The sequence below is a fragment of the Microtus oregoni genome, unplaced genomic scaffold (genome assembly GCF_018167655.1).
Source record: "Microtus oregoni isolate MIOR12 unplaced genomic scaffold, Mior012 000027F_ref0000203, whole genome shotgun sequence".
Taxonomy (NCBI): domain Eukaryota; kingdom Metazoa; phylum Chordata; class Mammalia; order Rodentia; family Cricetidae; genus Microtus; species Microtus oregoni.
In genome coordinates, this window is record NW_024543086.1 from 9,999,942 (window position 1) to 10,288,299 (window position 288,358).

Here is a 288,358-nt window from a genome sequence, read left to right on the forward strand (position 1 = left end):
TACAGTTAATAGTGTTTCTCTGTAGCCATCTACCTTCTCAGCGTGTAGTGCTTTCCTGCCTTCTCTTGTCTATGATCCCTGAACCTCAGGGAAGGTGTGTGATATAGATGTCTTATTTAGGATTGAGCCCTCCACTACATAAGGTCATCTGAGTTTATACTTGTTGGACTTACATCAGAATCTTCTAAGCTAGGTAATCATATTTCTGTGTATGCAATTATACTTATGTTTCCATGGCATACATACAAATACACATCATCTTCTATTTACAGACATGTGGATTACTTCCGCACTTTATTTTGGATAATGTCATTTTATATAATAAGGAACACAAATAAATATCTCATGGAGTCCCTGTTGATTTCAAATATCTTGTGTTGATTTCTGAAAGTAGACTTGTTGTTACACAGTAATTCCATTTCATACTTTTGAAAAACGTATTAACTTTCCAGTATAGACTGTATTGGTTTCTATTCCTACATAAAGAGTGCAAGGTCAAGGGTAATAATTCACCACATGCTCACCACACTTGATACACATGCACACATACAAATCATAAGGGTATGAGTGTGTGTGCATATGTATGTGTGTGTGTGTGTGTGTGTGTATTTAAATTTTGTATTGTAGCTATCCTACTGGATTGGAGGAAGTATCTCATTGCTTTGCTTTATTGGTACTTAACTAAGGATTAGTGAGATTATAGAACCTTTCATATTTTCCTGTGCTTTTGACCATCTCTGTATGTTTCTTGGAAAATATCTTTATCAGGATATTGTCCATTCTATTGTTTTGTTCTGACTTCATTTTTTATTGTTGAGTCTAAGAAGATTTTTATGTGTCCTGCATATTATTTCCTGATTAGAGAAATGATTTACAAAAACGTATCTACTCCATGAGTTATTTTTTCTTTATGAATAACAATATTTAACATTAAAAGTTATATTTTTGTAGTATAATTCATCTGGTTTTAAATTTTGTTGCCTGTTCATTAATTTCATATCCTAGTAACCATTTTAAATTCAGTTGCTTAAAATTTTGTACCTTATCTTCTGCTGGGAGCAAATTTTAAGGCTTATCTTTAAGTAATAGATCTGTTACAAACTAATCTTTAATAGAGTATTATTTCCATCTCTAAATTCAATTTTTGACATAAATCTCCTCTTTCCCCAGAAATATTTGCTGAAAAGATTCATTCTTTATAAAGACTGTGCTTAGGAGGATGTATCTCTGGAACATATTTTGTCACTACACTGTATACTGTTGTTTGCTGGTATCATACATATTGTTTCAAGTACTGTAGCTCTGGAATAAGTGTAGAAATGAGAATGAATATTTATTTGAATATTTATCTGGTTTTGCTATCTCAGTGTATTGCCCAGTCTTTATTTACTTATTTCCTTTGATTGTATTTGCTTTGTTTTAGCCATTATTTGGAGGGAGGCAGTTTTGAGACAGGGTTTTCTGTAGCTTTGGAGTCTGTCCTGGAACAAGCTCTTGTAGACCAGGCTGGCATCAAACTCACAGGGATCTTCCTGTCTCTGCCTCCTGAGTACTGGTATTAAAGGTGTGTGCCTCCATTGCTTGTCTGTTTTATCCTTTTTTTTAATTTAAGTCCTTTAGGTGAATTCATGCATTGGTGAACTGCATTTGTGGTTATTAGATTGACTTTTACAAGTATATTGCTTTCTTCACAATGTTTGTTTAGTTTTATTTTCATCTAATGTTTGTTAGACCATTTTCCATTTTCCATAGGTCTCTCTCCTAATAGTTAATATCTTATTTATTTTTACAATTTAGGAAATGTTCAGATTTCTATCATGCCTGATATTTCATTTTATCTTTGCACTTGGAGAAGATACTTCATATAATATCATAATTTCAAGGAATTGAACTTAATTTGTGACTGAAAATTTAATCTTATTTGGAGAAGATCCTGTATATCATTGGAATTTTCTTTGGATCACCAAACAGCTCCCATAAGTAAAGACAAGAAGACTTATTATCATTTATGAATGCTCAGCCTTAATTTAGGCTTGTCTCACTAGCTCTTTTAACTTGATTTAACCTCTTTCTATTTATGTATGTTTTGACTCAGGGCTTTTTACCTATCCTCCATTCTGTATGTCCTACTTTCCTGCTTCCTCTGTGTCTGTCTGACTGACCTTTGGCATCACTCTGTTGCCTCCCATTTTTTCTTTTTTCTTGTGCCTAAATTCCTCTTCCCAGTTAATTTTCTTCCTGGAAATTCTGTCTATGCCTCTTCCCTCACTATTGGACCTTGAGCTTATGCCGTCAATCAGGTGCCTTAGGCAGGCAAGACAAAACAGCAACCCATCCTTACACAGTTAAACAAATGCAACATATCTTTACATGTTAAAGAAATATTCTATATTTATGTAAACTAAATAAGGTAGTAGATGCTGAGATTTAGAGTGCCAAATTTATGTTTGTCATATCTGGTCTATTTGCAATTATTAAACCCCCATTTTCTTACTCATTCTATCCCTTACTATTTTATCTATTATTGAGAATGTAGACAGGTCGCTTATTATTGCAAAATAGTCTATTTTCACCCATGAATCTTTAAAATATCATTTGTTATATTCTGACAATGCTAAAGCTTTTATAACTGTTGTATCTCTTTGTATCGGATACATTAATTCACATAAATTTTTCTATTTCTCTCATGACTGCCTTTATTTCTAGAACACATGTAACATGATTTTAATAGAGTCACACTTATTCTCTATTCTCATGGATATTATCATGATATACCCTTTCTCATTCTATTAGGTCAAAATTGGTCATATATTAAACCCCAAAGCAGTCTTTTCTAGAGAATATATGATTAACTCATGCTTTGGTATCCATTTTGAAAGTCTCCTTATCTAAGTTGATAAATTTAGTCCATTTATACTTAATGTGTGTACTAATAAAAGGAAGGGGTTTTTTTTCATTCTTTATACTTGTATGTGTTCAACTTCATCTCTTTCTTTACTACACTCATTTTTGATAGTATTTTCGTCAAAATGTATAGATTTTATTTCTTTTTGCTTTCCTTAGTGTGTGATCTGTTACCATTTTCTTTGTGGTTGCCCCGAGAACTACATTTAACTTCTTAAAATTATCATGCTAAACTTTGGGCTTATACAAAGTATCTATATTCTAAGCAGTTCTGATTCCATTCCTTTAACATCAGATCTTTATGTGTTATACACCCAAACCATAAACTAAGAATTTATTTAATTCTTCACTATGTTAAACTATTTAATGAGACTGAAGTTACAGAAACTGAAACGCTTACATTTATAATTCATTTTAAGTGCATCTCATAATCACATATGAAAAATATGGGATTACATGCCATTATTGCAAAAATTAAATTGTCACAGGCTTACCTATACATAAATGTCTATTTCTTCATAAAGCTTCATATTACTATGTAAAGTGATATTAGTTTAGCCTTCAGACCAACTGAGCTTTCCTTACTTTGTCCCTGTAAGCATATGTATCTCATTAACAAGATGCCTCTAATTGTCTAAGAATGCCTTTATGTCTCATTTACTTTTGAATGGAATTTTTATCTTCTGTAAGTTTTGTTACTAAGAGATTCTTTCTTCTTACTTCTTAATATGTTAACCATTGCCTTTGGGTTTTCAAAGCTCTGATGACAAATCTGTTGATATCCTTGTGCATATCATTGTATGAAATGAAATGCATTTCCCTTGCTGACTCAAACTTCTGTCTTAAATTTGAATGGTTTTCACTTAACATGTGCTGGTTTGCATATCTTTAGGTTTTTTAAATTTCCAGGTCAGTTTGTTTGGTTACTTATTTTTATAGTTAAGCCTCATCTTAATGAAAACTTTTCAATTATTAATTTGTCTCTTTTCCTCATCTCTGCTTTGGGGGACAGTCACAGTTTCTATATTAGTCAGTTAGATGATTGTATTAATCAGAATTCTCTAGAACAGTGGTTCTCAACCTTCCTAATGTTGCAACTTTCTAATACACTCTCTTACATTACAGTAATCTCCAATTATAAAATTACTACATTGTTACGTCAGGACTATAATTTTGCTACTATTATGAATTAAAAGGCAAAGATCTGATATGTACAACAGCTGATAAATGATCTGTGGGGATTTATTTTTTATATTAAACCCCACACACTAACAGTGGGAGACTTCAACACTCCCCTCTCACCACTGGACAGGTCAATTCGACAAAAAAATGAACAGAGAAATAAGAGAACTAACAGATGTTATGACTCAAATGAACTTAACAGACATCTATAGAATATTCCATCCAAACAGAAAAGAACATACCTTCTTCTCAGCACCTCATGTAACCTTCTCAAAAATTGACCACATACTCATAACAAAACACGCCTCAGCAAATACAAAAAAAAATTGGAATAACCCAATGTACCTTTTCAGATCACCATGCTTTAAAACTAGAAGTCAACAGCAATACCAATTCCAGAAAATCCCAAAACACATGGAAATCAAACAATGTTCAACTGAATCATCAATGGGTCAAGGAAGAAATAAAGGGAGAAATTAAAGACTTCCTAAAATTCAAAGAAAATGACCACACAACATATTCAAATTTATGGGACACAATGAAAGCAGTGTTAAGAGGCAAGTTCATAGCACTAAATGCCTACATAAAGAAGCTGGAAAAATCTCACACTAGTGAATTATCAGAGCATTTGAAAACTTTAGAACAAAAAGAAGCAAACTCACCTAAGAGTACTAGGTGGCAGGAAATAATCACATTGAGAGCTGAAATCAACAAAATAGAAACAAAGAAAACAATACAAAGAATCAATGAGACAAAGAGTTGGTTCTTAGAGAAAATCAACAGAATAGGAAAACCTTTATCCAAGCTAACCAAAAGGCAGAGAGAGAATATCCAAAAGAACAAAATCAGAAATGAAAAGGGGGGGGGGGCATAACAGCAGACATGGAGGAAATACAGAAGATCATCAGATCATATTTTAAAAACCTGTACTCCACAAAATTGGAAAACTTAAAAGAAATGGACAACTTTCTGGATAAATATCACTTACCAAAATTAAGACTAGAATGACTTGTAGACTGAAATTCAGCTAATCCTACAATGGCTGGCTATGAATTGGAAGTTCAAGGATCCAGTAATTTCTCAGTCCAGAAGGCTGACTATCTCAGCTGATCTTCAGTATATGTTGGGATCTCTGAAGAACTAGGCTCTAATGCCAGTGAAGAAATGGACTTCCTAGAAATTTGAGAGAAAGCAAGCAAAGAGCAAAAGGTTTCTTCTTAGACTTGCAGCAGAAGTAGTGGCCCAAATTAGATCTGATTAAAGATCTGGATTAAAGGAATGTCTTCATTCTTAAAGATCCAAATTTGAAGTAGATCTTCCTACTTCAAAATAAGCAGAAATTCCCCATAGGTATATCCCCTCTATTCACAGGCTTTAGTTAATTCCAGATGTAGTCAAGTTGAAAACCAACTAAGCCATCAGAATGATGCTCCATAAGTCTCCTTGGATCTTTCTGCTTTTAATTCACCTTCATTAATCTCTTTACAAGACTCCAATGTCTTTCTTCAAGCTTTCTCATTCTATTTTCTACCTGGTAAAATTTGCCTTTGTTTCCTCACAATAAAGTTTCCATTTAAATCTTTGTAATTTTTCATCTCTGAATTTCCCATTTTTGCCTCAATTAAAAAGTTTTATTTTTCTATCAGATAGTTCTGTCTTCTTCATTTTTTTTTGGAGAGCAGCCTTGTGACTTTTTAATTTTCCACTGAAAATCTATTATTTATAGAGTTATCTAATCCTGAGATCATATGAGTGGCAGATCTCAGTGGATCTGCCTGGGCAGCACAGTGGAGTTGACCCTGTTGGTGAAGGCATGGGTAAGCTGACTCAGACGATGTGAGAGTGTGAGACATCTGGCCACATCTCCCTCATCTGCCATATGGTTGTGTGGGCAAGAGAGAGATGCTTCCCTCTTTCCCTTGCCACCTGTGATGGGGGAGGGAGCTGACCTTCCCTCTTACCAGTCATAGCACTCAGAAAAACTGCCCATGCACCTTCTCTTGGCATTACAATAGAACTAACTCTATTGACCAGGGGTATGGGTGAACCAGCCCCTGGTTCACATGAACATGAGCATAGCAGGTACAGTCCTACCCCTATCCTCTCATATGGTGATGTAGGCAGGAGACAGAAGCCATCCTACCCCCTGACCCTGGGACAGGTGAGAGCAAGAAAGTTGTTCCTGCCAATTGCTACACAGCTGGTGAGAGGCAGCGTGTTATCTAAATTCAAGCAGTGTGGTAATAGGAAATTAGGTTCTCTGTTGTGGTAAGGTGCTCACTCAGTTTTGAAGGTTTTTTTGTGGGCTATGCCTATGTCACCCTGTAGTCCACAGCATAAAACCAAGGGTGCCTTCCATCTTTCCAGGCTACGTATTCTCAACTGTGTCTTTGTAGAAGCTTTTTTATCTCCTGCATAAATTGGGTTGCTTTCCAAAGTTTTAGTTTTTAATACCTGACCTTTAAAATAAGGGGGGGGGAGAGAGAGAGAGAGAGAGAGAGAGAGAGAGAGAGAGAGCGCAAACCATGTGAAGAGAATGTAGGATTGCCTTTATATTTCTTGTTACATCATCTGGAGGGTAGGGACTGCAGCAAAGCAATGGAGATAACAGTAATGGTAATGGTTTCCTCGCCTATCATTTTGTGGTGAAAAGAAGCAGTCCATTATGAAAGAAGCGCTCCTATATTTGGGTATTTTCCTCTACCATGATACCTGATGATGCTTCAGGTTAGACTTGTACAGTTCTAGGGTTAGAACAATGAATGGGTGACATGAACCTGGTAGTGTTGGAGGAACTGTGGTTGATTATAAACTACCTACAAGGTATTGTTTACTGCTTCCCAGGGAAGTCCTAGGCTTCCTCCAGCTATATAACTGTTCTTCAGAGTCCCCAGCAGACAGACCATCCAACAGTGTGATTCCTGTGTACACTGGCCAATAGTTTTCTGGTAGCTCACACTTCTCACTGCCAAGGATCCAATGCTCTCCTCATGTTTTATTTTTGCTTTAGATACTTTATTTAATTCTAGAACAAACTTGTCTGTTTCTCTGAAAGCTTCAGGAATCCTGCCTCAAATTTGTGAAATCCAGGACATAATTTTGGGAGAAGGGACTTTTTTTTAAAAATTGAATATTGGATATAGAGGTATTAATTAATTTTTCTAAAAATTAGTTAACTTTATTTCATTTTTTATTGTCACAGGTAACAAAATTAATATGTCATAAAATGACTTATCAAAGTATTTCTAACTAAAAATAATGTATACCCAAACTACATTATAACAATTCCTCTGGATTTCTTAGGGATTTTTTTTAATGTTTGGGTTTTTCATGCTCTAGGAGATGAGTGGACAGCTTGATCTCCATGCTCATATGGGCAGTACTCACTGGAATTAATGTGTTATATGAGAAAATGGCATGGAGGAGGGAGAAAAATGTATAGTGTTGAAAATGGAGGGAGTTGCTAAATAGAAATGGAAATGGTGCTAGACAGTATCAGATTTCATTGGGTAGATGTATGAAATTTGCAAATTAAAAGAAATGGTAAAAAGAGGTGACTTTTATTTTTTTATTTTTTCTTGGAAAAAAAAAATTCTGCCTCCTCCCATTCTCCTATTTCCCTTCCCTTCCTCTCACTCCACTCCCCCTCCCCCCACTCCTTTCCCCCTCCCTCTCCAGACCAAAGAGCAGTCAGGTTGAAAGTCCAAGGTCCTCCCCCCTCCATCTAGGTCTAGGAGGGTGAGCATCCAAACCGGCTAGGCTCCCACAAAGCCAGAACATGAAGTAGGATCAAACCCCAGTGCCATTGTCTTTGGCTTCTCATCAGTCCTCATTGTTCAGAGTCCGTTTTTTATCCCATGCTTTTTCAGTTACAGTCCAGCTGGCCTTGGTGAGCACCCAATAGATCAGTCCCTCTGTCTCAGTGGATGGGTGCACCCCTCGCGGTCCTGACTTCCTTGCTCATGTTCTCCCTCCGTCTGCTCCTCATTGGGACCTTGGGAGCTTATTCTGGTGCTCCAATATGGGTCTCTGTCTCTATCTCCATCCATCGCCCGATGAAGTTTCTATGGTGATATGCAAGATATTCATCAGTGTGGTTATAGGATAGGGCCATTTCAGGTTCCTTATTTGATCTTGTCTTTTAATTCATAAATAAGGTATATATCTCCACTAGTCTTTTAAAATATTTCTGTGTTGTATGAGCTGAGGTAGAAACATGCCAAGTTAAAGAAATTCCTAGGTTATAGAGTTAGTTCAAGGCCAGTATCAGCTGTTTACTGAGACCCTGATTCAAAAACTGAGTGAAAGGAGTTGTAGACGAGGCTGTAGCTCGGCAGCACAGGGCTTGCTTGGCATTCATGAGGTTCTGGTTTCCAACCTCCAGTACAGACAAAAATGCAATGAAGTTTCTCACCCTGTTGAATTTGCAATAGGATTTGTGCGTATTTCTTTTATTTTTTCCTAAGCATTTTGTTTTGAGTGTTGCCATAAGTGAAATGCATTTCGAGCTTTGTTTTCTGGTCTTATACTATTCAAATGTAAAAATCTTTATTTTTTACATTAAATTTATTTACGGTGAGTTTGCTAAAATCATTTAATCAGTCTGAAAAGTTGTTGTATACCCCTTACTTTCTTTATAAACATAGTATATGGATGCTATAAAAATTTTCTTCTGTTGGATACTGTTATTTAACCTATTATAATGGCTAGTACTGTCAGTAAAATGTTAAACTAGCTGAAAAAATGGAATTCAAGTTTGCTTTCCGGTCTTAAGGACACATACTATTAAAAAGTACGCACCATTGAAAAGTAGGAATAATTTGTTCACCATATTGAAAAATGGAAGCTCGCTGACTTATTTTTGTCCTTATATTCAATAAATTCTATATTTAATTAAATATTTTAATGTCTTTTTCCCCTGTTCTCAGTCTTTCTCAATTATTGTGTCAACATACTTAATCATGCTGATTAGTTTTTAAATGCATATTTCACCATATAGACCACTAAATGACTCCCAATTGGAGTTGAAGCGATATAAATATACATGCACACACACACACACACACACACATATATATATATGAACTATATATATGTATTCATAGCACAATTCACTAAGGAAACATGTAGATTTATTGCACTTTAACATTATAAACCATCAGGTCTTGGATCTTTCTGTACAAGTGAGTTTTCAGTACAAGTGCAAGCTTGCAGAATAGATGAAGGACTTTCAACTTCTCTTATTCAGGGTGTTTGTTTCCACATGTTGTCATTTTTGAGTGTTGCTCTTTTTATGGCATCTGTCAAATTTGATGGCATATTGTAGGTGACGGTCATGTTTTCTTCTGCAGCATGTTAGGGGAACCTTTCTAAGAATGACATTGAGGTTCACAATCTCTTCTTGCTTATGACTGCTAAGTGCTTATCCACCTTTTAAATCAACCAATTTAGACTAACAAAATTGCCTGATGATCACTCTAGTTAATTTAATTGATTTCCACTATGAATTTTTACTGTGTACTAACTGCTTTGGACTGAAATTATTTTAATATAAATTCACTATTCTCAAAGTTAATCTCAAGTTATTGACTTTAGACCTTACATTAGTTGCCAAGACTCGAATTTAAAACTGAAAAATTACTTTTAAATTCTGTTTTAACTGTTTCCGATGTGTATCGACAGGTTTAAATTATCAATTACTGTGAATTACTTTCTGATTGGTAATGCAATTTAATATTTGACTTTTAAAAATATCTTTAATTTTAAACTATTCAGGAGTTAAATAATGTATTTTTGTTTCTGTCAGATTTAACTTAATTTGAGTTACATAGATACTGGGTGCTATATGACTTAGGTGCTACATATGGCAGCAAATGTGCTCACATTGATTGTTTCCTCCGCACATGAAAACTAATCCTCTGAATTATAAATTATATTGTTGTGATGTTCTTCCAAAGACCTTCATTCAAGCAATTTGATAATATTGCTTAATTCAATATCACTCCTGATTTTTATCTAAGTGATCTGTTAATGTTTTAGAGATAACTATTAAAGTCTATAATTATGGAATTAGTTATTGATTTAGTTTTGGCTATTTTTTCCTTATGTATTTTAAAATTCCATTATAAATACAATTTTAAATTGCTACACTTACTTCAGTAAAGAAATATTTGTCATTACAAATTTCTATAAAGCTCTACCTATAGTGTTTACTTGAAATATTGACTATGACTATACCATACTGTACGTAATTGGCAATACCTTCAGATAGTTCTTACTAATTCCCTCCCTTTCTCATGTGCCTTTACTGACAAGGTTAGCCTGAATATTTTTATATAATTAACACCACTTTTTGTAAAAATTTTGAGTGATTATTCACAATTTTCCCAAAAATGTTATCTGTATTCATCATTAAAGTTATGTAAAAGATTATAATTTATCTGTAATAAACTTTTCAAGTCTTCTTTACCAAAGGTCTGAATTCACTAAAATATATTTGAACCTTATTTTAACAAATTGTTCTTTACAATCAACTTTTAAAACTTTGAAACATGACAAAACACTTTTTAATACTTTAAGAGTTATGACAATAGTATTTTAATGAAACAAGATACTTTCAAAGTTTGCAGGGAGAATTACTCCACATTTTAATGTTTGTACTATAATTTTACACATAAAACATCCATAGATATTATATGCTACTAACATACTATTAAAATTGATACTTTAAATAGTCATATTTGTTTTTTAAAATATATATCTATTTCTCTGTCATCCATATTCCATATTATTTCCTGAAACTTTAATGTTTTGTTCATTGCATATAATTCCTCTTTATCAGTAAAACCTTTCCAATGCTATGTTGCAGTCTGCTGTGGAAAATTTGATTGGTTTCAATTTACCAGATTATGTATTTGCAATAGTTTTATTTTTGTAGAATATAATTGTTAAATGTAAAGTTCTTTGCTGAGAATTCTTTTCTTTCAATGCGTTATAAGTGGTATTTCATTGTTCCCCATATGCCACAGACTGAGGAAATGTCACCTGCCTTTGATTCATTGTTCTCTTTCATATCATGATTGATTTTTCAATGGTTGTTTTCAAAAATTTTCTTTCCATTTTTATTCTTAGCATTTCTTGATATTTGGTGTACTTACTATTATTGGCAAAATTATTGCATTCATTCCATTTGAGGTCATATTATTCTTTTAAATTTTACTTATATTTCTGTCAATAATAGAGAGATTGTTTATACAAATACACATATATATTTAACAGTAATTAATTGGGAAAGGTCATAAATTTGAAGGAGAGCAAGAAGAGATATATTGGAGGGCCTGGATGGAGGAAAGGAAAGAAGAAAATGATTTGATTTTATTATATATCCAAAACAAAGGAAAAATAAATACAATGATGATCATAATAGAGAATTTAAATTGTGTGTAACTAGTAACGCCCCTACAATTATTTGAATGGCTATTGGAATGTAATTTTTTATTCACTAAATTTGATCATTGATAGTTTCGTATATGTATGTAATGTGTACTGATGTGTATTGATTGCTCTTATTTCACCTTTTTTTTTTTGTTTCCCTTGCACCCCTGCTACCCTGCCTTCCATCCATGACTTTCGTAGATATGGAACTATTTAGTCGAGCCTGGTGTGCCTTCACTTGTAGGTACACATCTGAAAATGCCAGCTCTCTCTCCATTAGAAACGAGTAGTAGCCAATAGTTTAGCAGTGAGAGGCAGTGCCCCATTCTTTCCTCTCCCATTTCTGATTCAATATGGGTGTGTGCAGTCTTGTGTGGGTCCAGAAAGAGTGACTACTCTGAGACCATCATTGAATTAATGGTCATACCTACAAGGAAGTCATTCTCTATTCCTCCAGCTCTTACGTTCATTCTGCTCCCATTCTGTCACATTCCTTGGAGGGTTTGGTATGTGTCCCCTTTATGGCTATTAACTGGATCTTAAATTTTAAGCTGTCAAGAGTAGACAGAAAGAATTCAGAGGATCAAGCCTTTTGGCCAGTTTGGAAAGAAAAATGTGTATCGAAATTAAGCTAGTAAGGAAGTAGTGAGTTTATAGATATAGAAGACAATCTACATAAATTAGCAATCTATGTATTTGAAAAGACAAGTAGAATATGTGCAGTCTGCAGTGCCTAGAAATACAATACAACCAAATAATGGATCATAGCCAAGGAGTTAATTTTAAGTAGACAGGTACTGCTTTCTTAATTACTATTCTTTTTTTTTTTTTTTAATTTTCTTGAACTGGGTGGAGGTGTGATTTCAGGAATGTTTTATCAATCTTTTTCCAATTCACTTGCTTGTCTATCAGAAACAATTGTTTTATCAACCTTTTTCCAATTCACTTGCTTGTCTATCAGAAACAATTTGTTTTCTTAGGAATAGTATATATAGCTTTTTGGTCAGGAAACAGCACTGCAATAAGCCCTCAGTCATCTAGAGGACTTAAATACAAAGAAGCAAAAATGCCTAAATTGCTCTGACATTTCATAGTCACACATGTATGAACATTAGTTATATATAACTTCTATTAAATATATTATTTCCGTGACTATTGAATACATTATGTAAAATATCTCAGTTATGTAATTACAAGCACCAATGAGAATAAGATTTGTATTTTAGACTTGTATATATTTGGTGACTGCTAAAGGCTCTCCTCGGTGACACTTACTCTATAGTGGTCCAAAGAAAGCTTTGAAGATTTTACATTATGTTCTAATAAGATAGCAATATACATTATTTCTGTAATGAAATTTTCTAGAAGTGCTTTGTGTTCTTTTTGATTAAAAGGAACTAATTTTACACATGTGATCATTGCAGAGCCTTCAAACTGAAGACCATTGAAGGTTTTTAACTGAGAATTTTCTCATCTATTTTAAATTTCTCTATTTAATTTTCATAAGGACTGCCTTTATTTTACATTTGAAACTGACAAGTAACTTAAAATTATAAATCTAGAGATATCATTTCTTATAATACATCTACTTCCACTTTTGTATTTATATTAAATCTTGGGGGTTTTTGGTATGTGATTGAGCTGAAAGTTCAAACAGGTGACTGTCAAAGAATAGGTTACCAGTTTATTAATATTTTAACATTTCCCTTAGGCAAACATTAAAGCTTTGCCATTAAGCGAAGGGTTTAGGAATAAACGAATGCTGAATATGAGCGATATCATTGTGATGATGGACAATAGTATTATTTTTGCAAGGATGTTAGCCAGAATATTTATTACTTCTCTTTTTATATCTTTGAGGCATGAATTATAAATGATTAAGCGATCCTTAAAATAGGTATATTTCATTACAAATTAAAGTATTTTATGTATTCCCATTAAAGTAACAGAACTATATAAATATTCCATGTGATATTTTATGGTTGATGAAAAGTTGCTGTTTTGAAACTATAAATGAAATGCAAAATAGTAAGATTCTTTTCAAATAACACACTGTCATGAAAATTGTTCTTATATTTGATTTGATTGCCTAACATACTCACATAAAAAGCTCAAAATATGCATTCATTGCTGATATTAACTGTATAAGCTGTTCACATATAACCTTTACCTGACATAGAACTAATGAGTTAGTTTTCAATGCATTTATTGTGCAAAGCATATTAGTCATGTCAAAGACAATTTTATGTGTTTCAATAGTATACATAAAGGCAATTTTCTCTTGGGGGAAATGATTTTTGATTCTGTATAACTTCACTGTCTTGGTTATCAATATGGAAAATATGATCAGGGAAATGACTGAAGGCAGTTGGACATCAGTTTAGCATGGCAGCAGTAGGTCCAGGCTCTGCACACCAAAGCAACTTCTACACTCTTTCGTTGTTTACTTTATTGGCATGTTTTGTGTGTGTGAATTTGGCCAAGTAAATAATTCTCTATTTGTTCCTCATTTCCTGAAAGTTATTCAGGAGAATAACAATATTTATAAATTGAGATATTTATGGAGATTTAGTAAAATATTTTTGTGAAAAACTGTAGCTGGAATATTCTTGGTTGAGTTGTCTGTAATTCAATTTCTCTATGTCTGATGATTTTTCATTGCTGGTTTCACAGCACTAGTTGAAATTTTCATACTATAGAACTTTGTTTTTTGATAAAAAATAGTAAAAATAATATATTCATTTGTCCTCAAATTATTTGTGCATGTTGTACCTGATACCTAAATAAATTTTATTCATAAATATGAGTCACATCTCTAAGAGTCTGTGGATGAAAGTATTCCAAAATTTAAAAATTCCAAATCTCAAACACAAAGTATCAAGCATTTCTTTCTATTCAGCAGTCAAAATTAATTTATAATGTTTAGCCTTTCTATCAAATAATATTTAATTAAAATAGATAATTTTCAATCAGAGAAATTCTAATTTCTGTAAAATAAATGTCTATTAGAATTATAAGCAAATGCAAAGTGAACTAATTCATTTACCTGTGTTCCAGATTCAGTAGTTAGACACCAGTGGTGCAAACACAAGACATTAGGAATGAAAGCAGAACGAAGCACTGTCCAGCAGAAGGGTGACCTTTCTAGGACACTTGGTTGATACCAAGTCTAAGACTTTGCAGTTTCAGTTAAGAAATCTAGACATCACTGTTGTCTATCCAGTCACTAGAGAAGGAATTCCTTTAGAAAAAAGAAAATCCAAGCTGCACCTAACCCTGTGGTTATAAATCTCTGCTAGCCTGAGGTGCCACTAGTCATCAAGTCTTAGGGAAGGTTCCTGAAGACAAAGCTACATTCAAGAAGTGAAAATGACCACACAAAAAGCAAAATGAGTTAGGAGAATATGATTTCAGTGAAACACCAGGCATTTCCAATCTGTAAACTTTTCACATATATTTTAGGAAACATATGTAAAACCATTTCCATTAAAACATTTTGCTGAGTTGAGCATATTCTGAACAGATTATTATCCAACTATTATTGATAACTTAAAGATTTTTCAGGCATTGCAAGTGGGTATCGAAGATAAATTTGATGATGGACAGGAGCAGTGAGTGATTGGTAGATGTCAGAACATCCTTGCTATGAAAGTTAAGACCTGTGCTGTAGCCAAATGCAGGGTCAACATGATGAGGAGAATGTAGAGTCTGGAGAACTAAAAAAATGGTCTGTGAGAACACAATAGGCATAGGTAGTAATCAGTAGAAAAGTTGAAGACAAAGAAGAAAAGTCATGAATGGATAACAGTGTTGTGTATGAGCAGAGAACATTCAGAAAGAGGGGAGAAGTATTCTTTTCAGGCTCATTCATACAGTCTCCATTCATACAGTAAAGGTATAAAAAGAACTGTTTGGTCCTTTCATTTACAGTGAGCAGAACAAAGATGCTGTGGCTTGTGATAAACAAGAAAAAAAACAGAAAAGGAAGAGGCAAGATGCATAAGCACAGCATATAAGACATTCAATGGAATCAAGTAACTCAATTTTTTTGGAAAATGCAAAGTGAATTTGTGAGTTCAAGGAGTAAGGAGATAGAGTTTCTAGTTTGACGTGGTTATTTGAAAGACATGGATGGAGGAAAGCTTTGAAGATATCTTTTGGCACAACAGCCGTAACTAAGGTGTTAGCAGAAGAATGAGGAAGCCGCTCTTCTGAGAAGAGAATGAAGCGAGGAAGAATAAATGATGTCAAAGATGCAGTATAAAACAAGATCTCACAGGATCCTGAGGGATACTGATGATATGCTAACTCTTGCTCTGAGTGAAGGAACTGGTTTCAGCTGGAGGAATGAGATAATACCCGGATAAAAGAGAAAGGATATGATGCAAGAAGCAAATTAAATTAGAAACCTATAAAGATAATCACAGTGAAGTATTATGACATCTCAGAAATATTGGTGAAATATAAGAGTCTCTATGTCTTTAATGAAGGGAAATAAATATGTCGTCTTGTTGTCTGGAAGTTGGATATGAAGGGGACTAATGAAGAATGTTTGTGCTGTTATGGTTTTGAGTAACTGGAATGATGGAGTTACCAAAGTTAAGATGATGGATCTGAGTGTAGCAAGTTTAGTTAAAATCAAGAGCATGAAATAAAAAGCATATGAATTAGAAATGAATGAATGAAGCCATTTGTATATAACATGGTGCAGACACACAATTTTGTATAAAAACCTATGTCCCTGAATAAGAGAAAAACAACTGTTAAAGTTAATGAATTCTGGACAGTTTGCAGATGCAGAATCACTATAAAAACATCACTATCACTTGTGTTTATACTAACAACAAATTATTAGAGGAAAAATTAATCCTATTTACTGTAGCATAACAAATAAAACCCTTAGGTATGAATTTAATCAGGGAGGTGAAAGATTACTGTAAAAAAAAACAACTGTGTAAGACATTGATCAAAGCAATTTCAGAAGATGCAAATGAAGGAATCACATATTCATAGATTGTACTAATTAATATTGTAAAAATGTCCCTCCTTTCCAGTGTGATCTAGAAAATCACTGGAATTCACAACCTATTCATGGAGATAGAACAATAATTCCAAAATTCATAAGAATTTACAAAAGACCTTAAATAACTCATATGAGCAAAACTGAGATGAAAGATGCCCTATTGGGCCTCACGTTGCATGATTTCAAAGACAGAAGGGTAACTTGATATTTAGAACAAAGTCTAAATTGAAAATATCAATTTGAAGGTAACTAACATATAAATGCTATTTAAAGATGTAAAGCTAAGTGAAATTGACATAATAATGACTTTAGTCACAAGCAAAAAAAGGGGGGGAATCTAAGTGGTGCTGCAAAAAAATCTGTTGGCTATCACAGAATGCTCTCATTAGTGTTGTCAAAAGAATAAGCAGAACTTCCCTAGGCCTTGATTTTTAAATCTGTAACATGCAAGTAACAAAACAGACTCTAATGCCATTTTTTTATACGAGGCCATTTGCCAAATGTTTTTGGGAGCGCTGCTTGTGAATGCATTTGAAGCAAATCTACTCTGTCTGTTATAATGTAGACATACCAAGCTTGCTACATTACACCAACTGGCCAAGAAAGGTAAGGTATATAGCTGTTGGGAATGGGTGACAGGGAGTTGGTTTCATGTTCCTCTGTAATTCAATCCAGAATGTACTTGATCTTAGTCTGTTTTAAGAAGCCATTTATTAACTGCAGACTAAATGCCAGGGAGGGGATTAAATGGAAAGTGAATACAGGGAGAGAAAATCTGTGAGACTGTGTCATAACTGGCCTAACACACGGCTCATGTTATTAAGTAAAACAGAGGAAATATTAAAAATATTTATTAACAAGCTTTGGTTCCATGTTTATTATTTTTTTTCCCTTCTTTTCACTTTTATGCTAGGATGTTTTGTGTGTGTTTGTGTGTGTGTGTGTGTTTGTGTGTGTGTGTGTGTGAGAGAGAGAGAGAGAGAGAGAGAGAGAAAGAGAGAGAGAAAGAGAGAGACTGACAGACAGACAGAGAGACAGACACACTGTTGTATATGCACATGTGACATATGGTACCTAGGAAGGCCATGAAGACAATAGAATCTTTCTCCATCACTTTCCATTTATTCCTATGAGTTAATGTCTTCCTTAAGCCTATAGTTAGGCTGGGAGTCTGCAAACCTCAGCAATACTATTGTTTTCATGTCCTAGAGTGATGCTGGTAAGGCAAAAACCTTGTATTTCTTTTTAGATGGGCTTTGGGATTCAAACTCGCATCCTCATAATTTTTCACCAAGCACTTATGCAATGGCTACTCTCTCCATTCATTCCCTCCCAAGATTTCTTTTCTACACTTCTAGAAGCATCATCTTTTCTCTTCTAATTTACATGAATCTTGAGATTCCAGTGAAGAAACATACTCAATTTTGCATGTTGCTTGCTCTCAGGAAGTTAATTTACATGCAATTTCTAAGTTCATACTACTAGCACCAAAAGTCTACCAATAATCTATTTACAATCTTTGGGGTTTTATGAAAAGCCTCCCACATATGCTAGAGAGATTTCATTAAGGTGTTTGACAAATGTGAACTAAATCACCTTATCCAAGTGAATTCACATAAACAATGGGGAAAGTTACCGAGGGTTGTTGGTAAAAGATATATGGTGATCACAGTAAGAGTATTAGTCTGTTAAGGATTTTCAGTTGCTGTAACTAGAGAATTCATTCACATGCAGATGAAAATGAATATACATCTATTCTCTCGCAAGAAAGGTTTTCAACATACTAAAGGAAACTGAAATTACTGTAAACGACGCACTCCAGCTATTTGGCTGGATAATACTACTATTTTTTTCTTGATCCCTCAGCTTTCTTGGCACATCCTTCTTGTCATTTTCATGTTGAGTCCTTGTTTCAGGTTCCCACTGCCAGCAGCTGGGATAATCTCTTCCCTAACATCTGTATCTGCCACCAAAGTTTACCCCTGTGCAGCAGCTGAACACAGATGCATGTCTGATGATCTCTAATTACCAGGTTGGCTGTGCATTTGCCTCTCAGTTGGTGACAGATTGGAAGCGATTTTAAATAGAATACCTACATTTATATAATGTTTTTCATCATGCTTATTTTAAATAAAAACTTTCAAAGTATCTATTGTAGAATTGTTGCCTATGCTCCAGCCTCTATCATTGCTAAGCAGTACATGGAGGGGGATGGATGACAGTTTTCTATAAGAACATAAGGTAAGCAATTTAAAAGTCATCAATAGGTTGTAAATTAAATGTGTAATTTAACCTGTAAGCATTAAACAGGAAGGTAATTGCAGAATGGGGGAGCTTTGGCTGTGGCTTCTAAGAGAGTAGAGTGGCAAGAAAGAAGTTAACATCGCTGTTAACAACCTGTGAGTGAGAGTGTTCCAACCAGAAGGGGCATTCTTACCAAGATGTATACATTATCTATGCTTCAATAGAACTAGAAGTCTAAAGGGACATTTGACTTTTTCTACACTTCTTTAAAATATACCTTAAGAAAAAAAAATATACTGAGTTTTGTTCTCAAGCCCAAATATTATAGTTCTGAGTTTTTTGAGAAGAATTACCATTCATAATTAACAAAAAAATAAAGAAAAAAGGTATGAAAAACTTTTATTTTTTATATGCTCATTATAAAATAATACAGTATATTATATAAAAGTTACATTATAAATATCTAGATATATTGTGGAAGACACAAAGAAAAAAATCAGGTTCTGTCTGTGTAAGATCACTGATTTTTTTAAAAAAAAGGTTTTTTAGTTTCTGCAAATTCTCAAAGACTCCATTTGCTCTGCTGTTAGATTGTATTAATTTTAAATGGAATTTTCCCAGATAAACCTAAGTTTAGATTTCTGCCTCCTTGAGTGCATCACTCACATGGAAATAAAATGTTATCCCAAGTGCAATTGGCTTTCCTTAACATCATTTCTGTTTATCCTGGGTCATCTAATAGAGATTCTTAGTTCTCCTGAATTTCTTTCATTGTTCCTTGTAAGGACCTGAAACCATTATTTTCCATGTGCTCCATCTATGGCTTATGTTGCCAACTTCTTTGTCTAACCTTTATTTTTTTCTGTTTTCTAATTGCTGTAGCTTAATGCTTATGCACAGAGATTTTGAAGCCAGGTGGAATTTATATTCATGTTGGCTTTTAGACTTACAGATAAATGTTAATTCTGTAAGGTATTCTTAATTCTGTTAACTCTGTTACGTCTGTTAAGGCAGTTATTGCCCTTTAGCTTCAAAGTTGTATCCTCAAAATAGTATATTAATGTATACTAATATAGGATTGTTGATTTCCATTGCATTAAACAATTAAAATAAAGAGCAGAAGTTAAGATATAGTTCACAAGAATGGCTACAAGGATGAGGATGGTGGTGATAAAAAGCAACGAACTATTGACCCCAACAGCAAAGCAATTCTGTTCACATAAAGCATAAAAGAACTCAGACAAGTAAGAGAAAGAAACAGAAAACTGTGTTGCATATATTAAAATGCCTGACATTAAGTGATAACTATATATCTTGATTAGAGTGAGACTCTAAATATCTATCAAATGTGAATTCAAATTAAAGTTATTTAAGCATTCTTGTAGATGTCATTTCTGAAAAATAATGTTGAAAATGAGAATGTATTGCTAAAATTAGCATCAAATAGAGCTGTGGATACATATTCATTGATCTCTATGACCCCATGTAAATAAGACTATTATTATCCATCTTTAGAATTGTGTCTGTGTCAATCTTTAAATGTCTTTTTTCCCTCTGATGAACAATCGATATTTGTTGATTGACTGTAGGAAGTATCTTCATTAGTCATGTTCATCTTGAGATGAATCATAGTATTTTTCCATTCCTTTCCTAAACCCTTACTTTCTCCAATAACTTCAGCAGTTTTTTTCTAAGCAGAAAATGATGGAAGTGTTTTTTTTTTTAATTGAGAAAAGGAGAAAAAAAAACAAGTTTCCACCTCCTCCCAGCCTCCCATTTCCCTCCCCCTCCTCCCCCCTTACGCCCCCTCCTCCCACCCTTCTCCCCCTCCCCCCACTCCTTTCCCCCTCCCTCTCCAGTCCAAAGAGCAGTCAGGGTTTTTTGCCCTGTGGTAAGACCTAGGACCTCCCACCTCCGTCCATATCTAGGAAGGTGAACATCCAAACTGGCTGGGCTCCCACAAAGCCATCACATTACGTAGGATCAAACCCCCGTGCCATTGTCCTTTGTGTCTCATCAGCCCTCATAGATCGCCATGTTCAGAGAGTCCAGTTTTATCCCATGTTTTTTCAGTCACAGTCTAGCTGGTCTTGGTGAGCTCTCAATAGATCAGCTCCACTGTCTCAGTGGGTGGGTGCATCCCTCGTGGTCCCGACTTCTTTGCTCATGTTCTCCCTCCTTCTGCTCCTCATTGGGACTTTGGGAGCTCAGTCCAGTGCTCCAGTGTGGGTCTCTGTCTCTATCTCCATCTATCACCAGATGAAGGTTCTATGATGATATGCAAGATATTCGTCAGTATTGCTCAAGGATAGGGTCATTTCAGGTTCCCTATTCTCAACTGCCCAAGGAACTAACTGGGGACCTCAGCTTGGGCTCCTGGGAGCCCCTCTAGGGTCAGGTCTCTTGCCAACCCTTCAGCAGTTTTTTTCTAAGCAGAAAATGATGGAAGTGTTTCTTTTTTTTTTTTTTATGCCTTGGATGATGCTGGAGTAGAAACAACCTACTGCAGTAGTTGGTTGTGTCTTTTACCTGAGAAAAATAATTTCATTCACATAAATATAGAGGAATAGCAAAATGTGTGCAGTGCCTACAGTTGATGGAGGAAGGTCATTGGTTAAATAAAAAGAAACTGCTTGGCTCTCATTGGTTAGAGATAGGTGAGGGGAGTAAACAGAACAGAACGCTGGGAGGAAGAGGAAGTGAGCTCAGACTCCACAGCTCTCCTCTCGGGAGCAGACGCCTCAGAGAGACACCATGCTCCACTCTCCCAGACAGACGCAATTCAGCTCCGACCCAGGATGGATGTAGGATAGAATCTTCCTGGTAAGCCAGCTTGTGGGCTACAGCAGATTATTAGAAATGGGTTGATCGGGATATCAGAATTAGCCAGTAAGGGCTAGAGTTAAAGGGCCAAGCAGTGTTTAAATGAATACAGTTTGTGCATTGTTATCTCGGAGCATAAGCTAGCCAGGCTGCTGGGGTGCTGGGGATGCAGCCCCGCCACCCTTATTACTACATACAGTGCAGACACATTGTGCCAATATTAACTCCATCAACCTTTATGTCACTGCCCTAAGACTTCAACACTGAGCCTTGGGGTGGCCTCTGCTAATGTGAGGCTATGGCAAAGAAGGCTTCAGAAGATACTTGGAAGCCTTACAAGGGAGACAGAAGAGTCTTCTTGACATCAGACCTGGTATTTGGGAACAATCTATAACATAAAATTGAAGTCAACTGATTATTCCTTCAAAAAGGAAGGCTGAATTTTAATACGGGAACGTATATAGGATCCCACAAGAGAAAACTGAAGTCTATGAGAATCAACAGGAGTGGCCTATAAACATTTGACCCACCTTAGATTTTCAGTACATGAAACCTCAAGGATGTGGTTCACTTGATTGATAAATTGGCAAGCGTTAGCATGTTGACAGTAACAAATTTGGTTAAGGAAGCTCAATGAGATAGGTGGGAACTATGGACCAGTTGATATCTATAATAAAATGGCAGATTTTTTTTTGATATGAAGAATGATTTCACTATTAAAAAGGAAGGTGAAGAAATACAAGAATACAGGCATAGTGAACATACCTTGAGGCACTGTGCCTTCTTCTACAATTGTTCTGAGCTGTAGTAGTTACTTTTCTGTTTGTGTAGTACAACACTATGACTACAAGCAATTTTCAGAAGGAAGTGGTATTGGGGGTGGTAGTTACAATTCTAGAGGGATGAGTGGATCATGGTCAGTGAGCATGTCAACAAGTGGCAGAGATGGCTACAGATGCAGGAAGTTGAGAGATCACATGTTTTACTGGAAGCATAAATAAGAGAGAGTGAAAGTAGAGTGAAGCCATGTACTCTCAAAGCAATGTTAAGCCATTCAAAATCCCCAAACAGCTCTCTTGGGAGGCAGAGGCAGGAGGATTTCTGTGAGTTCGAGGCCAGCCTGGTCTACAGAGTGATTTCTAGGATAGACTCCAAAGCTACAGCAAAACCCTATCTCGAAAACCAAACAGAAAGAAAGAAAGAAAGAAAGAAGAAAGAAAGAAAGAAAGAGAAAAACAAATAGTGGGGAAATGATATCTATGATTTTTATGATTATACATTTATAATCCCGAAATAGTATATGTTAGATGAACGTGATTGCTGATACATATTGCTAAATATCTCTAACTTTTCACAGCTGCCTGAATATAAGAACATTACATCAGGCATTACATGTGAGGGCATAAATGTCCATTCCTTTTATCTCCTGTGGAGCTGACTGTTGACAATCTCAGATCACATCCATCCTGCTGTTTCTGATGAATCATATCTTGACACTGGTACACAATTTAAGATCCATGGAAACCTTTTCAAATACTCCCAAATTTCTGTCCCATAATCTTTCCCCTGGATGCTATACAGGACAAACCTCTTGATATAGATCAACTTGGAGGAGCTAGTAAAACCCAGCACAGAGACAATGGCCACAGCCATTAGCGTCATCAATATTATTACATCACATTACATTACATCCTATTCATTTGGTAAGTTAAAGGGATTTCTCTCTTTGTAATGAAACCAAGAACATTTGTTTCCTGTTCTCAAAGCCAAGCTGCTCTAAAGGATGAACCAATAATATATTTTGCAAATATATTTCCTATTAACTTCAGGAAATTGTAAAAAAATAAGTTATGTTGTATCAACAAACATATAGTCCTTAATTGTTAATTATTTCAGATGATTATAGTTTGTAAGGAAGGAATGTGGTAATTTGAGGTTCTGTACTCCTTTGTAGGCCAGGGGACACTTCTGACATCTGATGTACATAATCCAGCCTCCTGCTTGATATGCTGAAGATTAAACACCCATTGTTATTATTATACCTTAACAATAACACCAACCACAGAAAGTGGTATGAGTAAGAACGCAGATTTGTCTATGAAAACCAAAAAAGAGAAAAAGAACAATATTACAAGAATGTGTCATACACTTTCTAATTCTAAAAATTTATAGCGATATGGTTCTTGACTCTGACTCAGAGGAGTAAAAGAAAAAAGAGGCAGGGCATTTTAAGGGCAGCAAAAACTATTAGAATTGATAGAAGACCTACTTTGACCCTTTAAAAAGGTAAAGCTTTTAAGTGGAGCGAGCAACGCTCTATTTAAACTTTTTATATCTAGAATAATGTGTAGAAGCAGAGATACTGTGAGTCTGTGGCCACTCTGTCTTTGCATTGATATACTCAAGAAATGATTCTTTACTTAATGAGAATTTCCATAAGGCCAGTGTCATCCCAGGTGATATGGGATTCACAGGCAGATGCAATAACATTGACAGTGCATGTGGACCCAATCAAGAGTGATGTGGAGGTAAGTTACTGACAGAATGTGGCATCAGCATAGAAATATGAGGACTAATTGTACACACACACACACACACACACACACACACACAAATCATTTTTGTTTCATAAATACTAAACAAATATCATGCAAAGGGAACAAAGCAATCTGTTACAAACACATGATCAAAGCCTGACAAATATCAGCCACAGAGGAAACTGCAGGAGACATTTGTGATAACTCAAGGATGAGGTCTTCATTGTTTTTAAACGATAACATTGTTAACAATAATTTGGTTAACGCTTACTTTGCTCATCCATCCCAAGTAGTGAAGATTTCTATTTATTTATTTATTTATTTATTTATTTATATTTTTAAAAAGAAAACAAGTTATCTTTTTTCATTATACATTTCAGTCCAAGTTCCCACTCCTTCCCCTCTTCCCATTCTCTCCACACACCCTCAAACCCCACCCCCATCCAATCCTCAGAAAGGGTAAGGCACATTGCTTTGGGGAAGGTCCAAGACCCTCCCTACTATATATATAGGCTGAGCATGAGAATAGGTTCCCAAAAAGCCAGTACATGCACTAGGGATAAATCCTGGTGCCATTGCCAGTGATCCATCAGTCTTCCCCAGCCATGCAACTTTCAACCATAATCAGAGGGACTAGTTTAGTCTTATGCTTGTTCCTTCCCAGTCCAGTGGGAGTTGGTGAGCTTCCATTAGCTCCAGTAGACTGTTTCAGTGGGTGTATCCATCATGGTCTTGACCTCTTTTCTCATATTCTCACTCCTCCCACTCTACAGATAGACTTTGAGAGCTCAGTCCAATGCTCCAATGTGAGTCTCTCCTTCTGTTTCCATCAATTGCTGGATAAAGGTTCTATAGTGACATTTAAAATATTCATCAGTCTGGAGGGCAAGTCAAGATCAAGCCCTCTCTCCTCTAATGCTTAGGGTCTTCACTGGGTCATCCATGTAGACTCAGTGTTCTGTTTGATACCTTTTATAGAAACTGTAAAGCCAGTTCATAATAGAATGCTCAGTTTCATTTCAGTCCAAATGCTATTTTCTTATTATCAGAAAGAGATGCCAAATCTGTATTCGAGTCCTATGTTTCCTTTTCCCAGAAATTACGAAGAGAGATGAAACCAAAATGTGAGATTTCTAAATTTTGTAACTTGTTTTAGTATCAATTATCAATAACTTGCAATGATAACATTTTCTTTCTTCATATTCTTGAGATTCTCAGGGTTTGTTATGAATTGCAATTTAAAATATTTTAGTATTTATTAATGCATAAAATACTGTCAATATTCAATCTACAAGAAATATGTGTAACGTGTGTCTGTGTGTATGTAAGTTACTGGAGTTCAAATTAGGGCCTTGCATTTAGTATTATAAAAGCTTTAGATGAAATGGTTACTATTTGGAGTTTTATAAAAATCACAGTGTAAACTGCATACAAAAATACCCATTTTATTATTTCAAGCAAAGAAACTATTTCCATGATGAATTTTTCTCCTTGCTAATATATCCTTGCTTTCTTACACATACAAACCTTTTGCATTTTCACTTTTTGTCAGGAACACACATGCTCTATTCCTTTGAATGATTTGTGAATGAAATATAAGAATTATTCTCTGAAAAGATACTATCAGGGGAATAGTTCACCTATCACAGAAAGATTTTTATCTCAATAACATTTTTTAATCCAAAATAAAAAGTCAAATTTATTCTTATTGCTTAGCTTATGTTTCAGATATTTTCCTCCTTCCTAGTGCAGTTTGCTGCTAATGAAAAGAAAATATTTGCCAGCCTTGAATAGAACATGCATAATGGGATATAATAAAGAATGTTTATAGAAATAGCATATTTGTAGTTATATTTAGTGTGATCAGAGAGATGGATGTAAAACTTGCCATTGTGTATCCCGAACCATTATGTTCATGATTTGTTCACATTAATATTGAGAAAGAAGCTTCAGTAATACAGTAATGACTTATATAGAAACCATGAATTTCTATAAATATAATGAATAAGGCAAAGATTTTCAGCTGTTTTTCATTGCATCAATAAAACATATTTTCTCAAATATTTGACTTTAAACTTCAGTGTCTTGACGACTGTTGCAATGGTCACAAATGACTCGAAGTTGTGTGGTTATATGTTTTTGCACACATTTATTGCTCTAAGCATGACTGTGACTTCACCCTGGCTTTAACTGTTCTTGCCATGCCCACATTTCTGATTAGCCACTAAGTTCTCTAAGGCCAGAGACAGTGTATTTTGCTCCCACTTTAGTTATGAATTTAGAACATAGAGTGAAGAATGAAGCAAAAATAAGTAGTTAGTTATTAAAATTGTCATCCCAAACTTTCAGTCTATCATATCCTTTTGACATGTTATGAAGCAGCATCAGATGATTGAGATACACTGCACATTGCGAAATCAGACCTAATGCTATATTTAAGTCCAGTGAACACTTTGGAGAGACCCAGAACAGCATTCTATCATGCAGTGTAGGTGGCTAACCAGACGTCTGTTTACAGGTCTCTGAGATATCTTGAAAATATATTCTGTGCCAGGCGGTCGTGGTGCACACCTTTAATCCCAGCACTTAGAAGGCAGAGACAGATGGATCTCTGTAAGTCTGAGGCTAGCCTGGTCTACAAGAGCTAGTTACAGGACAGGTTCCAAAGCTACAGAGAAACCCTGTCTCAAAAAAACAAAATAAATAAATAAATAAAGTAAAATGCTAAGCACTTTACGCTGCATCATTACCATGGTATATACGGTACTTTCTGCTTGCTCTGCCCAGTCCAGCATGGTGGAGCTGCTTGCGCCTCAGGGCCATACACTGACAACTTTCAGGCACATAGCTAGTCCATATTGCCGCCAAGCAAGCCCAGCATGTTGTTCACAAAACCCACTCAAATGCTCTATCTTCTGAAAGAACCAGAGGTCACACTGGCAGCACAGGCCAGAAAGTTGGCATTTTAAAACAGAGAAGTTTTTTTTTTGTGTGTGTGTGCTACAACTGAGTCAGGAAAACCTCCTCAAAGGAACTGTGGCACTCTGCCAGTAAACAGCAGGAAGCTGTTTTAAATTTTTGTGTCTAGAATTAAGCTGTCTCAGGTTCTTAAGTGAATTTTAGTTTGCCATGTTGGTGAAAATCTGTTGGAGGGAGGCTGCTTGTGAGGGGACTCCCACAAAATACTTACACAAACATGAGGGTCTGAATTCAGATCCTTAGTACACACATTAAAGCTAGATGTTGCAACCAACATCTGCAACCCCACTCTTGGAACACAGCAGGAAACAGGAAAATCCCTGAGCTTTCTGGCCAGCCAGCAAAGTTGAAAATCATCCATTACAGGATTAGGAAGAGATTCTGTCTCCACACTAAGGTAGAGAAAGTGATTTCATTTCTGTGTATGTTTGAAAGAAAGCAAAACAGAGACAGAGGGAAGGGAATAAGGACAAACATGTGCCTTGGCTTCAGGTTAAAGGCCAGAAGACTAGCTTTGGGAGTTAGTGTTCCCTCCATTGTGGGTTGTGGAGATTGAACTCATCTATTCATGCTAGCATCATGAGCTCCTTTATTCCCTGAGCCACCCAACTGGCTTAACTACCTACCCCTCCTTCTCAGTTGGTAAGGCATAGTGTTGAATGATGAGACCCTAAGAGAGGAAGGGGCCAACACGGCTCATTCAAATGTCTGTATGCCATTTATGCATAACCTGAGCATATATATATATATATATATATATATATATATATATATATATATATACATGCTTTGGTCTTCCTTTTCAGTAATTCTTGTTAGTACCCTTTGAGGGCTTCAGTGGATCACCATTTGATGTCATTTTGCCATCTTCTTCCCAAATAATGTGTGGAAAAAGTTGTGCTTTTGTTCTCCTACAGATGAAGTGGTTGTGTCTAGTATGCTTATTGAGAAGCAAAGGCTAGGTTTGCTGAAGACAGAAGTCCCCATTGAGTTCAGGAAAACATGCTCCTGTTTCTCCTCTCCCACAAAACAGACAATCTATCATTGAGCTACTGAAGTGCCCAAAGGGCATATTCATGAAAGCTTCCCCATCCAATCTTATCAGCCAACAGAAGTAAAATGTACATGCTCTCTGTTTCTCTTTACAGAATACCCTCAACATTTACACCTTTAGTAGGACACTACTGTATGCATGTGAGAAAAATAACCCCCTATGATTGTAGAAACACAAGTAACTGGTTTTTGGGGGGTGCGGAGGGTGCTGTAATGGATATCATGTGTGTTTGTATGTGTGTAACTCGATATTGACCAATATATTAATTCTTAAATATCTCATGCTTGAATTCAATGGTGGACTCTTAAATGTAGAAAAATAAGAAATCAATTTGACTTTAGAGTTTACTTATAATTAATTAATTTAAGAGTGAATATGCAAAATGAGTATTTTTTATTTGTGTTGTGAACTTACTATATGAAATGAATTCTCAGCCTGATGATGATTAATTTTGAAAGCAAATTACAGAAATTTATAGCATGAACCTCTTTAAACATATTGTCAGCTTGAAATAAGTTTAGTGATACATCTCAGACTGCTTGTTGTGTTCGAGGTTCAATAATGAAACTTTATTTCTGGATTCATCATACCAACCCAAGTTAAATACATTTACCCCATTCTAGGAACATAATGAGAGTTTCAATGCCAAGCATTGACCACGAACATCACTACTACATGGCATAAACAGGATTTGAATTCAGAAAACCTAGATGCAACTACCAACTGCCAAGTTCTTCCTATTGGGTTCTATAAAGGTGTACTCTTTTTTAACCTCATATATACTTTTATATATAAAAGTGAGCAGGTACTGGCACAAATCTAACTTTCTGCTTCTTTTCTCTACCCAAAGGCCCTTTTCTTTTTGTCTTCCTTCCTTGTTCTTTTTAATCACCCCTCTCTATTTTTTCAATGCTCATTGAGGCTGATGAATTTAAAGCCCTTATTTCTTTTTAGGAGGACTTTTTGAGCCTCATTTCCTCTGTCTTTCCTGATTGATCTCTCCGCCCCTGATTGTGCTCCCATCATCTCTGGTTTGACTCACTAAGCTCGGTGCTTCAATCATAGGACCTGCCTCTAATGATCACCTTCAGGCGTCTTACCTGGCCGTCAAGTTACAGGATTGAGATACATTTCATCTTTGACTTACATCTTTATTTTGAAAACCAATGACCTTTTTGCATGTCCTTGACAATAGATGTCAGGCATGAAAATCTGGCCCCTATTTCAAAGATTAGATTTAAGGTACAGATTTCATTTTGTCTTCTAATTTTGGATGTCCCAAGTTTTCCTTTATGAGAAAAAAACTTAAAATAAAATCAAAATACTATTTTTTTGGTTTAATTATGGCAAAAAACTTACAGGCAAACTAAGGAAGCATTCTACTGTGAAATTGGAAGAGAACCATAAATGGTCACTATTGAAGCACCTTTTTTCATGAAATACACAGTGTCAAGTCATATTAACAAAGTTGCTTCAAAAGCAGTCAGATAATTTATTCTGAGTGAGAAGTAAGATCATTATTGATAGACCCTGCTTAATAAAGTGAAAGAGTTAGAGGCTCCTACTACATCCTGGTCAAGGAAATTCTAGTAGCTAAGTTGCAACATACAAATAAGCCAAAAATGTTAATAATAGTTAAATCAAAAGTCTCCCTTATCTAAAGCATAAATCTGATGCTACCTGATTTGACAACTTTATAATTTTGATTAAAAAGACAATTGTAGTCGGTAGGAATTTAAAATGAGCCCCAGAAAGCATAGGCTTCAAATAGGATCAGGAATACATGTATAATAAATAATTATCAGACCCCTCAAGATTTTTGGATAAGGATGTTTTTAACAGTTACATCATCAGCAAATGTTTCTGCTTGAAGTATTTCTTGGCATTGTTTTATGTTGACACTCTACAAGAATAAAGAGTTAAAAATCATTCTTATACTTTACATGTTAAGAAGCTATCTATAAAAGACAAAAGAAAAGTTAAAGTCAAGTAGGTAATGAGGAAACTTGTGGATGGGATGACTTTTTTTCTTATACAAAGAATGGAACAAGACTAATAGTAAATAATTCTGTAGTAGGTGCACCAAAATATGATTTGGATATGAGTTTTGGGAATATAGTATTTTTACCTCCTATGCTGCAGGGACATTTTAAGGTAGAATGTATCAGCATCCTCTCTTTGGGGCTCTCTGTGGCTATTTTGCTATAAAAGTCTTGTTCTTGAATGTTCATTTTGCTTACTTCTCTACTACCTTCAGATGTTTGCAAAAATGTCAAGTTCTTATGCAATCTGACTCCCCACATGACGTAATTACATATGCTGTTTCTCTATCTTTGGCTTTGTCAAACTTTGGAGATCCAGGATCTCCTGGAATTTTATGACTTTTTTTTTGTTTTATTTTGTTTTTTTGTTTTGTTTTGCCTATTATATCGTTTACCCAAGTGCTATCTGATGAACTAAAACATTTAAATTTAATGATATGAAATTAAACTTACTATAATATGGCCACTTAAGCATATTTGTTTATGCATAAAGAAGAGATAAAATTTTATAAATGAAAAAAATTGATTTCTGAAAAGATATCATAGATTTATAGAAGGATAATTGATAGAATATGTTGTACTGACTTATAGAGAGTCTCAGAGTAACCATGTAAACAATAACTGTGAAGAGAAAGTATTTGATTTAATTTCTGAAAATATGGAGAATGTCAAAGTCTGCATATCCCTCCATCACCATTTTTAATTCACAAAGATCAATGTAGCTGTGGTGTTCTGAGCAGACAGTGCCTGATCGAATCTCCCTACCAAATGTGTTTTATTAGGTAAAGATGGAAATGTGAATCAGTTAATGTCTTCAGCTGAATGGTCTGTTTTCTACTTATCTGCAGAGATTGTCCTTGGCTTCCTCTTTGAAAGAGTTTCTCAATAAAGTCTCCCTGTCTTGGAACTCTGCCTTTAGGGTCACCCAGGGCAGCATTTTCAAGCTGAGGATTATCACAACTTATAGGTTTATGAAGCTCTGTAAAGAAGCACTGTATTTTTTAAGCAGATAAGTGAAGAAGTAGACTGGGTGATTTTAATTATTGGATCTTCTCAAGTCCAGAGTTAAATTCCATAGTTATTGAGTAGAATGATAACACACTGAGAAGTTTTTAAAAATGTGCTTAATAAACAGTCCAGTGAAGACCTTCTCAGAGATGACACATCATCATGTTATTTCTCTAAAAAAAAACGTAGACGCTGAAAAACTGGGGTGTCTATGATGCCCCATTTATCTGTCTTGGATGAGATTTATGAGAGGGAAAGGGGCATTGTGGTAAATACAATATCAAATTTTCTCTTTCACTAAAATGGATGCTCTGATGAGTTTACTTTTGTAACACTGTAGCAGGTGAGTATCATGTATAGATACTTAGATGATTTGTTTTCATGGATGCACAACATATGTAGCTGTGCTGTTTAAATATATTTATGACTTCCCCTTATAATTCTCTGAGGCCAGGCACTGACAGGGAGATGCACTGAATTGAACTGGTGTAGTCAGGGCCATGTTTTTGGGTTGCTCTTGGTGTCCAGTGACCAATTTTAATTCTTGTAAAAACAAGTCTTCTGCATTTGTGGCTTTAGTTCAAGTGATCAGTCTCACAGGCCAAACATAGCAGAGTAAAGTGTGAGAAAGAAAAAGTCTTCCTATACCCTGGGAGGAAAGTAAGCTTTTATAAATAGATGAATGTCACAGAAAGAGTTAGAAGAATACATTTAAAAGAAAGACCAGAGAGATAAGGAAAAGTTTACAGTTGAGAAAAGTTTAAATTAGTCACTTTAAATGCCACTTTATAGACGGTCCTGGAAAATGAGTAAACAAGTTAATTAGTTTGGTTTTATTTTCCCTCCCGAAGAGGAGTAAACAAAATGTGCCTCTCAAGGCAGAAATAAAACAGAAGAAGAAAAAAAGAAAACTATCTGTTTAGTCCTCTTAATCCCAAATTTCCGTATCTGGGGCCTGTCAGTGTTGCAATGTTTCTCTCAATGTGTTCATTGAAAGATGAAACTGATCAGCATCAAAGACTTAACATTGAGATTAACCATTTTTTGGCTTCTCACCTCCTTTTAGTTTGAACTTGGAATCTCCTCCATGGACAGCCCACTAATGAGAAAATCCTTGCTTATGAATTCAGCTCAGAATGGGAGCACTCTCCCCCGCCTCCTTTTGCATAATGTCTGCTTTGAAGTCAGGCAGTCCAAGAAAATGATTGATCTCACCCAAGTTCATAACTTTTTCAAAGTACTGCCGATATCATTAAATTTTAATTAACCCTTTGAGCTCCTTCTATGATGTAAAGATGAGGGAACATCAAAGGGCCGTGTGTTGGAGCAGCAGTGATATCTTTTGCGCCCATAAAGCTTTTTAGAAGGTATCTAAGATGCAAATATTTTAGTGGGGTCTCCAGCTTATTATTTGTATGTTTGTGTGACGTTGCTGTGATGGGACAGTGGCAGAACTAAAATCTATTGTTAGCCTTTCAAATCGAGTTGTTTTAAGTATTACAATGTTAAGGACTTAGAATTGGCAAGTACATCCATCTCTGTTACAAAATAAAAAGCATTGTAATCAACGAATCTGCTTAAAATGTCATCCGGTTTTCAGCTTTTTGTGTTTTTGTCCTTCACTGGCTCTCATTTATAATTAATTTTGCTCCCAACTTACGACTTAAGATGTAACGTTTTGCATGCATTTTTAGATAGAGACAGTTACATTGAAAACCTGCTGGATTAGCAAGTCCAGATAGAAACTGGAATGTGTACTGCTGAGAGTATTGTGGCTTGAGGTTGCTTGCAAAATACAATAAAAGAAAAGATTTTGGGGAAACATTAGCAAGTACATATTGAGTTCCAACTTTACTAGCCATGATTCAAGGTTTATCAAAATTCAGTCAGGATTCATCGTTCCCAACAAAAGCATGTTCTAACAAAGCAGCATTTACAAGTCTAGTCATTCCTTGACTATTCCTTTTAGTATCATCAGCAATCATACATAAATATTATATTATTTGTACTTTGGCACAATTTAAATTTTTTAAGTGTTTCATACAGGTTCTCCTGTAAAGCGAAGTGAACTAATTCAGTATATGATGCTAGAAAGGGGAAGGGAATCAGTAAAAGTGATCTGCACACAGTATCTGATGGCAGTGTCTTGGATAGCTATTTAAAGTTCAACAAAAATACCTAGCTGACCAGTAGCTAAATTTCCCTTACAATTGTCTAATTTACTACCTTCTTGGACAATTTTCAATGAGGCAATGGGCAAATTTTTTGAAATATTTCTCTACAATGATTATTAAGATAAATGATTTTAGCTTATTGAGATGCATGATATTTTGATTTGAAAGGGGTTTTGTCTCTTCTGGTGACTACTCCTCCCATGTATGTTTGATTATGAACAAATATCGAAAACCACAGTTTTCCCTCTGAAAAACTGTGTAAGTGAGAAGAGAAAAAATGATGGAAAACCTAATGGCCTCACTTCTTTGGAAGTGATGATATGCTCATTTCCAAGGCCCAAATGCACATTTGCGCCTCTGGGGTCACTTTAATCAAGGCATTATCACAGATGATGCGTGTCTACCAAAATGAGATTCTGTGAACTTCTGAAATGAACATGATCTGGCCCTTCTATTTGGGATGTCTGTTTAGTGAGCTTCGTGTTTATGAGATTTAAATTAAACTTTCATAGATTATGAGGAAAGAATTTAACAGTTTTACATATAATTTTAAAAAGTTGATAGTTTTCCTTTTAAATAGAATTTTAACTGATTAGATGAAAGATAATTATAGTAGGATGCTATAATGATTCCACAATACGTGAAAACATAAAATATTTACCACAAGAATCATAAAATTATTTTTTAAAAATGAGATATTTACCCATATGACTGGTTAATATAAACTGTGTTTTCTGGTTATATTATGTTGAATTGTTCTATTTTCTTCTATATTTGAAGAGAATCATGAGTAAGTTAATAATATATAGGCTCCAGAAGTTAATGAAAATAAGGAAAATTAAAATAAAAAAATTGTAGGAAAGAGAAAGGGATTACAAATTCAGTACTTGTTGAATATGAGAAGATTTTTTATGGTGATAGTCATCATTTCATATTCTTTATCACTGTCACCCATTCCTTTCAAATTGTTAGTCATATGAAATATTTTAAGTGTTCACTATATAAGGTAAGAATGAGTGTCATGGACAATTTTTCTTGGTTGCTTGAAAAAAATCTCAAGCACTTTTAAAAGAAAGTTATTAAAAGTAAATCCCTAATAAGTATACATTTTTAAACTACCCCTACAAAGGATTTCTCGTAAGCTAAATTCCATTTGCATATAAACATGAAATAGTTTAAATACTTGTATCAAACTGAGTTTTAAAAAGTCTTGGGTAGATCATGAATTCATGGTGATCTGTGACTGTAATAGCAAATTTAGTCATAGTAAGTAAATTATATATTCTTTCTGCTTTTTTTCTGGTATTTCTATCAAATAGTAGCATGTAGAGATTACAGTTACAATTATTCAAAAACAAGAAAAGTCTGAGTTATGACAATAATTCTACACATGTTCTGTGCTCTGCAAATTTTCAGATATTCATGAGCCACCAGAAGACAAGGTTATGTTGTGTGAACTGAGGATAACTTCCTATTTGGATAATGTCATTCCCTAGATTAAGAATAACTGTGCTGGGAGTTAAAAAATAGCTGGAGACAGTCAGGAAAGGTGTGTGAAGAGGAGTAATTTCTTACTCAAATGACTATCAATTATTTATTTAAAATATTATTCTTAACCTAGAGACAAACTGAGTTTCTGAATAGTTAAATACATTGGCCAAAGATAAGCTATAAATAAATAATAAAGTTAAGATTAAAAATTTCCATTTGTGTAAGTGTATGAGTATATATGTATGTGTGCAAGAGTAATATATGTATGTATGGTATATGTGCCCATGTGGGTAGAAGTACAGGTCTGTTCACTCACTCAAGGATGCCAAAAAGGGAAATTGGGTGTGCCATTTTGCATCCCCCCGCTTAGTACTTTGAGGTAGTAGCATCTCCCATTGAATTGGTGTTAGCCTGATGGCCTGATAGCTCTAGACATCCTCCTATTCGTTTAGCAGTAGAGCTAAACAAATACGTGCCCACATCTTTTTTTTTTTTCATAAAATAGGAACTAAGATCTTTATCCATTGCAATGGGCAACAATCCTGCTCTCCACTGAGTCATCTTATGTAAGTGTTTCATTGCCCAATATCAGAGTAATTTTTATTCAGCTGTGTTTCTAATAGTTTCACAAAAATACCATTCTTATTGTTGTTTATATTTTGAGGTGTGATAGAGGCCCTGAATGATATAAAAGTAATTGTCATCATCACATATTTCCTAATAGCTTTCTGAAAAGAGTGACTTCTGATCATGGGCCCCGAATGTACCTCAGTATATCTCCTAGACCAGACAAAAAGCCTTATCATGCTCTCCTCCATTGGACCACTGTAGTAATCATTTCAGAGAAATATATGTAACTCATGCTAAGTCAACCATCAACCATCCCAATGTTATTGGCCTTCTCCTTCTAGTTTGGTGGTTTTTCTTATGCTTATATTTCCCACCCTTTGTAAACTCCCTTCTAACTGTGAATTTACTCAGGAGCATCTATAGCCATAGAAAGGGTGCTAAGTACAACAGCAGATCTCCTAGATCCAGGCATGCCAGAAGCAGACATATTTCTTCCAGTTACAAAGAATAAAAGAAACTGCTACTTCATAACTTTTGTCGCACGAACCTTTATTGTGTCTGAAATTTTATTGGTTCTCAGAAGTACTGTTACTGTTTGATTATGCATTTTATGATGTGTTTGTTTTCGAAAGTCTAGGAAGTGTGCTGGAGATCAAAGCCAGGCCTTTGCACAAACTGAACACACGCTTGCTTTTTCATTCAGCTATATTCCAAGTCCAGGCATTTGATTAAAAAAGATCCTTTTTTTTGAACACAGCTTTGATCTGTGCTTCAATGAACCCCATTTCCTTAACCTAGTCAGTGATACTTTATTTATTTGATTATCACCCTACAATCCCTACAACACTATACATTCTAAGATGGTAACAGCCAGGTCTTGCACTTCTGCATACATGTTCACACACACATACTACTCAGCACACATACACACATATTCACACACGCACACACTACTCAATCTTATCACATTTACTCTAAAATTTTAATCTGATGATATAAAACATGGAGCCACGTACTGTTTTACAGAGTGAGACTGATAAGTCTAACCCTACTTTCAAAGCAGTTAAAGTCATTTTTTTTTTTTGTAGCATGGGAGACAGGCAGATGGTGAAGATCATATGATGCAAACAACTGTCAGACAGGCTGTAAACAAAAGCAGAGCAAACGGGTTTCATTTAATGAGCAATGACTATGTGCAAAGCACACTGAACTCAAAGTTTGACAAGCGTATTATCAGTCCTCAAGATCACCCCACCAGGATTTTTAGACACTTCAGTGTTGAGACAAAAGGGAGGGGAATTATATGGACCAAGTCTGTACTGTGTGTAGAGTGTGTTCTGTAAATGCCACCTTTGGGAGAAAGCCCTAGTTAAACTGACAAAAATGATTACAGCAGTCTCGTCCAGCCTGGTCTGTGGATTTTTGTCTCATGAATGCCTATCTATGTCTGGAACTACTCTCCATCCACACAAATATTTTTATGTGTTTTTAATATGTATATACCTACAATAGAGTTTATGTTAGATAAGTAAGAGATTAATATCAATAGCTATTGAGCAGAAAATTACTAATAATAGTATAGTTTATTGAATATTTATGCAAGCTTTCTTTCTTCTTCTTCTCAAAATGGTACTTGGTATTTCCACATTTTCACTTAAGTACTTACTTAGTGGCTTCTCTTGGACACTTATCAATTAATAGCATCACTTCCCTTGATCGTACGGGCCAGGAATTTAAGCATGAACACCGTGGCACTTGTTACATTCCAGCTGATAATTAAAGCATTTAAGATCCATAGTGTTGGTAAGCTTGGCGAAGACAGTATTCAAGTCCAAGGACATGAAAGAGTGGGATGCCTTTGAGATTTTATTACACTATAAATGGTTGCATGCCATTTCATACCTGCAAATTGTTTTTCCTTAGATTTCCCCCATTTAAATTGTGTTCTGTAGTATAACATGATAAATCCAAGTCAAGGACACCTACAGATCCAGGGCTTTGCAATGCTAAGATTGTTGTCAAGCCTGTAACCAATAAAAGAAATCTCCTGGAAGTCAGAGAGAGAAGAAAGGAAGTGTGTAGAATGAAGTGTCAGTGAGATCAGGTCTCAGAATCAAGATGAGACATAGTAGAAGGATCATGAATTCAGAATCAAATTGAGCAGTGCAAGAGATGACAAGATGCCTCAGAGGTTGTGGTTTCTTGACAGTTGGGAGCGTATGGATTGGCCCCCAGGCATCTAGTTAATCAGGAAATGAGGAGGATTGGTGCTGAGAGCTTCCAAATGATCACATATTTCCCCTTAACCAGATGCTTTGAGAAGAATGAAAGGCAGTTGCCGAAAAGAAACATCCCAAGCTACAGAGCTCAAAGGAAACCGAGATGTTTAGAGAGGTGGAGAGAAAGGACTTGAGATGTGAGTGTCAAAAGATGTTTCAGATTTCAACAAACACGATGCATATAAAAGAGACTATTTGTGATAAAGGGGAAAAGAGGGAATATTGTGAGAGAATTTAGTATGGCTTATTTTAGTGATGGGTGAGAAAAGAATTTGAGAATTAATTTACGGACAACATTACAGATAGGAGAAACGAGGGATGGTACATGAACCTTCTCCATGAAATCCACATATATGATTCTAAGTCGTGAACATTGTTCTGAAAAATTAACACTTTTAAAACAACTTTTTTTTCTGAAATCACAAATCATTAACTAGAGCACAGTAAAAGCATGAACTTAATCTTCATTTTAAATCTTCCTTTGAGAAGGATTCTTTTTTGTAAGTCTCTGGTAATGGCGATAGGAAGGTAGAGAAGCATGAAGTAAAACTTTGGGCTTTGTTGTAAAGTCACGTGACTGAAATACAAACTGAATCTATAGGCATAGAGAAGCTATTGTGAAAATCAATATGAGAAATTTCAACTGTGTAGCAGGATATTGATCACACTAGAAAGAAGTAATATTTTATGTTCTCATTGTTATTATTCTTCTTAAATTATTTATTATTTAGAAAAAAAAGAATTAGTACTTTTAGGTCCAAAACTATAAAGTAAGCTCTGTAAACAATGAGATATGCTCTGAATATTTTAAGAGATTTCCTAACCCAGCAATTAAATAATATTTTTATTGTCAATCTATGTGTATATGTGCTTGAGTGTGTGTACTGTATCTATGCAGTCACCCAAGGGAACCAGAAGTTAGCATCAGATTCCCTGAAATTGGAGTTATAGGTGGTTGTGAGCTCCCCGATGGATGTGTTGTGAACTGAATTATAAGAGAAGTGCTTTTTAATTGCTGAGCCATCTCTCTAGTCCCTACCCTAGACTGAAATAGAGATGGTATCCAAAGCTCTCTGTGAGCAAATTGATAACCCTACTATATCAACAGTTTACATACAATAGTGTATACATCTTTAGATTTCTTGTGACACACCAGTTACCAATTTATCAACCAACCTCCAATATTCATTTTATCATCTGTTTACTACCTGCAAAACTCTTTTTTTTCTTTATATAAAAAATTATTTATATACGATTTGAAGCAATCATTCACTCTTAAGTACTAGTTTCTATATCAGCAAACTTTAAGTTGATAATGAGAAAGCTAATAGCTCCATATTCCTTGCTCATGTTGTATTCTGTAAAACTGATACAGGTCTTCCTTCTGTGTCTTCCTCATTCCAGGATCAATGTTGAGAAAATGAGCCTAGCTAGAATATATTGTTGAGTGGCAGTGGGAAATAACTCTAAATACACAGACATCTTTAAAGTTTCGGCTAAGAAAGGGTGGTGTGATAGCTCAGGTCATAGACTCTTCCTTAAAACCAGCAGTGTGGGTACCGGAGTGACAATGAGCTAGAAAAGTGTGCATTTGTCACCAGGCTAGTATATTACAGTCATAGCATTCATTTTCCTAGCAAGTTGAGTAGTAGAAGATGTGTTGGACAGAGTGCTAAGGAGCCACTTTGATCAATAGCCGTGTGACAGGACAGTATTTAATGATAAGAGACATGGTGGGACACAGTGGACTAGGAGAGAGAAATGCTATCTGAGCAAGCCTTACCTAACTAGCTTCAGGAACCCTTCATGTCGGGATCAAAAGGTCAGAGATTAATGAAATTATAGATGCACAGAGGAAATTTGATGTGACATCCTCATATTCTGTTTTGGGGACAAAAAGAAATATATCACAAAACACAAATGAGTCCCCAGGAGCTGGAAGCAGTCAAAGAAAGACAGAAAGACAGAAATTTCAGTTGTGCAAACATAACACCAGACCTTATTTTTAAAACCACGATAATTAAATTTGTCCAAATGCACATTAAAGCAGATACTTTCCCCACAAATTTTGGAAAGGTTTGCCGATTGACAAATGTTTTCAAATGATACTCTGGATATATAAGGCCCAGGCTTATTCCTCTGGGCCCAGGCTTCTGGTCTGTTAGCATAATAAAGAATTGTACAGTACTCATACTATACATGCTTCCTGTCATGAGAATCAGCTAAAATGAATGTTGTAAAATTGGTTATAACAAAATGTTACACACAGGCAGTAGATTAGACTTAAAAACATATAGTAGCTGAGCTATTTAAACTCACAAAGCAACAGAACATGGAAGTATTTTATTCTTCCACAATCTCACAACAATGTTAGAGAAAACAGTCATCAAATAAGTCATAACAAACACAGATCTCAGCTAGGCAGACAGCGTTTGATTTCAACTGTTTTTGGAAATGATACAGCTATTTGAATAATACACTTAGCCTCAGTAAGCATTCTTTAAACATAAAACATTCATCAGTCAATAAGTATTAATTGTTGAATATTGGAGAATTTGAATATATATATATATATGTGTACATGTTAATTCATATCATATATTGTAAGCTCAAAAAACACTTCCTATAAATTGTCTAAATTATCTAGAGCATATCTCTATGCCCATTCATTTTCTGCTGTATTCTAGACCATGTCAAACTCTCTACTGAGTTTTTGCAAAGTAGAATATAGCAGGCTGCCAATCTGGGCAAATTGGCTCCAGGCTTCATCTGGATAGGAACATTCCCCAATCATCACACCCACTGCTTGCAATTATGGCTTTTCCATTAAAGTTCACTGAGCATACAGATAAGCTCTCTTGATTAAGATCATTAAGGAATTCTTTATCTTTAGTTCAATGGCATCTTGCCTACAAATTTATTAGGCTACATATTTGGTACATTGCCTATTTCAGGGAAAAAATATTCCCCTACTACATATGGGCAGGGTAAGATTAAATACAACTGCCAACTGCACATGAGGAGTAAGATGTGTTCCTATAACCTAAAGAAATCTGATATGCAGGAATAAGAAGAAACCATGATATCCTGTACTGACTTAGGCCTGCTTTACATGTAAAGGTACTGGAAATATAGATTATTTATTGAATATACTATAAATGAGGAACATTCTAGCCCTCAAAGCCTGTGATTTTCATTTTTTCCAACAAGACCCTTAATTCTTTTCAGAAACACTATCTTCGATTCACAAATTTTGATGAATGATAAAGAATTTTTTTAAATATATGTTTATAGCAGAGAATTTAAATTTGAGTCAAATGTCTGGTGAACACCTCTGAATGAAGGAGACAACATAGGAATCCAAGGTAAAATTCAGTCATAATAAGACCAACCATGTGATTCAGCCAAGATATGTTTTAGTGAAAAATCTAAATAATATAATAAGGAAACATTGTATTCTGTATTCCATCAATGCCAAAGCCAACTCATAATTCTATTATAAACAATGAAATTTGAATGAAAACAATATCCAAGAAATATGATTTAAAAAACACCAAAATGCAGGAAGCCTTGGTAAGAGACAAACAAATAAGAGAAAAATACGTGAAACGGAATTGTGAAGAAGTAGCATACCAAGAGAACTGGTTTGGGAGGAAAGAGACAGAAATGTGAGTCAGAAATTAGCTAGATTCATGGCTAGGAAAGGAAATAACTCAGAAATTCTACAACATTCATAACAATGTTGTTTGATGCAGCAGTTTTTGTCTTTTTATTGCCAAAATTATGGTAGAAGTAGAAAGTCTTAATGCAAAGAGCATTTTTAAAGCATTTATGGTCACAATCCTTCTTTTCCTGAGGAAATATTAGAAGATAATGGTGGAGGCCAAATTATGACATGTGGTCACATTGAAATACATTGCTAAAACCCAAATGGAGCATCAAGTACAGTGTGGTATGCCCGGTTAGCAGTGACACATGGAAGGAAGAGAAATGCATGTCGCTATCAGAGAAATCATATTGGACATGGTAGGAATCCACTTTCACAAGCAGAGATTGTTACAAGACCATTCCCCACCAAGTTCAGGTTTATTTTTTTTTTACTTGTGTTTCTTTTAATTTAAAAAATTCTGAGTAAATAAGCACAAATAAGAAGAGGTAAGCAGTTTTTACAGACACAAAACATTAGCAATATGTTTACCTCACTTTGTTTATATTTAATTCTGTTTACAATTTTGCTATCCTAAATAAAATTATGTGTTCTTAAGAAAATACAAATGTACTAGAAGTGTAATGGGCCACTAGACTGGAAGCAGACATAGTATTTGTGAGCATGGAGTAGCTATATTTAAGCTTTACTATTCTGCACACGTTATAGAAATAATGTGTATGTTTAAGTAACAAATTCAGGATAAAATTATCCTGATTTTATTACAGTTATATAAATAAAAAGTCATCAGTGATGTATTATTTACTATATCATCCCTCTCACTCACCTTTTAAGAAATATAAATGCTTGCTAGATAAAGAACAGCCATTACCTAAACATGTGTGTTTGTGCAGAAATATGCTAATGCATATTAAATGCATTTTCTCGAAACATTTGTCCTTCAGTAAGAACAGAGGTTTGGGAAAGCATGGGAAGTAAGAAGACTCATTACTGTATTGTAAATTACACCCAACTTAGGGTGAGCTAGAAATCAAACGTTGACTACACGTTCAGCAGGCCCTGTGCATCTCAATGATGACTGCATTTGCAGTGAATTTAGCCCTGCTCCTGGGAAAGCTGGGTAGCCCCAAATAATCAATTCAAAACCTTGTTAATGATGTTATTAGTCACACTATTATAAGTCTCAGTTTAATTTTTAAGAAATATTAATAGGCTGATTGCAATGGTCATATTATTAAAATGATACAGTGTCATTATGGTAACAGAACACTGATCAGCACCTTATTCTGGAATTTCCTAATTGGAAATTTAGAGGCTTATATGACGCTGTTCCTCTCAATGATTTTTTTTCCATGCATAACCAATTTCCCCTTCATAAAAAAACAAGTGACAAAATTCTATGGTAGAGGCATTAGGAATGGAGTTATATCTTGAAATAGTGTGTTGTGTTTATCAAGGCAATACAAAATTATAAATAATAATAAAAGCTACAATGATATGCTTTTTTGAGAATTACAGTGTATCCATGTGATTTTTTTATTGTTTATAATTTTTTTATTACATTTAATGGGGGATTTGCTATAGAGATTTCCAAAGATTGGTATGGATCTTGGCTTATTGATACAAATTTAAGGTCAGTTTTGTTTATTCTCTTGATTAAGATATTGTACCTGTGTAGCTCATTGAAAAAAATGTAAGATATAATTTAAGAAATATAGGTTTATAGATAATCATCTATAATAGTCAAGATTGTAATCGTCTTTGTTGGATTTTCTAGATGTACAGAGATGTAGTTCAGAAGGATAGGCATTTTTCAAATCTTTCAGAGACCTTCAGAATATGGCATTTACGTTATTTTAAAAACTTAGGACTTTTATGACAATGAAATACATCTGCTCCTGGAAGCACCAATTATTTCAAGAAAAAGATGGGCATCAAAGAGGCTCCTTATGGAATTGGTTAGCCATTTGGACAAGAAACTGCTCTTGCCTGGACTGCTTGATGAACTGGACATGCAGAATCCACAGAGAAATGACTGCTGAACTTGCCTAAAGGTGAGACAATCCTTTGGGCGTTCCTGCTTCATAAAAGAGACTGCCAGAAATTCTGCAGGACACAGAAGAAAGTGAGTGACAAACTGCCAATGTAGATGTAATTCTCTTTGAAATTTCCTGCTTTATGGAAAGTCTGCTGGATACTATGGGCATATAAGCTGAAGATGGATGACCCATTAGTATCGAAAAGCTTTGGGTGATTGCTCAGGCAGTGAGATGTCTCTGTCACTTCTAGATTTTTGGAAGTTGCACAGTGTACTTCCTGTTTATTTAGGTAATATTATATCCTTCTAGAATCTTTAATGTAGTTGAAGAATAGATATTATTTTTTAAAAAAGTACAGTTTAATTTATTTTTTTACGTTTTTTTATTTAATTTATTTATTTATTAAAGATTTCTGCCTCCTCCCCGCCACCGCCTCCCATTGCCCTCCCCCTCCCCCGATCAAGTCCCCCTCCCTCATCAGCTCAAATCAGGAGCAGAAGGAGAGAGAGCACAAGCAAGGAATTCAGGACCGCGAGGGGTGCACCCACACACTGAGACAATGGGGATGTTCTATCGGGAGCCCACTAAGGCCAGCTGGCCTGGGTCTGAAAAAGCATGGGATAAAACCAGACTTGCTGAACATAGCGGACAATGAGGACTACTGAGAACTCAAGAACAATGGCAATGGGATTTTGATCCTACTGCACATACTGGATTTGGGGGAGCCTAGGCAGTTTGGATGCTCACCTTACTAGACCTGGATGGAGGTGGGTGGTCCTTGGACTTCCCACAGGTCAGGGAAGAATAGATATTATTATAGTTTTCCTTAGATATGACATACAATAAAATAGATGTAATTCTTGCTTGATAACTATGTTGTTATATGTAATTTTATTATGTTAAAGTTAAGAACCTTTTTTTCATTTTTATTTATTTTTTATTAAAAATTTCCACCTCCTCCCCTCCTCCCACTTCCCTCCCTCTCCAGTCCAAAGAGCAGTCAGGGTTCCTGTCCTATGGGAAGTCCAAGGTCTTCTCCCCTCCACCCAGATCCAGGAAGGTGAGCATCCAAACAGACTAGGCTCCCACAAAGCCCGTCCATGCAATAGAATCAAAAACTCTACCAAAGAACTCCTACAGCTGATAAACACCTTTAGTAATGTGGCAGGATACAAGATCAACTCCAAAAAATCAGTTGCCCTCCTATACACAAAGAACAAAGAAGCAGAGAGAGAAATCAGAAAAACATCACCTTTCATGATAGTCACAAATAGCATAAAGTGTCTTGGGGTAATTCTAACCAAGGAACTTAAAGATCTATTTGACAAGAACTTTAAGTCTTTGAAGAAAGAAATTGAAAAGGATACCAGAAATGGAAGGATCTCCTATGCTCTTGGATTGGGAGGATCAACATAGCAAAACTGGCGGTTCTACCAAAAACAATCTATAGATTCAATGCAATCCCCATCAAAATCCTAACAAAATTCTTCACAGACCTTGAGAGAAAAATAATCAACTTTATATGGAAAAACAAAAAACCCAGGATAGCCAAAACAATCCTATACAATAAAAGTACTTCCGGAGGCATTACCATGTGATTTTTTTTTTTTAATGAAGAAAGTTTAGGAAAAACAAAGTTGGTTACAACATTTCGCTTGAATGTTGGCTTTGATATAACTCTCAAACTTCTATTGAGAAGTTCGCAATATTTTAGACCCTTTACTACAAGGATAACTCCAGTGTTTCTTAACCTTTTTTATACAGTTTAGTCCCTGCAAAGGCATTGCATTTTAGAAAAAAAAAAAGAACAAACAAATTAACACTCCAAACCACTGTGGTCCCAAGGCCACAGAATAGACTAATTTTACTGAGCTCACTAGGGTCAGAATCCTCTCACTGAAAATTTATTCAGGATTTCCCTGCAATTCTATTGTGTGGTCAAGTTCTTAAATCAATCCTTTGCAGCAGAAAAGCTTAAATAAAGATAAAGATGCTTTTGCCAGCCATCAAATATTATATCCAAGCATAATAATCTTGGATTAAAATAATTAAATACAGAGTACAATGTATATTACCATTATCGGGCAGGATCCATTGTAGGGTAGCATCATTTTTCACCAACTAGAATCTACAAGATTGTCTTTGCACTGATAGGATATCAGGGAAAATACTGGATTCAAATAAATAAAGAACCAGAGTCTAAACACAGGATCCTATGGATGGTTTAGTCTTTACTGATGTTTTCTTCAGCAGGTGGAGGCTCTGTTTGCCTAGAAGAAAATAATGCGACTATCTTCCCACACTCCACAATTCTATTGACATTTTCAGCTGTCTGTTTCATTTAAAGATATATTCATCTATCTATCTATCTATCTATTATATATTTCTTATTTATTTACTTAGATACTTACTTATTGTCTGAGAGTTGGTACTCTTCTTCCACCATGTTATTTCTGGGGAATGGATTCAGGTTGTTAGTCTTAGCAATAAGCACCCCACCCCACCAGATCCACTTTGTTTTAGAGATCAGTTTGATACTTTCTCTGGTTAACAAAATAATATCACTAGGTTTAACTCTGGAACCTGTGAGTTTTGCATCATGAGTTCTTAGCCTGGTTTCCTGTATCAAGCATGTGTTTCTTTCTGAGAAGTGGACCTTAAATCCATCAGAAAGTATCACTCTTGTGGCATCTATGACGCTAGTACACCTATGAGTATATTCTTTGTTGGTTTGATTGTTTATTTATTTTTTAATAACAGTTTTACTGTGAAACTAAACATCACAGACATTCACCTGCATCTGCCTCCCAGGTGCAGGTATTAAAGGCATACGCCACTATGCCCAACTGTATGGCTTTATCTTGCTATACCAGTCTTTGTTGTAGCTCACAGAGTTCACAGCTAGTTGAGACTATTGTCATCTTTCCATCAACAAACTACATACAATCTTCTTGCACTAGGAAAACTTTCCAGTCACAACCCACTTGATGTCTCCTGGGGCTTGATGAAAGTATGTGGTATCCTCAGCAATTGCTCCGTAGCACTGAATTCTTTTGAGTAGTTGAGAGCAAGATACTGCACTGTTGGGAGTCTACAAGAGACACCTAACCAGAAATTCTGGGGAGGTGACACAAACCTAACATAGGGCTTTTTATTTGGTGACCCAGTGATATGGTGACTGGCTGAAAGTCAGTGAAGGATATCTATAATTTATATATATATATATATATATATATATATATATATAAATTATATTACTGAACATGGAGTTATCATTATTAAAATCCCCTTATTACCTATGGGATTTCTTTGCCTTTCATGTTTCTTTCCATGAAACTATTAAGTGTTCTTTAATGGGATATTGCTTTCATCTACTTTTGGCAATGACAATGCCTTCATATATTCTTGACTTCTGCATCCAGAAAGATCTGACCAGATCTACTGGGTTGAGCACAGGAATATTGCAAAATTCTGATTCTGCCTGAGACAATTTCACACAAGGACATACCCATTTCTAAATACTGCTGGGAATGAGAAATCCTTTCTGATGGAGACTTTCAATGTCGGTATCAGATTTTTGACTCTCCTCTTTATTGAGGGTATTCTTGACTATGTAATGGAGTTTTTTTCAGCTCATCGTTTTGTAACCAAGAGCCTCTAGCACAGTAATCCTATGACTTCATGCTGCTTTATTTTTCAGAAATGGCATTTAGCTTTTTAATTTTATTACTGTTAAGAGTGTTCTATGATAATGCCCAGTAAGTTCTGAAATGGATCATAGTTTTAATATTTAAATGATAGGAATGTACTTCACATTTTTAGGGGATGGGAGTATATGAAACTTTCAGACCTTATCCACAGCCACTGTAAGGCGTTAAGAAACAACATGTAGCTATCAAATGGCAACATTGGACCTCTGATGTTAGAAGTCATTTTGAAGTCATTCTGGTGAATTGGGCTGAGGCTGGGAAGAGGATGCTAAACATACAGGGTCAGCAAAATAAACTAGAAAGAAGAGTGCCTGAGTCCAGTTTCGACTTGGGTTCAGGTTCAGAGATGGGAAGTGGAACAGACACAAGGAAAAGTTCTGGCCACCAGATGGATTGTACTCGAGGGACCCCAGATAGCTCAAGCTGTCTTTATTATATGTTAACAGAGTTTTTTTTTCTACCAGGCATACATGAACAGCTTCATTATTGGCTTGTAATTTTGACTTTTACAGAATACATCATATTTTAAGGAATATATCATAATCATTATAAAAGACACCATTGTGCCTGTTTATACTTCCCCAAATATGCTTTCTCATCCTGTACATAATCTTATTCTAGGCACAGAGTTTAGCATCTTTTTAGACTTGGCTAAATATCTAGCCACACACATACGACTCTTGCAGCACTTACGTCAGTTGGCAGCTACCGGCAGTTACAAAGTTCAAAAGTAATAGACTTGGGTTTAACACTTTACGAACAACAATATTAAAACCAAAATCATTCTTTCAAATATGCAACACATGCTTTTATATAGTTCCCTTCTTTGCAAGAGGGTCCCATGTCTCAATCCTCTGCAAAAAGCAGACCTTGATAAGGTACTCTCTCTGCATCCTATCACACCAACATAAGTAGATGGGTTTATTCATCCCACATTTAGCATTGTAATTTTTTCTCTTGGAGTATACCATATTATACCATTGATTCCATCTATATGTTTGGTGTCCAGGTAACTTGCTCACAAAAGTTGGCTCTACATGCATCCCTGAAGCTTTTCCCCTTTTCTGTATATGCATGCCTTACTCTCCTTTCCACTTGGGTGTTGGTTTCTCTTATGTACCAAACTTTCTCTATTGAGGTAGAAAAGTTTCCAGGCTTAACCATTGTTGTTGATAATTCCCGGTAAGGGATTGGAGAAACATTAGGCCCCTGTTGTATCGTAGGGGAAAATACTCGAGTAAACACAGAATTTCCAGAAAAAATTACAGTCATTACGTATGTGACTAACAGAATAAAACCAAAAGCCACCCAAAGAGTCAACAGCATAACGAGAGAGAAGAGAGCCTCAAAACTTCATGAATTTGCAAATTCCTACACTGTCTCATGGACTACTGATCCTTACCAAGTGAGAAACCTTTTGCATATGTGGCTTGCCACGAGGAAACCCATTGGACAGGCCGTCATATGCTGACCCAAGACTAGGCTGCAGACAAAGCTCCAGAAAGAAGAATACGGGGAGAAAAGCACTTGCTTCCTGAATGAAACTATTCTTAAACAGCCAACAATCCCCCATCCTCTGTGGCAAAACACTTAGCAGACGTCTAAGAACAAACTACTAGTACAGTTGAAGATGTAAAGTAGGAAGGTCATTCGACATGACCACTCTAAAGTAATCATAATACTTAAAGCGTACAGTGCTCTGCTGTAAAACACAGCCAGCATTTGACCGCACTGCTAAGTATCCCCCCTGGACTAATTATTTTTAAAAGTTAGACAGAAAGCCGTTAAGAGTTTTCGGCCGGCGCGCGTGTCAACATAGGAGTGAAGAGAAAGCGCGTTTCTGTCAAGCATGTGGTTTCAAGAGTATGGGATTCTGTGCTACTTATTTTTCCTGGATTGAGAATGTTTTCATCATCCAAGCAACAATAAGCTGGGTGTAACAATATTTTTTTTTTGCTTTACTGGAAAAGTATGCAATAGTGGATGGGACTGTAAATACTAAGTTATATACATATATATATATATATATATATATATATATATATATATATATACATAAATACGTGTGTGTGTGTGTGTGTGTGTGTGTGTGTGTGTATGTGTGTGCACCTTCTTGTCAAAATGCACCCGCCTATGAGGGTGAAACCTTCTTGAATGGAAGCCACAAAGCACACTACACTTTTTCAGCAGAAATTGAGTTCTTGTACATTCACTATAGCTAATACAATCTACAAAACTGTGAGTGAGTCTGAATGAAATCCCGACTGGAATGCTGAAAGGCCACTAGATAATCCCACAAATTGTTCAAAATTAAATGAAATTCTTTTTAAGGAACAGCCTCAGAGAAGTCAGAGTAAACAGAACACTTAGTTGCCACAAAAAACGAGGATCCTTAGACATGATTGGAAGAACCTGGTTATTTTTAATTTGAGCTGTTTTTGTTTACTGATAGTGAACTTGGTCTACTTCCTCAACTTTCCTCCCTCTGACTTCCTAATGGTATATACCATTCCTGCAGCTGATCAATGGAAGTTACTGAACAATTTTAGTACTGACTTATTGAATGGAAGGAATTGAAATTGATGGTGCACACATACTACATGGGAGTCTGCTTATGAGCTTTGTCTGAAAAAAATCTTAAAAATATACTTATTGCCCCTAAAATAATTATTTATATTATAAGCAATAACTATACAAAACCAGTTCAAACAACACACTTTAAAAAATTAACACAGACTGGCAGACTTTTGTATTTGTCTATAAGAGAATACCATTCTTCATGAGGCCTTCTTATATATTATTGTTATTATATTATTGTTAAAACAGAATTTTTTTTAATTAGTTTATTTAGTATGTGTACAGCATTCTGCTTCCCACACACCAGAAGAGGGCGCCAGATCTCATAGATGGTTGTGAGCCATCATGTGGTTGCTGGGAATTGAACTCAGGACCTCTGGAAGAGCAGTCAGTGCTCTTAACCTCTGAGCCATCTCTCCAGCCCTAAAACAGAATTTTTCATACACAGATTTTTAGAACCATACACACAGCAACAACTAATCACCCCCGCCGCTCATACAATAAAGAGGAATTCAAGAATAAACAACAGCTATTTATTTTTCTCTCTCAGAGGTAAGTAAGTTTTGAAGTCTTCACAAATTATTGGTGGTCAGGTGGGAGAAGACAGGTTTTTATTAAACACAAACGTTTCTGAAAAGACCAATGTCTCCTCTGGCAGCATCAGCTTCAAACCATCTTTCCACTGAGATCATCTCCATTTGACACATTCCATTTCATAAAAGCTGATTCAAGCTTTTGACTCCTATAGGGTCTTCATAAAGTGATGCTCACTAATAAAAAAATACAAGACTAAAGCCTCGAGATCTAATCTAGAACATTTATTTCTGATGTTTTCTCATTTTAGAAAAAACTCTGCTGATTTTATTTTTCTGTTTTATCCAACATGACATTCTTATTGATTCTTTGGCTTTTCTTTTTCTTAAATATGTCATTTTTGGTTTATCAAAATTTTATGTAGTATTTGATTAAAAAATATGTAAGGATTACATGAGTGTCCATATTTATATTACTATACTATCATAATAAAATAAATTTGAAGAATATTATTCAGAGAACTAAGTATTTTATTTATGTAGATGCTCAATTGGTCTTTAGGACATTCGTCATCTTCAAATATGTTTTAAGACCAATCACCTTGATGGTAGTAATTCCCTGTAAAAGGAAAACTGTACTGTTTCATTAAAAAATTAATAAAGGGAGCAGGAGAGGTGGCTCACCTGGTAAGAGCACCTTCAGGAAAGCAAAAATATCTGGATTTAGATCCCAGAACCCAAATCAAAGCTGCACAGGACTGTGTTTGCACCTATACCCAGTGCACATAGGGCATAGAAAGAGAAGGAGTTTGGGATTGCTGGTCAAAAGCATAGCTCCATAAAAGTCAGACACATTATCTCAGGAGAATAAAGCTGAAAAAGACACTAAACATTGTCCACTGGCCTCTTCCTAATCACACAAACCTGCACATATTCCTCACTCACAAACACACACACACACACAAAACAAAAACAAACAGAAGAATATGCGACTATAATTTGATTATTTAATATATCAATGAAGCCATTAAAGAACATATTTTTAATGTGATCACAATTACCCATAGACTATATTAAGTTAGTTAGTAACTCTGTTAATTCCTGAATTTGAATGGGCTTAGTAAGAAATGTGGGGCTTTTTCGCTTATTTGAAGTGAAGACATAAGGTTTTGGTCTTTCATATAATATACTCATAATAAGTACTTGCTTTCAGAGAAGATAATCCAGTAGTTGAGATTTTCATGTTAACCTCGGGGTGCCTTCTTGATGTATATGTGTGTTTCCTCTGCGCAATCAATATTGCAGAATCAGAATTACATGGTCCATTGAGCAATGATCTCCCCGAATCTCAAAAACTGCGTAATAATTATCTCCTTTTGCATTTATATTTTATGATGTCTCAGGATATTTATGTTTCTTTTTTAATACCACACAACTTTCTAATTTTTATATACAATATAATCTTTCACTGTTATTGACTTACAAATTATTTAGGAGCTCATCTTGCCTTATTTATGCCTTCAACTCTTCAAGTTCCATGTCGGAATGGCTAAGTTGAACTTAGCAATTTGCTTTCATTGTACTGGAAATATTAATCATTTGCAGCTGTAGCAATTGTTTTTGAAAAATCTCAAACATTGCGTCATTGGAAAATGCTGTGCTTATTGCTAGTTTGGATATATATATATATATATATATATATATATATATATATATAATCTCCAATATGTTTACTCATCTACTGTGAAATTGATCCCCAGATGTTTTTTGCTTTTATTTCCCCCTCTACTAACCAACCTGTTTCTTAACTATTACAGTCTCTTAGTGCAGTTCAATTCCTTCCAGGTTTATTGCCCCAACTGTCATTTACTTGCTTTTTTTTTTTTTTTGTACTTTGTATTTTCTTTTTTTTTTTTTTTTTTTTTTACACAGGAATTTAGAATTTCAAGTGTGGCACTGGCTAACTCCACTCTGTATATATAATATGTTTTTACCAAGTCCAAAATTCTACATAACATTATTTTTTAATTAATTAATATTTTGTGTGGTGGGGTGATGTGTTCACATCCCATAGAGCTCTTGTGGAGGTCAGAGTCAACTTTCAGAAGTTCATGTTTCCTTCCACTCAGTTCAGTTCAGGAACTGAGGTGTATGTACCAACCAAGTGCTTACACCCTCTGTCATTTTCTGGTCACCTAAATTTTATTTTTTTAATGTAAAATGAATTCTAAGGTTATTTAAATACCCATGGATACAGGGAAAAACTTTTAGATTAGGCTATATTCTTTAAGTTTAAACACTTGTAGGGAGTGGCGCATGTGCACACACACGCGCGTGCACACACACGCTACTGGTTCCATGGTTCTTAGAATTCTGATAATAGAACATGTTGACAACCCTGGTTGATGAGCAAAGTAAACTTGTTCTCTTTAGGATCTTCAAGAGTCTGATCCTCCCAATAAAGCATTTAGTTACAAACTGATACACTTTTTTCCCATGCTGAGCGTGGAAGAAGAGCCTATACAAACTAAAGCAAATGTAGTGTGGTCAGTGCGTTTTTCCAGGACATTTCTCTTGTTGCCTAGTATCATTTTATTTCCTCTCATCTTTCCTGTCTCCGTATGTCTTGACGTCGGTTCTGTTCTTAGTGTTAAAGGATTAATTGGGGCTATTCTGCTATAGGATCTGTGTCATATTATTATCCAGGAGCTCTTTTATATCAAGCTAAACTAGCATAAAGTTATTGACCGATGATTAGCATCACCAAATGAAATGAAGACTTCTGTCTTTAAACTCAATCTTAAAATTAATAACCCATTTTAAATAAAGTGGTTATTGAATCCACATTCAAGAGAACTGAAATGTTTTGCCCTTTACATGACATCATCGATTTTTCCAAATGCTGTGAACATGAATCACCTTGGTTTTCAGTCACCAAGGTCTGACATTGGTGATCCTTATGCTTCAATGCCTTGTCTCTAATGACATGAATTCTTTATATATGCAAATGTGTAACATATTTATATGTATTTGATGCTGGCCTAAAATAGCTTGAGTCTTCCCTTTTTTCTTGTTGTCTACAGTGAAGTAGAAAGGAGTCATTAAGAATAATTGAGAGAAATAGATTCAGCAATATATTCAGACTTTTAGGCAATGGGGATTTCTCTTTTATCTAAAACAATAAGTTATAAATTTTTTCATGATTCAACTAAAACCTTTTTGCCTCTTATTTTCTTTTAGTATCTACTCACTGGGTGAATGGACCATGACAGGGGATGCTGTAATCACCCTGCCATGGTGTTCTTGAACACAACACCATGCATGCTCTGTCCTCTGAAGCTTTCAGTTAAGGAAAGCATTGAACTGAACCCAATTGGAGAGTAGGAAAAGGTATAAATCATTTCTACACGCAGGCTCTCTACACTGGCACAGTAACATCCAAGCTCCATTTGCTTATAGCATAAACTTGTTACATATAAAGAGTACAAAAAAAATTCCAATTTCTTAGGGAGAGATAGTTAGAGATTTCACATGAAATGTAATTAGTGTGGTTTGGTTTAAGTCTCCATGTACTTAGTGTAATTTCATGTAAGTTCCACAGACTGAGTAGAGAAGAAATTAATAGAAATTTATTTTAGAGTATGACAGTCACTTCGTTTTTAGGCACTTGGTGCATATTAATATGATATTCTAAGCTTTAATTGTGGTATACTAATTTGAATTTTTTCATTGTATATTTAATTCCAAAATATTTCTCCATGTAGAAAATATTTACACTGAATGAGCAATTTTCCTTTCCATTTTTATCACCTAAATTTAAATATTTCTTTCTTCCTCACGCCATAAAATGATTTTACTTTCACCTCAAACTTGTTAGTTATATAACAACATACATTATGTCCTAATATGCATAATTTTATTATACCTGTGAATCACACTATCTTCCCTATTAATTTAATGTCTGGCACATATCTATGTACATAGCAAAACAGATACACAATACTGTTTCTTATGCTCAAATCTACCTGTAAATATATTTCTGGTTTTTTTTCATTTGTTACTATGATAGGTAATTGTAGTACATATTGATAATGCTTAGCTATAAATATATACTAATTGACCATCTATACATACCCATCAAATTTTTATTTTCATACTTTTTAAATAAAAGTAAGAAAGCTGATAATTTTAAAAATTGAAAAATACAATTAACTTTTACGAAAACAATTCTGAGTAGTATCTTTTACATGCTCACTGTTGTGTCTTACTTCCAGGTGACTCTTCAGTAGAAGTTAAGAATTCCTTACATTTTAGAAGCCATTAACATTTTGAAGTTGCAGAATCCTGAGGTCAGCAGTAAGCAGGCTAAATGGTACCCACGAGGAAGTCAGCACATGTCCCCAAAAGTAAATTTCTTATCCCCTTATCACAAGAAGCAGCCTATTAAGTAGTTATGGTAGTAAATTTTAAATTCCCCAGAAGAAAAGGTTGACAAAATTGAATTATGAAGAAGAGGAAAGAAGATTAAATTACCAGAATAAGAGCAAAGTCTTGAGAGGAACTTCATAGCAAGCTTCAGGCCTAGGAAGTTTTATTAAGTAGGGTGTGGGAGGGATACAATAAGATAACATTGCTGAATTTGCAAATGTTTAGGGCTATCTGTGTGTAATGTCTGAAGGGTGTAAACACTGCATGAGAGGATAGAGGGAATTAGTAAAACCTTGACATTTGGAGGTTTAAGCACAGTATATCCCCAGTCCTAGAGTCTTGTGACAATGTAGTCCACCTTCCCTCTCTAAAATGAGAAAACTGAATCAGAGGGAGGTTAGGAAAAGAGAGCAAGGACATTACATCAGATTTCAGAGAATGATTTATAGACCCCCCACAAATATCAACTGTTATATAATTACTACCGTTCAGATTTACTTTTTTGTAATAACATTTTTGAACCATTCCTGAGAGGCATGAGATTGTTGTTTCACGGCCTTTGTCATTTAAAATAGAGCAGTATATATTCGATAAGTTCCTATTATGTTTGCAGTTTATAGTCAAATTAGGTGAAAGGATCAAGTTGCAACTGTTTCCACCTATTTGTCCAACATTTATCATTGCACTTATTGTAAAAACACCAGAAACAGACACCCACTTAGCATTCTCCAATAGCCAAGTCCATCCAACCTTCCTAAGCAGAGTACAGGAGGGCCAGTCCCAGTGCTCCTTCAACCATAGCTATGGAATTCTTTCCTCTTGATCCCAAAGTAAATGAGTCAACTAGAAACAAGAGAAAATTATACCTAGAGCCATGGACTCAGGTATCATTTCTATCTGTAAATATTGACATAATAGAATGTAGAGTGTATGTGAGGATTGCTATCATCAAAGAACCCACAATGTTCATTATTATTGCTATAATGCCTAGATATCATCTTCACATTAAAAATGTGGTATTAGGCATATCGGACTATCATTGCCATAATGAAATTTAAATTATATAAATTTAAAAATTCATTCAACTTTCTTCCAAATGTATTACTGGGAACTGTTGCAGTCAGACAGTGCCCTAAATTATTCCATATTGTGGACTCAATGACAACCAGATTGTACCTTACCCTGAGTGACTTCATATTGAGTGAAATCACATAGGTAAATGACATTGTTTCTCATTGTACACATGCATACTGCTCCCTGTTCAACATCATCTGTGAGACACAGACTGATACATCCCTTATGCATCACAATCAAAGGGTACCACCTATATAAACTTATTAACATATACAAAACATATAGAGAAAATATAAGCATATGAACATATTAAAATCATTTCAGCAAATGATTGAGTGTTTATTGACCACACCAGTATGACAAAGGGTAGAGGCCCATGATTTGGAGTGTATAAAGAGGGATGTCAAATTAACATTGTGATGTCAAAGGCCTGCCATCTGAATACCCATTGCAAGTGTCAATGACTGACAAGATCTAGATTGTAAATTATCACCTTTTTGTTGTTTCATTTCTTTTATTTTTAATTAAAAATATTTTTATCAACTTTAATTGTGCATTGGAGTATAGGTGTGCATGTGGGTACGCACATGTGAGGGCAAATGCCTCCAGAGGCCAACGGCTTTCCATCCTTTGGAGCTGAGCTATAACCAGTTAGGAGCTGTCTGACATGGGTACTGGGAACTGAACTCATGGAAGAGCAACAAGTACTCTCTTTATTGCTGATCCATCTCTCCAGTCGTGTGTTTGCTCTTTGTTTTTTTTTCTCTTCAGAATCATATTTATTTCTTTAGTTACACATACATAATGAAATCATGGCATTTGCAAGAAATTGGATGCAACTGGAGACAATTATGTTACACAAAGTACGCCAAGCTCAGAAATACAAACGTGTTCATTACTTTCATATAGAGGATTTGATTACTATAAGCATTTATCTATATATAGATATTCATTTATTTATTATCTACATCTTTCTATATAGATAAAGACAGAAAGATATATGAGTGAAATTAAAATGGATGTGAAAGATTGATGAGAGGAAGAAGAAGAAATTGAAAGGATAAAGGGATCAACAGAAGAGGTTAACGGGTGTGAATTTGAGCAAAGCATATAATATCCAAATACAAAATGTCATAAGGAAGCCCATGATTTTGCACAATGAATACTAACACGCACAAAAACAAAAAGTCAATTATATTTCATAGATGCCTATCAAATGAACATTCAGATATGCGATTCAGAATTTTAGGGGACGTATTGAGGATGAAATTACAATAGTAAAAGATATTGCCTAAGTCAGCCACAAACACCTAGATGATGAAATGAAGGTGATGGGTGTGTTGGTAGAAGAGAGATGTGGTCTAAGGTCATCAGATTCAGAGTCATGGAGCTTTACAGGGTGTGTAGCAGAAGAATAGAATTAATACAGTGGGAAGAAGGCAGATATGGCAGCACAAACGCCAATGGGAGCAATGGCCTGGAAGGTGGAAGCTGGTAGCCTTGTTACCTTTTAAAACTACCTCATACTTCATTTACATCATCCCAAATCCATCATCTGACTTCCAAATCATTCTCCTGGTGCTTTTTGAAAGAATTCTTGTTTCTACTAGGACTTGCAAATGTTGTAAGTTAAATCACTTGTCAAGTAATTGGTAACCTATCTTTGAAACATAGACTTCAGTGGTAATTTCGTTAATTAAATCAATGAACTTCCCACATGTCTAATGAAATTATCACCGACATCTTTAAACTGCACTGGGGAGGTGTTGCAGACCCGGGGATTCAGGCAAAGTCGAAATCCCGCACAGGAAAGAACAATACACCTTTAAAAGTTTAAAGTAAACTAAGTCTCACCCAGTCTCCCACTCCACGACTGGAAATAATTGATATATTCTTGCTCCTGATGGGCCTTGAGCAAACTGTAAGAATCAAAAATAAATTACCAGTCCTTATTTTCACCCCTCTTAGTCATAATTAGTACAAGGTTACAGAGTGAAAGGGCGCAAGGCAGGGCAGTAGACATCTCTTCACCTGTTCACCCAGTCAATCACACACTTTCTCTTGGTTGGAGCTCACCTGCAACCTTCTCCCTGCCTTGGAGGTAACAGTCCTCATGTCGACATCTAAAGCACTGTTTTCCCACGCCTAGAGCTGACTTGACTTTGCCTCTGCCGCTCTTTCTCTATTCATCATGAATATATCCATTAACATAATTATCACACTCAAAAACACGGAGCTGCTCTTCAGAAAGCAAGAAGTCCCCAGTACCAAGCCATTTAGCTAAGAGGAGTAGAAAACTTGCATCAGGTTTAGTACCATATGGATGTGGCTGGACAGTGATGTTGACTATGACCAACACTGTCCCGAGTGGTGATGAAAACCAGAAGTCAGGACCACAAGGGGTGCACCCATCCACGGAGACAGTGGGGCTGATCTATTGGGAGCTCACCAAGGCTAGCTGGACTGTGACTGAAAAAGCATGGGATAAAACTGGACTCTCTGAATATGGCAGACAATGAGGGCTGCTGAGAAGTCAAGGACAATGGCACTGGGTTTGGATCCTACTTCATGTTCTGGCTTTGTGGGAGCCTAGCCAGTTTGGATGTTCACCTTCCTAGACCAGGATGGAGGGGGGTGGGTACTTTGGACTTTCCACAGGGCAGGGAACCCTGACTGCTCTTCAGACTGGAGAGGGAGAGGGAGAGGAGTGGGGGGAGGGGGACAGGAGTGGGAGGAAGGGGAGAGAAATGGGAGGCTGGGAGGAGGCAGAAATTTTTTTTTCAATAAAAAAAAAGAAAAAAGAAAATAAATAAATAAAAGGCAAAAAAAAAAAAAAAGAAAGAAAACCTGATGAAGTGAGCTCAGCAGAAAGAACTCCCTGGTGTTCTTCAAATAAGGCCCTATCGACAATAGAAAGATTCTGAATAACAGAAATGATGGAGCCTTGTCCCTGTATAGATTGAAGCAGTTTATTTTGTGTTTACATAAATGTAATATACATCCTATTTTAAAGTACTTCGTTTTCAAAATAGTGTGTATATCCATTTATCATTGTTGATATCACCATATTAATGCATGGACATCTGAAGGAATTATGACAGCCAACATAGAGCCTCTGCCCTTGTCCATGGCCATCACACAATGCAGAGTGTGTTTGGTCTGTCTGTAAGAGTTCTCATACTCTTCATTACTTCAGCATTGCTAAGCATCCAAGCAAAGTGTCTCCTCCAAGATTCAAGCAAACAATATGGTCATATCCTCTTCAAATTAAAAAAAAAAAAAGAAAAGAAAAGAAAAAACAAATTCCAGAGTAAACTTTCTCTTTAAAAGAGTGAACATGGAAAACAAGGTTACATTCGTCTAAAGGAAGCCCCATATCCAAAAAGTGAGATGTTAGATTCTATATGTCCATGGCTAGCATCTTGTATTTTGTTCAGAACATGGTCTGCTCGAGGTGTGGAAAGCCCTTTTCGCTAGTTTTGCTGTTTAAAGCTCACATCAGCATGCTCCTGAGCTGGTTTTTCTCAGTGCCTATAACTTCCTTTTGCAAATGATCACTGCTGATTGCCACCTCCTCTGATTTTGTCAAGGTCTCCACTGAGACTCCAGCTTCATTCCCATAGTTCCACACGATCTCTGTAAGGAGCTGCATGAAGGAAATTGAATCTTACAGTACTCTGCATAGACTCTTTTGATTTGCTTCAGAATTTTGGCCTAACCCCATGACATTATAAGACTTGCATTCTGCATGCCCCAAAGCTATATTCAAACAGACAATGCAAGTACTGACTGTCAATGTGATTGCTTCCTGGACCATGAGCCAAAATTAAGGAAGCCTTTGAGAGGCTTGGTGGATGCTGGGTATAGGAAGATTTCCTGGTTGCTTAGGACAAACAGGGTATCTGGGATTGCTTTTTTAAATGAAAATCTGTTGAACAAATATACATTTTTACCAGCTCGAGCCTTTGATAGGTGGGATGGCCTTGGCAAATTTTAAATTTTAGTATTTATATAATGTGCATGACTATTCTGCTCATATGTATGCTTGTGTACTACATGCAAGTCTGATGCCCATGGAGACTAGAAGTCAGAAGAAAGATCACTTTAGACTCTGGTTACAGACAGTAGTGAGTCACCATGAGAACGTCATGAATCAGTTTCAGGTCCTGTGGTAGAACAGTCAGTGATTCTAAACACTGAGCCATCTCTCCAGCCCTGGTTTAGGAGATCTTGATATAAATAACCTTGACTCATGCTTCCTATTATTTGATATCAAAGAACTTGTTTCATTTTAATGGTGCTAATAAAAATAGTCTCTTTTTCTGAGTTGCTCCTTTTCTGGCCAATCTGTCAAATATTTCAAATCTTTCAGTTTTATATTTCCTTTTACCCAATTGTCTTTGCAAGTAACTGTGGCTAGAAAACCATCTGGTAAAAACTGTGTTGCACTCTGAGTCCATTGCTATCTTGAAATATTCTCGGGCCAATAGACAAGTAGCTAACCTTTAAGTCTGGCCTCCCAGGAAGCCTCAGAATGTAGATGGAATGTCATTCTTTGCACAGTATAGCACAAATAAACTTGAGTCTAACTCTTTATAGAAACTTCATCTGCAACCCCATCAGTCCACCTTTAATCATCCATGCTCCTATCATCATTACAGTATGTAATAATGTAATAATTTAACAGGTAATGCCTGTTAAATTTTAATTTTAGGGTTTCTCTAATGCCCTCCTCCATACTTTTCTAAATTCCTCCTGAAAACCAATCTCACAAGCTTCTTACCTTCTCAGACAGAGTTTTAGCACCCCACTCCTGGAATATTTTTACAATACTATTTAGCATTCCATCACAATAATAAGGACTGAGATAGTCATTATGTAGAGATAAGGTTTATATGGGATTCATGGGTTTGGAGGGTTTTTTTTTTTTTACAGGACCAATTAGTTCTTTACTGAGAGCTTGTGGTATGGTGAAGAATAACAATGATGACAAAATTTTGGTGAGGGTGAAACATGAGCCTTATGATGCAGATATAAAAGAAGATAAAATCAGGGTTGTACAATAATTTATACAGATAAGCCCTCAAAGAGAGATAAGCTTCTCATGAGGCCCTTTTCTTCCCTTTAAGACAAGGAACGAAAGTACTTCCCTGGGAAGCAAGCTTTCCTTATAAGGAACTTTGGGGCACACCAGAAATGTACACTACAGCACAGAGGATCATCCTATGGTGACTATATTATCTCATTTATGTGTAATGAGAAAAATGGACAGTCAAACACAAGAGGTATTTAGAATTCAAAATAGCTGCATGCTTCATCTTTACTAATTTGGAGACTGTAAATGAAGCCATGCTGAGGTTTGCCAGGTAAGGCATCAGGGCATCTCAAACCTTCACCTCTTTCATCTCTTACAGTTTAGGAGGAAGGGCACATCCAGGCTTTCCCATGCTGCATTGCAGAGTTTTATTGGTGTGAGAAGCTTCCCAAAAGAGTATTTCAAGTGACAGATGATTTTGTTGTGCCCCTAGTCCACAGCACCAATATCCACTATTCTGTGGAGGATTAACTAGAGTAAGCACCCTGCAGTCACTGGTTATGAATTGTAAATGTGGGGCAATTATGGTTTTTGAAGCACAAAACACATTTTTAATAGTGATTTGTGGAGCCTGTTTTATTGGGAATGAGCTGAAAACTGCCAGATTCATTAGCTGTTAGAGCAATGCTGGTCATATCTTTTGTGTGTTTGTGTGTTGGGCTTTCTTAATCAAAGGAATATGCTCACATAATTTCTTTTAAATTACACATGGTAGGGAAGGAGGTGAGCGGCACAGGAAGGTTTGTGAAGAAAGCTCTGAAATAGGAATGCCAAGAGTGGATCCATTTTAAAAAATATTTAATGAGCAATAAAATGCTTCTGTGGAGAGAGTCCAAAGGAGGCACAGCATAGTCCACGAAAGAGAGAGAGTGGGCCAATAATTCCTCTGAGAATGGTATAGTCTTCAGGCTCCAATTATGTTCTGCTGCTCAGGTTTGCTTGTCTGATTGTCCTTAGGGTTGTTCTTAGGCTTTTATTGTTTTTGTTAGGAAACAAGACTAGTAAACTCTGGTGATATATATATATATATATATATATATATATATATATATATATATATTTGGTTTTTCGAGACAGGGTTTCTCTGTGGTTTTGGTTCCTGTCCTGGAACTAGCTCTTGTAGACCAGGCTGGTCTCGAACTCACAGAGATCCGCCTGCCTCTGCCTCCCGAGTGCTGGGATTAAAGGCGTGAGCCACCACTGCCCGGCTTGGTGATATATTTTTAAACAAAGATTATTTTATGGACTGAGCACTAACATATCTTATGTAAAAGCAAAACTCAAAGCAAAACAAGAGAAATCATTGTATCAAAACTGAAAGACTTTTTCCCATGAAAAGTGTGTTACAGACACACTAGCAGAAGAAAGCAGGAAGGAAAGGCTTAGGTACTAGGACTGTCACTCAAGTTTCATTCATCCATCAAGATAAAGTATTTGAATATGCTAGAGTCACATTATCTTGATAAATGTGTGCATATATTTACTAATATATAGAAAGAGATAGACAGAATCAGTACACATATTAATCAAATAATCTACATATAAGCATTTTCATTGCATATGTTGAAAAATTACTATAGGACATATTAAGGCATTACTTATGTTAATACACATAGAAATCTTTTCAGAATTTTAGCATGTTAATTTACTATTTCTATTTTCTATAATTATTCTTTTGTCATTTAAGATTACAATATGGGAACATCTAATTTTTCCAGACTGCAAGTTTCATGGAAGTCGAAATGTCATGTTTCATAACTTTTTCTCAGGTCCTTTTTCTGACAAACAGTATAATCTTCTTGTGCATTCCCTGGAAGACAGAAAAAGCTAACAAATAAGATACTTTTACTTATCTTTTGACCTTAATGTCTTCCAAATTTACAATTTTTGTTTTTAAACATGATTCTCAAGAGCAAATATACAGCTTTCATTTAATATAACTAATTGTATTTGAGTAATTCTTGTGTGTGCACTGTTATTCAGGAGTGTATTTATTGTTTATTAGCCTTCAGGGAAATGTCTTAAGTGTAAGAAAAGATAAGAGACATACGGGTGCAAGTATTTGCTGAGCTGTTCAGTGAACTACATTATTGAAACACTGTCACACACCAGGCTTTGTTCAGAATTCTTAATTGGCCTGCATATTCCATTCCCATCAACAATTCTACTAGCAGTGTACAACTTGCTATCTTTTAGATCTCTCACAGAATAGCCAATGAAGTAAAGTTTCTCTTCCTATAAGGTATCCTTCTCCTGAGCTAAGAAAATACTGATGAAATAGGCATCTCATATGATAGGACTTACATATCCAGTTATATGTTCTTTTAGAAACTATTATGCCCCCATTGTGCTGGGTACCTTGATAAACTCCACAAAAGAAAAGATGAATAAAAATTCTTTCTCTTTCCAAGTCACGCAGATTGGGGAAAACATTATACAATGAGTAACAATCTTTTAAATACAACTTTGATTGACAGCTTGCTGAGTTTGTGACTGTGCACATATCCATTTAACTAGTATGTAAAATATTCCAGAAGAATCTTTTCTATATTTCCCAGTCAATCCTTCTTTCCCATTAGAGAACTGATACTCCCATGTACAATATCTTGGGTTATGTTTTTATAATATGTTCTTATTCTCAGAAATATTTAAGTAGATTCTTTGAGACTGTGTTTGAAGTTGTCTACACAGGAATCACTGCCAAAGAGGGCATGTAAGACTAAGAGACAAAAGAAGGAGGCATCAACAGTAAAAACATATTTACAGACATGATAGCTCAGATACACATACTAGCTCACAGCCGCTAAAACTGCATGCACAAGATGTGCACAAAATTAAGCAGTTCAAATCTCACCATGGTTAGAGATGGAGCTCATGAAATTCAACTCCAAATGAGGAGCTACTGACAACTATGGATGTGGGCAAGGAGCAGTACATTTTTGTGAGGGATGAGACCTCCTATAGACTGACCCATAGAGGTTTTCACACTCATACGCATAAGGGCAACACTAAGTGGGTCCATTGGATTTTAAACTGGGTTCCATGAAGTTTGAAATGAAATGGGGTGGAGAAAATAGAGCAGGAATTAATCAGGGAATGGATAATGGGTAGATTCCATTAAAGCACATTTTAAATTGTGTATGTGTGTCTGTGTGTAAACCATAAAACAGTTATTCAATAAAGTTAGGTGAGAGATGTTAGAAAATGGAAACAGTATAAAGATTGTAAATTTCTCTGAAGGATGTGAGCTCAATTGGATCTGGAATGATATGTACCACTTAGTGCATGAAATATATGAAGTAGAACTTACACGGCAGGCAGGCAGGAAGTGGCATAAAGAAAGAACAAAAGATTTTGTGTAGACATCAGTGTGGGAGGTCCTTCTGTCTATGTGTGTTTTTATTGGTTAATGAATAAAGAACTGCTTTGAGCCTATGGCAGGGAAGAAGAGAACTAGGCAGGGAAAGCTAGGCTGTATGCTGGGAGAAAGAAGGGCAGAGTCGGAAAGAAGCAATGGAGCTGACAGAGTCAGACATGCCAAAACACTAGCCGGTAAGCCACAGCCATGTGGCGATACACAGATTAATAGAAATGTCATAAATTAAGATTGAAGATTTAGTCAATAAGAACTTAGAGCTAATGGGCCAAGCAGTGATTTAATTAATACAATTTCTGTGTGATTATTTTGGGTCTAAGATAGCCAGGCAGCCGAAACCAACAAGCAGCCTTCCACTACATTTGGTGTGCAAAGGTAGTGGACTAAATCCATGTAAAACATAAAAAAAAAATACCCTTGAAAAGGAACTCTAGATACAGAAAAACAAAGTTTAGTCTCATTTTTTTTTCAGCTGGCATGTTGCTCTTTCCTTAAGGGAGGTTTCCCTGATTTAGCCATAGGAGAACAAAAATTTTTGTGTAGATATCAGGTAGATTATTTTACTACTCAGTGTTAGTGGTAGATGAGACATACGATACAAGCAAGAGAGTTAAGAATGCATCAGACTTTCCCTAAAAGACTAGGAGTGTCTAAAATGCCATGGATTCTGGAGAATTTGGAGCTTCCCTCTTGCAAGTGGGGATTTTAGAACAATGACAAAGAGAGAAGCAACATTCCTATGACAGGAAAGAGTTGGTTGACTAGAACTGCAAGATAACAAATTGGTCTCTTTCCAACTACTGTTTTTCAAGCTTTTTGCCAACATTCACTGCTAACTAATTTGGGTTTTCAACTGGTAATAGAGAAAAGAGAGAACTGACCGTAATGAGGCTCTGATCTACACACACACACACACACACACACACACACACACACGCACTAAAATATTATTTTTAAAAAAGGGCCTACAAGATTAAAAAGGTACACCTCTGAGAATGTCTGTTGGGCCAATTCCAGAAATAACATGATCCTAGTGACTCGGAACTAATCAATTGATTGATGTCTTGATAAGATTAATATAAAGATGCCACTATTATAAGGTGGTGCAAGGCAGGAAACAGGACAGCTGGAGAAAGTGGATAACTGAGAACATACTATTAGTGCTACACTTTGCTTTAACTTCTTTATACCACTCTCAAATCTCTCTACATGTGATGTGATTCTTTACTGGAGCCAGAGACAAGGGCTCAAGGGACCGTTCAGTGAAACCAGAGTCCAATAATGAATTCCCCCGTTCCATTGTTTCTCTCAGACACCTGCTCTTAAGGATAATGTAAAATATTGACACTCTACCTGTCCACTGACACTGATGGCTTTGCAGGAGAGACAGTTCACATGCTATGTTAATCTTTCCTATCATGTTGACTATGTGTCTGACATAACTTAATGAGGAAAGATTTATTTGGCTCATGATTTTAGAGGTTTTGGCCCATTGTCACCTGACTGTTTCTGTTTTGTGAGAACATTATGGTAGCAGGAGCCTGTGAAGAGGGGAAGCTCTTCACCTCAAAGCAGACAGGAGACAGAGAAAAGCTGCGAGTAGAGATTAGGCAGAATCTAATTTCTCCATGAACCCTAACCCTAGATTTTAGAACCTCCTAAAACAGTGTCACCAGAGGGGAACCAAGCATTTAACATATGAGACTGGGGTGTGAAATGTTTTCTATTCAAACCCTAACAGCCAACCCATGTCCTGTAAAGGCTTATGGTCATCTCATATGCAAAAACATGATTAGCTCATCTCGAAGAGCCCTAGTGCTTTCAAAGTTCTAGTCCTGCATTATTCAAAAGTACCAAGTTCAAAGTCTTCTCCGAGCCTCAGGGTCAATCCTAGCTCTGAGTTCCTATAGATCAGAAGAACATTTCATACATCTAAGGAACAATGGTACAAAACAAACATTCCTGTCTCCAAAGGGAGAATCACACAAGATCAAAGAAAGATCAGAGCAAAGCAAGACAAAATCCCATCAGAGAAAACAGTAAATCTTGTACTCTTTGCTCAGCATCCAGGGCAAGTGGTTCTATGAGGTCAGTTCCAGTGGGCCCAGTCAATCCTTCTCTTACAGCATTGCCTTCTGCTGCTCACAAGACCTCTCTCTCCCTCTCCCAAGTTGTCACTAGGGGACGAACCATGTTCCTCAAACCTCTGACTTTCTGAGGTCTTTATTGAAGTTCAGGTTTGACACTCATGGCTGTCTGAAGGGAGCCTAACATTGTATGGACTGTCAAGACTTATTTTAAAATCTTGGTGAAAGCATTCATGACCTTATAGTTCTTTCTACTGAAACTGCAAAGTCAGCGTCATGTGGGTGACATAGTCTGTTGGACATACATAGTTACATGACTTGCAAAAGAAGGGGTGAAAATGGATAGCTTATTTACTGAATAACAACAGAATTTTTACATGGATATTTGTACTCTATGAATAATAAAGTTATTCTTTTTGTATCTTTTTATTTTTATGGAGCTCCTCATTTATTCTCTGCTCCCTCCCTGCCTCCCCACTCCCTTTCAACCCTCTCCCAAGGTCCCCATGCTCCCAATTTACCCAGGAGATCTTGTCTTTTTCTACTTCCCATGTTGATTAGATCTATGCTTGTCTCTCTTAGGGTCCTCATTGTTGCCTAGGTTCTCTGGGATTATGATTTGTTGGCTGGTTTTCTTTGCTTTATGTTTAAAAACAACATATCAGTGAGTACATGTGATCCTTGTCTTTCTGTATCCCGGTTACCTCATTCAAAATGATGTTTTCTAGCTCCATCCATTTGCCTGCACAATTCAAGATGTCATTATTATTTTTTTCTGCTGTGTAGTATTCCATTGTGTAAATATATCACATTTAATGTATTTTTTATAGTTCACTAAAAGTTGTTTCATTTGATTTTATTTCCAAACATTTAAAATATCGATAATAATCTATGACCCATAGTCTGGGTAACTATTGCCATAAAGTGTCCACATAAAAATGGCCACTTGGAGAGCCTTTAATCACAGCACTCAGGAAGCAGAGACAGGCAGATCTCTTTGAGTTCAAAGCCAGCCTGTTCTACAGAGAGAGTTCCAGGTAGCCAAAGCTATACAAAGAAACCATGTCTTGAGAAACAAATAAACAAAACAAAAATAATGGGCTCTTGGGCTGGAGAGATGATTCAGTAGTTAAGAGCACTGTCTGTTCTTCCAGAGGACCCAGTTCAATTCCCAGGAAAGCACATGGCAGCTCACAAACATCTAAAATGAAATCTGATATCCCTCTCTGGCATGCAGATGTATATGCAGACAGAATACCCATACACATAAAATATACAAATAAACAAATCTAAAAAAAAATGATCTTTTAGAAATTCAACTCTAGTGTCTTTCCACACTGAGTAGTTAAGCTGTGTCTATAGTGTTCTAATATAAATGATAAATATCAAGGAAATGGTAAAGCATAGTTACTGATGTACCTTTAACCAAATCAGTTAGCCAAGAGGATGGAGTCTGGTCCCTGGACTCCCAGGAACATTCAAAGATAGTAACAGAGTGTCTTTGGAGAAAGGACTTGAAAACCCCTGGTCCAATAAAACACACGGGAACATGTGAATAATTTTTTTTCTTCAAATTTGAGATGTTATTCTTAAAAATAAGATGTGAGGGCCAGACAGGGCTCTGTGAAAAAGAATCCCTCTTGTAGTGCAAGAACATCTCAAGATGCTAACTCAGAAACACACTTGAGTGATAGCTGAGTGGCAGTAAGATCACCAGCAACAAACATGTTCTGTGCAGTGAGGGCTAAACAAAGAATTGTTTTGATGGTGTGGATGCTCAGCACTGACATTTAGCTGAAAAAATAGGGTGATCCATACATTCATCTGACTTGACTCATTGACTAGAAGCCACAGTGAACTCTCCGCTTAGAAATGAGGAAGTATACATTAGTAAAGCATTATTAATGAAGGGCTTAGAATAGAGCTCCCATATTGTATGTGGTTCGGCTTCATTTTTTCTTTTCTTTTTTTAATTGAGCATTTTTTTTCTGGTATCAGATGCTGCCCTGATACACACAGTAAATAACCATCAAGTGTTGGAGAATGTATAGCTTGTGATAACTTATACATTTATAATACTACAAAATGGATTTTTATCTTATAATTCCTGGAATAAACAATATGAAAATGCTCAGAAGTGTATCAGGAAGAGTAAGCATATACTCATTACACATTGTGGATAACAATGACACAGTAAATATTAAGTATTTCTTCACTTCCCTTAAGCAACAGTTTAGAAATGAATTTGAAAAGTACTTTCAATATTCATGTTAATTTATTTGGTATGTTTTTATTTCTGGATGAAAAACTTACAAAATCAGTTTACTTTCAACCATAAAATTCAAAAATTGCACTACCATATCATTTTTAAGAATACTATCTTTAGAGAAAATAAAAACCTTTCTGTCCTAAAAGTTTAATGTGTATTTCACAGAAAATAAGTTATCTTAAATTTACAAGGATGCAGCTAAATATGTCATTATTTAATTAAATCCAATTTTAAAACATATAATCACTTGGGATTCGTGGGTCTATTGGCCAGCAATTCAATGGATATACAAGATTATTGTACCACGATTTATAAGCAATGTATCTCAAAGAACAAAGAGCATATTTATGCCTTTTCCTTAATTGTTTAATTATTAAGTCTCCTTCATCACACCTTATATGAGAAGTAGGCATTGGATTTCTCTTGGTACAGACAAAACACACACACACACACACACACACACACACAGACATACACACACATCCCCGGAAAATGCCAGATTCTATCCAGTGCCACCGACTGGCCAGAATTCCTACTCTGCCATATGTAGAGATTGTTGCAAATAAAAATCTTTATATATTTAAATCTTGATTCTTCAAGGCTAGAAGGGAATCCGTATGCCATCTGGTTCTATCAGGGAGACAGAAGAAAGCAAAGGTTCAGTTCCTCAGTAATTTTCCTTATTCCACTTTTACCTTCTGTTTGTTGTTTTTGTTTGTGCTTGTTTTTCTCCTTTAGGAAGCTTCCCACCTCCAGAATTTGAAACTTTATATAGTGCTTTTCTCAGTCACAATTACTTTGGTATTACAGTCTTAGCCTATCTAGATGATAACAAATGATGCTAGCGCATTAAGGCTAAGAGAATGAGGTCAGTTTGAAACTGCAGCTGTCTCTCACCGCCCGGTCATAGCCTGAACGGTGTGGTTGAGTCGGTCTGTGGTGTACTAAGTTAAATAATGTATTGATAATCTAGCCTTTGACTTCACCACTGGAACTTACAGAGGTTCTCTGTGCAATGTGCTCATATTGAGATAATTACGAGCAAATATTATTTGTGACAGCTGCTCTCAGAGAAGAAATAAATGTGAGTGAATGACATGATTAAGATTCTCTGTTAGATTAGATTTTATACTGTTTAGTATGACTGATAACATAAGACAGAGGATTAATTTGGTTGAAATCACTGTTGTTTGCTTGGGATATGTAAATAAGTCAATACAGTTCAAAGTGGAAGGCAAGTTCTCTATTAAAATCATTTCCATGTTTATTGCACTGAACAGTTTTATGTGCTATAAATCCATGAAAAATCAATACCCACAAAACATGCAATTTTCATATTGCATGTGTATACACAGACAGTTGGAACCTCATGCACATGAAAATTATGTGTGTTGTTTTTAATTCCTATCTGGATACAGTAGCATGGCTCAAAAGTGCCTTTTCTGTTAAAACTACTGAAGCCTGTTTTCCAACACCTTGCTATCTTATCTGCTTCCCTTCAATCTCTCAGTTAATAGGATTTCTATAAACCAGCACAGCACTGGGTTCATAGCTCAGCAGATTAGACTGTGCGCTTTCATCCTTGGAACCTGGTTCAAATTCAGTCACCACCAAGATGTCCATAATCCTCCATGGACAGATTGCTCTCACAAGGGCATGAAGTCAAGTTTATATTTGAACCTGACTTTTCTTCTTTGCTTTCACTATATCTCTGCTTTATTTCATTCATGTACCTGAAAAATTATACAGTATATATAAGCATTTCAGGTTAAATGATAGACCTGCTTTCCTTCTCAAAAATCTCAGGGGGCAGGAGATTTTTCTTTTATTTCCCCTAACCACCTATGTGTTAGAAACATTCAAAACCAGGGTCAAACTATTTTGTAAATCTTTACTTTTGTTGTTTGTAAGGCTTGAAGATATTTTTATCTGAATTTGAAAGAAAAACCCTAGTCAAAAAAACCTAAAATCTTCTGCAGCTGCCCAGAGGAGGTAGACAGAGCAGAGATCGAGAAAGTCATGCTTCCTGTGTTAAGCAGACATGGAGGTAGGGTGCATGGTGAACTAACAGCCGTATGTTGAGAGTAGTGTTATACAAAAAGAGTATAGAAGCCCATAATACAAAAAAAAAATTTTTTAAGTATACATAGTTTCTGGCTATCATCCAAAGAAAAACAGATGAAAGAACAAGGTTTCATCTTTCTGAGTCAGGACGTGGAAAGGCCAGTAGACCCTTGCGAACCTCCTGGTTTCTCTAGAGTCACACCTACTTCACATGGATTTCTGGCTACTTCCTCATAAGGACAATCAATTCCTCAATATATCAAAGCAATACACACACACACACACACACACACACACACACAAGTCACACAGATTCTAATTATAGGCTTAACACAGAGAATTCAGGGCTTTTTTGTTTTTAGGCAAAAACAGGTATCCTTTAAAAACAAAAATGTTAGTAATATTTTTGAACAGAGGAAATGGAGCATTCCTCAAACCAATTCATTAAAATATTTTCTGAGAACTGAATCCCCACTCGTAAGAGTGTATTTCCAGGGCAAAACTGTATTGAGCAAAGTTTCTGCAGACTAAACCTTAAGAGCTGTTGGAATATTGTGAATGTCTTTGTTCTGCACAGTCGTAACACTCTGAACTTTCAAACCTTTTAAAGTGGGAAGGATTAAGACTGACATATAATTTTGAAAGAAACTATTGTCTAGTATGACTAATTATAATCAGAGTTCGTCAGAATGAATAACATCTGGAGAATGGTTTTGCCCTTTTGTCCCCCGAATGGTGGAGGGGCTGGGATGGCTACACATCTCTACTCAAAATCAACCAAGGCTGCAAACGTATTCTCTGGAAGACTAGAGGGGAGATGGTAGGATCAAACTTAATCCCTGAATAAATCTCCTCCTTTTCAACACTTTCATGCATTTTCGGTACATTAAATAATATTAAGTTGGAATGTATGTTATATCTCTTTTACCGTCCAAAAATTTTGATAATGAAATTCACCTTTCTCATTTCTCTTTATTTAATTCATTTGGATAATGCTTACATCTTTATTGGTACTAAGTATAACGTGAACTGCTGATGATCTACTGTAATGTAGCAGATAGAAAATATTAAGTGTTTTAACAGACCAGCTAGAGAGAGTTTGCAAAGATCTTAACATCAGTAATATGAAGCTATATTTTTTCTTACTAGAACACCTTTATGTTTGTTGATATTAAAGGTACATTTGTTATTTAATCAGATTAAGTGAAGAACTATACAATGTGATAGTCACTTCAGATATCAAAATTGGCTTAAATCTCTGCTAATTTATTCATAAATGGCAAAGTAACTCTTACATATATAGGAATATATGTATATAAGTACATATATAAATATATACTTCAAAATACAAGAATCCAAAATCACTCTTCCACATAAATTTTCTGGAAATATTTGACAGAAATCATAAATGGGTTTAACGGTATATATAAGTTTAATTGTATCACACATGATACCTGTTAAATAAAGGTGCATGTTCAGGTCATGTAAGGCAGAATAGGTACAGTTAGTGTGATAAAAATGACTTTAATAAGGTTAATGCCAATATCTTAAATTAAAAGATAACTGATGGCGATGATGTACCACTTAAAAACATCTTAGTTTTATACATCTTTTAATTGTGGTGCTTCAAAAATCTATATAAAAATGTTAGGGCTAGCACTGCTTTTGTTCTAGAATTCAGGGTCAATTTTATTCTATTCTACATGCAAAGTGCATGTATTCATTCATGAAGATGAAAAGATTATTGTGTTACATAAAATGAATATGCATACAGGGGCCATGAATACCTTGCCCTGGAGTCTAGGGACCTACAGTTAAAATTTAGGTGTTTTTTTTTTTTTTTTTTTTTTTTTTTTTTTTGTAGTTCCTATTTACAGTTATGTCTAGGAGTGTGGTTAACCGAAACACATGAGAGAGACTCAAACCAGGTCATCTGCCAATTGTTGCATTTAGAATAGCCAAATTGCTTCAAATTACAACATACCATCCATCCATAATAATTCAATATTTCTCGTTAGTTCTGTGGGTCTTGCAGAATTGTGAGTAAATTACAGAATATGGGCCTCTTATTTAGTTTTGTAAGTAAAATTTTATTTTCAATTTTAGTTTCCATCCTGTAGGAAAGAGCCTTTATACTGAAACAGAAGAGCTACATCCTTAAAGCTGACCTCAGGGCCTGTGGTTGTTAGCTTTTCTTCACTGTGGCACACTGCTTGTGATCATTATTATATAAAAAGGAAAGAGCTTATTTTGACTCATGGTTTCAGAGTCATCACTCCTTAATGGACTAGCTGGATTTGCTTGTGAGCCAATGGTGTGGTAAAAACAAGGACAAAGAACACATAAGAAAACAAATAGTTGCCTAAAGGCAATGGAAGCAGGAGTTTTGGAAGTGCTAGGAAACCCTTACATGGATTGCCTCCAGCAGGATAAAGTATTTCGTTTAAGTTCATACCAGCACCACATATTGTTGGCCAAGTTCTTATAAAATAGCCTATGAGAGATACTTTCAAACTGGAGCAGAGTAGGAGCTCGAAATATTTAGGCATAGAGTATATACACATTTGAGATAGAATCAAAAATCATAGTAAGAGTATGTCTTAGTTGGGGGTACTATTGCTGTTTTGAAATATCATGACCAAAGCAACTTCAGGATAAAGGGTTTATTTGGTGTACATGTCCTCAGTTATGGTCCATAGTAGGAAGCCAAGTCAGGAACTCAAGCCAGGTAGAACCTGGAGACAGGGGCTGATGCAAAGAGCCTGAAGGAGTGCAGCTTACTGGCTTACTCCCCATGGCTTTTTCAGTTTGCTTTCTTATAGACTACCATCTCAGGGATGAAACTACCCACAATGGTCTGGGCCCTCCCCCATTGATCATGTAGCCAAAGCCACACAGCCATAGTCTAGGAGGGCATTATCTCAGTGCTGAAATTTTTGTCTTCTTGTTCTCCTCAGATGACTTCAACTAGTGTCCAACTGACATAAGACTGGGACAGTGCCATCAAAGGAAATGATACAGTTAAAACACTGGAAAGTTGTAACAAATGTTCTGGTGATGTCAAAACTTAGAAATTTAATACAACAAAAGTTTTCTTTGTGTCCACAAAATTGTGTGCCTTTTATCTATCTCTCTGGAACATCCTCATAACGACGTTTCTAGGATTCATATAGAACTTTTCTGCTTCTACTAATCTCAATAATTTGCTGTCAACTGGCGAGATAGTCTGGGGAGTCAACTGGACTGTTTCCACTTTTCCAGCTTGTAAGTTATCCTTGCAACATTAATTAACATATCATTTTCCAGAATAGGTACCAATGGTCTGCACAGCAGTGAGGAAAGTGGTATTTATGTATTTATTTCCGGCTCCTGAAGGAGCCGAGAACACAAATTGTCAGGCATGAATACGGACTGACATGTCAGAGAAGGCCTTTTTGAGGAGCTTGCATTTGACCAGACACTGAAGATAAAATATCAATTAGGAAAAAAAGTAGGCAATACTATAACTGATACCTGCAGCAAACTGAGAGAAGATGGAGGAAGAGAAAAAAGAAAAGGGCATTGTGTACCAAAAGAACCAAAGGACACCAATGGGAAAGAAAGGGAGGAATAAGATAGAATGAAGAAAATTCAGCAGTACCATCACTAAGGGTTTTGTAAGCCCAACGTAAGTTTGAATATTATTCAGTAGGCCCTCGCAGACTCTTTCAAATACAGGACATCATCTCATTTGTGCTATAAAGAAACCACACTGCCTCCAGAGTAGAATATGGATTGGCAAATTTGTCTATGTCAGCCAAACCCCAATGAAATTCTTCCTCTATTGTGAGTTCCTTTCTCTGAACATTTCTTTTGCTAATATTGAAAAATTTAAATTAAATATTTTGCTAGTGAAGGACATAAAACAGTCGTAAGAATTAACAGCAACAAAAAGCTATTCTATTGCAGTAATTAAGGCATACATTTGCACTGAAAGTTGCTTTTTTGAAAAATGTGACCTAAAGCTTGCCACACAAGTCTCCCTCCACCCATCACTGTTCATATAGATTTTGCACCAGCAGGAGACGGAGATTAATGAAGAGGAACTTATCAAGACCTCTTTTGTTTTCCTTGCTATCAATTGTAGCTTACACAACCACTTCACATGGAATGCGAGCCTGTATTTCTTCTTCATTTCCATTCCCTTCCCCCCCTCCAGGTGCCAAACAGTTTTTATACTTTAAAAGAGATAAGGTTTTTGTGAAACAAGAAAACAACTTCATGTTTTGCTTGACTCTTAGGCATAAATTTGGTAAATACTAGATAATAAATCATAGAGCCTGGAATAATGTATGTGATGTTGTAAATTTAATTTTGATGTTTCCCTGACTAGCAAAGCAACATAATTCATCCACAGTGTAATCACACCTTTTATAACAATCCCTATATGCGTATATCGGGTTAATTATAGTTGGTGTATCTGACAAGAATTTTCTGACAACTGAAAACAGTTTTCATTTCTCTTTATAAATGGGTGACATTTTTTTCCTTCCTTTGAGCTCATTTTATCAGTTGAATTCAGCATGAACTGTGAGGAAAATAATTCTAAAATCCACATTTCAGGTATTTGAGGTTGCCAAGCAGCGAAATGCAATACTGTAGGTCCTTTCCTCAAGTTAAATTAACCACGGGTTTTATAGCATGTGCCGTCCTCTTCTATAGGCTTGCCAGGTAACCACCTGAGAGTCCTAGAGCTGCTGTCTCTTAAATACCTGGCCAAAAGTAAGCAGCAGTTTGTTCCTCAATTTTCCCATGGGCTGTCCCGAGTCTCATGTCTCTGACACTCACTGTAATAACAGAAGTGAAGCTTCTTTGAGGCACCATCGTTTTCAAAATAATTAATGGCTCTAACTTTATAGATACACCAATGTGTCACATGAGGATTATCAAATCAATTCCCAGGAAGTGACTCACTCCTTTCAAATATGATGTGAAGTAAAATAAAATTTAAAAAGAGGAGTGAATACAAAATTGTCTTTGAAAAACACAACTTGTCCTTTTGCTCATCCCTTAAGAGTGGGAGCATTATACAGTCAGTGAAGAAATAAAAGTGTAAAGTACAAATGCCATCGCATGCAGAACACTTCCGTTCTCAGATTTCTGTTTGAGAATTGACCCAAGTATCGGTTTTTGTTTTCTAAGTGTGTGAATTTGCATGCTTTTTAAAACCAATATCCAAAACTTTATAGTGAATGAAAGCAGAGGATAGGGAACACATGGGTGGGATGAAAATGACTGGATGTATGATGATTTCTTTTGGGTGATTGATCTGTCAGCCACTGTGCCGCTCACTTCGTATGCTCTATTTTTCTTAATCTCTACTAAAACTGAGAGGTCTTCTCTTTCTGCAGATAAATGTTATGCTCCTTCCTAGCAGCAAACAGGTAAAAGCTATGGACAGACCTGAACTAGAATCTACACACACACACTTTATTCTCAACTTCTAATCTTGCTTCCACTGCAATGCTCTGTAACCTTCATAAACAATAAAATAAAATAATTGCTACCAGATTCCCCAAAGGTATGAAATCTATGAGGCATTTAGACACAGCAATTAACTAAAGGTGGTTCACTGATCCCATGCTCATTCTCTGTCATGTGCCATCATCTCCCATCTACCCACCATTTTTTCCAGTACTGTAGGTTCATGTGTATGGCTTTACACAAAGCAAAGTGTGCTGTGTATAAAAAATTATGAAAAGTCAACAAGTACTAAGGATGAGTGATGATAACATTTAGAGCAGTAAACAGTGTCTGGCAGATTGTACTTTAATTAAAATTAGTGTTTAATTTGGATCAGGAAAGACTTAAAATGATAACTAGCATTTTGGGAAACCCTTTGCCTAAATTAAGTAATTTAAGCTTCACAACTAATTATTACACTCCTTTTTAACAGACAAGGCTAAAAATTAAATTGAGTAATTTGTCAGGTTTACAGAGGTAATCGGTGAAAAAGAAGCAATTAGAGTGCCTTTAAATTCCAAGGAAGGCTAGTGGCTGCTGAAGGAACAGCGGGAGAGGTTAATTTCAGATTTGATAAGCAGAGTAGCCACACTGGGAAGACAATCTGTGGCAATACCTCTAGAATTTAGAAAGTGAGCCCTATATCAGATAGAAGTCTGATATAAGACTCTGAAGTGGATAATATACAAAACAAGGGAAAGGGTGCAAATGTCTAGCCAGTAGCTCCTTCAAACAAACCAAAAACTTCCTACTTCATCCAGAGTAAAATGTAGCTCTTGCAATAAGGCCTTGCAAAGAACAGCTTATTGTTGGGCTACTGTGTTAAACTTGATTCAAGAAACAAATGAGATGAACATAGGTTAAAGATTTAGAGCACTATCTTGCTACCCCTGGAAGAGTATCCACAGGTCAAACAACAAGCTGGGACTATGGAGGATAGGGAAAATGTTCAGAGCATGTGATTTTTTTTGAAAGGCAGTTGCAACAGATTCTGTGGATGAGCCTGAAAAAGAGGGGACACTTATGACAGTGTTTGGACTTAAATCACTGAAACAATATTTTCAGTGCCTACAGTACAGCTCTCAAGGGAGAAGGCATGCCAAGGAAAAGGAAGTATATGACTGTTGTGTAAACCCTATTAGGTTCATCTCTGTCCAAATTGTTCATCTTAGGCTACTAGAGCACAAAAGAATCTCTAGTCTCATCATTGTTCTCAACTTATAAAAATTTCCTGATCTAACAACCCAACATATACTGTGTCTTTCCTGGCATGGAAACTTTGTAACTGTGGTGTTTTGAAGGAGAATGCCCTCCATAGGCTCATATGTGTGAATACTTGGTCCCCAGTTGGTTGGACTGTCTGGGAGGTATTAGGAGATGTAGCCTTTTGGAAGAGGCATTCAAAAACTCATGAATTCCCAGTGGGCTCTTCTGCCTTGTGGTTGTGAATCAAGACATGCGTGGCATATTCATCTGTTCCATCATGAACTCCAAGTCCCTAAAATCAGAAGCAAAATCACATGTTCTCAGTCATAAGTTGCCCTGGTCATGATATTGACTCACGGCAATAGAAAAGTGATACATAGTTTTAGGGAATCTCAACATTAAGATGAATGTAATTTGGAAATGAAACCAGTCCCTTATACCATTTGACAAAGTTTCAATTTTAGATCTTTGTTTTCTGTCTCTATGAAGAAATGGAATTGGTTTAGATTTAAATGTGTAGCAAAAGGTATATATAAATAGATCCCTAGTATTTAGGCATTTCTTAATAAATTGAAGGTGCTTTCCTGCTATCATTACTCTAACTATTATAAGCTGTGTCATTTAGCTGAGATTCAAGATTCTACTTTGTATTTGTCTTTGAAGCCATTGTAAAGAATATTAAAATGTCACAGTCTGCTAAGTTTATATAATTAACATGTAACTGGTGATGAATTCATCCATTTGTTTGGCTTTGTATAAGTAGAAAGTTAGAGAGAAAGGGTCGTTTCAATGTAATTGTAATTGTTTTATGAGAGAAGCCTAATACAACAGGGAGCAACCACACTCTCAGTGGGGACTGGGATAGCACCCATACGTCATGGAACAAACCCACAACCCTTTCTATCACATGGTTGTATGTGGTGGTACACACCTGTAATCTAAGTCCTTGGGAGGCAGATCTCTGTGAGCTCAATGTCAGGCTGGTCTACATAGTGAATTTTGGCCAGCCAAGGCTACATAGTGTGAAAAAATATACCAAAACAAACACAATTAAAAAGAAAACATTTCAGTGTCTTGAGCAGTTTAGTGAATGCGTCATACCAATAAAGCCTGTGCAAACTGGACCATTATGTGGAAATGTTATGAAAATAATTGCCTACATTAAAACTGTCAATCTTGGTGCACAACTTTAATCCCAACATTGGGGAGGCAAAAGCAAGAAGATCTCTGTGAGCTCAAGGCCAGTCTGGTCTACAAACATAGTTCTAGGACAACCAGAGATGTTACACATAGAAACCACGTCTCAAAATAAAAACAAACAAGCAAACAAAAAAACCAAAACAACAGCAACAATAATAAATGGTTAAAAGGTGTCAATCTATACTCCTCTAATTTTGAAGCCATCACTTCCAACTTGAATGCCAAAGCCATGTCTTGGAGACTTGACTGAGGTTCTATGGTAAGTTGGCAAACAGATTGATATTCATATGTCTGTTTGTCTTAGCCTTTGAACATTTTATGTGAGTCTTTGTCTTCAGGAAGAGGCAATGTAAGGTTATCCTCCTCAGTGCTCATCTATTCAACATATCTTTAATGATTCCTACATGGGGCAAAGTTTAGGTTCTAAAGCAAAACTAGCCTGTGCCTGCAAAGATAGTGCCTTTCAGAGTACGGCTTCTGAAGTCAGAGCTTGTTTGGGAATTTGAAACCTGGTACCCTAAAGCAAGGAAGTGGATTTTTGAATTATTGATATCATTTCTTTCCTATATTTTTTTAAAGAAGTTCTAGAAACTACACAGCATTTGATTTTCCAATAGGGTGTTCTGTAGGAAGCACTGTCTAAGCCTATTATTTGTTCAATTAAGAGCCCAACAGTATTATTTATCCGAAATGTTAGTACAGTGTAGTGCTTACATACATCCAGTAAAGGATAATAGCATTATGAGGAAGACAATACATTAGCCAATGAAAAGGTTGAATATGATAAAATTTACAGAATTACCACATTGGGATTTGAGATCTGCTGGTTACCAAGTCTTTCTTGGGTTTCTATTTGTTATATTCTACTTGGGAAACTGCTCAGAAAGTTAACTGTGTTGGAGTTGGTCTATCTTCCTTCTACCGGCCTTATGATCTACAAAGTGCGAAATGATGGGCATTGTAGCATGACTTGGGCTCGTCCATGTGAGATATGTTTAGAGGTGATAACAACTTTCTGCAATGTGAATTCAGGGACTGTGCCTCTGTTTTCTTTACTTCTCTTGCTGGATAATCTAACAGACCTTTTCATTTGAGCATATATTGGTACATGAGTTATACTCAGTCAATATTCATTTATTGTTTCTCTCACAAGAGGGAGGCGCTGTTATAGATAATAGCAATGAATAAAACGGCGCTATTTCTGTTACCTACTAAGAGTTAGACAATAAGCACATAGGCAAATGGCTTTGTAGGATACTTTCCAAACTCATAATCTAGTATAGAAAAAAAAATGAAATGCCATGAGGAGAAATTAGTAAATCAGAGAGGAAGGCCTCTCTGAGCATGAGAACGCTCCACATGGAAGCTGCATTTTGCAGTTTCAGTGACTACCGCTGGTGCTGTACTCAACAGAAAAGGGAAATCTGCCGAGGGTGACATGGATCAATAGTTAAATCCAATTTGAAAACACTAAAGAGCTGCACATAACTCATACATATTGCATTCAAAATGGTCTCCAAATAGGCTGAGTGGAAAGGGCAATGGACCCCTGTGAAAAAGACACTCCAGTCTACACAGTAACAGGCCAGCTAGGGCTACCTAGTCAATTAACCCATCTAAAAAGAAAAGAAAAAAAACACTCTTTTAATTGTATTTTTAATTGTGTATTTCTTTATTTGTTTATTGTGGTGTGTGTGTTTGTGTGGTTATAGTGTGGTTATTGGTGGCAGTCAGGAGGAAACTTGTGGGTATTGGTACCTCCCCCATATAGGTTCTGGAAACAGAACTCAGGTACTCAGTTTTGGTGGAAAACACCTGCATCCTCTAAGCGTCCTTCCAACCTTTTTTTTTTTCTCCCTTTATTGTCAATGTCTAGACTCATTCTCTGTGCTCAGTTCCAGTGTGCACTACTTCTGCTTTGATGGACTCCAAAAACATAAACTGCATCTTCCCCAAGTAGACACAGAAGATACTTGTCACTAGAGACATCCTAAATTTACCTACTCGGCATCCACAAATACCCACTGGGAGGAAATTAGTGCTTAAATAATTAATCCTGGGTTACACAGGTAGCCATCACAAATTGCAGCCAATTCCTAGTCTCATAATAAATTGCACCCGTCCATGTTCAGCTAGAGAGAGCAGGGAAATGAATGTAGCACAGGTTTGTGCTCTCCCTGTGTCATATCAGAGCACCTGGTAGCTTGCCTCCATGTGTTGCAAATACCCATTGAGCCTTGGGTGAAGAGCATGCTAAAAGAACACGAATCTTTGGTGGAATATGCAACTTCATATGCAGAATTATTCTAAAGATCTTTTCTAACAGCCATCTTACTTACAATTAAGGGTCTAAGAAAGCACCGAGAAGTAATAAGGGGAGAGGAAAAGCTGGAGATGAATGCAAATCCATGCCTTGCTTTCCTCCAGGGATGTAAATCAAATCCTCATTGTATAATTTGATTTAGTTAGTCATTGTTTCTAATTAGAAATAATCACATTTACATGATTTCCCCTCCTTTTTAGTTTCTCACCAAAATTGCTTTGCTCAATTATGCCACTTTATGGTTTCATATAATTTGTATCTCTTGACTCAACAGTTCCCTGTATCGTTTGGAATGTGTCTTATTTTTTTTTTAAGAAGTGCAAGTTTGAGAGCTATCCTCCAACTGATCATAAGACTTAAGTAGTCGCAGCAAGTGCAGAAGCATGCTAAAAGCAAACTGAGGGATGCTTGAAAGTTCAAAACTGGAATGATGCTTAGTACTAACTATATGTGAAATTAATTAAAGATTTAATTATTTGAGGAAAAATAAATTGGCAGTTTCTACTTTTTGAGTCATTAAAAATATGTCTATTGCTCTAGGGGCTTTCAAAAACGTGCAAAAAAAATTGACTACACCAGCTTTGATGTTGCAAGTACTTTCCTAATAAAAATTCAACTTAAATATGTGCAGCGGTCTTTGCTTTTTATCCCAAACATGCCAACCTATTAGCTGAGGGTTTTTTTTTTAAACAATCTTATGCATTCCAGTCTGGCATGAACTCTCTGTGTAGCGAAGAATGACATTAAACTTCTGATCCTTTCTTCTGCCTTTGCCTCCTGAGAGCTGGGATTACTCTCTTTCAAAAAGAGGGTCTGATGTATATGTTCACTGAGATGTTTCAGTAGTATAAGGCAAATTTTTAACTTCTTAAAATAAATTGATGGCACGTCGAGCTATAAAGAATTTTCAGGCTCATTTATAAATAAAAAGACTGAGTGTTAAGTATGTGAGTGTAGTTAGCAGAGAACTGAGCTTGCTCAGAGATACGTGGGTAGCCCTATGTCAGTATTCCTGTCACAAGGTGGAGTACAGTGTGGTAGAAAGGAACAGGAAGGAAAATGTGGTCACGAACATGTCACATCATTTCTTTCTATACATACACTGTGAGTACATATATGTGATAACAACATCTGTATAATTTATGAGAGCACTTTCATTTTTCTTCTGTTCTAATCCACCATTTGAAAATGTCGGTGTAACAAATACCTGTTATATTGTGGTTTTGTAATGCTGTTTAAGCCAAGTGACTCAGGTCAAGTGGTGTGCAAGAAAGGGTGTTTACACAGTAATGGAAGCATTAAAATTCTATCTATCTATCTATCTATCTATCTATCTATCTAATATTTACACATATATGCATACATTTCATTTATAAGCATGCACACACACACACACACACACACACAAACACTGGGTCTGAAAGATAGCTTAACTAGTCAACGTCAACAGTGCCTACTGCCAATCTTGATGACTAGTGCCCAATCTCGGGGTCCTACAAGGTGAAATGAGAATATTATCTTCTGCAAATTATCATCTAACATCTACACATGCTCCAAAGAAATGAATAATTATAAAAATTATATATATATATATATATATTTATATACATATATTTCACTTAAGAGATTTTCTAAATGTAAATTTAAAACAATGAAATGATATATAATAGATTTGGTTTGTAGAGTTTTCTAAACTGCTAGTGGGGTCATGGTAGAATCTCTGAATTCTTGAGTATTTTAAATACTTTGACTAAAGAAGTCAAAAACACTAGTAACCAGCCTTTAATATTAACTAAACTGAACTAAGAGATACCCAGAGATAGAGCACAGATAGCACTGTACTTGGAAATAGAGCATTTTAAAATTGATTAGATCATGAGAGCTGTGACATAATCAATAAATTAATCTTTACCTATGTTCATAATATGCTGTCAGTTTGGGAAGTTATGAAAGATAGCAGGTAGAGCCTGGATAGATGAAGTGAGTGGCTCAGGTCAGGGTGTCATTGAGGAGACTGACTTGCCCTGGCCTCTTTCTGTATTCCATGTCTTTGTTTTCCTTGCTTCCCCAATAGGAAGAGCTATATCCTATAACGCAGCCTCACCATGACAGAATGGTACCACTGACACTGTGACTTAACATAAATCATTCTCTAAGATTCTTTATGCCCAAAGTGTCACAACAAAGTCAACTATCACAGAATCCAGGCATGGGGCTTATTTGGAGCCCAGGGTTCCAAGATGAAAGTGCAGAGGGTACACAGGAAAGGTTCATATATGTGTGTTTACATGTAACTATGATGGATTAAAATTTTCAAGAGCACATGAGCAGGAATCTGAGGTAAAGGCAAAACAAGAAAAGGGAGTGAAAAAAAAAACACAGGATCTTAGAGGCCATGGGTGTTTCTCTGACTCATTTAAAAACCACTGGCCTTAACTTTACTTATATACTTACTTACATATATGTGTATATGTGTAATATGTGTGTAAATATATTTTATAGTCTAAGTAACATAAGCCTTTAATGTGTAAAATATACATATACATAACTATATATGATATAAGGAACATATATATATATATATATATATATAATATAGTGTATATAGTGCATGGTCACTATTCCAAGAAGTATGAGATTCCAAACCAAACAATAGGGTTCTTTAGGGAGAAAAAATGAAGGATAATCAGGTTTAGCAGTGAAAATATGCTAGGAAATTTTTACTTGGTGGCTACTTTGTTTACTTGAATAAAACACAGTTGACGATATTTGTTTCTTTGCAATTCAAGTATTTATTTATTTATTTACTTAATTTATTTATTTTTGAGCTCTACATATTTCTCTGCTCCCCTCCCTTCCTTTCCCCTCCATTTCAATCCTCTCCCCAGGTCCCATGCTCCCAATTTACTCAGGAGATCTTGTCTTTTTCTACTTCTCATGTAGATTAGATCTATGTAAGTCTCTCTTAGGGTCCTCATTGTTGTCTAAGTTCTCTGGGATTGTGATGTGTGGATTAGTTTTCTTTGCTTTATGTTTAAAAACCACTTATATGTGAGTACATGTGATAATTATCTTTCTGGGCCTGGGTTACTTCACTCAAAATGATGTTTTCTAGCTCCATCCATTTGCCTGCAAAATTCAAGGTGTCATTAATTTTTTTCCTGCTTTAGTATTCCATTGTGTAAATGTACCCCATTGTCCTTGTCCATTCTTCAGTCAAGGAGCATTCAGGTTGTTTCCAGGTTCTGTCTATGACAAACAATGCTGCTATGAACATAGTTGAGCACTTGTCCTTGTGGCACGATTGAGCATCATTTGGATATATACCCAAAAGTGGTTTTACTGGGTCTTGAGGAAGGTTGCTTTCTAAGGCAACATACAACAAGCCAACAGTCGACATCAAACTAAAAGGAGAGAAACTCCTAGTAATCCCACTGTAAACAGGAACAAGACAAGGTTGTCAGTTCTCTCCATATCTATTCAGTATAGTTCTTGAAGTCCTAGCTTGAGCAATAAGCCATCATAAAGAGATCAAGGGGATACAAATCGGAAAAGAAGTCAAACTCTCACTATTTGCAGATGATATGATAGTTTACATAAGCGACCCCAAAAATTCTACCAAGGAACTTCTACAACTCATAAACACTTTCAGTAATGTAACAGGATATAAGAATAACTCAAAAAAATCAGTAACCCTTCTGTACACAGATGATAAGTGGGCTGAGAAAGAAATCAGGGAAACAACACCCTTCACAATAGCCACAAATAGTGAGTCAAGTATTTCAATGACATTGAAAGTCGAGCACAAAAAGAAAACACAAAAGAGTAAGATATTGCTGCTTTCTCTCAAAGTACTAATTAGGGTTTTCTGTTTAATATTTTAGCCATCATTTCTCTTGAAAATACAATATTTTCTTGTAAATAAAACCATCTGTAGCCAAGACAACTTCTAACAGACATAATCAGGATATGTAATTATATAAAATGATGATCTATATTTTATTGACTTCAATAATGAAATTGCCTTTCAGAGCAGTTTGAGTCATTACTTTCCTACACTGGTTGAAGCAATTTGCTTTTTTCTAAACCATGGGTAAAATAGAACCAGTGTGGTAAAGGGAAGCTGAATGGTAGTACTGTAAAAATAACTTTTCATCATTCTGGTTATTCAATTATTGTTTATCACATATATATGTACAATACAATAACTAATGAATAATAAATTCTTACATCTGAAGCCAACAAACATTGCTATTTCCATTTTTTGTTTATGTCTGCTTGTTTTTTGAGAAAGGGTTTCACTGTATAGACCTAGCTGTCCTGGAACTTACTCTGTACACCAGGCTAACCTTGAATTCAGAGATCCACCTGCATCTACCTCTCCAGGACTGGGATTAAAGGTGTGTGTTGTCACTGCCTAGCTAACATTGCTATTTTCATGGAACACATTGTAATTCTTCAGCCTTCTCCAAATACTTCTGTCAGTGTGTTGTGCTGTGAAGAGTAAAGGTAGATGCAAATGTTACATTATGCTCTGTATGTGGCAAAATAATAGTGTCATGAATCGAAGGGAGCTTATATTTCAATCTACAGTGTAATAGAGAAAACAAGAACTACTTCCTTCTTCCATTGGAGCACCATTTTAATCATTACAATAAAAGCATACCATTTTGTGTTTGCCATCTCCTTCTGGGTCTGCTCTGGAGTGTGGTTGATATACCCAATAACATACTGATTTGCCCTCTCCCAATGGGTTTCAAATCCAAATAGCTTTTTGGCTAGAGATGGGGTTTGACTGTACTTTTCCTTTGCCATGCTAAGAGTTTATCTAGTTCGGATTTGTGCAGCTCAAAATATACAGCATGAAAACTTTAAATAGAAAGTAAGCCAACCATTGTCTACTTTGCATGCTTGTTCTCAGTTTTAAGAGATTAAAAGATTCCCTATGAAGTGCTCTATAGAGTTGCTGTACATAGTATCACTAGTGCATGCTTGTGCTGCATAAGGTTTAACTATCTCTGCATTCTTCACTTTAGTATTTAAAAGGAAAAGCTTATATGAAGACAAGTATATCTAGTTTTTCTCTGCACTTTTATTTCTTTGCCCAATAGCTTCTCTTATCTGCTGCCCAGGAGTACCCAAGGATCTGTCCTTTGACAATTGTGACATTTAGAGGATTAGTGCGCTGAATGGCAGGTAGAGTTCCCTTCCTGTGTAGCCTGCCTTCATGTTCCTAAGATACAATATATAACAGACAAGATTGATGATAACAAAGGAGAAATGCGTTCTCTTACTGTCAAACTGAACAAACAAACAGAATTTCTGAATCAAGTTTGGACTTCTCCAATGCTTTATGTTTTCAATACACAGAAACATTTTTTCCTTTTGAACTCAAGAGGAAAATTTTGGAGTGTTCTAACAGCAATCTTTGTAAATCATGGATGGATGTATTTCTTCACCAGGAATATCCAAATCTGCATTTACTGATGACTTTTCACATTAGTATTTGACTCTACATTTAGTCTAATATTTTCCCCATTCACTTAGATGTTAAAACATAATCAAATTCTTTTACTGGGAAAAGCGGTATCGATATAAAAATAAAGTACTAATTAATACCTGAAAGGCTAAATAAGACTTCCTATATTTCATCATTCCTTTTTATTGAATTCTTAGATGAGAATCTAACTCATATCATTCTAAGACATCATTCAAAGCTATCTAATGTAAATATTTCCTTGATTTTATTTTTTCTTTCTTTATATTGGGTTTCCAAGGCCCCCTGAGTCTGTTCCTTTCCATGTATCCTATATTAACCCCAAGCCTCTTTATTTTACACAGCTGCCAATACAGATTTTTCACTTTGCCTCCTTTATTGATTCAAGGTACACACTTTTCTTTCCCTTACATATTTATGCATCATGAAAATAGAGATAAAATAAAAGAGTTCATATTTACAGACAATTGCTTGCATTTACTTCAATGAACAGACTTTCATAATGTCACGTAACACACGGCAGTACATTTCTAGATTATGTTTCTGATATTGTAATTGCTATATCAAATGTTATATACTTATAATACTGATAAGTGTTGCTAAATTATTTTATATAGTATTTCATTAATTTTTACTTCTTCCAGTTATTTGTGACAGTATCAGTTTCCATACAGCACTCCCAATAGTATTCATTATTGCATTTTCATTGACTGGTAAAATAATAGGTAAAAAAAATAGCAGTCAGTGCAGTGTTGAAGTATAATTTTATTAGTACTATTAATATTAAACATCTTTCATTTATTAAATCCTATTTTATTTTTCTTTAAAATGTGTATTCAAACATCTGGGTCATTTTTTTCTTGCACATTTTGTAAAGAAAGAATCTCCTATATTCAGGGTGGTTTAATGAGCTGAGGCTGACCTTCATATTTTTTTTTTATATTCCTTTCTCGAGCAACTCACAGGTGAGAGTATTAAAAATACATTCCATCATGCCCAGCTTATATGATACTGGAATTATAGCTTAGGGCTTTCTTCATGCCAGCAAACTCCCTACAAACTATTCCAGCCCTTGTCTAAGGCTACTGATGGTTAGCTGATCAAGGTTTGGGGTATATGTTTGTATATATTAAAGATGTTCTCCCATGGTTTTATAGTTTGAAACATGTGTTACACTTCTACGTTTGTTCTTAACAATTATTTATTGTATTTTACCTCATTGTTCTAAGACTATATCTTTTTAAACCATTGGTTTCCTTACTATTCAAACTACTCCTTTATCCTCACAATGGCTTCTCAGATGTAGTTTTAATTCAGAGTTTCCTCATACTAAGTTTTCTATGAATGATTTAGTAGTACAAAACTCAAGACAGAGGCTTTATAGGGTTCCTACTTTATCTCACATCACCTCTTTTTATATTTTTCTGAGTATCCTATCAATTCAATTACCCATATGTATTTAGCATCATCTTATTTGGTGTAAAAAGTTTTGCTACTTCATCAAGATTCAATTAAGTTGATAAAGCTAAGCATGTTCATGGGTTTCATTTTCTTGTGCAAAATTTCAGTGTGTTCTTTGGTTTGTTCAAATCTTTCAGCATCTTCAGGGGTGTTTTAAAATATTCTCCAAATAAGCTTCACATACGTTTTCCACTTGTTTCTTTGTGCTTATTGTTATTATCATACATTATTTTAACTGTACTTTTTTCAGTGGGTTATATTAATTTAGTTGTATTTCATTTCTTATGAACTATAAATTAACTTCTTTATATTCCGAAAGCATATATAATATTTCCTTATTTTCAGTAGTTTTTCAGTTTCTTTGGGTCTTTAGGTACACTGTGTGCTTAAAGGGTACAATTTATATAAGTGATCAGTTTATCTATTTAATCTCTCAGTTTTACCCGGCTCTTTCTCTCTTCCTTTCTTGTTCAATCTTTCATGATTGCGTACATCTAAGGCATAGGTATAAACTAACAATACCTCTATAAGAAGTTTTCTGTAAAGTAATAGTGATAGTAGTTTTAAATTGTTGTTTTACTTTACTTGGTTACTACTGCACTGAGAGGAATCATGGCTTACAGCGTATATGTTGACAATAGAAGACAACTTGCAGGAGTCAGTTCTTTCCTATTATTAGGTCCTGGGTATCAAACTCAATTCATCGGGATTAGTAGTTTCACAAAGTACTGAGCCACTTTTCAGGCCCCATTGACAGTATCTTAAAACCTTAGCTGTTTTTCAGGGTTTGCTGTTACTGGTAACTCTACCTTTTAGCTGAAATACATGATTCTTTTATATTATGAAAATGGGTATCAATCTGGACTCAGTGAATTCTATTTGTGCATTTGGTGAGAAATAGCTCTCATTATCTTGGCAAGTCTCAGTAACAGTCCTGTGTGACCTCAAACTTGAAATCCTCTTCTCAGTCTCCTGAGTACTGGGATTCCAAGTGTGTAACCACAAGACCACTTAATCTTAGGGGATTTGAAGAATTGCTTTTGGGAGATAATGTGTTTTTACTTATGTGTGGACATATGCAAAGGCTTTTATTCTCTTTCAACATTAAGACGGAGACACATAAATGTATTTCATCACATTGCAATAGAACCGTCTTTGAATTCCTGGAACAAATCTTGTTTATGATGTGTTTCTTTTGTTACAGGATTTCATGCCATAAAATTTTATTTGCCAATTTGCATAGATAAGTATGTATGAGATTTGGTACATATTTTTACTTTGTGTATGTGTTTAATCATTAAAAGTTTTGTATTCTGTAGAAAGAATTTGAAAGTTGCCCTTTGTTGATTCTTAAGGATTGTTTTACACTTTTACAAATGCCTGCGTCAATCAGGACAGAATTGTTAACAGTGGTCTCTGTCTGGGTGTTTCCCGGTTCTTGGAACTTGTTCAAAACATTGGAACAGAAGTATGCATCAAAATCAAAGCAGTTTTATCAAGAGCAATATGAGGGTACAGGTTTTAGAAAATTTGCTGTAAACCTAACAGAGTCCCCAAAAGTTTTGATGGTAGATTGGGACTTCCCTTGATGGGGTCCCAGAGAAGGATGATATGGTTGCTGCAGATGCAGCAAAGTGACTTTCTATTCCTAAGGACATGCTTCGGTTTATGTAAACTTGTCTCTATTATGCATTTCCTTCCCCATGATTCATGCGATTTTAATCACCCTGCTTGCCCAATTACACATAAGCCAAAGATGTTAAATAGGCGATTCTATCTAGATTTCTCTCAGAGGGAACAGTCTGCGTTATTGCACATGCATCCAAAACCTACCCTGGTTTGGTTGGCTCATTTCTCCTGGTTTTAGGATATGTAGTGGGGCATGTTCAAATGGAAACACAACTTTCTACATGTAAAAGGGCTTCCTAAGGGAAGTAGCATTTTCATCATTTATTACAGATGTATACAAAACCTGTTGCAACTGGGAAACCCCAGACTGTCATTAGATTGTTAGAGGCATTGTTAGGAAAGGGTATGCTTATCGGACTAGTCAAGTGAAGTCCCAGATTATTAAATTATTCCAATACTAGCCAGCTTCAGAACTGCCTTGCACAAATCATGAACCTGATGTTTCCTGCATGGAGAGATAGCTGCTTGGTTTATGTTTCTAGTTCATCAGAGAAAGAAATAAGATTTTTTTTATTGTTTATCAAGAAATATTCTTGTAACTTGCATTTAATATAAAATACATTCCTAGATAGAGCACTACAGAAGGCCACTAGCTACCAAGAGGGGGAGAATTAGTTCTAACAAGGACAGTCTGCTACAATTGTCCGATCCCAAGTGGCTACCATTCAACAAATAAGTATATGAGCAATAACAAAGGGATTCAGTGGATTGCGTGTGTGTTTCTTTCATGTGTGTTTGTGTATGTGTGTACACTAAATATTAAAGAAGATGAATCGTGGTGTATGGAAAGAAGTGGAGGGCAGGGTAGGGTAGAAATAATATAGATGTTGTATGCATATGTGAAGTACTTAAAAGACGCATGATACAAACTACACTTTCCCCTAAAGGTTAAAGGAAATGTAGGTTAAATAGAGGAATAGATGAATAGCTAATGGATAATAGTTGTTTGTTGCCAGGCATGAATAACTGACGACAATGTGGGCATGTGGTTTAGAATGACATGCAGCAAACAGGTAGACTGGTGGACCTATCTGCTGTATATTGTGATATATTATTTTCTAATCATGGTGATAATTCAGGTAAATGGATGCATAAATAACACAAGTGAACTTAAGTGTGTTCTGTTCTTAGTTCAAATCCACCATCACGGAAGGTTTTTCTATTATAAAGTTACTCACTAATAAAACAGGGACTGTGAAAAGATGGACTGAGAACCTGACAGGATGTGTCATTGAAACTGGATGCATAATAAAATGTACAATCTAGATTTATCTAAATGTATTCCTTGATGCTCTGAAAGCAATTACATTGCCTGTCAGCATATGATACATTTCTCTGTTGAGAAATACACATCTGTATTTCCATTCGTACACAGGTTTCCACATGCGGTATCATAACGTCGTTAAGAAAGCTCTTTCTCTCCAATGTTTATTGAATTAAGGAAAGGTTTTGTTCACATTGTATGCTTCAGTTGTCTTTTTTAAGTGGTGATATAATTATAAAGGTTTATGGAAGTTTCAAAGCATTCATTCTCCTATCATCTCATCAGTTATGAAGCAAACAAGAATATGGATTACAAGAGACTTTCCAAAGATGCATAAAATGCATCAGTGTGGAGCATTTGTCCAGACTTTGTGTATTCGATGTGCATGTGGTAGGAAAAATGACCACTAAACCTTTCCCATGCTGTAGTCCCCAGAGTCAGGGGATATGTTACATTGTGCAGCAAGAGGGACCCAAGGCTACCTGAGATATCTTTCCTGATTGACGGAATTTATCTAAATTATTGGGGATTGTCCAGGCAAATCCTCGACACAACATTCTTTATAAAACCGAGCAGGGGCTGAATAGAAGACTCAGTGTTAGTGAAACCCAATTAGCCATCTCTGACTTTAAATATTGAGGAAAGAATAATAAAAGAAAAAGGGATGGGCTTTTAAGGCTGAGAAGAAAAACATACAGATATTCCCTTAGAATTCCCTTTGAGAAATTTAAACATGCTGATATTTAGGCTTGAGTCAAGTAGAACCCTTTTTGCCTTCTTTGCCCACATAACTGAAAGATATTGGACTCCTATTGGCTTAAGATACCGGTTTTATGGAATTCTTTCAGTTTTTTTTTCCTTTTTTTTTTTTCAGCAGCAATAGGAAGCAAAGACACACATTAAAGTTTCCATAGCTTCTAACAGCTTCATATTTTGTTTTGTTTGTTTCCAACCTGGGTACAAATGCATAATGAATCAACATGAGGCTAGAAATCTGAAATGCTAGAGATAAATAATTAAGTTTCCTGATCAGATTTGTTGTCGTACTTGGCTTATTTGTCCTGGGCAAATTATATTTCTGTTACAAGTAGCAGTGGGTGTTTTATAGGACTCTTTGGAAATATCAGCTTAAATTCAATGCCAAATAAATCTTCCTAATAATAATCCTGAAAAGTGACACTGATGATTTAAAAGAGAAATTGTCAGATTTTAAAACTAGGTTTAATATCTAATAAAAAATGTGAGACTTGACTTATATACATAATGAATACTGTACACACATCTATAATTTTAAATATGCATTACCAGACATAATAATATGTGTGTTTGTGTTCATGTACCTCCCAATATACAAGGTTACTTTCCTCTAATGTTTTTGAAGGAGTGTTTTCTTTTCCAACAATATGTGTTGCAAGTTTTCCTGGTATAGGATTTATTGTTTATCAAAACGTAACAATGGGTTGTGGACAAAGTTACTAATGAATTTTTTTTTAATGAAAGTATTCAAAGACAACAGAAGAGATATTCTCCCATGGCAAACTTAAAATAACTCTAATTTTGTATACTTGTGAAGAAATGTACCCTTCCATTCAGTACCTTGATCATGGTCAAGAAATCATGTTTGAGCAGATATGTGGCAGCTTGGAGACATAACCTGGGCTGCAACACACAATGAGCTGAACTGTCAAGATGATAGGAAGTGTCTTTCTGAAATTTTTGCTAATTAAACTGTTGCAAAAAGTTGCCATAGTGTGTCTGCCCTGTGGGAAGGTTTATTGCTTTTCTGAAGTAGTTCAAGAAACCAAAACATGAGCACTTTAGGAAGCCACGCAATGTGCAAGACCGAACTTAGATTAGCAGAGCTGTTTTGAAGAGGCATCAAATAATTGATCAGGAAGTAAAACTGTGATTATAGAATAAAATCACAGTTGAATTGTAGCAAATAATTGCAAAAATAATTAAAGTCACAAATCCTCCTAGTAACAATGTGAAACAATTCTCTTTAGTGCCCCACAGGGATGGGACTTGCTGGCTTTGATTGGGATTAAACCTGGAGGTAAGAGAAAAGGAGCAGGGTCTAGAAGAAACCATATTGAGAACCTATCATCTTTGAGAAAAAATAAATAAACTTCCTAAGAAGTGAGTATGGATGTTATATAATTTCCATTTCAAAGGATATAATTTATTATAGTTCCTTTAATGATTTTTAAGGGGACCCAAGACAGGCTTGGGCTTTCACACACTAACAGACTTCTGGTTCTCCATTTACTTCTTTTGTGCGGTGGTGAAATACATTTTACTTGCCTCAAATCTCCAGCTGAAAAAAATATATGAACTCAATTAAGGGAAATCTTTTATTTCTTCCCAGTGAGAATTATAAATATGATTATGGTAAGCAGAAGCTGAATTCAGAAATGTAAAATCATGATTGTCTGAGCTTTTGTGCATAAACCACACATAAAATGCAATGTGCTATTACTAGGTAGAACCCTGGTGTCAAAGAAATGAATCTCAAAATCTGTCTTGCATCCTTTACAAAACTACATGGCAATAAAAATACAATAGATTGCTTATTTTTGCAGTTGGTTTTCATGTTATACACTCAGTAATTCTCTCCATGTTATGATCCAAGTATAAATATTTGCCCAATCTGGAATGTCTCAAATTTCTCAAAAATTTGATATATAAAGTGGCCCCAGCAAACAAGGTGTAATAGGAGAACTTTAAAAGAAAAAAAAATGATTATGTAAACTTTACACTTGAATTTAAAGCACACTGCATCAAGAACTCTCCCTAGTTTCTCTTTGGTGTGTTCATTTCTGTTTCAGGGGTCACACACCCCCTCAAGTTATTCTTTCTCTACATGCTACATGTAGAAATGTCTTTTCTGAAGCATGCTGTGATTTCTTTTTTACCAAAACTTTGAAGTTTGAATCTTGTGTTTGTATAGGCCCAGTTTCTCAGTATTTTTCTCTTTGTTAGTTTGTTTTGTTCTTTTAAACCTGGAGCATTAGTGATTCTGGGCTCCGATATCATTGTTCATAAACTGATAGCACAAACTAGAGCAACATAACGACAGCTCCCCCATGCAAAGCACACACTCAGACCTTGCTACACTCCTCATCCTTCTGAATAACCTGTCTCTGAACATTCTAGCCCTCTGATAAAGGGTCATATCCTATGCCTATTAGCTTTCCTTCTGGTTTATTTTGGTCTTTGTCTTCATCCATCTTGTCTCGTGGATTGCAAGGCTGGTTTCTACACTTGTTTTCACTGGATCCAGGATTTTCTCTTTGTGTATTGTTTTCACCAGTGCTCTTAGAGGTGACCCACAGCCCTTCCCTTTTCATTCATTGCCTTAGTGCCAAGACCTTTATACACTCTGTTATTACCAAAGGAAGTGACATAGCATTACTCCTCTGTTGAAAACCATCAGAGAGTCATTGAAGGATGAGAGCTAAACCGCTGCCATGGAACGATGCGACTCCAACCTTCCTGGTCATTTCACAGCTACACCCATCACTTCCTGTTCTGTAGTCCACTATTCTCCTCCAAGTCCTCAAATACTCCAGATGTCCCAAGCAAGAGCCCTTTCTCTCACAAGAATCATTATTTCTCGCCTCTCCCTAGCTCTCATCTGCTGTTTTCAGTGAGCTATACCTTGAATATGTGGTCTCCTGGAATACACCCACCTGCTGTCACAGCCATTCACATCTCTGACTGATTCGCATTCATGATTACTGTCATTATTACAACTCATTATTCTCAAAATTGCATGCTTTGTAGACGTAGTCTGCCTATTGTTTATTGTCTGTCTTTGCTACATGACTGGTGAACAAGAATCAGAGTCTCTTTATTATTCATTGATCCCCCCCCAGGAATATAAAACAGTGCAGTTCTTAAGAATATTAACTCGATAACTGGATCACAGGTTCTGTTTGGTAAAATCCAAAATTTATGCGATCTCTCATAGCTATATTCAGAAGGACTTTTGTTTGGAAAGAATGATGTATTCATGATATATAATGGCCTTCTAAAGCAAGGTATTGATATTTTTCTTTTGCTGGAACATCTCTTCTAACAGGAACCCCCCAGAATGCTGGTCTAGTATTCATAAGCCATTCTTATTCCTATGTAATTCAGTGAGAGAAAAGACAATGAGACTACGACCTGGCATTGGCTTTGTTTCCTACAAACTAGCAAAGAGTTGGAATTGTCAATCTTCCAATCAGTTGCGTCGTTCTGCGCTAAAACAAAAAGAAGAAAAGCAAAAATGCAATTTAGGCTGTAGTAGCCCACCAAGCATCTTTTTAGCCTGTGTTTCCCAAATGGTTTCCCAACAATCATAGTAATTTAGTGTGTTGTGTTCTTGATTCTCGTGGGCAGAGAGTTATTATGTAAGAAAATATGGTATTTTGTGCCGTTTGATACTGTACTTAGCAAAGGCACACCACCAGCTGACAGTCATCAGGCAAGGAAGTGCAATAGGCAAAAACTGCCCAGAGTGAGCCTGGGCTTAATGAAGGAAGAAAGGTGATAAACACCAGTTGTTTGCTCAGCATACTGGGAGTTCGGAGTACAAAGTCTATGGCCTAAAAAGGAAGATGTAGTAGTGAACCATGCATGGCTAATGATCACCCTGAAATTTAAAAATGGTTGCGTGCTATGTGGACGTGTGGGAGTCCAGTCCAAATGTCAGGGACTCCTGTGGGCTGTGTGGTATACCACGTGATTCCCTGCAACTAGCGGCATGTGGTGAAGAAAGAGGCTGGGTTCTACAAGGTTACTCTTCTCGTCCTAGAAGAAAGATTTCCATCAGTTTATTAAAAAACTAATTGCTTAATATAAAATAAAATGATTGTGGAAGACAGTGCAAGAATCAAGATATTTGCTTAGGTGAGGGAATCAAAAAGATCAAGTTAGCCCAAAATGATTAAAACTATTGAAAGTATAGGTTAAAAATCTCTGTGATAATGGAAAGCATCACTTTTCATAGTTATTTGTTATGTCAACAAAACTGGTTAAGAAATATCTTGCTTGCCTAGGAAGGTGATATAATGGGTGGGAAGATTTTGAAATCATAAACAAATATCATCTGTTTGATTGGATTCTTTTAAGCTTGGGGATCTTAGGCTTGTTATTTAATACCTCCCATGTTTGATTGTTCTATCTGGACAATGGGACAATATACCAAACTCATGGCTGTTGAAATGAGAAATTAATGAGATATGTCTGATACAGCTAAAGCCTGGCATGCTGCATAGACAGTGTTCAGAACTTATTTGCACTCTTCTGATGTTAAATGCCCTGCATCTAAAGGACTTAGCTTTTCAAGTACACGTAATAAAGCTCAAAGTAGAAGAAGTAGGGAGATGAAAAAAAAAAAGTCAGCAGGATTCGAAGATGGCTCAGTTAGCTAAGTTTATCCTCAGCACCCCGTATTGAGTAGCAGCATAGATGTGCAATCCCAGTCTGGAAGACTAAGACACACATAGCCCTGAAATTCATCATCCATTCCATCTAGCTAGAACAGTGAGCAGTCAGCTGAAGGTTCAATGAGAGATTCTGCCTCAATAGTAATGTAAAGACAGATTGAGACAGGCAGCTAGCATTTGTATCTGGCTTCATCATACACACAAAGGTTTGTGCATCCAATTATACATGTGCACAGATCCACAGGACCACATGCATGTATATACATATGCTACACACATAGATACACACACACACAAACAAAAAAAAGCAAAGTTTAAAGTTGATAGCATTGTTGGGAGTAGAAAACAATGGCTCAACTATTTTTCATTCATTTCACCTTCTACTGTTCCATAGGTTAGGCAAAAGCTTTATGATAACAAAATATCAGAAATTTCTCTGTTATACTCTTACATTGTTTCTTTAATAATTTCATTTATTTAATCACATATAAGTATGAATATATATATATAGTTATGAATATGAAACACCCATTTTTGTACATTGAATGCATTGTGGTTAATATTTTCAACTAACTTACGTTTTAAGAACATAAAAACTCTTTTGTCATCAAAAAATGTTGGCAGAATTTTGATTGTTACAGAATGCTAGAACTAAAAAATGTCTTCTTATAACCTCTACTAGACTTTTCAGGGGTTTATTTTATAAAATAATCTTATAGCGATGTACTTTGCACACTATTTATTTGGAAAATTATCAAAAGAATAAACAAGTTTGCTTCAACTAGCATATACTTCTCTAGCATCAATTATAAACAATTCTCCCTGTCTCTTGTCTTCCACTTCTCTTTTTCATGTTCTTTTCTGTACATTTGACATTAAATGACTTCCATAACCACTGGTTTCTACACTACACAAAATATTTTTGTCCTGATGAATCTGAAACTCTTCTATTTATTATTTTTTATTCCCATCTTTTCATACATGCAATAAAGTACATTGGAAATCAAGAAATAATGGCTCTTTTGACACTATATTCTTAATTTTACTATAAATATGCTTCATGTATTATTTATGGATTGCGACGTAGCTAGTTATCTAAAATAACAGAGATATAAAACAATGAATGTACTTTTTCACTAGTTTCTGAGAGAAAAGGATCATAGTATGTCAGCACTTTAGCCTCAAGGTTTCCCATAATGGTAAAGATAGCCAATAGCCAGGGCTGTAACCTTGTCTGAAGGTTTGACGCGAAATAAGAGAAGCTGCTTCTGCACCATAGATGTGGTTGTCAACAAGCTTTATTCCCTTGTCACATGGATGTCTCCAGATGGCTGGATCATCAAATGGTAAGTGGCTTCTTTCAAGACAAAGAATGCAAGAGAAAAGAAGATAGGACATGTAAGACAGACTATATAGTGTATTTCATACAGTGTCATTTTGTCACTTTTGCCACAGTGATATTTTTTGTGTTGGTTTGTTCAGCATATGCTTTTTCTTTCTTTCTTTTTTCATTCCTCTATTTATTTTACATCGTGGTTGCAGCCTTCCACTTCCCCTCCAGCTCCCCATTACCCTTCCCATCCTCCAATCTCCTCCTCCTCCTTCCCCACAGTTCAGCATACATTTACAGAAAGAGAATTACACAAGGCCATGCAGCGTGTAAGGGAGAAAAGATCAGCGGAGTCCGTTCTTGAAGACCATGTCACATTTCAAACATATTTAATGCTTATCCAATTGTTTCAATTCTGGCTATCAATGTGATTTTGCACTTACATACTTGTAGGTTCTAGTCTGAAATCTGTTTAAGCTAGTGATAATTCAGGTAAAATATATGCATCATAATTTAGGTTTGTTTGAATAATTCTTCAAGGACAATGAATTTTATTATCTTTTCTACTTCATGTATGAGTTTGGATAGTCAAAAGTCTGTTGTTTGTTTTCTTTTGCAGTTTTACCTCCTGATTAGTGTCTGTAGCTCTTGCGTGAACAATGTTCCTAGGGAGTAAACTGGTCTTAGAAAGGGAAACTCACTATAAAATCCCTTTATATGCTCATATTAATAGTAGACCTTAATAGCCAGAGGAGTAAAACAATCTTGATTTTTCTGTACACTTGTACAGCTTCTCCAGGGTGCATGAGTGTGGTACCCAGCATCTACAATAGACATATGATCACAACTGGTATCTCCAGCTCCAGGGGATCCTATACACTTTTCTTGCCTTTGTTGGCACTCATGTGCACCTACCACATCCTCAGCACACATATATACAGGATTACAAATAAATCTTTTCTAAAATTCTTGAATTTTCAAGATGGAATTTTAACAATTACTCAAGCCTTCTTATATCTACTTCAGATCTATAAACATCACTTTCCTGAACAGACTGCTAGTTTACAAAAGACCATGAGCCCCATCTTCAAAGTAATGCATGCTTCTTTTGAAGAGTGCTCATTATTTCCACAAATCTCTATATTTTCTCCAAAGTATTCATTCTTCAATGAAAACTTGAACACTTAACATGCTACATTCTCTAGTATCGCTGCTTTTAACTACAAAAGGGACAGGGACAGATGGTTTAACAGATCACACAGCCAGTGCAATCGAGATTCAGAGCACAGAGCAGATTGGTTTTGCATCAGACCATTTTACCTGTAGAGTGGCCTCCCAGAAGACAGCAGACTCAGAAGCTTATTTATGGAAATTAATATGTGGTGATTTAGATTGGCAGCCCATTAGCCTTCAAACAGGTTATCTAATCAGAACAAAAAGAAATAACAAATGCATGTGTTATATGTAAAGAAAATTAATTCGTCCAGATTGTGATACATGAGCAGAGTTTTATATAAATTTATAAAATATTAAAGCTTAAAGATTAAATATCATTTCCATTGTTTTTGCTCTGTTAGCCACCTTAACATGTCATGTATTAAGAACCAAAGTGATTTCAAAACAAAATCCAACATGAATCCTTATATGGTTTGTGTAAGGTTGTCAGGATGAACAATGTAAATATGTTTTGCTAAATTTTATAAGTTTTGGTTTATAATCACTATAAAATAGTATATAGCTAGAAAAAGAGTATCCATGTATCACTGATTATTTTCTGATGAGGACGCATCAAGATTGCTTGTTTTTTTTTTAATTTGTCATTATTTCCAGCTTCAAATAATTTATGCTACTGGAAAATAATTCAGTTCACGTGAACAGATGTCAGAGTATCTTTCCAAAGGTGACTATAGAAAATTTCAAAACAAAACAAAAACCTAGTCTATACAAACTCTTTTCCACTGTAAATAGTGTCCCCCTGAGAATCTAGCAGTGTGTGTGCAGGTATGCGTGGAAATAAAAAGAAGCTTAGCTGAAGTAAAATCAGCAATTATTGAGGCTGGTAGAAAAGGACACATTTCTGCCTACTGAGCAAGTCAGAGAGCTACCAACCTAAAGATCGCTAAATGTAATGGAGTGCAGCGTCATCTCAAGGGGGAGAAGGTACAGTTGTACCAGTCTCTCTACAGGGGCATCCACATAAACTAAGCATAAACATTTTTATGTGTGGCAGATTTTTAAACCTAATTGTTAGTAAACCAGGACTCCATGAAAAATCTCTAAGGGACAATGAACTTCTACGGTATTAAGAGCATTGTAAAATAAAATCCAGCATGTGTATAGAATATATGTGAGGGAAATTGATGTAATATACTGCTATTATCACACAATATTCAACTTGGCATAAGAACATATTAGATGCACAGTATAAGACCCGATCTTAGAATGAAAAAAAAATTCAATCAAACCGTAAGCTGAGGTCAGGTTCATTCTTACAAGGGGAAGTATGTTATACATTTCTTCATTCTGTTAGTTGACAAAAATGAAAATAAATAGATGTATGTCATTATGGATTAATAATAATCAATTAGCTGAACAGGATGAGGATCAATTTTTTGTTGTTTTTTTTCTTTTGTTTTGTTTGTTGAGACAGGTTTTCTCTGTAGCTTTGGAGTTTGGATTCTGTCCTAAAATTAGCTCTTGTAGCCCAGGCTGGCCTCAGACACATAGAGATCTGTCTGCCTCTTCCTCCCAAGTGCTGGGATTAAAGACATACCACCACCGCCCAGCAAGATCAAATTTTTAATACATTGGGAAATAGTTAAGTTCCACAGACAACGTAATTTCCTACCTCATAAATCAGCAAAGATATTCTAGACTTTTGCAGTCTGTGAGTCTTGATGGAAAATCATCACTCTCAAAAAGAGACACATGATGATGCCTCTCATTTCAACAATTTTCATTAAGAATTTGAAAATTAGATGTTGATATCACATAAAGAAAAATGTATTGTATCCACCAACAGAAACAAAGGGGCCTCAGTGATAAATTTTCAAAAAAAATATTATATAGTAAGTGTACATCACTTAACAGAGCAACGATTCACTGGAACGGAAACATTGTTAATTAATCTAAATGTTAAATAAATCTAGAAAGTGTGACTTTCTAGTAACTGGTATTACATGTGCTTTAATATCGAAAGTGCACAAGTAATTTTAGAATTCGTAGTGATCTTTTTTTCTGGATTATAATCCAGATGACTCTATGTGGTTGAGAGCTGAAGTTCATTTTCCTGTTAGTTATACAATATGAGCACCAGGGCACTTTTTGAATGCAGGTTGACCAGTTGACAGCTGTGATAAAATGCATGATGACACTAAGATAGCAGCAAAATTTTGTGACATTGTTTTTGTAGAAAACTCTTGGCTAAAGTGTTCAAAGCTGAAATATAAAACTTAATGGCTCTAAACATCATCAAGTCGTAAGTGTGCCAGAAAAGAGTAAACTAAGTCGAAGTTGAGTGGCAGTGGATTGGTTAGCAAGGGTAAAGACATAAAATTAAGTAAGTTGATCCAATGTCAAAACACATACTATATTGTACGCAAACCAAGGAAGTTAATTAAGACTGATATTTTTCAAAGATCCATACATAATCCCAGGCATCTGATAGAATTTTGCTTCACTTGAGTTAGTTCAAATTTGGGAAATTATAAAGCATTTTATTAATTATTTGTGTGTGTGTGTGTGTGTGTGTGTGTGTGTGTGTGTGTCTGTGTATGTGAGTTTATATGTGAATGCTGGCATGCACATCCCACAGAAGACTGATAAATGTCAGAGGTCAACTTTTGAGAGTTGACTCTGCTTCGATCATAAGACAAAAATTACATTCACGTCATCAGGCTTGCACAGCCAATGAGCCATATCACTGAATGCAAATCTGAGTTTTATTGAAGAATTTGGCTTTTTAACTTCTCCCAAATATTTGGTAGTTTTAAAAATTTTTGTGTTGACATAAAAGCAAATTGGGTGAATGGATCAGCATTAACTAACTACTAAAAAGTGCAAAACTGATCACAAAGGAAGGAAATGTAAGAATAAATTTGAATGGAATGAACATCCCAAACACATGAAACTACTTTGTTTCGTGATAATAGCTGATACATATTTAATTTAACTTCTATGTTTGGAATGTGGTTTGGTTGGCTTTTAGCCAAATAAAAGACTATTAACTGTTTAGTATGTGCCTGACCCTTCATATACATACCTAGATATCTCAGGACAAAGATTATGCTGATCTTGCTTATGTTGTAGCTTCTTTAATTAGGTAATAAGTGAAAAATCATAGAAAACTCTTCAGATTTGCTCATTGCTTTTTGCATTTATACAATTGTACCCAGTCCTTTATTCTGCAGCTACTCATTGAATGTTTGTGATCATAAATGAACTAAGGAATTTGCACCTCCCATCTGAGGCGCTATGATTGTGCACTCCCATGTGATGTAAGCTGTTATTAGTGACAATATTGAAATATCAGAGCAACATAAATATGTGAAGTCATAGAAGCAGTAGCATTTGATACAGTTAATTTGTGTGTTGAAGTTTATGTAGAATTCAGAAATTAGCATAAAGTTCTCAACTTTTGTGTCTAAAATAACCTTAAGACTTATGATTAGTATAAGATTTAAAGGAAATTATGATTATGGCATTTGACCATAGCATATCCATAATTTTCCCTGGTCTTTTACAATATCTAGTTTCAGTTTAAAGCAGTAATCAAAAAATCATTTTGGTTCAGTTTAGTGATGCGCACTTCTAATTCTAGTGCTTTGGAGGTTAGAGGCAGGCAGATTTTAGTGAGTTTAAGACCAGGATGGTTAACATAGCCAATTCTTGTCCAACCAGATCTACACATAGAACCTATGTAAAAAACAAACAAATAAAAAATGAAATCACTTAGAACTAAAGGGATGATTCTATGGTAGAAACTACTTAATGATTTTTTAGAGTATCCTGGTTTAGTTTCCAGCATCCTTATGAGGCACCTCGGGATCATCTACAGCTCAAAGTCTGGGGACCTGATGACTTCTCTGGCCTCTGTGGTACCCACACAACATTCATGTATTAACACACAAATAAAAACTATAATGAATAACTTTCAAAAATGTTACTGAGCTACATAACACTTTAACTAACATTTCATTCCCAAATGGCCACTCTAAATGAACCTCTTCCTTCCTTTCTGTAATGTTTCCTGGAAAGGATGTATATAATGGTTCATATGATGACATGTATAACATCATGATGATTTAAAGATATCTATGTGTCCTAGAATATCATGTGTTATCCTAATCAGAATACCATGTGTTACTAAAAGCAAAAAATTAAAAGAAAACAAAATCCTTACTTTCCACAACATTTTGATTATGATGGAATAAGAATCAGCAGGAGCTGGGCAGTGGTGACACACACCATTAATGTCAGCACTTGGGAGGCAGAAGCAGGCAGATCTCTGTGAGTTCAAGACCAGGCTGGTCTGCAAGAGCTAGTTCTAAGACTGGCTCCAAAGCTACAAAAAAAAAATCTCATAAAACAAACCAAAACAAAAAGAATTACATCAGGTACAGAAGATTATTCAGAGACTATTTTCATATGTTATAAAGATTAGTGTCAACTCCTCAGAGAGAATAAAGTATGAATTTGTATAGCAGAAGAGTAAGAAGAATGAGAGAGATGGCAGAGGAGGAAGAAGAGGAGGAAGGCAGAAGGGGAGAAAGAAGCAAGCGGGGAAGAGTATGGGGATTGGCAGAAAGAGCAGGAGTCAATAAACAGGAGGAGGGGAGAAGGTGGTGAGATGAGGGAGAAGATGGGGATGAAGAAAAAAAGGAGGCAGAGGTACCAGCAAAATGCTGCCTGGGATCTGCATCAGAATTTATTTTTCACAATCTTCTAGTTCTTTATTGTAATAAGTTCCAAAGTTGATTGCAAAACTCTTCCTTGCAGTAATAAAGCAAAGGCTATGTCCTTATCATTTTAAAGATCAAGAACTGGTGAATTGCTGATGCATTTGGAAGAGAAACAAAAGAAAAGAGCAGCATCGGGCATCAAGGAAAAGGGAAGAGCAGGTGCGCAGCCTGAGAGTAACAAGGAGAAAGAGAGTACTCTGTGAGGCCTCCTCACTTGGGATTCTCTTTGGTTTGTTTTTGGAACCTGGACATTTTAAGCCAATGAAATGTTGCGATGAATTTCAATTTATAAATCAGATGAGACTGACCTGTTGTGCTCAGTAGCAGTGAAGAAGTTCCATCTCCTGAGCCTCCATTTCTTATTCCCAAAAATGGTTTTACTATTTGACAAAAGCCGGTAAATGACTTAAAACATCTTCAAAAGAACAAACTCTCCTAACGTGTTGTGAAATAAACTTAAAGGAGCACATGGCCCAGCTTCTAGGACTCATGGCCTCATCAGGGATTCCTGTCTTTGAAACCTACCTGGACAACTAGTAAGCCAAGTCATCTGTGGAATTCACCATCTTGTTAAAGATCCCTTGGTTTTGTATTACTTGAAATGAGTTGAGATAAGATCTACAGTTGGCCCAGACACCAAAGGCACATGGTAGGAACAGCCATGGCTTCTCAATCACAACTACAGAATGGATGAGTAATTGAAACCATTTCGAAGGCCAGAATTGCCTTTAACTATTTTGGCCTAAGATAGTATTAATTTTAAATCACTCCCCATTTTAAGCACCCGTTATTATCCATTTTCTCCACTGCACCTTACATCTAACCTTGAAATGGAAACATAATCCTACGGCTAGAATACATTTTTTAAAATGAGTTTTAGTTCTTAAGTGGTTAAGTTGTACGTCTGGGATCTAACGGAACAGTATCAGTCATCTTATGTCAAGAAAAAAATACTGTCTAATCTTTGACAGGAATGAATTACTTCATATGGGACAGCTACATTTGGCCTGATACTTGTTGTCAGTTTTCAGTGGGAGATGAGGAACTAAGAAATAGATTTCATCAAATTCTGAGATGGGAGGAAATGAAATCTTAGCAAAGAAAACAAGTTATGCCTCTGAAATGAATTGTACAAGCAGGAAGATATATCAGGTGAAAAGTGAATGTTAAAATCATTTGCCAACATATGACATAAAATATTTTGGACAGATATTTAAGGATAGGAAAAAAGGTTCAATATTACCAGTTTATAAAATATTCATTTATCTAAGAAAACTAAATAATATCCAGATTTGGGAATTGCTTTTAAACATTCTCTGGGTTTAATAGTATATTTTCCTTCTGTCTTCTAGTTCTTTCCAGGAGCTGACCATTTTCTACACAATTAACAACAACAACAACACAAAATACAAGCTTATTACAAACCTTAATCCTTTTAGCGTGAATAACTAAAGAAACTTCTTGACAGTTGTTTACTTGAATCACTTCAGATTTAAGTTAAGAGATGAGACCACTTATGCTGCTCACATTGATGAAGAATGAAACATCATATTTGTCAAAAGATGGGTCAGGGATTAGGGATTGAAGATGGACCTTTTCAACTCTAAATCACGTTTTGCTGTCTGTTTGTGGTGGGTTTGTTGTGACAGAAATCATTTCTGTCTGAGAACTGTTCTGTTGTGTCCTAGGTGTCAAAGACATGGCAGTCTTCATATAGTTCCTCTTAGACATATGTCCAAATCACACAAAATCCATACTGATTAGCAGCTAGTGAATTTATCCTCTTAGGGCAAAGTAAAACTTCCTTACCACTGCCAACCTACACCCCTAAGTGTAGGTGCCATAGTGTAAATAAGTATCAAATCTTAGTATCCTTACACAGAGAATGTATGAGTTTGAATGAATGGTGAATATGCATATTTGAGTCCTATTTCATATAAATAGAAAACAAAAGAACAATTTTTAATTGTTTTTATTCTTTCAGAATAATACAATATATTTTGATCATACCCCTCCCCTTTCCCCAAATTCTCACAGATCCTCTCCACCTTCCTACTGTGTCAACTTTATATTGTTTCTCTGTCTTATGAAGCCATAGAGTCTACTCTGCATTGGCTAGCCACTCCTGAGCATTGGGCCTGCCCTCTAATGTAGTTGATAGACCCAGTAATACATTATTGAGGACAACTGATTTTCTTTCTTCTGGAAGCTATCAACTGCAAAAAGATTCCTGGGTAGAAATGGGACTTTGAGCGCATTTCCTTTTCTCTATCCATAGATCCCATTTGTCATGGGCTTGTTCAGGTCTTATATGTGGTGCCCCAGTCTCTGAATCCTTATAATCATCATCCCTATTGTATATCAAAAATGCTGTTTCTACCACCTCTTCTGGCTCTTCCAATTTTTACACCATCTCTTCCACACAGATCCTTGAGACTAGACTTGGAATTTTAATATAGACATTCCATCTACAACTCAGTGCTCCAAAGACACTCACTCTGTAAATATCATTCAGTAGTGGGTCTTTGTGTTAATTGACATCAACCAGAAAAATTTTTTAACTTATGATGCTTGAACAGCATACTGATAGGATGGGAAATAAAGCAATGAAGAATCAGAAATTGTTTTATTGCTATGTTCATTTAACAAAATATTAGTAGAATGTTTTCCGTAAGGGAATGGACAATATTTTCCACTCAGTATAAAGGAAAATGTATCCTTGCTATGAAATAAGACCACATAGGCATCCCAACAGGATTTCTTTTGCCCTGTCTTAGTTCCTCTTCTCTCCCCAAAGTAACATCTTTGCTCCAATATTATTGTTTCCTTTGGATATACGGCTATAATTTAAATTATTGAATCATTATGCATTCTCTAATTTTAGCGCTAAAAACTGATTCACTTTTAACAACAGAAATAAAGATCTGGGTTATGCACATTTGAAAATGAGATTGATAACCTTGAGACTCTGACAACCTCTGGCCAAAGTTTATTAAGGTTTGTGTGTTTATTCTAAATCATCTCAGTTCATATTTGTCTGTAGACAGAGGTACCAAAAGGCATGAAAATTAATTCAAAGCACCAAACCTCAAGGAATATGCTACACAGAGACATAAAAATAAGTTGATGTAGGGACAAAATAGCTCTGCTTCAGTGATAGTATTTTATTGCTATCACTTAATTATATTACAGATTGAGGCTGGTTGTTTAACTCTTTAGACTTTTCAATCCCCTCAAATACAAAATGTGACACTAATAACAGATTTTTATAGCCGCTTTGTAATATGTTCTACATTCCAACAAAGGTAGTCTGAAAATTGCTTTTCTTACATTTCTTCTCATTAGCAACTATGCCACAATACCGAAAGCCAGGCCTCGGAATGCACTTCAGGTGATACCACCTTTGTGCTAAGAAATTCAGGATGTGGTACAGGATCCATCTCCTTTTGTTCCAAGGTCACAGTCAAACTGTCAATTGCATTCCATAATGCCAGATTTATTCATTCTGAGCAAATACCTGTGAGAAGGAGCATGGATTTAATCCCTCACTTTATACAGATAAAAAATGAAATCATGGGGACTCTAGTGATTTATGAAGTAGCAGGTAAAAGTTAGAAGAGGCGGGGAAAGGAGTTTGATCTCTTGTCTTCTCTTTCAAAGCTGTTTCAGAGACTTCCCTCTTGTTCCTGAACACTCTTTGGATAGTGACTGGGACGGATATGGGGGAGTCTAAATTCTCTGAAGGGGAAAGTAAAAAAGACAAAGGAACTCTTTCTTATGAAGCCCTTGACCACTGGTGCTCAGTTCTCATAGTATTAAGTGGATGGGCACACTGCTTAGTGGCAGAAATGTCACCGCCAGAACGTTAAAGAGGTTAATCAATACTGGGCCTCAATCAAAATCTTGCCATTATGTTTCCAAACACTGGAGTCCTTGCGGAGACTTTTACATATTCACTGAAATGCTTCTGGAGCATAGAGGTCGGGCTCTTTAGATTGTTCAAGTGTTGCCAGCCATCAGCAGGTCCCCATAGAGTAGAAACAAGAAACAGATCCCCTGTCCTCCTGTTTGATACTTGTTTTCCCAGTAGAGGGCTGGAGTTGCTGCCTGAAATGTCAGAATAAAACAAGACTTGCCTATTTTTAGCCTTGGCTCTTACAGTTTCCTTTCTCTTTAATCATATATCAAGATTTTAAACTAGCCGCCTCTGTGCGATTCTTAAGGATAATGGAAGTCAATAAATATGGGAGATACTTTAAGCCAACTAATGGCAATATATAGGAACAAAGGTGTTTGATTTTAGAAACAGGCAATTTTGCTGTCATTCTTTAGGGGGTGCATTTGACTAACCTAGCCATTGTGAGCTAGCATATTTTTGGACATAGAAGTGAATATCACCAGTTTCATAAAGAAATAAATCAAAATGACAAAGAAGGTGTAGGCACTATAATGAGGTCCTCATCCCCAGCAACACTCTTGGTTTTTTTTCTATTCCATCAGGGACCATAGAACACATCAAGAAAGGGATCATTATCCATTTCTAGTTAGTTTCAGAAAATTTTGGGATAATAGCTGATAAAAAATTGTATTGTTTTAGCTTTACTTAGATATATAAAGATGAAGACAATCAGGGCAAGTTATCTCATAACTAAATGTAACTAAATCATAGTGATACCTCTTGTGTAGATCGGAGATTATTTGTAGAAATCGTATAATAGGTGAGAGATTGGAAACAGTAGGTACACCTAATCATCTTGATAGCTTGTATCAATGCCTACTATGTGCTCAGATATACTCTACAGAGAAAATGACTATAGAATCTTAAATGGGAAAACATAGAAGAAATAAATAAAGCTGTACGTTAGGTAGAGGTAATTCCAATGTTTGTTATGTAGGTTAAAGATAAATAGGATGATAGATCTGATTTTCACTCAAAGGCAATTTTCATGGAATCCTTGATAGTTAGCATTAAGGAAAGGAACAAACAAAGTCAGAGTGAGTCATGTAGTTAAATCTGGTTAAATCCTGATCCAAACAAAGAAACAGTTATTGAAGTGAGAGCAACATCAATATAGTCCAAAAGGAAGATAGACAGTCAAAAGCTTGTGAATGATGAGGAAGGAAGAAGAAAATAGAAAAACTCTGGGCCAGAGGTAGGCGAGGACCTGAGAATATGACTGTAGGGGTCACTCACAGTGTTTGGGAGTTTATTCTTGTAACAATAAAGGTTTTACATTGTTTAACAGTTCTGAACACCATTCTCGCTGAGATTTACCTTCCTCTAAGATAACTCTGGCTTCTCCATGAGACCAGATAGGCTTCAAGTCGGAAATCAGAAAAAAAAAAAAAAAAAGAAAAGAAAACAAAAAAAGTGCTTGAAGCTGTAAATCGGCCTTAGACAATGGTTGATGGTGTTTCCAACTAGCAAACAGCAATGAAGACAGTTGGATGAGGCTGAATTTTGAATATACTTAAGAGGAAGAGAGTCAAGTTTGTTAATGGCTTGAATTCAAGATGTCAAAAGAAGAAAGAACGTGGTAATGCATTTAGTGCTGGAAGTGATTGCATGAAGATGCCATTTACCAAGTGAGAAGAGGTGATCTGACATGAATTTGGGAACCAAATGAGATGATAGAGTTCAAGTTTACCATGATTTCAACTTGAGATTATTTAAATGACAGTGTCTGATTGAGATCTCAGTGAAAATTCAAAGTAGTAACCAGAGTTAGTAGAGTTTTAAAAACATAGATTTATGATTGCTTACGATCTAAAATATAGCTTTCATAATACAAGAAGGTGTCATGCAAGCTTCCAAACAGGGTAGTAACCAGCATTCCTATGGAAACGTAAATCTTATGAACCACATTAACAATCAGCATGGCACGATAACCCTAAGGATGCAGTAGGAGCACACATACCTTGCCAATAACCAGCTGCTCTCTAATTGGACTTTACACATATTCAACAAGAGGGAAACCATTCCTGGTAATGAAAACCAATTAGGTATCCAAATACCCAGGTGTAGTAAAGTCATGGATCTTGGGGCAAAACCTACAATCAGCACTTTATTAAATTAGCAACATCCAAACAACAATCTAAATATTTATCACTATACCCACAACAATCAGCACTTTATTAAATTAGCAACATCCAAACAACAATCTAAATATTTATCACTATACCCACAGATAACTGTCATCTCGTGTCTCATCAAAGAAACTTGTCTTTGCAACAGATGGAGATCACTACAGAAAACCACAACTAATCAAAATGCAGGGTCATGGAGCCCATACCATCTACAATACTCTTCTGCACCTAAATCTCATGGATCATCTTGAGGAAGTGGGGGGTGGAGTAGAAAAATCAGGGAGTTTGCTCTGGTAAAGTATATCATAGTAAAGTCAGAGGTACACCCATAGTCTCACCAACATGGTTGCCTCAACCTGACCTGAACAAGGACAAAACCATTTGGCTTCAACTTTACAGAAAGAACTACATACAGGCAACTAAGGAATGCTGAGAGTGGAAGAAATAGTCTTTTTCAGAGAAGAGCATGCAGATTGGTTAACTAGGACCAAATGGTTAGTGCTGAAAACATAGATACTAGTAACAAATATATTCCTGAGTATAAACTTCTCAATTAGATGTGAGTAGCATGGAAGACTGAATGAATAAAGTTATTTTATTAATAATAAGTTCCTAAATTAAAGAGATGTGGGATTCCCCTTTGTATGCTGTGAATATGATTGGTTAATTAATAAAGAAAACTGACTTGGACTAATAGGGCAAAAGAATAGAGTTAGGCAGGGAAACTAAACTGAATGTTGGGAGAAATAAAGATGGAGTCAGAGAGAAGCCATGTAGCCCCACTTGATATAAATGTCAGAACTTGAGCAGGTAAGCCACAGCCACATGGTGATACACAGATTACTAAAACATTGTTAAATTAATATGCAATAGTTAGCCAATAAGAAGCTAGAACTAATGGGCCAAACAGTGTTTTAAATAATGCAGTTTCTGTGTGGTTATCTTGGTTCCGGGTGGCCAGAATGAACAAGCGGCTTCCTTACTACATTAAAGATTACAATTTAGATCCCTTTAGGCCCAGTTGTTTCTTGCAATCTAATAAAAATATGTCATTACATCCTATGTTAGATGTACTTATAATACAGTGTAGTCTTTCAGGTTGGAAACTGTTTTCTGTGGTTCATCAAACTTCAAACAATGAGTTATAGCACCATTATCTGGACGTTGCAAAAAAACTGGTTAGAACATTTTTCATTTAGTCTTGTGTACACAAATAGTACAATGTCTTTTGTTCATTGTTCTTAACCCCCCTTCAATTGTGTGATGTTATTCCATCCATTCTCATACGATCTGCTTATGAGATAGTCCACTGTCTTTCCACTGAAATACTGATTAATTTGTGGGACTATTTATTGGCATTGATAAATCAATGGACAGAAAAAAAGTCACTAAAGCTCTGTTTCTCGGAGCAGATTCTACATAACATTTAATCTTAAATTCAAACGTGCAATATACCTGGTTAAACAGATTTCTGTATTTTGGGAATGCAGGGAAGATTTAGGAAATGGATGAGTTTTGTGACTTCAAAAAAAGAGGGTATGGCTGCATGTGTTATTGTTCCCTCTTTCTTAATTGCTATTCTGATCGTTTTAAGCATAGGATTTCATAAACCCTGAATTTAGAATAAGGCTATTTCAAAGCTAAAATGCAAAGGAATTTATCAATTACTTATGAAAATGAACTAATTATTACTTGGGAAAATAAAAGTGATGAGTATGTTCAGGAGCATTTTCAAAAGAAAAACACTAAATACCTCATTATATATTTTCATGTATGATGGATACCAGATTACCATACACTAAAGATTCAGTTACAAAAAGAGGTTAATCCAAAACCAGGGCTTTCAGATAGGAGTTGAGGTATTCATTTAGTCCTAGATCATTTGATATCAAGGTCTGGTCTCCATAAAACAGGATCTGGAAATAGGGTCATTGAAATAAAATTTTCAATTTTCCTTTGGAGTTTACCAGATATCCAGATTTAGTCTCCTGAATCTGAAACTCAAAATGAAGAAACCAGAACTTTTAATTCCAACAAAGCTTCTAGTGATCCTTATAGTATGACAGGGTCCATTCCACTGCCTTTTAGTTTTTTAGTAGAATGAATAATATGTGTAAGAGCTGGAAAACTGACTACGTTAGTAATATGTAATTATGTGTGTGCAAATTGAGACTCTCAGCTTGTAATACACATCAGAAGTATATGTGGAGATGTATTACTAAGATCATTCTCCAGAGAATATTCTCTGAATATTGAAATATGACCAGGTAGAAGAAGCTGCATGAGTTATTAGAAACAAATTAATGTTATTGAGGTCACTCTAGAAATCAGATATTTATTATTTATCAGTTCATCATAAAAATATGTAGATGTTGATTAAAAGGTTGATTCTGGTCCAGTCAATCTGGAACAGGCTAAGATCTTGCCTTTCTTTCGAACCCCTAGTTACTGTGGAAGCAATTGCTCCAAAGACACACAGACTGAACAGGAAAGATTTAATTTGCAGCTACAACTTTGCATTTGCTCCAATACTTTATATTTAATAACTACAAAATTAAAAGCTTGAATTTAGTTAGAAAACTTCCCTAGAGAAATTCAGAGTACTGTAGGCACAATATGTTAATATTTTATTCATTGCCTGGTGCTATTGCATGACGGCTGACCAACTGTCTTGCTTTGCCCTTAACTGGTTTAAAAAGTAGAAACGGGATAGTCCCAGACAAAGCAGGGGGAAACTGACTATGCTTCAAGCATGCTTTCATTTGATATAGAAGAAACTTATTCTAACATTGAATATGCCCTAACCATATTTGCTAGTGTTACACCTACAGGTTGGCAGTAGTGTGACTGGGATGTGTACAAAAGTCAATTGCCCATCTCCCAAATGATCACTCTCACGTTAGAAGCTCACTGACTGTTCAAAACCCAGTTTGAGATCTAGGAATTGGCTCTAGAAGTTGGAATATATGATTTTTCCTGTGCTGCTTAAAGAACTGCCCTCTGACACTGAGCTAGTCTTCAGCATTCAGTTTTGGAGCTGGAGTCTCTTCTTGTAATTCACAATGACCTGACATTACCAGTTTATAACAAATTCTTCATAAATGTGTAATCTGCCTCCCTCATCCACCAGAGCATAGGGATCAAAAGCATGTACCATAAGTTTTTATGACATGAATCTAAAGAACTCCTATAGACCAACATTTTTTCTGATTTACTAAGCCAAGAATATTTTAAAGTGTTGTAAGCATGACCTAGACACAATAATTTTAAACTTTGACTTTGCTAGTTTTACTTTTCCTTGCAATCATATTTTTTAAAATCCCTGCTTTGTATACCTATACATATCTCTTTAAATATGTAAAATATTTGCTTTGTTCATATGACATTTAATGTTTTTGTAATTCATGATTGAAAACCTGTTGACTATAATCTGAAAATCAAATACATATTAGTATTATCATAAGATCTCCCATGTTTTCATGTATATATCTAGCCCTAAAAATAAGAGATTTTTAAGCATTAAACCTCATACTTACACATACTTGTGTACCTTAAACGTTAATATAGTTTACTGCTGAAAGAGTGTATCTGATTAGAATCCATCCTGTTCCTTAGTCTCAAACCCCATGGGATCCTGTTCCATTGACTTTGTCCAAATTCTACAAGTCACCCTAATGGCAAGGTGATAAATGAGTGTGTGCCTGTATCAAGCTTAAAGTATTGGATATAGAATTAGTTCAAGGCAGTTCTACGTTGTTTTAAGACATTTAGAATATTTCTTAATATTCTAAATCTCATCTCCGTAAGTTTTAAAGACTTTGCGAAGAATTTCAGCCATGCAGAATAAATTTCAAATTCCACTCAAAAAAGTAAGTTTTAAGTGACCCCTGTAGAGTCTCTCTCTCTCTCTCTCTCTCTCTCTCTCTCTTTCTCTCTCTCTCTGTCTCTCTCTCTCTCATACACATTGTCATATTAGTCTATAATATTAGTCTGTACTCCACTTGTTTTCTTTTATCCTAATTATATATATTTCATTACAATTAATTTTATATGTTGGAAATATTTTAGAAGTGCAGTTTAAATCACTATTTCTCAAATTATTCATCAGAGGACATTTTCTACTCACCACTTCAGTCATTTTCTAATACATAAAAGTATTATTTGATCCTCTTGAAAAGGAAATTTTGCTCCATTTATGGAAGCTAAAGTATCAAAAATATTCTAAAACAGACTTTCAAATGAATCTTCCATTTTAAATAAAGATAATATAAATTAAATTGCTTGAATTTAAAAAATTTATTTAAGCATCATCACTTAGCAGCAAAATATTTTCATGACAATAATTTTCATTTGTACTAAAGTGCATCTCTAGGAAATGAGTATCGTGTCTCAACAGCAGCAAGACCAGTAACAGTACTTGAATGCAATGGTTAATGTCTGTTTGATTAGATCTAGATGATCTAAGAGACAGGCCTCTGGGCACACCTGTGAGAGATCATCTGCTTAGCTTATCCTCTGGGCATGCCTGTGAGGGATTGTCTCTACTAGATCAATTGAGGTGGGAAGACTGTTCCACTGTAGGTGGCACCTTTCTCTGAAATCATGAGCTGTACAGAAAGGGGAATGACGAGCACAAGTGTTCATTGTTTTCTCCCTTGCTGTAGCTAGAGCGTGGTCATCTTCTTCAAGTCTTACTGACTTGGCATTCCCATCATGGTTGATGGTACCTTGAATTCCAAGCCAAAACAATCCATTCTTCTTTCCTACAGCTGCTTTTCCCAGGGTACTTCATCAGAATAGCAGGACCATTTACTGAGACCTATATGTGTAGGAAACTTATTTGTGGATTTTGGCACACTGTTCATAACAGCACCATCCCAATGTGTCTGATCTCTTTGAGCCCCCTAGTCTTTGATTTTCCTCCTGTCTTAGTTAGGGTTTCTATTGCTGTGATGAAACACCATGACCTAAAAGCAAATTCCCAATGAAAGGGTTTGTTTGTCTTACATTTCCTCCACGCTGTCAATTATCAAAGAAGTCAGACAGAGCTTAAATAAACAGGAACCTGGATGCAGGGCCATGGAGAGATCCTGTTTACTGGCTTGCTCCTCATAGCTTGCCCAGCCTGCTTTCTTATAGAACCTAGGACCAACAGCTCAAGGATGGCACCACTTACTATGGGCTGGGCACTTGTTCATCACTCAGTAATTAAGAAAATGTCCCACAAGCTTGCATACAGCCCAATCTTAGGGAGGCATTTTCTTAAATGAGGTTCTCTCTCCTCTCAGATACTTTAGATTGTGTCTAGTTGACCTAAAACTAATCAACACTCCTCCTCTTCAGAAGCAAGATCTAGTACTCGGTTGGTTCCTATTCTGCATAAACATTCAACTCTAGAAGTACTATGATAATTCTTGTAGCACAATGCAATATGACCCCATAATATGGTATTTTCAAGTCCTGATTTTTGTATAAGTTTTTGAAAATGTATTTCAGAATGTCATAATGAGATCACCTTGGATGCAGGGGAGGTTCTGGTGGCAGCAAAGCACTACTGACAGCTTGGGTTCTGACATCCTGACACATTCTGGAACTGTGACAGGTTAAACGTCTGCTTGGAATGTTTCAGTCAGCAGTCATTTGATTCCATGGTGTACATACAAAGCCTTTTCTTCTAGCCTTTTTTCCCCAGATCCTTCAACTTCAAATGTTAACTCCTTGACAAGGAATCACAACTTCTCCTCATGCACTAAGCGGCTTTTGTGAGGGTCAGATGTCAACCTGCATCGTTACTCTATTTAAGTATTTCTTTGAAACTCATTAAGATTTGTGCCCGAATCTCCTTGATACCGAATCCCCAAAGAGAAGAACGGTCATCTCCTTGGTCTCATTCATGTCATTCTATGTCACTATTGTTTTTTAAAGGTTTCTAAGGAAGCTGGCAGTATCCTTCATTTTCTTCTGTCTTCTTAACTGCTACTCCTCATATCCCATATCTAATCTGTCATCACTTCAATGATTGATAGCTTACAAATATTTTTCAAGTAAATCCATTTCTCTTTATCTCTGTCACTGTGCACATATGTCCTCTTTTTAGGCAGCTCCCCACTTTTACTGTTTTTTTTTCTGGGTTTTGCTGCCTATCTACACTCAAATCTATGAAAATCTATGAATCAACGCAGTAATTCAAAAATATCAATCACTGTGTATCATGCTCCTGATTAGCCTTTTTATCATTTAATTGGAATTGTGCAGTCTTTACATGAGGTCCTGTATGTCAAAAGCCTTGCTGTTTTTTGTGTTATCATTGTAAGCCCCTTTTTGTTAGGATTGCATTTCTATCTACCCACAATATGCATTCATCGCCTCACATTTATTCATAATTTCTGCCCACTCCCCTGCAAGTTTAGGAACATGAACCTTTGAATCAACTGTTTACCACCCCAGTAAATCCCTGGGATCAGGGATTGTGAGAACTGCTCCAGTAGAGTTTAAAACGGGCAACAAAGGCAGAATATATATTCTTGGTACATCTGTTTTCCAGATTTTTATGTTAATTCTTAAAGATTGACGTAAAACTTCTAAAGATAGAGAAGCACGATTAATGAAAACTCGGAGAGAGAAAATGGGGTTCAATCTGAATATCTGAAAAGCAAAACAGTCAGCAACTGGCTCTTACCTCAATCTCAGTCTGAAATAGTTATCCTGCCTCCCAGAATCTCAGAATGAGACTGTCCCTGAGAGCTGTTTTCCCTCATCTTATATACCTCCCTAGGGCTGGTATTAAAGGTGTACACCACTGGGATTAAAGAAATGTACCACCCAATTTTTATAGCAACTAGTGTGGCTACTGGGATTAACGGTATATGTCAATATGACTAGTGGAATTAAAGCTGTGTGTTACCATAATCTAGTTTGTAGGACTGACCAGTGGGACTGTTTTATTCTCAGATTTTCTGGCAGTCTTTATTTATTAAAATACAATTTAAATGCCACTACATTTTCTCCTTTTGTCTAAAACCAGAGAAGGCTATAGCTAATATAAGAAAACTATATACTATAAGTACAATGAATATAGACAATATATACAAACAATAAATACATCAACAATGTCTAGTCCATTTGTATTTGAAAAACTCAGAGTGAATATTTCACATCTTTCCTATCTTGGTGAGTCCAAAATTTTATACCTAATTTACTTTCTATCATAACTTGCTTTCTGTGTCTAGTAAACTATAATGAGTAGTCAGTAGCATTTTTCTAAAGGTCTTATTTGAAGTTCTGGCCAGAATGTTGTAAGAAGGTACACAATTTCAGCTAACCAAATCTGAGTCATTTTAAGCAACTGGTACCCAAACCTAATCTTAAAGTAGCACTATCAGCATCATGGCATCATTTCAATCAGGTATCAGGTAGAGCCAATGTTTTAGGCCATCTTCTTCCTAGAAACTTCAAATATTAGTGCAGGAAAATTTATTTTTCACCGTGGAAAACTTAAATAAAATTCATTTAGACATATATTCAATGACAAGTATGATAGAGACAAAAATAGGAATGGAGAGAAGGAAAATTTTTCATAAATTCTTTCTTCTTTCTGTCTCATACCAAATGGCTCCTTTGGTATGAGACAGAAACTTTGAATTTTTCTTTTAACAATATGCTTGGATTTAGAGAAAGATAGCCATTGTCCAACTTCAAAGACAGCTTTGATTTTTAACTGATTTATACTTTTATTATACTGAAATGTGTGTGTGTGTATATATATATATATATATATATATATATATATATATACACCAAGTAATGAAATTTTACTCTGTAGAGGATATATTACCATAAGTTAGATTTCCCTTTGCTTGGTAATTTTTCTGTATAGCTATCTTTTATTCTTTAGGCGTCTAAATGTCCAAGGTCTCTTGACTTTCTGAAGATGAGTATTTTGCTGCAAAGACAAAAACAGAACTCTGCCCCAACAATTATGAGGTATCCTTACCACCTGTATGATTGTCACCTCTATGGATAAGCTGTCATTTCTCTGTCTCAAGAGGTTTCTCTTTTTCAAACTAAATGTTTATTAATTTTGATAGTATCCATATCTTTTCTTCTCCTGTAGAAATAAGAGCAAAACCCCTTTTCCAATGTAGCACATCTCCTGATTTCAACTCTGAGGTCAACACATCCTTGAAATACACTGGTTGATTCAATTCGGAAGCTTTCCTTATTATCCAATGTCTCTCTGCTGTCGTTGTTCCTTTCTCATTAGTGTTAAGAAACTTCAAGGTTAATAAAGCATAATGCAGTCTATTTCTGGGGTTATTTTCCATCCCTTTCTGTTTGTTTAACATTTCCTTTATAGTTCAATTTGATCTTTCTATAACTACCTGACCTGTATGACTGTTTGGCATACCTGTAGTATATTTTGTATTATAATAAGCAAAAAAAATGGTTTCATTTTCTAATAGACATATGCTGGACAATTAATTATCTGTCTTTATTTGTGCAGGTATACCCAAGATGGCCATAAATTCTAATAAACGCATGATTACTAAATCAGCCTTTTCAGATCTCAAAGCAGTTGCCCATTGAAAACCTGAATAAGAGTCAATAGTGTGGTGTACATATTTTAATTTTCCAAATTCTTTCAACTGAAACTCATACATCTGCCAGATATCATTCCTTTGAGTACCCTCTGTGTTAGTTACTACAGGTAACAGTGTTTGGTTATAGAAAGCACAAGTAGGACGTCACTTTATAATCTCCTTAGCTTGTTGCCATGTAACAAAAAACTCTTTGTTTAAAACTTTGCTGTTGACATGTTTTTTTTAAAAAAATTCTGAGGCCTTCAGCACATTTCCAATCAATAGTCCATCAATTTCAGCATTACCTTTTGCTGGGGAACTTGGAAGACTCTTAGGGGATCAGATTGTGTTATGCATATTAGACAAAGCCTATTCCTGATTATATCTTGAACCTGGATGAATAATGAAGTCAATTCTGTATCATCTGGGATAGATTTAGTGGTTTCAATATATATGACTACTCTTCCTGGATATTGTGAATCAGTGACTATATTGAGAGGTTCCTTAAAATCCCTTAGTACCATGAAAATAGCATATAATTCTGACTTTTGGAAAGAATTATAAGGGCTTTGTTTCATTTTACTTAAATCTTATGATTTGTAACCCGCCTTTCCTGATTTATTTGCATCAGTATAGAATGTATGGGCTTCAATTATTGGTGTGTCACATACAATGTGAGGGAGAATCCAAGTAGTTCTCTTTATAAAATTAATAATATCAGTTTTGGAATGACTTCCATCTCTACTAAAAAATTATCACAAGCTTTTTGTTAGGGTTTATTGTTTTCCTGTAATGTTTTAAATTCATCAGTAGTAAAGTCATTTTAATCTCTGCTGGGTATTCCTGCTTAATGAAGTCTCAATTTTCCTTTTATAATTAACTCAGAGTCCATTTCCATATAAGTTTTTAATTTTTTACTTGATTTTTGTGGTAAAAAAATCCATTTTAAGACAGTATCTTCCCTCTGCTTTAAAATTCCTATAGGGGGACTTCTAGAAGGCAATATGACTAGAATGCAATTATGATTTGGATCCTCTTGATCCACATGTGTTTCCTGTAACCACAGTTTATTCTTTCTCAGTTTAGCTGTTCATTCCCTGTGTCTATTTAAACCTTTTAACCATATAAGGTTTTGTTTAAATGAATTTCTAGATCAGGTGTTATCACAATAGTGGGTCATAGACTGGAAATGTTTCCTAACAATCTTTGAAAGTCATTAAGAGTCCGCAATTGGTCTCTCCTAATTTGAGCCTTTGCATTCTAATTTTCTGTAAAGGTATTTTATAACCTGGTAATTGAAAGAATCTCCTGTTTGGATTTTTTCAGGAGCAATTTATAATCCCCATTTAGACAAAATTTTCTTTATTTTTTCAAACATTCCTTCTAAAGTAGCTATGTTTGAAAAGTATCTATGATAGCAAAATGTGATCCATGTAATAGTAAATTATAGATTTAGGAAATTGTGTATGTATTATTTCCAATGGTTGACTTACAAAGTATTAACACAGGGCAGGGCTTTTGATCATTCCCCATGGGACCATATGTTGTATTACCCTCTTGACAGCTCTTAGATCTGTCACTATTGTGCATTTTCCAGATTTCTTTTTAACAATAAATATCGGAGAATTCCAAGGGCTGGTTGATTCTTCAGTATGGTGAGCATCTAGTTGCTCAAGTGCAAGCTTTCTAAAGTCTGCAGTTTCTCTTCTGTTAAAAGACATTGTTTAACCCATATTGGTTCCTCAGTTAACCATTTTAAAGACAGGGCCATTGATACCTCTGAAGGTTTGATAGTTGTTTTGTATTCTTGTGTAGCCTGAATGGCTGGTTACTTTTTTATATAGTACCTTATAATATCCTTCCCAGAGACATGAGTTTCTGTAACTGCAGGAATGTTAATCTGGGTATTTCATTGCCACAGCAGGTCATGGCCCCATAAATTCACCACATATGGCCTCAGCCTTCCTTTCTGTCCTTCTGGCTCTATGCATTCAACCATTTTCATGCTTTGTTTCTCTTGAGGTAGTGTTTCAATTTCTAGGAATTGAACTGCATGTACTTCATATAATATATGTGCACTGTGTGTAAGCAAGCCCATGAAAGCCAGAAGAAGGAACTGAGGGTAAGGGTGGTGGTGAGCAGATATGGGTGCTGAGAACCAAATCTGTGTCCTCTGCAAGAGCAGTTAATACCCTTAAATGGTGAGGCATCTTTCCAACCCAACAAATGTGATAGTTTTCTCTACTCTATAGGTAAGGACATTGCAATTCTGTTGTCAATGTAACTTAGTCGATACAAATGATCTCTTAATATAAAAGCTTAGCCTGAATACTGTGACAGCATGGCGTGCCTCTCTTTATATTCCTACAACTCTATTTTTGTTGTGCCTTACATGTGGCGGGTAAATGTCTTATTAAATTAATGAATATTTAATTAGGCATCTCTGAAAGGGTTCCATTCAAATCTTGTTAAAGATAAATTGTACATCATATAGATCAATATACACAAGAGCATGACTTTGTGCGTATTTCAAATTTTAATGGAGGATTTAGATGTTCCTTAATAAGAACTTGCTGAACTTTATAGTTGACTAAGATGATGAGATGAAGCTACGTGGCTTCAGTTTAGTACTGAAGATGTGTCTGTTGTCTGCTAGCATTTCTGGGCCTCCTTGGGTTATGTTGGATTTTGAACTTAGTGACAGTTCTGTACATTTAGTATATCAATTTCACCATAAATAGATCTATTAAAAATCGGGTTGTTACGCTAGATTTAAGTTATAGAGCAAAATAATATGATACAAATAAAGGAATTCAAAAGTGTTTTAGTGATGGGAGATTTTATGTGGTTATTTTAAGTTGCTTTTGCATTTTTTTCTAAGGTGGATTGGAGAGGAGACTAAGAAATACCAGTGATCCAGTATACTAGAGAGAATTTTGACTCTAAAAGGTGATGTTACTTGAACTTTATAAGTACAGCTGAACTTGATGAATGTCATCAACTGCAGATATATCAAATATATAGAATACAGGAATGATTTCTAAGTACACTCAAAGCTCTGAACAGTTACATTGTATATGAGTTATATTATATTGCAGTCAGAATAAAGTTGCTGAGGTTTTTACTCAGGATAATGCTTTTAAACCCCTGAAATGAACTTTTAATTCATACAGGTACTAGTTATTTGTTAAAACAAAGTAATTAATCAAATTTCTTATTAGTTTTCTTGTGGTTTTAGGGATTGAACCCCAGGCTTCTGTACGCAAGGCAGGCACCATACTATTGAGGACACCGAACTCCCAGATTATCTCAAAACTGACTACAAAATATTTCAAAACCAATAAAAAAATGATTTTAGAATCAATTGGTTTGAGTGCAGTACTGAATCTTCTGCCATAGAAAAAAAAACATATTTTGACATGTGTTTGCTGGGCCAACTTTATTCTTCCTATTATCTGTTTTGTCCTTGCAATAATGCGAATTTGAGTCCCTAGTTCTAAGAAGCCATATTCTTTCTTTTCTCATTTCATTTTAAGAAAATAGATCTGTCATAACATAGTATACAATGTCATAATATTGAAGTGCTGGGATATAAACTTTTTTACATATTAAAATGTGGTTGTAGGAAATATGATTTCAGGATTACATTGCTAGTTTAGACTTGTGGAATATCTATTAAAATTCCTTCTCTAATTCAGCTCAGTGAAACAGCAGTAGGAAAGCAGTGATGAATGGATGCCTCCTTATTGCCTGACTGACAAAATCATAGGAGCTCCTGCAATATACAATGAGAACCCAGATTGGGATGCGAATGGAAACGTGTCATTAACACAGTGCTGTGCTTTCAGCATTAATATATAACTCTGTAAGCCTTCCCTGTGACGTGCATGTAAAACAACATAAGAAATTTCAAGTTGTAATAATGAGCGCTTCATAAGGTCAATATAAAGAAAAATGCCCCCAAAGAGGGCTTACTTGGGAGAAAGCAAGTCTTTCCTTACATTCCAGGCAGGTCCCGCCGACATATACCTAAGGGTCCCTTAACAAAGGCATACTGTTGGCTTCTAAAGCAAAGCTGAAACAAAGAGAAGGCATTCCTTCTGCAAACTCACAATTCCCATCAACTGAAAGCAAACCAATATAAGACTATACTGTTAATGCCATCAAATACTCAAGAAACAGTGTTTTAGTCGTATCAATGGCCGCAATTAAACCATAAACATACAATCTCAAGTCAATACATGTAAACTAGCCTTACACAGGATATTTCAAATTGTTTTAAAAATAAATAAAACTGAGAAAAAAACAACTCATTAGAAAATTAAGTTGTATATACCGAAAAATTTACTAAGTATAACTCTAAATAATAAAAAATAAAATTATTAAAAATTAAAAGTAAATGGGGCAAATGGTATATTCAGTAGAGTTTAAGTGGAATTTGGAGAACTGAATCTGGAACTCTCCCAGAAAGCACCAAGGTAAAAAGAAAAGGAAAAATGTTTAATATCAGTGGCATCGAACTCTCCAGGAAGATGTAAATCAGTAAGCAGAAAAAATAAATAAAATACTCTGGTGAGTTTTTGACAGCTGAAGTTTAAGAATTGAAGTTTTTAAATGTCAAGTAAATTAAACAAATAAAGCACAATCCATTGGTAAAATAATAAAAACAGAATATATAACTCAAAAAGGAGTAAAATAGATTGACTAATCGTACAGATACATAGCCAGCCCTCAAAAGCTGGTAGGTGGAGTAGGATAAAGTAAGATTCAGCACCAATGCTCCTGAAAGGTCCCATTGCTGGTGGGAATAGCACCAAGTAACAGAATACTTCATGCAAAGAGAGCTGGGAAGAGGGTATTGGGAGGCTTGTGGGAAGGGAAGGGAGAGACACATAGAGGACAGAGAGAGAGAGAGAGAGAGAGAGAGAGAGAGAGAGAGAGAGAGAGAGGGGGAGGGGAGTTGAGGGGAGGGGAGGGGAGAGGAGAGGAGAGGAGAGGAGAGGAGAGGAGAGGAGAGGACAAATGAGAAAGGAGAGAGGAGGAAGGAGAGAGAGCTGCCTCTTCAGAAGAAGGGAAGTGGGGGACTGAGAGCTGGATGCTTTTGTCTCTTAAAGGTACAGGATACCACCTGCTATTCAGACAGGCACAGGCATGACTCCTTGTGCCAGAGTGTGCAGGAACACTAAAAATAAGTGCTTCAGTTTGAAGATGATGATTGACAAAATAGACATTAAGAAAATATCAGCTATGTGTTACTTAGCAAACACATATTAAACACTAAAATAAAAATTTAAGGCAAAGAGTTTTAAAAAAATAATGATAGAATATGCCAGAACTCATTTATATCAGGGATGGAATATTTTTTATATAGTTTTCACTCTTTCCCAAACTAAATGTTAAAAAAATCTACATGGACAAATTCATTTCCTGACCAACAGTTCTGAGTTACCAGCCACTATTTTAAATAAAGTATCCAATATTTTACAGTCATTAAGTAGAATATACAGTCCTAGAAAGTAAAAAACAAAACCTATAATCTCTAACCCAGTGGTTCTCAACTTTCCTAATATGGTGATCCTTTAATACACTCCTAATGTTGTGGTGACTTCCCAACCATAAAACTATTTTTGTTACTACTTCTTAACTATAGTCTTTCTACTTTTATGACTTATAATGTAAACATCTGTGTTTTCTGGTGGTCATAGATGGCCCCTGTGAAAGGGCTCATGATTTCAACCCACAGGTTCAGAACTGCTGCTTAATCCATTCCTTCTCTCCCTAAAATCAGTAACTTTCCTTCATGTTACTATTATATTCACATACATATCTGTGTAAATGTATTCACATATACTTAAGTATAACCTGTTGAATCTGTTTTTGTTCTTTGTGTTTATATGCTTTTAAGGCTGATCATTGTGTTTAGTTAACCAATGAAGACTCTCCTTCCTGAGAGAGGCTAATTGTCCTTCTCCCAATAGTCATTATTGCTTGAGTTCTTTGTCTAAGGTTGGGTCCCAGTAAAATTTCTCAGGTTTAGCTCATATATTGATATAGGAATTCCTCTTATTTATGCAGCCATTTCTAGGAAAGAATATTGCATAGCAGAGTTCCTGGTATTCTGTCTCTTACACTCTTTCCACCTCATCTTTCTAGATGTTCTTTGAGCCATAGATATATAAATATTGATATAATTGTGTTCTTTGGGGTAAGAAACACCATGTTCAGTTAACATATGCATTGTGTTCAATTATTGCTTTCTATGATGGTCTCTATTTATTGCAAAGAGTGCCTTCTTTGATGAGAATTAATAGCTACGCTTATCTATGCACGCAAGAACAAGAGGTAGAACTGAGCAAGAAAACTTAAATAAAATTATATCACTTAGGACAGCAATGGTCTCTGCAGGAACAATTGAATGACTGAAATCTCAGTACCAGACACAAGAAATTCCTTTCACTTTCTAAACACTGAAGCACAACCTATTAATAGCACAAGGAAGCTTTGTTACTGAAAGAAAAACAAATGTGAACTGGAGGAATGAAGAAAGCAAAAAGAAAGTGGAAGAATAAGAAAATGACAGGGCAGTCTACTTAAGGTACATTTTTATTCCAAACAAATTCTCTGTTGACTCACAAATGATTAAAGCGAGGTGAATAAATGATTATTGAGTGATGGATCCTAAATGGGCCATCTGTTCCAACTCATGTGATGTTCAGGGCATATTGCAGAAGGGGAGCAGAGATAATATAAGAGCCAGAAGATGGGACGAGTGCTGCACAATATGGTATGAGCTCACAGGAGCTGTGGCAAGCTGTGTTAATATCTGCATAAGATCGATCCTGTCAATATCCCATCATTCATGGGGAGGGAGTCCATGAGGCCCATACTGCTTTTCATGACATTCTATGGATAGTGAGTGGTTGCTAGGATAAGTGTCATTTATTCAGGGATGGAACCACTGATTAGTTGTCCATGCTCCAGTAAACAACCCTTATTTGTGTTCATGCTAACAAGCATAGCTAATCTCAGATGGTCACATTTAGATAGAAAGGGGCTTGCTTGCTATGAAGAACAGTTCCTTGAAGGTGTGAGGTATGTCCTTCCTTGACAAACTTTTTCCTGGTAGCTCAACATGCTTAGCTGTACCATCATCATTCCAGTCTTTCTTATTGAGATCATATTACCAGGTCTGTTTCCTTCTACTTTCCTTGTGCATTTGAGACACATACAAACCATTTGTCATCACATTTAAATTCAAAAAGAAAATTTAGGATGTCCATTTATCTCAATATCCTTAGTAACATCAGTATCCTCCCCCAAAATGACAAAACTCCCAATTTCCACAAACTGAAATGTATACACAGCATCTTGGAGACAATATAGTGTCCTTATCTGAAAAATTATCTACAGCATGTAGCATGAGACACAAAAGAGAGAGGCTAAGTGGTCATAATCACTTTGTTCTTTTTTTCTGCATCTTAGTTATCAAGTTAGTAATTTAGTCATTTTTGTGAATAGATTTGTTTGGGTATGTGAAATATAATGGTAAATAATGGAAAAGATAAGGAGTCCATTAGCTCTTGGTAGTTGTATTAGTTACATTTCTCCTTGACACGACAAAATGCATGACCAAAGCAAATGAAGGTTTTCAGGATTTTTTTTTTCGTTCATACCAGTAGGACACTAAGTCTACCATGGCAGAGACAGGCTTGGTAGTCAGAGCATGACATAGCTCAACACACATGAAAAGTCACAAACAGAAAATGCTGGTGCTCAGCCCACTTTCTCCCCTTTTCCCTTTTCACTTTTTAATTCTGGAAACTCAGAATGGTGACAAATACATTGAGCTTGGGTTTTCCATCCTCAACTAACCTCTGTAGGAACACACTGTCGATACACCCACACTGTTCAAAACCCAGGCAAGTCAGCCGTGAAGCACAAAAACCTCAGTGTCTTTCTCAGACACTTTCTGCTTACTCATGCATCTCTTTGCCTTTTGTTTTTTTCCTCACAGAACCATAATCTCTCATTCAGTCCATGAACTGAATCATATTAGGACAGTACAGACAAGGCTATATGGTTTTTGAAGATCACTTTCTACTTTCCAACCCAAACCAGGTGGACCATGCTGCAAATATATTAAAATATAAATGGAAAGCTCTCAGTTGCCATAAAAAAATAAGTTTCCTCTGTGATCAAAGGCAAGACCTCCACTGCTTGCTCCTTCCTGGTACTCACAGAACTGGCATGAAGAAGGAACTCGGGCATTGCACCTTCTCATTCGACATGTTCCCAGTGGAAACTGTGAGATCTGTAGGGCCAGAAGAAATGGTAATTTCTTCTTCTGTCACTTTAATCTTAAAGCCTCTTTCTAGGAGATTGTCCTAAGTGTGTGCTTGTTTATTTTCTTTCATTTTATTTAGACTTCTTTTGATTCCAGGTTTTGTTCAATATGCAATAAAATCAGTCTCACAATCATGGTTATAAATACTATTTCACACACTGAGATTAGAGGAAACACATTTTCAGCTACAATGAGAACTGTATGATTATACAGAACTTCTCTTTGTACTTCCTTCTCTCCTGTGAATAATTGAGTGGTATCGATTGGGCTTTTATTATGAGCAAAAACTAAATCTTATAGGCATTGAGGTTTTATCCTTTGTTTTTCTTTTCTGCCTTTCTTTCTATATTTCTGACATATACCACTATTTAGTCTACACATGCTTTTTTGATACATGACAAAATGCTTGAAGCTGTCATATTATCATATCTACCTGACAGATTCTCCTGGCAAATAACAATGTTGACAGAAACAATTGACACACAACATCTAAAATATAAACCTCTCCTCAGATTATTGACTTATGCTTCTGAGAAGAACAGCCTTCAGTAGTGCTGACAATCACACCGTGCTCTTTCAAAAGTACGTGTTTTAATGCCAGAATGTACTTAAACCACAGAGTTTGGGGGGATACCTAATGCTGAAAGTTAGATTGAACACAGAGTTTTGTGGCTCTAACCATTCACAAAGATTTAGGGTTTTGTTTTGTTTGATTGTTTGTAGTGTTAAATCAATTAAAAACACATAAAATACTTTGTCAACTGATGAGTTCATATATTTAAAAATTGCCATAATATTTATGGATGACTTACAATAATGCCATATTAAAGAATATGGTGATTTAAACAATATTATTCTCGAACAATCATGTGTCATCTTCTAATGAATCAGTTTACAGGAAACAGATTCAACCCTCATATCAAAAATGTTTAAGAGTAAATGATATGACAGACATTTTGGGTTCATATCTTGTGTATGTGCACTTAACACATTGGGACCTCATTAGCCAATTCTAGAATGCTTCAAATGAAGTCTAAAACCAATAACTTCTCTACAAAGGTACATATGATTAAGGTTACTATGCGGTATGTGCATTAATTATTTTCAAGTATCAATATTTAGGCATAAAATAAAGTTTTAAATCAATTTTGAATATATCAAATCATTTCTCAGTTCATGGCCTTCAGATTATTCTGTGAAATTTTGGATAAATAATATGTGACTAGACACTTTGGGGATTTACATGAAGATGATCTATCTATTAACAGGCTGCTTTTTTCAGCTCCTTTATATTTAAGGATATTTTCTTTGGAAAATATTCCTACAGTGAAAAATATTTCTCAAGATCATCTATACAAACAAAGCTGATAATCAAAATCAATTATGTCTTGTTATCCTTTGCTTTATGTCTAGTATCCGTTTATGAGTGAGTACATACTATATTTGTCTTTCTGGGTCTGGGTTACCTCACTCAGTATAGTTCTTTTTTTCTAATTCCATCCATTTGCTTGCCAATTTCAAGATGTCACTATTTTTTACCACTGAGTAATGTATTCCACAAACCCAGAGAGCCTAGACAACAAAGAGGACTCCAGAGAGACATACATGGATTCAGTTAGGAAGGAAAAAAAGAACAAAATCGCCTAGGTAAATTGGGAGAATAGGGAACAGGGAGAGGGTAGAAGAGAAGAGGGGATGAAGTAAGGGGAGTGTAAAAACTGTATAGCTCATCAAAAACAATTTAAAAGGACTAATAAAAGAATTAAATATGGTTACATACATACATGTATGTTTATTGTGAAATAAAGTCTATACATGTGGATTAAGTACATTTGCATTACAGTTCTATGTTCAGTCACTTGTCCTTATTTGTATATTTACACACTCATGTATGCCACTGTGATTATCACCAACTGGATAGACTTCTATCTGTGGGAGCATTCCTTCTGGGCTTCACCTGGTCTGGCTCCATGGTGATAGCACCTAGCCCTTTTGTTTTTCATGTTGCCCAATGTGACTATTGTGTGAGAGTTTCCCAAGGATACGAAGGCTATGCAAAACTTGGTTGGGAGCATCCCAGTAAAACTGCAGCACCTCCATATTTGACAATTTACACCGGGCATAGTCCCTTTGGGAGCTTCCTCAAGATGTCCTTGGCAAAGTCCTAAGAAACTGTAGCCAAAAAAGGTTCAATTCATTCTTAAGGGGACTCTGGGTTCTCTTTTCCATGAACCTGCATGAACACCCACACGTGTGCTGAAATATATGTATCCCCTCTTAATTGTCGTTATCACTGTATTAAAAAAGATCAGGGTTCTATAATTACTTTAAAGGTCCAAATGGAAACTGAGTGTGAAGGCGCGCACACACACACACACACACACACACACACACACACACACACGGAGATAGAGAAAACCAAAAAGTCATTCCTAAACTCCAGGTCCTTCATAAATGATGTGGTACTGATTGTAGTTTTGCACACATGAGTCCATTAAAAATTTTTCAGATTTAAATGCCAGTTTAAGGTACAACTTCATCCAGATTTCAAGTTTCACATCCAAATCTATGCTTTTTCTTGGTTTCCCCTGTGTGAAGTCACTTCCCTGACATTCATTTCGCCATTCTAGAAGAGCATGTTCTGAGGCTTGCATACATCTGTAAAATAAGAGACTTATTTCAGTGTTGAGCCTCAGTTTGTTTCCTTTCCTATAATTTAGTCACAAGAACATTCTCTAAACAATATATCTTAATGATAAATTCTATTTGAAAACATAGTAAATGTTGTGCCCAGTCTGTGGGGACCCCAGAAGACCACTAGGGAGATTGACACACAGAAATGCAAAAGCAAGGTTTATTGTGTGCACAATACAAGTCAGCAGCGACCTTGTCAAAGCAACTAGTGCAGCAGCCACAAGAGGAGGTACTCTGCCCTTCTAGAGGACATTATTTAAAGACAAAACCCAGAAAAGTTACATTAGCAGGGTGAGGAGTGATGGGTCTATAAGGTTTAGGACCCCTGATTGACTGACAATTGTCTAGAAGTGTCCTGGTGAAAAGCAATGGGTGTGTGCCAGCAGGTGATCCTATTTATGATGGTTAGAAATTTCCCCTAGATTGTCTGTTCCTGGGTGATATCTAGAGAGTCTGTTTGTGGATTTTATCAGAACCAGGTATTGCCTCAGGGTAAACTACTGGGACTCAGGCCTCTATTGAGCTTGTCATGCCTCGGTCCTACAATAAAAATATTACGGAAAAATAATACTCCTTTGGAGAACTATTGAAGATTAATTAGATTGAAATCACTAGTAAACCAGTTGATGTTCAATACTTATTTTAAGTTTTTATTTGCATATCTTTTTTTCCATTTTTTTTATTGAGAAAAGGAGAAAAAAAAAAAACAAGTTTCCACCTCCTCCCAGCCTCCCATTTCCCTCCCCCTCTTCCCACCCTTCTCCCTCTCCTCCCACCCTTCTCCCCATCCCTCTCCAGTCCAAAGAGCAGTCAGGGTTCCCTGCCCTGTGGTAAGTCCTAGGTCCTCCCCTCTCCGTCCATTCCTAGGAAGGTGAACATCCAAACTGGCTAGGCTCCCACAAAGCCAGCACATTACGTAGGTTCAAAACCCCGTGCCATTGTCCTTGGCTTCTCATCAGCCCTCATTGTTCGCCATGCTCAGAGAGTCCGGTTTTATCCCATGCTTTTTCAGTCACAGTCTAGCTGGCCTTGGTGAGCTCCCAAAAGATCAGCTCCACTGTCTCAGTGGGTGGGTGCACGCCTCGTGGTCCCGACTTCTTTGCTCATGTTCTCCCTCCTTCTGCTCCTCATTGGGACCTTGGGAGCTCAGTCCAGTGCTCCAGTGTGGGCCATAATTGGTTTCTAGCCATAAACAAGGGTCATGGAGTCTACAATTGGTGATCCCAAAGAAGCTAAGTAAGAAGGTGAACCAAAGGAAAAACATATAGCTGTCCTCTTGGCTATGGGAAGTAGACAAAATTGCCGGGGAGAAAATTGAGATCTTGGGGGTGGGGTGGGATGGGGGTAAGGGGAGATGGGGAGAGAAAAGGGAGAAGGGGAGAATGGGGGGAACTTGGGGAAAAAGGAGGATTGGGATAAAGGAAGGTTGGATAGGGGTGCACGGAAGCACAATTCTTAGTTAAGGGAGCCACCTTAGAGTTGGCAAGAGACTTGAACCTAGAGTGGCTCCCAGATGCCCAAGCCGAGGTTCCCAGTTAGTTTCTTGGGCAGCTGAGGATAGGGAACCTGAAATGACCCTATCCTATAGCGATACTGACGAATATCTTGCATATCATCATAGAACCTTCATCTGGTGATGGATGGAGATAGAGACAGAGACCCACACTGGAGCACTGGATTATTTGCATATCTTATATATTACCTATGTAATATTATCCCTCCCTAAAGCAAGTAACTATCACGCATATGCATTGATGAAATAGTGATTAAAATTATATTCATAATATCCAACCATGTTTTATGCCATCTATGGTTTCAAAAATTATTTTATTTCTTTTATTCAGTGCTCCAAACTATGAGCCTTTTTTGAGTTCTGTTTGGAGGTTAGTTAGTTTTCAATGCATGCTACAAGGGAAGGTACACTACCAGCCTAAGGCTGTTCTGTTAATTGTGGTATACCCTAAGCTTATACCTGATCTCATAATTTTATCTGATCGCAGGGTCAAGCATCCTCTGAATATGATTGCTTTCCCTTTGTCTTCGACTAGAGGTCTGCGAAGCACTCTTTGTTTCATGGACATGCTAGATCAAACCTGGATCAAAGGGAGAAGTTTATAGTTTCTTTCATATGAAGCCAATGCTGTTGATCATCTCAATTTAGCAGTTGATGCCGCTTACATGATCTATAAACCACACTGCAGCTGTGCTCTCTTTCTTCAAGTCAGTGAGGAACCAGAAGTGAAGAAGATAAAGGCTTCCATCTTCTGAGCCCTGTTTTGTGGTACTTGCCTGAATGGATGTTAGATGGTTTCAAGGAAGAAGATATGAAACAGAATTTCCAAAGCAGTGAGTTAACATGGATTAGAATGAGGTTAAAGATCAAAAGCCCAAAATGTTTATTAAGTCTTTTTAATCAGTATCCAAAAAGAATTCCATTAAATGTAATGCCATAGAATCAAGCTAAGGAAACACCTAGCTTCCCTACGCTTCACAAAATCACAGTTCATTTGAGACACGCAAGAGGTAACTGCACACCTTTATCATCTGACGCAGAGATTCAATCCTGTGTCTTCAATACAACTGAAATTCTATAGATCACACTAATGCAGTGTCAAAGCATGGGTATCCATCCTCAGTAGTTAAATAGTCTGTTTTACGTAATATTAACCATGTAATCCTCAAACAGTTTACACAGATGTCATCTATTGTTTGTACATAGTACATGAGAAATTCCTATACAGCTTTGATTAACTAAAATGCATTTAAGTCTTACATCCATGTAAACTTAGAACTGGCTTAAGATACATTATACTTAGACAAATCCAATTCACATTTTCATTTGAGTCAAACCTCTGTTACTAAAATAAAATAGTAATATTTTTAATGCTGAGCTTGATGTCATTGATAGGTTATTATGTCCTCTCAATGTCATTAATGTCATTTCCTTGATTTCATTGATAGGTTATTTCCTATTGCTACTTGCCTGAGCAAATGGGCAGAAAATGATTTGCCCAAGGAGTACACGGTATTACTACATAATAACTTAATAAAATTTATTCTATTCATGGGATAATCAAAACAAAAACAATGACCTGCCCTAAAATAATTTGTATTTCCAATGGCTGATATTTACTTACTTTCAATAAGTTTTAATTGTGTGAACTATGCAGAGATCATATGACCCTCACTCGATAACCTTTCCATCCTCAGGTACTTGGTTTAAGTGGATGTTCTGTGTTTCCCACTGTAACTTCAACAGATAGAATATAAAACCCCATAAGGGCAAGTGAATGGGAGAAGAAGTAGGTACTGAGTGTGTCACGAATGTTGCTAAAGGGCTTTAAGCACAGCAATTAAAGCCATCAGGAAGGAAGACACAGGAATCAAAAAGTAACAGAACATGTTCCTGGTATCTTGCTGATTGTGCAATCAGAGAGTATGTCGGGGACATTTTTACTGCAACCATGAAAAGCTTATCACACACTCAAAAGTAGTGCATCAAACTGCCTCCCAAAAGCAGATCAGAAAGGTGTGTTTTAAAATGCTTTAAATAGAAAGATTTGTATAACTAGTGGTGGCCTGCACATCCGAGCTGGAGACTATGGAGCTGGGATGACTTTGCCTGTTGCGCATCCTTCTTCAGCAAAGAGAACTTGATAGCCTCTGTCATTGGATTTCTTTTCTGCTGATAAAACCTCCATCTGTCTGTTCACATCAATTGTTCAGAAGTTATGCTACTTAGAAAGATGTTTTCTTTACTAGTGGTTCCCAGCTTTACAATCCCTTTATTATAGTCTTCCTTGTATCAAAAGCTATTACATCCATCTGTCATCAATATTTCTACTTCAAAATAGAATTAAGGACGCACAGAGGCGGAGCGGCGGCGGCCAGACGCACAGAGGCGGAGCGGCGGCGGCCAGACGCACAGAGGCGGAGCGGCGGCGGCCAGACGCACAGAGGCGGAGCGGCGGCGGCCAGACGCACAGAGGCGGAGCGGCGGCGGCCAGACGCACAGAGGCGGAGCGGCGGCGGCCAGACGCACAGAGGCGGAGCGGCGGCGGCCAGACGCACAGAGGCGGAGCGGCGGCGGCCAGACGCACAGAGGCGGAGCGGCGGCGGCCAGACGCACAGAGGCGGAGCGGCGGCGGCCAGACGCACAGAGGCGGAGCGGCGGCGGCCAGACGCACAGAGGCGGAGCGGCGGCGGCCAGACGCACAGAGGCGGAGCGGCGGCGGCCAGACGCACAGAGGCGGAGCGGCGGCGGCCAGACGCACAGAGGCGGAGCGGCGGCGGCCAGACGCACAGAGGCGGAGCGGCGGCGGCCAGACGCACAGAGGCGGAGCGGCGGCGGCCAGACGCACAGAGGCGGAGCGGCGGCGGCCAGACGCACAGAGGCGGAGCGGCGGCGGCCAGACGCACAGAGGCGGAGCGGCGGCGGCCAGACGCACAGAGGCGGAGCGGCGGCGGCCAGACGCACAGAGGCGGAGCGGCGGCGGCCAGACGCACAGAGGCGGAGCGGCGGCGGCCAGACGCACAGAGGCGGAGCGGCGGCGGCCAGACGCACAGAGGCGGAGCGGCGGCGGCCAGACGCACAGAGGCGGAGCGGCGGCGGCCAGACGCACAGAGGCGGAGCGGCGGCGGCCAGACGCACAGAGGCGGAGCGGCGGCGGCCAGACGCACAGAGGCGGAGCGGCGGCGGCCAGACGCACAGAGGCGGAGCGGCGGCGGCCAGACGCACAGAGGCGGAGCGGCGGCGGCCAGACGCACAGAGGCGGAGCGGCGGCGGCCAGACGCACAGAGGCGGAGCGGCGGCGGCCAGACGCACAGAGGCGGAGCGGCGGCGGCCAGACGCGGCGGAGCGGCGGCGGCCAGACGCGGCGGAGCGGCGGCGGCCAGACGCGGCGGAGCGGCGGCGGCCAGACGCGGCGGAGCGGCGGCGGCCAGACGCGGCGGAGCGGCGGCGGCCAGACGCGGCGGAGCGGCGGCGGCCAGACGCGGCGGAGCAACACCGCATACAGGAAGAGGCTTTCGGGGACCGGCGCAGAGGCAGACCCAAGCGGCGGGAACAGGCATGCAATAAGGAGAGCAGATCGCCCTACTACAATCGAATCAAAGAGGTAGGCCTTTGGTTGGCCAGGTCACTGGCACAAGGGGAGCCTGGTCCTGTCCTGAAGATCCTTCAGAGGGGTGAGAGGGTTCTTGGCCTGCAGCAGGAACCACGAAAGAGAGTGAGGGCATTTTGTAAGCGGAGCCCTTGGCCAGCAGGGAAACCTGATCCGGTTTTTAAAGGTCCCATTGGATAGGATCAATAGGAGGAGATGGGCAGGCGCCAAGGCAAGAATTCTCCCAATAATCCAAAAAACAACATGAAAACATCAGAACCCAATGATCTTACAACAGAAGTATTTGAACAACCTAACACAGAAGAAATGGAAAAAATCGACTTTATGAAGATAATAGAGTCCCTTAAACAACATGTAAAAAATGCCCTTATAGAAATGGATGAGAAGTATAACAAAAAGTTTGAAGAAATGAGTAAATACGTACATGATACCCTGGGAAACCAAGAAAAAACCATCAAACAGGTAATGGAAACAGTTCAAGAATTGAAAACTGAAATGAAGGAAAAGAAGAAAATACAAACTGAGGACCAGCTGGATATGGAAAATCTAGGCCAACGAGCAGAGTCTACAGAAACAAGCATAATCAATAGAATACAAGAGCTAGAAGAAAGACTCTCAGATGCTGAGGACACCATAGAGAAAATAAACGAACAGATCAAAGAAAACAGCAAAGCCAACAAATTCTCAACACAAAACATTCAGGAACTATGGGACACAATAAAAAAACCAAACCTAAGAATAATAGGAATAGAAGAAGGAGAAGAGTCACAGCTCAAAGGCCCAGAAAATATTTTGAACAAAATTATGGAAGAAAACTTTCCCAACTTAAAGAAAGATATTCACTTAAATATTCAAGAAGCATACAGAACACCAAACAGACTGGATCAAAGAAAAACATCTCCTCGCCATATAATAATCAAAACACAAAATATACAGGTTAAAGAAAAAATATTAAGAGCTGCAAAAGAAAAAGGGCAAGTAACTTATAAAGGTAAACCGATCAGACTTACACCTGACTTCTCGATGGAAACTATGAAAGCCAGAAGGTCCTGGATAGAGGTTCTGCAGAAGCTAAGAGACCATGGATGCAAACCCAAACTACTATACCCAGCCAAGCTATCATTCATTATCAATGGAGAAAACAAAACATTCCAGGATAAGAACAAATTTAAACAATACGTAGCCACAAATCCAGCCCTACAGAAAGTAATAGAAGGAAAATCGCAACCCAAGGAATCCAACACTGCCAACACTGCCTACAATAACCCAGGCATCTAATGACCCTTCACGAGCACATCTCAAAGAAGGGAGACAATCTCTACTACCAAAAGCAATAAGAATAACCGGAGTAAACAACCACTGGTCATTAATATCACTTAATATTAATGGGCTCAATTCACCTATAAAAAGGCACAGGCTAAAAGATTGGATACGAAAACAGGATCCAACATTCTGCTGTTTGCAAGAAACACATCTCAACCACAAAGACAGGCACCTACTCAGAGTAAAGGGTTGGGAAAAGGTGTTTCAAGCAAATGGTCCTAAGAAAAAAGCAGGTGTGGCCATACTAATTTCTAACAAAACTGACTTCAAACTAAAATCAATCAGAAGAGACCGAGACGGTCACTTTATACTCATAACAGGAACAATTCATCAGGAGGAGGTCTCAATCCTGAATATATACGCCCCCAATATAAAAGCACCTACTTATGTAAAAGAAATATTACTAGAACTCAAGGCAGACATCAAACCACACACACTAGTAGTAGGAGACTTCAACACACCTCTCTCTCCAAGGGACAGGTCAATCAGACAGAAACCTAATAGAGAATTAAGAGAATTATTGGAGGTAATGAAGCAAATGGACTTAACAGACATCTATAGAACATTCCACCCAAATAGGAAAGAATATACCTTCTTCTCTGCAGCTCATGGAACCTTCTCAAAAATTGACCACATACTCGGAAACAAAGGAAACCTCCACAGATACAAAAAAATATCAGTGTCCACCTGTGTCTTATCAGATCATCACGGATTAAAGTTAGAAGGCAACAACCACGCTGCCCCCAAAAAACCGACAAACTCATGGAAACTGAACAGTCAACTACTGAACCACACCTGGGTCAAGGAAGAAATCAAGAAAGAAATTAAAGTCTTCCTTGAATTTAATGAAAATAAAGGGACAACATACTCAAACCTATGGGACACAATGAAAGCAGTGCTAAGAGGAAAGTTCATAGCACTAAGTGCCCACTTAAAGAAAACGGAGAATGCATACATTGGGGACTTAACAACACACCTGAAAGCTCTAGAAAAAAAAGAAGCAGACGCGCCCAGGAGAAGTAGAAGACTGGAAATAATAAAACTGAGGGCTGAAATCAACAAAATAGAAACACAGAAAACAGTCCAAAGAATCAATGAAACAAAAAGCTGGTTCTTGGAGAAAATCAACAAGATCGACAAACCCCTATCCAAACTAATTAAACGACAGAGAGAGAACACGCAAATAAATAAGATCAGAAATGAAAAGGGGGACATAACCACAGACACAGAGGAAATTCAGAGAATCATTAGATCTTACTACAAAAGCCTGTATGCCACAAAACTGGAAAATACAAAAGAAATGGACATTTTTTTAAATAAGTACCACATACCAAAGCTAAACCAAGACCAGGTGAATGATCTAAATAGACCGGTTTCTCGCGAAGAATTAGAAATGGTTATCAAAAATCTCCCTTCGAAAAAAAGCCCAGGACCAGATGGTTTCAATGCAGAATTCTACCAGAACTTCCAAGAAGAACTAATACCTATACTCCTTAATGTATTTCACAATATAGAATCAGAAGAGTCATTGCCAAATTCCTTTTATGAAGCTACAGTTACCCTGATACCAAAACCACAAAAAGACCCAACCAAGAAAGAGAATTACAGACCGATCTCACTCATGAACATCGACGCAAAAATTTTCAATAAAATACTGGCAAACCGAATCCAAGAACACATAAGAAAAATTATCCATTATGATCAAGTAGGCTTCATCCCAGAGATGCAGGGCTGGTTCAACATACGCAAATCTATCAATGTAATCCACCATATAAATAAACTGAAAGAAAAAAACCATATGATCATTTCACTAGATGCTGAAAAAGCATTCGACAAAATTCAACACCCCTTTATGATAAAGGTCTTGGAGAGAATAGGGATACAAGGGTCCTACCTAAATATAATAAAAGCTATTTACAGCAAGCCAACAGCTAACATTAAATTAAACGGAGAAAAACTCAAAGCCATCCCACTTAAATCAGGAACACGACAAGGATGTCCACTCTCTCCATACCTCTTCAATATAGTGCTTGAAATTCTGGCAATAGCAATAAGACAACATAAGGAGATCAAGGGGATTCGTATTGGAAAGGAAGAAGTTAAGCTTTCGTTATTTGCAGATGATATGATAGTGTACATAAGCGACCCCAAAAATTCTACCAAAGAACTCCTACAGCTGATAAACAGCTTTAGTAATGTGGCAGGATACAAGATCAACTCCAAAAAATCAGTTGCCTTCCTATACACTAAGGATAAGGAAGCAGAGAGGGAAATCAGAGAAGCATCACCTTTCACGATAGCCACAAATAGCATAAAATACCTTGGGGTAACCCTGACCAAGGAAGTGAAAGATCTACTCGACAAGAACTATAAGTCTTTGAAGAAAGAAATTGAAGAAGACACCAGAAAATGGAAAGACCTCCCTTGCTCTTGGATTGGGAGGATCAACATAGTAAAAATGGCAATTCTACCAAAAGCAATCTATAGATTCAATGCAATCCCCATCAAAATCCCATCAAAATTCTTCACAGATCTGGAGAAGACAATAATCAACTTTATATGGAAAAACAAAAAACCCAGGATAGCCAAAACAATCTTATACAATAAAGGATTGTCTGGAGGCATTACCATCCCTGACTTCAAACTCTATTACAGAGCTACAGTATTGAAAACAGCTTGGTATTGGCATAAAAACAGAGAAGTCGACCAATGGAATCGAATAGAAGACCCTGACATTAACCCACAAACCTATGAACACCTGATCTTCGATAAAGGAGCTAAAAGTATACAATGGAAAAAAGAGAGCATCTTCAACAAATGGTGCTGGCAAAACTGGATGTCAATCTGTAGAAGAATGAAAATAGATCCATATCTATCACCATGCACAAAACTCAAATCCAAATGGATTAAAGACCTCAATATCAGTCCGAACACACTGAACCTGATAGAAGAGAAAGTGGGAAGTACTCTACAGCACATGGGCACAGGAGACCACTTCCTATGTATAACCCCAGCAGCACAGACACTAAGGGCATCATTGAATAAATGGGACTCCCTGAGGCTGAGAAGCTTCTGTAAAGCAAAGGACACTGTCACTAAGACAAAAAGACAACCCACTGACTGGGAGAAGATCTTCACCAACCCTGCTACTGACAAAGGTTTGATCTCCAAAATATATAAAGAACTCAAGAAACTAGACCGTAAAAGGCTAATCAACCCAATTATAAAGTGGGGCACTGATCTGAACAGAGAATTCTCAACAGAAGAACTTCAAATGGCCAAAAGACACTTAAGGTCATGCTCAACTTCCTTAGCGATCAGGGAAATGCAAATCAAGACAACTTTAAGATACCACCTTACACCTGTCAGAATGGCGAAAATAAAAAACACCAATGATAGCCTTTGCTGGAGAGGTTGTGGAGAAAGGGGTACACTCACCCATTGCTGGTGGGAATGCAAACTTGTGCAACCACTCTGGAAAGCAGTGTTTCGGTTTCTCAGGAAATTCGGGATCAACCTACCCCTGGATCCAGCAATACCACTCTTGGGAATATACCCAAGAGAGGCCCTATCATACAACAAAAGTATATGCTCAACTATGTTCATGGCAGCATTGTTTGTAATAGCCAGAACCTGGAAACAACCTAGATGCCCTTCAACGGAAGAATGGATGAAGAAAGTATGGAATATATACATATTAGAGTATTACTCAGCAGTAAAAAACAAGGACTTCTTGAATTTTGCATACAAATGGGTGGAAATAGAAAACACTATCCTGAGTGAGGTAAGCCAGACCCAAAAAGAGGAACATGGGATGTACTCACTCATATTTGGTTTCTAGCCATAAATAAAGGACATTGAGCTTATAATTCATGTTCCTAGAGAAGCTAAATAAGAAGGTGAATCCAAAGACAAACACATAGGCATCCTCATGAATATTAACCTTCATCAGGCGATGAAAGGAGACAGAGACAGAGACCCACACGGGAGCACCGGACAGAAATCTCAAGGTCCAAATCAGGAGCAGAAGGAGACGGAGCACGAGCAAGGAACTCAGGACCACGAGGGGTGCACCCACACACTAAGACAATGGGGATGTTCTATTGGGATCTCACCAAGGCCAGCTGGCCTAGGTCTGAAAAAACATGGGATAAATCCGGACTAGCTGAACATAGCGGACAATGAGGAATACTGAGAATTCAAGAACAATGGCAATGGGTTTTTGATCCTACTGCACGTTCTGGCTTTGTGGGAGCCTAGGCAGTTTGGATGCTCACCTTACGAGACCTGGATAGAGGTGGGCAGTCCTTGGGCTTCCCACAGGTCAGGGAACCCTGATTGTTCTTCGAGCAGATGAGGGAGGGGGAATTGATCGGGGGAGGGGGAGGGAAATGGGAAGCGGTTGTGGGGACGAGGCAGAAATCCTTAATAAATAAATAAATTAAAAAAAAAAAAAAAAAAAAAAAAAAAAAAAAAAAAAAAACAAAATAGAATTAATATTCCAATCATGACATGGGCAGGCAAGGATGCCATTATTACCCTTTATTTGCTAATTTTATTAGCCTTAAATATGTTTAGTGTTATATTAAGTGACACTTTTTTTCACTGCTACTGACTCTTGCTCTCTCAACCCAGTGGCGAGCAGGCCAAGAGGGAAAGAGGACTCCCCCACACACAAATTCTATCACTACACACACACACACACACACACACACACACACGCACATATTTTTATCAGTATTCTGTAATTCTGTAATATCCTTTATGCCACAAATCTGCTCTCTGTTAAAAGGGAGCTCTCTAAATTTTCCCATAGTGTTCAACTTATCCATAACTAATACTAGACTGCCTTATGTATATTGGCTTTATAATCAGCCTCATTGTCCAGTACAACAAATCTGTGTTGAGTGACTATTATTCACTTTTTATTTTTATTACACATAAATTTTAGAATTAGCTTGAACTCTCTCCCTCTCCTATCTCTCACACATACTTGTGCATAAAAATGCACACATACTCACACTCACTCACACATCTCTTGGGCCTTAGATTAACATTGTGTTTTATCAGTAAATCAAAGTGTTTTATGTAACTGATATATCTGGTGTATCTTTTCAATACTGATTTTTTAAATCCATGAGCATGGTATTTCTGTTCAATTTGTTTTGATATTATCTCATCAAAACATGCTACATCTAAGATAGTTGATCTCTACTGTAATATTTAATTCGTGGATAAATATATTCACCATTCAACTCATTCTTTTACCTGGCATTCTTACTAATTCTAAAAGCTTCTGTTGGTGAGTTTTCACAAAGGCACAGATTGTGGCGTACAGTGGGGGTAGTAGTTTCTATGCAGATACTTGTAAAAGCTGGTGTGTCGGGGGGGGGGCACTGACATGTTGTGGAACTTTGCCAGTTTTTACATTTAGATGAATACTGCCTTTGGTAAAACTTCCTCATTTTCATTTAATTATAGGTCAAGTGGAGGTGAACCCAAACTTTCAGTCTACTGTGTGGTCAATGATCTAGTTTCTTATGTTTCATTTCACTCTTCCGATTGAAGATACCAGACTTGGGCTTAAGACAAATCACAATATAAGTGGATGCAGTTCTTCAAAGACTCTGTTTCCATGGGTCACATCCATCCAGAGCATACAATGTCAAGACTTGTATATACAATTGTTTTTTGACGACAGCATGTAGTATAAATTTTGTGTTGGACTCTTTTAAAATACATTTAGGCAATGAACACAAAGCATCAAGCTTCTATGCTAAAAAGTATCTAACAATGATAGATTTTTTTCTTATATTAATAATTGCAAAATTATTTGCAATCACAGCACCATTCTATTTATATAACCATTATATTTCCGTAAACATAATACATTTAACTGTTAACTATAGAAATTCAGGGTTTGGCTTTTACTCCATTTTTAATCAAGAAAGCCTTAGCCATTTTTATGTGAAACAACATCGATGATATTTTTGATAGTTGGAAAATAAGGGTATTTTAGCCTGATTTTATTTTATCAAGTCAAAAAGTACATATATGAGATTCATATTTATTTTCAGCCCTTATAGGTCTTTCTTTTTGAATCTAGCTCATTTTTTTCATTTTGTGGTTTATTCTATTTCCTTTTAATATTAACATCAGTTTTTGTAGAAATTCCCCTGGCAACGTTGGAAGGTCATTGGAATTTACTTTCTTATTCCCATAATAAATTGAGTACTCTGATGTTCTTGACAATCTCTACACAGCTCCTCTGAGAAAATGGGCTGTCTATAAAAGCAGTTATCCTAATGAGAAATGACCAATTCATTAAATGCTTTAAATTTTTGTCATGTTTCTATTTCATTTAATCGTTAAAAATTATCTAGGGTAAATATGGGAAAATTTATGTGTAAAAGATTCTCCCTTGTCAAGAAGGAACAGTTTGCTTTTGAGCAATCAAATAATTTATACTTACACAAAAGTGAATTTATTTTAAGTAGCAACAAACACAATTTAGTTGAGGATTTTCAGATGGTGATTACAAAGCAAACAAAAGTTATGGGGAAATGTCAATTAATAGAATGATCAAGGCATATTTTAGCAAATCTATCGCTGTTCCAGAATTCAGGAAAAATCATTCTCAGTCTTGGTATACCCTCTACCACCTTCAACCTTTGCTTTTAGCTCATCAGGTAATGCATGAATATGTTCCATTGATTTAAACAGGCCTATATGAAGAACATATAAAAGGGAGATACATTGGTCAGTGGGGACTAAGGCTATTAGTATATCCAGTTCACATTTACTTTATCTTAGAAGTCTTGCAGTGCCAGAACAAATTTTTATCAATAAAGAAACTGTCAGAGATTTTCAATGATTTCTGAATTTATAGTAATGTTTATAAATTTTATCTACTTAACATAATGAAGTAGTCATTGCAGGTAAAATAAAAATAAAATAAGATACTTCCATGGCAGTTTTAGCATCCTTAATCCAAAAACCTAAAATAAAATTATTTTGTAGCCCATAGGCTGTTGATTAATGACCTAATATCATGAATAGAAAAATTTGCCAAAGACTTCATATAATATGTCACAGTCAAATACAGAACTAAAGAGTATACTTGAATATATTTTTTTTGGACTTGAGCCTATCTTCAAAATATCTCACTATGTACATGAAAATAGTCTACAGTCTCCTTGAAAAATGTAATAATCTGAAACTCTACATGTACCAAGCATTTCAGACAATGCAAACTTAACTTGTACCTAGTGTCATTCTCTTCTTTAGTTGATGATGGACATAGATTCTGAAGAATCTATGATTCAGTAGAGACAAGTATATTTGTTTTCTTATATGTAACTTTACTTGTGCATTACCAATATTTCATATCAAGGTATGGAAACAGTAAATAACAAATTCATTCAAATGTCATTTAGTAGTAAGAGAAGATTCTGAAAAATGCTTTGTAAATGTAGTATTATTGGAAAGCATCTTCTTTTGTAAAGCTCTGAAGGACAGATGGGGTAAAAATGAAATTTAAGTGATCTGTCCCTATAACTAATCCCCTATAACATCTAGTGATCATTAAATTAATATTTAGTTTACTGCTCATATATGTAATCCAATTTACCAAATATGCACAAAAACTTTATTAGTTTTCAAAATATTGGGACAATTAAAAAATCTTACAGTTATGACTAATTTAGACTCCAATTTCAATGATCAAGCTGGAGACAAAATATATAGAATAATTGCATGAATTTGCATATATGTTATACATTCAAAATTCTGACATACTTATAGATATTCTAATTACATTAAGGTGTAGAGACAGGAATAATTTAAGAATTCATGATAGGTTAGGGAATTCATGAGTTTAATTATAATAGGTGTCTTGAAAGATGTTGCCATTGAATTATACCTACATTGCTCACATCTGATAGATATTTTAAATATGACATTATGGAATGTGACATTTTATATGTGAATCAATCCTTAAAATTTTTTCAACTTTTTTGAAGCTATGAGGATGTTTGAGATATTTCAAATATAAAAAAATCAAATTAAAAGGAATTCAGGGAGTCACGAAATATCAATGTGCAACCTACTTACAGTACTAGTGATAACAATTGACCAACATACTATGGAGATGTCTACATTTAGTGAGAAATAAAAACCTTAAGCACTTTGCTAAAATTCTTTGAAGCAAGATATATACAAAATGGATCATGGAAAATAATAGAGAAGGAAAAGCATATTTATCAAGGAAGTCTTGACATTGGTCAAATTTTTAACCACAAAGCAAAGGTGATAAAGAATTTGGTTTGGGTTCATTAGACATTCAGAATCATATTCAATTCAAAGTACTAAGATCATGCAATTTTTCCTAACAGTTATATTTTGCATGTGGATTGCTGCATGGATCCCATTTACAAGTCTTTTACACTCCAAGTCTTTTACCAAAAGTGCAAGGACTGAGACAAACCTTGTCAAGAAGTTGTCCCAAGTCTTATCTGCTACCATCAATGGGGCTTGGTCAGTAACTGTACCACATGGGAAAGACTTTCTTTCTTTCCTTCTTTCTTTCTTTCTTTCTTTCTTTCTTTCGTTCTTTCATTCCTTCCTTCCTTCTTTCTCTCTCTCTCTCTCTTCTTCCTCTTTCTTTTTTTAAAAGATAGTTCTCTGTGTAGCCTTGGCTGTCCTGGAACTCACTCTCTAGACCAGGCTAGCCTCAAACTCACAGAGATCTGTCTGTCTCTGTCTTTTCAGTGCAAGGATTAAAGATGTGAGTCACCACTGTCTGGCATGGAAAGATTTTTGAAGTAGAAGGGCCCCAATGAGAAGATAGGATTTTCTCAACAACAACAAAAATATGACTGGGACATTTTGCTAATCAAAAAGAATATCAGTTGTGGCCCTAGTGTGTCAAATCAGATAGAGAATATTTCAAAATGCCAATGTACAACCCACACTGAAACAGCATTTGGTTGATTTACTTTGATCAAGGATTTTGTTGGTGTTGTTGTTTTTCCCTATTCAATCCATGTGTACATCAAGATTGTCCTGTCCTCCTTGGTCTTTGATGGTCATCTGTTTTTAACTTACGGCTCAATCAACTTTAATATGCTGGTTTAGGGTTGAAGTGAAAACTAGGGATTTTGCAATGCTATCTAGCAAAATATCTTCATTTTCAATCATTCTGTCATACGTTCCAAGAAACATAGTCTTTGGAATTGACACTTTGGTATCTTGAGTGCTCTGAGGCTGTTGGTAGAAATCAAAAGCTTCCAAACACTTTCTGAATCTCTTACACAGTTTTCCCTAAGAATTATATACTGGTATAACATGGCACTATTTCCAATCCTCCTTCTATCTCAACCCCACACACAATATTGCTTGAGAACCTTCTTCTCTTCGACCATAGTCTAATCCATTAGAACACCGAGATTTGCACATCTCATTTCCACTCACTGTTATCAGCTCCTTAGCACTTGATATAGCCCCTGACCCACAGTAGCTTCTCTATCAAGCTAATACCGTATGTGACCCATGAGCTCCCCATTAACATTAGTTAAATTACCCTAACGAAAAAACAATCAAAATTAAGTGCATCAAAGTTGATAATGAATTAAATGAATATTTAGCTCTTGTGGATCTGGGAGTTGAAGGAGAAATCCTAGGAAATGAATAAAATACAAAAATGTTTTGTAGAATATATAGGCTACAGAGTCAATACATTGCTATACTCTTTGTACTGACAGAATGTAGTGCAGATAGGATGGGGAAAGAAAACTTGTCTCTGAACAACTTTTCCTTGAGATCTATGTATTAACAACTATACTTACTTGTTACTTTTGATGCTGTTTTATGTTATTTTAAATTTTTGGCTAAGTTATGAAGACTAGAAAATAGAAACAAGACCTATGTGTTCTGGCAACTAGAATAAATTTTATTAGATTTTTAATATTTTGGTTGCACTTAAACAACAAAGAAGCAAAATCAACCTTTGATTTGATATGTGTTTGGGACAGTGGATTGAAAATATAAACTATTCAAACAGCAAAGTGATGTCAACCTTAAGTGTTCCTACTTCCAATAAAAATGTTTGCAGTTTGCTTCCATAAAAGTTTAGTTATTTGCTTATAAAATCTAGAGGTATGGGTTCTCATTACTTTTAGCTTTGTGCACAAAAGTAAATTAATTACCACCAAATAGCCTGAAATTTGCATTTAAACCCAACTTAAGACTTGGATAATCTTCAAGTTTCTTAATTGAAAATTAATGGCTTTCTCTTAAAACCCATGCAAAAGTCAACTCAGTAGTGCCTAATTCTTATAAACTGGTTGGCCCTTCCTTCGATACTAGCATTAGCAACAGCTCCCTGCTCCCAAGTTTCCAAATGAATTAATGAAATATTTTTTTTCTTTTTTTTCCTTTTTTTAATGCCATATTTTTAAGTGAATACTATTACAATTCAGGATTTGTATCGGATCATGGTTGACCATTAACCAGGCTTCATAAAAGAAGAGGAATAGCTAAGATGGCCTGAATACTTAACTTTTTCGTTTCTTATTTTTCAATTTTTTAAATTTATTCATAGTTGTTACCACTGTACTATAAGGAATATTTTTAATTGATTAAGTGATAATTTTATACATGCATACACACAGATAGATAAATGATAGATAGATAGATAGATAGATAGATAGATAGATAGATAGATAGAGTATATGATTATACCCCCTCCCCATGTTCTCTTATCTGTATTGCCACTGGATTGGAGCTGTCTATTACAGGCTAGTGAGGTCACCAATGGATACACAAATGTATGCAAGAGTCTTCTCCCTGAGAGAAGAGTTTAGCAGTAAGTAGTATAACCTCTTGATCCCTTCTCTGCAGATGCCTGCCTGAGGAAGTGGCCATTATTTGGCTCTCCTAGGGTATGCATCCATAAAATATTGTGATTGCCATGGCTGTGTCTTGCCCAAAAGTTGGTATTTCACAGCCTTTATGTGTATATTCTGGCACAAATTATTTCTACCCCCTCTTCCACAATGTTCCCTGAACCTTACAGGAAATTCTTTCAATGCTTTTTTGATGGGGGTAGGGGAGGCTGAGCACTCTTTAGTCACTTATTCTGAACACCTTATGCAATCATGCATCTGCCTTCACACACACTCACTGGAAAGTGGCTTGCTTACCTTCTTAGGGATGAGAATAACATACATCTCTGGTTCTAATCAATACGTACTCAGAAGGCAGCTTGATACTGGGTCATTTAGTTGAACAACGTCTCAGTTCCCACCTACACCCCAGGGCCTATAAACTCTCTTGTCATGGGTTTTGGACCAAATTTATAGAACTGGGTATTGAGTTTTCTCCTGTGGAGTTAGTCTCAAACACCATCAGAGACTGATTAGTAACCTCAATACAAGTAGTGCTACTATGCAAATGTGTGCTGTCTTTAGGAGAAGGGGCTCATCTAGTTCTGCTGAACAGCTAAGTGTAATTGAAAGAACCCACGTCGTTGAGGGCAGCCGCTCTGACCAATAAGTTGTAAGAAGGAATGTTATTTCTGATCCTGGGGTTTTTATCTAATCAACACAATCTTTTTTCCAACCATGAAAAATATTTCTCTTTAAAATCATTTTTGTTGTTTATTTATGCTACCGAGTTGGGTTATAAGATAGTAGTTTCCATGTCTTTTGTTTGTTTAACCGCCCCTCCACCTCTTCATTTTACTATCCCCTCCTTCTCTCCCTATATAAACTTTTCACCTGGAATATTCTCCCTCTTTACTTTTTGTTATCTATGCTTTACAATCTCTTCTCCTTTAAGGCATCCTCTCCCAGTGATCTGTTTCTAGTTTCCTTGCTTTAACAGGAGCTCCAAACTGAAGTTATCAAACTAAAGGTTTGAAGTTAGGAAGAGCACGCAGCACTCAGGTTTTTTGTCCTTCAGTTTACCCCAGGGTAGCTTGTTCCAGTTAAATCAATTTGCCTACAGACCTATGATCACCTCTCATTCCCTCTCTAGTGGGTTACTACAAGAATTAACTACCACACTTGCCTCCGTTTATTTTAATATGAATATTTTTAGCTATAAATATTCCTCTAGATCCTGTGTTTCATACATAGATTTTATTTCGTTTCATTAGTTCATTTTTTTTTGTCTGAAGGTATTCTTTATTCCTTGGTGCTTTCATCTCTGAGCCACTGGTTAAGAATGTGTTGCCATTCACAGATTTGCTTATTACTTTTCCATTTCAATTTTAGTTGACCCATTTAGATTAGAAAGCATGCCTGGAACATAATCTCATTTTTTTCATATCACTAATCATAATTGTCTATGTGTTAACATATTGTCTACCCATGATAGTGTGATAAGTATATTGGATAAACATGTAAAATTTTCTTTATGGGAATGGTGTATTTTAGATGAGACAATGTTCAATACTAAACCAGATCACTTAGTTCATTGATTTTTTTTTGACTCCTTTTCCTATTACTAAAAATAAAATAGTAAAGACTTCTGTTTGTATGGATCTTTTATGAAGACTTCAGCTTTGTCATAGTTTCTATAAATATTTAGGACCTCATATATTTAATATAGATAGATCGATGACAGATAATTTAATATCTTCTTGACTGATAGGCATTTATGATTATATCTTTCGTCTCTTTTTTTTAAAAAAAAATCAGTTTTGACATGTCATTCTGCCTGCTACTGGTATAGTCCTTTGGTTAATTCTTTTAGTATCTTTCTCTCTCTCTCCCCCCCCTTTCTCCCTTCCTTCCTCCCTGCCTCCCCCCGTTGTTATTGCTTAGAATATTATCTTACATTTGCCCATTTTTCAATGTACTCATATTCTTAGAGCAAAATCTTCTAGAGAGTTTGTACATATTATCAATGTATCCAGCTTACCAGTATCTCTCTTTGTTTGTGCTGTGCCTGGAAACCAAACTTTGTCCCATTTCCTCAAGCTCATATGTTAAAGCCACAATTCACAGTACATATATATGTTTGTGGATAAGTCAACTTTAGTTACTAATTGGCTTATGAGGCTGAAACGCTTGTCATGAGGTCATTGCCTTTCTTCAGAGACTCAAAGGGAGAACTATTCTCTTTCAACACACTCATGCAAACCAAGGAAGGGCCATATGTGACATAGAAGGTGACCATCAGATACACAAGGGCGAGAAAATTGGCCCCTTAATCTTCAAACTGCCAGCATCCAGGCTGTGAGAAAATAATTTTTTATTGTTTAAATTACTCAGTTCATCACGTTTTATTGTTATAGCGGGAGGCAAGACAGGCCAAGACAGAAATGGGTACCAGAAGGTGAAGTATTATGCCAAACGACTGACACAAGGGAACTGCTTTGACTAGAAGCTTAGTGTTGCCTTCGTGGGACTCTTACACGTGCATCTGATGGGGGCTCAGAATAATATCAGGAAGACGGAATTAAGACTTTCATCTTCTTTGAGAAGACAGCTAATCATGAGGAGAGGATATTTTCTAAAAGGTATGAGTAAGAGCCATTCTAAAAAACTCAGACGGAAGTAACCTGGACCTTGTGAGAGGGCAATCCTGGTCATCCAAAGCTTGCCTGAATTGCCAGTGGTCAGAAGTACAGAAAGAAGTAAGACATGAAAGCCTCATAAGAGGTCAAATACAAGAACGAAAATTTGGGCGTTGATAATTAAATGTCCAAGTCTAACATTTTAGCCTGCAAGTCTCTGAATTGAGAAGCTGGGGTTTAAAGTAGTACTATGTCATCATTTTAATCGGTGTGAGAGTTTATTTTTGAGGAAATGTACCATCCAAAGACTCCTGAAACAAATATAGATAACAACTACAGATTTCTCAAGTTACTGCCTCGCATATAAAATCCCAGTTTTTCCACTGAGATTTTTACAGATTTTCCACTTAGAATTATCACATGGAATTGTATAAACCTGATCTGAAGCAGGAGATAAAATGCTTAAGCCGAGGCAGATTTAACTGCTGACCATCGATGTCCTTTAATCAGAGTGGTGGCTCAGAATTGGAGGAAGTTTTAAAGTAAACCATGGAAACTAGAAACAGTTTCCCGAAGAACAGCTATTTTTATTTATTATCACAATAGTAATTATCTGGCTATGTTAGATTGTTAAATATATTGCATGTTATAAAATTCTGAAGGTAATAGTAATTAGTATTCTGAGGATGTTGAAGCCATTTAACCCACATTGGTATTACAGTAAGTAACTTGATTAGATGCCATGCTACCTATTACCTTAATTATACTGCTTATTGATGTAATGCCAGAATTTCTACTCTTTTATCAATTGGAATACATACACCACAATTACTCTATACAATACCTAACCCTGCTCTCTTCCTCAGTGGTACAATGCCTTCTGACAGTGTAATAACATGCGCCTGTGAGTTTTGGCAATCTGCCATAAAACATTGCTATTTGCAAAAGGAAAAAAAAATCTTGTCTCTCTGTGTATATATCTCTATGCTATAAAGCAGAGAATCATTTACATATCTCAATGCCAAGCTGACACATTCAAAAGCTGTAAAAAGATGCTGTTCAATGTAGAAGGGACAAACATTTCAAAATGCCATGCTTTTGAAGTATTTCATAGTATAGAATTGGTTTCTCATGGAAATCGTATCCCCAGCAATGAAGTATCATCTGCCCCCTGGGAAATGAAGTCTTTCCCATTGTTATCACTACCTCTGAAGACTGTGTCTTGACAAGACTCAAACTGCAATAAATGTGGACTAATTTTATTTGCTAATGCTTTCATTTGAAATATTTATAATAAAATTAAGGCTCTTCAATGATGATATCTGGATCAGAACAGCATTAAAAAGTTTAATTTATTTTTGTGCCACCAATTTTTGTTTAAAAAGTTAGGTATGGTAGCACACCAGCACTCGGGAAGCAGAAGTAGTGGATCTCTATGAGTTGGAAAACAGCCAAGTCTACAAAAAGAGTTCCAAGACATCCTGGATTAGAGAAATTCTGTTTTGAAAGAAAATTTAAAATACAGTATTAGATCTTCATTTCCACACAAAATTGAATTCACTCAACTTCCAGACACTTTGTTCACCTGGAATATAAATATGTAAAAAGATGCACATACCAAAAGCAGTTTAACTGTACTAATAAAGTCTACCTTATCCAATTTAAAGTAATTAAAGCAATTTTGGGATATTCTAGGAGAGTTAACAAGATGGGTCAGTAAGTGAAGAGACTAGCCAGACAACCTCTGTTAAATCTTGGTACCAACACAGCAATACAGTGGGATGGAACCAGCTCCTGTAGGTCTTTTTCCTCTGTATGTAAGTACACAGAAAGAGAAAGAGTTATAGCTTTTTATGTAAGTTAAAAGAGATAAATCTAGCTGAATTCTACAAATCCTTCCAAGCAGTGAACATGTCCCATAAAACCACATGAACACGGATTGATACCAATATTAATCACAAATCTACATGAAAAGACATTGTCAATAATGAAAAGTCTTATTGCATAACATCAAAGGTGAACCAGGCTAACATTGACAGAAGAAACCTTGAAACTAATTTTGTTGACTATGAAGTCTACTTTCTTTATAATTTTTAATGGAAAGTAGATTCTATTCATACCATATATTCTCATTACAGGTTCCCCTCCTCATACTTTTCCCAGTTCATCCCCATGTCCTCTCCCTTATAGATCCACTCCCTTTCTGTATCTGATTAGAAAAGAATAGGGTTCAGAGAGATAAACACCAAGCATGATAAAATAATCGCTGGCTGCCGAAAAGGGAAAGTCAGTCTCTTCCTTTCATCTTAATAGGGTGTTTTTTTGGTCAGCATTCCATTCTACTTAGAAACTTGGATTTTCTCATTCTGTTCTATTTTGCCACTCTCTTCTCTCTTGAATGTATCTCCATCCTGTCTCTTACAAATAGTAGTTCAACATTTTGTCTCTTCTTTACCGTCTTCAATAATATGTAGCAACTTACTTGAGGCTTTGCAATATGATTTACTGAAGTTTGTTCCCTTGAGTGTAATAAAATACAGGGACACTGTAGCTTTCAGGTAATGAATACAGAAATGAACAGGGCCACATAGATGCTATGCAAATTCAGGCTAATTGCCACCTTATCTCATTAAATCAGTGCAGACAGATGATAGTAAAACAGGAACAATCATTTCCAGCCTGTAAACTAAGGATGTTGGGTCTTAGAAAGAATTATTTTTTCAGTTGTTAATATTAGACCATTTTGTCATGGAGAAAATTGAAAACAGAAAAGAAAAAGAATATTGACTACAAACTGTCAGAAACAGAACTGTCAAGCAGGGAAGACATATGTAACCCAGATGAATATGTGAGTCACATTCCTTATGTAAAGCTCTTTTTTCACCATCTGGAAATCTATCACATGTGCTCTGTAGGTTTGATATCTGTGTGAAACTTTAAAATTTAGCATGGTTTTGTTAGCCTAATAATGCTAGGTGTAAATTTAAGTTTCTTTATAAAATGTAATCATTGGGTGATGTTATTTAGACCACAATAAAATATAACTTCAAAATTACATAGCCCTGTCATTTTTACTGAATTTTTTCCCACTGAATGCAATTCTTCAGAAAATGCTCAGAATCATATGTTCTTAATATTATTTATAAATATTGTGAAAATGTATTTTTTGTTTTATTTTTTTTAAGACAAAGTTTCTCTGTAGCTTTAGAGGCAGGCCAGGCTGGCCTCAAATTAACAGAGATCCGCCTGTCTCTGCCTCTCAAGTGCTGAGATTAAAGGCGTGTGCCACCACTACCCGGCAAAACAAACTTATTTTAACAGGAAGAAAATATACAAAAGAAACAACATAACTGTACTGACTAGTTTTGTGTCAACTTGACACGACCTACAGTCAATAGAAAGGAGTGAGTCTCATTTGAGAACATGCTTCCATGATATCAAGCTGTAGGCAGGCAAACCGGCAGGGCATATCTTTAATTAGTGACTGATGGGGGAGGGCCCAGACCATTGTGGATAGTGACCTTCCTGGGCTGGTGGTCTTAGGTTCTATAAGAAAGCAGGCTGCACTCGGGAGACAGAGGTAGGCGGATCTCTGTGAGTTCGAGACCAGCCTGGTCTACAGAGCTAGTTCCAGGACAGGCTCCAAAGCCACAGAGAAACCCTGTCTCGAAAAACCAAAAAAAAAAAAAAAAAAAAAGAAAGCAAGCCATTAGGGGGAAACCGGTAAGCAGCTTTCCTCCATGACTCCAGGTTCCAGCTTTTCTTAAGTTCCTGTATTGACTTCCTTTGATGATGAGCTCTGACACAGAAACCTAAGCAGAACAAACCTTTTCCTTCCCAAGATGCTTTGGACATGGTGTTTGCTCATAGCAGTAGTAACCCTAACTAAGACAGTAGTTCTGAACGCTGAAAAGGCAAAACTCACCAGTCCTGTTTTGATTGAACCCACCTACAGGCATGTCTAGTTGGAAGATGAGAATGAGATGGTATTTAGTATTTTTGTAGTTGTGAATAACATAAGGAAGTCAAGAATGAACCATTTTGGGGACTCCAGTGAATGGCAGAAAGGGATGTGAAACGATGAGAGATAAAGGAAAAAACCATGTGAAGAATGAAATGGATACTGGACATTTGCCCACCAAGAAATGACCAGAGGCAATAAGTTGAATGGCAAGGCCATGAGGGATTCTGCCCTTGAGGTCTAATGCCTGATCTACAGACCTTTGAAGAATACATCACCATTGCTTTAAATCATCAGTTTGTGACTGTGACAGCCACCTTTGTAAACTAAGCAAAGCCTATAATACAAATAAATAAATGAACATGTTGTACCACTTATATAATCTAACCACACATTATAGCAAACACTTAGAAACATATGATAGCACAGAAAACAGGAAAGAAGAGAAATCACAAACACTGCCTGAAAGAGTATTTTAAACATCTGGTTAAAAATTAAGAGTGGTTTAGTAAAAGTGGTGTGAATTTAAAGAACAAATAGAATTATTTGTTTTGAAAAATTGCATCGCAGCTTTTTCTTCTTCTTCGGGTACACAGATGTAAAAGAAAGACTCAGTAGGTCTACGAAGGAGACAAAGGAATATCTTCTATGTGTAATCTTTCCTTTTTCTTTTTTCAGATAAAACTATCACTGACCAAATTCAGATATGACTTTTCAAATGGTAAACACCAGCAAGAGGGATGGGCCAGACTAGTGAAAAGAAAAAATTAAACAAACAAACAAACCATTGAGGAGAATTGCTTGTGCTACTGAACAGAGCAAAACTGCCTTAAAATACTTGGTGTGCCAAAGATTAGACTCTAAAAATGAAACACTCCCTAAAGCATATCTTAAAATAGTTTGTAGTTTGGTGGAGAGCTATGGAGGAATAGGAATATTATTGCAACAAGTTGATGACTTTAATTCTTAGATAATAGCCAGGTACAGACCAGTCATGAAATTTTTGTAATTAAAATAACCAATTGCAAGAAAAATAATAACAAAAAACTAAGACCCTCATGCATATATATAATATATAATTATAATATGTTATGTGAACTCTCATGGTCATTACATCATGGTGACCAGACAAGGCTTTGTGCCAGAAAAACATCTAGTAACACTCAGCTAGCAAAACATAATAATAGGGTATCTATGATGCCTGACATGCTTGTAACAGATTTTTTCCCCCATGACCTGTTTGTGGCTGTCGTGAGCTATCCCATTTCTGAGCATTCTGGAGAGCTCAGTGACCCATGCAGCTGGTGGAGTTCAGCTAGACTAGCAGTACCACCTAGGGAAATTGAAGGAATCCAAGAAGGGGCAGCAGGCAATCTATCATTCTAACAACATTCCTCCGATGACAATGACCTACCACTCTCTGCAGTGTTAATATAGGAGACACCAGGAGCTGGTCATTGCTTGAAAATGGAAATCAGTGTGGTTCAATTGTTATCTTTCTTTTTGTTTCTTTTGTTTGTTTGCTTCTTCTTTTTGAACAGAGATAATTTTGTTGAATTAAATGTAGAGAAAACAATCTAGTGCTGCCGTCTGTACTACTTTCGTTAAATTAATGCATGTCAATAGATAGCAGAGAGGAATCCATTTGAGTAATGTTCCCACCCATAATAATTTTAAACACAAAGTAAACCTTTGGCATCAGTCTTGGTCTTTATCTTACAAAAAAAAAAAAAAAAAGAACTGCTTACTCTTACTGGACTGGATATGAACCTCATCATATATTAAGATAAATTTGAAAATTTCAGAGACATTATACTACATATGATGGCCACTCCCCTCCATGCATTATGCTGAGTCATGACCAGACTTAAGCTCCTATCTTGTAAGAAAGTATTACATGGCCACCACAACTGCTCATTTTTATGGGTGTATAAAAGATTGGTCTAGTCTCCGTGTCTGAATCATTATCTGGTCACCAGGATTACATCGAAGCTTGTAAGCTTAGACTGTGAGCTGACAGCCAGCAGTCTAAAAAAAATGTGCTTGGCTTTGGGTTTGCTCATTTGTTAGTTTCTTTCGCTGTCGTCTTTGTTATTTTCTAGCTGCAAATGTAGACTGTGATTCTTTGTCACCAAATCCTAATTCCAACTTTTCCTGATCAAATCAGAAGCCAGTCCAGTAAGAGCTAGGGCCTTGGGACCATTAAATATGACTGGCTCAGACTTCCTAGTATCTAACACTTTATAAAGGGGCTTATTATGTTAAATATAGCCAAAATTATCTCGCTCTTCATAAGTTCACATGCTTGTTCCTGTTCATGATGAGAGAAGGACTATCTCTGTTGCCAATTGGCTTGAGTTTATGCTCAAAGGTCTAGAGCAATAATGTTGTTGGCCTAGGTCCATGCATGTGTCCTTTGCACAATGTAGTAAGTGCCTTCATGGGGGACAGGTTTGTTTGTTAAGTTCTGCTGGAGTCTTCAGTTCTGAAGAAGTGGTTGAATGAAGGAAATACAATTTATGCTCTTGCAGTGCTGAAGCATGCATGGGCAGCCCGTACATGGCAGTTCTGTTATATTTGTCCATATTTGGTTTGATGGTCTAAGTTGATGAGGAAAACAGATCAGGTCTCTTCCTCAAGAGGGCACCAGATCTCATTACAGATGGCTGTGAGCCACCATGTGGTTGCTGGGAACTGAACTCAGGACCTATGGAAGAGCAGGCTGTGCTCTTAACCACTGAGCCATCTCTTAGAAAAGGACATATGATTGGGTTATTAATTCTCTGTTCTTACTAGATATGCAGTAGTAGCTTTTTTTCTATCTTTTTTTTTAAAAAAAATTGAAGTTTCCCTACCCCAACATTTCCCAGCTACCTCCTCCCCTGGCCACCTACCCAAATCCACAACCTTTCTTTTCCTATGGCATTTGAAAATAAATAGGCAACAAAGGAACAAATTAACTAACAGAATAGGACAAAATGAACTAACTGGGAAAAAAAGGGAGCCAAAGGAAGAGCACAAGAAATACATAGAAGCACAAAGACACACAAACCGAAAGCACATAAGTAAATATATAAGTAAAAGATCTGTAAAAGGACAAGCCCAGACAAAACCTTCTAAAATACCACTGAGCTCATTTGTGTTAGCCATGTTCTCTACTGGGTCTACAATCTCCTCTAAATGTGGTTTGTATACACAGTGAGAGTTCATTGGGTTGTTATGAGTCTCAGGTCATTCAGAGAGTCACCAGTCTGACCCAGAGTTTTAGGAGTCTTTAGTCAGATACTGGTGCCTGGTATTCATGGTACCAGGACTGCAACCAAGAGTGCTTCCAAGATGCAGTGTAAAATTACAGTTAATGGTTATCAAGGCAAAACTCACAAGATTACCTACTTCCTACCCTCACGCAATCAGGTGCAAGAACATATACTGATGTGCTTCCTGGTTATGTATAATTAGGCATATATCCTGCCTACCTGTAGTCAGAGGTGAGCAGGCTTGTTCACCGAAGTGAAAACACAGTTTGTTATCTTACATGAAGATTATTCAATTACAAGAACACTCCCCAGCGTGCCCACAAGTTATCTATTCTTGGTCAAGTGGGACTTATAGAGTAGGGATGGTTTTGTTTTATCATTCTCTCAAGCATAGTAATTTAAATCTTTTAAGCATGAAGTTCGCCATCACAGAAAAAAAAAATAAAACTCCATGGCTCGTTATCAGTTGGCAATAGCTTTTGGGTTAGGAATGGGGGCTTGTATTTACTTCACCTCTCAGCACCGGGGCTTCTATTATAAGTTCCGAGAGTTCATATGTGTTAAAGTCTTTTGTCTGGAAGGCACTATTTCCTGTGAGTCCTTATTCTCCTGCTCTTACAATCTTTCTGCCTCCTCTTCCACACAGTTCCTTGAGTACCGAAGTGAAGATACCATTAATTTTGAAATTCAGAATTGACAGTGTTGAAGAGATAGAGAAAAAAGTCACTGCTAAAGCAACACTCCTGGATTGAGGGATGAAGAGAAGCTGATGAGGGTCCTAGGATCTGTCTTGGTCAGCCCCTGAGTTCACTATGCTCCCATCTAAAGAAACTATGTGTTATTCTTCAAATACATTAAGTTCATCCCATCTCAGGACCTTTGTAACAATTGCCTTATTTTGCAAAAACAAGCAAAGAAAATTCTACTCTTCTTTTATACTATTCTGGATAATCGATCCTCATCTCAGTTTAAATATTTTAAAGTAGTAAAGTGTCTGTAACATCTTTCTACGTTTATTATGGTGGCATTTCACTGCCTGTTCTGGTTGTAAGGAGAGAATGTTTATGTACTAGTTGACTTGTTTGTTATTGCTATTGGTACCTGGTAGAGTGTAGACTTCATTCCTGTCTTGAGTGTGTCATAATAACCCATCATGAGATGGACTTGTGAAAACAGGAGTCAAAGATGAGTGTGAAATCACCTAATGATGAGAGAGGGAGGTGAGCTTACCAAACAGAGAACATCGTACATTCAAGTTGCACAGAGTGATAGGCTAACTAAATCCATGTGCTTTATTTACTTTCAGTTTTTTGAGACATGGTTTTTCTATCCAGCCTTGGCTATAATGGAACTTGCTTTGTACACCAGGCTGACTGTGAACTCAGAGAGCCACCTGTCTCCATGTCCTGAAATGCTGTATTACACATGTGCACCCTCAAACCAAGCTTGTTTGTTGGTGTGGTTAATAACTAGAACAGTGAGACCTAAATAGCCTTTTTGTTTGAATCAGTGGCCTGGTTCTTTGCTACTTAATATTGATTTATGATGAGATATGGAGTGAGAACTAGAAGGTGTTACTTACATTGCCTTAATCAAAAAGATGTCCTACTTACCACCCTGATCAAAAGAGTCAGAGTATAGCAATAATATCAGCTGATCATATTGTGAATTTAGTGACTTACATCCTAATAGAGTTTGATAGCGTGGCAGGTGTGTTATAGTTGGTAAATGGATGTTCACACAAGAATAACTCTTTAGTATTTATTTAGAAATACACACAGATAAACTCTAATTTTTTAAAATGTGTTATCCTGAGATTTAATGGGAGAAAATTTCTCTATACGAGAGATATGCTAGTGAAGGATGATAAATTCCTAGGCTAAACTATTACACTTCTATGAATGCAGTCCTTTAATGAGAGGGATGTATGAATACAATCTGATTCAAAGGAAAGATTATGGGGAGTGATTTACAGAAGTAAACAGCCTGAAAGACACACAAAAACATACAATTTGAGACAAAGAGTAAAACTGAAGGCCACAACTTTACTGCAATATTTTTAAAGTCATACAGTTAGGAATCTTATGGCTTTGACAAAACACCAGTATCCGAGGAATGGCCAAGTAAGCAAAATCTACAACATATGTGCTGTCTTAGTGGGGTTTCTATTGCTGTGATAAAGTACAACAATCAAGCTCCTTGAGAAGGAAAAGACCTATTTTAGCTCACAACACTCAGGTCACCCTCCATCACCACGGAGAAGCAGGGCAGGAACTCAAGGCAGGAACCTGGGCTAGAAACAGAATCAGAGACCTTGTGGAGTGCTGCTCACTGCCTTCTTCTTGGTAGCTTGCTCAGGATGCTTTCGTAAACAACCCAGGACCACTTACATAGGGTGGCACCATTCAGTGAGCTGAGCTCATTCGCATTAATCACTAATCAATAAAATGCAGGCAGACTTGTTTACAGGCCTGTCTACTGTATTTATTTTTTTTCCATTGAGATTTACTGGCTTGTGTCATATTGATATAAAACTAGCCAACACATGTTCTACAAAGGGTCTTGATTCATAGATTTCTGTACTCTTTGAGGTGACTTCATTCTATATTTTAAGAATATCAACAGCAATATATTTTAGCTTCACAGAAAACTCAAATTTATTAATAAAAATGTAAAAAATGACTAAAATTTTTGAACAGTCATACGACTCTACTAGAAGAATAAATAAATATGTGTAAAGTTCCCAGCTCAAGACATTCTGTCTTTAACTTAGTTTCCTATTGAAAACTCCTTGAAGTAGTCTATTTTCGTGACAATGCCATGTATATATTCTTTTACCATTTTATATTTGCTCCATTTTCCCACATAACTGTGGAAACAATTTAAGCATAAATTCAGAAAAAAATAGATAGGAATTAATGCTTAGGAAACAACCTATGCAGGACATTTCCAAATACAAGAAATAAATGAATAAAGGTGCGATCAAATAGGCTTTGTTAAGTCAATTCCATTTTGAAAAATAGATTATCTGTCTAGGCAAATTTCCCTTTAAGCATAAAGATTAAGCTTCCAGTTATGTGTGATCTGTTTGTTTGCTGGCATCTGAAAGGCATTGACAAATAATGCTTTCTAATTGCCAGCATCAACAATGATAAATTTCTTCACTTCCGGTTTTGGATAGAGATGATTGGATTTGGTGACATGGCCAATGTTACACCATATCCTTAGAGATACAAGCCTGGGAGGTGATTGAAAGAATTGGTTCAGATTATTCAGGGTGTTGATGAAATGAAATTCACTGGTGTGATTTAACTAAGTAGTTTAGTTATGTACCAGTTAGACATTAATGCCAGGCCCCATCTGGCCACTTTAAAAAATGTACCTGCCAGGGGTCACAGATGTATATTGCAGAAGTGGATTCTTGGGACAAATACCACTGATATGCAGGAAATTGAGACTTAGAAGTATCATGTTACTCTTACTATTGGTTTTCAACTTCTTACATAAAGCAAGTAATTCAAATATTGGAAGCTTACCCTTGCCCTCTTGTACTCTTGTAGTATTAGGAGAGGCTGGGGGCTGCATCCCACCACCCAGCTAGCTTTACCCCGGAATAATTACACTGAAACTGTATTTTTTTAAACACTGCTTGGCCCATTAGTTCCAGCCTCTTATTGGCTAGCTCTAAGATATTGATCTAATCCATTTCTAATAATCTGTGTAGCCCATGAGCTGGCTTACCAGGAAAGATCTTAACCTGCGTCTGTCTGGAGTGGGAGAATCATGGTGACTCACTGACTCGGCTTCTTTCTCCCAGCATTCTGTTCTGTTTACTCCACCCACCTAAGGGTTGGCCTATCAAATGGGCCTAGGCAGTTTCTTTATTAATTAACCAATGAAAGCAACAGATTAGAAAGAAATCACTCCCACATCATTTCCCCTTTTTCTGTTTAAACAAAAAAGAAAGGCTTTAACTTTAACATAATAAAATCACATATAACAAAACAGTTATCAAGCAAGAATTACAGTTGCAATATTTATATCTATCTTATCCTTTATCATAACTAAGGAAAACTATAACTAACCATTCTTTAACTCCATCAAAGACTCTAGAAGGATATAATATTACCTAAGCAAACAAGAAATCCAAAACTCTAGAAATGACAGAGACATCTCGCTGCCTGGACAGTCACCCAAAGTTCCTCTGTACCGTTGGGGCATCCATCTTCAGCCTTCAGGCCCATAGTGTCCAGCAGACACCTCTACGAAGCAGGAAATTCCAAATACAGTTTAGTCACTTTCTTCTGTATCCTGCAGAATGTCTCTCAGACTCTTTCATGAATCAGGAACCCCGAAAGACAATCTCACCTTTAGGCAAGTTCAGCAGTCCTCTCTCTGCGGGTTCTCTGTATACAATTTATGCATCAGTCCAGGCAAGAGCAGTTTCTTGCCCAAATGGCTATCAAACTCCATAATGAGCCTCTTTGATGCCCATCTTCCTCTTGAAGTAGATTGGTGCTGCCAGGAGCAGATGTGTCTCATTGTCATGAAAAGCCCTAAGTAATTAAAACATTTAAAATGCCATATTCTGTAGTCTTTGAAAGATATGAAGAATGCCTATCTAACTGAAATATATCTCTATATATCTAGAAAATCTAACTAACATGACTACAAACTTGACTATTATTGATGATTATCCATTAGCAACCTATATTTCTAATTATACATTACATTTTTAAATGAACAACACAATCACAATACCTTAATCAAGAGCAGAAATACACACACACAAACACACACATATATAACACAAAATTGACCTTAAAATCCCTACCAATGCAAATTATTCATATCTATATCATATCCCCCTTTAAATGTAAATGAACGTTTATAAACCATATTTGGGAACATGGGAGAAGTTTTAGAAAGAAATCACTCCCACATCATACTCCCTACAATGTGTCATTTCTATCTAATTCTATGTCTCAAACCACGGAAGAAGGAAGAACATTGTATTTATTTCTTAAGAATAGAGGAGCAACTTTGATTAAATAGCAAGGTGGCCTAAGATGTAGATATTGTATTGCACTTGTGTATTTTTTTATTGATAATTTGTTGCATTGTATCTGATTGGTTCTCAAATTCTGGTTTTCTTTGGCTGCCTTCTGGATTGCTTGTCAAATATAATAACAGTATGATAAATCATTATTCCTAGGAGTCATTATCTATCTCCTCTAGAACCAACAGCCAGTAGCTATGGGGCGGATGGGGGAGGGGACAATCAAACAAACAAAAGCAACAACAAGCAACCATGGTCATGTTCAAGATGTACATGGGAGATGTGAATTCCTTCCTTTTTATACAATTTATACAATGTTATAGAGCAGGCCTGGAATAAGCAGGAATTTTAGTCTGACTTAGTTTTGAGCATGATTTAATTTTAGAAATATACATTTGGGGCAGGTAGAATTAAAATCCAATGTTTTAATCATCTACATATCTACCAACATTTATTCCTCTTAGCATATTCATCATGTTTGGTTTTAAATTACACATGTGATTAAATCTCAATGTTCATGTAAACTCTCATATTTAACAGCATCACTTTGTAGATGCAAAAGGAACGTATATTTTTCTTAGTAATCTATAAATACGTGAATTACTTATTTACTGTAGGAAAACTGAAGGACTCCAGTGTTTATGTTAGATGTACTTGGAATCACCTTAAGAGCAGGCTGATGGCCAATTAATCAGAACAGGAAACAGACACCAGATTTACATGCCACCTTCAAAATTTAGAGGTTTTTGTATGTTCATGTATATAATTTAGGAAAGAGCTATGAATAAATGGGAGGTAGAGCACTTTACTCTGTCTGACTGCGAATCTGCTTCTGTTTCTGGAAACACATTTGTTATGTGTGCTTTTTTTTTCCTCTGTGTGTGCGGATGGGTGAGGGAGCGAGTGTGCTGGATGTGTAGTTTTGATTTAAAGCACGGTGGATAACAGCAGGCTTGGTTTTATATACGAGTGGCTTCCGCAGGTGATGAATTATCTTTGACTTCCATCATTCGCCAATAAATAAGAAACATGAGAGATTTATCATGTATGTAAAAAACCCTGGCAACACTCTCGATCATGTAAAATAAAATTTCATAAGATAGCATTCTTAAAAATGCATGCGATCACTTGTCTCCCTTTATAGACTCTAAATTCCAGACCTTTGTAATGTTTCCAGCATGGGATATGATCGTTCAGAAGTTGGACCTCCTTGTCCGGAGTCTGCTAGTGACACTTCAGCTCTACAGGAGAAGGGCTTCTGTTGTGTGTAGAAAAGAGTGGCCATCTTTGGGTGTGTGTCCCTCAGACCCTTTTATTAAGTATTCAGCTGTGCTCCAAAAGGAAATAGATTCTAATTGCTCCCAGCAGGATGGGTGATTTAATCTGAAGCCAAGCCATAGTTTCCATTTGCAATTACCAGCGCTCTCACTCAGACTTCTTTCTGCAAAACAACCAAAAATCTGTGCTGGAAACTAATATAGAAAAGCGCTAAATTTCTGATTGTGAAAAGGAAGAGGGCAGGAAAGTGTGTCCAAAGTAAGAAAATGTTATCAAGGAAAGTATTTCCAAAAACAAGAAAACATTACCACGGAAGTGGGCTTGGCAACTCCTCTCATTGTTTAACCTTACTAATGCAGGGATGATTTTCACCCAATCTTATTTATCTGTTGGCAGTACAGAGACTCCAGGGATATGGTGGCCAGTGACTGATTTTGGATGGTGCTGAAACTGTGTTTGAGATAGAATCCCATCTAGTTATTTATGATTTGTCTCTTCAAATATCTATTAAGCACTTTTATGTTTTTTTTTTTTTTTTTTTTTTTTTTTTTTTGGTTTTTCGAGACAGGGTTTCTCTGTGGTTTTGGAGCCTGTCCTGGAACTATCTCTGTAGACCAGGCTGGTCTCGAACTCACAGAGATCCGCCTGCCTCTGCCTCCCGAGTGCTGGGATTAAAGGTGTGCGCCACCACGGCCCGGCGCACTTTTATGTTTTAATCGCTGGACTAGGTCCCATGGGATATGAGGAGATTAACAAGACATGTTGACTGTCTCACAATCTCGTTAATGTCATTCCAGGAACCAAAACATGCATTGGAGAAAATCTTATTAATACACATCCTCTTTGGGGATCCATCTAATACTCTCCTAACCTTGAATTTCTAAATGAAATATCATGTTTTGGAAATGGTGCTCTTTGGCTCTGTGCCCATATGTGGAAGAGTATGGGGTTAACCACTGGGTCATGGGCAACATAACCATGGCTACCCACCCTAAGGCAAAAGTACTGCCCAGCCTTCACAGTCCGAATTCCATCAGCTGGTAATAGTTCCTTTGATTCGCTAAGGGTGAGTGATTGGGAAGCCATCTTGCCTCCAGGCCGCAATTTTTACCTGACTTGATAATGCACAGGTCTTAAACTTTCATGGGTGCAACTGTCGTGCCATTTCCAGAGGCCAGTGTTTCACAGAAAACACGTTAATATAAAAATTCTGACTCATGAGTACCTCGCTCTTCCACACCATTAGAAACCCTCTTCAGAACTCTCTTGAATCCTTCAGAAAACTCTATCTTGGCTGAGCCTGCACAGGAATCAAGGGATGCATACAATTGCGCTGTTTTGGTTTCTCTCCCAGGCCCTTTCCCCCTCCTAGCTGATAAGAATCTCTAATGTGCTGTTAAAAATGCTTCACTTCTATACTTAGTCTAAATAAGAAATAGCATTTATGTCTATTAGCATCCACAGAAACATTTGTCAACAATGTGGAGAATGACATAACTTTCTTAAGTGCATCCATCTGGGAGGCTTTCCAAGTTGGGAGATACCCAATTGGCAAAGACTCTAAGAAACCAATTCATATACTCCAAACATGAAACACATTTTGGATTTCTTTTCTATTTCAGGCTATTAGATTTGAGAGTGAGGGAGATAAGACAAAACATGCATACACACAAACATAAATCAAAATAAAACAAACAAGAAACTCTACCACGCATGGACATGCAGCTTTGAAGCAAATTAAAATCAGATCTTCAAAGTCCCAACACAATAGTGAAATGTTGACCATAAAATGGACAGCTAGGGAGAAATCAGATCTGCCCTCTCCCATTAAGACATGTCCCTTCATTTAACCCATTTAATCAAGGACAAGGAATTTTTAAGTAAAAAGACTTTTATTCTTCCCTTTAACATCTTCAGAGGGTCAATGAATTAAATACTCACTCACAGATTAGTAAGAAGATAAGAAAGAAGCCGATTTTAGCTTCATGCAAATGTGTGGTAGATGACAAAGAAATGCGTCAAAGTAACAACTCTTCTCTTACCATTGGCTGTCCTAAAATTTGCTGTGTGGACCAGGCTGTCCATAAGAGTAGAGAAATAGGGCCTGCCTACATTTCCCAAGGCTGGGATTAAAGCCATATGCTACCATACCCAGACCCTTTCTCTTAGCATTTAGAAAGAATTATATTGTGTCAAGTCTAGTCATCAGGGCATGATATACTCTGTTGCAAGGCCAACAACCTTTTCTTTTTGAAGTACCTAGAATCTAATAACTTAATTTAAATTGGGATTTATTTCTATTCATAAATTATGAATACATTTGGATACATAGTGTTACAGTAACAATGGTGATATTATTAGTTTACTATTTATTTTATTTTATTTATGAATGTTTTGCTTGAATGTTTGTGTGAATGTATGTATGTAGAACATTTTTGTGCAGTATCCACAGAGTTCCAAAAAAGAATTTGGAATTCTCTAGAACTGAAGTTATATATGGTTGTGAGACACTATGAGGATGTTGGGAACTGAACACAGGTCCTTTCCAAAAACAACAAGAGCTTCAAAACAATAGAACCATCTCCACAGTCCCTAATCTAATGTTTAAAGCAGAAATTAGAATTTGAAAGCATCAAATCAAACATCTTCTCTAACACTTGTAAAACTGAAATATAAATTTCCTTCTTGGATAACTGTCACGGCTAAAATGATTAAGAGACAAAAATAATATTATTGGGCTGAAGAACCATTCGTGATTGATATCCACAGTATCATCACTATTGCATAAATATGATTAACAAGCAACTGTATGATGCTTAGAATAAATCCAAGATACAGTATCTTCAACTTGAAATAGGATGGATATATTACATATATGTCACACTTCATAAGATGTAAGTAGAACACATAGTCTATGATTCTATGAAGTTTGCAGTTTGTAAACCATAGCAGGAAGTTCGTTTTTCTTAATGTTTGTATGTATTTGCAGTACTTTAGAAAAAGAGGAAACAAAGAAGGAACTTTCCTGTAAGTGTATTAAGAAAAATCATAAACATAGCGGACAATGAGGAATACTGAGAATTCAAGAACAATTGCAGTGGGTTTTTGATCCTACTGCACGTACTGGCTTTGTGGGAGCCTAGGCAGTTTGGGTGCTCACCTTACGAGACCTCGATGGAGGTGGGCAGTCCTTGGGCTTCCCACAGGTCAGGGAACCCTGATTGCTCTTCGAGCAGATGAGGGGGGGGGACTTGATCGGGGGAGGCGGAGGGAAATGGGAAGCGGTTGTGGGGACGAGGCAGAAATCCTTAATAAATAAATAAATTTAAAAAAAAAAAGAAAAATCATAAATAAGTTGTGATACAGCATTTAGAATGTGGTTTATACTAATATAAGTATCAATTCAGAATATGATTAGTTCAATGTATATCGTGTGAATTTGTGCATATGTGTTCCTTTTTGAATGTGTAGCACTCAAAATTATCTCATTACTTGAGAATTTTCAGATATTTGGTATGCTCTTTCCAACAAGTAACTTAACTAATGCAATTTCAGAATTGAAAACTATGATAAAAAATTCACCAATTCAGATTGCTGGTTTGATGTTAGGATTTGTACTGAAACAAAGTCAGCTCTCATTTGATCCATTTCAAGAGCACTTAGATGGGACAGATTTTGAACCTCATGTCACAATGGGGTTTAGTGATGGAAATCAAAGCGAATAAATCAGACCCACTCATGAACAGGGACTGCGCACGTAATCCTGTGATTATTGAGTGTAGTATGGTCCTTCCATAGAATCCATCTTGGAAATACTACTGTTTCCCTAACCTTTTAGTATTGTTTCGGAAAACTGAGGAAAATAAATGTCTAAAATTTAGAATTCACAAATCACATTTCTTTATTTGTTCTTTTAAGTTTCTTTCAAAAAGTGTGTGTGTGTGTGTGTGTGTGCATGTGCGTGCAAGTGTGATACGTGTGTGTGGTGTGTTTTTGTGCATGTGGTGAATGTGTGTGTGTGGTATGTGTTCGTGTGTGTGTGTGTGTATGTGTGTGTAGGCGCTAAGTTACTATCTATAAATCTAACAATGAAAATGTGGGATTTTGGATGTGAAAGATTTTCTTACATTTTTGCTGCATGATTCTGGCACTTGGTCATATCATCTCATTGCAGTATTTTATACTGCAAGACAAAATGTTTTTATTTTCAGAGTAGAGTTATGAAACCAAATCCAGTACTAAATAATAGAGATAATGTCTGAGGATAAAAGATGGCACAAATTCCTTCAGTATGCTACCATTTCTAAACAAAATAATTTTATATTTCTTCTCATTCAAATATTTTTCATGCTAATTTTTGACTTTAGATATACAATTCAGATTTCTAGCATTAAGTAAAGTATGTGTGACATGTTTTTTAATTTTTTTAAGAAACAAAATTTACTTATCCTTAATAAAATTATTCATTTTGCTAATCCTCTAAAAGCAACACATTTCACATATTCATCATGATTCAAAACAATTTTTAAAACTATGTATGATTTATTTCATCTAAAGGGATGAAAGTGAAAATTGGCAGCATTTATTTTTTTCTAAGTTTGTATTGTCATCTGGATGAAAGTGTGAGTACCCAGAGGGTAGGGTCATATGCCTAGATTAGTAAACATGTAAAAAAAACTAAAGGTCACTGTTACTCTTTGCTATGGTTTAAGGGTTTCTTTAAGATCGGGTGTTCCAAATGTAACAGCGTTGAGAACAGGACCTTTATAAGGTCAATGGATCACAAGAGTCACCCCCATTTTTTTTCCCGGTTTGCCTTCTGCCTTTTCCCTTCTGCAGCAGCACAATGTCCCTCCTAGAAACAGAGGATGCCAGCACCTGCATCTTGGGCTTTGTAGCCTCTGATGACAAATTAACCCTACTTCTTCCAGACTCTTCAGTCTCTGATGTTATATCATCAGAGCGCAAAACAGATAGGAAACTCTCTGAGTGTTTTTCAGTGGAACCTGAACATCAAGCACATGATATAGTTAAACCAGAGAAAGAATTTAAAAAAAAATCCTCAACATAGGTCTTATTAAACCTGAGATGAAATCATTCTAAGGGAAATAACGACCAAGAGAAACATTTAGTGTGGAATGTTTATACTTAGAGGTGAACAAGGAGCGATCACTGTAGAAATAAATCTGTAGAGAGAGTATAGAAGACAAAAGCTATTTATGTAATTTCTGTACTACTTGGTCTCAAGCTCCCATCCTCCGTGATAAGAATGTCATTTTCCTTATAAAGGAGGAGACTATCTTTCACACTTGGAATGCCATCCTTTCCTTATAAGAAGCATGGAAACCCCCGTGATATCTTGCTCGTGCTTGTGTGCAGGCCCTTTGACTCCAGATATCAGTGTCACAGCCGCTTCTTCATACAAGTGGCTTTATTCCATCCAAATCTAATCATTTCTAAATAGGCTGCTTTAAAAATAATGTAGGTAATTTATCATTTTTTTTCATTCTGTAAATTTCTACAATTTTAACACATTCGGAGTGTTTTGAATAATTTCTTGAACTTTATATTTTTTAAATATCATCTTATTACTTGGTGAAAATTCTGCTGCCTGCAAAAAGTGAGGGTATTAGTGAAAATGATGCCAGTGATTTAAGTAAATATAACAGATTTCAGGGGAAATTGCTTTTGGGAAAATGAATGTGAAGGGATCCTGCTACTAGGCTGAGATGCTCTCCGTGGGCCACTGTTTGGACACTCTGAAAGATGTGACTGTGGATGACGGGAAGATACATTGGAAATCATCAGACAGATGCATAAAAATCTTCCATGGAGGCAAATCAAAATTAAACATTATTTTGCTACGTTGTCCTTTTAGAAAGATTTGCCCCAGAGAAAGAAATGGGCTTGGTTAAAGACATGAAGTAAATAAAATGCAGACATAGGAAATGCCTGAGCTGTCCTCATACCAGAGTCAAAAGACATCTTTTTATCTGCCAGTTTCACCTCTAACTCTAGACTAACATAGCCTATTATTTTCCACCCTGTATTTCTAGGGCTTGGCATAGTTTGGGGAACACTGTAGGTGCTTGGTAAATATCTGGTGAGTGGTATTTGGAATAATAAATGTGCTTTACGTAACAAGGAAGAACAGTCATTTTGTGAAGCCATTATTATTCTTCAAGTGTGAACTCTAAGTACCTGGATCACACCTATAAAAACTCCAATGGAGACTATGGGTTAGGTTTGGCCAGAGATCATCAAATTTTAATATTTAGTTTGTTGCTTTGTACTTCAGCTCTACTCAGTCCATTTCAAATTATTCCCCACTACATGTGTAAGTGTAGCCAACACTAGGTGTCTTTGTACATTTTCTTCTATCCTTTCTTAGATTTTTGTGTGTCTTGGTGACTTGTGCTGACTCTCTTATAGGTTGTATATATAAGGGAAGTCCATACATATACATACATATACATATATACATATATAAATAGAAGTCCTATTTAAAACAAACAAACAAATCCACTCAGTTCTTCTCTGCATTCTGATTGCAGTATTCAATTGGGTTACATTCCTAGTAACTACTGATATTAAACAATGCAGTCCCTATATTTTATTAATTTTTTCCCAATTATAGTGTACATTCTTTATTTATTTTGCTCTTACCATCTATATCCTCCAGCACATGTTTAAATATAAAATTATAAGTTCTGGGCTAGAGTATAAATAGGTCATGTGCTTACTCTATAAACCTAAGTGAAAAGTCAGCTGTGATAGTGAAAAGCTGGAATCTCTGTTCTGTAGAGTTGGAGGCAAATGTGGTAGTTCACAACTGGAATCTCTGTTCTGTAGAGTTGGAAAAAGACATGCTAGACCACAGCTGGAATTTCTGTTCTATAGAGTTGGAGACAGGCATGTGGTATATCATAGCTGGAATCTCTGTTCTGTAGAGTTGGAGACAGACATGTAGTATATCACAGCTGGAATTTTTGTTCTATAGAGTTGGAGACAGCCATGTGGTAGTTCACAGCTGGAATCTCTGTTCTGTAGAGTTGGAGACAGATATGTGGTAGATCACAGCTGGAATCTCTGTTCTGTAGGTTGGAGACAGACGTGGTAGACCACAGCTAGAATCTCTGTTCTGTAGATTGGAGACAGATGTGGTAGTTCACAGCTGGAATCTCTGTTCTGTAGAGTTGGAGACAGACGTGGTAGATCATAGATGGAATTGCTGTTCTGTAGAACTGGAGACAAACATGGTAGATCACAGCTGGAATCTGTTCTGTAGAGTTGGAGACAGATATGTGGTAGTTCACAGCTGGAATCTCTGTTCTGTAGAGTTGGAGACAGATGTGGTAGTTCACAGCTGGAATCTCTGTTCTGTAGATTGGAGACAGATGTGGTAGATCACAGCTAGAATCTCTGTTCTGTAGAGTTGGAGACAGACATGGTAGATCACAGCTGGAATATTTGTTCTGTAGAGTTGGAAACAGATGTGCGGTAGTTTATGCCTGTAAGCTCTGTTCTTTAAAGTAGGAGACAGACAAATTCCTGGGGCTCCTGACAGCTCTCTAGTCAGCAAAACCCAGGACACAGAAGGACTTATCTCGAAAGAAAGAAAGAAAGAAAGAAAGAAAGAAAGAAGGAAGGAAGGGGAAGGGAGGGGAAGGGAAGGGAAAGGAAGGGAAGGGAAGGGAAGGGAAGGGAAGGGAAGGGAAGGGAAGGGAAGGGAAGGGAAGGGAAGGGAAGGAAAGGAAGAAAGAAATGGTACTTGAGAAGTGTGATACCTGAGGCCATCCTCTGACCCATACATGGACATGAATATGTTTCGGTACACATAATTGCACATATTCATATTCATATACAAAAATAACTTGCATATGCAGTTCTGTTCTAATTATGTTTCCTTTTTAGCAACATTTAGAATGTAAGTTAAAACATGTAATATATTACTAGAATTTACTGTTTATTTGCATAATACTAAAGGTTTACATGTCAAGAACTTTTATATAGCTACAAATGTCTATATGATACAAGTAGTTAAGAATGCTTCTATAGATATATAACTATATGAAACCAGTAGTTATCAAGAAGACAATTTAAAATAAAATATACTTATTTTTCTTGTTTATACATATACTTATTCATAAACATATACACATACATATATATTATACATAACATATAGAGAGACAAGTGAGATGAAACAACCATACCCCCAAACCCAGTGATAATTATTAATCACATTCTAAAATAGTTTCTTTAGAGATATAATTTACCACAATAGAACTGAAATAATTTTTTGTATGTTAAAATGCCTCTCTGAAATTAGTGTACCAACTAAACAATGAGAACAGAATTGCTTAACAGCTCTATAGTGTTCCTGAAATGTCAACTGCCATATTAAAAAACAAAAACAAAATCTCTTATGTGACAACCTTTCTTTGTGGGGCTAATGTTTCTTGGCTTTCATAAATGAGATCATAGGCTTATGTGCATGGAAATCGTTCTGAATGTTATTTTCCTAGAAAAAAAAGGTAGAATTATTAGTGGTAGACTGTGTATGTTCTAAGAGAAACTGCTTACTGTGTTACATCATAAAACAATTGCAAATCTTTGCAGAACTTGATATACAATAGTAACCTGGTAGGCCAGGTGGATGATGTGGCAGAATGTGGGTGGGAGTAACCAAAAGGGAAAAATAGTTTAGTTTTCAGAGGCGCTTGTTACATCGTTCACTGTTCTGTTTTATCTACATAACGTGGGTCTTCTGATTCTCTTTCTTTTCTGTGGATAATTGCTTTGTTGTTAGTGCTTTGACACTGAGTGACAGTGCTTTTGGGTGGTTGACAGCCAAATCTATTGGCAGACGATAGTCCTCATACACAGAGAGGTGCTTTCTTTCTGCCTGGTGACAGTAAGAGCTCCTGAGTTGACAGAGGAGGTCTCATCCCTCTCAGGAAAGAGACAAAAGCAAAAGTGGGGGGAGTGAGATTTGTGACAGAATAAAAGCATCTATTTAATTCGACTGTAGAGAGAAATATAACAGGCAAGCCTGTAATGGCTGTAAGTTAAAACAAATCTTTTCGTTTATGTGTGTTTTGCCTATAGAAAATGTTATCTCTGAGTAAGCTATCAAGTCTCCAACTCCTGTCTTTCAAAACATTGTAAACGAGAAATAAATTCATCATTTCTCAGTGGAGTTTATTAAAAGGAGATGGGAACAAAATACAGAGAGGTAAAGTTCTGAGATGTTTTATGTCATTGAATTAAAATTAAATAAGCATTTCTAACAATGGTTAGCAGTACTCCTTCAATTTGTGCAATTTTTTGCAAGGTGATTTGTGTGAATAAGGCAGGGATTAGATTTGTCATTAGTAAGTCACATCTGAAAATTACACAGATTTTGAAGACCAGCACATTCGACTCTTCCTCGGGAAAAGTGTTCACTGTCTCATTCTAGACTATTTTATGGCCCTTGAAGAGCAACTGTGAGCCAGAGAGAGAGAGGAATAGTAAAAATTTTCACCCATCTGGTTAAGGTGGACTTCTACAGAAGCCATCTTTTTCTCTGTAGTCTCTGTGTCTAATAAAGAGACCAGCAAGGAACTACCACTCAGTAGCTTGCTCACGGACTTGGATTTGAAAATTCAGTTATTACCACAATTATAGTTAAGATAGATTAACTATGTACCAGAAGCTCGGGTCTACCTGTCCTCATTACAGGTGAGGGGTTTCACATGAGAATTTCATACTGGACATAGAGCATACTGCCTTGCAAGATACAGACCATGAGTTTTAAATGTCTGCTTCTCTTATTCAATAACATGGCAGCTATGTTTGCATTTCCATACACATTCATGAAACTGTTGTTCACAATGTGCATTCAAATGTCTACCTAGAAGCTTTGCTTGGAGGCTTTCTGTTCTGTTATGCAAAGTTAAAGAAGAAACATATAAATCGATTAATGAAAAGATATACTATAAAAAGATAAATGCTACAATAACAATAAAAGAGAAAGATGTTACATTAGATGATACAAAAGTAGTTCTGATTAAGATTTCACCCTCAGAGTAGTCCCTGGGGAGATATCTAAGAAGAAACCTGAAAGACAAAACGGTCCATGCATTTGGTTATTTGGAGATTAGCAGAGTCAAAGAGACTCATTATAAAGGAAATTGAGAGAAAGAATATCCTTCTGAAGTCGCTTCCTGCTCAGCAAAGCAGGGCTGTATGATCTCAACTTCTAGGTTCCATTATCATTTTTTCAAATATGTCTTCTTCCTGGGTCGGAGTTTATTAATAATTAAGTTGAAATGAATAGATGAATCAGTTTGTGTTTTCAACTGAACGATGTCACCCACTGTGAATATTCAAGGGAGAAACTGGATGACGCTGATGCCAGCATTCTTATGTCACCCACATTCTGTTATCCAACACTAAATAACCCCTTTGTTCATTCCTGTTGTTGCTCCAACGGGCTACATCAGCGCCACTTATCAATTTTTCATTGAAATTGCTCTCATCAGTGAATTGCTGAGGGTTTTCAAGTCTCCCTATTGAAACGTTGCCCGAAAAACAGAGTGTCGGTCATACTAATGTGTTTTTAAAATTAAATTAGGGTGGAGTCCATTGTTAAGGTCCTGCCATCTGCTGATGTCCCAGAGTGCTTGCCAGATGGCCCCATGCCCACAGACCACTGAAAAGAATAAGATGGAAGGAGGCCTGACGATGATTTCAAAGTAAAGGACTTCCAAACACAATATATGCATGTATATGTACATGTACATGTATATATTTCATTCTAACAGTTTTTCTTCTAACAGTATATCTTACACGTATGTTTATCCTGGGAAGAGTCCTCTAAAATGTATGAGTCTCATTCTCCCACATATTGACTCATTTTCTACACAAATACATATTACTATGCTATCATACCTATCATACTCTATATAATTCTTCATAAATAAAATCATCACGATCTACTTCCCTGTGGATAGCATTTGCTGACTGTAAGGGTTGAAAGCCTGTTAAATATGAACAAATCAGAGGAACATGTAAAGAACAAAACTGTGCTAAGTATCAGGTGTAAAGGAAAACAAAATTAGATAAGATGGAGTCTCAGTCTGGTAGATAAAATGATGTAAGTTTTCTCAAATGAGTAGCCCTTAGATTTGAATTTCCAGAAAGCTCTAAGGGTTCAACATGTAAAGATGAAAAGGTGGTAATCAAATTCATGGGTCTTAGGGAGGAGATCATGAACAATAGCACATTTTCATATAGGCTGGATTGTGTATGCAGGCATACATACATCTAGAAACTGTAGTTCAGAACACTCTGTTCATAAAAGCGAACACACACACAAATAAAAGCTTTACCTTGAAAATGGCTGGAACGTGTGTGTGTGTGTGTGTGTGTGTGTGTGTGTGTGTGAGAGAGAGAGAGAGAGAGAGAGAGAGAGAGAGAGAAAGCATATATATATATATATATATATATATATATATACAGAATTAGTAATCTCATGGACCTGAAAGACAGAAAATGAAATATAGCTAAAATCATGGATCCAGAAGAGCAAGTCAGGAGCAGTGGAGGCTGCCCCATGGTGTTTCATAACTGATAGGCATGGCGCACAAAGAGAGGTAGGAGTCAAAGATAACACAAAGCTTTTGAGATGGGTGAGAGAATCCAATATCCTGGCAGAGAGGGCACTCAATAAAATTACCTCCTCTTTAATGACTGACTGACAGGCAGAAGGAGCTCTGTCAAAACGAAGAGCTGCATGCGGCCTCTGACATCTGCCTTTGATATTCCGATTCCAGGTTACAGGTGTCATCTGTCCAGACGCTTGGTGGAGACAGTAATAGGAAACCCTGCGCTGCATTTTCTGCTGAGGTAAAGTTATATTCATGAACAGCTGTTTGCATATGTGTTACTAAGAGCATTAATATAGCCTGATAGACCCAATGCATTTGATTCTTGTGAAAATATGATTTAGCAGGTTCATCCTTTTGTCTAGGAAAGGACTGAAGTTCAGTTAGTTATCTGAAGTTAGGTTTCTCTCTAGCAGATAGAGGGGATGGTTTCTTATATTCTAAATCACGTGAGGTTTCCATCCACCAAATAGTACTGATGTATATGTAAACATGCTCAATTTTAGCATTACCTTTTACATAAAACTCATCTGCCTTGGGTTCCATTATACTTCATAATTCCTGATCCAGGTATTTTACTGTGGGACAACCGAACTGTCCCACAGAATATGACTGTAAACTAGAGATAAGAGATAGCCCCCATTATGCTTAATGTATGTTGCCTTAATTAGCATATTTTACTTTTAATGCTTAAACTTTCCATACAATATAATTAATATGTTAATTGGTAATATTGTATTAGTGTATCTTTTTTTTTTTTTTTTGGTTTTTCGAGACAGGGTTTCTCTGTGGCTTTGGAGCCTGTCCTGGAACTAGCTTGGTAGACCAGGCTGGTCTCGAACTCACAGAGATCCGCCTGCCTCTGCCTCCCGAGTGCTGGGATTAAAGGCGTGCGCCACCATCGCCCGGCTGTATTAGTGTATCTTAATCCAAAAACAAATCAATGACCTGAACACACTCAATATTTGTTAAACATTCAACTAAATGTAAGTCTAGCAATTGAATATTACGATAGGTCTTGGATCCACAAATTGAGGATAAGAGGATATGACCACATTCAAATAATGTAATAACCAAAGCTGACGCTCATCCAGTGTAGATGGCCCCCAGCTCCCTTTGCGGTTTTGGTTTGATGAAACTGAATTAAGATCTCCATTGGCTGATGGTATCTAATGGGCATTTTCAGATATAGTTTCAAACACCAACTTCTGAAGAGGAAATTACAGTGATATCAAATTGCAAATACCTATTATTGAATTGAAATGTGTGCTTTTGCTAATCTGGCGAATCAGTTCCCATATAATTGTAAGTCTGACAAATTGTAAATTTTAGGTTTCTACTTTATCCACTTCTGCCTGTATTTGTTCAGGAATGCTTTTAAATTATTTTTGACTTTTGATTTTACTAAAATGTAATTCAGAGACAAATATAGACAGAAAATTGATAGGTAAGTAGATACACATAGATAAATGAAAGATGACAGATAGATGATAAATAGATAGATGATACATCTGTATATATATATATATGATATAATATATATATATATGATACTAGCAAATCACTAAAAATTATACAAAGGTATGTTCTGTAATTCCAACACTAATGAGAGTATACTACACTCTAGAGTGAAGTCTACCATCTTTTTATAACCCAATGCAGAATTATTTCTATTGACTAGAAATATATGTTTATTCACGTGAACATATACATAGGTAGCAGTAGTTATATAAAAATAGAAAGTTACTGAAAATTTTTACACAATCCTCTTATAAACACTACACAGACAAGTGTTCACAAAATATAAATAAGCAAAGGATAAAAGAATGTATAATTTGGTTCTATGTCACCATTATGAATTAAGGGAAATGTCCTTCTTATCATATTACTATGGTTAATATATGTATATTTTATGACAGTGATAAAATCAGAAACAGGAAATAAAAGCAGGAAATGCTTTAAATCTGTCTTATATTATCTTTAAATTTGGTTAATTATTCCGTGATGATCTCTCCCAATTAAATTCTAGTGTCATTGTCAAGATCACTTCGTGTCCTGCTCAGAATCCCAGGACCAACTTTTGTCCTTACTAGAAAATGGAAACAGAAACCTATGTCATTATCTTCCCCTAGGATATAAATATCTGAAAATGATTTTAGATGATTTATTTTCAGATTTTGCAATATTCCTATTTCTTCTCTGTGTAACCAACTGATTTATTGAATCAGCGCATTTGATTTGACCTCAGCAGACATAAAGCACCTGCTTAGCTAGAATGTAATGAATTTTTATTATGCAAACCTATTAAAAACTTCATTTTCATTCTCCTTTGTTGGATCTGATTCCATAGTTTTTTGTTCTCTCAAAGTAATGAGGTATGCTGTTGTCACCATTTCTTCAGATTTTCCTTCTCTTCATATCCATTTTTCTTGCAGTCCTCCAACCTCTGTCCTTCCTGTTTAAATATAAGTCAGTCAATTTAATCTTTGCATGTTTAGAAAGCATTCTCAATAGAGATTTACCCCCAGTGCCTGGCAGTAGAGTAGCTAGTTGTCGAAAAATATTATCTTTAGAGAAATAAATGTGAAAGTTACAACTCTGCTACAATTCCATCAATTTTGCAGTCTGTCGTGCATTGTTGGGGTTATATAAATGTTAAATTCTAATTATATTGACAATCCTACCTAAAAGAATTTTTCCAAGATAGGTTATGTAAAGAATGGCTCATTTGGATAAATGAAAGAAATTTGGATGTAAATATTACAGACTCATTGATCTATTTGCTTGATATGAATGTTTGGACAAACAAATCCCGAGGCCCTAGCATGTATGTCTGTATGCGTCTATGCATGTGATTATAACATTCTGAATACACGCAGATCCACTTAAAATTGTCAGTTAACACTGATAGAATAAGAAGGAAACACACATGTTGATAGATTTCAGTCATTATTTTTTATTAAAAATGACTCGTGTAATTGATAGATTCTAAAACAGCTTATGTGTGTAAACACGTTGCTGCATATGTGCCCATGTCTCCATGACACACCTGTTCATAATGCTGCATAATGCCCTTTCTGTTTTACTCATAATATGCTATTTTACCTTTTTATCGAATGACTAAGCAGCTTCATGTTGTTTTTCCCTTTGAGTAGAGTGTCCCCTTGTGAGTCTTCAGGCCTCCCTTTAATCTAATCTCTGTAATAATCATGAGACCATGTGGAGATTTGTGAGAGACTTATAGGTAGGGATCAGATGGCAGGAAACTCTTGGATAAGATTCAGTCCCTACAATGTAATGATGTTAGTTAAGAACACGAAATCTCTCCACACCCATCACTTTGACATATGCCAAATTCTCCTTAGTTGCAAGTTCCTAAAGGGAAGTGCTTGAAGCGGTGTCAGTGCCGATGTGAGCCTATTTGTAAGTGACAGGACAATTCCTGTGCAAAGCCCTGAGGTTCTAAATAAAATTATTTTGAGAACTTTAGCAAATCCCAGACTACATGTAGGAGGAAATTCTGATGTTTCTGTAAAACTTTCCTAGTTTCCAAGCACTTTTAAATATGATATGGTCAGAATAAAATGCAAATGAGATTAAATGAAATTGTAATTTTACTTCCTATACTCTGTATTGGCTCTCACTTATTAGATACTTTCTTTCTTAATAAATGTTTTATAAGAACATATAATTCTGAAAAAATATGATTAAAGAAATGAAAAAAGCTTATTAGCAGGCAAGAAAAAGAGAAAGATAAATAGGATATTAGCTTAGGAAAAATTCTTAGACATACTCATAATCATAGAACATGCAAATGTTCCTCAGGAAATGATTGCAATAAAATGATATAGATCAGATAGGCATGAATGGAAATGTCGGCCAATCAAGTATTTACAATGACAACCAGTTTTATTTTGGCTGGATGTAGATTGTGGTAAGAGTTTGGTAGGTCAATTTGGTATCATCAGTTAACTGAAAACATATGTAAGCATCAGTTGCTGTCTTCATTGATACTGTAAAGCAGCAGTTCTCAATCAGCGGGTTGTGAACACTTTGGGGGTCAAACAACCTTTTCACAGGGGTCACCTAAGACCCTCTGCATATCAAATATTTATATTGCTGCTCATAAGATCACAGTTATGACGGAGCAGCTAAAATAATTTTTTGGGTTGAGAGTCAACATAACAGGAGGAACTACATGAAGAGCTTACTACCGTGCCCTGTTATGATGTCTGCCGCAGTCACTGGATGTCTTACAGCTAGCACTACTTTAAGAAAAGATTTCATTTACAAACAAAGAAGAACATAAGTAATTTTACAGAACTGGAATATTTGTAGAAAATGCAGCACGAAATACCAAAAATAAACAATACTTACCAAGTTTATCAGTTGCCTAATGGACAAGTTAAAAATGTTTTTTGTGTGTTTGTGTGTTTGTGTGTGTGTGTGTGTGTGTGTGTACAAAACAGAAAGATCACTCATGAGGAATACAACTTATATGTACATACTTCGACTTCAATCCTAATCTGTTACAATTCAAATTAGAGAATAATGTATATAACATAATGGGTACATTATGTATTAAATATAAAAATAGGTTAAATTGTTGGTAATAGTGGCGAATAAACCTGCATCTGTGAATGATGTTATGTGATATTACCTCAAGTATCATTTTGCATGGAAAAATTAGTCAAACCTATAATGTGCTATAAATGGTCAGTTCTTGATTAAGAGGACAAGTATCTCATCACATTAATTTTTGACTTCTGATTAGTCTTCTGTTTTCCTCAATGCAATAATCAACTCCATAGCTGTAACTTCTTCACTAACTCAATATGCTGCAGTCATTGATAGCTCAAGCAAATATTTTCTCTCTAGCAACGAGGTGTCATGACTGTATATTTTAATGTCATTGGAGAAAACAAAGAAGTGTATTTCCAATAAGGTTATGTTTATTCAGTATGATTTTAAATAAGACATTTAATTCTTGTACAGTTTCTATGAGACATTAATTTCAAGATTCTCTGATTTGAAATGTCTAATATAATTTACCTACACAAGATTATGGCCTGGTTTTAATTGCATTTAAGACACCCATTTTCCTAAAGTAATACTCAATATGCACCATCAATTATCTTAAAGAAAGAAGCACAGAAAATATATTAATTACGGGTTATGACCCAGCAAATTATGAATTTCCAACCAGAAGTAAATTATTGCCACTAATTAGCTTTCTTGTTTGCCAGACTGGGTTAAAGTCTTCATCGCGTTAGTCATTTCATAAATCACTTTCTCAAGACACAAACATGGAAGGAATGAGAATGGAGCTGTGCTGAGAGCTTACTAATAATCAGGGCAAAAGCTTGTTGGGCAGTTTCCACTAATTCAGGAATATTTGATCAGTTAAGTACAGAATGTCTGGGAAGGTAAAAACATATTTTTTTTCTTTTGCTGGTGTAGAGTGTCTGTATGTCATTTGTGATTTGTTTCTCCAGTCTAGTATGTTTTAGAAACACAGAATCTGCACATTAATTTCTAAAACAAGTAGTATTTTTTCATTTACTTTAGCTTTGTAAAGTATTTATGAATTGAGATGACTCAGAAGCCTGGCTTCGCCCAAATCTTCTACCATTATCAGGAAGCAATACTCAGTTGTCAGTGCTGTAATGTACATGAGCAGTAACAGTCTGAGAATTTGATTTTGCCAGTTTACCAGTCTTTGCAATTGCCCATCTATTTCTAAATGAAGAACACATTAACATACTCCTGCTGACATTATTAGCCAGATCTTCCTCCAAAGAGCAACTTATTCAAATAGTAAATCTAAACACAACCTCATAGAAATGGGCTTATAAATGTTAAAGAAGAAGAGTGTGACAATGTACTTACATGAATTAGAGAGTAACATATCAGGGGCATAGTTTTATTTTGGAAATAATGACATATATTCTGGTAGAATATCAACAAACCAAAGCCAGACACTTTTTGATGGTTACTCATGGGTCCCTCATACTCAAAGGGTATAAGACACTTCGATTGCATCAAAACACACGGGTTAATGAAGGAAAAGAAGAAGTGGACTTCTTCAATCTGATAGGGAAGGGTAGGCATGATTTGTAGACCATCTCGTTTCCCACAGCTTGTCAGTTAGGAGCATAAGATCTGCCTCTAAGGAAGGCAGGGGTTGTACAGATTCTATTTCATCAGCATTTTTCTGACACCCATAGCATTTTGAAATCAAGTCAATACATCATGAGCTCTGGAGAAAAGAAATGCTATTTTACTGATTAGCCACTTTTCTCGAGGATTCAAACTTTTAAAAAAGTTGCATCTGAGATGTTTGATTTCTAAGATAAAGACTATTTCAACACTCGCATGAAATGAGGCAAAATTTAGTAGTATGAAAAGTTAAGGAGACTAAATCCAGGTCAGTCTCTGGAAAAAAAAATGTACTGTGAAACTTTCCCAATAGAGGTACCCAGTCAGGTTAGTTCCATCCCCACTCACCAGCCAATATCCAAAATGGACTCTTCCACATCTCTAATGCAAAGCCCCCTTTTCAATCTGTTCATGGTCTGACCCCGTTGTAGCTTCCAGCATCATTAAAAACCACGTCCACAGAGGCACTGTGCTCTAAGCTCGCCTCCTGCATCCCTGAGTTCTGTGTATCGTCTTTTCTAGCCCTTCCCTCTTGACACAGCTCAAACTGGTCTTCAGAACTCTTATTCTTCAAAATGTATACTTGCTCCCCTGATGTTATTACCCTTTTCCTAATCATAAAAATCAGATGTGTGTGCACACAAGTGTGTGTGTGTGTGTGTGTGTGTGTGTGTTTCTATCACTATTCCTGCATTCTTTTCTGAGCCATACAACTTTATACCATTTGGCCTCATAGATGTAAACTCAAGAGCTGAACACACAAACGCAAGTGAAATTCCGTGCAGCTTTCTCAGGTAGACATAGTTTCTTCTGAAATTTATAATCCCAAACTAGAGGTCATCCTAGACGTTTGCCTCCCATAAATATAAATTCTGACATAGTCTTTATGCACATTACTTGTAGGAACAGACAAACCAGGACAGGAACAATTGAGAAGCTACATAGTTATCCCTGCAATCGAGTATAGGAGCAGACTCATGTTCCAGCAGCACACATCTGATTGTGGTCCTCATGGGTGTCCATACTAACATAACATACTAGATCTTGCTTTCCTTTAGTTAACCACATCAACCTCTGTTGATAGACCACTACTACACTTAAATCACTTCACTTTATCCTAAATAATAACCTTGAGGAATAGGCGATGCTGTTCTTCTGATGAACATGATGGAGGTGAATTTTAAATACTATATGTGACTCTCTCTAAATGGTGTCTGGTTAATAATTTGCAGAGCTAGAATAGGACTCAAGATTTTTTTTTCTTTTTGTAAAATATGATTTCATGCCACTGTAGGATTATTTTTTATTATATAAAATGAGGTCAATGGGAGATTAGCCTCAGTTTCTTTATCCATAGAATAAGGATAATAATATCTACCTCAATGCGATAATTAAACGAGATAATGGATGTAAAGCTCTTAGTACAGTGATTGGGCCATAGTAAGCCCTTGTGATGGACTACAATTTATTAATGTGAGATTTTAAACCTCTTCCTCTATGAAATGTGAAGCAATTAAAGGCTTTTGAGCAAGATAGTGATACAATGAAAGGGGAAGATTAATCTGTCACTTCTGGGAAGGTGACGCTTAAGTACAGGAACTAGAGACAAAGCAAAGGCTTTGAGGACTAGTATAATAGCGTGCACGCACAAAGCACCACTTGCCTAAACAAAAGTGGCATCTGTTGCGGACCAGTCACTGGCTTGAGATGAGCCTGCAGGAGCGTAGACCGCGAAGAGGATTGCCAAGTCTGTTAGTCTCCTAGCTTAGTCAAAGCCAGCAAGAGAAGTAAGGGGAAAACCTCCCTTTAGGCAGAGGGAGAAACTGGCAAAGCTGTATAGATGCTACATCTCCCTACAAAGGAGATGACAGCCAGGGAGGAAAAGTTGTCCATCCCAGACCAGGTCATGCCCAGAGAAGTGTAGGTGAAGGACTATTATTCTCCTCCTGCACTGTTTAAAAGTTTTATGTTTCTGGTCTCAGCTTATAAATTAGAAGCCTGGAAGCTCAGAAGTCTCCTTTGCCCCTGCTAACATGTGTCCTCAGTAGCCTTTACCTTCCAAGACCGGGGATTCCTGCCTGATGCTACATGCCCGTTCTCAGCACTCATCCACTCCATAGTTGCCAGGTCCTGACTTCATCTCAAACAGGTCAGCTTGCAGCAGCCTTGATTCAAGAGAAATTGAGTACCAACAAGTTTTCAATAGTAAAAGGTTTCTTCCCCATGCAGCAGAACAAGAACTGGATTTTCTGAGTCATGTAGAAGTGGTTGATGGTTGAGAAGGGCCTAGCTGAGGTAAGGACTGAGCTGTTCAGTATAAATGATGCAAATTCAATAGAGAGAGGTGATTGGGGAGTGGATTGTGCTGGTGTTGTGGATATTAGAATTTATGAACAAAGAAATTAGTAGTACTTTATAATGGCTTTGGAATTTTTAAAAGTACTCGAATGACATCACTGTGACATATTTTTATACCTGGAAAAACTAAAATACACCAAAATGACTAGTGCCATGGCTTAACAATTGACTTCTTTAGAATGTGCTTTATACCTTAAGAATCAGTAGCATTGGGTCCCTTATCGATAAGGAAAAGTACAACATTGATAACCTTGTCTCTCAATAAAAGCGTAGAGATTTGCTATTTTTAAAAACTGTTTACATCACATTTTAAATTTCTTTATTGAAACCCATCTCCAAACAATAACAAAACCTGCCAAGCATTATGGCTGCTCAGTGAAGTAATAACCACTTGGATTAGTTTCTCTGCTTGAGCAGACGTTAGATGCATGTACAAGAGTGATGTATAGCATGGCCAGAGATACCTGAGAATGTCTTCACAGTAGACTGAGCATCGGAATTGACACTAAACCCTGTGTCAAGATACACACAAAGACTTCCAGACACAGAGCTTACCTGAGGTTATAATCTGTCAAGATTAACAAAGAGGCAATGCCTGCTAAAGCAGATAGACTGGGGGATAATTGTCATCCTCAAACCAGTGAAAGAGATTTTTCTTCCCAATTAACATTCAAGTGCGTGAAATGGAAATCCATTTACTCATTTTCTGATAATTTATGCTGCAGTGTACAGAAGTAATAGTCCTGGCTTCATGGCACATTTATACAGCACTTTTCATCCCCCGGGCTTCCGAAGCTCTTTACAATTATAGCTAATGTTTGTTAAAGTACTTTAAAGGGGGGAGTGCCTCAGATGTTCCAAATATTATGATTACGAAAGACTTGAGACAGTATATATAGGAACACTCCATTGCCACAAAACTGTTGTCAGTTCTAGTGGAGAAAAAAAGATCCTTTACAAGACCGATGAGCTGGTTGGTATTTATACTGCTTTGTCTTCAAGAAACTCTGCGCCAGCCCCTTCTATGCTGTGCCTCTACTGAATCTCTTCTGGGCACACTGGGCAACTCTGTGGAAGCACGTGCCACAGCTGCAATACAACAGCTCCCGGGGGAGGGGGGAAACAACATATCGAATCAAAGTCTTCTGTTCACATATCACCCCTTTACTTTAGACAGAGAGATGTGAGCTTAAAGTAGCATTGTCCTCTGTCTCCCAATTATAATATGGAGTCCATAACCATGTAGCCTCTAAGTAATGGGTTAATAACACATGCCACGCTGTACAGATTTAGATGATGGATGACTGGAATTTGAAGAGAGTGGACAGCTGTCTGAACAGATTATTTCATTACATGTGAAGGGATGCCATTTCTAACTATGATGGCAATCACAGTGGATGAAATGCATAAATCAGCAGAGGGTTTTTAACAGCATTGGTTTTGGGGGAACAGTCTTTAACCCTCCGTATGGCCTCAATGCATTGAATTAGGAGTCAATGCGTGTTGCTATACTTGGAAGGATATGATATTATTTCAAGGGATACATATGTGGTTTTCGTATATATGAATTCAGAGTAACATACAATGCAATAAGAGATACTGAATGCAATGTGCTTAATAGTTTGTTGGTGTTGTTGTTTTAGGCAACATCTTACACAAGCACAGGAAACTACTTTTATCCTTTTCAGAATATTCCAACATTATATAGTTTTAAGAAGTCTACTGCCATGTAACAAAATTCCCTCCAAACTTAAATGTTAAAAACAACCAGCATTTGTTGTCTCCAATTCTCTTAGATTATCTGAGAGTAGTCAGTTGTTACGTTAATATTTGACGATGTTTTTGTTGCAAATATATGGTACATGCTGCCAAATTCAAAAGAGGGTTAATGAAGACTCTGGGAGACCTGAGCATTCCCCACATCACCTTGTTGGCTCCCCATCTCCTTATGCACTGTCCATGTAGAATCTGCAACAATACAGGGAACCTGCTATTGGACTATTACACTCTCACAAATAAAGTTTCCTAGAAGGAAGAGGCAACAACCAACAATCTGGTAATGGCTAGGCTGGTTGCAAGAAGATTTGTATTCTACTGTCTTCTGTCAGTTAACTCTATCTGCTGTCTTATATAATGCAGTAATGAATAGTATGGATTTTAAAGAAACAAATTATCAGTTGGGTGAAGGCGTGACTCTGCTGGTAAAAGCACCTCCTAGCAAAACTCACAATCTGATTTCATTCTTGTAAACCCACACTGTCTTCAGACTTTCACATGAGTGTGGTAATGTGAGCCCTCCCAAACACAAAATAAATAAATAAAATGAAATAAAAATTATCACAATTTAACTTCTGACCAACATTCAATTTATAGTGATTTTGTCGGAATCAGTTACCATTTTAAAGCTTTTTTACATTTAGAAAACACATCTTCTACTAATATTTCCATTACTGGAGATAGTGCACAGGAAACTGTTATGTTTTGAACAAAAGACTTTTTAAAGCACTCAGTAAATGGTTCCATGGTTTCTCTGAGCGTTGTGTTTGAACATCTTCACAGTCCCCCTAATAATCACCTGCATATAGACTCCAGTGATGTTCAAGTACTGATTCTAAAAGCAGGAGAAATCATATGACTTATTTTCAAAGTATCCATGGATTCACTGTCCAGTGTCTCAGTTTTCCTAAGCTGTCATATTCAGCTCTCTAAAATTGTGTTCATTTTCTTATCTCTCTTCTGACATGTACCTAAACAGATTCAGCTAGTATTTCTGAGAACAGCCAGAAGCATGTGTACCAGTTTTGTTTTTCTGTGTTTGTCTTTAAAGGGAATTCTTTATTCTTGCTCCGCTGACACAGCCAAAGGAAACTGGCATGAGTTGGTGACAGAAAATTTAATCATTTATCATATATACACACATCATATATTGTATATAATAATATTATACATATATTATATATTTATATAAAGGAAGTTACTTAAACCATTTTCTATGGGTACATACAAATTCATGTATGATTCTATCTTGATAAAGTGATGGAAATGTTATATTATAGTCCTCATTATCTTAGTGGTATAATAACTTCAAGAATGCAGTAGAGTTTTGAGTGGTGAGGCAGACAGAGAAGAATTTGGGAGTATGAATTGATCTGGTCTAGAAGTGGTTCCCAACACTTCCACTCACACTGTAGTGGAGAGGACTGAGCCTTATAACCTGTGAGCAAAGCATGCTGTGAAATACAAGGTAGCTTTCAGGCAGAAGAAAGAAGCAGTATATTCTGGAACACCGGTAGCAGCTTCTGACAAGTCACCTACATTATAGAACTGACATGGCCCAGATATAAAACAAAAACAAAACCCAGCCAGGGAATTGTAAGGACTGTGACAGACTAGAAAGCTTTTGATCCCACAACACAGGGCACCATTAGTTTGAGCAACTTTTGCCATGCAGGAATGATCGCCAGTTTCAACCATATCTTGGGACTATCTTTACACAAATCACAAAAAAGCTATGTTACACATAAAACCCTCATTTAGAAACTACCATAAATGTATTCAGGACTTTTGACAAAGACTATATATTCTTGGAAACTTATCAAATTTGGATAACAATACATTGATCTCTGGAGACTATTTTCAATATCAACACCGCTAAGTTTTTAAAATCTGTGTACTTTACATCCAAGAAGAGTCAGTTCATGTAAAAGTTCTGGACAAATTATCAGGGAATTAGGCATTGTAATCAGACTATGAGGAGAATAACCTAAATTCTTCATAACTGATAAGAAACTAACTTGAATGCCTATGCTGTTTCATTTCCACCTACTATGCGTGGTTCTTATTTATTTCACATGCTCCTTGGGCAAATAGTTTGAATTAGAAGTGACCTTGTAACTCTGACAAAAGACCTATGACAGTGAGTGGCTTTTCCCTTGTAGGAGGAGATTGATAATATACTATGTGTCTTGTTTCCTGCTTTCACTCTTCCTCATAATGATAAGCAAAAATGTCAGATATTGGCTAGTGCCAAGGGTGCCAAAGATTCCAGTAGAGCTTGCCACAAACCACAAAGATAGAAAATATTAACAGAAAAGTCTGAAATTATCTGTATTTGGAGGTACTTTGTTATTATAATATATTCTGTTGAATATTCTTGTCAATAGCTTTTCCAACAGTTACTTTGGACAAAGATTTATAAGGACTTGAGTTAGGAATTATAATACTCATAGACCCGTAAATATGGAGCTAATCTACTTGGTGAACTTGCTTGTATTACTTAATTTATCTAATCCTCTGTACTGTCATCTAAAGTGGGTACTAATAACATGAGGCATTTTTTAATTTATGCAGTATTCCGAATATATCAGCATGACATCTACCTGAATGACAGAGCAAAGCCTGAGGACCCTGAACCGACTCCTATTGTGCTTATTAATATCACAGGTTTTAACCATGCTTAAAATTAACAGACATTAAATTTATATGTACAGAATGAATTCACTGGGAAGCAATTTGTAAACAAGACATTGTAATAAAAAAAAGCTTGTTGAATACTCTAATCACAAAAATACTTAGTGGAAAAATCTAGAATAAGCCTGGTGATTTGAGAGCCTAAGTCCCATCTTTAAGGCTGTATTTGTCATATAAATTTGGTTTCCTCTACAAGGTTTTGCTTCATTTTCTGTGACTTTTATTTACCATGCCAGCTTACATAGTGCAATTAGGATGGTTCTTGAAGTCTGTAGGTCGTTTTGCACCACCCACTGAGAGAAATATAGGAGAAAATGGAAAATTTGCTTTGCTTTGAAAAAACAGAACATTTCAATATGTCTTTTAGTGGTGGAAAAAAAATGAAGGAAGCAAGTTTAAGATGAGAAATCACTAGCCAGCAAGCACATTGTGATAAGTCAGCTATAACGTGATTATAGCAATGTCCTTGGGAATGCAATCAATGCAGAATCAGACTTAGATGGACCAGGGGATCAAATGGAGGTCATCGGTACTTCTTTGTCTTGAAATTGGATAATTATTACTGTTATTGTTGTCAGTTGCTGTAATATAATACCGGAAGACATATATGGAGTCCCTCTATGGCTTTTATTGGCTGGATAAACAAGTCAATACATTACAGAGAAACAAATTTAAACATATTATGCCATTACAATATCAAGTGAATTGGAGTAATTAGAAAGAAAAAAAAAATCCAAGTCCTGGTGACTTTCTTTTTGAATAGTATAAAAAATAAGCAAGTTTTAAAGAAAAAATGGTGTGTATCTCTTATCTTAAGAATTTGACAATAAAACCCTCTGTACAGAAGATGCACATGTCTGGAAATCTGTGAATCTGCTTTTCTTCTTGACTATCTCCCTATGTATCTGGAAGACAGATCTTTTCCCTCTTATTTGTAACACTGTTCACAATGTTTCTTTGTTCTGTTGCTTTGATAATACCCAACTTTTCCTTACTCTGTTCACTATTCCCATAGTCACCATCTGGTGCTCAAGCTCCCTACCTGATTTCTGTCTTGCCTGTTTGCTTATCTCCCTATCTTTCACACCCCGTGTTTCTTGCAATTCTCCTTAAGTGTAAACCAAGGGACTTTTCTGAAATGTGCAGTTATCTGATTGCAACACCAGCCTGCCATAAATCATCCAGTAGCTTTCTCTCTAAGGAATTAATTTTCAAAGATAAAGGCTATTAGCATTTTTCTTGTCAAACATCAGTCAAATTGGTTACCAAATATAAGTCCATCTTTCATTTTCTATTTAATATTTAGTAATAATCTTGTATTTTTATTGTTGAGCTCTTGGTCTTATTCTGCTGAGGTGTCTTTCTCTTTATTTCTAAAGTCCTTGTGGAGGAATTATTGGGGTGGTGCTGCAGAAAATTGTCTCTTCCATGCTCAGCCTTGTAAGCACAAACAGTATCATTGCCATGAGGAAGTGTAACACCAACTAAAATCAACTGTTTTATTGAAAACCTTAAGGAAGACGTTTCGTCTCCGCTTCCATTGAAATGCCAGAATGCACACTTCATTAATTCACAGGAAAAGAAATGAGTATGTTTATGTATGTGTATGCATATGTACACACACATGTGTGTGTATTGTATATTTAGTGAAAGCCCTGTAGCCATTCACTTCTCATAAAGGAGAAGCTTCCATCATCGAAGGAAGTCTCAGAATTGTGAACAGAGGCTCAAGGAACACTTTAGCACATTTTATTTTGTATGTTTCCTTTTTTTTTCTTGAACAACTCAAGTGCAGATGTAGTCCAAAATAAAACTGGTGTTCCTTGAATGTATTTCTAATAGCAGAATAGGAAATTTATTAGATAAATGCCCAGCTCATTGTCCCTAGTGGAATGTTTATCTAACAATTGATGGCTGAAATTGTTTACAGTGGGAGTGTGCAGGTTTGCCTTAGAAAGTACCTTGTTCAACAACACCCCAGAACCAAAAACTTTTCTTGTAACCCTCCCTGGCTAGCTGTGATGACCACTACTCAAGCCCATGCATCCCCAAAATTGGAAAAGTCTCCTCCTTAGGCAGTCATATACTCAGTGATTGTTTCTAAAGAAGAATTCTACTTTAATGATTCTGTGGTCAGGCCTAATGTTCTCACTTAGTGATGCATAATCCTAGGTAATATATACTAACGAAACAAACTTGCTGCCTAGAATAGCTGCCCACTGTGGTATATTAAAATATTTGTTTATGTATTTGTGTTTGTTATATGACATTTATTAATAACTACTCCTGAATTCAAAGCTTATTGGTAATAAGAGAACTCTTTATGTTAGAGTGAACAGAAACATCAGTAGATATCATTAAGGATGTATGAATTTGCTAGATAATGCTTATTCCCTAGGAACTAAGTCCTTTTGATTTTTACCATAACAAAATTTAAATGCATGAAAATGGTTGTACTTTTTGTAGCAATGGTTCATCTTTGAGGTGTAACGAAAGGAAAAGTTTTCTATATCGAAAAGAAAAGTATATATATAATTGAAAGATACTAACGGCTAATTTCATATGTCACCATGATGAGCTTTCAGTCACTTTGAAAACAAATCATAGGCATTTATGTGAGGCATTTTCTACATTAGGTTAATTGAGGTGGAAAAACATACATAAATGCGGACGGTACCACCCTATGGACTGGAGTTCCAGAGCAAAGCGAAAATACATAAGGAAGTGAACAACAATGTTCCATCTCTTTCTATATTCCTCACTGTGGTGTCAGTGTGACCAGCTGATTTTACTTCCCGAGGCTACAATTTCCCAGTTATGATGGACTGCAATTTAATAGAGCTGTGAGCCAAAATAATTCATCCATTTTTTAAGTACCTTCTTCTCAGGTATTTTGACACAGTAATGAGGAAGATGAGCAATAAAACATTAAAGTAGGAAGTGTTCACCTCTTTGTAAACATTAGTCATGGTAGAGGAATGTGTGCTTTACAATCTACATTTTATATAATAATGATAAAATACCAACATGTATGAATGGATATTGTATTAAATAGATGTAGCTCATTTCCTTGAGTTAATAATTATTCTCCATATTTAGAATCATATATACCAAACATTTTTTAAAAGTAGACAATAGTATAGAACACATCGGTCTGTAGGTCAGCAACAAATTCCTAAACTTACTCACTACAGGATATATCAAAAAATGAAGCATCCTTTCAATGAGACCTAACTTTTTCTACAGAGAAATAAACAATGTATTTATTTACCCAGCTACTTACTCACTTCCTAGGTAGGGATGTGAATTCCCAGGTAAGAAGTGAGTGAGTGGCAAATGTTTTGAGCGAGCTATCTGCTTCTCTGTGATATCTAGCCATCACAGCACCCCCCCCCATTTTAAAAAAGTATTATTTATTTTGCTATAGTGTTTATTTTGAGGTGATTGTGATGTGTATTATGTGTCCAATTAAAAATGTATACAACATCTACTATCTGAAGCTCGATTGGCAGGTAGGAGAAGACATGCAAAAGTGAAAAGTTTTGACTCCTATTCTCAAGGAGCTGAAAGGTTTGTAGCAAGGGATGCGTGTCTTTATGAATGGGCAGAATTTAACCTGAGCATTCATTTGGGGGCAAATGTAGACCTAATATTAGGCTATTTAGTAAAACTGATAAAAATATTGCATGTTTTCTCTCCTCTGTGGATCTCACTTTTACAAACATTCACAAATTATTTTATGTATGAAATACAGAGATGTAAGAACTGATGAAGCAAGGGAAAGAGTGTGAACTGGGAGACAGGAATGGGAATGAGGTGGCAAGTGTGTGCACACAGCACATTGTAACAAAGGTGTCTTTGAGAAGTCCATCACTATGCACAATGAGAATATGCTGCTAAATTTTTAAACACTGACTGCAGAAATTAATCTGTAATGACTACTACTGTTAGGCCTTCATTAGTTTGTATCCTTTTAAATTTTGTGTAGCATTAACAACCAAGAAATGGATGACACACTGGTTATGTTACTTAAATACTAAGAATGTTATGCCTATAAACTAAACTTTCAGTATTAAAATAGTTCCGCTATGAAAATATACTCATTTTTAAAAAATGTGTCTGTTGCAAGCAGGAAAGTGTGCTGTGGCTGATATCTTGTGTTATTAATATAAGTCTGCATGTCCTCCAAATTAAAACAGGGTGTTAAAATACAGAGCAAAAAAATACAAGGCATTAACTTTGAAGCTAAATATTTAGAAATATTATTTGTTGTTTGAGGAAACCCTTTGCTGTTCCCTTAGATTCTGGTATTACAATTACATCTTGCCTTACTGACATTTTCACCCACAAAACTTTACTGTAGCAAGTATTCCAAAATGAATACTATTGAGGTTTCTCTTTTATTGAGCTCCACTATCTGAAATAGTCATTTACATGTTTCTCAACCTGTGAATTCCTCCTGAATAGCAGCACAATTATTTTAGTTTCTTTTATTAAATCCCCAAATCTCATCGGCAGAGATAAGTAAGTCCTCCTTGATAAAACAAATGCTGATTGAACACTTGTTATTATACCCCGCAGCAGCACCATGTTTTGTAACTGAAATATGCAGTTAATTCACTGACTTTTTTTCCAATTTAAACATATATCAAAAGTCATATATATCAGCTACAAAAGTTGAACAAAGACAGAAAATTAGTCCAGGCTAGTTCTGGCTCTCCCTTGCAATATGATACCAAGGAAACTGAATAATGATTGTAAGTTGAAGGCGAGACTAGAGTAAGGGCAAGACCCTGTCCAGGAAAATCAAAGGGAAGGAAAAGAAATTGTCACCTTACAGATCATCATCACCTAGGCAACTCTCTTAGAAGACATATGCATATAAAAGATGTTATATGAGGAGCTTAAAAATACAGCTTGAAAAATTATTTTCAGCCATGCAAACAAAGACAAGGAGCATAAGTCCTGAAACCAGAAAAAAGCATTGCATTCAAAGAGGTACAAGTATTGCCCTGCCTACATCTCAGCCTTCACACCTACAATGTTGCCGCACAGATATTTATTTTAGTCTATTCTGTCATCAATATACAAGTTTGTCCCAATGAACATCCTAATATCATCAGAGAAAGCAGTATTATCTCTTCAATAATCCTGTGATGATCAGTGTTATAGACTGCCTTCTCCCAGCACTTGGGAAGCAGAGGCAGGCTGATCTCACTGAGTTCAATGCCAGACTGGTCTATAAAGCAAGTTCCAGCACAGTCCAGGCTATTACACAGAGAAATCTTGTCTCGAAAACCAAGACATAAACAACAACAAAAATTGCTTTCTTAAAAGAGCAATTGATGTTCGTTTTGATGCAATGTGTTTCCATGATGTAAGCTATCTCCTCAATGATTGGTAAATAATGGCTTGCTGTCATCTTAATATAGAAGTCGCAATTTTTCCTTCAAGGTATTTGGCACAAGTTAGTTGTCACTTAATGCAAAGTATAGAAGCAAAGCTGAAGAAAAAGGAGATCAGGGGATTTCATTTGGTCCATGGTACCCACAGTTTTTCCCTTTCCTCAGATAAGTCATAGACTCTATCTTGAAAGATCTTTCAAAATTAATTCCTAATATTTGTGTATTTTTATCCAGACTTTTTCGTCGATTTATTCAACCCTTCTCTATATCCACAAACAATGCTCTGAAGTTGTATTTTTAAAGTCAGTTACATATGTGTAACATCTATTTACAGTTTAGGATTATAGCATGTATATTTTTAAAGTTAAGTAATTTTGATAATTTTTATTACTATATAAATTGCTTGCCTGGTTTTGTTTTGAAAATTCTGCAAGGACTCCATTTTCCCATATGCTTAGTTGTATGCTGTTGGGGACTATAAGACTGTCCTGGAATCTTTATATTGTGTACTTTTGATTACAACCTTCTTAAAAGGAAAATTAAATGCAATCACTCATGAAGTATTTTCAACAGGACCCCATGGAGGAAAGAAAGCTCGCCCTCCCCTTTAGACAATAATCCATGAAAAATACTAAGAAGAAAATCCACTTGCCTCATTCCCCAGGCCATGCTGCTAATCTACTGTCCACACAAATGCGCTCAGATCTCTTTTCCCCATAGTAAAGCTGTAGCCAGTGCCAAAAGCCAGAGTACAAAAACAAATAAATGCCAGAACAGTGAATAGTAATGTGGCCCATCAATTTGTTTTGGTAATTGGCACATCCCATGCTGTAGATTCCTGGCTCCTCTCAAATTCAGCTGCTTCCTTGTCTTGCATTTTTCTCTCATGCTGTCTGTTGCTCGTTCTCTTTCCAACATGACTGCAAACTACTTAAGGAAAACATTTTTATGTCTATTTTTCTCCGTAGCTTACAAGGAACCACCTGACTGTAGGCTATTGATATTATTTCCTAATTGATTTTCCTACATGATTCCAAATAGGATTTTGTGCTATTATTAACTTGTATTCAACAGGAGAAAAATGTTGAAAATTGTTGGTTTCCAACACTGTATCTAAAATTGACAAATCAGATAGAACAACCCCCCCATTACTTCCATATATAATATTTCTTCGAAAGCCCATTGGGTAGAAAGAATAACTACTTATTAAGTGCATAGTATATAAAATACCCTTTAGTGATATACTATGAAGCATTGCTTACTTTATTAGTTATAGTAAATATGTCTGCTTTATATAAAAAGTAATAGCAAGACAAAATATTTTAAGCGTATAACCATAATCTGAAATATCTATATATTCTCAATGGCTGCAATTAAGTAGTTTTATTATATGATTTTTAAAACCTCAAGCGATGGTTTCTTTGGAGAGGATATTACTTAGCATGTTTTTATTTTGATTAGCCTAATCCCTGCTAAGGTTGAGTATTTCAAAGACTTGTGGAGGAGTTTTATTCCTCCTCCCTGTTGACAATATTTGGGTTTTATTACAGACAAAAGATTGCTTCTGGTGCTGTTGTTGGCTTGAGTAACATTCCTCCCTGGTAGGAAGGCTTTGTTTTTTCAGTTCCTTTGGTGGAAGCAAAGAATATTTGTCCTTGGTGACTGTGTGTTTTCATCAAGCTGAGGATGTCAGCTGTGGAAAATAATTAATGCTGCAATTAGGTGAAATAATTGTTGAAAACAGATATTGACATGTGGCATCTTTCTTTCCAGATGTGATCTAGCACCTTTTCTAGCCATTTGCAGGTTCTGGCTTGTACTTCTTTCCATTTGTGACTTTTACTCTATTTGCCTGTCTATATATCACATTCATGTCTATGGAGAGAACAGCTGTGTGCATCAGACACACCATGTTGATGTTTCCTCTATTCTCACTTTTAAACAATGTTTTGAAATCCCAATCACATTTACATGCATTTAACCTCTGTATGTGAAGAAATCCCTATAGGGACATACCTAGACTTGACGACTTACCTTCTTACCAATTGTATTGATATGCTATGTACCTTGTGATGCATTTTGCTAAGACTATGAAAGGGCACATTATTTTATGGGCTTTAAATTTATTTGGGGGATCAAGAGATGGTTCAACACTTAACAGGCTTACTGCTCTTGGAGTGGATTGATTTGGTTCCCAGCACCCATGTAGCATCTGTAAACTGTAAACAATTCCTGGGCATCTGTCACCCTCTTCTGACATCCATGAGGCCCTGCATGAATGTGGCACATGTACGCATATACACACACATTCACACACACACACACACACACACACACACACACACTTTCTTAAATGAACCCTATTTATCATGTTCCAGAGAAAGATAGATGTGTTTTACTGATAGTTGTACCTAAGTGTTTGAGTAGCTAGGCACGAATACCGCACAAAGAACCTCACAGTGTACTGGCCCATACAGGAAAAAACAAAAACAGACACATTTCTTTATAGCTGCATTGAATTTCAATGAAATTCCCCAGAAACCTTACACTAAAATTCTGCTGTAGGTAGTACATTTGTAAGTGCTTGTCTGTGTAGTAGCAATTCTTTGCTACTGTGATAAACACTCGGTTGTTTTTTGTTTTGTTTTGTTTTGTTTTATTTTTCTTGACAGGACATAATTCTTATGATTTCTGAGACTTCCTTAAGATAGTAATAATAATGCCAGGGTTGTTAACCAATGCATTATTTGTTAAATTGATTGTATTGTGATGGTTTGGAATTGACCTTAGAATAAATTATTGTCTGAAGGAGATGCAGTATTGGCTTTTAATCCAAATATAAAGGCCACAATATATTTAGGAGACTTATTTAAAAGTCTTTGTTTCAGGATCCTCTAGTATTACTCAGTCCTTGAACATGATGTTTTCATTTTCAACAACCAAGGTGTCATCATCCATTACTTCGAGTGGTTCTATAAACCTATCTATCAACTTCAACTTCCTACCTGGCCTGTAGGTAGGATTGCCAAATACAAATTCTCAGTTTAATTAAATATGAACTAGTATTTGAATAGGTCCAGTACCCATAAATACCTTATCACTTATTATAGTCTTGTTCACCACATTTATTCCTTAACCACAAAGTCTAGAAAAGAATGGAATGATTAGTGAAAGAAAGCAATGTTGTTAAGTCAGTGAAGCATGCATAGCCTGTAGCAGTCAGCTTTTATTTCTCTAATAAATACCTGAGGCTGGCTACTTAGTATGATCTCAGCTTTGTAGATTCAAAGTTTGGGATGAAATGCTCCTTCATTTGATCCTCAGTGAAAACTGAAAATGGAAGACGGTGGGGGGCAAAGAGTTAAGCAGGAGGTGGAGACCAGGGGAGGATCACAATGCTTCCTTTTGCAATAGCTCTCTCCTTAGAAGTCAAGGACCACCTCAGACATAGTTAATCCCTTATGAAAAAAGGAAAGCCAGAGCCCAAAGACATCTGAAAAGACTTGGTTTCATGGTGCCTCTCAACACTCTCTCTAGGGAGTCAACCCAACAGCTACATGGAACAATGGGAAATTCCAAACCATGATAGAGCCCAGTGCCTATCTTCTCTGTTCTCCTAACTGAAGTGTTTGATATGGACCTTGTTTATTTGTGTGTGTGTGTGTGTGTGTGTGTGTATGTGTGCACGCGCATGCATGAACACACACACGCTCATCTCATGAACTGTGAGTTTTATTTTGTCACCATTTTTAAAAGATTAGCTGATTATTCTGATAATTTTGAGAAAAGGACTATGTCTTAGAAAACAAACTTGAATATGATACCCTCTCATAAATTGTTTAATAAATGATTATTTCCTTGGTTCACCTTGTGTCTTTCTTATTGTTCTTGAAAAGAAAAGATGAAATTCCTTCTCTTAATGTGCTACAAATGAGAAAAGTTAAGAAATATGTTTTTCCCTTATGTTGAAAATTAAACTGATTTAGGATCAATCGTGGAGTTTCTACTTAGCTTGCATACAACCTGAACAATATTTTTTAATCAAGGAATTATACATGAAAGATTTAACCTAAAATATAGACAATCGTCCTTTTACAATAATTTAGAAGTTTAAAAAGTCATATTGTGCCCATCTTTATGGTCTTAGGGTCATTCCCCAGAATCAGTAGCACGCTTTATGACTGACATGTGGTCCTCTTAACTCATGTATGATACTAAAATGAGCCTGTTGGCTTTGAATTTTTAATTTATTTTTTGTCTCTATAAGCTGTCAAGGTATTCTTATGAAATATAATAAAATTGAGTGGGAAAAGATTAATCATTCTAGGAAATATGAAGTAGGGTCAGGACAAGCATCTGCTCTCTCATCAGTGACAATTTTCTTACATTCAAAATTGGGAGAAAGAAATTTTACAAACGTGGCACTCATTCATCTCTCTCCTGATCCTAAAGGATGATAGTTACCTCCAGTATCAAAGAACTGTGAGATAACCTTTGTAGAATACAAAATCCTATGGTGGAATTGGGGAAATATTTACCAGGCAGGTAAATATTCAAGAGTGTCTTGCAGTTTCCCAAAGGAAAATAATAACAATATTGTGAAATTGAGAGAGTTTCATTTGGGAAGCAAACACACAATCCTGTGTTGTTATTATTCCATGCATCCATAAAAACTGCTTTTGCATAATGGACCATTTGATACTAAGTGTGTAGCCAACACTTTTGAGAGAAAATGGGCCTGGTTCCTAATCATCATTAATTCTCATAAAGAAAAACACAAATTGTATTAGTTATACTAAAAAAATGATAGTTTAAATATGGTGTCTTGAAAAATGAACAGTATGACAGTGACATAGTTCCATATTTTAAAAATGAAATTATTTTTTTATTCTATCTTTGGAGATATAATGCATGTTTGGACTTTTAATTGTAAACATTAGCTATCAACTGGCAAAGAGCTTGCAAAAAAAAAAAATGAACCATAAATGTTGTTCATTCCCAGCCCTCTGTATTTTAAAATATGGCTTAGGAAATAAAATGAATCTGATAAATGGCAGTATAAGAATGAAAGGAAATTTTTCATTAAGAGACAGGTGAAAAATTAAAATATAAAAGCATCAATTTTTCCTGATTCGGGGAAATTATGGTTAGTGAGTTTTTGTTTTGCTTTGTTTTTCCATTTTGTGCCTCAGTATGATTATTTTCAGTTTATGCTGTAGTAGACATAATGAGTGTGTTTTTGTGTTTATGCATGGTGTGCTCAAAGGTATCTAAATGATTTGGGGATTTTTGTAAATGACCTTAATTTTCTCTCAAAGCCCATTATAAGATTTTGTTTTTGTGCCCCAAAATTGAAAAAGGCGGAATTCATATTTGAAGTTTGGTTTCTTTCCTTTTTTTCCCCCCTTTAAGTAAAATAAGTAGAGTTTCATGTAACCCAGACAAGACACTATGGAATAGGGAGGAGAGATTTCTCGGTGGTGAGCACACTTGCTGCTTCTGTCCAGATTCCTGGTTTGGATCTCAGCATTCACTTGGAGGCTCATAACTATCTGTAACTCCTATTCCAGGGGACCCAATATCCCTCTTGACCTTTTTTAAACTATACACATACTTATACACACATGTACATACATACTTACACGCATACATACATATTTACATGCATATACAAATAAGCACTGGCATACATGTATACATACATACATACATACACCCATACATTCATGCATGAAAGTAAACACCTAAAAACAGAAAATTCAAATTTAGCAAATCTTTTTTAAAAGCACTATGGAATGAAGGATGACCTTAAACACTTGTTTTCCTGTCTCAACTACCTTAGTGCTGGGATTATAGGCATGCACCATCATGATAGTCAGAAATCTTATGCCTGTGATAAGGTAAGGCTTAATACTTTCACAGATTTACATTATCATTCCAGTAAGACAGAATATTTCCCTTACTGAATAAAGTACCTCAGTGCTTCCTATAGTTCAATTCCTATGCCCAACAGACACCTTTCATCTGCTTTCAACTGTCCCTTGATCAAATCTAACCTTACACATCAAATCCATGTACTTAGAAGACATCTAATATTTGTGTCTATCTCTGTTGCTTGGCATAATGTTTTAGAAATTTACACATATGCTGTAGTATATCTGTAAGGTTTTCTTCTCCCTGAAAACTGAGCATAAGAACATATGATATGGATATATGAAGATATGAACATACATTGAAGATACGAACAAAGCACAATGAAATATATTCTCCTGAGATGCCTTGGCAATAATTTAGGTTTACCTATTGTCTTAGAGTTTCTAATGATGGAAAAGGGACATTATGATAATGGCAACTATTAATACAAAAAACATTTATTGGGAACTGGCTTAGAATTTCAGAGTTTTAGTCCATAATCATCAAGGCAGGAAGCATTGTCGCATGCAGGCAGACATGGTGTTGAAGAAGGAACTTAGACTATACAGCTGAATTGTCAGACAACAGGAAGAGAGTAAGACACTGGGTTTGGCTTGAGCATTTAAAACTTCAAAGCTCACCTCCAGTGACAACTTCCTTAGCCAAAGTCACAGCTACTCCAACAAGGCCAAACCTCCTTATAATGCTACTCCCTGGTGATCAAGCATTCAAATCTATTAATCTATGAAGGACATTATGATTCAAAACCATACCCATGAAAGATCAGGCTATGAGCATTAATATTGAAGTCTCTGAATATAATTAATAAAATTAACAGTGGGAGAATTTAAGACCCTAAGGATGAGTTAGCGCCAACATAGTGGTGTTGCATGTTTCATTTTTAGCAGGAATGGCCAGGCAGTTTACAGAAGTGGTTACACCATTTAAACTACCAAGAAAGTATAACTTTACTAGTTGCCCCATATACAAATGTATAACAGCAAGATTTGTGACATCAAATTTTAGTTACTGAGGTATGACTGTTTTGGTGGCTAGCAATGTTGAACCACAGTTGAAAGCACTGTTGACTTAGATTTACACATTTTTTTTGTGGAGGTTTTGAGTTCTTTACCATTATTTTAATGTTATCTATAATATTGTTATTTATAATATGTCAGAGATTTAACAAATCATAGATAAGACTTTTCTAAAAAAAGAAGCCTTAAAAGTGTATATTCCTATTTTGTGTGGGTTTTCTCTATCTCACTTTTGATAATTGATGGCTTTTATCTTTGGATAAATGACATTCCATTTATTGTTTTTCTACCTTTTGCATTTTTATTTCCTACTTTAGAAATCATGACTTGAATTTTCTGAAAAAATATCCTTGTATTATTTTGAGGTCTGGATCATTTTAGACTCCACATTTTGATGAAATGTTTTCTTAATAAAATAAGACAAAGTCTAACACTGATTCAGTACATATATTTATTTCTTCCCATATGTCTTTCTATAAAAAGTGATCTCTTACTCAACTAATGTTTGTTGAGAATTAGCTGACATTGCAGAAATGGGTGTACCCATATTAGTGGTAGTTCAAAGAACTACGAACATCTTTCAGGCATTGATTATTTATTTGTCTCCATACAAAATGAGTTTACTATGAGATGAGTTTTTATAATGGCTTGTGATATTTTTTAACCAAAGTATGTTTGTCTATGAAGAATCAGCTTCTAATTTTTACTTCTAATATTTAGGCCTTAATTCCTTTTCTCTTATCTTATTCCACTGGCTAGAGGGAACAACATTTTAAGATTTATTTTTGCTGTTTAGGTTAAGGGTTAGGGTCAGGGGATGAGAATGGAGAACATCTATTTTAGAAAAGATGCTCAGAAAAATTATCTCCTGACAATGTGAAATTTTAGTGAAGGTGTGTTTAAGGGTATGAACAAGCTAGAGTATTTTTCAAATCATGTTTGAAATAGATAAAAACACTTCATAGCATTGACCAATAATTGCATTTGCTTAAGACTGAAGGCTTTTTGAATCTACAAATGAAAATAGCTGTACTTACAGTACTATCCTCAAATCACAACAACCTGGGTATTGGGCAGGAGTGTTACTAATTTGGGCCAGCATGGTCAACCTATCTCTAAATAAACATTAAAAAGAGAACTAGAGGCATCTCTCGGTAATGGAGAATGTTTTATGTGCAGTGCTGCAGGAAAACAAAACAAAGATGAACGTTGTAAAGGAGAAAGCTTCGTTACCTCAACATCTACCTTTCTTTCCTTAATTTAGTTATTTCATTGACCACATATTCCAGGACACATATACTTGGTAACTACCTGTCCTTGTTTCTATTTTGAAAAAGACTTTGAACTCAGAGGAAGTCATATAGAAAAGCTTTGATCAAAACTTTCTTGGCTGTTAAAATGCCACACTTTGGCATCTCTCTCAATATTCTACTTGATCTGTTTAAATGTTCAACAGAATTTATTTTTCCGTTTTAGTTAAATCAAACAGGACTTATCTTCTTTGTGATGATGATGGAGACACCAGAAGGATTCATCTATTTGAAAATATCAATCCAGCCACTCTTTCAGTAACATAAAACATTTACTTTGTTCTGTATTGCAGGATATATTAAGTAAGATTTAGGTTTATTTATAATAATAAAATGGCTTCTTCAAATTGAATAGTATATTTTCTCAGCAATTTAATGATACTTTCATCAGTAGCATTTGTCAAATGCAAAAACTGGTTATAAAATTTCAACATGTAGGTGATGCTCACGTTTTTCTGGTTGATAAACTCTGATCTGCCTCCTGATTCATATAATCTGTTATTATGCCAATCACCTTGCTGATAAGAAACAAGGAAATATATTTTAGATTTGGGAGAAACTGATAAAATTTGATTGGCTTTCATTCACTACCTGTAAGCAAACATACCTCTAGTCACCTGTCTTGAGACAGATCTGTTTCAGTATGTCACTAATCAGAGATATGTCTTCCATAAATGGAAATATTAATTCTGTTTCACATCAGCAGGACTCAAGCTTTGGTACTTTTCTAGAGTATAGTAATTAACAAAACTGACTTTATGATCACATAATAAAAGTTACCTATTATTTTTCCCATTTTAAACTATGTTTATTCATGTGTATGTCTATGTGATTGAATGCAACCTGTCTGCATGCACCTACAGAGGCAAGAAGATAGTGTCAGATCCTCTGTAGCTAGAATTACAGGCAGTTGTGAGCCTCCAGATATGGGTGCTGGGAACCAAATTTTGGTCCTCCACAAGAGCAGGAAGTACTGAACCACTTCAATAGCCACAGGGGTTACACACTACTTTAGACATTGAAGTTTGAAAGAAAAGTAAGTCATGTTGTATTTCTCCTGTCAATTTAGAAAGTAGGAAAAATGTGTTCATACACAACTTTTACCTTTGTAAAAATAATTTGCTTTAAATAGACACCATAAAATATATAAATAGAGAAGTAACTTTTTGTCTTAGAATTCTTGTAAAGACTTTCAGACATATCTATGTTGATAGGTGAATGGGTATAAAGTTAATTTTTAAGAATAAATAAGATATAATAGGTGCCAGAAAAGCAACTTCAGAGGAGGATGCGCTAATGTTCAGCTCTGCAAGGAGCGAGTCCAGTATGGTGAGAAAATCGTGATGGAGTAGGAGTATACAAAGAGTCAGTGAGAAAATCGTGATGGAGTAGGAGTATACAAAGAGTCATGTATTAGTTGGCCAGAAAGTAGATTCAGGTTGTAACCCTTAATGCCTACACCCAGAGATGTTTCTCCTCCAGCTGAAGCTCCATAGCCCAAACAGATCCCACAACCTCCCAACAACATACTACCATTTGGGGGTCAAGCCCACAGATACTTGAAACTCGTGGGGCCTTTTACATTCAAACCACGATGGGTTGTGAAGCCGAGAAATAGCATTTACCATTATAGACATAGGAAATATAGTGTTTTCAGGATTTTTGGAATGTGGATGGAAAGTAAAGTTTTCAAATTAACAAATTCACCGAAAACCATTTTAAAGAGTTCAGAATTCATTATTCAATCAAAACCCACAGTTAAGTTGTTTTTTAAATGAAAGATAATGAGATCAATGATGATAGTTTTAAGGTAACCTTGACATGTATAATCTAAATATTTAATAAATGGATAAGAAATTTTATCTTGGACTTCCAATAGGATGGCAATAGATAAAAGATGTCATTTTTGGTGTCTGCTCTGTAAGTCTACAAATCTACATTTAAAAGACATTTCAAACAGAATTGAAAATCCCTGCATAGTTTTCCCTCTTTCTCAAAGTTTATGATACATTCTTAGAAATTTGAAATATCTCAGAAGACTTATAGTCGATATACTGTTCCCATGTTCTTCCCATTTATTGTTTCCTAAGCTTTTTTAAACACAGCTCTCTGCAAGGACTTTAATAAACACAGAGGCTCTAGTGAGAACCCTGTTCTAGCCAGCACAATAATAGAGTGAACACTGATAAGTGTAACATGTGCCTGACATATGTTGAATTTGCTTGACATGTGTCATGTTATTTATCCCTTACAATAGCCCTAGCCACAAAGAAGGCACACACCACGATGCTCTCACATGAATTCTGAAAGAGAAGTGGGGAGTCAAGAATGACATGTTTCACTAGGGTTGCAGACTTAACAAGGAATGGGATTACATTTGAGCCCGATAAATCGGACTGTACTTTCTTTGAAATGTTTCTGCTATATAACTCTTTAATTCTGTTTCAGTTTTCATAAATGAAAGTGAAAAGATTATTGCATTGTGAGAGAATAAAGGAATAACAACTCTCTTGCTATTCTGAAAATGCCTCTTAAAAGTAAAAGACTCTAGAACATTTTCTACCCATTGTTTTGTCTTATTTTCTCATAACTTAAAAAAAAACTCTAGGATACTTTCTTTTCATTGAGAGACTGCATCATTTATTTCTTTTAAAACTACTATCTTGGCGAACTATCAAATGGAATCTGTCTTAATGGCAGGTCTTCTCTATTTGCTTTCATTATTGAGAGTTCCCCTGCGTTAATGTTTACTCCTTTCTCCAAATTCATACTTACAGGGAAATTTTAGCGGCTGTGGACTTTTGTAATAACTGCATGACTATTTATTGATTTTAAAGATGTTTGACAACTCTATATGTTTTACATAAAAATAAGTTAATGTTGGTATAAAAATATTTATTAATAGCATATTTTATAAATCATTTTATTCCTTGAGTGTTTATCACAGAGACCCTAAGAGTCAAAGGATTCTAAATCTTACATTATTTGCCAAAAGAAACAAAGAGAGTAATTAAACTGTATTAAATTTCAAACTCTACTGTGTTCCCATCTGTAGTTCATTGTAAACTACCAGAAAATGCCTTGCTAATAATCACTAAAAGTTACTTAGTGCCCATCACAACAATGTTAATGAGTTTAGTACATTATTGCCATTTTACAAGTGGCAGACAGCTTACAAATATTAAGTCCAAGATTTGTGATCTTTTTTTTAACATGGTAATGACTAAGAGACTAAATTCAATGACTTTTGTTTGGCCAAGGCTCCAGTTTCTGGATTCTTCTGTTAGGGAGAGTGATGTATGAAGTTTAGGTTGATAAACTGGTGAGGTTCTGAATACGGGCTTGGGGTGTACATGCTGATACCTGTGGTTTTTTTGCCTTTGCGGAGGTCGCTGATGGTTGTCCCAAGCTGTCCTGTACCCATTTCCTGTGCAGCACGCTGCCATCACTCATCAACATGAAGCTTTGGGAATTCACACTAACAGTCTTCTTACATTAGCTATAAAATTCCCTCTCAGTGTTGTTCATACGATCTTCTCACATACAAAAGCACTCATATATTTATGTATATAAATAAGGTAAGCCAAAGTTAGTCCTTAAAAATGACAAGCATTTACTTCACAGGTTGAAAATAACAACGCAAGTTTTCCTTGGTTGGAACCAAAGATCTAACATAAAAATAATGCAGCTCTATTAATAATTAGAATTCACTCTAAGTATTTAATTCCCTGCTAAAAGATTCTGTCCCTGATTTGACCCAAGACCGACCTATCTCTCAGGTTCTGAGCAACCAAGACTTGAAAATAATTTTATATTTCACTTCTGTTCTCTCACAGATATCCTCAAATTATTACCTCAGATTATTAAGTTTTCTTCTCATTTACAAGGAGGAATTTTAATCATTTGAATAATTTTTAGTTGTGAAAGCCTCCTTGTATTTGATAAGAATCATTACTGTGAAGTCAAGACTGAACTGAGAGGATCATCCATTTTATCGCTTTCTACTGAACAGGGTAAAAATCAGCCCTTTGTTCTTTTCAGCCCTTCATTTTTCCAGCCCCAGAAACACAAGGCATTGTATCTCTGCAATGCATAGAAAACATGTTTGTGTCTTGTGTCCTCAGATGTTCATTGGGTTGATCTCCTGAGTGGCATCATTATTGTAAATTTAGAGAAAATATTTTCATTTTCAATAACTTCAAAGACACAAAAATTATTAACCTTTTAGTTTATAGAATAGTATTTTACTATCTTTATACAAAACCCAATGTTTAATATCATTTTGTTATTTATAGTGTGCCAAAAAATCCTTTCTTGCATTTGTGATTATTACATAATACTGAGTGAATATTGGATAGAAAAAGATGTCAAATTCTATCCCAGATTTAAAAAAATGTGATATAAATGTTTATTCTGTGGGAAATGTCCTTGTTTATGATGGCTGTAAAATATTTCAACTAGTTATTTTGCAATTGCTAGGTTCAGAAGTGAAAAAACACAAATGAGTAACAAAATAAAGAGCTGATCAATGTCGTGAACCTAGTGATTATCATGTGGTATGGACATCAACAGAAACTGTTTTCTATATGTCTCCTGCTAGAATGCCAAAGATTGCTTTACTGCTAAGTGAATGCATCTGTATATGCATGTATATGCATGTGTGCATGTGTGTGTGTGTGTGTGTAGTTTTCAGTCCATTGTTTAAACGGCAGCACAATATCTTGCAAGAAAAGTGTTTTTTTTTTAGAATCACTTCTTTTCTAGTCTTTATATCCAGTTATTGTTGTTCCTTGTTACTTTCCCATTGTGAGATTCAGGGTCATGATGCTATAGGCTATGTTCAAGGTAATTAAAACCGACTCTAGAGTCACATTGTTCCACTTGCTAAATTTTGGGGTAACTGAGAAGTGTCCCTTATCTAGAATACCACTAGAAGTTTCATGAAATGAAAAAGGATACATCAGTAAAATACTATAGCATTTCAAATGAACGTAGTAGTTGCTCGGTGAATGAAAGTGGGGTAAGACGACAGATTCTTTTTTTTTTCATTTTTTTTAAATTTATTTATTTATTAAGGATTTCTGCCTCCTCCCCGCAACCGCTTTCCATTTCCCTCCCCCTCCCCCGATCAAGTCCCCCTCCCTCATCTGCTCGAAGAGCAATCAGGGTTCCCTGACCTGTGATTCTTTTTCAAGGCAGCTGCATATTACATTTTCTGTAACAGATACAGTAAGCCTGTAAAATACTTCTTATCCTTAAAGAAATTTACTTCGATGGGAGAGTATCCTAAATGCCTGCCTAAGAGAAAAACTTTTCCTCTTGGATGGTTTTACATTTACTCAATGAGTAGTTGCTTCTTTAGAATGCTTCAGTTAGACACCACACACACACACACACACACACACACACACACAAATCAATGGCTGATAAAAATATTTGAATGTTCGCAAGTCAGAAATTTCTTTTTCATACTTTGCAGGCTGAATTATAGTGGCTCGGTGGTCCTTCTTGAGAGCAGGCAGGTGCGTCCACAACTGTGGTCTACTGTGTTGCCATGGACCTTTCTTTATGAAAGCAAACAACACATGAGGAAGAGAGGGAAAGAATGTAGAATAAAGATGAGCTGCAATGGATGGTTTTAATTGTCGCTAATTTATACCAAAGTTGTATGGGACTTTATTTCAAAATTTAGTAATAGGTAGCAAGATTGGAGGATAAACTTACTAAATCACCAATGAAGAAGAAATATAACTAATTATAGTTTTCAGCACTTCAGATTTCAGGACACTTTTCCAATTTTTTTCCAAAATCAAGCACAAATCATGACAATCTCCTTTTCTTACTCCCCCTCCCCATTCCCAATTTTTTCCCACTACTCTTGGCCACTTCATTTTCAGGAGGCATGCCCATGAGAATGGTAGGCTGTCATAAGGTGTGGGAAGAACGTGATACAATACTCTTGAGTTTTCGAAAATCCACTTAGCACCTGATCTACTCCAGTCAGATCAGCTATTGGAGTTTCCAGTCACCGGAGAGGCTTTGTGCACAGCTTAATTCAATGCCCACACATCTTCACAAATTACTGGCACGCACTGTCAGGAGGCTGAAGCAGCTAAAAGAGATACCTCTTCACCTCCTGACTTCCTATATTTTTATTCAATTCTTAATTCTTCTTTGCTGACAATTAGCGTTTTCCCTCTTTTCTTTTTAAATTGGCCTATTTTATGCTGATAAATGAGCCAGGTTTCAGACACTGGAGGAAGAACTAGCGGAATCTCAAAATGACGCTCATTGCTGGAGCCATGAAACATGTTTTCTTCTCTGTGGCAAAACTCAAAATATACACATATTTTCAAATAAATTAATTTCAGTGACTCATACAATGTACATTGCTTAAGTTCTATTTAAAGACCCCATAGGTGTTTCAAAAAGTTCTTTCTAGGCAAATTTTCTCATTCACAAAATATAATTAACCTTTTCTTTGGGGTCTTGTTGCTTTGGATTTTCAAGTTCTTTAGGATGATTTACCATCTGTGTAGAGAATCATAGTAAATTTTGAAATTCAGATTCTAAAACGATCTATTGTTTCACCATCTGTTACTCCTAGCACTGGATCCCTTTGCTCCTGTCTGTGTGATCTCTAATTCCTGACTACAGCAAAAGGAGCATAGACATTGCTGATTCTTCTCCTCACTGCATAGAATGGTGAAACCATTCCATGGCATTGGCAGTGACCTTATTCACAGGTTCTCTTATTCTAAACAGCTGCAGCTTCTCTCTACAATACACTTTCCTTCTAAATGTTTGGGTGGAAAGTTTGTTTCATCATGTCACACATGACACTGTTTCATTTGTATTATTACTGTGGAGAGAAAAGGAGGTATTTCTTTTCTCTGTGACTGAGGCATTGATTAGAATAGCATCATATTCTGCCATATTACATCAGTGTCTTTGTAGTCTATGGAGGCTTGTCCCTATTTCCTAACTGATTCATTTTCACAGAGTTCTGTTTCTTCCATTTCCTGTCAGTTCTTTTTTCTACTTGGCTACTATGTATTAAGGCACAGCTGTTTGAATAGTGAGTGTTTCTTATCTCTCTTAGGTACATTCTAGGGGTGCTGAGATAGTATTTTTCCTATTCATCACCTCATCAACCATTTCATACTTTTCTAGTTTTGTAAATATTCCTTGGGCTGATTTTATGGCACTATTGGAGTGGGCAGATTGGGGATATCTACTCTGAAATTTAAAAACATATTTAAATATGATACATAGATAGATAGATGATAGAGAGATAGATAGATAGATAGATAGATAGATAGATAGATAGATAGATAGCCTGGCCACAACATAAATTAACGGAGATTCACACAAGAACTCTGTCTTTAAAAAAGAATGGCAAGTAAATAGGAAGCCAGGTTTTATTTGTAAATATTTTGAGAGAGACACAGAGAGAGAGAGAGAATCTGTTTATGTGCATATATATGTGCCATGAACCTGGCGGGGGTCAGGAGAGTCAGGCTTCTGGTTCCACCATGTCAGTGGTCAGTCCAGTAACTGGATTTAGATCTTAGGGATTGGCAGCAAGAACATGTACTCATGGGGTCATCATTCCAACCCTAAAGTCATTTGTTATCTCAGGCTTCTTAACATATCATGCTCTCAATTTATAGAACATGTTTTCTCTTCAAAACTCATGTTTAAGTGCCATTGTACTATTACAAGGTAAAAGACCTGTAACACTAGATCAGGCCATGAACTGAGATAAGTTACATTATAAAAATGTTCGCTTGATGCCATCTTTGCTCTTGCCTTTGAGCATGTGATTACAGACCAAGAAGATATCTCAGGTAATACGCGCAGCTCAACTTTTTTACTTATTGTAAATTATGCAGTTTCAGCTGTTCTCTCTCTCCCTCTCCCTCTCCCTCTGCCTCTCCTTCTCCCTCTCCCTCCCTCCCTCTCTCTCTCTCTCTCTCTCTTACACACGCGCACACACACACAAACTCACTAACACACACAAGTATATACACATGCACACACACACAAACTGAGACACTAATAACCTCCAAGATTAACATTATAATAAGAATACACATGTTTATGGACAATTTGAGGTCTCCTTACTGATCACAAAGCAAAATGTTCATAATTTCTTATTGGCATATTTATTTCTATATCCATCTTCCTTGAATTCCTTAACATACATAACATTACAGCGTATATTAATTTGATAATGTGGTTAACTAAGACTGTTATCATACATCACACTTACCAAATCCATATTATAGAGTGCAATTTTTCTGTTTTGCACACAAAGGATAAACATTCTTCTTTGAAGGAGGTATTCTCTTTGATATCTACTTAAGTATACACATCATAGTCATTTCCCATGTAAAGCTTTATGTAACCTAAAGTTAACAATATCTAAATTTTGTCACATAATATTATTCTTTCTTTGATTTTAATATCTAAGGAATTTTAAAGACTTCTTTCCTTAACTCACAGACAATAGAAAACAGACTCTAAGCTTAATTCAATTCCACAGTCACTTTGCCAAACTCTGTTGCAGAGGGATTTCCTGGCAATAAAATTTATATTATTATCTCTGGAGAATATGAGAAGTTTGTAATTGACTGGAGGTTTCTAGTAAAAAGCTCAGTGTTAGGCTGATTATTGTGTAATATATATATATATCAATTATTTTAAAGAGAAAATAATGAAATATTTTGAATATTATTTCATTTGTTTTCATTTAAACTATTGTTCAAACTATAATTTCTTTCAAATTGAAATGTGTGTAGGAATGATTCAAGTATGGCATTCTAATTTAGATTCTCTGTTTTAGCACTTCTAGGGTGGGAACAAAATTTCTGTGTCTAGCAATCTTGGAATTGATACCAATACTTCTGGCCCAATGAAAACCTTTTGAATTGTGAAGCCATAGCCTCCAGACCACTGCAGGGAAAGTTCACTTTGACTATGTGACAACTAGCTTGTGCAGTGGTCCTTGAATGAGTGAAATTCGATGGATTTCGATAAAATTCCAAACCATTAGAAAAATAAGAAAAAATGTATGAAAAATACTAACATTACATTATATTATATAACATTACATTATATTATTTTACCTAACAAAAGTAATATAAAAAATCCTCATAAAACCCAAAAGAATTGCACTAAAAGCCTGGCATGCTGAACTTAGAGTGCAGTGAATATTCTGGCTATGATCAAAACTATAACTTTTATTCTGACCACCTCCATTCAAGTTTTTAAAAATATTTTCCATCTTTTTAGTAGATTAATGCTTGTCTAGTTAATGAGAAATTCAACCCAAATAGTGAAACGTGTACTCTACTAAAATTTAATATATGTCATTCAGGCTTACAAGTTTTATTTGCTATATGAACATATAAATATGCAAGTGTGTGAGGTTTAAGATGCATTTGGTCTGAGATTTCTAATGTCAAGTTTCAATCCCATGCAAATGAAAGGAGCTGAATACATAAACCTGTCAAAATCGTGATTTTAATGGAAATGTCAAGATGTTTCTGAAAATCAATATAATAATCCCTTATATGCAACCTCAGGAAGGCGCCTATGATCCTGAAAGAAAGAACCTGTCACCCCTCACTATATGTATCATGCCAGTACCATCCTCAACTCCATTATCTAAATGACCAAGCACTCTTTCAATTCCAGGGCTAAATGATGTCATGACATGACTATCATCATATTTATCCCTCATAAAATTAGAAAGGTTATTAAACATAATTTGACCTTTGGCATACTCTAAGAAAATCCTACTTTTTTTTTGCTTTTTTTCCCTTGTCACTTTTCCCCTCATTCATCTCAATTCCTTACACACTCTAACTTTTTATTAAAAGTGTTATTTCGACATATGTAGGTATTAGTTTTCTTAGCCAAACCTGGGATCTTAGTAAATGAAATTTTTATTTGTGTGTCTCCTAGTGACTCTTCAAAGCCGTTGCCCAGAGAAAAGAAGTTCTATTCATTGAAATCTAAATTCAATGCCAAGTACACTTGCCCTTGACCTTTCTGACGGAGCAGCATGTGCGACTTCTGAGGTGGCTCACTATTCTGAGGTTCCTATTGTTTCTCACTAGCTGGTGCCGCTGTACAGGTTAGTAGCTATGTTTATGTTTGTTGGTACATTCTCATCAAAGCATATTCAAGGAGCAGATGCTTGAAGATGGTCAAAGGTTATGCGTTTGGTATGCTGGACGACCGAGAATGGAAAAGTACTTGTTGGATCCTTTACAGATGCTTGAGCTTTCCCTTTAGCATTTATAAATGTGCTTAAAATAAATAAATTATAAATTTAAAATGGGCTTTAGAAATACTTTGAAAGAAAGGCAAAGACATCTTCGGTCCATGTATGGAAAGTATGTAAAATATGTAAAGAGTCAATATTCCTTTTATTTTATCTTCCAGACTTAATTTATCTTGTCCTGAATGTAAGGAGTTCTGTAATACATTTAAAATGTTATCTATCCCTGACCTTCTGCTCCTATTACAGCTTTATCTCCTCTAGCATTTCTGTTAGTTTTCAGCATTCTCCACACTTCTCACCTATAGAAACCGTTGCTTTCCACATCAGGGCCATCTTCACAATTAATTTTTCATTCAAAAAAATAAGTTTCTTGCTTGCCCCCAACTTATGAGTCTCTGTTTGATGTATGATGTCATTGATTTACACTCAGTAGCTATTTGTTGAATGCCTCCTACATAAAGGGAAAATACAATCCTTGTACACAGGGAATTTGTTTTATGTGTATTAAGTCAAGGGACAGGATAATAAAAATATTATGTGATAGGCTATCTTTTAAATCACTGAATCAATCAATATATATTCATGAAATAAAAATTACAGAGAGCCATCAGCCTTTATTATACATACATTTGGTTGTGGATAGAAATACAGACACAATAAAGGATCGTCTGGAGGCATTACCATCCCTGACTTCAAACTATTACAGAGCTACAGTATTGAAAACAGCTTGGTATTGGCATAAAAACAGAGAAGTCGACCAATGGAAACGAATAGAAGACCCTGACTTTAACCCACAAGCCTATGAACACCTGATTTTCGATAAAGGAGCTAAAAGTATACAATGGAAAAAAGAGAGCATCTTCAACAAATTGTGCTGGCAAAACTGGATGTCAATCTGTAGAAGAATAAAAATAGATTCATATCTATCACCATGCACAAAACTCAAGTCCAAATGGATTAAAGACCTCAATATCAGTCCGAACACACTGAATCTGATAGAAGAGAAAGTGGAAAGTACTCTACAACACATGGGCACAGGAGACCACTTCCTACGTATAACCCCAGCAGCACAGACATTAAAGGCCTCATTGAATAAATGGGACCTCCTGAGACTGAGAAGCTTCTGTAAAGCAAAGAACACTGTCACTAAGACAAAAAGGCAACCTACTGACTGGGAGAAGATCTTCACCAACTCCGCAACTGACAAAGGTCTGACCTCCAAAATATATAAAGAACTCAAGAAACTAGACCGTAAAAGGGTAATCAACCCAATTATAAAATGGGGCACTAAGCTGAACAGAGAATTCACAACAGAAGGAGTTCAAAAGGCCAAAAGACACTTAAGGTCATGCTCAACATCCTTAGCGATCAGGGATGCAAATCAAGACAACTTTAAGATACCATCTTACACCTGTCAGAATGTCTAAAATAAAAAACACCAATGATAGCCTTTGCTGGAGAGGTTGTGGTGAAAGGGGTACACTCATCCACTGCTGGTGGGAATGCAAACTTGTGCAACCACTTTGGAAAGCAGTGTGGCAGTTTCTCAGGAAATTCGGGATCAACCTACGCCTGGACCCAGCAATACCACTCTTGGGAATATACCCAAGAGATGCCCTATCATACAACAAAAGTATATGCTCAACTATGTTCATAGCAGCATTGTTTGTAATAGCCAGAACCTGGAAACAACGTAGATGCCCTTCAACGGAAGAATGGATGAAGAAAGTATGGAATATATACATATTAGAGTACTAATCAGCAGTAAAAAAACAATGACTTCTTGAATTTTGCATGCAAATGGATGGAAATAGAAAACACTATCCTGAGTGAGGTAAGCCAGACCCAAAAAGAGGAACATGGGATGTACTCACTCATATTTGGTTTCTAGCCATAAATAAAGGACATTGAGCCTATAATTCGTGGTCCTATAAAAGCTAAATAAGAAGGTGAACCCAAAGAAAAACATATAGGCATCCTCCTGAATATTAACCTTCATCAGGCGATGAAAGGAGACAGAGACAGAGACCCACATTGGAGCACCGGACAGAAATCTTAAGGTCCAAATCAGGAGCAGAAGGAGAGAGAGCACAAGCAAGGAACTCAGGACCGCGAGGGGTGCACCCACACACTGAGACAATGGGGATGTTCTATCGGGAACTCACCAAGGCCACTGGCCCGGGTCTGAAAAAGCATGGGATAAAACCAGACTCGCTGAACATAGTGGACAATGAGGACTACTGAGAACTCAAGAACAATGGCAATGGGTTTTTGATCCTACTGCACGTACTGGCTTTGTGGGAGCCTAGGCAGTTTGGATGCTCACCTTACTAGACCTGGATGGAGGTGGGTGGTCCTTGGACTTCCTACAGGGCAGGGAACCCTGATTGCTCTTCGGGCTGACGAGGGAGAGGGACTTGATGGGGGGGGGGAATGAGAGGTGGTGGCGGGGAGGAGGCAGAAATCTTTAATAAATAAATAAATAAAAAAAATTTAAAAAAAAGAAATACAGACACAATAGAGTTATTGCCTTCAAAGAATTGGAAACCAATAGGGAAAAAAACAATAAAGTGATAGGAACCCTTCTTGTAAGATGCTATATGATAACAACTGTGCGTTCTTAGAATAAAGCACAATATTGGAAATTATTGCCTCTAGTAAGATTAGTAATAATTAATTGTATTGCATATTCTTGGTCTCAGAATAACAAATAAGAATTCTTGGAGGGCTAGAGAGATGGCTCAGTGGTTAAGAGCACTGCTTTTTCTTCCAAAGGTCCTGAGTTCCATTCCTAGCAACCACATGATGGCTCACAGCTATCTGTAGTGATATCTGTGCCCTCTTCTGGCCTGCAGGTATGCATGCAGACAGATTACTGAGAATACTGTATATATATATAATAAATAAATAAATCCTTAAAAAAAGATTTCTTCACATGCATTTTATTTCTAGTTCTGATCAAAAGGATTACTGGTCTTTCTTTGGAGGTCACTCAATATTCCTTTGGCTCTTCCTTAGGTAGTAAAAAGTATTAGTCTAGCTATTTTGTAACTCAACTTGCTTTCTATCAGAGTTATAATGCACCATGACCAAAACAGAACTTGAGGAGTGAGCAGTTTATCTGACTTACGTGTCCAAATTACAGTCAGTCATGAAGAAAATGACGTCACGGAGCCAAAGAACAGGCAATGGAAGAAACTGCTTTCAAGGCTTGTTCTTCAGAGCTTGCTAAACTGACTCCTTATATAGCTAAGGACCATCTGCCCAATGGGTGGTACCACCCCCAGTGAGCTGGACCTTGCCATGTAAATCACTCATCAAGAAAATGTTCCAGATGTATCTACAGGACAGTCTGATAAAGGTGTTTTCTCAGTTGAGGTTCCCTCTTTCCAGTTGTCTCATTCTGTGTCACATTGACAAAATCTAAACAATACACGCTTCCATACGCTGAATGGCTTGAACAACAGAAAGTAATATTATCCTCCATTTTCAATGTTGACATTCTAGATTAAGCTGCCACCAATCTGGTTCCTAATTAAGACCCTCATCCTGGCCCTCTATTGGTACATGGCCTTTCTGTGTGCACAAAGAAAGAAAGATTGCTACATAACTCTCTGATTTTGGTTTCTTCTCTCACAGAATCACCATTTTTTTTTGTTACTATAGCCCATTATTGTGACTTCCTTTTATGTTAACTTCTTCCCTAGAGGTAATCTCTCTCAATGCAGCCACTCTGTTAGTCCTCCCATTGCCAAATAAATAATAGAAGGCAGACAAGCTACAGAGGTAATTCAAACAATCACAGTGATCAAAACATTTGATGGCATTTTATATTGACATTTACAACCTTAATAATTAAACATCTTAGAAAATAAAACCAAATGTTGACCCTCCTGGTTCTCTTGCCTTTCATGGTAGATCCCTTGCCTGTAATAAATATTCTCTCTGATAGATACAAAATAAATGTCGACATCATTCTCCATAGAGAAATGTAAGAAGAATATGAGTCTTTGATTTTGGTAGAAATCAGAAACAAGAGTCTTGTCCCTTTAGTAATTAGGGAAGCCTGAGCCTATACTAGAAACATGGCTGTCTCACACAAGACCTTGAAGCACTGTTATGTTTCGAAGAGTAATGCTTATTTCTGTTTCAATCACTGTCTTTGTTTAGTCTAGGTATAGTACATACACAAACTCAAGGTCACACTTTGCCAAAGGGAACTATTTACTTTCAATCAGTCTTTTAAATTAATTTATATTTAAATTAATTGATAGTTGTATGCATGTATATAATGATTTTTTTTCCTTTTCACCCCTATTATGCTGACTCATCCCTCCTTCCATATGACTTTGAGGACATTTCCTTCCACATAGATGGAGCATTTGGACCATAAAGTGAAACTGATAACCCCTTGCACTTGTGAAGACTGACTAAAGCTCTGCTTCCCAGATTTTGTGCATAATGTTATGGCTGGGGAGAACATTTCTTCTCATTTTATAGAGATGATGACTTTTGTGGCATGTCAACTACTTTTGCTGTTGGCTTAAGCCCTATCTGTGTGCCACTCGCTCTCAACATACCAAGGAGCACCTTGTGTTCATGGGCACTTGTTCTCTACTTTGCCTACCACCATACTATATTTGGTTAGTGAATGAAAAGATGAAAAGATAGATGTGTTTTTCTTGTAGATTTTTTTGACAGTGAGACTGGATTATGATTTTAAAAATCTTGCATGGGCCAGCTAATGCTTTGCAAAAGTTTTCTTAAGTAAAAAAAGAAAATAACAAATACCCCAAATTTATATCTCTTCCAAATAAATAATGTTTATCAACATCTCTAACAATAAATTAAAACCTCATTTCAAAAGTTTTGAAAATTGTAGGTATGGCAACATTTGTTGGATTGCATTTAGGTATTACCCTTCCCAATAGATTCTGGAATATCAGTAGTGTGAGGTGTGGACTAAGAGTCAGAGTTGGTAAGTTCATTCTGATATTCTTTTACCTTAATCTTTTTCATGTCATTATTCCTTGATTCAATGATCTGCTACAAGATCTTAAATACACTTAAAATATATTTCCACATGTTTATGTTCAGTGAAGCAAAGAACATTGTTACAAGATTTTCCTCCCCCCCCCCCTCTCTCTCTCTCTCTCTCTCTCTCTCTTTGTGTGTGTGTGTGTGTGTGTGTGTGTGTGTGTGTGTGTGTGTGTTGTTTGGATTTAAACCAATGGTTTCTATGTATATATGCTAGACAAGTTTACTTTCTTTTTTTTAAGATTTATTCATTTAATATACTTTGGGGTTTTGCCTGCATGTATGTCTGTATAAGGGTGTCAGATCCCCTGGAATTGGTATTCCAGACAGTTATGAACTACCATGTGGTGTGAGGAATTAAATCTGAGTCCTCTAAACGAGTAGGCAGTGTTCTTAACCAGTACCCCCTGGACAAGTTTTCAATGTTACCCATCTGTTGGCCATATGTCCAAAAAATGAATGCATGTAGGCTTGCTTGTCTTCAGTTCCATCTCTATACATAAAGGATCCATGATCCTTTGCCTAAGGAATGGTGTCAACCAGAGTGTGTGTGTGTGTGTGTGTGTGTGTGTGTGTGTGTGTGAAAGAGAGAGAGAGAGAGAGAGAGAGAGAGAGAGAGAGAGAGAGAGAGATGACAGGGGGAGGTGTCCCATACCAATTATCATGCAATCAAAGCAATATTTCTACAGACCTGCCCTTAAGTCATCCTGACTAAAACAATTTCTCTTTGAGACTTTTTCCCGGGGTAATTCTAGACAATGTCAAGTTGCCAGTTAGAACTGATCATCATACATGGCATGGTGAGAGAATGAGCAGCAATGGTCAAATCATTTAAGCAGCCCGGGGAGTGTTTTTGAGTAGGAGAAATGTGAGCAATTCTTAGAAAAAAAGTTTTCAACCATACAATATCCACAGAAAGAAAAAAAAAAAGCAAAAGTTAAATCTTCAAATGCCAAGCTTTGGAGACAAGATATGATGAGTGTGTTAAAGAGAGAGATGCCTGGAATGATGTAAAAATAATGGGGAGTGCTGGGAAATTGACTTGGATTAGGTTAGGGGAGATAAGTTGTTGACTGCTGAAAGAACTTGAATTTTATTCCATGTGTCGAGTAGAGATGGATCACCTTCATGGCATAAAGCCCCGCTCTAAGAAAGACTTTACACTCCTAAAAGCTACAGTTTAAAAGGAACAAAAGAAGAGGTCCTGTTTTAAATGACACACAATGGTTGTAAAAAATATGCTTGTAATTAAATATCTTTTCCAAATACATGCCACTCCTTTCTTCCCATATCCTGGTAAGTGCCAGAGGAATAGGTTCCGCCTTTTAAAAGAGCAGGTTTTTGGCTGACACAGCCCTTGCCAGCACGTTCATGTGTACCAGCTGTTTTTTTAAAAGCTTCATTTTACACCAGGGGAGATTGCACACAGTAAATGTCAAGGATTCACTGGGGGCAGTACGGCTTCTGAGGCATGAAGCTAATACATATTTGCCTCATTACTGTCAGCAGATCAACTTTATTCCTCGGATGGCAAAGACTCATAGCTCATAGGAAATGTAGTTACAAATGACCTTTGGGAGGTCGTGGGGACCACAACTTCCAAAACTCACAGCAGCACCAGGGCATTAAAAAGAAACTAGGGAAATAATTTTCATAGACTTTTTGATCCTTGATTTTCTCATAGAAACAGGTGTGGGGGGAGGTCACATTTTTCATCTCTGATTCATCGAACCTCACAGTGCAGACAACATAGAGTGTTTGAGTAGGCAGTCCAACCCACTCCTGTGGTTTCCATATTGCCTGACAATTTTCTTGAGGTAAACATGTTTTGCAGGATCATCAGGCTGTTAATGGTCTTTTGCTTGAGTAGTTTCAAAGATAGAAAGAAAAGAAATCTCAATTTGTTGTTAGGGCAATTAGGCACTATGGGGATCAGATTTTTTTTCTAAGTAGGTATATTCCTCATAGATTTAATCAAATGTCATGATTTCAGAAGCAGAATATTTTCCTTTCTTACAGTATTTTCAATCTTATTTAAAATTAAAATTCTCAAGCTATTTTCTCTGTCTTGGGATTTTGTGAAGAAAAGCATATACAATTAGGTGTTCTTAATGTTGATACCCTGTTTTCTTAAGATCTAACATATCCCATATTCAGTAATCACTAACCCAAGGTTCAGTAATCAATAATGATTAATACTGAGTGGATAATATACAAAAATCCCAGAAAATATCTTCTCCTGTTGCTGAGTATTTCCTTCTCATACAAATGTAATTTGATCAAGTTGTCCTTCTATCCAATGCCTTCTCCCATTGTGTCTCTACCATATTTATTAAGGAACTTATAAACTGTTGTTTATTGAAAAATTTACCAGTACTCATGATGTAAACACTCTAGCATAATTGATTAAAAGCTCCTTGGAAATAAAGGGCTTGTGGAATTCTTAACAATGAGACAGGGTTCTTCTTCAAGTTTATACTATGACAAATGGAAAACATTTATGAAGAGAAACATCACTCTAGACACGGAGAGATAAATATTAGCATAGCTCTTACTAAAGGTCATACTTGGGCATTTCAAGGTAAAGGAGGGGCTGCAGCAAATGTGAAGGGTTTCTCACTTAGACAAAGACAGTAGACAGCAGCTTCCTGATAAGTGGGTTGGAGTTTTTCAAGACGGGAAACTTCACTGGTCTCCATTCCCATGATCCTTCTGACTTTTGGCTTCATAATGATTTAATCCGTGATCATTTACAGCAAAGAGTTTGTCCTTGTTCTTTGTCTAGAAGCATCCATGTACTATCCTCTGCCTACCTTAAATAAATGCTTAAATGTTTTAAAAGTCATTTTTTTACATCTTTTCCCTTACATAAGATTCAAAGGCCATTTTCAGAAGCTATACACCATTATTTACATATAATGCCTTTGTTTCCTTTTCATTCAGACTGTTTTATTCCCCTGAGAGAAAAAAAAAATGATAGTAGTCAAATAGGAAAAAATGATCATGTATCATAAAGAAAGGGAAAAGATGGCATCACTTGGTATTCAAAGGTACTATTTTGCAATCTGTATAAAGTCAGCCTCTTGAAGACTCCATATGTTTTAAATGTGATGTTTCGGCATACTGACAGATGAAAGTGGATTTAGATCTTATATGACTAGACATTAGAGTAACAAGGCTACTCAGTGACACCATGTTACCTCAAGTAGAATGAACTTTACCTTTTACCAGATTGGCAGATTCCCTGACATGTTATCATGCTCAGTATGATGTGAGAGGACTCACAATTGCCATATGCTAATCAATGCTGGCACTGATTCCTACAGAGTTAGAGGTGAGCCTCACAACCCTTTTCCTCTTCTTAGCAGATATATATATATATATATATATATATATATATACACTGATATAATCAACTTTACAAAAACTAAAACACACACAGAGAGAGAGAGAGAGAGAGAGAGAGAGAGAGAGAGAACTTCTTTTAGAAAGGAATTATTTCTCTTTTGCTGTTCTCAAGAAAACAATTCCAAAGATGAACCTGGTTCTGGTGTGTGTGTGTGTGTGTGTGTGTGTGTGTCTGATAATGTGTTTGTCTCTATGTGTGACTAAATCTCTTTGTTTTTAAAATATGGTCCTATTGACTAACCTCAAATCTTTTTTTTCTCTCTCAGTTACACAGCTACTTATACCTTAAATTAGACATTTAGGACAGGTGTCTGAGCCTTGCTTGTTTGAACTGTTGACCCAGGCTTTGATTCAAACAATTTCAGCAATGGTACTGGTTGTTGTGGAATACTATTTTAAGTGGACAAAGAAGTTTTACATTTGTTTGTTTTTTCCTGTGGACCATTACTTTAATTGTGTAAAGGTGTGTTACTCTTGACTATGCTGCATTAGTTTATTTATGTAAAGATGTGTCGCACTTGTTTCACCTTGCCTTCCTAACGCGCCTGATTGGTCTAATTAAAAGCTGAATGGCCAATAGCTAGGCAGACAAAGGGTAAGTGGAGCTGGCAGGGAGAGAGAATAAATAGGAGGAGAAATCTAGGCTCCAGAGGAACAAGAAAAGAAGGAGGAGAGACTGAGGAAGATGCCAAGAGCTAGAAGCCAGGCAGCTGCCACCCAGGGAGCCATGGGAAGTGGTGAAAATGAAATACAGGAAGTATCTCTGCAGCAAAAGGTAGATAAGGAGAAACAGGTCAATTTAAGTTAAAAGAGCTAGGCATAACCAAGCCTATGCTAGGCTGAGCATTCATAACTAATAAGTCTCCATATCATGATTTGCCTGATATAACTGGTCACTGAACAATTGGCAAAAAAAAAAGAATAGCAATAAACCCATCAGGACTAGAAGTTCAGGTATTTCTTGCATCTTGGATCAATTGCCCAAATATGGCAAATAAGATATAATACCACAATATGAGTACAATTTATGAAGTACAGTTTGTAAGGTGGATTAATTGCATACAGAGAGGCAACGAATAAAACAATAGATAAAATGCTAGAATTAATTGTAAACTGATTCCTCTAGGCTCAAGAAAGCTTTCCAAAGTAGATAGAGTCTTGGTGCCAAGTGTCCCATTTCCACCATGAACTAAAGATCCTGAAAAGTAGCACCCCAAAGCCCTGGGTGGCATAAACAGAGATAATGTGATTCAGGGAGTTTCCAAAGGCTAGCTTGCCTGTGAGAGAGGGAAGAAGAAAACTCGGGATATGCTGGTTTGTTCTATCCTAATCTAAACAATAGGAACAAGATGCTGACTGTCTCAGACCAATCCTTCCTGTGTATAGCAAATCCTATACTAATTCTGAGGTCTACACAAACATGGTGAGGGGTTCCTGTTGGGGTAGGGAAGACTGGTATTTGGGGCCACCCAGACAACTTGCCTGAAAACTCCAATAGTAATATCAGAATATGTCACGTACTACAGTTCTGTTTTTACTGCTGAAGTCAGTATAGGCCTCATTGCGAAGTTTATCTCAAATTGTTTCCTTTGTAGTTTCTTCCCTTGAGTAGTAATCAAGTTACACACAACCCAAGGAAACATGTTTTTTTTTTTTAATCCCTTTATTATGTGTAAGCGGAAAGGATGCTGACTGAATGTGGACTGTAGTAGGAGCTGTGGGCCTGCTTTTCATCCCGCACGGCTCCCCCAAGGCTAGCTTTACACCAGAAATAACAACACACAAATTGTATTCTTTTAAACACTGCTTAGCCCATTAACTCTAGCCCTTACTGGCTAATTCTGATATCCCGATCAACCCATCTCTAATAAACTGTGCATCACCGGTCTTACTGGAAAAGATTCAGCATGTCTGACCTGGCAGCTTGCTTCATTGCGTGCGTCTGCCCGGTAGAGGGGAGCATGGCCTCTGTCTGAGGCGTCTGCCCCAGACAGGAGAGCTATCAAGTCTGAGCTCCTTCCTCTTTTTCCCAGCATTCTGTTCTGCCTACTCCACCCACCTAAGGAATGGCCAATCAAAATGGGCCAAGGCAGTTTGTTTATTACCAATGACCTTCCTCCATCATTTCCCCTTTTTCTTTTTAAACAAAAAGGAAAGGCTTTAACTTTAACAAAATTAACTTTTTAGCAAAATTACATATAACAAAACAGTTATCAAGTAAAAATTACAATATTTACATCTATTTTATCTTTATCATAACAAAGGAAAACTATAACTATAACTATCTATCTATTCTTCAACTCCATCAAAGACTCCAGAAGGATATAATATTACCTAAGTAAATAAGAAATAAGCAACTTTCAAACTCTAGAAATGACAGAGACATCTCGCTGCCTTGACAGTCACCCAAAGTTTCTCTGTACCATTGGGGCATCCATCTTTGGCCTATAGGCCCATAGTATCCAGAAACATTTCCATGAAGCAGGAAATTTCAAAGTCAGTTCAGTCACTATCTATTGTGTCCTGCAGAATGTCTTGCAGACTCCTTCACGAATCAGGAACCCCGAAAGATCATCTCACCTTTAGGCAAGTTCAGTAGTCCTCTCTCTGTGGGTTCTCTGTGTCCAGTTTATGCAACTCAGTCGGTAGAGCATGGGACTCTTAATCTCAGGGTCGGGGGTTCGAGCCCCATGTTGGGCACCAAAATGTAACGTAGTGAATGGATGCAGACAGATTGTAAAAATATATACAGCTTTTAATGGTGAAATAGACTTACAGAACCACCATTCCAGCAAAGACCAGGAAAGCAGAAGTAGAGGCTGGGAGCAAGCTTGCCAAATTTATAGGCAAACATTAGCCCGAGGCAAACATGCCCCCTAAGGGGCGGGACTTATCCCTACAGTGGACATTTCTCAACAGCAAAATAAAGCAACGCACAATTCAAAACACTAAGAGATATGCCAACACAAACTAAAACGTGTTTTTCTTTAAAAAAAAAAAAGGATGTATTAGTTGAACAGGGCACAGTGGCACATGCCTGTAGCCTCAGCACTTGGGAGACTGAGACTGGTAGATCTCTGTAAGTTCAAGGCCAGCCTGGTCATCACAGTGAAACCTTGTCTTGAAAAACAAAAAAACAACAACAAAGAGAATCGGTTAAATATGCATATTTGGTTTTATAAAACCATCACGTGTGGTGGAATGGAAGTACCCAGTAGATAAGAAAACAAGTTGGAGTGTTTAAAGTTGGGAGATTGCTTTCTTCTGCTTGCAAGCATTCTGATGGTTCAAGATACACTTATCTGCAGTTTTCAGTAAAGAGATTTCTTGGTGCATGCTAGTGTATCCAAGGGGAAAGAAAGCATTTAGGGAGGTTTCTTGTTCAAAGACCTGAATTAACATGTATGCTAAGACTCACATTTCCCCAAGGAACAATTAGCAAATGGCCTTCCCTAACTGTAAGGGAGCCTGAGAAATACAATTAACTGGAGTACTATGTCCAGTTACTAGGAATGAAAGGAAAGATAGCAACAAGTGTTGGCTCTGAAACTGGGCACCTAAGAGGCAAGATAGGAAATGAGGTAAAATCTACTAAAATTTGTTCACCTTGTGCTTTTAAATTTAGTTCCCTGTGGAATATTTATTTTAGAAAGGATCTTTGCTTTAAAAGGCCAGGTCAAATATGACGGCATATCACACACACACACACACACACACACCTCTAAGTGAGTTGCAATTCATGTTAGAGATTGACAAGGCAAATTCCACAACAACACAACTCCACAACACAAATATATGTATATATATACACATATATGTACATGTATATATACATATATGTACACACATACACACATATATATTTTTTGCTATGTGTGAATTCTTCATACACCTCTCCAGTTTATACAGCTTTGTATCAAGCTCTCGTGGCCTGTGCCTGGATGTGGAGTCATTCACTCTCATGGTTCAGAACTTCTATATACCATAGATACAGCCTTTTTCTTACTACTCACCAAAAAATAATAATGCTAGGAAAATGACTAAACATATCATACAAAGGCAAAATAGGGCCCACTGCTGGGAACATGTCACTCCAGGCAAAAGCACTCAGATCTGTGGCTGGATGTTCCTCTGATGTTTCTCCTTAATTATCTCAATTGTTTAATGAGAAGTGTCTTAATTATTTAAATGACATAAAAGATGAGCTTGTAGTATTTATGTTGAGATTGTGTTTACTGATTCTAGGTCTTTTTATATTGGAGCAGTAAGTACTCACCAAATCCCAGCTTGTAGGGGGATCTCTCTCCACATTTGCCCAAAAAAAAAAAAAAAAAAAAAAAAAAAAAAGGTTTTAAAGCCTGCAAGTATTTCTGTTTTCTCTACAGGCTCCTGCGATAACACTTTGCCTGTCGATTGTGGATTGTGGTCCTTGCTTTATTAAGAAGAACTCTGCCCCTTACCTTTGCAAAGCATTTACTTTTGTTGCAAATGCTTCCACACATTGCCCTGATATTTACAGATAATGGATTTCCCCCCCTCACCTATGTAACGTCAATGTAGTTGGGGATTTTGCTCATCATAATGGCAAAAGTAACAGTAATTAATCAATGACATTATCAGCGCCTCTTCTTATTCAGCGCTTTCTCACCAGAGAATTCCATTTACATGATTTCCCAACAACTCAGAAACCAGAATTATCATCTCATAGATGAAGAAGCTGAGCTCGGACGCCTATAGTGAAACACTCGTGGCAGCAACAGGACCGAAAGTTAAAATACCGAACTTAAGAGCTAGGATTCCAGCAGAAAGCTGAACTACTTTTAAATTATCCTCCTCCTCCTCATTTTTGCCTCTAATCCCAGGTGTCTTCCTGTTTCTCCATGCCATTGAAATTACCTGTTTTTCCTTAGGAAATGACTTCCTCCTCCTCTTCGTCATTATGCAAAAGAGGGGGAAGAAGCTCACCCCATGTTTCTCCCCACCTCAGACCCTACTGTTGTCCTTCCTAATGTCATAACAGACTAGAAAAGCATCTTTGCCTTTCTTTCTTTATATTTATCATGTATCCCTATATAAATGCTTTCATTCCTGTGTTGACTATTGATTTAGGACTGGAAAATAGTGAAAAACTGCAGGGAAATGAAAATCTGCGACTGAGATAGAAAATGGAAGTAGTGGGGAGAAAGGAGGGGAAATGCCCACTACAAAAAAAAATCCAAAAAAAAGAGTCAGAATCATCTTGAGCATTCCCAGTCAAAGGCAAGCTGTGGGCCTAGGGTAAGAAGGTGGTACATGTGGTTGGTACTCTAGAGGTTTCCCATAGGTACAATTCCTGGACTCGTGAAATTAATAGTGAATGGGGTATGACTTTTATAAGGGAAGAAAACTGAGAGAATGAGGAAAAAATTATAAAACAGCTGATCACACCACCAGAAACAGCTCATGAACTTTGATCTCCTTACATATCCGAGTGAGAGGTCCTGGACTCTGAAGGCAGGGATGAAGGAAGTCTCTTCAATAGGATTGAACTGGTAAGCTTCCACTTTCCCCTGTTCTTGGCCACTCAATTAAAGATGTAAATACACACAAAACTGTGTTGGTTCAAGGTTCTGTAGGTCACATATGCACTGCTTGACAGGTAATGTAAACAGGATGTAATGTACACTGATTATCATTTCCTATAAATCTTGACAGAAGAGAGAAGGGCATGGCTGTAAGGTGATGTCTGTAACAGAAAGTCGTGATGGTGCTGTAAGAAAAAAAGGCAGAGATACTAGGTAGAACCCATCACCTGAGGTCTAACAAACCCTATGACTTTGCCATCGCCAGAGACTTCTGCTTTCAATCTGACCTTGTGCTTTTCATTCTTGAAAACAAGAGAAGCGGTGCAAGATAAGAATTGCCATCCATCGAGGAGAGAAAGGGTTCCCAAGCCTTTTATGGACCAAAGAATAGAAAGTGGAATTTTGAAGCCCTGAGTAACAGAATAAGAAAGTGACAGGGACCTGACATAACAGACCAATCCCCAAGATTAGACTCTGATTTTTCTAAATGTAAATTACTTAAGCGAGGTGAATGCTTCACATGGATCCTAGGAGAGGATGACCCAGGATTGCCAGATATTTGTGAAAGACTATCAACATGACAAGAGGATTTAAAATGTGTATCCTAAAAAGGTAGAGAAGGAATTTCCAACTATAAGTTTTTGTTGTTTGTTTGTTTGCATGTTTGTTTCTGACTGAGTCAATGCTCTGACAACAGAGAGGTCAGAAGGCCAAGACAACAGCAGACCTAGCAAATGTTTAGAAGGCAGAGGCAGGAGATCAGGCCTTCCCCAGTATCACTCCATTAGGTAAATGTGTGAGTTTCTATAACCCCTGTTTCAGAGCTTGTGAAGCTGTCTCCTTGCTTCCTCAGGATGTTAAAACTACTTACTTCGCTTATAATAAGACAAGAAAGAAATATCCAGTTGATCATTCCACATGGAGGCAATAACATGCTCTACTAATATATATGGTTACAAACAGTAGGCATAACCTAAAAATTGTAGATTAGGCATCACGTCTTCAATAGTGGTGCTCACATGGCCTTTGAGGACTTTTCTTGGATGGTTTTATTATGCAAGCTTCTAGCCAAATTCTTTTTTATTCTCTGGCTTCTTGGAATCCCTATAGAACTGGTTACCCTCCCTTCCTCCTTCTCCAGCCTCCAAGGAAGGTGGAAAAACCCTCATTATGTTATTATGCAAAGTAAATTGTGCTTTCTTTGTTTCAATTTCTCCAGACCTAGCTCAACCTTAGCACTTATTCATGCATATTCAAATAAAACACTTTCTTTCTTAAAAGGTCTTTTCACTATGGTTTCTACATTTAAAAGACTAACCTGAAAAATAAAAGGAAATAAATAGAAAATTTTTTCAAAGAGAGAAGGAGGAAAAGAAAGAGAAGGAAAAAGAGAAATCATAATATGTTTTTTCATACCTCCAATCAAAAGCCTGTCCAGTTGGAATGTCAGCAATGTTTTTCATGTGAGTGAGGCAGTCTCAGAGCTAGAAAAAACAAATGGAGAACTTTGAATGGTATTCTTATGTTCTCTTTACCATCAGAGAATGAATTCAGAGAGGATAAAAGGTAAGAAATGAGGAGGATAGTTTACAAAAATGAAGGCAAATTCACAAGAGGGAGCAGAGTCTTCTGGAGAGATAATTGTGTATACACCCCAACATACACACACATATACAAAGTGTGTGTGTGTGTGTGTGTGTGTGTGTGTGTGTGAAAAAGAGAGAGAGAGACAGACAGACAGACAGAAAGACAGACAGAAAGATTGCTGTACAACTTGTCTTAAGAACATATATTATTGGCTGGGGGAATTATTAATTGTTTAACTGGGGGCTTCACCCCAGCTCCTGACATAAGTTCCCTCCCCTCAGAGTTGCCTCAGTCCAAACTCCACCTCCAAGAAAGTCCACCAAAGGCAAACAGTGACCCCTCCCAGGGAAGGTCAAAACTACTCTCACTGGCTAATTAAACTGCCCCCTCCCCCGAGAATGAACACATGGTCTCTGCTTTTCCTTCTTTCCCTCTCTGTGTTTTTCTGGGACCCACCCAGGAGTTCTGGCAGCCATTAAACATGGGGAATCTTCTAATTCGGTCTGATTTAATCTAATTAAGATTCTTTGTGTCCCAATTAGAGGAGAGGTTCGTTGTCTAAGAAAAAGTACTTAATATTAATGAGTTTGAGAGAAGAAAATAGAATTACATAAATGTACGAAGGTTTTGTCAGAATAGGGTTTCTTCCTGTTCTCATATGGATTTTTTTTGTATTTGTCATGATCTTAGCATGTTGTGAGTAATTATTTGCCCAAGACAAAGGAATGCAGAAGTCATTACAAAAAAAGCACAGGACAAATGGTTGGAAACTGTCTATATTGGCCATGTTGGTTCCAGATGGTTTGGGGTGACCTAGTTGGTACTGCTTGTACAGTGCCATGACATCCTGCTGCAACAGAACTTGGAAGAGAATCAGTCTGTAGCCACTCAGAAATTTGCATATTTTCCCTCTATCTGTCTATTCTACCTCAATTTAATGTGAGGTTTTAAAAGAGGAAAGAGATAGAAAAGGGGGGAATAGGAATTTATATATTCCTCTTCTATGATACCATATTTATTTTTCATCTAGAGAGAAGGAAACTGTTGGCTTTGCAACTGTGTAGTTACCCCCCAATAGTGAGAAACATGGGAGTTACACATACAGACTCTCTTCAAGCTAAGTGATTGACTCTATGGTCATCAGATTAGGATTAGGAGACTTAATAAATTACTTCTTTCTACTTACTTATGTACATCTAAATTTCACATTACAATTATAGTTGGAAAGAAATGAAAATGAGATAGCACGGAAGGAAATGAGTGATCAAGAAAATCAATAATGTAATTGACATGTAGACTTTTAAATGTCTGCCTGGTAATCACTTGATGAAATCCACATCATGGAATGGCTAGACATTTGATAGCCTCTGAAAGATGTGACTCAAAAAGTAATTGGCTAAAGACTTAAAACCACATACTTAAATATGTTAAGTATATATACATCCCATGATGAATTTGTTAATCAGCTTGATTTAATAATTTCACAGTATATGCGTGAAATGTATGAATTAAATCAAAACATGGCATCCTATCCCATAACTACATATAATAAGTTACCAAAAATAAAAAATTTGAGGTGGGTGGAGAGACAGCTAAACAGTTAAAGAGCATTTGCTGCTCTTGCAGAGGACCTGGGTTTGGTTCTCAGTACCTGCGTGGTAGCTTAGAACACCTATAACTCTAGTTCCAGGTTTCAGGGAGATTAGAGTTTTGTGGCCTCCACAAGCATTGTACATGTGTCACACATATGCACAAGTAGGAAAACACTAATATAAATGAAACAAAAATAAATAATTTTTTTAAATTGCATGTAAAAATAAAAGTTTTAATTTAATTTTTTAAAACAAAGAAATTTCATGATAAACTATGCCAGAATATCCATGTCATTTTTTTTTTAACTTCTAAAAGATAGAAAGCAGTATGGACCCATACTGTTGAGTCAGCATGGGGAAGACTGAAGAAGAGGCAAGACAAACAGAGAGTCACATATGCAAACTCACATAACACAAAATATCCAAATCAGACTTCAAGAAAACAAAACATGGTGAAAAATACCTGTAATAAAAAAAGAAAGCCAAGATGTGGGTTCTGGGACCAGAGTTGCAAAACATTGTTTAGTGAATGACATTAAGCCTGTCTCAGGGCATTCAGTCTGCTGTTCAGTTAATTTACATTAGAGTCGTATCATATACCTTAAAAGTAAAACCTTGGACAAAATTAAAATCCAGACTTGTGCTATCTAACTTCAGATCTAAATCACGACAGGCTTTCATTTCTCCATAAAAGCAACCTAAAGCAAGAGTCCTTCTCAACACAGATAAAGTCTCAATGTGGAGATTTCCAAGACTGACTTGGCCAGTTGCTGCCTGTCACTAATTCCTCTAGATGGAATGTGTCTTCAATGACAACTTCTTTGCTGTCCTCAGTCGCCCTTCCCCTTGTGACATTTGTTTCTACTTTACTGGGAGACACTCAAGCAGGAATTCTCTGGCCAAAGCTTTGGCTCGGGACTTCTCCCTATCTGGCCTCTTCCAACTCTGTTTAGATCACTGGCTTCGAGTGTCCTACCTAAGTTGGGGCTCTTTTGGCCCTGGAGGTGTTTGACTTGGGTAGAATTTCATATAGGCCATGAGAACAGGTTCCCTTTTCAAGAGTCAACAGCTTGATTTTTACTGGGTAGAATTTCATTTAGGCCATGAAAACAGGTTCCCTTTTCAAGAGTCAACAGCTTGATTTTTGCTATCAGTAGAAAAGAATTTGTTCCACTATAATCCTCTGCTGGTTCGTGTCCTTGCTGGTCTTTGCACCTATGTAGTTCGTCCTAAACAATAGAAAAGATTATGCCTAGATTTTTCCACATTCACAGAGTTTAGAAAGCTTTTGTGCCCAATATACTTATTTCTTGTCCTGGGGTATTTATGCTAATTATATATATTTTCCTTTTTTAAGATTTTGTGTGTGTGTGTGTGTGTGTGTGTGTGTGTGTGTGTGTGTGTGCATGCATGGGCATATTCAGGGTTGGGTCAGTGTGAGTATGTTCTTGTAAAAGCTGGTACTCATAGAGGTCAGAGGCCCTGGGTCCCTCGGGCACTAAAGTTAGAGATGGTTGTGAGAAGACCAAACTGGATCATAGAAATTGAATGTGGGTTCTCTGTAAGAGCTTTTCCTAGCCATCCCTCCAGCTTTCTATAGAGTTTCTTGATCAAAGTGACTGTACATAGATATACCTCAATTCCCTAGCACTTGGTCCATGGATCAGCTGGTCTTTTAATCTTCTGATAATTGCTTTGGAGTCTACCAGTTCCAACAGGCACAAAGAGTCAGAGGAATTATGCCTGTGTCCCTTGTGTATGGGAAACACACGAGTCTGGCATGAGTTTAAGAACAGAGGAACGGAGGCTTTCGAGCAATTCATTTAAGAATGCGGGCGGCAAGGAGAGGTCTTGTTTGCTCAAGTGATAATGTGTGCCTGGTTCGCAACCTAAGCCAGTTGTGCCTGCGACGTAATGATGCTCCAGTTCTCTGCCGAGTAAAAAGTGGAGTTGAGCTGGTGGAGAAAAATGTGCCATAGCAAATTGACCATGAATAAAACAAATTTACAAGTTTCTCCTGGGTGTCTGATTATCTAAAAATCTGCCAGGAAATTGAATTGCCTGTCAGCTGCCCAAATTATTTTACGCTCTGCTCTTGAAATTCTTGGTGGGGTAGGTTTTTTAAGAGGAAAAATAGGAAATGAGTTGGAAATGATTGATCCAACTTGAAAATAACAGTGCACAGAGCAGCTTCTTCCATGCAGCAGCGGCGCCTTCCATTGCTTTATTTCCTCGTCTATCCAAACCACAGAGAATCAAAACTGAAGACCCATTTTAAGCAGCACAAATATTTCACATGAGCTTTATTGATTTGCCTTTGGATGTGACAGGGAGAGTTAAGGATCATGATCGTTCATTGTAAGACCTGACTATATTATTCCTGTAGCAAGGGTAGCTCAGAGTCCAATGAATCTATCGAGAAAATATGAATTAATGTAAAAAGGGAATAAAAATACCAATGACACATTTGTTGGTGAAGATGTAAAATCTGAGTTGTTGTGCTCAAATGTGGTGGCCTGAACCCTTCTTTCCTTTTCTATGAGATGGTATCATGGCATTTCTGAATTACCTGTCTCTCCCTGAGCATGTTACTCTTCCTAGCGGGATGCCCCTTGGTTTTCTTCACTGGGAGGTTGCTTTAGCCTCACATGAGATAAATGTCTGTGTCTTTCAAGATAGCTTCAGTACAAGATTCATCGCTTTCCCTAAATGGTTCCATTTTTGAAATTCGGGGTATTCAATTCCATTTCCAGTACCCCTTATTGTTGTCACCTCAAGAACCCTGGGCAGTTTCCTCTACTAAATTAGCTCTTCTACCTAAGTCATTGGAGCTATGTCCTATGATTTAATTCTGGGCAAATGCTCCTGACAACACACTTTCTCATTTGCTAAACTCTGCTTGCCTAGGATTTTGTTAGTTCTCAATTTCACAAGGTCAGATTTTGAGAGTGTATTCTTATATGTCATCAATACAAAAAAAATGACAATTCTTCCTCCAACTTCAGTGATTTCCTCCCTCGAGGGTTGAAAGTTCCCTTAACATTAGCACCTACAGTCAATGAATTTTGACATAGCTTCTCCCTAGTTATTTAGTGTCTGTACTATCTTCATTACATATGCTAACTATATGGTAAATTCAAATCATAACCTCATTGCTAATCTTTCTTCTTCTCTTTTTTGGGACATCATCATAATGAATCATTAAACTCCCAACCCTGCAACAACCACCCATTTACTCACCACCTCTGATGTGCCTATGAAGTTTAGATGCTACAGAGAGAACCCTATTCTGACTACTCTTTGACTGGTAAACCAAAATCTTAGAAGTTCAACACATAAAAATCTATCTCCCACTTCCTTAATGAGTTTGCAGTTTTCCCAAGGAATCCTTGTAATCTCTTCTTCACACTCTTCGCCCAGCTAATGACATTGCTTCTTCCAGTTAGGAAACTGAATTCGCCATGATGTAGTTCTATAACCTTCATGCACATCACTTACCTGGAAGCATTTGTACTTACTTTTTTTTGACTTGCTACTTATTAATCATAACCATCTGCAAAGCCGATACCCACCTTACATATTAGATAATATTCTTTGTACTCTGCAGCACTCCAAGAAATTTCCCTCTAGTGGTTTTCTCAACAGTACTACTGCTTCTTATCAACCCGCATTTTATTTCTCTTATTTGATAACAGCTAAATTGTTCCTCATTGCCATGATTTTATTCGTCATAACTTAGTTTCTTGCTTCTAGTGTAAAAACAAGACAAAACAAAGTAAAAGAACACTCTTGATGGCCATGGCCATTTTCTCAGTACAGTTTCTTTTAAGACTTACAGCAATAGGCTTCCAACTCACACAGCACCAACTTTTCCAAGGTTCATAAGAGTCTTTTTTTAAAAAAAATTCTCCCTACACTTTTGTCTTATCCAATGTGTGATTTCAGAGACCACTCTGCTGTGGGATTTTCCTCCTTTGTCAAGGACTCCTTATATTACTTGCTGGATTTTTTAAGGTCTTAAGACTGGAGTAAGAGGATTCTGGTCATGTTTTCCTATGTGTTTACAGTCAATCCTTAACTATCTATCCCATTGAGTTTGAAAGGTGTTAATATAGTTGTGAGAAGACAAATTTCAATTTTATATTGGTAATACAAACCTATCTTCAGAGTTCCAGACTCATATGGCCAACTTCTGTTCAATTTTATATTGGTAACACAAACCTATTCTCAGAGTTCCAGACTCATGTAGCCAACTTCTGTATTGAAACTGGAGAGTATATCATGGACAGAACAGTGTTCACTACCACAAAGTGAAATTTTGGTCCCATAACTCTCTCCTGGGACCATCACTCTTTAATCATTGTGGTTCTTACCTCATGGTCACATGTGGTTCCTTGGAAATATTTCAGCCTCTAGTCCCAGATACAAGTAGAATGCAATCATTTTCCTTCCTCCCAGAACCTTCAGATTAGGCATATCTACCACCATCCATTAGCTAAATTCCAACAGAAGCTTACTGTATAGTTGCTTGGTCTGTGCCCTCGTCAACCACCCCAGCTTAAATCATATTCAGTAGAAGTCCATAAAATTTAAGTGTATTTGTGTCATTTTCTGCTTAATACTCCAATGTAGAAGTTTGGTATTTTGTTCACAAATTATAATGCAAACAAAGAAACTAGTCAAAATACCCATACCATTTTCAACTTACCCTCATCCAACAGTGAGAATACAATACTTAAAAATTTGTGCTATGGATATTTTTTAATGAAATTACCTTGTCCAGGTAAGTATATCCCTTCACTTCTTTCAGATAATTGATCCAATAAGCTTTTTTCATTGTCCACCTAGTACAGCATCTCTACTGGCCTTGTTCCCATAATTGTCACCTCATTCTAATTTATTTTTAATAATGTACAACAGTTTTAAGAATGTCAGTGGCATTGTTTTCTTACTGTGTATCTCCTGGTATCTCCTGTTTGCTGCCCTAGAATATAAAATCTTTAGAGAATTCTTCTGAATTTGTTTACTGATGTGTTAAAAGGGATAAAAGACATCAACTGACAGTTGACCAGTAAGTATTTCTTAGTCTATAAATAAACGCTGTCCTACTGTTGAGATGTTAAATAATGGCATATAGCTTTATTTTTGTTTATTTGATATTAAATACAAAATTGCATTATTGATTATCTAGTAAGTTGAGTATATTTATTTTTCTAAGTATTGAGAAAATGCCAGTTTTTCTTTTGCAAATATGACATCTTAATTTGCCTTTTCTTTACTGCTTTGTTCAAGGCTTTTACCTCCTATCTTACTGTTTTGTAGAATTCTTTGTTAGTCTAGAATCCCCCGATCTACATTCTAGACTTCCCATAGAAAAGGGATCTTCAAATACTAAATCACAACTATTTTATTCAAACTGAGAACCTCATAGCACAGAAAGATGAACACCTTCCTCTTTGTAGTAATAGGGGCGGCAGGGCTGCGTTTTCAGCACCCCAGGCCGCCTGCCCGGCTAGCTTATGCCCAAAATAATTACACAGACACTGTATTCTTTTAATCACTGCTTGGCCCTTTAGCCCTAGCCCTTACTGGCTAATCCTGTTATCCCGATCAACCCATCTCTAATAATCTGTGAGAACCGGTCTTACCCGGGAAGATTCTAGCCTAGTCCATCCTGGGTCGGAGCTTCATAGCGTGCGTCTGCCCAGGAGCCAGGAGCATGGTGTGTCTCTCTGAGGCGTCTCTCTCTGGCGTCTGCTCCCGAGAGAGCTGTGGAGTCTCTGACCTCACTTCCTCTTCCTCCCAGTGTTCTGATCTGTTTACTCCTCCCACCTATCCTCTAACCAATAAAATGGGCCAGGGCAGTTCCTTTATTAGCCAATGACCTTCCTCCATCACCTCTTGATACAAAGAAGCTCCATTCTGGTTTTATTATTCTTTTATTACACTCTAGAATAGCAAACTCTTGGGTCAATCTCTCTATAGGAGACACGCATTGCTTATCCAACACATAAACTTTCACTGACAGACTCTAGTCTAGGGAAGGAGGAACCAATGGACAGTTTCAGTCTTCTGATCATAGGAGAGGCACAGACAGGAAAGGCAACATTACTGGGTCTGCCGTGGTTTCAGAGAATGGCCAGGAGTTCAGTTGAAACAGGGTGGTGATGAAACACAGTGACCTGGTGAACACTGAAATATTGTCCCTAGCAGCTCCTTGACGAACTTAACTTGTAAGGTCTAAGTTGTGTTGGGTCCACATGTGGCACAATTCCCTTGGCCAGTATTCCACAATTAATAACTTCCTTGAAGCTCTTGCTTCCTGTGAGATAATATTTAACTCGATTCCTTCGGTATCTGTGCACTGAATAAGGTTGTTGTCCCCTACCGGCTGAGTATATATTCCAAAGCCCCAGTGGATACTTAAAATTATATAGATAGATGATTTTTCTTACACGTGTATGATATTGTTTAATTTGTAAATTAGGACCTGTAATAGATTAACAGCATTGATAGCATAATAATCATAAAAGTATGCTACATAAAAAATTATATGGAAATGTGGTGTTCTCTCATTTCTTCTATACTTCCCACCTCTCTCCATGTATCTTATTTTAATGTATGCATCTTCATATGGTCATGTTTGATGATTCTTAAAGGCATCTATTAATAGACTCTCTTTGATAAGGCCAAATTGTCAGTTTGAGTAAACTTTTTAAATAAAATAATGAATCCTTGAATATAAACACTGCTATTATAGGTTGGTTGAGAACTGGGACAGCTACAAAGTAACTGATGAGCAGGTAGGGCTTTAGTGTTTACATAGGGCAAAGGGGTGGGTCTTGTCCCGAGATGAAGGGAAAGCAGTAGCTAGAGATCCGATTCTTTTTTCTAAGAATGCTACCCAGTTTTAAGAGGCAGATTGTATGTCAGGGATTTTCCATTTAATGTTTTCAAACAACGGTTGTTGGTGGGAAACTGAAACCATCCAAAGGGAAATCACAGATAGGAAAGGGTTAATGTGCTATGACCCACATTTAGATATATCACTTGTTATGGGCTTCGCAGAGACGAACTAATCCTAGATTTGAAAAGAACTGGGCATACAACCATGCCAACCTGTGTTTTTGAGGTATTGAGCTTTGGGCTGTTTAACTATTTCTCTTTTCATTTTCAGTTATTTTTTTATACAGTCTTATGGATGCAATATCATGGACTGTATGAGGGAAAGACAAAGTGTGTAGGAGTAGAAATATTCTGATTTTTTCCCAAGCTATACAATTTTGAATTTCAATGCTAATTTGACTGTGGCATGACATGCCAAGCGACAGGGAAAAAATGGCATTCCTCACAAACATCTCATGGGTTCAAATAATACACAAATGAGCAATTTATAGTTTTGCCAGTAAGTAAATAAATTTCGAAATATCAGAGTACTTTGGTGAATGACATGTGTCTTTGAAATCGTCGCCCTTTGTCACAAGAGGGCCCATCTAATGAGAGGTACCGGGTAGCACCAGAAAAAAAAAAAAAAAAGCAGTCGGTTGCACATCAAACTGAATGTGCAACGATAGGGATCGCTGAAGATTTGCCAGGCTGCCAGTGAATTGGTTTTCCGTGTCCTCAGGGATAGACTGCCCTGGGAGAATTTGAACCTATCAGTTAGCTGTCAAATTTCATTTGACACCTCATCCAAAATTTAAAAGGGGCCGCCATGTGAAGTCAGGGATGTTCTGGGAGGAAGGAAAAGGCTATTTCTTTCCAGACGAGTGGGATTGAAGCTGCCAAGTGCTTCAACCGAGGGCAGCAGGCTAGCAACCCTCCCAGAACCACCTTCACAGACAGTATGGCTTCCTATGTAAGCAATTCTTTCTTTGCTTCTAAACTCATTTTTTCCTCTCTTTTTTTTTTAGACAGATGTCCCCCCAGAGGCATAAAATCCCTTAGGGGATATTTAGTACAACTTCCAAAACTGCCACTGTATTGTGACCCGACAGAGGTAACAGCATGTCAGGGGTTACTTAATCCAACTGAATTTTCCTTCTATTCTTTAGGACTTCTCTCTCTCTCTCTCTCTCTCTCTCTCTCTCTCTCTCTCTCTCTCAGACACACACATACACACACACACACACACACTTCCTCAAATTTCTCAAATGATCTTTTCCCTTTCACAAAAGGCAGTATTTCCATGATTTCCTCACTAGTGAATGAAGTTCAGACTAACCGCATTACCACCAGTCCTGCAGATGTGTTCTGCGGTGGACATGTTTGCACACTTGGACGAGAGAGACTCCCTAAAGCTCCTGCTTCCAAGGTCCTCCTGTCCCATGCTCAGCCTTCTCTAGCCAGATGATTTAAATGGCTTATTGTGGCAGGGAGCTTTTACAGTTTGGAAACTGCCTTGAGACAAGGACCCCTTGATGGATTCATGATTGACCTCTTGATTATCCGCAGCCATCTGAGAAGATTAAAAGGGCATCTAGAGGTGTGTTAGCTGCCATCAGGCTGCTTCCCCCTTCTCTCCCTTCCCTTCTCCTTCACACAGACTGATTCATCAAAGGACATTTGCAAGGCCGCATTTCAGAGATCCTATCTTCAAAGTCAGGCTTTATTTTTCAAAGAGAAAAATACTAAAGTCTCTCCCTAAATTCCTTCAGGGCCAAAAAGAAAAAAAAATCCTCTAATTGTCATTTCTATGCTCACTTGGAGGTGGGGGAGAAGAGGAAAGGAGATAGAAATGTAAGTGCATATGAAATGAATCCCTTGAAAAGAGCAAAGGGAAAGGCCCTCACTTTTGTCTTATCCCACCAAAATTTCTGCACGTTTCTTTGGGATCGTCATCACTATCAAACCTGGATGCTTAGCAAACGACAGAGGGTGTACAAAGGTTTTAATTTAAACATTGGCTCCTTAGGTAAATGAAGTTCCGTTCCTGCCTTTGCAATCTAATTCACACAGGGCCAATTTCATTCTTGTTCCATTATTCCCTCCAGTTTCTGTGATCACAAGTCTCCCTTTGAAGTTGGTTGGAACTCCGAGCACAGATAGAGTCCCTGGGTCTCAGAGTAAAATGAGTAATAGATCTGTAACCTCGCAGTTCCAAAGGCTCGCTCCCTCTCCCTCGCTTTCTTTTCCCCTGAGGTCTTCCTGTGGGATTTGTGTAATGCCTCAAGCTGGCTTACACATGAACTTGCTGAATGACAGGCATTTTAATTGAACAGCGCACCATGTGTGCAAAACAAATCAAAGTTGGGTTTTACTCAGGTTGTATTTTAGATGGATTTATTTTTTTTTAAAAAAAAAGCATAATAAATACATAACCAGAGTAAATACAAATTGTCTCTTCCTATGTGATTTTCTTAAGAAAATTATTCCCTTGCAAAAGAGGTCAGGGAGGTAAAATTTCTGCAACAGAGATATGCAATTCATCTGACCCTCGTTTAGTCTTGTCTTTAGCTTGGGGAAGAGTATCCCAGCAGATAAGCATAGCAGACACCATAGAGACACAGTCTTCCCTGTCACCATACACAGCTAATACCTACAGGTTTATTCTATGTTCTTATGAAACAAAAGTAAAAACCACAGTCAATGAGTAGGGTTTGGTTGTTGTTGCTTTTTTTTTTTCTTTTTATGAAAGCATTGTCCTGAGTTGGGGAATAGGTTAGAAACTGGTCCAGTTTGTCCTGAGCTCAGGACATTCCTGGGGCTTTCAAGTGCCCAGTCAAAGCATTCTCAGACGGAGAGAGAACTTTTGTCACTGTAGTCTGGAAAGCAAAGTCCAGAAACAGCTGTTGCATCCTTACTCTTGGTCCTCATTCATTTTTTTTTCTACATTGGTTGGATAGGACAAGGGCTTTAAAACTGATGGTAAGAGACCAGATCCAAGCAGACAGTCACCTTCGTTTGGGCCACACATGCCATGATAAACAAAACATCAATTTTCACTTTGTATCAGTGTTTCTGTATGTGGACCAGGCAGCAGGAAGCATCTGGAGTGGCTTGGCTACTAGTGTACTCCATGGACACAATATGCCCCTTCTCATGAACTGCCCAAGCCCTGCAGATAGTCAAGCTCAACTCAAGAACTAACACAGAGATTGATAGTCCATCTACCCAAAGCCCAACAAGCTCAAAGTAACAGCCCTTGATCAAATTCCAGCAAGAATGATTGTTTCCATATTGCTAATTTTCAAATATGTTCCATAATCATGACAAAATGCTTTTTAAGGAAGAACATACTAGAATCTTTCCCTGTTTCTCTATGGCATTCCCCAGGGCGCTTTCATGAAACTGAGAGGGTCTCTCAGGTCTCCCGTAGCTCTAAGACTCTAACTAAATTCTGGAAGTCGCCTATTTTTTACCTCTCGTTGGAAATGCATGTTGTTTCATCTGCTTAATCACTGAAATACTTCCTACTTAAAACATGTCAAAAGTGTAAGCCTCGCCAGTTTACTCCGATTGTAAATCAAGTGCTTCCTCCAATATGCTTTTCTGAATTGGGAAAAATGGGGCTCTTACCGATCAATATGTGGCATTCTGCATGTTGCGATCAATTGGTGATTAAGTGCAAACGGTTTAGCTTAATTTGCTTTGAAAAGCTGTGCTTGAGCTGATAAAGTGTAGAAGCATTTCTGAGATGAGATACAAGGAACAGATGTTTAGTATAAAATATTGATAGCACAGAGCAGAGATAAGCTTGGTATTTAATTTGTCTTAATATTTCCATTGCTACAAATTCAACAGCTTTTTATCTAACTGAGTAATTACAACTTTGTCTCCCCCCACCCCTTGGCATAAGATAAGATAAACTCTTTTTTTTTTGCAGTTTTCTGTCATATTTAAAGTCTTTATGTCCCCTTCTGTCTTCCTACTTCCTTCCCTGGGTGGTGGTTTCTTTATTTTAATTTCAATGGCAATCCTCATTTCCGAGATTAGAAAGTTTATTTGTGAAAACTGACATTTTTCTTACCTTGGTGTTTTCAGGGCACGGAGTCATGTGACCCCTGAAAACTGGATGGCATATTAGGATGTAGTTAATTGTTCTGTGTGGCTACAAAATGTAGGTGAGAGAGATTATACCTCCTTTATCTGTTTATTTTCTCCTGTATCATAAGAGGGGAAAGAAATATTATGGGAAATCTTGGAAACTCCCAGCAGTAGCATCATAGGATGCCTGGGATATCAGGGTACCCTTTTGGAATTCTTACTTTCACACAGCAAATAATTTAAGGAGAACACAGATGGACACTCCAGGACAAGAAATGAACTCAGATGGAAGTGTGAGGACATGTTAGAATCTGAAAGAAAAACCTCAGGGCAAGCAAACTGTAAATCCTATTGCTACCTGAAAGGGGAGCTAAAAGCAGAGAAGAAACAAAAGCCTTATTGCTTGAGGTAAAAAACAATGGAGGGCAGCTACTGGGACAGGTAGCTGCAGTGAGGAGCAAGGAAGGGAAGACATCAGTTATAGCCTTGAAAGGTATATTTAGGCTCTGGGCTAAATTTTTAAGAAAGACAGGAAAAGAGACAGAAATAGGTCCACCATTCTGAATCAGGCTCAGAAACGTGTCCTGTGCAAATGCAGATGAACCTTATGAAGACTACTAGGGACAGTACTTAGAGGGGCAGTAATTCTGCAAAGCAAAAGTAAATCAGTTCAAGGTGAGCAACACGCCTTACTAAGGGGTGCTCTCTAAGCCAGGTCGCTGACCTCTTCCACTAGATAACCCCTTCTAGGCAGGTTTTCAGGAACTTGCTATGTAAGCGAGGCTGGCCTCAAACACAGAGATCCTCTTCCCTCTGCCTACCAAGTGCTAGGGTTTGGTTTAAAAGCATGAAAGTCATGCCCAGCTATCATTTCCATTCTTTCCAAGTTTTTAAAGTACCTGTTCTTGATAACAGGTTTGGTCATGTGACTTCCTTTGCTGAAGAAGGGAAGGGGTTTGCAGCTAGGTGGATAAGCAGGCGCCAAGGTAAAGAGCTCTCATTAGGGCAGTAAGCAAGAACTTACACAGATCAGCAGTCTTCATCCATTGTTGGTGCACTGTAACTATATATGTGTCTGACAGGAAGAAGGTCTAAGTTTTCCCAAACAGGAACACATCAGGCTTCTTAGTCGTGTGTGAAAGCAGATATTCAGATAGTCCCACCATAAAGCAAAAGCACAGAGATTTTCACAGATTGATGTCATTCTGTTGGGACTGTGAGACACATCTCCAAAGGAAAAACTAAAGAAAATTAAACAGACACTAAGCTGAAAGGAAGTCTGTAAGTTTGAGCACATGTATTGGCCTTCCTGAGGGAACTGTGAAATCACTTCTGACTTTCAGGATAAGGCATAATGTAAGACACTAGTCTTCTTGGGGCCATGTTGCAGCCTACTGAATGAGTGTAATGAAAGAGATGGGTAGGGGAGCAGGACCAGCTTAAGTGTTCAGATTTATCCTGATAAAGTATAGGAGCCTTCATTCAGATAGTCTCAAGATTGTCAATAAAGGACCACTGAGATGGGAGTGACCAGAATCAGTGCATAGAACATAGGCATGGAAACACACACATGTAATTCCAGCACCGTGATGGCAGAGACAGGATGATCTTAAGTTTCGGTCCAACCTGAATTACACAGGGAGACCCTATGCCTTAGTGTCCTATTGTGCCACAAAGAAATAAGTGCTTTAGTTCCCTCAGAATTTCAAGTGAAGTAATAGACTGACATGTATCACATGTAAATGTTGAAATATATGAAAGATGGTATCAACAAAATAAAAGCTAAGAAAGGAAGGAAAGAAGGGAGAGAGAAGGGAAAGAAAGAAGGAAGGAAGGAAAGAAAAAAGAGAAAGAAAGAAAAAGAAAGGAAGGAAGGAAGAAAGGAAGAAAGGAAGAAAGAAAGAAAGAAAGAAAGAAGGAAAGAAAGAAGGAAAGGAAAAGAAAAGAAAACAGAGCAAAAATTTTGAAAAACAGAGTTTTGGAAGGAATGCCACAATGTATCAAGGTGTTCTCTCTCTCTCTCTCTCTCTCTCTCTCTCTCTCTCTCTCTCTCACTCTGACACACACACACACACACACACACACACCACTTTCACGAGTGTGGCTCAGTTTGGATAGAGGTACACACTACATTTCCCACGTCCAAAGGGAGTGGGAAAACTCTTTTTGTCCATCTTTTTGAGCACCTTTCTCACTGGTCTCTAGACTCAGAGGAAGAGATCAGCAATCTCCTGGGTGAGGCATTTTCTCCCATACAGAACCCAAACAAACAACTTTCACATCCTCTTGAAGCAGTGTGCAGGCTTTAGAGACCTGTCTCCATTTCCAAAGAGAGGATCTGCTCCATATTTGCATAACTAAAAGGCTCAGTTAGACGGCTTTTGAAGAACAAAGGCACATTTTGCCTAAAGAAATACAGCATTGAAGTTTCCCACCCTTGGGAGTTAGAAACCACTTAGCTGCCTTTTATTGTCACTTGTCCCCCTCCCCAGCCGCACCCCCACTCTGCCTCCCTGAGTTTACACCCATGAAAATTTCCAAAATCAGTGTCATCGGATGCCAGGACCCTCAAGCCTTGACAATACCTGCTAAGCAGTTCTCTGTGCTCTTTGGTTGCACAAAATCTAATGAGGTGCCAGGGCCTGGCTTAACTGCAAGCTTTCCTCCCTACCATATACTGTAATGTACAATGATGAGACTGACAGAGAGGGGCGATGTCAGGGGTGCAGTTGTTTTCAGGGAGCCGCCAGAATATTATGCCTTGTACACTGTTTGGTAATTACAGTTGGAGCAGAACATTGTTGACTCAGGCGGGTGCTATATCACCTTAAAATTCCTCCTGAATGTTCAAATAGAGATCACTGATCTCTCTGTGGCCCTTTGTATTTTCAGCATACAAAAACGGTTATGTCGGCCTTGTCACTTAACTCCCCTCTCTAATATATTATCCAGTGTCCTAACTTATGCATGGGACACTGAGGTTCCATACACATCTGGAATGAATGAGAGCCATGATATAATTCCAGTCTTTTGCTTATAAAATCTAGAGTGGTTGACTGAGGCTGCTTGTTCTTTCCCGGCCACCAAGACTCGAAATAACCACACAGAAATTTGTATTAGTTGCAATACTCTTTGGACAATAGCTTGAGAGTTATTCTATCTAGCTCTTATATCTCAAATAAACCCATTTCCATTATTATTATTAATATTATTATTATTTTGGTTTTTTGAGACAGGGGTTCTATGTAGCTTTGAAGCCTGTCCTAGAACTAGCTCTTGTAGACCAGGTTGGCCTTTTCAAACTCACAAAGATCCAACTGCCCCTGACTCCTGAGACCTGGGAATAAAGGCGTGTGCCACCACTGCCCAGCTTCCATTATTTTAGAGTTTATGACAAGGCTTATGGTTTACCGGAAAGGTTCTAGTGCATGTGTTTCCTCTGAAGGCTACATGACATATCACTGACTCCACCTTCTTTCTCCCAGCATTCAGTTTAGTTTTCCCACCTAGCTTTACTCTGCTCTACCAAGGGCCAAAACACCTTCTTTATTTATTAACCAATAAAAGCAACACACATACAAATGGATTTCCCCCCATCATCTCCCCTTTTCTGTGTAAATAAAAAAGGTTTTAACTTTAACATAATAAAATTACATATATCAAAACAAGTATCAAGCAAGAATTATACTAACAATATTTATATCTACTTGATTTTTATCATAACTAAGAAAAACTATAATTACAGAAATCTATTCCTAGACTCTATCAAAGACCCCAAAAGGATATACTATTACCTAAGTTAACAGGCAGCAAGTGCATTGTAAGCAACATTCAAAACTCTAGAATTGACAGAGAAATCTTACTGCCTAGACAGTCACCAAAAGTTCTTCTGCATCATTGGAGCATCCATCTTCAGCCTGCAGGCCCATAGTATCTGGCAGACTTTCCCATGAAGCAGGAAATTTCAAAGACATTTCTGCCTATATTGGCAGTTTGTCAGTCACTTTCTTCTTTGCCCTACAGAATGTCTTTTCAGACTCTTTTATGAAGCAGGAACCCTGAAGGACAGTCTCATTTTTAGGCAAGTTCAGCAGTGATTTTTCTGTGAGTCCTGCATGTCCAGTTCATATAGCATACTATCAAGTAGTCCAGGCAAGAGCAGTTTCATGCCCAAATGGCTAACAAACTCCATAAGGAGCCTCTTCAATGCCCATCATCCTCTTGAAGAAGATTGGTGTTGCCAGGAACAGATGTGTCTCATTGTCATGAAAATTTTTAAGTTCTTAAAACATTTTAAATGTCATATTAATTTTTTTATTTTTTCCTTTTATTTATTTATTTATTTATTAAAGATTTCTGTCTCTTCCCTGCCACCGCCTCCCATTTCCCTCCTGTTGTTCCCTCCCCCAATCAAATCCCCCTCCCTCGTCAGCCCAAAGAGCAATCAGAGAATATTCCATATCATTTAAGTCTTTCAAAGGCTTAAAAAATAGCTATCCATTTAAAATATATCTCTGTACATTTGGAGAACATAATATGACTACAAGCTTGACTATTACAGATGACTATCTATTAACCTATATTTCTTAGTTAAATATTACATTACATTTTAAATAATCTTCACAAACACAATACCTTAATCTGATGTGGGAAGGTCATTTGTCAATCTGTTGTTTCATTGATTAATCAATAAAGAAAACTGCTTGGCCTGATAGGTCAGAAAATTAGGTAGGTGGAGTAGACAGAACAGAATGCTGGGAAGAAGGGAAGTTAGGCAGACACCATGCCTCTCCTCTCCAGGTCAGACGTGATGAAGCTCCAGCCCAAGATGGACATACACTAGAATCTTCCTGGTAAGACACGACCTCGTGGTGCTACACAGATTACAAAATATGGGTTAATCAATATGTGAGAGTTAGCCAGTAAGAGGATAGAGCTAATGGGCCAAGCAGTGTTTAAATGAATACAATTTATGTGTTGTTATTTCGGAGCATAAGCTAGCCAGGCGGCCGGGAGTCGGGCGGCAGGAACGCAGTCCGCTGCTCCCTTCTACATTAATCAAGAGCAGAAATATAAATATAACAAAACCGACCTAAAATTTATATCAATAGACCAAGATCGATACCAATGCAGAGTATAGAAGATCCCCCTTTAAATGCAAACATTTATAAACAATCATTTAGCCAATTTGGGCATTTTTGTCTAGATTACTTCCTGCTGATTTGGGGTTTTGTTAATCAGGTCTGTCATGTGGTATCCTGTGTGGTAGGTAGGTCCATCTCAGCCAGTAGTCTTGAAGCTGTCATGAATGTTGGACCATCTGTGCCATTGTTCCAAGGGTTCTTGTTTGATCAAACCACATTAGTCTGGAAGGAATCCACAGGTTCTCATCTTCAGTGAAAACAAAATAGAACCTCTTTTCCAAAGCAACATATCAATATATTGAAATCAAATAACTTTAAAATATATATGTTGGTTTAGCTTAGCAGCCATACAATGAAATGTCTCTCTGAACTTAGCTTGTTCAAAGTCAACATAATTAAAAAAAAAAACAAAAACAAAAACAACAATATACATCATCCAGACTCTCTGTGTATTTTCCATTTATTTTACGTGGCTTATTTTTTTATTTGTCCCTTTAATCTATTGCTCTTTAAAGATTTTGTTTTAATTTTTAAAACCATTTACTTCTTTTTATATCTGTCTATATTCTTTTTCTTCTCTCTCTCTCAAGTTTAAGTACATCTATCCAACACTGTGACCAATTTAGAGGTCTTTTTTAAATCTGAATCTGTCTTTATTGTGTATCTGTAATTATTTTCTGACCAGAGATGCCTTTTTAAAAAAATGTCAAGTAGGCATGGCTAGGACCAACTCTGTGGCACTCCCTGCTTGCTCTGCCCAGTCCAGCATGTTGGAAGTCCATTCACTGCTCACCACCTCAACTCTGGTAACCAGTTGGCCCATGCTGCCACAAAGTAATTTGCAGCACACTGCCCACAAACTCAATTCAAGTGTTCAGCCTCTTGAAAAAGACAGAGTTTTTGCTGGTAGCATGGACCAGGAAGCTGCATTTTTGAAACCATGCCTTTTTTTGTTTTTGTTTTTGCTACTACTGAATCAGGAAGACCTCTCTTAAAGAAGCTGTGGGATGTTGCCAGCAAACAGAGCAAGAAGCTGTGTTAAACGCTATTCCTTTGTGTCTAGAATTCCTTCCCAAATTCTTTCAGGTTTAAGTGGATTTAGTTGGCCACATTGGCGCCAATTTGTTGATGTAGGCCTATTTTCTGATTGTAGAACATAGGGCAGATAAGATGTGTTTTTGAAAAAAAGCATTTATTTATAATTTACAGTGTCTTGCAGCTGTCCAGAATCAAGAAAAGATAGTGTATATGGGGTCATTATGCATGCAAGTCAAGAGACCCCAGATGAAGGCAGCTTCTGCAATTTACATGCATTGTGTCATACAATTGTATGAACATGTCATACAATTTCACTGGGGCCCAGGTTACTCATATGAATTGCAGGATTATTATTTCGTTTTTAAATATGTAGTTATTAATGATTTTGCTTGTTATAAAATTCCATACCTTATATGTACTTGACTGTAAAATACACTAGCCTACTTTTTCAATACAGATCAAGTCATTTGTCTCATCATTGCCGAAGCAAAATATTATGTAAGTTTGCACAAAATAAATTTTAGCTCTCAGCACATTCAGCAACTATTAGAATAAAAGGATTGTTTGGTCGTCGATACTCTGTGGATCTCGATATTCCTAACTATTCAAACTAAATGGGGTCTGTCTGAGTCAAAATAAATTGCCTTTAAAATATATCACCATTAATGTGTAAAACAGCTCTACTTTAAAAAGCACAGTTAATTAAACTTCACATTGCAGGGTATAAAAATTGAACCTAAGACCTTTATTATTATTTTAAATCAGGAGCTGATTGATATGACCTGGTGGGTAAAGTGCTTGTCACACAAGTGGAAGCCTCTGACTTTAACTCTTCAAAACCACGTAAAGCTGAGCATCATAACAGGTTTTGTTTCCAAAAACTGTAATGTAAAATGGGAGTCAGTGACAGGAGCAAACCCCTGAAGCTCATGAGCCTAGTAAACTGGTCTAAACTGGAGCAAACAACAAAAAGAATGTGCTTTCAGGGTGGAAAGCAAAACCCGTGTTCCCCTCTGACCCTTATGGCATCTATACTGACATACACATGCGCACGCAAACAAATATATACCCACAAAATTAAATGACTACAAACTTAAAATAAAAATCAGATTTTATTTATTATGAATAAAAGCATTGTTTGTTTTCTGCTTATTTTGTAAGAATAATCAAGTGGTTTCTTTAATGGAAATACAATTTCATCTTTCTGGAACTATGACACGATAGACTCACATCTCCTCCTAAAGTAACGCCAATTGCTTCCACATGAATTCATGATGTCCCTCGTCTTCTCCAATGAACAATATTAATATTAACATCTTATTATACTGTCTCGAGGAAGTATCACCAAGACTGGCTGAAAAGTTTGACAATGCATTTATTTAGCATGGATTAAAGTATTTTTCAATGATTTCCCAGAATTCAGAGTTAGTGGTAATTTCTTAAATTTATTTGTATATGTATTCCAAATGATTCTTCCTTGTTTCTGCTTTGGTGAGAAATTTCTCATGTGAAACTTCAAGTGAGTACAGTACTACAGTGCTGCCAACATCTCTGACTTTGGCAATGAAAAATTGAGCTGAGTTTTCAGTATTCTACAAGAGTACTCCTGAGACTCTGGAAGTGAGCCATGAAGCTTCCTTCAACAAAATGGATAGGCATCCATTAATTAGATATTATTATTAATGTCATGTGCAGATGCATACTAAAGAGCTGGGAATAGAGAGCTGAGGGCAGGACCTCTGGCTTTGTGATATATGGACAGCTCTTATAAATTACTTAAGGAAAATTCTTATTTCTTATCCTGTTGCACACTATAATAAAAATATAATGAATGGTTATGAGAAAGAAAGAAGGCACAAGAATTGGACTTGTTGATCTCTTTTTGTTTTGTTTTGTTTGTTTTTAACAGTGGCAAGAAATTTCTGAAAGCTTCCTTGACTTTGGGACTCTCACAAAATGAGGAATGTTCTACAATTCTTATTTTTTAAGACATTTAGAGATTTCTTAGACATCTTGATGACTGATTTTCTGCTTACGCATATTGTGGGCAGACAGACAAAGACACTTAAAGTGTGTCTGTTACTGTATCCAGCGAGAGGAGAGTTCCCAGAAGTATGTCACATGCTTTTCTAGCCTCAAACAAGGGTTGTAGTTTCAAAAAAAGTTCAATTAGGTTGACACTGTAAAGCATTAGTTATTCTAGTATAACCTAAGCATTTTAAGCATGCAAGGGTGTTAAATATTTCTACTTTTTAAAAAGATAACGTACAGAAATTGTTTCCAGAAAAAGCATTCTGCTCAGTTCTTCCAAAGCAGACACTTCTCTTGGACAAGGCTGTGAATTTCAGTTTCTGGGACTGAGGTAGAAATACTCTATCATGTCCCAGGGTCCTCATGACTGGTGATGGGTCTTCCCCTACATGAAATAATTGTCTTCTACATGTAATTCTATCATAGTTAGATGCCACCACCATGCTGGGCCAGTTTTCTATTGTTTAATGCCCCGTTGCCTTTGCACAAATATTTATTCTCTGAATCAGAGTCTGTGTGTCAAGCTTTTACTGCTTATGTAGTTAGCGGAGTAACTTTCGTCTAGGACAAGGAAGCAAGGAAAACTGATGAAAAGAATGCAGAGTTCTTCCTATTGCAGTGTCTGGCACATGGTATGACTGTAACCAGCATCGCATGGGATGTTTCCATACTAAATTTCTTTGTCCCATATGTAGAACTGGAGGAGGAGGAAAGTAGTATGCGCGCGCACACACACACACACACACACACACACACACACACACACACACACACACACAGAAAGAGAGAGAGGTGACCTTTATCACCCCTCTTTAAAATTTGAATATTTTTCTGTAGTTGCTTGCAAATCTTCCTTGCTACCCCTGCCGCTGACCACTTTTCTGAAGAGTAACTCAAAACAAACAAACAATGTTTCTTTTTTCTCATTTCTTCTTGCATTGATTACAATGGTTGATTTGCAATAGTTGAGTGACTGGATAAATGAATCTGCAGGTGAGAGAACTCTCTGGCTTTCAGTGGCTCAGAATTCTGTTTCCAGCATCACAGCAGGTGTCTTGTTCTGTGACACCAGCTTCTGCCTGATCTGTGGCCCTCATGGGCATCTACACTCAATGCTCACATATTCACATGCACACATGCACATTTGTTTGTAATAAGAATAATTTTAAGAAAGCAGAACATTTTCTTTTATAGTTCGAAGATTTATTTTTTTAAATTCTTTAAATAATCTTTTTTGTTACACAGCAAGATTTTGCTCAATAACTTAGAGAAATATTTTTATAAATTATATTAACAAATGTGAGATCCATTAGATTTTTGACCTCCCTCTTTTGTGTACGGATCTAACTCAAGACTACCCTTACACATCCTAACAAAAAAAGGGAAGCAATACAGCTTATTAAGAAGTCAGATTTGGGGCCGCCCTTTTACTAACTGTGCAATTTGAACCATTCATAGCTTCTCTGTCGTGTAGACAATAGATATAATAGATACTAACATCTATGAGAAGAGAATTTTGTCAGTCCCTTCCTTCACTCAAGTTTGATGATATAATAAATCACAAACCCAGTATAAGAAGCCCTGTATAAGAAAGTTCTTACATTTGACCTTCTCAATCTGCTCTGTGGCCAATTTTACCAAAAGTAACTAACTTTTAGGCATTTGAAATCACACATTGCCATCATAATAAAACACTGAGGACTCCTTCGCCCAGTGATAGTAAAATCAGTGATAGATGTCTGTTTTATAAAAACAGTACTGTAACTAAACTTGTTAGAGGGACGGCAAAGCATCACACCCATGTTAACTAAATGCCAGTGAGTCGCAGTTGACTTCGCTGGTTAAGCAGCTCTGAGCCCCCGTGCTGGAGTGTAATAACTTACTCTCAAAGGGTGCATGCCTCTCATTTTCAGTTTTCCACACTGAAAAGACTTAGGGTCATAATTGCCAATAGAAATTTACCCAAACGAACTGCTGTCGCTCTGCAGAGTTACTTTTATGCATTCTTTGCCAGAAAACTCCTGTGTGGGGATAACAGAGACACGGGGATCTGTTAAATTATGCTGATTTTCTTTGGCTTCCCCCCCCCCCCCCCCCGTCGAATGTGTATATATACTCTGAGAATAGAAACCTCACACACAGCGTGTAACCTTTTCAACTTTCCACAGTTTAAAAAAAAAAAAAAAAACCACTGCATTGCTTTATTGCATTATCCTGCAACAAGGGACATATTTCAGCCAAAAAGGGCAAACCAGGAAATTTACTCATGAAAACCAATTTTTAAAAGCATATGAATAGTATAACTATTCCCATAGAGAATCTGGTATTCATCTTGAGAACTCTTGGGGCCACATGAGTGATCATCTGTGCAACTTCAATTTAGCCTGTGTTTAAATATAGAAAAGGAGTGAAGTTGGTCCTGGATTGTTTTATTATTATTACTATTATTATTTTCTTGCTGGTATTAAATAAATCAGTGTGACGGCCCATGAACTGCTCAGCATTCTCTCTGCAGAATCAGTGTGACAAGGTGTCCAAAGTGACAGATCAGTGGTGGAGATTGAGCAGACCTGAATTAATAAAGGTCAGGTTTGTCACCAGGAAGAGAGTCCTGTGGCATGTGAGAACTTGCCCCTAAACAAGAATTGAGAAGGAGAAAATGGTTCCAAAGCAGACCCGGAGGTGTCATTTAATCCCAGTTTTATGGACTTTGGGAAGAAAGAGGGAGAGTGGATGGGATGGGGTGGGAGGTATGTGGAGGAAAGAGGAGGAGGAGAGGAAGTAGGAACTTGGATTGGTATGTATAATGCAAAAAAAAATACTTTGTGTTTGTGAGGGCCAGCCATGATAAGCTAAGTCTTGGCAGGTCACCCAAAGGAAGCTCTTTACTTCCAACCATTATCACCTGGGACTCTGGCCATAGATGAATTTAAATGGATTCTGAAGTCTCAGTGGTTTACCCTGAGACAATGCTTGGCTACAAGAGGAACCACAAGCTAAGATTGCCTGACTCCTACCCAAGAGCAGACCATTCAAAGGAAATTCCTGGCATTCCAAGAGCTGTAGACATAGACACCTGCCAGTGTACCTCAATAGGACACTCCAGATAAATGTCAGCCAATCAGGGGCCCTAAACCTCAGAAACCCCTCACCCCTACCTTTACTACTATAAAAAAAAACCTATTCTAATTGAGATCGAGGCTCTCCGGATATTCCAATAAGTTGGGCATGCGTAGAGACCGAGTTTGCAAACTTGATTAAAATAAAGGCTCTTTGCTTTTACATATGATACTCGGTTTCCTTTGTTGGCTCTTGTGAAGACACTGCGTATTTGGGCATAACAGTTTTCTTTAAAAAAAAAAAAGATGCAAATGACAGGGAAACTATTTTTTCTGAAAAATTCAAGGAAATAACAGAAATGAGTTTGGATCCATAGAAGATGTGGCTGGAGTTTCTCCTTGTCTTTCTACTACACTATTTTTATTGGTTGCTTGGTGTCAGAGTCCCATTACTACAAAAGAATACCTGGTTAATCAACTCCTAAAGGAGAAAGGTTTATTTGATTACTAGTTTTGTGGTCAGAGGTTTCAGCTCAACATCCCTTGGCCTCATTGTTGAGATGGTGAGATTATACATTACAATAGAGGTCGCACAGTGAGTGTGCTACCTGAATGACTGGGGAAACAAAAGAGGGGGAGGATAGGATCTACCATAATTCCATACATTCCTTTCAAGAGCTGGCTCAAGGGAACCTAAATCCTTCCAGTAAGTCCTGCCTCCACAAAGCTGCCTCACTTGCCAATAGAACCAATGGTTGGGAAACAAGCCTTAAACCATGACCTCCTCTAGAAAAGGCTGTCAATTGTGTGTTTTAAATCATTATCTGAGAACTTCATACAAAGTATTTGATCATTATTTTCCCCTACTACCACCTACAAATCTAGGTTGATGTTCTTTCTAGAAGAAGATATTTGAGGGCTAGCACAAGGAGGGTCATATTTTCTGTTTCTTCAGCTCTTACTCATAAGGTTGACAAAGTGTGACAAAGACTGGGTTGCAGAAAGAGGCACTTTCTATACACCCACCCCTCTAGGAGGAGGAAGATTATAGGAAAACTTTTGAGCTTCTTCCCTGCTGTTCAAAATGTCCCCTATGACAAGGGACTGTACACTGGGGTATCCTATTGTGAACCCCCAAAACAAATCGACTCTGTCCTCAAAAAGTAGCTAGTCTGTATAATGAGAAGGTCCTGCCACTTTTTCTTTGTCTTACTTTGAGATGTGTTTCTCTAGGTCTCCAGAAGCAAATGCTAATCTTTGTGTGCTACATACATTGACCATAGATTTGTCTGCCTCTGCTTTTAAAATTTTGTCATAGCTCCATCTGTTAAATAGAATATCTAAGAAACTGGCAAGAAGTGTCCCGTGTTTCTCTTGTGACCCAGAGCTCTGAGCCACGTAGACTACTCAAGGCAGAGAAGATACATTTTACCTTAATTTTACATTGCTTAAGTTTGAAGAGGAAGTAACATTTCTCAAGCTCTTCAGATATATTCTTGAAAATTGCAAGATTGTCATCATTGTTTCATAGAAAATAAAATCATCTTATTTTGGCATGCGGGCAGAGGCAGAATGTTGTATACATAATAAATAAATAAATCTTTAAAAAAAGAAAAGAAAATCATTTATTGTTTATATAGGATTTATAGAAATGCATGACAAATTCTCTGGAAATTTTGGATTTTTCTATGAAGCTTTCATTGGTACTTTGCTTGCTTGTTTTCTTGTCTTGTGATCTTTTATTTAAGGTAGAGGTTTACATTTTCTGGCAAGAAGATATTTGTTTCTGTATTTCCACACTTCATGTGTTAAATTGACTCTCTCCCATCTATTCTTTGCTAGTGTGTATGTGTGCTTACTTGTGATCTTCTGGCGACTACACAATGCCAAAACCAACCTGCCAAAAGAGCATTCTTTCTCTTAAAACTGTTGGCCAATTTCTCCAGAAAGATATAGATGATTTTGCTTTTCATAGGGAGGATGGAAACTACAAACAATAAATACATTCTCTTTATTTGATATCTGTTAATAAAATTAGATCCACTAGAAGGAAATTTCAATTGGAACCTACTTTGTTTGGAAAGTAGCCTTCCTTTGTGTGGTGAATTGTGTAGACACTTCTCAGTGACTGTAAATGAAATTCCAGTCCAAAAGCATCCCCAAAGTTTTCTCTTTCTTTTCTAGCATACTAAAGTCTCATGAGATGAAAATGTTAAAACACCATATCTCCCCAACCTTCTTTTTTTAAAGCTTTTATCTTATAGGTAATCATTATCAAAAGTTAAGTTGGTTAAGTGGTTTTTAAAAGTCTCAGATGTACTTTCCCTCATAAGCACTTTTACAAAGTTCTTCCCTTATGATAATGTCAGTAAGTATTATTAATAACTGGTTACCATGTGATCTGGTGTGAAAAGGGAAAATGGGTAAATAAATTCAGTTAAATTCCTTGAATACTAAAGCCATTCACATTCCTAAGTAGCCATATATTTAAAAATGTAAAATTCACTACAATATCTAATAGTAAAACTTTCCACTATAAAAATATAAAAATAAAGGACATTAAATGAGGAAAGATTAAAACTGTATAGAATAATCTCCTTCCTTTTTTTATAGATTTTAGTTTTTAACTGCTATATACAATAATTTGTTACATTAAGCCATTTTTACACACCCCACTCTCTTCCAACTCCTTCCCTCCACAACCCAACTTGTACCCCAAACATTTATTTAACCCAAATTCTGCTCAAGAGGCCAAAAATAGAAATCTCATTTTCCTCTCATTACTCTCTCCTCTCCCATCTTCTCTACCATTGACTATTTCCCCACATGATTCTTTTACTTTCTTATGCATGTGTGTTTATGTGTGCTCATCAGCGTGATCAATAACCTATTGTCAACCTGACTGAAAACATGATCAGTTTTCCTCTGTGGTTTCTGTTCAAGTATATACCTTAATTCCTCTGGCCTTTATCTCCCTGGATGATCGACCTGTAATCTATAATAAACTGTTAGCCAAATACACCCTTTCCTGCACCAATTCGTTTTTAGTCGTGGTGTTTATCACAGCAACAGAAAACAAATGAATCCAAATTATTCATGTGCATATATTCAAATTAGATTTCACGTGTGAGAGAAAAATTAATATTTGTTTTTGAGAATTTCACTTATTTTTCTTAACATGATATTCTCTTGTATCTTCCTACAAATGAAATAATTTCATTTTTCTTTGCCATTGAATAAAATCTCTTTCTCTCTCACACTCTCACACACACACCTGCATGCACACATAAACACACAAACACACATGCATGCATACAGACACACACACACACACACACAAACACAAACCATATTCCTCTGCCCATTCTCTGTTAATGGAAATCTAGAGTAGTTCTGCATTTTGGTTCCTACGAATAATTCTGCAAATATATGTGAATACGCAAATGTCTTTGCAGTGTGCTGATCTAGAGTCTTTTTTCGCATGTACCCAAGAGTGGTATAGTTGGGTCATATGTTCATTTTATGTTTAATTTCCTTAAAGCGTTGGCCATAATGAATTCACAGGTGGTGTACCAATTTAAATTGCCACCAGCAGTTAATAAATGTTCTGTTTTTTTCTTTTTTGAGAGGATTTACTTTCTTAGTGACAACTGTTCTTGGAAGAGATGGAATCTCAGTGTAATTTTAGATTACATTACTCTAAAAACTGATGATGTTGAACTTTAAAAAAATATATTTACTGACCATTTGCATTTCTGTTTTTGAAAGGTTAATTCAATTAACTCATTTACTGATTGGATGATTTTAGCATTTCAGTCTTCAATTTTGCGTTTTTCGTAGATTCTAGATAGTAATACCATGTCAGATGTACAGCTGGAAAGCATTTTCCCAAACAGTTGGCTCTCCTTCACTAAACCTTTCTTTTAAGGTATGCTTTCTTTGTATGTTCATGCAAACCCACTTGTCAGTTCTGGGGCCAATTCTCAAGATAGTAGAGTCCTTTTATAGCCCTTATCTCTGCCTATGTTTTCAAGGGTTTTGATAAATTTTTCTTGTGCAGTTTCAGAATTTGGGGCCATCTATTACAGAATTTAGTCAGTTTGAATTGATTTAACGAGGGATGAAAAATATCAATTCAATTAAAATTATCAACATGTAGATAACACGTTTTCAATACAACACTATTTATGAAGCTGGCTTTTTTCACAACACGTCTTTTGACTCTTGTCAAAAAATCAGATGGCTATAGCAAAATGACTTTTTAGCAAGGCGTTCTATTTTACTACAGTGTTCTGTGGATCTCTTTTCAGGGCAGTATTATGTCTCTTTTTATACATTTAGCTCTGTAGTATAATTTCACAGCATGTATTGTGGAATCTTCAGAATCCCTCTTTCTGTTTAGAATTGCTTTAGCAATTTGGATTTTTATTTGTTTGTTTGTGTTTTCATATGCCTTAAGAGTTGTTATTTGTAGTTCTGAGAGATCATTGGAACTTTGATAGGAATTGAGACAATTCTAAAAGTACAAATTCTTTTGGTAGGGCACTTGTTTCCTTAGTGCTAATTCTATGATCATTGTCACCCTCCACACACACACTTTCTACTACTGTATTCTTCAGTTGTGTTCAATTTTGAAAATTTGTATTTGGTATGATTTTCATACATCTTCTCACTTGGATTTATTTCTAAGTGATTTTTAAAAGATATTATGATGATAATATCTATTTTTTCTTGGCTTAATTCTTGGTATAGATTGCTTTTGTACCCTGCTTTGTTGAAATTGTTTACACAAACTAAAAACTTCCTGATAGAATCCTTAGTATTTTCAGATTGTCTTCCACAATGGATAATTTTATTTTCCTTACTTATTTGCATCCCCTTTATTTATTTCTCTTGCCTCCTTGCTCAACTCATGTCTTAAATCATTATATACAATAAGTGAAGACTGTGGATACCTTTGCATGCCATTTTAAAAGAAATTGGCCCAATTTCCTCCTACTTAGTTTTATGCTAACCATAAAATTTTCATATATAGTTTATCTAGATCTATATAAATATGGATAGACACACACATACAGGTGTCATTTCCTTATATTCCTATTTTCTTCAAAACTTTCATCAAGAAATGGTGACAAACTATCAACGTTCTCTTCTACATCTGGTGAGAAGAACAATTTCTTACATTTAGGTCCTATATTGCACCTATATCTTTGTGTATGTTGAACTATCTTTGCATCTTTGGCAAATACTCAACCTGGTTTTTGTTATGATCTTCTTTGCTTATTCTTAATTTGTTTTGACAGGTTATTTTTCTTGTAGTATTTGCGTCTGTGTTCATCAGAGAAATTGGGTTATAGTTTCTCTTTGTGTCATGTCTTGTCTGGTTATAGTGGCATTCTAGAATGAGCTTGGTACTATCCCACCGCTTTCTATTTTTATGGAACAATTTAAAGATCATTTGTGTAAAGTTCTTACACATTCACTTTTCTTGCAAAAGATTTTCCTCAATAAAGCATTTCAATGACAAGCACACTGAAATATGATGACGGAAAATTCATAATTCTATCAATGTCAACATTATCTGTTATAAACTATTTGTAACAATTATATTTGCACACAGAGAAATGAATGTGCATATAAATATCAGATTGCAATTTTGAAGATTGCAGATTACAGATTATATACTTTAGAGGTAAATTTTATATCTTAAAAGTAGTCTGTGCTACTTCCTATGTTGATACATATTTTATTATCTGTCTTGGTGGTACTTTGGGGCTTTTATTTTCAACATATCAAATTTGGATATTTTAAGGCTATATCTATGTTCCTATTTTTAATCAGATACTGGAATTATATAAAAATCATATCATCATGCATAACTCCATGATATTTTAAGCCCTTAGATTCATTGCCTATGATCAAATTTATAAGCCCAAGTCATTTTCATTCTAAAGTTTTGATATACACTGTCTTCTATATATTTTACACTAGAAAGATTAATCCCATTCTTGACTTTGCAGTTTATAATCTTGTATCCTTTGTTTACTTTTAATATATAGCTTAGGCAGCATTTCTGTTCATTTTACAAAGTGTTTGCACCCATTCCTTGGTTGAAGTTTGTAATATACCAGCATCAACTTATCATGTATCACCTTTAATTACTTATAAATATTTTTTCTGTGTATTTGTAATTTAGTCCCAGTTGACTTACTGAATTTAAGTAAGTACTGTTCTTTAGTTTCAGTGAGATAGTTATGAAAGTAATAGTTCTTTAAAACATTTATAAAATCATTTCTATGGTTTTGAAATACACTGAGTATGTGTTTGTGTGCTTTGTGCCTTAATAGAGAAAAATCTGAAAAAAATTTGCTTTCACCTTCCACTATACTTCCTCCTTTGATGGCTTCCGTGTTATCATACCTTTCTGATAAAATTAGAACAGAGAGAAGTGCAAGGAAGATACATTAATTTTGCACATCACTTTTAGGAAAATTCTGCTGTGATCGAAGCATTTAAAAGGTAGCTGTACTTGTTAGAAGCCTGGGAAACAAGCTTAAGTGATGGGCGGCATTTACATTTCTAACAAAGAAGAAAGCAAAGAGGTTTCATTTCGCCTAATTCATGATACAAGTATGAAAACAGAAAGAAAACAGTTTAATCTCTTGAATACAATAACTTATATATTAGAAAATTATGACTGCCTTTTGATGACACATTCAAAATAATGTAAATTAACTCTCAGTATCATAAATTAATAATAAAAATACACTGTGAAAATAAAGAAGTGAAGGTAACACTTGTGATACGCAATTTTAAAAAGTGATAAAGAACTGAAAGTTATATCTTACTTCACTTTGCAGTTTGTGAGAGAGATGTGGAATATTCAATGCAACTATTTTCAATAAACAGAATAAACTAGGGCTTTGAATAGGTATAATATCTGAAGGTAAACTGGAATTGATAATTAATAAATTATTTTTTAATTTTTATTATTTTGAGTCTAATATTATAATTACTCGGTATTTTCTTTGCTTCTTGTTATTAAGTTGTAAAATACTTAAAAATGTTCCATTTTCTCACTTTATAAGAAAACAAACATATTGCGTTGATGATTTGCGTACATCATCAACATTTACAGGTTAATAGAGGGAATTTTCATATACATGCATATTAGAAAATAACGTGAAGCTTGAACACAGAACTCAGAATTGCCTTGCTTGTCCATTTCAAGAAGGCATAATGCCCCCAACAACTTCATCGCAGGCTTTCTTATAGAAATAGTTGATTAATTCTTTGTGTGTTTCCTTTATAGATGTTTAATGAAATTAAATGAATATGCTAGGTATAATAATAGTTCTGAAATAGTTTAGGTTATTCATTCTTTTAGCAATTGTTTATTATGGACTAGCTGTGCAATAAACATTAGGAAGTAAAGTAGTAGTGTATGTAAATAGGCATTTGTCTTAGCCTCTTTTTGCTCCTGCTAAAATAGCCTAGCTAAATCAACGTAAGGAAGAATTGTGGCTTACAGTTATAGGAGAGATACACGCTCCTTTAGCAGACATTTCACCCTAAACCACAAGTTTTAAACAGTTCATTGTGAACATATTTTTATGAGATTAGCTTATTCTTTGGAATTATCATATAGGGTAGTATGAGAAATAGCTACCAAAAAGGATGTTGATCCATTTCTAGTGCCTACATAATCCAGGCTAATGCACGTAGATTAGCTCATCGGATTCTGGAAGCTGGCATGCACAGAGACCTACAACTACTTAAGTGGAAAGCCTGGACAACCAGTTGTACAGTCTTATCTTAAGGCACGTAAACTCAAGGCCCTTGAAATAAATTAGAATCTAAAGACATGGAAAGCAGACAATTTTCCAATTAGATAGAAGTCAAAAAGGCAGAATTCACTCTACTCTGAAGTCTAGAGTTTTGTTGTACATAGTCTACAATAGCCTGGATGGGACACACATCTCTTTGGGAAGACAACATGCTTTCAATCAGCCTATACGTATTAAAATATTAGTCTCCCACAAATCATGGATGGGGTGAATATTGGCGTGAACCAACTCATAACCCTTGTTCTGTGCCTGGGTAGATGTCTACACCGTCATCTGTTGGAGCATGTGAAGGGACCTGGTCCTACAGACCCAAAACTGTAGGATCTCCACAACACAGGACAACAACAGGGTATCCAAGCTGAGTACCAGTGAGGGCCTAGCATCAATAGTGCAGCGCTCTTGAGTCAGATAAGTGATAGTGCAATGAACACTTGCCAGTAAAAAATTTGAACAAAAAGGTTTACTGCGTAATTTGCTGTGTCACACTACAGCTTCTATGACAAGATTTTTCTTTTCTTTTCTTTTTCCATTTTCTTTTTTTCTTTCTTCTCTTAAATTTTATTTTATTGGTGGAGGAGTTTTGCAAGGACGGAGGATGGATAAGAAAGGTTCGGGAAATGAATGGGATAAAGATGTATGTTGTGAAAGACACAAAGAATAAATAATAAGAAAGTTAAAAAATATTAATCTCTTGAACAAATATCTGATACTCTTAAGCCTAGAATGTTAAACCAGTATTGGCCCAGTACCTGTTTTCAGATAAAATTAACCATCACACCACATTTTCCTCGTCATTTTGCATCATCACTTCACAGACCTGATATAAAGATGCTGTATAAAATCATGTATAAAAGCATGAGCTAGATAGAGTTCCATATAAATGTATATACAAAGAAATATTTTCATGCCGGGTGGTGGTGGTGCACACCTTTAATCATAAAACTAGGGAGTTCAAGGCCCACCTGGTCTACAAGAGCTAGATCCAGGACAGGCTCCAAAGCTACAGAGAAACACTGTCTTGAAAAAAAAAATATTGTTAAGGCCCCATAAGTCACAAGAGTGGCTGTTTGCTTAATATCAAAAAGAAAAATAATATTATGTAGGAAATCAAGCAAAAGAAGTCTGCCTAAATCCAATCAATAAAATTCATTTGTTGAATGACTAAATTTGGTTTGTTTATTATCTTACTCTAATAATTGGTTACTAAGTTACAGTAAAAAGTAGAACAGAATTTGGCAGCAGAGTAATTCACTCATGATTGATATAGGAAATAGCAGTCAAACTGTTAGAACCCTCGGGTCCTTGGAAAGAAAGTGTGAATAAGAAGCAGTATTAAGGAGACTGCATTCTTTTGAGAAAAATCAAAATAAGAGGCCATGGTGGATGCATTTTGCTGTAGTGTAACAGATAATTTTCAAGCTTTTCTAAATTGCTGATCTCTCTCTTTTTTTGGAACAAAAAAACTTAGCAGGTTACAAACCAAACACTCCACTCTGAAATCTGAAGTGTGAAAATGCCTTTAACTGAATATTCTAGAAAATCCCTGGAAAAGTGAGATATATATATATATATATATATATATATATATATATATATAAATAATACCTTTCAATTGTATCAAAAAATCTGCCAAAGACGCTTTGTGAACTAGCTCGCCCAAGGCAAGTTTGTGAGGAGAATGTACCTTCGGGAACACTTAACCAGCTGTGGTGCTCTGCGTCCCCCACCTTCTGGAGATCTATCCCTTCTGCTCTCTTCTTGATCTATCCCTGCTGCCAGTTCAGGTTGTCACAGGCCTCATTTATCCCTTTCTTATACAAGATAAATACTACCAGCTGTTGCGAGGAACTGCCTGCCTTTCATAATAACTCATTAGAGTTGACAGTGGACGTCTCTCAGAGATGCCACATGCTACTGGTAGAGTTTATACTGGTAAGTCCATTTGGAGCCATCTTCAGCCAGTGGGAACACGTGACCTGGGGAATTGCATAGTGCATAAAGTCAGCCCATTGTTTACCCCTTCTTCTTCTTCTTATTGATTCACTCAGTATGAAAATAATTCATTTACAATAAACCTACTTAATCACCATTTGCAGTGTACAGTTTTAAATAGATTATCCTAGCTGGATACAAAGCTGATGTAAAGAATTGTTGGTAACTCTAATCTGGAAAGTCTAGTAGATTTCCTATAAAACAAACAACAAACTTTTTTTTTAGTGATTTTATGTTATTTCCTGTGTTTAGAATATTTGCAGAGATGTACGAATAAATGTTAGTGGATGGATGGGTAGAAGATTGCGCTTTAATTCCCATGTTTCCTACAGTAATAAAGAAAACAAGATGTGCTAAGGAGACAGCAGGGCAAAGAAGGACTATGAAGGGCATGACCTCGGGAAGCAAATTCAGGAGACTAGAAACGCAGTTTCAGAATACTTGTTTGAATTGTCAATGAGGGGTTATTGGTTCTATCTCCCACAAGAAGGCAGAGGAAAGAAGAGAGGGGAAAAGACAGAAGCAAGGATGAATGAGTTCATACAGATTGTTGAAGTGAGAAACATCTGTGGGTCATTGTTGGGGAGGCGTCATTGTGATGATTCCATCTTTATTACCAGAGAAAGTGACTGGAGTGTCAGTTTCAAGATTCAGTGAGTGCTTGTTTTAGAGACTCTTCCTGTTTTTTCTTTTTCTTTTGGGAAGTCTGAAAAAGAAAGTTGCTAAATGGCATCTCTAAAGTATTCATTCAGATTCGTCTGTTTGCAAGTCTATTTTATTGCTTGATGGTTTACATTTCCTTCCCTGAACAGCTCTCTCTACACGCCTTTCCTACACGTGTATATGTCTGTTTTACCAGCATTTCAAGTAAATTTTCATGCATTGATAGCCTTTACCCACAAATTCTTCAGTATGACTGCTATGTACTGGGATACCTTTTCATTGGCTACATTGCCATTGCAAACATTCTGAAACTCACCCTGGTCTATACCATTTTCTAAAATTACACCTCATTTTCAATTTGGTTGGTCAGTCCAGTAATATCCTGTCTAGCAATTTTACCTCCACCAGGAAAGAATCCAGGTCAAGGGCATTTCATTTACTTGTCTTGTCTTTGGAGCCTGTTTTAATCTTGAACATTTCTAAAGCCTTTATCTTTAATAATATTTGAAACTATCAAAATATACACTAGGTATATTAACCACATGTAATTGTAAGCCCTATGCCCAGCAGTAGTTCATAAAAACAAAGCAAACTCAATAGTATTTTTTTATTTTATTTTATTTTATTTATTTATTTATTTATTTATTTATTTTTGGTTTTTCGAGACAGGGTTTCTCTGTGGTTTTGGAGCCTGTCCTGGAACTAGCTCTTGTAGACCAGGCTGGTCTCGAACTCACAGAGATCCGCCTGCCTCTGCCTCCCGAGTGCTGGGATTAAAGGGCGTGCTCAATAGTATTTTACAGACTTTTTTCTCATATTGCTTTGTTTTAGCTATTTTAGGTGTGGAAGAATTATGTCTCACTTGTGTCCTGCTTACATTTTAGGTTTTGCAATTTTCTGTTTTTATGGTTTTTCTTGCTGCTGCATGTCTTTTATGATTTTTCCTTTTTTTCTAAATATTATTTTTTGTAAGATTCCAGTTTTTGTCAGTCTTTGCTGCCTATTTATTTCCTAAAGCAAGACAAAGATTCGTGGATTTGGGTGGGTGGGGAGTATCTGGGAGGAGTTGGTGCATGGGAAAGAATGATCAGAATACATTATAAGGAAAATGGTGGTTTTATTTATTTATTTGCAATAAAAAACAAGTGTTCTAAATTTTAAAATGAATATTTGTTAATATGTATTGATTTCCTCTTTTTTATAAATATACAATTTTTATAAATTTTCTGCAAATTTTAAATATTTATTCACTTTATTTTGATCTTCTCTTCCTGCACTACCACCTCTCTCTAACTTTATGTCTTCTATTTTTCTATTAAAATGCCAAGTCCAGTTTGGAAGGTTGTCCACTGGAATATGCTCTAACAATCTGGGATCACTCTATGAAAGAAACATGTCTCTAATTCCACCAGTACCAGCCAACTGTCAAGAGGAAATTTGTGAGACATGTCCCTTTTCCTACTGGAACGTGGATTGCTTGATCTTGTTCAAGTCTTGTGTAGGCAACAACAGCTCTTATGAATTCATTAGTGCAACTACCTTGTCATCTCCAACAGATAGTTTCTCTGATCTTCCCTCTCTTCTGGCTTTCACAACTTCCCATTCTCTCTTCGACAACAATCCCTAAGTCTTTGGGGCCAGGATGTGATGTAAATATTTATTTATGACTAAACATTCCACAGATACTTATTTGTCTGAATTTAATCAGTTGTGATTTCTTTTTCTGCGCGAAGAAACTTCTCTGGTGAAGGTTTTAGAGCTGTACCAACTGATGTGCGCAGAGGCATGAATATATGAGGCAATTTTTTCTATGTGTATTTCCTGACTTATTAAAGTGCTGCTATGCATGCAGATTGGATATGTTTTCGATATGCTTCTGTGGATATGTTTTGTTTCAGTGTTTTGAAGCCATGGCTCCATGTCTACCTGTCCCTTCAGCCTTCCTTAGTGGTACTACCATTAACTTGTCCTCTGTTTGTAGTTTCTGCATCGTACCCCTTTATTTGTAGCCATTACTAGCTGAAAAACTTCTTGACGACTATACAGATATCTTATCAGGAGTTCCTGGTGGTTTAGAATCCAGCATTGTTCGTTCTTCTCTCTAACTCGTAGAAATGAAGACTTCAAATTCTCTCAATTTCTTAACCTCACTCATTATGATGGTGTGTTCCTTTGCAGAGCCTTCTCTTGTATAGGTCCATCTACAAGTGTACCGAGGTACTTAGATATTATTGGTTCATCAGTTGTTACTTTTCATATAGCTTTTAAAATCCTTAATATATTAATTATGCTGATGTTGATGCTGTATTTTATCAGTGTAGACTCTTCAAGTTATTGTCTCTGTCTTTGAGCTGTTTCTCATTTTCTGCCTTTTCTTGTATTCTTCTGCTCCATTTTTGAAACGAATAAATTCTGAAAGCAATAATGGATGCGTTCCCAGCAATGAACAGTAAAGATCAAAGTCTAGATGTGAGCTTGCTCAATGCTGTTGTGGAATTTCTGTACTCTGGTACTTCCAGCAGAAGAAGACCTATAAATATCTACATACATGTCTACATACATGCTACTATGTCCTCATTCGTGCAAGTATGTGGTTATATATAGTTTTTGTGGGCTTGTTAATGCTGCCTGTTATCCCATTCCTGTTTTCCGGGGTTGGGGAGGGGCAGAGGGTGAGATGACATGGGAGGTAATACACAGACTTTGAGAGATTCCAGCGCAGAAATGCTTTATTGTAAACGGGTCAGGCATTTTATTGGGTTAGGAAAATTAAGCTGCTGCATGAACATTTCTGGTTGGTAGCACGTGTCACTAGGTACCATGCTTTTGGTCCACTGACAGGTTGTCTTGGCCAATTTTGTTTATTCATTGTGAGCTTCCATCTGATGGCTTGTGCTCGCGCTGTTGCCCTGCCTCAGTTACACATATGTTAAAATCCATCAGTTTTTCATCCCTTCTTTCCAAAGTAGAGTTCTAGTTCACAACATGACTGAAATGTTTACTCATTTACCCAATAATATAATATATAAAAAATAGTTCCATAAATTGTCTTGCCCATGTCATTACAGTAGACACATGAAACAGATGGACATCAGATGCCTCTGAGCTTCTGTCATCACCCCACATTTCTCGATGACTGAAAACACTCAGGATGGCTGTTTGATTGGCATTCATTGTATATACAGAACTCACATGAATTGGGATTAGGCTTATTTGATTCCATTGTCTGCTATATTTTCCTACGAGACCGATGTATCTTTTAAAATATGTAGAATATAAACATATATCAGTGAACATATTTATTTGGAAGTTATGACCTCAAAAATATTACTCTTTTTTTCTGCTCCATTATATTCTTGCTACCCCATATGATCCAATTAATTTCAAACACTTTATACCCTAAATGTTATTTTTTGGTAATGTTAAAAAGACAGATAGATATATGTTGACTTTCCATTCTTTTTTTAATTAATATTGACAAACAGAATAGATATTTTTGACCTAATTTTTACACTTAATATAGTATTTTCTTTATGTAATCCTTTCCTTCTTTCCTTCCTTCCCTCCCTCCCTCTTTCTTTCTTTCTTTCTTTCTTCTTTCATTCTTTGCTCTTTCCTTCCTTCCCTCCTCTCCCTTCTATAGCAGCACAGAATATCATCAAATTCATCTTTTTGTATATGGGGAAACAGGTTATTTCTAAAAATTTACAGTTATAAATAATGTCACAATAAATAACCTTGCACAAGTATTTCATGTCTTTATATTTTCAGAGTTAAAGCTTCATAGTAAATTCCTAGATGTATCATTTCTGTGTTAAATGGTAAAAACACATGCTTTAATTAGTCTCGTTGAATCTTTGAATTTCGTAAAGGTTGTGTCAGATTTTCCTTCCCACTGGTATCAGTAAAAATATGTTTATTCACCATATATCCAATAGGATTTATTGTGAAGCTTTTGTGTTTTTACCATCTAGTGGCTTATGGATGACCTCTTAGGGTAGGCACGATTAAGCCTCTGTTTGTATAAGGAAAGACCTCTTTCCTAAATATAAGAGGCATTTTATATCTTTTTGTGGAATATCTAAAATATCTGAAAATTGCTATATGAATACTTTCATTCTCATTCCAGGGAAATGGTAGATAAGAGTCAATAAACTTTTCCTGAATGATAAACAGAAATCAGGGTGTCTGCAGGTCTTGGTACGCTCAGGTCTGTGAAAATTTTTTCATTATCGTCTCCTGTTTCTGGTGGTTTCTGCTGGTTCTTGGTTTAAGTATTTGCTCCCGTCTTTCTGCCAGTTTTGTCCTCTATGTGTCTGAGTGGTCCCCCACTGACCTTTCTCTTTAAAGATACCAGACGACAATTAAAGCCCTAAGTAAGATTCACTTCATGATTTCCAATTTAGAGTTGTTGTTATTTCACTATGTAAGACATTATTTCAATTTTCCAGGAATTAAGACTTGGATATACATTCCTGAGTCCACTATAGATTGGGAAACTCAGATGAACTACAGGGAATGCAAGCAAAACAAACAAACAAACAAAAAAAAACAAACAAACCCAGAATAGCCTTTATCGTACATCATATGGCCTTAGTATTCCCAAGAAAGGAATGGCAGGAAATGTAACTGGGTCCACCTCCCACTTGTCATTCATGCCACTGTCTGAACAAGATTATTGAGACTCTAAGAGCAGCAGCAGCACAAGACATAGTAATTGTTTATGTTTTTTACTGGCTCCATCCTATTTTTAAAATGTGTCTGAAAAAATTACAAGTTTATTAATCAAAGAAACCTTCTGGGAGAATGTCTGGATGGTACAGTAAACAGTTTTTAAAAGGAAGAAAAGGCCACTTAAAAATGTTAAACTTCTAATGAGCTTAATTTGTAACCTTGGCAACAATAACCAATCTTCTGAGGGCAAAACTTTCTAGAAAGGTGATGATGCTAAGAATCCAGGTTTGATGGCTCAAAGGAAGACATTCAGTGATGATGTCATTAACCCTGAGACTGGGCTTAATGTACCTGGTGCTTATTGCTTGGTTTTATAAGTTGATATTAAACAAATGTGTGTCTTTAAATGTCATTGCAAAGCACGTTACCCTTTATTTGAATATCGGATCATGCAGTTGGTAAATATCATTGATGTCTGTGCTTTCATAATGCCCATTCATCAGAAAAATTTCCCTGGTACTAGTTATGAATTAAATGAAATCTTATTTACCATTGTTGTATGGCAGTTTTCCTGGGGAGACATGAACAGCTTTCTACTAACTCCAGATTGGGAATTGATGACTGACCAAAGTAACCTTATTGCAGAGTCCAACTTGATAAACCATCGACTTTTGGGGGGGTTACTACCAGGAATAAGGGTAAACAGTTCATTGCAGGAACAGCGACAATCCAAGGTAGGTGCATTACCTTGAGCAAGAGTATAGAATATACCATGTGTGGGAACCCCAGAACTCTTTATATGACCTGAAAGCATAGCCACAGGTGAGAGTCTTTTTTCCCTCAGCAATCTCTTGTTCATACAACACTTTGGAGGAATGAATCTTGTGAACATGATAAGCCTCAGGGACTTCCTGAGATTTGTGAGTTGTTTAGTTCCTCAGTCTCAGTGGGGTTTCCTTTAGAAGGGAAAAAACCCATCTAATTGTTTACCATCCCTCTGCAAAAGCATCTTTTAGTTCCAAAAAAATTCTATACAACTAACATGCAGGTATTAGTATTATATTTTAATAATGGATACTACAGTCATTTAGGAGAAACTGATAGATCATAAACTTCAGAGTTGTTAGGGAATTTAGAACTGGTATTACCCATTTGATTTTGTGGCTTGAATGTATTTTTTTAAAATAAATATTCTGCTAAGAGGGCATCTAGATTTTGCTGGGATACTTCCAGTATCAGGTAAGTCAATACCTTTGGAAGAAGAACCTATTTCCTTTTAATGAATGGTCTTGCATTAAAAAAACAATCCTCCATGAAACATTAAGTTAAATGCCTTATTACATTATTAAAGACAGATCATTTACCTTTTCTAGTCATTCCTTTGCTATGCTGACAATCTTAAGTGTTTTCCACAGTTCTTAATGTGACATTGTTTTGAGTCATTGTTTAAGGCCTTGTCTAAACATGTATATACTGCCAGCACTGTGTCTTGACTAATGTTGGCTGCAGCCTGTTGTGGATCCAAGTCAGATGAAAGTGGGAAGAATCTACAGCATCAGAGTGGGTGTGACTTACAAGTTAGGGGCCTTGGCTGGTATTCTTGCTTTGCAGGATCTGTGAAGTTCCTGTAAGCCTTTGCATGGTTGCTGTATGTTACTATATGTTTTTCTTAAGCAGATAAGACATTTATGTTATAGAATGAAAAAGCTGGAAGTGTCTCCTGGAAGTGAAAGTTATGAATGTGGCCAAAATTCAAAGGCAGCTATCAAAGGGATGTATAGAATGTGAGAAGCCTACAGAATATGTTCATTCAGTTTTTCTCATTTCCATTCTATTCATCTCTTCTATATGATTTCTGTACTTAATCTTTTTTTCTCTTGAAAACCTAACTTGTATGACAAGCTTAAGTATTAATTTTTGAGGCAACTATTAAGAATGGCCATTGATTCTTATTTAAAAAACCCCAAGAGAAAGTCCATTTACTCCAGTTTATTGTAAAACAGGTTCTTCTCTTATCTAAGCCTTTGAAGTGAGAGACAAGAAGCTGCTCCTTCTCACAGCTCTGGCCTTATAACTATATATCAGGGTAGGCAGTTCTTGGAGAAAAGATGCAGGGAGGCTATAGGGGAGTGTCTTCCAAATATCTATACAGGGAGAGAGAACTTGGAGTTTGCAAGGGGTTTTGAAAAAAGTTGAGTTTTCTGTAAGACGTAATTGGTTATAAATGGAGGATATAAAAGCAGCAAGTAGGGTTTAAAGACTTACTTTAATAAAAAGATTTTTTTTAAAAAAAAGTAGAAGAGGGTTCTTGAGTTTTCTTTTTTGTCTGTTCCAGTTCAGAAAGGAAATCAGGGAGTATACAGATGTAGAAATAAATTGCCCTTCAGAATGTCTGAAATCAGGTGAAACACAATTCCCCTCTCTCTTCCCCTGACCCTCCAACCCACTCCTCAATCCACTCCTAAAGGTAAGGCTTCCCATAGGAATCAACAAAGCCTGGCATATTAAGTTGAGGCAGGACCAAGAACCTCCCCCTCTGCATCAAGGCTGAGTAAGGCATCCTACCACAGGGAATGGACTCCAAAAAAACAGCTCATGCACCAGGGATAGATCCTCGTCCCACTGCCAGAGGACGCTCAAACAGACTAAGCCACACAACTGTTGCTCACATGAGGAGGACCTATTTAAGGAGTTTTACCTAGGGTCATTTTGTAGATTCCTTGGAATTTTCTGAGCAGCAGGTTTCTCCCTAACTCTATAATGACTCCCTCAATCAAGATCTCTCTTCCACTGCTCTCCCACTCTGTCCATCCTTCAAATCAACCATCCCGTTCCCTCATCTTCTCATCCCCTATCCATTCCCCTTTACAGCCCTCCCAGTTTATCCAGGAGAGCTCACCTATTTCCCCTTCCCCAGTCAAACCATGAACTGTGAACTATAACCTGGTTATCCTTCGCTTTATATCTAGTATGCTGTGAGTACATACTATATCTGTCTTTCTGAGTCTTGGTTACCTCACTCGGAATGATTTTTCTAGTTCCTTACATTTGCCTGCAAATTTCATGATGCCATTGCACAGAAGGCCATTTCCAATATAACACCAGTAGCACCGACACTGAGAGTAACAATCACTCAATGGGGCTTCAGGATATTGAAAAGCTCCTGTAAGTCGAAGGGCATAGTAAATATGAGAAAAAAATACAGCCTACACAAAGTGAAATGATCTTCACCAAACCCACATCCGGCAGAGGGCTTATCTCCAAAATATGTAAAGAACTCAAGAAACTTGACATTGAAACACCAAATAACCCAATTAAAACTGGGGTACAGATCTAAATAGAAAATTCTCAGTGGAAGAATCTCAAATGGCTGAAAGACATTTAAGGAATTGATGAGCATCCTTAGTCATCAGGGAAGTACAAATCAAAACAACTTCGAGATACCATCTTACACCTGTCAGAATGACTAAGTTCAAAACCACTGATAATAAGCCTATGGTGGTGCATGCCTTTAATCCCATCCCAACACTCAGGAGGTAGAAGCAGGTGAATCTCTGTGAGTTTAGGGCCAGTTTGGTCTACAAGAGCTAGTTCCAGGACAAGCACCAAAACTACACAGAGAAACCCTGTCTCGAAAAACAAAACCAAAAAAACCCCAAAACAGAACAAGACAAAAAACCACTGATGACAGTGTATGTTGGAGAGTATGTGGAATAAGGGGAACACTCCTCCACTGCTGGGGAAAGTGCAAACTTGTACAGCCACTTTGGAAATCGGTATGGTAAATTCTCAGAAAATTGGGAATCAATCTACCTTAAGACCCAGCATTACTATCTTGGGCATATACTCAAAGGATGTTAAATTATCCCACAAAAACACTTGCTCAACTATGTTTATAGAAGCATTATTCATAATAACCAGAACCTGTAAATAACTTAGGTGCCCCTCAGCTAAAGAATGGATTAAGAAAATGTGGTACATTTACACAAAGGACAATTCTCAGCTCCTAATGTTTCTTCTATTTTAAATAATTTTTATTGAGCTATGTATTTTTCTCCACTCCCATTCCTTCTTCTCCCTTCCCCTTCTACTCTCTCCCATGACCCCCATGCTCACAATTTACTCAGGAGATTTTGTCTTTTTCAAATTCCCACGTAGGTTAGATCCATGTATGTCTATTTTATGGTCCTCATTGTTGTTTAGGTTCTCTGTGATTGTGATTTGTAGGCTGGTTTTCTTTGCTTTATGTTTAAAAGCCACTTATGAGTGACAACATAGTATATTTGTCTTTCTGGGTCACTTAATGTGTTTTCTAGATCCATCCATTTGCCCACAAATTTTAAGATGTCATTTTTTTTTCTGTATAGTACTCAATTGTGCAAATGTACCACATTTTCCTTATCCATTCTTTGGTTGAAGGAAATTTTAGTTTTTTTCAGGTTCTGGCTATGACAAATAATCCTGTTATGAACATAGTTAAGCACATATCCTTGTGGTATGATTGAGAATCATTTGGGTATATACCCAAAAGTGGTATTGCTGGGTCTTGAGGAAGCTTGTTTCCTTATTTTCTGAAAAATCACCATACTGATATCTAAAGTGGCTGTACCAGTTTACAGTCTCACCAGCATTGAAGGAATATTCCCTTTACCCCAATCCTCTCCAGCATAAGTTGTCATCAGTGTTTTTGATCTTGGCCATTCTTACAGGTGTAAGATATATTCTCAGTGTTGTTTTGAACCTTATTTCTCTGATAGCTAGGCATGTTGGGCATTTCCTTAAGTGTCTTTTAGCCATTTTTGATTTATCTGTTGAGAGTTCTCTGTTCAGGTCTGTACCCCATTTTTATTGGATTGTTTTTTCTTTTGATGAAAGGAGGAAGGACCCTTGAACACATTGACACAAGAGACCACTTCCTAAATATAACCCCAGTAGCACAGACACTGAGAGAAACAATGAATAAATGGGACCTCCTGACTGAGCAGCTTCTATAAAGCAAAGGACATGGTTAACAAGACCAAACGGCAGCCCACAGAATTGGAAAAGATCTTCAACAACCCCTCATCAGCTAGAGGGCTGATCTTTTAAGATTTCCTAAGGAAAGACTTCCACGGTTAACAGTTAGACGGCATTTTTATTTACACATTGCCCAATTCCTAGTATAGTTTATGTAATTTTTAACATTTTGTGTTCTATTTATACTGTACCCCATGTTATTTTGTGCAAAGCTTGATATTTATCCTGGTGGAGTTCATGACAGCATGACTTTGCTGAATGATGATCCTATACTCCAAAAGAGCCGTTATCCCTTCATCTTTATTTCAGTTGCAAACAAGATTACTTGCAGCTGGTTGTGATGAGGTTTGAAATCATGATATCAAATGGAGGTTATTGATCATATAGTAGAGTCATACTGATTTGCAGTATCAAATGGCGTATAAATTTGCATGTCATACACAATTTAATGAGCTATTATCACTATAATATACAAAAGCACCTATATTAGTCAGGGTTCTCTAGAATCACAGAATTTATTGTATGAATTTCTCTATGTAATAGAAAGTGGTTTATTAGAATAAATGTCAGTCTATGGTCCAGATAATCCCACAGTGGCTGCCTATGAATGGAAAGTCTAAGAATCCTGTAATTGTTCAGTTCATTAGTCTGGATGTCTCAGGAGGTCTTCAGTATACCCTGGATTCCAGAAGAAGTAGGCTCTAATGTCAGTGAAGAAAAGGGCTTGTTAACAAGAACAGATACAAGCAAGCAGAGAGCTATCCTTCCTCCATGTCCTTTATATAGGCTTCTAGCAAAAGGTTTGGGTCATATTAGAGTGGGTCTTCCCATGACTAAAGATCTGGATTAAAGGCATCTTTCCCACCTCAAACTCTGAATTAGATATGGATTTTCCCATTTCATATTATCCAAAACTCCATCACAGGTGTGCCCCTCCATTTTTGGGTTTAATTAATTCTAGACATAGTCAAGTTGACAATCAAGAAGAGCCATGACAGTATTTAAAAAGGATCCCGCCAACTGCTTCAATTTCTGCATAAGAAACTTCCTTTTCTTATGAATGAGGGAGTGCCAGGTGGGATGAATTGCTACAATTCTGGCCCTGGGGTGGTCTTATCTGAAGGACCATTTGAAGTGTGTGGATTTTTCTTTTTCTGCAATAGAAAGAATATGTGAATATGTGAAGCCATAGAAGACAGCTTGACTGAAGAGGCAATTTCTTCTGTCCGTAGCATCAAATGTATATCAAGTGTCAGGTGGTGCCTTTAAGGTACCAGTCAGCGTGTGCATCAAGCCTGCTGAAAGTCACACCGATTAGGGAATTGCATTGCTTTGATTCTAATGGAGCTCCAATGATTGTAGCTTCTGAAACATATGCAAGCTATCTCAACATATGCATCAAACCTACATTCTTTTTCTTCTTTTAAATCACAGATCCTATTTTTCTTCTCATGTAACCAATCTTTTTAATCCCAGTACAATACTTCAGTAAGGCTGCCTCTTGTCACAGAGGCAGATATGTGATACACTCTTAACCAGAGAATTCAGTCATCCACTGAGCAGTATTGTCAGGGACAGACCAAGTTAATAAAAATAGGTTTTTCTTACCAATAAATATAAATAACGAGCAGAATGCTAAAAGTTTATATAGTTTTTACATATTCATTTTTATTTCTGGGTGGATCTTCTAGACTGTTGTACTTGCCATTTTTCCCAAAGTTCAGTTATTTGACTTTTCTTTTCAAATGTGCATGCTGCTTAGCTTAGTTTATTTTCCTATACTATAAGATTATGTCAACGTTTAGGGAAGTGATAAACAATGGGATTTTATTTGACTCCTGGTTCTGGAGTGTGGAAAATACAAGAGCATGACATTTGCATTTAGTAACGACCTTCGCCTTGCATCTTACCCAAACCAGATGATAGGCAGGCATATGCAAAATAAAGAGAAAAAAAAGGCCAAATTTATCTTTTTTTAAAAAAAAAATCAAGAACCCGTTTCTGAGATAAAAGCTTTAATCCTCTCATGAGGACAGGTTCATGGCCTGATCATCTCTTAAAGGCTTCACTTCCTAATAGCATTATAATTACAGTTAATTTTCAGTATGTATTTTGGAAAGGACATTGAAACCTAGTACTGCTTCAACCATTGCCAGGAAATTAGATTTTTATATAAGTAGGTCTGCGCTCATTTTTATTATCTTCAAATAGCTAAAACTAATATATGCTAGAATTTCTAAAAATGAAATTTATACATTATAAATGAAAGAAAATGCAACATCCAGATGGCCTGAGCGATTCCTCCATACATATAATTTTAAGCCCCGTGATTTTTTTTTTGCTTGTCTCTGTTATACAAGAAAGACAAAATACCAATTTCGCTGTTCCTATGATTTCTTCCTACAACCTATTTCCACAAGACCTTTGTATATCCAGTGTCAGTCTATGTCATCATGTTGCTGTGTAAAAGCACCTAAAGTCTTCATGTTTTTGAAAACCAATATTCATCTCATAATTCCTTTGGTATAGAATATTGGCAGAGATTTCTGTTTTGAGATCTCTCAATGATACTGCTGAAATTTCAGTGATGTCTCCGATGTCATCTGATGGCTCATATGGTTCTATGTTGCCATTAGGGTGAACGTTTGAAGAATTCACCATTTCAACAAATGCCATTTAGTCTCAGTTGCTTTGTGTCTATTCTGTGGAACCATTTTTTCACATCTTTTAAGAATTGCCTCTCTGTTTCTGCTTTGTTCTCCACTTTGGGGACATAGAGAACACCTTCTTTTTTTTTTTTTCTAAGTCTTTAACCTGAGCATGGGAAGATATTAAAATATTCAAAATACCTTTAAAACAAAAACACTCACCGAAAAAAGCTACTCTTCAGTGAGTTCACCACCTGTCAATACATAGTGTTTCTAAGAACTGCAGCATGATAAAAAGAAGTTTAAAAAATTTAATCAATCATTTCAAAGTTAGAATACTGATGGTTTTTATATTTTGCTGTAGTTTTCTCTGAAATAATGTCGGGATGACCCTCCATTTTTCCTAATAATAAATTCAAGCTGTTTTAGGATTTCCTTCTTTACCAACCATATGACTTTTAGTGTTTTATTTACAATCATATATTCTTAACCAAATGTAAGAAAGAACAACAAACTATAAAAAATATCTTTTCAGAAAGTGGAAGATGTTGTCTCCACTGGAGCGTTTTTTAAATGGTGATTATATTGTAACTGACTATGAACATTCAGAATGGATCTATACTTCCAAAAAGCAAAATAGCAACAAAGCTGAAAGTCATGAATATAAATAAAAATTATCTTTAGATCAAAAAAAAAAAAAGAATTGCCTCTCTGTGAGACTCCATCACATTAGGAAAACAACAGAATCAGAGGGAGGGAGATGGGGTGAGAAGAATATGGTGTAAGTCTTTTACTAACCTACTTCCCCAACTAGGGCCTGCCTCCTGGCTAATAACTCATTCAGCTATCCATTCTTCAAGGGATAAATTCAGTAATGAGATCCATGGCATCAAAACTTAATCACCTTTCACCAACTACAAACTAAAATGGTAACATGTAAGGCTTCAACCCATTGTATATCCAAACCATGATATTTTGCCTTGGCATTCAGTAGCTCATTATTTCCTTGTAGTGAAAACTGCATTTTGGACCACCATCCAGCTTCCAAATCATGACATGGAGATTTATTATTAGTTATGAATGTTCATTTAACCTTGGGTTATGCTTGCCCTACTAGCTCCTATAAATTACTTTAACATGTTTCTTTACATTCATGTTTTTCTTTAGAGCTTTTTACCTTTCTTTCATTCTGTATGTCCTACCCTGAGTTTGTCTTTCTGGCAGCTGCTTGGTAGGCCCTGAATGTTTCCCTCTCTTTTTCCTTTGTTCTCTTCTTTTCCCTCTTACTTATTCTCTCAGCCTGCTGCCCCACCTATCCCCCTACTGCCTAGCTATTGGCCAATCAGCTTCTTATTAGACCAATCAGGTGCCTCAGGTAGGCAATGTAAAAGAGCAACACAGCTTTACAAAATTCAATAAATGTAGACTAAGGAAATGCAATATGTCTTTGCCTAGTTAAAAAATGCAACCTAAACAAATGCTGCAACCTTTACATAGTTAAAGTAATATTCTACAACATAAATAATTGTAATACATCTTTACATAGCCAAATATTGCACAGCATCATAGTGTCCATACCAAAGAGTTCTTACAATCCCAATATATACTGCTATTCTTAAAATACCAATTCCAAAGTATTATCTGAGCTGCTTTGCTGTGAACTCTCTAAAATTCAAACAAGCATAGTATACTTTCACATACTATAGTACAGGGTTTATTATAGTTACATTTTTGTTGCTGTCATTTGACCAATAACAATTTAAAAAAAGTTTATTTCAAATTATGGTTCTAGAGGGATAGAGTTTATCACGATGGGGGAAGCCATTGTATGCCATAAGGAGCAGGAAGCTGGCCAATCACATTTTTTTTTTACACACAAAAATCAGAGAAAGAACAGGAATTAAGGTAAGGCTGGAACCCTTCAAAACCAAACCCAGCAATATACTTCCTCAAGCAAGGGTGTTACAAAATAGTGACCATGGTTGAATACATAAAACTCGAAGGTACATTTGTTATTCAAACAACACATAGGGTAAAGCATATTTCAGAAGCAAGACACAAGAGTCTGAAACAGAGGAATGAGATCGAAGCAAATCCAGAATCCTGCATGGCCTTTTGAAACCTCAAACCCATCATCTCGCCCTCTAAACAGTTCCACTCCCTGGTGACTAAGCATTCAGATATATAAGCCTGTGGGGGTCATCCTTGTTCAACTATGACAACATGGATGGCATTAACTCAAGAAATACTTGGGCTTTTTGAAAACTTCTGTAACAGCTATTGAGTTTCTTGATATCTGACTTTAGGTTGCCTGGGATGAGCATGATGTCCTAGAAAGCTCTGCACTGAGCATTCCACAATCATGACACGGAAAAATATATATGCGTTTATAAGCGACTATAAAATAAATTACCATGGGTCCAATGCCCAACATAGTCCTTATTTCTATCTGAACTTCATGAGGACAGTCTTTATTTCACACTGCCGTTAACTGTTGATATTTGAATAGCTATCCATACTCACCAAGCTCTTCATACAGTATAGCAAAATTACCTTCTCTAGCAAACCTATCTCTACTCCTTCTAAGTACTTCTAAGGGCATCTCAGTCATGTGTTCACGTATCTTTACATTAACACTCTCTTTTTATATGAATTTCCACTGATGAAATTATATATATTTCATATATATTATATATGAAACAATGTAAAGAAACAAAGATAATTTGGGAACTTACTGTTTCAGACATTTGAATCCAGGGTCATTTTCTCAATTATTTATAGGACATGGTGAAGCTTATAGTGGGACATATGCGATACAAAAGTGCTATTTTCTTGATGGTAGTAAAGTGAAGAAAGAGACAAGAATAAGCCAGAGACAAAACACATCCTTCAAAGATGTATTGCTTCCACAAGGTTCCACCTTCTATAATCCACTCTGCTATTAATTTATCCAATAATGAATCCATTGATAAGATTAACATCCTTATGGTCAAATCTCTTCTATTAAGAAGTTCTACCAACTCATGTACAATTTCTAGTGCACATGGGTATTTGAGCTATTTTACATCTAAATCTTAGCATGAATATCTCATATTTGAGTGGTCATGACACAGTGTGAATTAGACCCGTGGAGAGAAAATTGTTGTTGGTCTATACTGTTCAGTTTTATAGGGATCTCGGTGAAAGTCAAATTTTAAAGATGTGAATACAATTAACTTCTATTAGGATATCAGTGGCTCTAGAACTCACATAATTGCCAAGTAGTTTTCTATGCACAACCTACTTTAAAAACTCTCTTTGGTACTTTTGTTAGAACATTGCTTTAATATCTCAGCTTTCAGTTACTTTAAAAATTTACTCTTAACTGTCTCACTGCAGAAAATCAATTGTGCACATATGCTCTCAGAGTAAGCATCCACTTTGATTTGCATAAATATAAGAATTTCACATTTGAGCATTTTTATGTCTAAATGCTGGCATTATTGTCATAAGTGGTGTACCAGTACAGAGATAAGTAATTTACATGTGCTGCCTTCCCATGATGACAGATAGAATGAGGATTTTAAAATTTGGATCAATATTCAGCAGTGTCATACATAGAATACAGATATGATAATGACTGAGATGTTTGGGAAAGAGGCATTCTGATTAACTAAGTGGCTTAGTTAAAAAAAGACCAAAGAAGAGGGGGTGGTCATAGATCAGAGTATTTATACATCGTGTATTTAGCCCTAGGTTCAGAAGAAGAAGCTTAAAGTTAGAGTCATCTAAAACATGTAGAAAATGTCTTCTATTATATCGGTAATGTTCACATTTTTGCAATATAATCTGTAAAGAAAGACTATTGCAGGAGAATAGCTTGCATATGTATTGTTATTAGCATTCTTGTTCAGGCACACTTGTATTTATCTACTCATTCAGGAAGCAGTTCTGAAATCTACATTTTGTGTCTGATGTTCTGGCTGCTTGTAGAGATGAATAATACATGGTCCTTGCACTTTAGGAATTCAGTTTATTTAGCAAAAGCAGATGTAAATAAATATTTATAATGTTTTATACAGAATAGCGATAATGGAAGGACATAGATTATTTAGAAGTTATTTGAAACATTTTTTAGTTCATTAGTCAGAAATTATCTTTAAAAATCTTTTAGAAACTAAACTAGATTATATATATATATATATATATATATATATATATATGAAAATTAAGTATTGCCTCCATAACTTAAAAGTCAGGTCATCAAACACCAAGAATTGCTAAGGAAATAATTATAGATTAAATTATACTGTATTTGCTCTTATTGAAGCAAGTATATGTGTCTATATCTATTGCCAAGTTCATTTGTTAGTTATTTTGACCTAGCAAATCCATCCCAAACATTGAACCATAAGCAACAAAAGATGTTTTATCTCATAGATTTTGCTGGTTGAGAATTGAGATGGCTTAGCAGGGACCAGAAATCAGGTGACTTTCCGGGTACTGCAGTAGAGGTAACTATTGAGGTGGCAACATTGCAAGCCTGCAGTGCAGGGGAGTCTGCCTCTCCATTCACTGTGTGACTGCTGGAAGGTTTTAGGTCTCTGCTGTGCCTGCACAGGGACAGAATGCAGCCTTAACAAGTGTCCTCAAAGCAAGTGAACAAAGAGACACACAAATGACAAGTGATAAATCTCAATTAAACAACAACTGGTTAATCTCAGAAGTTGTGATACCCCAGCTTTTTCTGAAGCCTGCTCCTTACAAGGGAGAACATACTGCCTGGCATTATTCCAACAATAAGTCATCAATAACAAGAAGTGGGAGAATTATGGGCATTTCCAAATCTACCAGTTACAAAAAAATTGCATCAATCTTTGTGTTAACTGTTTTTATTGCAGCTTATATTAATGTATTTCTATGATGAATAGTGAAGAATAAAGATAGGGAAGATGTCTTAGACACAATGCCTGAATGGGGGGGGGGTGACATGAGCAAGTATTCAGGAGAACATGAATGGGAACTAACAGGAAACTAACAGGAAAGACTTGCCGAGTTTCATGCCTCAGAGTAGAAGATTAAAGGCTGATTTGGACTCAGAACTACTAGAACAGAGAAGGATGAGCAAGGATGCGGTGGAGCCTCATATATAGTACAAAATCCAGTGTTTGTTACTGAGGAAATGTATACAATACTGAAACACTGGGCTGTCTATTGTAAGAGGTAACTTAAAGACATACATGGAAGAGTATTTGTAGTTAGCTTGATCCTACTATATATGCAATGTTTGTGAAACTCCTACTTAATAGAAAGTCCCTCTTAATAAGCAATAGTAATTAAGTTGGCCACACGTACGTGTTTGTTTGTGGATCAGTGGATGGATTCCTGAAAAAGCCCATCGTTTAAAATTAGTTGTTTAATATTTCTAAAATTCAGTGACATAAAAAGCCACCATCTCATAAATTTCTGTGGCCTATTGTTTTCTCAAAAATATGTTCTTAAAAATGATACAGTGTAACAGTAAGAAATGTTAAGGGCACAGAGGCAGAACATACATTTAAGCTGTTACACTTAGCCCCTAATCACTAGGAGTTAATCTCTAGCTGCTTTGATATGAGAATTCTTGTTATAGAATCTTCACCAGGATCAGGAAGGTTCAATCTTTGCAAGTCTTTGATGTTATAAGCAGTATCTCATATTGTTCTGGCAGTGTTTCATTTAGAGAGCTAGAAGATACCAGGCAGATACGCCTCGTTTAAAAACCGCCTTGGAGGGCTGTCAAGATAGCTCAGCAGGTAAAAGTGCCTGTGGTAACGTAAGCCTGATGACCCGCGTTCAAGCCCTGTAATCCTCCAGAGAAGGAGAAAACTGACTCCCAAATGCAGTCTTCTGCTCTCCACCTGTGCCACTTGTGCAGAGGCGCACATACAGCACAACAATTATGATAATTTTAAAATGCCCTGGATACCCTTCTTGATGATTTTTCTCTTGGTTTCTTTACCAACTCCAAATACCAAGGGAATGTAAATTTGCATACATGTATAAGTATGCACACAGAGACAACACATGATTTCATGTGTTCACATATGTGCACTGAAGGAAATACAATTCCATGAAATATAATCTCAGAATATCTAAGCGTAGCATTGCTGACAAGGTGGACTCTAGCCTGTGAAACACCTTGCATTTTTCTGTGAGTACAGTCACATCACCTTCAAGTGGATGCCCTGGAGTGCTTCTCACTGTATTTCTAGCAATTTCTAGTGTGTGATATTAAAACTTGTGGCAAGTGGTTTAAATATTAATCCAAAATTTAAAATGTTCCCATTTAAATTTTTAATGCTTTCATCATATAACAAGTTTACTTTGTTTTGAGGGCATAAAAATAAGATAACATTTCTTTCTTTAAATTTATGTTACCTGGTATAGTGCCTCCCTTACAATCAAGAATATATTATTCTCTGAGCTGTAGGATTCTTGCAATCATAAAACGATGTAGAACTGCTAGAGCTATGCTCTGGCCAAGTGGTCAGCCATTGCATCCCTGATATGAAAATCTATAGTATAAAATCTACAGATTCACTGCTTGCCACTAATCTGCTGCTCAGACATCTCTTGCTTTCTCTAAGAATGCTAGTTGATGCAAACCTGAATCTCGCAGTAACAGCTCAATGACTAGTTTGTATATATCTTTCAACGCTATTTACATAGTCCCAAGGCAATTACCTACAGTCACTCATTCTTGCTGAGACTTTCCTTTTAATGTTCCTCTATAGCAGTGGTTTTCAACCTTCCTAATGCTACGGCCTTTAATACAGTTCCCCATGTTGTATTGTCCTCCAGTCTTAAAATTATTTTCATTGCTATTTCATAACTGTAATTTTGCTACTGCTATGAATTGTAATGTAACTATCTTATATGCAGAATATGTGATATACGACCCCCCAAAAAGCCATGCCCCATTGGTTAAGAACTGCTATGCCATAGTATGAGATGCATCATATCATGCCTAACATGAGACAAAGAAAGGGTAAGGGTACAAGTGAGCATTTTGATGCCTGCCCCCATCCCAATTATTCTACCAGGGCCCTAGTTCATCACATGAAGCCACGTACTTTGTCTAATCTGGTCTGGGAAGGTCCTCACAAACACACTGTGTGATGGTCCTTTAGCTTCTACATGATTCAAATTCCAATCAAATTGAGAAGGAAAACTCACTATCCCACTACATTGATAGAAATATTTGATAATACATCACAGAATTCCCATTACAAAAATTTCATTAGTAAAACTTATTAAATAACCAAACACAAAGTAAAAGATACTCTTACTTGAGGTCCAAAGGAATTGTTTACATGAAGTCACTTTTTTTTCCCTAGGAAAAGTGTCTGAAGTATTGGTTTATAAACACCAATAGGCATAGATGTTAACAACATGGCCAGTCCTTCAGGTCAGTGGAAGAGCAGGTGAGGCTGTTACAAACCATAGCACGCATGGCTGTCTTCTGCAACTGGTAGATGATGAACTGTTTCTAGGGGAAAAGAACCCAACACAGAAATTAAAAGCTTCAGTTCAGCACTCCGAAGAAAGTTGTCACCATAAATGTTTTAACTTATGGGCTACGTTTTCAAAGATAACTCTATTTTTGTCAAATGAAAAGTATGTTTCTATGAAAATTAGAAGTAGTTGGATAGAATTAGAGGGGAGTTCGTAGTTTTGAGCGATGAGGTGAGATCTCTTTCATGGTTAACTGTGATTACTAGCCTTGCATTCCAACTGTCTTAAGCCACATCATCATGTCCATGTTTTATGTTTTGTTTTAAGATACATCTATTAATCATGTATAAAATTTTGCTTCCCACCAACGTTTCTTTTCCTTTGCCTCTGAACTATAGCCTTTCTGGGTATTGTGTAAGAAAAGATTGAAGCATTTCTTTAAGAAATACTGCTCAAAGCCTAGATAAGACTAGTTATGTTACTTAATATACATATATAGGGGTTAATGAGTAAAACGAAATTTTGAAGAAAATATAAATGATTTCTAAACAAATTAGTCACCTATAAGACTTATGATTTTCATTGCACTCATCCTTATTTTTTCATCCAACAATATTTATTTAGGTAATATTTTCCAAACACCATTCTAGATCTACTTAAACAAATATAGAACTTTCTGAAGAAAACAGATCTGGAGTCTAGTAAAACATAGAGTGGAATGGATAAGAGAGATGGTAAACAAATTATCTACTAATAATAGAAAAAAAGGCATGGAAGGAAACATATGGCCTTAAAGGCACATTATCGAGTCTTAACTTATTGGTGACAATAAGATTTTCCTGAAGAACTGACAGTGAGACAGATAATTAAAAGGAGGATAGACTAAAGTGGGAAGTGACAGGAGTCTAGTCTAAAAGACCTATGGCAAAAACTTCAGTCAAGACAGAGCGAAAGAGGTGGGACAAAAGCTAGTGTGGCCGGGTGGTGGTGGCGCACACCTTTAATCCCAGCACTTGGGAGGCAGAGGCAGGCGGATCTCTGTGAGTTCGAGACCAGCCTGGTCTACAAGAGCTAGTTCTAGGACAGGCTCCAAAACCACAGAGAAACCCTGTCTCAAAAAAAAAAAAAAAAAAAAAAAAAAAAAAAAAAAAAAGCAAGCTACTGTGATCTAAATAAACAAAATAAACAAAGCTGGTGAGAGACCCTGTGGTTGAAAATCAAACAAAAGAAAACACCCTCACAACTCTCCAGAAACAAGGGAACACATAGAATTTTGCTAGATGAGGTTAGCCTTGCAATGAAGTGGAAAACAGATAATTCAGGGAAATCAGATAAAAACAATCACATGGAAGGGAATGAGAATCCAGGAAGAATGTAGCGTTTCTACAAGGATGGATGGGTTCAAGCAACAGCACTAAATGCTGTTGAGGCAGAAACGGGGAGACCGAAATAAAAATGGAAACCTGGAAATCTTCTGTGTTTCCAGAAATAGTTTGGTCCTCAGGCAGCAGACAAAGTAGAATGAATTAAGAAAAAAAGCAAAGTATCAATAATCTTGACAGAAAATATAAATAGTTCTCACTGGAGGTTGGTTGAAACAGAAAACATTTAGTGGGTATTTACTGATATGACTTGTCTGGCTCCTAAAAGGAACAATTTATAATTATTTTTAGTCTGTTTGGAATGATATATCAAAAACAGCAACATACAGAGTGGCTAAGAAGCAATTGGACTTTTTCTTGTGGTTGCAGTATTAGGGAAAACTGAGATTAAGGTGTGTGTAGATTATGTCTCATCATTCTCTCTCCTTGATGGTGATTTATAGCTGATGTGGTGCAAAGGGCAAACAGACTTATTAGCAACCTTGTATCAGAGCCCAACAATAATCATATTAGTCTGGCCTCGTTACCCCATCACCTCTTGATGCTACTGCAATGTCTACTAAGTTTCAACATGCGAATTTAGGGGATAACAGGAAACACACTTTTGACCAAAAACAAGAAGCGATTCCTCTCCTAGACAAATGCCACCAATGAACTCAACTGATGCTTACCATGAAATGTGGCAGGGAGGGTGGGTGTCATGAGGGACAACCATTTAATGGGTACAGAAAGAATTCTTTGAGATGCAGAAACTAGAATGGAATAGTGGAAGCACTATTGTGTGTAAATTCCAGGGTGTATTAATATATTATGTGAATTTCATCTCAATAAAAATGCATTGTAAAGCAAGGGTGAAGATACAGCACACAAACAGAGACTGAATATGAAAGAAAGTAAAAGGATCTCATAATAAAATATTCTTGGGAAAGCAGGAGAGAATGGTGGGAGGGATTTGAAGGAGGGTCATTTATAAAAAGAGAAGCTTGTATTCTAATGGGAGAGAGAGAGGCAGAGAGAGAGAGAGAGAGCAGATGAAGGTTTGTCTAGGTGGAGAGTTTGGAGGATTTGGGGTGGCTGCAACCATAATCAGAATATACTATACAGAAAAGCATTTTTTTTTGTGAGTTAAAAAAAGGAGCATTGTCCATAGTAAAGGAGCAACTACTGGGTAAATCACAATGTGGTTCCTATTCAAAGTCTATAATGGTTTTGATTAGTAAACTCTAGAAAGCCATTTTAAAGCAAGTGTCAATGCCACAGTGGTTTTGTTCAGCACAGTTCTCTACAAAGGCACAATCTATCACACTATTGATAGTACAGAGGATCAGAAGACACAGACATTTGTAAGGGACTCACCCTGGATAGGAAATTCTCTACATTCAACTCCAACATCGGGCTTTGGCAAGAGTTAAATGAGTAAATCCCATGATCACTTGATGATCAAGTCTGACTGATGGTAAATGCTTCATTATTATTTGCTGTCATTTATGTCATTTGCAGCTTGGGGAGAAAGAAAAAAAAACATTGTCTAACCAGAAAGTGACAATCATTTGAAGAAAAATACCAGATAGTGATGATTAGTTTGACTTTGAAATTTGATAAGGATGACCTTAATCCAGGTGTAATGCTAGAACCTTGTAGGGTATGGTGGAGCTTCTCGTGGATATCTCAGAAAAAAAAAATTACTAGTTCTCCATGGAAGTTTTCTGTACCAAGAAAACACATCAAGAATTGTTTATAATATCTTTAGTGCAGTTAAAAACTATTTTTGCTAAATTCTGGATTTAAACAACCCTGATGGCTCATCAGTGGAATATTACAATTTTGGACTGATAACCAAGATGAATTAAAAAGAATTTAACCTTTAATGTCATTTTGTTTCTTACAGAAGGTTTAGAAATCAGACATAACAGAATACAAATTTCTTATCATAACTGATCTAACAGGGAACTTTCCAGTATTCATATTCATAAAGAAGTTTATATATGTATACAGATTCTCACATGCATTCAGTAAAGTAGATTTTGTAAACAGATATAGAAAATCTTAAATTTTTTAAGTAAATATGATTAAAATATTCATTGTACCTTTGCCCAAATATATACTCAGTAGTTTGAATAAATGTGACAAGCCTTAATTCCTAACCTAGTAATCCATACAAGGTATATGATTTGTAAAAATGAACTATGCATGAAGTTCTATAGAATGAATCACTGGTTTCCATGTACATAAAATCTCCTAGGAAAACAGGTATCATCAGGAAGTCATGAGAGGAAGAGGCTTTCATGATAAGCAGGGCCGCTGGATAGTGCTGATCTTTTGCAATATAAGCAATGTACAGTTGATACCATTGTGGGTTGTTTATTTTTTTCTTCACTGCATTAAAAACCAAATTTTATTTTGATACTACATAAGTATTATTAGTATTGCATCAGAATAATATATACTCCTTAGTTCATGTATTTCTTGGCTCATTATATTGTCTACATTTTTTATTTTTCTATTGCAATTATGTGCTTGTACATTTACATTCTCATTCTAACTTTGAATCTTTAGACTCTATAATATCTGATATGGATAGTAGATATTTAATAAATACTGCTTTGTGATATGATCCATCATAATACACTATGAGATCATAGGCTTTGGGATACAATAGATATGGATTAATTTTTTAAAAATTTCTTACTGATTACAATATACACATTACTCGGCCTTAGTGACTTTTAAATAAAATTATAATAACAAAGTTTTTTACTTCAGAGAACGTTGGAGTATTTACTCGAGATGATTTCTATAGAGCTTGCTCCTGAGGGAGTTACCCAGGATGAGTTTGGCAAAATGAAGACACCTTTGCTCTGTAAAATGTCATGTCTTTCTTGCTAATGTTCTAAGCCTTTTAAAAATATTTAATTTTCTCAGAATGCTTTAAAAAAAAGCAATGAAACCCAAAAACATATTAAGAGAGGGTGCATTAAGCCCCTGCTTTCCACAGAAAGTAAGGAATTGTCTGAGGAAAATAAACTTTAAGGAGACACTTTTATCCCTTGTGCATATAGTAAGCACAAAAATATGATATGCTACTTTGTACACAAAGGAGAACCGAACAAAAGCATTCAGTGTCATTTGAAAGACCTTTGCTCAAACCTGCACATAGAATAATATATAATCCAATTATAGAGAGGTAAATCTTCATGACTACAAGTCTAAAGGAATTACAGTCTTATTATTACAGCTTAGTATTATGAACTGTGGATTCTTCATGTTGGAAGGTGACAGAGACTGACATCCAGGAGACTATTGTCCTTGTTCTTAAAAGTGGGTGTTGGCTGATCTTTGTTGTATTTTATTAAAAAAAAAAAGAAATTCAAGATAGGTTCCATAATTTAAGCTTTAGCCACCAGCTAAGCAGCCTTTTCTTTTCGGTGAAGAATTAAATCATGAATTCAGATTAATAGCCTTTTTATAATGTTGTCGCTGGCTGCCCAGTGGGCTAATTACAAAACCACAAGCAGTGAGAAAGATAAGGAAATGCAACTCCTTGTGTTTGGAAGGTTGACATTTGGCATGCAGTTCCAATGTGCGTATTAACACAGTAACTGTCTTTAATATCCTTTTCCAAAGGGTTCTATATTATGTCTGACTTGAATATATCATTCCATATACAGTACACTAAGCAAACAGCTGTTCACCTATGCATAATTTAACATATTTCATGAGGCGATTTTGATATTATAAACATCCATTCAGTCATTCGCGGAGCCTCGTGCCCTCGCCCATTATTGGATTTGAGGAGGTCATCCAACCATAATGAAGTTCAATGAAATCTGAAGCCTAGCTGCAAATGTCTTAGCCAGAACCTCTTGCTATCTATTGAAATATATTGGGAGGCCCAGATTGTATCATCATGAAATTTTCACACATGGTGGCACTCCATTTGTTAACAGTCACTGGGTCTGATGCTTGGCATTTCAAACCCCACCACAGTATTAAACTTATTATCATGTGGATGCCGAAGATCTAGTACAGGATTTAAAACAAGGGTCATTGTTGCTGGCAGTTTTTTTTTTTTTATTAAAGCCAACCAGTTTTGATTTTCCAATTTAATAGTCCATTTCTTTCTAGGTGTTTAATCTACGGAATCATAAATGTGCCTTTATTTGGTTACAGTTTCAGAGATCAGATCACATGATACCCGTATGCCTCCTGTTAACTTCACGCAAGGACATAGCAGCAACAGGGTGGGATTGGAATGAAGAATACAGGAGAGAGACTGTTGAGGCAGACGTGAACTAATGGGCAGAAGTTTGGAATTGGCTTTAAATTCAGAGAGATCTTAGTGGCAATCCCCATACTGTTATTTCTGAGCTAAATGGCTTTGGCAATACAAACTCAATCTTCATTCCTTCACTGAAACTGCCGGTAACATATACACTACTGTAATGTTAAGGCAAGCATTGATCTGAATGTCGAGAGAGTAGCAAGGGACAAAGAATTGGCTTTGTTTACAGAGTACAAAGACACTTGGGGGGGGGGGAAATAGAGACATAACAAACATCAATTGCAGTGAGTCTAGAGAGGGAGCCTGGTGATCTCATTTGATGAGGTGTGCCTATGAAAATCAGGTCCTAACAGAACTGCATACCAGGGAGTGGGAAATTCAGAGCACTATGTCCTCTAGAAGAGAACCTGTGTGTTCCGACACATGGCCTTGCTTGCATGAGGAACTGAAGAAAGCTTTCCTGTTCAAGATGATAGGAATAGATTTGGAGGAAATGGAAAGGCAGGAAAAGAATGGAAAATCTTGGATGATTTTCTTAAGCGCAATCATTGTTTAACTTTTCTAAATATCAGTGTGACTTATCAAAATGGGTCTGTGCACATATGGACATATACACATGTGTAAGTGGAAAATAGAGAACAACTTTGGTTGTTGTCTCCTGTCTTTTCTTTCCTTCTTTTCTTTCTTCCTTTCTTCCTTTCTTTCTTCTTTCCTTCCTTCCTTCCTTCCTTCCTCCCTCCCTTCCTGCCTTCCTGTTTTAAGAAAGAGTTTCTTATTGACCTAAAATGTGCCAAGTTTGCTAGCATGACTAGCCAGTGAACCTTGGTATACTCCTGTCTGATTCCCCCAAACTGGAATTACAGACATTCACTAATATGCTTAACTTTTTAAGACTGGTTCTGGGGCTTAAATTCAGGTCTTTATGCTTGTGTGAGCAGTTTGTTACTGACTGAGATATAACCTCTCAGTCTTCTGGTAAAGACTGTGTGTGTCTGTCTGTCTGTGCTTGTGTATTGTGTGATTTGCTTTAAACAGTAGCTATAGCATAGTAGCATACTATAAGCAGTTATTATTCTCCATGTTGGTTCTGTTTTTTTAGTATTTTTATGAAATAATCAGACATTTTTTAGTGATAGAATCAGGGTCAGCAGGTGCCAGGGGAGGTGTACCAGAACTTCCATTCATCTGCTAGCAAACAGCAAAATATTAACTTTAGCAATACATGACATTATTTATTAACACTAATAATAGTAACATTAGCTAAGGCATTTCCAGATGTTAGCAATTTCAGGATAAAAGTCAGAGGAAAAGCGATGTCTGTGGTCTAAGTGGGGGGAGTCTAGCACAATGGGTCATAACTAAGGATGATTTTTCCTTCCCATGAAACCTTTTCTCTCAAATGCAGGGGCACAACAGTCTGCAGCAAAACCCTCTTCTTGTATGAAGCATCTACATGAAATAAAGAGATGCCAGTCAAGATGAGGTTGGTATCCTCCCACCTAGAGCATCCTGGGTAAAGCTAGAATGAGGGCCATGGCTAGTAAAGACTCTAGCCAGTGCTATAGCACTGTACTT